Below are 288,358 nucleotides of genomic sequence, written 5' to 3'. Positions count from 1 at the left end.
ACTGAAATGAAGATACAGAACAGAAAGGAAGGCATGAACTGAATCCAAACTGTTGTAGTGACATAGAAATACCCTGAGGTAAGCTCATCAGCCCATTTAATCATCAGTACTAAACAATGTTGCTCTCAAAACTGAACTCAAGTCTGAAGGTCAATGAAACAGTGTTTTATTTTTCCCTCAGAGGAAAATGCGTATGCATGCTCCAGACTAAAAATATGAAACTGTCATTGTCCAGCGATCAATTATCATCAGCTGCAGGTATTTTCAGCCATGCAGTTTGATTAATAAACACAACTCCATGGATCGATCACTGTGCCTTTTGAAAAATGGAAGTGGTTGGTCTACTTTGCTTGTCTCATTAAAAAAAAAAAAAAAAAAAAAAAAAATCATATTTGGTACACATGTTGAAGACAACACATCTGCGATTATTTGGTGATTGATATGCTGTTGTGTTGCAGACCTAAGGGACGTGCAGATACCGTGTTGCAAACCAGGTGAAACAGAGGTGAGTTTGTTTTTTTTGTTTTTTTTATTAATATTGCTACATTGTGGTTTAAGCAACAATGTCAGATCTGCACACTCACATTGTGGTGTGTTTTCTTATTCCATCATGTGAGTGGAGCGCCATGCAAGAAAAGGGTTACTGTTACCTTGATAATTATTAGATTTGATTTTACTCACAAATGTAACCAAATCTACATTTCAGCCAAACAGCAGCGCTATGAACAATGCATGTCTCTTCAGAAACGGTCCCAAATTACTCAACCTCTCAAACTTGCTCATTTTTAAATACATCAGCTTCTCATGTGACTTTCACATAAATCTTGACTGTCTAAAAAAGTTGGTCGATGGATGAATATATTAGCACTTAATTTTGCTGAGTTGGATGGAACAACGAGAAGGACGTGGGTGCGAGTCCCAGCTCTCACCTCCTCTGCGTGGAGTTTCAGCCCTGTGGGGTTTCCTCCCAGTACTCCAGTTTCCACCCACGCTCCAAAGACATGCAAGTCAGCTAGACTGGACCCTCTCAGTTGACTCCATAAATATGAATGCGACTGTACATTTACCTGTGTTAGTTAAAACAGTGGTTCTCAAACTGGAGGTCAGGACAACCCAGAGGGTCACAAGATCATTTTGGGGGTTGCAAGACACTTTTTCTGTTTTCTTGTGAAATATTGAGTAGTTTTAAGATGCAAGACCTCCAATGGTAATTAAGCAAATGAAAAAAAAAAAAAACTGAAAACCTGGCCATCCTCTAGGTGGATTGTTCACCATGCTACATATGCAGCCGGTGACAGGGGGGGTCAGGAACAGGCAGTGGCTTGCTTTAAGAAACACTGAGGTAGAACATCAGTGAATAAATAACACAGTGAACACTAAACTGAGGTGGTCCAGGATGATAAATCAGCTGAATCAGTTTTGTAAACATGGGTGTAGTTTGTGTGCAGTTTATGTGGTAATTAAGCAAATGAAAAAAAAAAAAAGAAAACAATTCCTTCAAAACCAAAAACTGCATTCACCTCTGCAAAAACCTGGGGGTTCTATTCACATTTCAGTGACGGCGGTAATAGTTTAATTGACTTCTATGTAAACACATAAAAACAATAATTAGTGTTATCATGTGTAATCATGTATATCTTAAACAAAATCAAGGATAATGCAAGGACTGTACAGAATTGCTTTCATTGTGGTCTTTGTGGGTGTAGCACATAGGCAGGGCATATGATGTAGTCGTCATGGCAACAGCACTAGAGAGGAATGAGATGTATAACCATATATTTTCATCCAGACAACATTAAAATGCCTTTCAAGCAACCATTTTTTAAAATTCGATACTAAAGACAGTGTAATTTGAAGTGTCTAGATTTCAGTAGGCAGACTGTCCCACCCCTGTTCTCTGGAATATTGAAAGAAGCGTTTCCCTTGCACGGTCCTAAACCTGGTAAAGTGCAAATCCACACCACTGGATCATGTGGAGTGACTAAGACCATCTCGTATTCCTGTGAAGTAACTGGACAGGTGGCAAGAAACCCTGTTGTGTACCCTGCTAACTTTATACTAATAAGGGCTCCGTGTGCGTCAGAGTTGTAAGTATGTGGCTATATTTTGAAATGTTATGTGAATTACAGACTTGCAAATACCAATGTCACCATCTGCTCAAAGTTTTTCCTTCAAGGTTGAAATTTCTGGACACACAGGCACTACAGGATGGGACAGGATGGGTCTTTGGTGCCCCCGGATGATCTGTCTCAATAGGCCCGTTTCCACCGCAGGAACTTTGGGGCAATTTCACAAGGCCGGGGCCGTTGTAGCGTGTCTCCACCGCCGGAACCACCCCCAAAGGACAGAGTTATGGAACTTATACAGGGTCTAAACAAGTCCCTGCCTCGGGGTAGGTACTCTGAATAGCCCCGAAAAACTCCTGGGAGGGCCTTAGGGTTTACTTGGTGCTGACTGGATATACTCACGGCGCGATGTGGTGTCAACAGTGAGAAAATAGCTGGCATTTTTAGGCACGCTAGCGTAGGCTTTAGCTAACATTAGCGAACGTTGGCGTCCCTAGCAACACAGCCAACACTATCAAGCTAATGCTAACGTGCTAGCTAACGCTAACAACACGCTTTTTAGCCGGCATTTTTATAGTCCGGCGGCTATGCGAAAAATCGTGCACTTCACGATACAAGCATGAAATTTGGCACACTGTTAGAGCATACCCTAAGGTTAATTTTTGGCTATAGGGCCATCGCAGATTTGTCCCGTGGTAACCGTGGCAACCATTTTTCAAAATGGCTGACACCTGCTGTGATTTTACCTGTAACTCAGCTTCTAGACCACCTAGGATCTTGATCCTGGTGGCTAATCCTACATTTTCAAGGATGAGGAATACAATGGTACTATTTACAACATGCTAGCAACTACCTAACTAAATTTCCGGCATTCAGTTAATTAAATAATAGTAAAACCCATCAAAATATGTATTTCGGTAGAGTAGGCTATACTGTACATGTTTTCTAAGATGTTGACAGATATGCCATGAAATGCATGTGTGTTATGGCAATGGCCAAAGTGGAACTATACAGCAGTACAGAGACAGGATACCATTTAGCCTAAAGGCATTTTTAATAAAGCCAAAGAGGAAAGAAAGTGTGACAACACAAAGTTACGTATGATGACACAGTCCACCACAGTAGCAAAGATCAGTGCACTGAAGTGCTGCCTCGGCACATTTGCATCTTCCACAACATCCCTTTTTGCAACCACAGTGGAGGAGGTTGCGGCATGTAACACAAGTTGCTAGGAAGGAGAACAGCTCAGCTTTGTTCTCATCAATACGTAGATACTCAATGTGTCAACGAATTCCCTTCCCTCTCTTGCTGCATGTTTCAGCCTTCAGCGTTTCCAGCGTATCAATACGTAGATACTCCGACCAATTCTCAGGAATGGCACTGGATCACTCAATGTGTCAACTTATTCCTTTCCCTCTCTTGCTGCGTGTTTCAGCCTTCAGCATTTCCAGTTAACCAGACAATACCCCGCAAAATTTCCCATCAAGAGAAAAAAAAAAACTCCCTCTAATTGGCTGGCCTCCAGTCCAAGAAAAATCCAGGTCTCAACAAGAATGATCTCAACTGCTCGATATTCTTTGAGTTTTCCTCCTTAGGAATCCATACTCCTTCTGCACACTTCCATTGATTGGCAACTCTACCTCCTCGCCAAATCAGCCTCAAGATTTTTCACAGATGCCTGAGGAGTCTTGGACATCTCTTGTAAACGATGTATGGCATGCAGCTGGGTCCTGGAGCTGAGGCTGATCTTGCTCTTTTCACCACCTCTTGGACTTCCTTTAGGCTGAGTTCTCTAAGGTTGAAGTCAACCTTGGGGGGTGGTGGTGTGATGAGAGTCTCCTGAGGACCAAGCGCCTGATTTCTCTGTGGATCACTCAAGGTGTTTTTGAGGAACTGGTCGACCTCCTCTGGGGAGCATGAGAGGTGGCCGCTGCGCTTGTCCCCTAGAAGCTTCTTGACAAAGCCGAAGGGACTCGAAAGGAAGGCTGTTCATTTCCTAGCTCTCTCCTTTCTCCTTCTCCTGTGCCCCTCTGCTCTACGTAGAATCATGAGCTTCTTCCGCAAGATGTCCCTTAGTTCGGTGAGAGGTTCTTTCTGGTCCTCCCTTGCACTCTTGTGTTGTCTTTTCAGTGCTCGAAGCTCATGCCGCAGTTGTTGTATTTGGGTGGCTCTACGGTTCTTAGCGTAAGGGGCTCCGGGTTTTCCCTTTTCTTCATAGCCAAATCGCTCTGCAGCGTAACTTATGATGATGGATGTCATGCTATGTAGCCGGCTGTCAGCGTCACCCTTGGATATGGTCTGTATGATGTTGCAGACGCCCTCGTCGAACTGTTGCCACTCAATGTGTTTGCTTGCTGGGGGCCATCTAATCTTCCATTTCTGTGATGCTGTGCAGAGAGTGGGGGGCTGTGGGGCTTGGAGGTCCTGAGCTCTGTGGGGTGATTCCCGGCTGGGAACCTCCTGCGTCTCACCAGGGCTGGTGCCTGTGCGCTGTTAATTAACTAATCAGTTAATTAAATAATAGTAAAAACCATCAAAGTATGTATTTCGGTATAGAGTATACTGTACATGTTTTCTAAGATGTTGACAGATATGCCATGAAATGCATGTGTGTTATGGCAATGGCCAAAGTGGAACTATACAGCAGTACAGAGACAGGATACCATTTAGCCTAAAGGCATTTTTAATAAAGCCAAAGAGGAAAGAAAGTGTCAGCATGATGAGTGCTGATTACCTGTTTCTCAGTGGCAACGGATGTAACACAAGTTGCCAGGAAGGAGAACAGCTCAGCTTTGTTGTCATAAATAATGTTATGGATGGGCAAAGAATTCATTCATTCTTGTTGAGACCTGGATTTTTCTTGGACTGCAGGCCAGCCAATTAGAGGGAGTTTTTTTTTTCTCTTGATGGGAAATTTTGCGGGGTATTGTCTGGTTAACTGGAAACGCTGAAGGCTGAAACATGCAGCAAGAGAGGGAAAGGAATAAGTTGACACATTGAGCGAGCCAGTGCCATTCCTGGGAATTGGTCGGAGTATCTACGTATTGATACGCTGGAAACGCTGAAGGCTGAAACATGCAGCAAGAGAGGAAAGGGAATTCGTTGACACATTGAGTGTCTACGTATTGATGAGAACAAAGCTGAGCTGTTCTCCTTCCTGGCAACTTGTGTTACATGTCGCAACCTCCTCCACTGTGGTTGCAAAAAGGGATTTTGTGGAAGATGCAAATGTGCCGAGGCAGCACTTCAGTGCACTGCCCTTTGCTACTGTGGTGGACTGTGTCATCATACGTAACTTTGTGTTGTCACACTTTCTTTCCTCTTTGGCTTTATTAAAAATGCCTTTAGGCTAAATGGTATCCTGTCTCTGTACTGCTGTATAGTTCCACTTTGGCCATTGCCATAACACACATGCATTTCATGGCATATCTGTCAACATCTTAGAAAACATGTACAGTATACTCTATACCGAAATACATACTTTGATGGTTTTTACTATTATTTAATTAACTGATTAGTTAATTAACAGCGCACAGGCACCAGCCCTGGTGAGACGCAGGAGGTTCCCAGCCGGGAATCACCCCACAGAGCTCAGGACCTCCAAGCCCCACAGCCCCCCACTCTCTGCACAGCATCACAGAAATGGAAGATTAGATGGCCCCCAGCAAGCAAACACATTGAGTGGCAACAGTTCGACGAGGGCGTCTGCAACATCATACAGACCATATCCAAGGGTGACGCTGACAGCCGGCTACATAGCATGACATCCATCATCATAAGTTACGCTGCAGAGCGATTTGGCTATGAAGAAAAGGGAAAACCCGGAGCCCCTTATGCTAAGAACCGTAGAGCCACCCAAATACAACAACTGCGGCATGAGCTTCGAGCACTGAAAGACAACACAAGAGTGCAAGGGAGGACCAGAAAGAACCTCTCGCCGAACTAAGGGACATCTTGCGGAAGAAGCTCATGATTCTACGTAGAGCAGAGGGGCACAGGAGAAGGAGAAAGGAGAGAGCTAGGAAATGAACAGCCTTCCTTTCGAGTCCCTTCGGCTTTGTCAAGAAGCTTCTAGGGGACAAGCGCAGCGGCCACCTCTCATGCTCCCCAGAGGAGGTCGACCAGTTCCTCAAAAACACCTTGAGTGATCCACAGAGAAATCAGGCGCTTGGTCCTCAGGAGACTCTCATCACACCACCACCCCCCAAGGTTGACTTCAACCTTAGAGAACTCAGCCTAAAGGAAGTCCAAGAGGTGGTGAAAAGAGCAAGATCAGCCTCAGCTCCAGGACCCAGCTGCATGCCATACATCGTTTACAAGAGATGTCCAAGACTCCTCAGGCATCTGTGAAAAATCTTGAGGCTGATTTGGCGAAGAGGTAGAGTTGCCAATCAATGGAAGTGTGCAGAAGGAGTATGGATTCCTAAGGAGGAAAACTCAAAGAATATCGAGCAGTTCCATACCATCTCGCTGCTCAGCGTGGAAGGCAAGATTTTCTTTAGCATTGTGTCTCGACGTCTGACAGAGTTTATCCTCCAGAACGAGTACCTTGATACATCTGTGCAGAAAGGCGGGGTTCCTGGTGTACCCGGCTGCTTGGAACACACAGGTGTCGTCACCCAGCTCATCCGAGAAGCCCGGGAGGCAAAGGGAGATTTGGCTGTCCTGTGGTTGGACCTGACCAATGCGTACGGGTCCATACCACATGGTGTAGTCAAAATCGCCCTCCAAAGGTATCACGTGCCAAGTAACATCAGTAATCTCATCCTGGATTACTACAACGACTTCAGGATGAGAGTAACGTCAGGGTCCGAAACATCCAGCTGGCATCGTCTAGAAAAGGGAATCATAACAGGCTGCACCATTTCTGTTACCCTTTTTGCCCTGGCCATGAATATGATTGCCAAATCTGCAGAGGTGGAATGCAGAGGCCCAAAGACAAAATCCGGCACAAGACAACCTCCAATCAGGGCTTTTATGGATGATCTCACCATCACAACATCTTCAGTGCCAGGAACCAGATGGGTCCTCCGAGGCCTAGAAAGGCTTATCGGATGGGCTAGGATGAGCTTTAAACCCAGTAAGGCTAGGTCACTGGTGCTGAAGAAGGGGCGAGTAATGGAGAAGTTCCGCTTCACACTAGCTGGCGATACAATTCCATCTATTACCGAGCAGCCGGTGAAGAGCTTGGGAAAGGTCTTTGATGCCAGCCTCAAAGACTCTAATTCCATCAGAAGGACCACCAAAGACCTCGAAGAGTGGTTATCAAAGGCTGACAAGTCAGGTCTACCAGGTAGATTCAGGGCCTGGATTTACCAACATGCCATCCTGCCCAAGATCCTGTGGCCGTTGCTGGTATATGAGGTCCCAATGACAACAGTTGAGTTAATGGAGAGGAGGATCAGCAGCTACCTTCGTAGGTGGCTGGGCCTTCCACGCAGCCTCAGTAGCGTGGCATTATATGGAAGCAGCAACATTCTGCAACTCCCTTTCAGCGGTTTAAAAGAGGAGTTCATGGTGTCACGGTCAAAGGAGGCACTCCTGTACAGAGACTCAAGGGACCCCAAGGTATCAGCAGCAGGAATCGAGGTCAGGACGGGCAGGAAGGGGAAAGCAGGTGAGGTGGCTGGAGGTGGCAGAGTCTCGGCTGAGGCAGAGGGAGCTGGTGGGGAATGTGGCCAGAGGCCGAGCTGGCCTAGGTTACTTCCCCAGGGCCCACGTTAAAGAAACCAGGGGCAAAGAGAGGCGGCACCTTCTCTAGGAGGAAGTTCGAGCAGGCGTGGAAGAAGAAAGAGCAAGCAGGATGGTGGGTCTGAAACAACAAGGAGCATGGACAAAGTGTGAATCAGCAGAGCAGCGAAGGGTCACCTGGGATAACATCCTGCGAGCAGACTACTACAGAGTCCGTTTTCTGATCCAAGTGGTATATAGACAGCTTACCAAGCCCGGCAAACCTCTACATCTAGGGCAAGACCGAAACACCATCTTGTGCTCTGTGCTCTGGAAGAGGGTCCCTCAAGCATGTCCTCAGTAGCTGCCCAAAGGCGCTTGCAGACAGTCGCTACCGCTGGCGGCATGATCAAGTGCTAAAAGCAGTGGCGGAGGCAGTGGCCACAGCCATAACCACCAGCAAACAACACCAACCAAGAGACATTAAGTTTGTCAAGGCAGGAGAGAAACACACCCCACAGTCAAGATCAGCACCTGGCCTCCTTGCCACAGCACCCGACTGGCAGCTGAAAGTAGATCTCGGCAAGCAGCTGGTCGCAGTCAACAAGACTGCGACCAGACATGGTCCTGTTCTCCAACTCCACCAAACAAGTCATCATGGTGGAGCTGACTGTACCCTGGGAGGAGCGCATGGAAGAAGCGCAAGAGCGGAAACGCACCAAGTACCAGGAGTTGACAGAGGAGTGCAGGAGGCAGGGCTGGACTACCAGATGTGAGCCAATCGAGGTGGGATGTCGGGGCTTTGCAGGTCGGTCACTATGCAGAGCCTTTACTAAGCTGAGGATAGTGGGCCTGGCTAAGAAGAGGGCGGTCAAATCTACCACTGATGCCGCAGAGAGAGCCACTAGGTGGCTCTGGCTGAAGAGGGAGGCCCAGTGGTTAACTGCTGCTGGGATGCAAGTTGGGCACTGGTCACCCCCGGCTGGGTCGCCTGGGCGAGGGTGTATGATGTTCGAACAGACCCGAAACACCCTATGACCCCAGGATATATCACTGAAGATGCATCCCAACGCTTCCATAGGAAGTATTGTAGAAGTTAATGCTGGAAATATGTAGATAGGTAGTTGCTAGCATGTTGTAAATAGTACCATTGTATTCCTCATCCTTGAAAATGTAGGATTAGCCACCAGGATCAAGATCCTAGGTGGTCTAGAAGCTGAGTTACAGGTAAAATCACAGCAGGTGTCAGCCATTTTGAAAAATGGTTGCCACGGTTACCACGGGACAAATCTGCGATGGCCCTGTAGCCAAAAATGATCCTTAGGGCATGCTCTAACAGTGTGCCAAATTTCATGCTTGTATCGTGAAGTGCACGATTCCATCAAAATATTGCACGTAGCTGCTGGACTATTAGGGACGCTAACGTTCGCTTTAGCAAATGTTAGGTAATGCAACACGCCCCCCAAATACTACCAGGAACTTCTTTGGTGGAAATTGGCCTTATAAGACTGGATGATCGGGATGGACTCAGGCTCTATGCTGGGGGTTTGCAAACTTTTTCATGTTCCCGACCTCTACTTGGCTGTCATCAAGCCACAGACCCCAATTTGAAGTGATTTTACCTTTTGCAAAGATGTTTAGCTCTGTGATGCTCCTGAACGATCTGTTTCCATTAGAGCGATTGACCGGGATGGACTCGTGCTCTATACCAGGGATTTTCAAACTTTCTCATTTTCTAGACCACCAAGCAAATTTTCTCCAAGTTCTGAACCCCCATTAGAAGTGATTTTGCTTTGGGACCCCATTATGAAAGGATATTTTGTTTTGTGTCAAGTATTAAATTGTGTAGATGCCATAGAAAAATATGGCATATAATGCCATAGAAAAATAAAATCAATCTGGTGAGATTAAAACAGAAGAATAAACAATCATATATACTTTTTTTTTTTTTTTTTTTTGTAACATGTTCTAAAGTGAAGCTAAATTTTTCATTTCTCTGAGGGCCAGCTGGAAGCCCATCAATGGCCCCTAGGTGTCCCCAGACCTCAGTTTGAGGAAACACCGCTCTACACCACAGTGCATCGTTTCATCATTTGAACTCGAGTAACCCTGTAGGATCTAGTGTCATGCACCGTCTGCCATGTTCACGCAAGCATATGGCTATTAAAGTAGTGTGCTTAACTCTATGCTAAAAATATAACATTTCATTTTGGCTGCTGGCACATCACGCACCGCCTCTCTCAAAAGGCATAATTTCAAGTTAAGCACATAAAATGAAGTTCACACTGATAAAATCACACTGATGCCCCACTCGTCCTACATCATGACATCATGCTCTTTTACATTGTGTGTATGAAAAATGTTGTAGTGCATTGCTGACACATTGGTACTGTTTACAGCAATTATGACATCAGGCATATTTTAGGGCTGTCTGTTTTAGGGCATCAAGTAAATGATTGCACCATGGATTTTCAAAATAATGGTATACATGTACTTTTGTCTTTTTCAAGGAGATGCACACTATTCCATAAGTAGGTTAAGTGTGACATTGTGCTTTAAAGCATTATAAAGCAGCCATCTGCATCAGCCACAGCTGCAGGTGCATTTGTGTTCCTGTCTGCTTTTCACATGGTTTATTTGTAATATTATGTAACAATGGATGCTGATTTTCTTGTTTAAAAAAATCATAGGTAGCAGTGTCTGTTTATTCAGAATGTATGCCACGTTTACAAAAACTGGGAATCTTCAAAATCCCTGGCGAGGAGAAACGGTGAAACAGTAAAAAAACAGGCAAATCTTGAGGTTGGCCCGCGTGATTTGCTGACCACTGGGTAAGAAATAACTCGCATAAAGAAACCATGACACACGGGAGGATATGGGGCATTGATTATTCTTGTGTCAGTGAGCAGTGCAATGGCTCCAGGAGTTAGCAGATAATTGATTGAGTCTGTTAATGGGACACACTGTCCGAGACGTGGAACAGCATCACTTTGACGGCAGAGATGCGTAAAAAGATTCAAAGTACCCAAGGCTGCTCTGGTGGCAGGTGACACTTCCAACTGGGTAGTGGGCGCTTGTGTGTGTAAACAGTGGTGTTATTGTAGCCAAGACCTTGCGTGAGTGAGCCTATTCTTCCACTCATCAATTGAAACTGGTCTCCGAGCTAAGCTGATGGCTTGGCAGAGCGCCAGGCAGAGGGGACAGTCCTTTCAGAGTGAGGTAACCTCGCCCTCCCCCCACTCGGGTCGGAGCCTTTTAAATATTCCCATGGACGCAGAGAGGGGGCTTGCGGGTTTCCCACGTATGATAATGGACAAATGACATTTCTTCCATTGGTCGAGCCGGACTGTAAGCCAAGGACTGTCACCGGGGCCTCTGTTCCGGGTCTGATCATCTTAAAATATGAATAGCCTGGATGTGCCATTGCCAAGCGAGAGTCTCACGTGGGCTCCTTTCTTAATCTGGGTCATATTTCATAGATTATGCCCGATGACAATAGGGGAAGATACGTGTAATCTAGGCCATGGGGTTAACTTCATGATTTAGGAAACTGCCTCTGAGGCAACATGAGACATTTTACAGCGTGCGTCAGTGCACAGCCCAAGTAAGCAAGGGTTAAAAACGCGCAACGTGAGACGCTTACTACGACTTCATTCAAGTTTGCCACGCCTTTAAACGTAAACAAATGGGGGCTTGACCAATAGCATCCGAGATAGATCAGCCGATGATCAGATGACTGAAAAGGAGAAACTATTTAAAACTCTAATGAGACACTTGATGCAAGTTCATACATTTCTTCAGCATCGCTTTCACCGGCGCGCACGAATCGCTCCACCGGTTCTCGCTGCTCCTCTCAGCCTTTCTGGATATTAAACCCACCTTCCGCGCCACCGGCACTGTGAAAGCCACACTTGATCCAGCTAATAAAGTGTCCTCCCAACAGGTTCATCCGTGTTCGAGAAATGAATCATATTCCACTTTCATGGATTTTCCTACAGTGTGCTGCCGTGTTCTTCTCATCTGGTCTTGCGGAGAATGCAGTTCTCAAAGGTAAGAGGCAGCCCTGTGCGTTTTGTTCATTCATTAACGTTGTGTCTTTTTCCAGCTCCGAGGGTTTAGTCAAAAACTGCAATATCATAAAAAGCAGCACAGAAATGCGCTTTTTAATCTTTCCAGTGGGGAAAATAGGTAATTGCCGGCGCCTCGGTTCCCCGGGAGCTGGATTAAAGTGTTGCTTGTTGGTTTAATTACATTACATATTCGAAGAAGTGTGTGCTTGTGAGTGAGCCAGAAAGGCGGTGATGGATTTCAGACCGGTTATGTGTCCCTGGCGAGAGCAAAAACGACTTGGAGCAAACCCCAATTGTGACGCCTGACAACGCCACGTCTGTGAACTATGTTTGGAAAGATCAGCTGAATCCGCGTTTTCACATGAACCGCTCACCAGTTCGTTGTAGCGTACCGGCCAAACAACTCGTTTTGGGGCTTTTTGTGAATCAAGACGAGCTGAATTCACAGCAGAAATGCGACGTCTCATCCGATGCCCGCCGTTTTTAATTCATGTCAGAGCACGCACATCAAGCTAGGAGGCAGATTGCAGGCTCGCCAGGTTGGCCTGACTGGTTTCAAAAAAAAAAAAAAGTTAAGTATAGTGGGTTAACAGACAAAAATGGATAAACTATGACCTGCAATCTGTGATCAATACCAAAAACTACCAATATAAACAAATTAATTACTTTGGAAAAAAAAAAAAACATTGAAATACCGTAGCCATTTTTTTTTAAATCAAGTTTTTACATCGGTGTAAACTGCACATTTGGCTCTGACGCGTTTAAATTGCTGTGTAAACTGCCCGTGTCCGAGTTTAACCTCCACCAGAGCCTCTGCTACAGAACAATAGGCTTGATGAGTCACACACTGCATTAATTTTACCTGTTTCAAACCCAAGCCCAGCGGCTTCGTGTTTTTTTTTTCTTTTTTTTTTTTTTTTTTTTTTTCAATAAAAAAAAAATTCAATACCAGCATTGCAGCTGTGACAGAGAATGAAATACAATATTCGGGTGGTGGTAGAGGTGACATTTTGGCCCTGCGCCCGTGTCTCCAGGAGTGCGCGCACCCGACACACATTATAGTAACAGATGTTGCCGCAAAAAGACAGATGATTGGCTGTCTGAGCCTCACCATGCAAATGTGAAGACGACGAGGGGCTGTCTGAGTGGTGTCAGAGTTTACCATCATGTTTGGAAATTGCAGTAATATTGTTGTAAATCATTTAGTCTGAGATGGATCCAGTGACAGGTCCTTTAGTTTTATGCAACATGTCACGGAAAGGCAGGTTTATTTATAGAGCTCCACTCAGACACAAGGCAATTCAAAGTGCTTTACAGAAGCATAGAAAATAGCTACATTCATCTAAAAGACAATAAAAACAGAAACAAAAATAAGCAGATAAATAGTTAAAGATTAAAAAGAAGTTATGAAGCTTATTTAATTTATGGGAAATCTGCAGAAAGCAATAATGTTTAAAGCCCTGGTTAAAAGGTATTCAGGAAACTTGTTCCACAGGTGGGAAGCACAGAAATTAAATGCTTCTTCACTTGGCTTGGTTTTGATCCTGGGAACACTGAGTAAACCAGTCCCAGATGACTCAAGGGGTGTGGATGCTTCGTAACAAGTAAATTTAGTGCTTTGTAGACAAGTAATAGGATTTTAAAATCTATCCTTGGATACACAAAAAGCCAGTGCTTGGCATGGACTCTGGCAGCAGCATTCTGCATGAACTGCAGCTGTCTGAATGTTTTTTTGTTTTTTTTTTTTGTTTTTTTTTTTAAAGACGTGTGAAGAAACCATTACAATAGACTAGCCTGCTGAAAATGCAATGCATAAACAAGTTTTTCTGTATCTCATTTAGACAGAAATCCTTTTAATTTTTGCTATGCCTTTAAAGTTGTAGTGGCCAGATTTTTTTTTTCTTATTTGTCTTTATGTGGCTTTTGAAATTGAATCTCATGTCCTTTTTCATCAGGTGGAGAGAGTGGATCTGATGAGCTCCCAACAGAGGGCAAGTCTCTTGATGAACTCATCAAGTACAACATGCGGAAGAGTCTAGATCTGGATCAGGAGGGCTGCTACCTGCAGCAAGGCAAAAAGGAGTGTCTAGAGGAGTGTGGCTTCAACGCCACAGCCAAGACAATCTTCATCATCCACGGCTGGACGGTACATATGAGCATACAGAAATGCGAGCACAATAGAGTTCTCTCCTCCAATTATGTTTCCCATAATCACAATCAGATTTCTGTCTCTTTTTTTCTTTGTCTTCCATGTAACTATCTCTCACTCGGTGGACAGAAGCTGTGTGTTTTATGGATGGAAGTGTTAACTCTTCCTGTGCACTTTCATTACTGGAATGTATCATGTGAATGTGACATAACTGAGTGCTGGGTGTCAGAGAGGTCACCAGGTTAAAGCAATCAGTAGTTTGGCTGAATGACTTACTGTCCTGTCTTTTCCCAGATGAGCGGGATGTTCGAGGGCTGGATGCACAAGCTGGTCGCTGCTGTGATGCAGCGAGAAAGTGAGGCAAATGTTGTCGTTGTGGATTGGATATCGCTGGCTCACCAGCTCTACCCTGATGCAGTCAACAACACCCGCCTTGTCGGATCCAGCATTGCCACCTTGCTCGACTGGCTTCAGGTGTGTGAATGGTTATTCATCTTGATTATTTAGTTAGACATTCTGAAGGCAACTCTGCTTTATTCTGACACTGATCATAATTCAGTAAGTAGCTGAAACTGAATGCTCACATCAACACAGTAGCCTGTAAGCAAATTCACACTGATAACAGATTTTCCTGGTTATGTGAGTTAAAATTAAAACTCTCTACTCATGTCTTAGCAAAATCTTCTTCTAGTCAAATGAAAGCAATAATGGCACTGAACCTGCCAGTAGCAACACTGCAGTGCAGTTATAGTTGCCTCATACAGGCTGATATATACATAGATATGATGACCTCCCATAAGGCTTGCTCTATGGAGATCTAGAGATGGTGTATCGATGTGATCTGAGCCATCTATGTTAGTGGAGCCAATGACATTTAAGTGGCTGTATAACATCCCTGTACACTGGGGAGGACAGGCAACCAGTCTTAGTGATCATTTGTGTACTGCAATCGTCAGAAAGTTTACATGCATGAATTCAGGATGTTTGAGAAAAAGCATTCGCATCCCGGAATTGTAGTTCTGTTTCTCCCTGTTTTGTTTATCCCATTCATACCTTAAGATACCCTCTGTTATTGTGCCCTCAGATCAGCACTCATCAGGGAAAGCAGAAAAAGCAGACTATTTAGCATTATTGGTACAAAGCCAATCCCATTGAGGAGTAATGTCACGAAATTGGGCACAGGCATGAAGCAGAATGAGGCGGGATTTGGGCGTACCGCCACGTAGTTGTAAACAGAGACAAAGAGTGTTTCATGGAGACAAACTGGGACAGATGGTGGAGGTGCTGTTTCATGGAAGTGAACATGCGTTGTTATTAACAGAGATTGGCTTAGTTGCAGGCACAACTGATTGTCTTTGGCTGAAATCCAGGAGATGTTCAGTAAGGGTTGGCGTTTATGGTGGCAGCTGCTGATGTGTGTGTGTGGTATCACTTTTCCTCAACAGGAAGAGCAGCAGCTGCCCCTGCAGAATGTGCACCTGATTGGCTACAGTTTGGGGGCGCATGTAGCAGGCTACGCAGGGACATATGTACAAGGAACCATTGGCAGAATCACTGGTAAGTTCAAGCTGAATTGACATGTAGTCGGGCTCCTACATGCTGCTTTCAGGGGGAAAAAAATCAATTGCCATTATTCCTTTTTTGCATTTAAGACATGATGATTGGTATTTTCGCTCACCCTCATGGCTCACCTCTGGTGCTTACAGGTCTAGACCCAGCAGGGCCTATGTTTGAGGGTGTGGGGGAGCAGAAGCGCCTCTCCCCAGATGATGCTGATTTCGTTGATGTGCTGCACACCTACACCAGAGAGGCCTTGGGTGTGAGCATTGGGATCCAGCAGCCAATTGGGGACATCGATATCTACCCAAATGGAGGCGAAGTGCAGCCAGGCTGTTCTCTGGGTGATGTGCTGTCAATGGCTGGAAGTAAGTACTCAAGAAATAGCTGTTCATGTTGGCTCATGCTTAGCTTGTGGGTTTATTGGGGTGCAGTGGTAACTCAGTTGCTTTAGGCTGCCACTGCTCAACCCTTTTGTTCCAGTTTTATCTAGTGTTTTTTGTAAGCTAACCTGCTGGGTAAAACTGTACCCCATCTAACATCCTCTCAATTTCTCTAGATTTCATGGAGGTGATGAAGTGCGAGCATGAGCGTGCCGTGCATTTGTTTGTGGACTCCTTGATGAACAAGGACCATATGAGCTTCGCCTTCCAGTGCACAGGCCCTGATCGCTTCAAGAAAGGCATCTGCCTCAGCTGCCGCAAGAACCGCTGCAACAACATTGGCTACAACGCCAAAAAGATGCGCAAGAGACGCAACAGTAAGATGTACCTGAAGACACGCGCCGACACTCCTTTTGGAGGTGAGTGGGTGGAAGCAGAAGACGAGAAAATGCTTAACCGCTGTTGATCTTATCTTTATTCCTGGATGTTGGCTTTCTGGAGGCTTACTGATAAGCCACTGTACAATCATTTAGGTTTCTTATCTTACTTAAATAGTAATATCTTATCTATTTTATGATTCCACACTTACTGATATAAGCAACTCTTGCTGTATACTATTCATACTCCATACGTGGTGGATCAACCATTAACTCTCTTTTTATATTTTTCAGGTTACCACTACCAGATGAAGATGCACGTATTCAACAGAAAACAGTCAGACAATGCAGATCCCACCTTTTACGTCAAGTTGTATGGCGCCCACAACGACACAGAAAACGTGTTTGTCGATGTGTAAGTACCGAAACTTCATACCATACTGCAAAACCAATCTTTCCATATACCTTGGCCAAGATTTTACTTCATTATTAGTCACCCTTGCTACTCCTGAATATTCATTTTAAATTAAAGTCAGAATTCATAGTTAAATTGAACCCAACACTTGTGTAGGTCTTTAAAAGGTGCCGCAGTGTACTTTTCTGGGTCTCATATTTTTTCCTCCTACCCAACCAGCCCTGACAGCGTAGGTCTCAACGTGACCAACACCTTCCTGGTGTTCACTGAGGAGGATATCGGTGACCTGCTGAAGATCAGTTTGATCTGGGAAGGTGCAGCTGACTCCTGGACCTCCGTATGGAAGAACATCAAGCAGTCGTTCTGGTCCTGGAAGACCAAGCCCACCAATCCCGTGCTGGAAATACGGCGTATTCGCGTGAAAGCTGGAGAAACACAAAAGAAGTAAGTGCGGAAAGCAGCTGTCTGGTCAAAGCACCTCTGCCATTACCAGAATTATTATCAATTACACGTTTCTTAGGCTACTTGTATTTAATTCGGGATTTATTTTTGTCTTAGGTTTACGTTCTGTGCCCAAGACCCTTCAAAAACCGAAATTTCACCAGGGGAATCACTAACTTACGTGAAATGTCGTGATGGCTGGGAAGTGAAACCAAGAAAACGGTAAAGCACTTTAGTGGATTGTTGACCTCAAATTTATTAGTTAATCCCAAACATTTGGCTCTACAGCGTTGACTCTTGCTCTGTGGAAAATTAACAAACGTATTAACTTTTCTGATTGACAGACTGCCCATGTAAGGATTCAGCACTTCCAACAAACAATGCACGTCACTATGGGGACCTAATGTGGAATAGTGAGAAGCACTGCCTTCTCTCCATTTGAGCACTTTCGTAGGAGGAGGATTGATCAGCGCACGGTGGGAGGGGCTTAATGAGGTCTCAGACTTGACTGCACCTGGATGGCTTCCATTGGTCTCCAGTCACAATGACTCTGGACTCCAATGGGACAGCTTGAAAATGGCCTGAAAACGGCCTGAAAATGGCGTGCGGGCTGGCAGGCAGAGGGGCCGGGCCTAAACACGGTAATATCGCCTGAAGATTCACAGAACGTTATGGACTAGTGTCAACTCGGACTGGTGAAGTAGAGTACAGATCTGTCAGTGGACATTCACCAGCAAATGTAGAAGCTGTGTTGTACATTTTTTAAAAAACTTTTTATTTATGAAGAGAGGAAGCACTGCAAGACCAAGCTTATTTATCGAAGCACATCCGCAACAATGAAGCACATGTTGAATGCATTTTTCCATAGCTGCAGTATTTGTATGTGTGTGTGTGTGTGTGTGTGTGTTAGTGTATGTGGTGATGTGTGTCTGTGACCAAGAGGTGTGCCTTTTCTGCTGAGTGAGATTACTGAAACACTGAGACAACTCAGCTCATTGCACATGATCTGTTCAGAGGTTCTGTGCGTAGTGTTACTGTATGTGGCTTATTTTGGGGGTGTGTTTATGTACATAATGTAAATAAGTTTTTGGAAAAAAATAAATTTCACCTGTTATTTGTACTAACTTGTTTATGCCCACTGTCGTAATTATTTGATGTCTGAACATCTTACTGTTGATTTATTTGTCGGATTTGTCAGATTTTCTCTAGAATGCTAGAAATACTTCCATTCCATTTAAAGCAAGCTATCATGTGATTAATGAGTCAAATCATCTTTCGAGAATAAGGAATAGCAAAAAAGATGGGTATTTTTACTTTTTGTTCCTGTACATTTGATGAGGAACCTGTCCTATAAATGCCCACTTATTTCATGTTCGTTTTTGCATGTCAATCTAGATTTGGATCCTAAATGTCAATGCTACATGAGGCTTTTTTTTTTTTTCCTTTTTTTTTTTTTCTTCCAATTTAAGAAAACATTCCCCACCCAAATCACTGCATGGTTGTTTCAAATTTTGAGAGCTTACATGCAAATATACAGCTGATCAAATAAGTGGAGACAAAAAGTACTGTGAGTATAGACCTAATTTAACATCGCACATATTTTGTAATCCTAGGGGGTTTTTGTATGGGTGGTGGTGGGTGGTTGCAACACTTGCTTGCACAAAAGCTCTCTGTTTTCAGGTAATCCTACCCCCCATCATAAAGGAACCCGCCTCGTAATGTGTCGAGTGTGAACACCAAATTCAGGAATGCCACAAACATTCCAGGGTATTTATGACACATTTCCATCTGTTCATGCTTGCAGGGGTGTAGCCACGCAAATGGGCTGATTCCTTTTTTTTTTTTTTCCCTCTAAAGTCTATCTTCCATCTGATGTCGGACACAGTGAATCACAGACACTTAAAAGGAAGATCATGAGACTTGCATCACACCACCTTCTCTGAAACACCTGGTATTTAGCCAATAGTAGCAAGTTGCATGCAAGTCGAAGCCAGTTGGTTTTCATTCGCACAGCCACTCCAGCCAGGTGGTTGTCTATGTTCCTGTCATTCATTAAAGCTTCTGTAAGTAATTCCTTTCCCTCATATTTTTGACAAAGCACCATAATACACAGAGGGTCTGATCCAAACTAAATGCACGGAGGAAATAAGTTCATCTTCAGTTCTCTTTATTTTGTACTTGTCTTTCCGATACTATACTGAAGCCATGACAGTTTTCCTCAAGTGGAAAACCATAACCTTAAGTCCAAGATTGTCAATGAGATAAAGGAGATAATGTGGCTGATATCAACCAGCACACCACTCCTCGGTTTTGGTTTTGTGGCTTATTTTTTGAAGATTTGAGTGCAACTTATTCACAAGAAGAGCACCAAAATCCCAAGAGGGTAAACAAACAAAAAGACATGCTTCATATGGCAAACCTTGACCGTGTGACTTGCTATCTGAAGGAACCATCTAGTGTTTGAAATAAACTACCACAAATTCTATTTTTAAAACTTCTGCATTTCCTTATCATTGTCATCAGTCATTCTTCAGTTTCCCCGTACAATTATCCTTTCATATTGACATATTAGAACAAATTTTTGTTTTGTTTTGTTTTGTTTTGCCTTTTTATGGAGGGAATATATATTTGAGCATCTTCTAATCAGTAATATTGTTGCTTTTACAATGTCAGTCATCAGGGGAACCCCACTGCAAAAAAAGTGAATTGAAACTTCAAAATGCCACTAAGGTTTTGATTATCAGCCACAGCTGCACACCAATTTAATACTACCCTTAAAAAGGAACAAGATTTTCAAGCAGAACTGATGAGCTGAGACTGATGTGTTGAAATAAAATTCCTGTTGTGAAGTTGAACCATCACAGCAGTGGAAGTGCCTTCCCCAGAGAAAAGGGCATAAAACACAAAGAAATCTCAGGGGAAACAAAATTGTGGAGTTAGAAAAGAAGACTTGGGACATGAAGAGCATGAGATCAAAACTCCGGATCAAAGGGGAGATCTAGTCTGGGAAACTGAATGAGAAATGCTCTCCCCTCACTTAACAACTCCCGCTCAAGTGCCCTTGAGCTGGACACTTAGAGCTGAAATTCCTTGATTCACTCATCTGTGTAATTTCCATGCTTTGTCTCCCCCTCTGGCAGTGAGAATAATTTGAAATGATGTTCAGATTACAGAATGAAAAGGACTAACAGTGTCTCTTGTGCTTCTGGATAACAGTTTATGAAGAGCATCTCTAAACAGGGTAATATGGTCCATTGTTACTGTATAACCTGAAGCCATGATCCAGATGAATAAAATACTGGAAAAAGAAGTTCCAGACTACAGCTTAAAGCAAGGAAACTGCTCAGTCGTCACTAATATTACTCCTGACATCTCTCAGGTGTTTGTGTGTACCTCTATAATTCGGAAATTGCTGAAATACTACATACATGTCCTTGAAAAATGAATCAAACGAGTGCTTTTAATCCCGGCCCAAGCTAGAAATACCACTTGATATCAGGATGCATTAACACTCTTAAAATAATACGGATTTATGGTCTCATCACATGACCGTATGAACTTGTACTGGTGCTGGTGTCAGATCAGCATGTGTGTCCTGCAGTGCTTAGCGTGCACAGGCGATATATCTATACTCTCATCACAAAGCTTCTGAGCGTGGAAATACTGATCGGTCTGAACGGTCAGGTCACATGATGTTATCACAGAGATTTAAAAGACAAACAGGGCTTAGATCTGCAATCCTATGATAAATTCCTTTAGGTATGTCCGGTGAAGGAGGAACTTGAGTACGTTGGGAAATCTAATTGCTTGGCTATTTCAAGGTCCTGTAAGCAGATTTTGTTTTATTGCTTCCAGATAGGTTGGCACAGCGAGCAGTGGGCTCGCTTTGTTGCTGGTTAGAGAGCCACGTGCTTCGTAGATTAAAGGGTGTTGGTGCACATGATGCCACATGTTAAGATGTTGGCTAATGCACAAGCCGCTGCCCTCTGGATCAACAGCAAAGAGCTGGAGCAGATGGGGGTGGGGTGGGGTAAGGGTGTTGGGTGGGATAGGGTGGGGTGGGTTTAAATAAACACTGATGCAAGTCCTCCATCCTACGCACGGCAAGTGGTAAGCCGTCAGTGCGGGGAACCACTTGATGGATGTTAAAGAAACCTCGAGTGACATCACGGTGGTCACAGTGGAAACAGTTCAGCGTGGCCAGCTGTTGACCTATGGTCACCCCATCTCCTGCACCCAATGTGATGCCAAACAAGGACTCATGGGCATACCAGTCAGACCTGGCAAGAGTTGAAAGCATGGAGGTCACATGGATTTGCAATGCTTCCAAATAAACCATGCACCAAATTTTCTAGGAATGCTAGACGATAAGCAGACAAAGGCGGACCCATCTCTCTGCCCACAACTGTGTTTAGGGAATATTTTGTTACACATGGTTATTTGATCAACAGATCCAGTAGATAATTGATCTTGGATTTTGTTTTTGAAGACTTATTGTGATAACAAAACATAGAACCGTGGGAGATTATGTTCTTTTTCACCACGACAAGCTGAGTGCTTTTATCCTTGTTGGCATGAAAGAGAAAGTAGACTGAAGGGGTAACCCGTTGGCTTGTGAATATTGAGCCTTGGCCTCATCTATCATCTTGTCTGCCAGGTACAACTACATGTTTTCAATTAGTTTTTCACTTACAAATTTTGTCTCGAGAAACACAGAAGGACAGGAAATTATGAGAAAATTCTTTTGTTTTTTTCAGGATCACATTCACTGGTGGCTATATTGTGAATAGAAGAATAGAAGAAAAAGCAGTGATGTGTATGGCGTCTGCATTAGATTGTGAAAACAGCCTGAAGATTATTTGCATTGGAAGGCTGTTATGTTACATATGAAGCTGGGAAGCCTACAAGTTTAACTTGCTTCTACTCTACTTGTCTTTTTCACTGTTGTCCTGTGGTACGTATATGCAGGATGTGATGGTGTCAGATGGGAAACTAGAGACTGATATGCACATTGAGTTGCTACGGCAACAGTGTCAGAGTGTGTGTTAGAATAGTGCACAGTTAGATTTAAATATATCGCTAAACCAATCGGTACTTGGTCAGTGTAAATATCACGCTAGACTCAGATAGTTGTCTCTTTGAGGATGCCAAGTCCTTCGCTTTGAAGTCCATATGTGGGTTCTAACAATACACACCATGTTTGTTTACTGGTGGCTATAATTACACTGCTGTCACCTGGTTCATGTGAGCATGTGAGAGCTTGTGGGAGTGGGGATGTGAGCAAGTATAAGAGGATAATTTTCCACATGTGCTCTCAGCTCCCCTTGGTCAACATTTGACACCAATGTTATGTCGCCACCTTTGGTTCCTTTGTGCTTTCTTTACCCTTCCTGTGTGCTGCAGATTAGCACTGTGTTATGATGTAGTGTCTGAGAGATGCTTCAGGACCTCGGATTTTTATCATTTTTTCTCCCACGACCAAAGACGGGGTAAGGGACTATGGATTGTGCTCTGGTAAAATGGTGGAATTTGGGGGTCATCTATTTTAAATATAAGCCGGATTGGCCCACCACAGCGCCAACAATAGGCCAACAGGGCCCTACGCCTCATTCTCAATGTCTTGGACATTAGTGGATCAAATTTAATGAAGCTTTGGGGAATGATGCATTTTACCACTGATAACCAGCATCTACACAATGAAACTGATTGACCCAAAAGAGCAGCAGCAACAGGCCAAAAAAGTCCCCAAGCTTCAAGCAACAACATCTCCAACACCACACATTACACATGCAAAAAAAAAAAAAGGAGAAGAAGAGGAAAAAAAGAAATTTCATCCAGTGACCACAGATTGCACCAGTCAAGGGCAACATTATGGTCACTGTTGACTTGTTTTACTCCGCAACTTTGTGGGAAAATGTCTGGGGAAAATGGATCATGATGACTAATGGTATGAACAGTTCATGGAATGGAAACTAATCTAATCCATAAAGCTGGCTGAAGAGGAGGAGGAGGACGGGTCAAACTGGGGTCTTTGTCATATAATAGATGTCCAGTGCTGAGCCTACTCAAGCTGGACAACTGCCTGACTCTGGACTCTGCTCTTCCCGTTGTCCTCATTCCCCTTCACCCCCTGAGAAGGACGGCCCCCATCACACCATACCCAGCCCTGACCACACCCCTGACACAGCCCATGCTGTTTTAATAGGAGCACAACTGGAGAGAACAGTGAACCAATGGCAAAAGAGCTGCCCATCCAGTCGACCCAGTCAGGGTGAGGCTGGTAATGTTATGCTGAAAGTGATACATCAGCATGATTTGCTCTCATGGAATGCCCTGAAATAAGGAGATTCACGTCTTTCCTTTAAATGTCACTTATTTTCCCTGACTTTTTTCCTGGAAATATTATCATATGGCAATTATAGGATGATTGTGCTGTTGGGATCACAGAGAGAATGTATACCATGTTGCATAATGTCACATATTGAGGAAAAAAAAAAAAAACAGAAAATATTGTATGTTTCATTGTAAACAAAGCCAATGTGTCACTGAGCTGCAGAAAATCCACTCCCTGCTTTGACACCTTCTGAAATCCACCCACCACTGCCAGACTTCCGCAAAGGGGTCAAAGGTCAGGAATGAGCAGGTGCACTGTAACTTGCCTCTCACATTCAGGTTATGCAGGAACTTAGGAAACCTTTTGTCTAAATAAACCATCATAGTGTGAAACTGAGTCACAGCAGGTCCAACCTGGAATAAGATGGTGAACCTGAACATGACAACAGTTGCCGTGATACCACTCCTGCCAAAACAGCAACTGCGCTGAAGTTTTTACTATCCTCGCAGGTGACCACCATGTCGATGAAAATGAACGAAATAAACACACAGCACTGACAGTGTTTGTGTTTGACAATGTGAAATGAACACTCTCATAATCATGCTGTCCTTGTCATCAGTGAAAGTTTTATGTCATTCATTCAATTATTATGTGCCAGGCCACCAGTTAAATAAAGGTTAAATAAAGGTCAAATAAATGTTATTTTTCTCGCAAATGTGAAATTGTCTTTGCTAATGTCAAGTGGTCATAACAAAGACAAATGTCAGTTTGTTAAAACTGACTCATTGACGCTTAACAGCAGCAGTCATAAATATTGATAAATGCTCATGACAGCTGTTACGTCTTATCATTATGCCAGACTTATGAACACGACTTCAAATAGTAGAAAGTGTTGCCTGTTACATGGTTTCACCAGGTAGCACGGAAAACATACCTTACATCTACTACCAGCAATGTGTTTGAGCTGTCACGTGGTTTATATGACGGTATTGTAGCTTCATATACTTTGTATTTGTAAGGATAATGTTTCACGTATCATCGTTGTACCAGTAGATACTGTCCATTTGACATGGTGGCTGTAACATCGAGTACAGAAAGCTACTGACCTGGCAGAATTGCTTCATAGTTTATTCATTCAACATTTCCATATTATTCACATAATCTTGGACATTTTAATTCATGTTTGTCAACAAGACCAACCCTTTTCCATAGCTAGAACTATAACTAAGCATCTTGAACTGCACACAGGGATATCCGTGCCCCCGCGCTCACAAACACATACCCACACCTACACCCCCATCCCCACTCAGCAACCCACTCACAACAATGCCTTCTTCCTCGGCACACACACGCTCAAAAGGCGCTCCCACACTGTCACAGAGGACATCTCTGTTAACTGGACAATATTGGATTGAAACACTCTTGTTATTCACACATGCACACACACACACACACACACACACACTCATGCACTCACACACAAAATAGTGTTTCAGATGCTGGCCTGAGTATTTCCATTTCTTCCTCGGCTATTCTTTGGGCTCCGAAGTGTAGGCTAAGACTTTCTCATGGGAAAGGGCCAGAGAAGTATGAAGAATGCAAAAGAAATGCCCTTGTAGGCTGAAAGAGAGTAAAAAAAAAATATAATCGGCTGAGAGTAGGATTTATATAATTCTCACGTGTTCCAAAAGGATATATCAGGGGCCCCATCCATTAGATTGAAAGGGAATTTTTGGTGAAGAAACAGCAGTTTAGTTTAATTTCTCTTAACACTCTGCGGCATTCACCTTACATTTACAGGCATGTCTGGCCAGCAGGTCAGCATATAGCATTAATTAAATTATTAAGTAATTAAGTTAACTTTTTTTTATTGAGCTGTAATTGTGTGTAACTTTTGTAAAAGTGCTTTGCTTTCACTTTTACTTTTAAATTACTTCCTCACAGACTTTTTTGTATTAATATTTTCTGACTAAATGAAGTGAATTCGTTTACAGTCTAAGGTCCTGTAGAATGACCGACTAAAATATTTACGTACCAGATTTTAAAAATCATTCTAGAAATCAAATTTTCCATAGTTTACATAATAATTTTAGGTGACATCTGTTTGGAGGTGATAAGTGTTGATTAGAGTGTTTGTCCTCTCAGATAGTGTGTGTCTCTGAGGCAGCTGATCAAACCTAAAAGCTGATGTACATCTATATAAACCTGTTTTAAATTAACTCTGATGGACATGGCCCTTATACAAAAACATCCACCGTATTGATTTTTAAAAGTTAAATTAACACTGACAACTATACTGTGTACATGTCAAAGTCAATTTAAGTCTAGCTTCTTCTTTAAACCTAATTTTGGGTGAAAACAACCCCCTTCCAAGTGGTTTTGTACCTGTCCAGTCCCGCATAATGGAATAAGCAGCTTTATGACGAAGGCAAGAACCAAAACTCTTGGCGTTGTTTCTAATCTAATCTGGGTGTGTGTGTGTGTGTGTGTCAGCAAATTAATGAATGTTGGTTAATAGGAGCAACTTGGAGAGATTATAGATTAGATAAATCAGACACCCAAGCACTATTGTGGAAACTAGTCTTCTATGTTTTAAAGCATTGAAAGGGGTCGGTGCGGCTGCATGCTACTGGCAAGCCAAATAAATGAACTACATACAACATATTTGGCTTTGAAGTCACATGGTTTGATTCATATGATTCGAAGATTGTAACTCGCTTGTACAGCAGATCAAACGCAGTGCAGTCTCCCTCCCTCGTCGTGGCAGCAGACAGATCTCACCTCAAAGGGAACTTCACTTTCCATCAGAACTACAGTGGTATGGAATGAGGATTTACTGTTAATCTTTTAATACCACCATGTTTCCAAAGAACTTTTAATTTTTTCTTCATATCGAGGGTTGTGAGGGGGGGGCAATCGTAGGTACAGTCAGACGATCTTTGAGTCTTTGAAAATCGCACTTTACACGTAGTAGTCCCTGTTTTGTTACCCTGCATTGGCAATTTAGAAAGCACAATAGTAATTAAACCTACAGCCAGTTCATGAAAGCTTTTATATTTGCTGTTTCCAAACACCTGGTGTCAGGTGGGTCTTTCCAGGTTAAAATCTTCTAGTGCACAGGGAGTGCAAGGTTTTACGTTTCATGTTTTCCAGTGTTCAGCAGAAACAGCAGATTGCAATGACCTGATAAAGAGCTGAGTAGTCAGCTTGAGCAAAATGAAAATGCTAATCTTCAAGTGAAAATAAAGTGTATTTGCAATGTCTTTGAAAGATAACAAGCACTATGAGATGTGGCTTTTTATGGCTATGTGTCATTATGTTGGGCCAGTGCCTGCAACGAGTTAAAGCTTGTTAGCGCTGTTGCTGAGAATTTATGTAACAGCTGAGGGCAAAGGAAGTCACCAAATAAACAGACAAGAATCTCCCAGATTATCACTTTTAATTTTTGACTTCATCAATGGCATCAATGTGTTTCTCCAGACAGAAAGGCTTTTTGTGTCCTCCAGGGCTGAATAACTGTGATTTGCTGGTGGGCAGACAATGAGTCGGCACGTAGACAGGCCCTAACACAACGCCAAACTGAGCTTGACCTCGGATTTGAGATTCTTGGGTTTATATATTAGATTGCCATGTGATCTATCTTGATATTTTTGTGTTCGCTTTTTACAGTAAAGCCATACGCAAAGTTTTCAAGCGAAGGTACGGTTTGTTGAGTTATACAGTAACAAGGACATACTGTAGATATAGTGCAGCGCTACAGTTTCTCCCTTTAGTGTGGTCATAGATATTTATCTAAAGGCGAAGTAATTCGTTGAAACATGAGGTCATGCACATGCCCCCTCCTGTGCGGATATAGGAAGTAGGTAAAAAACTTGTGGGAAGTGAGTCACCACTTAGAACTGCTGTACAGAGTGAACGAATGACAGCACCTATTATTCATAAACTCTCTGTGATTTTGGATGGTCTAGTTAATATTTGCTGAAATATGTCCTTATTTCACTGTGTTCACAATGTCACAATTTCAAACTGACTGTCAGGGTCCAACTGATTGTCTGAGGACAACATAACAGATAAGACTCATGGTTTATTTATTTATCTTTTTTTTTTTTGGAGGGGAGACAACTTCTTAACTAAATTCTCATAACATATGAATACCATGAACATTTCATTTTAGGATAGAGGCTCTGGTCAATGTTTCATTCAAAAACACAAAACATTTCAAGGTTTTGTGTCATATCAAAATATGGGAGATTAGTTGCGGTCACTGCAGTTTCACATGTTATCACGTCATGATAACATATTATGTTTTTTCTTCCCTTCCCATCAGTAGTTTTGCCTCCATGTCAGACTTATCGAACTTCTCGGTGTTTTTCTAAAAACAGGTTGGTGAGACTCCTCTCCCACAGATCTCCTCTCACTAAAACAATCCCTCGCTCTCAACAGGTGCCCCCGACCCGCCTGTCTTTCCCATGTATGGGAACGGACCACCTGAGCTCGACTGTATGTTATGGTATTCTGTGGGAATCCGTGTTGGGTAAGAGACAGAATCGGCCGTGTCTTGGCTTGATGTGGATTATGCAACCCCTGGAGGCAGATGACAGTGTTCCCTCCTCAAATTACACACACAGTAGGATATAACTGCACACATACCAATGTACACTCAGACTCACGCACCCCAGCCCCTAAACTCAACTACAATGTCTCCACAGGGTAAGGATTGACAAAAACATCCATCAACATCCAGGGAGACTGTCCCTTTCAGAGAAAAATGAAGCAACAACGTCTGCGCAGAAGTTGAGGGATTTCCTCCCAGTGTTTGCTTTTTATGAATGAGTGACTACTACACAGTGGTATGGCAGTCAAACTCAAAAGATAAAGATAGGATAAGATACAGATAGCTCGAGGGAAAAAAAGGCCTGATGGGCACACCCCAACAAACACTAACCACTTCCGCCTCTGGGGTAGTGAATTACTCACATGAAACAGTATTTCAGAAAGGATGAAAAGAAGCGTCGGAAAGTGAAAGAGGAGGGGGTGAGACAGAAAAGAACACAAACGTGTTGATTGGCTCAGGGCACAGTGCCTGATTCTTGGCCTATTGTGATTGGCTGAGAGGTATGGCCTCACCTTAAAAGAGGGTTATTCCAGTTCATTGACATTCTGAGATTTCCATGCGTTTTGCATGTGTTGGCGTGGCTCGGGACCTACATTCATTGTGGGTTTGTGGGCGGCTTTCCTCTAAGAAATGCGTGCATTTCACATCATCCGTGCCAGGGAATGGCCATGTCAGAAAGAGATTACAGCACGGGCGGGCATCAATCTGTGCATTCCTGATCCCTTCACTCACTAGACTGCTGAGTCGTATTTATTTTTTCACACTAAATCCTGGAGGGCCAATCACACGCTCCACCAACTATTTTTATTTGTACCATTCATTGCCACAAAGGCTGACGGGTTGTGATCAAACAGCAGTAGACCCGGGTCTTATTTGTACCACAAGACTGTATAAGTCCACTGATGTGATCGTTTGAATGGCAGCTCAAAGGGCTAATGAAAGTCTAAAGCAGTTTTATGCATCACATTAGCATGGGCCGAAACCACCCCCTTTTCACAGGCGCCATTCAGGCATTCAAAGGTGAGAGGCAGTGTGTCAGTGTAATCAGCAACGACAAGGGAAGTAATCTAGATTAATAGCTTGGAAAACACCACCAGGGACCATAAAATCAGCATTAACGCTAAATTCATTTGCAGGCATGTGTATGTTCTTACTTTGTGTAGCAGAGCCATCCCCCACTCCAATTCTAACCTTAACCCTGACCCCTTCCTCCCTCTCCTCCACCAAACTTTTAAACTGACCCTAATCCCTAAACCGTGACCCTTTGCTCTCTTTGAATGTCAGCCATTGAATGTGTGGCAACCGGCCAAACAAAGGGACTTTGTGTCAAACCCAGCTCTAATGCTTGGTGGGAAAGTGGCTGCAATTGGGTATTTCCACACCTAGCCTACTTTTGAACCTAAACTTACAGTATGGCTCTGCTCATTGTCTTTGTTACTTAAGTCATCTATTAAACTCCAAAATGCTCCAATTCAAAGTAGAGGAAATTTCCACTCGAAATAAATTGGCTTGATTGTGGTTGCTTTTTTGGGTCAGACAGGGGTAGTTCAAAAAATGTGAAAAATGTTGTTATATTATTAAGTATGACAGCAGTGACGCTATGTTCCTCCTATCTATCTTCTTTAAATATAACCAAAGACTAAACCTTGTTCTCGCATAATTCTCAACAGGTTTGGGGTTTAGACAATTATTTATGCGGAAAACTAACAGGGATATCTACTCAACAACAGGAGGCTGATAGTTTGGGAGCATCCAGCCAGTATCCAGCAGAGCAAGAATGAGGGGAGGATAGTATCACTACTGACCTACATACCACGTAGAGCACAAAACATCAAGGCCCGCAGGACAGATCAGACTCGTGGCACAATTAAATCCTGTCCACAAGATAACTTTTGATTTTCTACTAATACTGGCCCGGTTCCACATTGCCCACAACGCGTGTACAACATACTCCAGCATGCACTGCAACATCCTGCACTATCAACACCATAAAACACCCGTGTGCCCCCGACCCTCCTACTCCTCCTCCTCCTCCTCCTCCTCCTCCTGACGAGCTCATCAGCAGCTCAGCGGATCGCTTGCATCAAGACAGTTATTAGGCAGCCAGTTTGCTTTCCAAAAGCAATGCCCAAACAAAAAGTGGACAATGAAAACAGATGCTTTCAAGACAGGTGGGAGGTCCAGTAACTGCTTGTAATCAAGATATGCATACCTGTATACAAATGGGAGGTGAATCTTTGACATATTGTAACTGGAAGGGATTAATGGCAAATGACAGGTATATGTGTGTGCGTGTGTGTGTGTGTGTGTGTGTGTGTGTGTGTGTGTGTTCACAAACCACCGGGCCTATCCAGCCTAATATTTTTGTGCACAGGTATGATTGTATGATGCAGGACCTCTTGTGGTTGTAATGACTCAGAATCTTTGTTTGTTTTGGCTACTTCGGCTCTCTCTCCTCATTCACTATATAGCTTGCTCGACCACCGCTGCTGTCTCTCTCGTTCTTTCTCTCTCTTACAGGGTTGCTCTACAGCGGTTCCTCACTTCTTTCACTGTCCAGCTCGCTCATTTAACTGCAGCTCTATAGTTCACTCTGTCGGTCGCCACGCTCACTTTCATAACTCATGTAGCGTTTCTCGTAGACCCTTGCGAGAGGTATCTTTGGTCTCATTAAAGAGTTCCTGTTTCAGCGGTGCAAGTTAGCCACACCCCTTATGCACAACCCCCGCCCCTTTCATGGCTCATTAACCATTGTTTTACGGCGGGATGCATCATTGGACTAGGTAGAGTTCATTTTCATTAGTGATGCCCTGCCCACACCCCCTTTCATAACTTATCATTGCACTAAGCAGAGTTCATTTTCCAGGTTAGCTCCACCCCCTGTACGTTAGCCACACCTCCTTCATGATTTATGAACCATTTGTCGTAGACTCTTGTGGGCATCATAGGAGTCAGTGGTTCCTTTTTCAGTGATGATGGGATAGCTCTACCATCTCATTCTGTTTGTCCATCAGTTCATTGGTCCATGAAAATCTATCCATTCATTGGTCCACAATGCTGCAGCCACACTATAGCAACTGCAACTATTTATCAATGAGCCTGAAATTTGCTATGCAGATAAAATGTTTGTGAATTTTTGTGTATGGGTGTGTGACTGGATGCATGCATGAATGAATGAGTGTACCTGGTCGTAGCTTTTTGCAAATTTGAGCTTGTTATCCTATCGCAGCTGTGCTTGTTCCCATCACAGCTGAAAAAAAAAAATCCAGGATGTGTGTTGCATTTTTTTTTGGTGAGTTTACAGCGTTTTGAGTTGAGCGAGTTTATTCTGCTGACAAGGAAGTCAACAGAACACAAAGCAGACACATGGGAGAAAAACACTGTAAAAAGTGTCAGAGTGCGTGTTAAAATAAGATACTTGGCCTAGTGAATCACCACATCAAAACTGGTGTGTAAAACAGCCGCCGCTGTTTAATATGTCAGCAAAGTATCTGCTTAATCTTTGCATGTCTTTAGAGGTCTTAAAAAACTGTGAGTGGGGAAATTCCAGATTTCCTCCAAACTTCCCCAGTATTTCCACAGAAGAAACACAACTATTTTGTAAACATGATCTGACAGCATATTTTTGGCCTTGAGATCACAGAACAGCTCGGATGTTGCCAGATCGATTTACTCACCCATAGCCCTGAGCTCAACCATCCTGACTTGAAAAACCAAACTAACCCAAGGTTTCCCAGAGCAGAACGTGCATGCTGTTGTCTCGTAAACAGAGCTACATCTTAAGAGGTTCAGTCCACTCTGGGTATTTACCTGAAGTCCAAGCACTTGCAAACCAGTTCACGTGGATGTTTGGTCTGTGCTGTGTTTTCCCCTGGGCTTACCAAAATATTTGTCATTTTCTACATCTCTAAATGAGATCCTGTTTGGTCAATAAAGGAGCAGGGCGGATAATTTACCAAATGAACTACAGCTCTGTGTTTACAGAGCAATGAAACAGACACAGGAGGCTTTTTTTATTGAGTCTGTTTTAAAAAGTCTGCATTTACACAGTCAGCTGAGTGTGCAACACGGTTTTTCAGTCACAAACATGCAAAGAACTGATGCATCTATTACACACCCACAGTTTGTTAGTGAAGATGGGGGAGCACAGGGGATGTTTGACATCATTTAGCGGAAGTATTGGCCCAGTTGCAGGCCTGTTAGAGCACAGCTGGGAAACACATTTAGAAAACATGTGCTGAGCACCTTTGCGCCTGTATCATCCATGTAGTCGCTGTACTTGGCATACACACACGTGCATAATCCATATCACACATGGGTGCAAACATACACACACACACACTCCCACAGACACCTTGTCTTTCTCAGCGACACACCCCGTGGCAAGGAACGCACGATGCTAAAGCAAATATAACAAAGCACTGAACTGTTTGCACACGTCTGGGAATCCTCAATTCCATGAATCCTATGGGCCGTGGCAATGACCTGCAGTATTACAGCGTATAGGTGAACTATCTAAACCTCACTGTTTATGTCACTCATCCACAACTGGATCGTCTAAAACATTTTCCCCTCAAACTATCTGTCTACCTTCTGACACACTCAAACGCAACCACCTGACTGCAGTATTTTACAGTCTTTAAAAAGACGCCATTTCTCTTTTGCTCTTCAACAGAACTAGCCATTGTTCTCTCTTTATTATGATTATAAATATCATTAAATTCAATATCTCAAACATGAGGCGCATATTTTCACACCCTTTCCCGCTAAATAGCTTGTCATCACTTGCACTGGGCTTTTGGGATGTTAACATATTCCTCAGCTGACAGTTAAAGACGCTCAGTCGTTGGCTCAGCTGATCTCATCAGGGATGTGGCGTGGCTTCTGACTCAGCCCACAGACATTTTTGAAATGTATCCTGATGAGTGCTATTATAGTTCAAGTGCCTGCGGGTTTCTTTTTGTATGCTTAATGTAAATTACAGCATACTTTTTTTTTTTTTGTTCCCTCAGAGATCCAGTTTTAATGATGGGCGGTCATGGAATACAACAGGAGTTGCTGGGGGCCTGTCAGCTACAGCTAAACAAATTCTCCAGGCAGACACCATATCATCAGTCTCTAATTTGTATACCTGCTAACTTCCTGTGTCCTGGAGTGAAATTCACATATCTCAGCGGCAGCAGACTTGAAATATGTTTGGAAACTCAGATTATAATTTCAAGCCTAAATTGCACTTTGAGGAGCTCTGTAATAACAGTCATCAGCCTTTTTCACGTGTATACAGAATTTAGCATCCTAGCTATGCGAGATATGTAGGACAGGGCAGGTGATAAAACTGGTCCCCTACAAACCTCCAACACTTTAAACCCGTTCCTGTCAAGAGTAATTTACGAGACCCAAATGATAAAACAAATCAATGAGAAATGCGAGTTCAGCTCCAGTTCATAAAGTCTCTGAGTTTTCTGTTCATTCAGGGGTAATTGCAGGGTTGAGGTGCTATATCGGTTGAGGAATGCTGCTTGTTGCTTCATGTACAATTACGTGCAATGTGGTCAAAGGAAAAATAAGATCTCAACTGATGTGTAAAGAGTAGACCTTCTGTCAGGCACTTAAAACATGTGGCCTTTCCTCAGGGTCAGCTCTATATTGAACATAGATAAAATTTGAAATTATTATGTAATGAATAGTACTGGATTGAGTGTAGCGAGAGGCATGATTTGACATTTTGAATGCGGTTTGGTTTGTTTCAGTGATAAATGCAAGGACAACAGTCTGAACTTTTTCCCCCCACAATGTAGCAGGTTTCTGGACAAGTAAAAATTAAATATCAAGGATTATGCTCAGAAGTGGAAAGACCAAGGACAGTATGATGGTAAACAAAGATAAAAGTCACATGGCATTGCCTGGCATGTTAATTTAGTATCTGCACTGGAGCACCATTGTTCCAGTGCTATATAAATACAAAGTATACAAACACTACAAATAGCAACAAATGCAAGCAATGCTCGAGCCAAAACGTGGCTTGTGACACCGGAGGAATCCCTTGAGTTGTTGCACTTTAATAACTCGCAGTGGTGTGTCCTTGATTATATAATGACGGCAGCATCAACAGCGGAAAGGAATGTGCTCATCAGGTCAGAACGTCCAGAGAGAATTGGTGTGTTTAACACCTTTGTTCTTGATAACAAAATGTTGGCCACGGACATGGGAAGCCCGGCACATAGGGCTTGCGATAGTTTATTTGTCCAGCCGTCTGGAAGATAGACTCGATGTCCAGCGTTGCCTGATCTCACGAGAGAAACAAGCCACCAGCTGACAGCAACATTTGACAGCTTGGATGAGGCTCAGTCAAACTTGATTTAACCGGTTTAAGTTGTTTATAATGAGCAGACTTTGTTGATATCACACTACACTGTCTGCAGCGTTCATAGTGTGCAATAACCCCCACAATAACACCCACCCCTCTGACTCCACTTACACACACCACACACACAAAAACACACACACACACGCACACACATGACCATCCACAGTGGGTAAACTAAACCCAGCACTGTTTACACCCACCTCCATGTACGTCATACACACACCTCCTTGTTGATCGGCTCTCATATGCTTTTTCTGTTTTACACACACACACACACACACACACACACGTGCACACACACACACACACACACACACACACACACACACACACACACACACACACACACACAAACAGTCAGATCCCAATTACTTAAAATGCATCACCGGATGGGTGTCACACTGTCTCTGGTAACAGGTGTATGTGTGTGCACTTCATATTAATAATTGATCAGTTTGTGCTTTAGGTTTTGAAATCTTTTTTTTTTTCTTAGAAAAAAATGAAAAAGAAAAACTTTGTTAATGGGGTTACTTAGGTTTAAATGCAGTTTCACTCAGTTACTGAAACCAGTGACACTGCATTGAAATAAGAGACATTCATTCCACTTTATGAGAGAAATTTGATTTAAAAAAAAAAAAAAATCTACAAAAAACTGATTTTCTTCAGAAACAATATCAATTTTACACTCTATTTTTTAAAATTACCATTTAAATCAAAGTAGAAAAAAAAGACTCACTTCTCACAGGACTTACAGCAGACACTTTTTGCAGTGTATATATTCATGTGGGCAGCACTGACCATGTCCTTTGGGAATCTAGGGTTACAACATGTGTGTGTGTGTGTGTGTGTGTGTGTGTGTGTGTGTGTGTGTGTGTGTGTGTGTGTGTTTGGGGTTGTAAGAGACCTCAGCTGACTGCAGCCTCAGTGCCACTTCTTTGAACGATTACATAAGCTGAGTATAAAGTCTTTGTCAAGTTCAGTGGATGTAAACAACAGGTGGCCTTTAAAGGGACCAGCGGCTGTTCAGTTCATGTGATTGTTTTTTTGTTTTTTTTTTCCTGTTCACCTGCTTAACTTTTGAAAATAGCTGGTCTGCTCTTATGCTCAAATCCTGGATCCAGAACTTGTTGCTGAATATCTGCATTGTTATAAATAAAAATGGATTGCATTGTCATTATTGTCAGCATATATGTAGGTCTTGTTTGGTACAACTACAGAGAACAATGTCACCATGGTCTAAAGACACATGATGGTGCCGTGCACACATTGAGATCTCACCAAGTAGCTGCTATCTTCCAATTAGCACAACAATGTTGTCCCGAATTCAACACTCATATTAGGTGAGGTGTTAGGTGACATCATCACATTATTGTACATTACTGTCCGATCTTTTCAGTGTGCAAACTATACCATTCCTTTAAGGGGAGCTTTTTGTATATTCCTATAGTAACTCATTTATGTCTAAAGATAAAGGACCATGAATTTAGGCATGTTTAGGCCTGAAAAGTGTGACCCTTTAAGCCCTATAAAGCCCTATAAATTAAATAAATTCCTCCAACCACCGACTCTTCACCACAGTGTGCAGGTACTAGTAAACACAAACCCAAAGCTCTTCTTCCTCTCTGGCAGTGCCTCTCTGTCTGGGCCAGTATGGAAGTGAGATTCAGAAACTATTGTACATAGCAGTGGTTATTACTATGAATGCAAAAAAAACGTGTTTAACTGTGCCGGGACCGAAAGAAGGCACACAATCTCAGGAAGACAGCCGCCTCTGAGTTCTGTATGGAGGGAAAACCCTGCTATTGCCAGGTAATATTTTAGAGACCCTCCAAAATTTGCACAGTGTTACTTTGATTGCCATACACACATTGAAAGTAATGGCCAGTTAGCTACATTAATATGCCCTTACTCACATTTTTGACTGGAAGCAACCAACTCATGCCCCTTGTGTGCATGCTGTGGATAGTTTTTTTTGGGAAAAGCATAAAACTGCTAACTCAAGGTGATGCAGGCTGAGAGAAAGATGATCGAGGAGGTGGTTTAAGCCTCAGGATGTGGTTTGAGACGCCTTGTGGTTGCAAACTCGCCAAATGTTAATGTAAGTGTTTATTTTAGGGCTCATATGTAATCTCTGTACCCCCTCCAAAATATTACACCCCGTTTGAGTTAGTTAACACGAGAAAGATGCTTAAAAATTAGGCTTATATTCAGGAAGAGGGATTTGAATAATTGTGGGGGAAAGTGCGTGGGGAAGGCGATCAGATTTCTGTCCTGGTGCCCAAAGACGCATTTTTCATAATAAATCTAAATACTGGAATCTGGGAGTGGCATGAAATGGAAGGTGTAAATGGGGGTCTTTGTGTCTTTGTGCCTCAGTGACGATGCCTTTGTCTGAAACACCGCCTGCCTCCATGTACCATCTGCACTGGTGACTTCCTCCTGTTACAGTAATGACAGTAATGTATGAACCAGTTGCATTTCACTAAAGGGAAATCTCCAAGGTTCGTTCTGTCGTTGTTCCCTCATACCTGTTTCAGCAGAAATGGAAACGTTCTCACCCATCTAATTTCACTTCTAGTTAAAATTTCCAAAATGAGCCACAAGATCTCGGTCCCTGGGAGTACCTTCCTGCCAGGTGATATGCTTTTTAACACGACTCTACTGTTATCTGACACCGGTGTGGGGCCAGCCTCTATGCGTTCTCAGTTTCCATCTGTCATCCTTGACACAATTTCTGTCTTACAACACTGTATGCATTTGTTTTGTTTTGTTTTGTTTTTTATGTTGGGTCAGTTCAGTTTGGTTTTAGGAGGGAAGTGGGTAGTTTACCACTTCATTTTCAAAATAGATGAAGTAACGTAAGGCAGGGAAAGATGACGTGTGACACTTCAATCCTGTAGTCGAATACCTGGCATAGCAGACAACAAAACTCTTAAGTGCTTGAAGTTCTACAGAGAAAAAAAATATCTTGATAAATGAAGTCAAAAACAGATATGATTGGCTGTATCAGCTTGCAAGCTTGAGGACATCATTTCTCTTTTCTCACAAGCAGATACACTTTTATAGAGGGATCAGGATGCTATTACTGGACTGGAGGGGTACATTTACATTTTAGGCACACATTTAGAAAGACTTTCAATGAGTGAGCAAGTAAGGATCCAGTGTCTTGCTCAAGGGTACTTTGACAGGAGCCATGGATATAGTTTGTGGCATTTTGGTTAATGTTCAATGTCCTTAACCACTCCTATCCTCCTATCTCCTTTGATGTAATCTATTTGATGTTTGTACAGTTGTGATGACTCATGTTATCACAGCTTGTACTCTTCAGTGACACATGGGCTTTGTAGTGATAGTATCATTTTGTCATTTCCTCAAGGAACATGCGCATCCTCGATCGACATGCCTGTCGCATGCCAGTGGAATGAGATAATAAACTCCTCAAGAATTGGCCAGTGGCGGCATGTTGGCATCCAATAAAGCCATGACTAGCGGAGATATGTTATGTTAACCAGGACACACACACAGACACACATTCAAATGTTCACCATGCAATTTCTGCTTTCAGGCTACAGCCACAGCATGTGCGTACAGTTCTCAAGCAAGCGTGACACACTTTACAGGTTTGTTACCATAGCAAACAGCTGTAATCATCATTTTATTCGGTAAAGCCAAATGACCATGGCAAACACAGCAATAAGCGTTCCACTCCGTTCGGGTTCTGTGGTCGTAATGATGTCATGCTTTCGCTACATTCTCATAAGTGTTAACCCACTTTCTCGCTCTTTCGGTTAGGCCGGTTTTACAGGGTGCAGCTGGAATGCAACTTGTATAAGATTTCCACAGCCTCCCAATGCAAATCATGAATCGGCTTTTGATTTGTCATTTGGAATGTTCTGGATGAGTTTGGTGACATAGCAACAATGAAAGTTAAGCTTCCAACTAATGGCACAAAAGTCACATTGTGTAAAGCCAGCCTTAGACACTTAAAAAGACTGTGAATGTATTTGTTCGCCCTCAGATGATGCAGTAACGCCTCTGAGGTGAGTCAGCTGCACTGCTGGTGTTAGCGGCTTCTTAGGCTGAGTACATGAAAAGCTCTCAGTTGGTTAAAACGCTTGACAGAGAGCAACGTGCATCTGCGATGACGTGGCTAAAGATTATAAACATGCACAATGATACTCTGTTTGGCCTTGTGTAAGTGTGCCTGTTTTCCTGAGAAAATTCCAAAGCCGTGTCAAACCTCAAGAAAATGCGTTTGTGTTGCAATCTGTTTACACAGGTGTTTGTTTACTTGTGTTTCTATCTTTATGATTTGCAATCCTCTTACAGAACATAACCTCCGTCATCCTCCGTTGCACTTTTCACGTAACAGAAAGGCTTTGTGGCTGTGCTGAGGATTCACCATGTGTCATAAGGACAAAATTTTGTTCGTCACTGAAATCTGAGGGAGGAAATGAATTGGCCTGGTCAGTCCATTCGTCACACACAGTATCTCAGACACCACTGACAACATTTAGACAAACTTTTGCACTTTCATAATTGCACTGATTATCCTGAGGGGGGTGTGACAATGTTTCTGTACCTACATTACACAGTGTTTGTACTTTGAGTTTGATGTTGTATAGGCCCACAGTTACACTTTATAATTTAAATGTATAAGGGCTTTGCATTTTAAGTTGCATTATTTTGTGGCATAGTTTCATTTCATTTTCTTATTTGATCTAAAAGGGACTGTGCAGCTCAAACATATACTGTATGCCACTATTTGATGCCATATCTTGCTTTGTTTGTAGTGGAAATAGAACAGTGAGCAAAGAAATTTGGTTAGAGAATTATTGCTTTTAATAGCATTATTTAAAATATATGAACACGCTGGAGGCTCAACACTGTACAGCAAGTTTCAAAGGAGCGTGAGAGAGAAAGAGGGTGGTACAGTCGTGCCAGACAGCAATTTTTTCATGTGTCCTCCGGGAATTACTCTCTGAAATTTTGCTGTTTATTGTCCCCCCCAATAATGAAATGTGATTTTCGCCCCTGAGTGTGATGTATGTTCAACTCAGACACAGCCAACTGGATTTTCATGAAACTGCAGGGTATTCTAATCACACTGAAAATCACACTGATTGGGCTGAGGGGGGTGCACTTGTTATTGATTGGCAAATTCATTTGTGGGTGACAATATGTCTCCAGAACCAGGTATTCAAATGGCATTCCAGTTCTATGCAAACACTAATTCAGTGCACAAAAAATGCATGGCTTGGTTTTTGCAAAGACTGATGAAATTGTTTTGGTTGCACATATTTTCATCAGTCTGCTGGTTTTACTGGATAAACCTGAGCCTGCTCTCGTAGACTGATTTAATTACACGTTCTTTTCATCAGCATGACACATTTGCCTGTCAAATGTATCGCGCTGAGACACAGGGAGACAGTTAAGTGCCGGTATGCCTGGGGTGGAGAGATTTGTCTCTGAAGTGCAGCCCATGGTCGGCCTTTATGGTGAGCATTCCTCGCCGACGTAGATCAAAGAGGAAGGTGCCAGAGTCATTAGTTCTCTCCGCTATTACTCTTCGTCGAGGTTTCCATTCCCATGAGGTCATGCAGGGGATCCAGTCGCTGCACTGTGGATACACCAAAGAAGTGACTTACACAAACTTGATTGATCATGTAAAAGACTTCACTCGACTCTTCTTTAGCTCAAAGTGGCATGAACTAAGTGATATACCACTGAATGTGAGGCCAGCAGCTCTATCCTAAGGTTCACGTAAGAGTTTGTGTGCCGTGAGGTTGCTGAGATGTGATGTTTGCATGTCGTGATAACACGTGCAGCCCTGCACATAGCTTTAGTGTTTTCACTCAGATTTTTTTTTTTTTTATTGCAGAGCCGATGAGAGACAAACTCCTGTATCCAAGACCTTCAGTTCTGAGCGTTCAAAGGACGTCTTGCAGCCTGCAAAGTGCAGGAAAGTTCTTACCTTCTGTTGACTCAGTCAGGCCTGAAAAGAGGCATGACGCACTGAAACTCGACTCCTTGCTATATCCAAAGAGCTTGGACTAAATAAAGAAGAAACTGTTGGTGTTACAGATACCTCTGAACCCCCTGAACCTTTGAACGCACACCCACGACCACACACACAACCACACCAGCACACACCTACTTAGCATTTCCACTAATTATTTTGTTTAGTCACTACACCTATCAACTACCTTATCTCACCAAACCCCTCCCCCTTTATTTCTAAAGATTTTACTCAGGAGCATCTCCACAGGCCTCTTAGCATTCTCCTGGTGCATCCCAAAAGAATGGCCGCTCTGTTTCCCACCAATCAATCAGAGGGCCCCCTGAAAAACCGCATCACCCTCTGAACGCCAACACCTCTATCTTTGCTGCTCCTCTGGCGTCTGCAGGGCTCCGGGTGTGATTCCGGGCACTGGGATACCTAGAAACTGGGCCTTGTGGTCGTTGCCAGTTTCCATGGTTCCCCCCAGTCAAAAGGAGGCTCTTTCTGGCTTGATATGTTTGTGAAGTCGCCGTGAAAAGATGTCTCTGTGTCTTGAGATCCCGAGCCCACCAAGGGCAGAATTCCTCTGTGACTCTGGCTGAGATGGGGTTGTGCAGCGCCACGGATGGAAGGGGGGAAAAAAAACATAGAAGCAGCATGTCTGGGGCTTGGAGCATCGCCATGCATCAGCTAGGAGCTCAGGGGTGTGGGTCACAGTGGGGTTTCACAGGAGGGAAGTAAACAGGCCGGCAAATGCACGTTTATACCGGCAAACGGATTCAGGAACATAGACATAGACACAAGTAAACATGTGCACACGCATCTTTAACCAGTAGCCCATGGATTGAACACACACACACACACACACCTGTCATTTGCCATTCATCTTTTCCAGTTACAATATGTCAAAGATTCACCTCCAATTTGTATACAGGTAGGCATACACACACCTGTGCATGCTTGCTTAGGATCTGAACTGAAGTATATTCATGGAAGCTTACTCATGTTGATACACCCACTGCATTCTTTAGAGTCAAAGGCGTACACACACACACACACACATACATACACACAGAAAATCACTTGAAAAAGCTTGGAGTGCCTTGGCAAAAGCCCCTGGAGTGACTCATCGGAGGGAAAAGAGGAAAACCCATTCTAAGATAGACAATACTAATAACATCCTGTGGGATTTTGTGGAAAAGCCACGAGTGTGTGAAATGACGCAGACAAAGAGACAGAGTTTTTGTTTTTGAATGTATCAGATAAATTAGAAAATTACTAATGTGAGGAAATTTAATTCAGTGTGTTTATTTCCTCTCAATATCCACGAACAATGAAAAGCAGTTTGATTTGTTTTCTCACGGAAAGTTAAGCAGCATGAGGCCAGGAAACTACCTCAAAAATCAATTGTGTTAAAACCCCGTTATGTGTCTCTGTCTGCCCAGAATATACTGTTTAACCTAATTTTTTACGCTTTGATTTCAAGTTTTGAATCGGTGCAGACGGGAGTTCAAGGGCATGACTGTCCTGGGACTGATGTGCAGTCGAGAGTAACTGATCTTCTTTCGAGGTGACAACCAGTACTACCTGCCCTTCCAGTCTCATTTGTACAAATACTCCTCCATCCCAGTAATGAGCTACTCACAGCTTCAAAGAGATACTCCTGAGTATTTTCTAAATGCTATGTTTTAAGAGCGCAACAATGAGGTGAAGAAAAGTATGGTTTTAAATCGCTCTTCTGCCATTTGCTAAACAACTTACAAATCACACAAAAGTAATTAAATAAACATAATAACTGTATTTGATATATTATTATATAGTATTAAATACAAATGGGAAGGGATCAGATCACGTTTTCAGGAACATCCAGTGTCGTATCCATCATGAGCAGGAAATTATTTCAGTCAAACACTTGCAGGACCATCTGGGTGCAGTTTGCATGTTTCCTCCATGTGCTCCGGTGTCCTTCCACACTCCAAAGACATGTAAGCCAGTTACGTATGGGAGTTTGACTGACTGGCTGTCAGCCTGTGTTAGCCCTGTGATGAAGTGATCGACTGGCGACCTTTTCAGGGTGTTTCTCTGCCTTCAGTGTACGACAGGAATGAGTGGGTACAGAAGAAAAAAAACACAGTACTTACCATTTTGATTTAGGGAACAGAGACAGAAATTGTTACCATTTGTTAGCAATGCAACAAGAGGACATTTCTGTCAGAAAAAAAAACAAAACTCTCAGACATAGTTTCCTGTAAAGGGACCTAAGTATAAATGCCTTTTTGTTGGTTTTAATTTGCTGGTATGTTTTTGCATATAACAAGAACACAATAAAACAGTCATAACAAGAAAGCTCCTAACACCCCCATCCCCGTTTCCGCCTGAAATACCGTTCCAAGACATTATACATAACCAGATGTCAAAAATAGAAAAAGTGCTTACAGCTTGAATAGTCTGAATAGTTTGAATTATTTCTCAGCCCACTGACTTATATTAGTGCTAACAACAAAAACGGATCATTTCAGCCAATTGTATCTCTGGTAACCTGAACACTGGTGGAAATATTTTTGGATAGAATGAAAGAACTTTTAGACCGTATTAAATATGATTACTGTGCAAAACCCCGCTGTGCCCTTTGAGCTGCCCAAGTTATGCTTTGACTTGAAAGGCTAATAAAGCGCAGACAACATGATGGTTGGGACATCTGCTTTCTGTCTGATGTTCAGTATTTGTTCACCCTCTTTGCATTTTGGTGCAGGCTGTACTGTGTGTGACATGGCAGGGGTGCCAAATGGCTCGTGCAAACATTGTGTCAGGCACTTGTATAAATGAGGCTTATAGGCAGATGCTGATGGGTGCCAGCTCACCATTTACCTTTTGTTATTATTTCCTACATTACTGCAAGTCTTTTTACGAAGCTTGTTTTATTTTATGTATTAAAATGACGTCAAGATGTACAATTATTTTTTTTTCCAGCAGCAACACCGTTTCCCCGAAGTTTTTTCTGGGCCTATAAGCCTACAGAATACAGAATTTTGCACGTCAATTGGTATTATCTTAATCCCACTAAGCATACAATAATTCTCCTAAGGATAATATAATTCTTAAACAGACACAGGGAAATGCAGCGAATTTTTACCACACCGTTCAAAACGGGCTGACTCTGCTCAAACTGCCAACCGAAAACCTGACTTTGCACTCGCTGAGAAGCACCGTTTCCATTGTGGCTTCTGAAAAAAACACCTGGGACTCCCCACATCGTAGCAGATGGGTGCACAACCACACGCCCACTCAGGGTTGGAGCCTTGCTCTGTGGGGCCAACCATAACAATAACCCATGGATTGGTCAGTGCTCATGTGCTGCTCTGCTTTCCATGAATTCGCAAAGCTGAATCCAAGTTTTTCCATGGAACTTGTCTCCAGAATTGCACTACCTTCTGCAACTCACCAGAAAGGGAATAGGCCTCTTTCTTGTAAAAACAGACAGAGAACAGAAAACAGAAATGTAATCATTAACTAGATGATGCTGTTATACACCAAAAAAACAAAAAACAAAAACATAATTAGCCTTGCAATGCATGCTTGACACTCAGATTGTCATTATTTTATTATCTTCACACATTAATTCACCATTTGGCTCATAATTATCTATGTCTAAGTCTAAAAGTTAGATGACATCCGGCTTGATACTTTCAGGTGAGATCATCAAACACCACAAGCAACCACAATGTGATGTTCAAGGTTAGAAGTCACAGAATACTCGCTCCCTCTGCTGGACACATGATAGCAGTACTGGTACACACGCGTTATTTCCCCTTAGTGGACAGACATCACTGTAGATTCCTGTGCCAAGACATTTGCAGGTCACTGAAACGCCTCAATATACAAAGAACTCGCAGCCATACTAAATATTTATCTGTGATCAGTAGCTCTGTAGCTCACTCTGTCGGTCGGCTGGGACACAAACATTTCCCCACCCTTTGGCAGCTACAGTTTTCACCCTAGGAGGCTGAAATTCACCATGGAGGTCAAGTGTGTGTGTGCATGAAGGTGTGTGTTTGTGTTGGTGCCAGTTGGCTTAAAAGGGGGGTGTGGCAGTCGGGAATGTCCTGTTGCAAAAAGGTGCATAACTTCCAAATGGATTCACAGAGTCGCACGAGATTTTGTGGAAAGGTTGGTCATGAACCAAAGGACGGTTGATTAATTGTTCATGACAACTGGCAAAAAGGGGGGCGTGGCAGTGGGAGGGGCCTGTGACAAAAAGGCGCAGAAGTCCTAAATGGATTCACGTAACATGGCCAAACATTGTAAAACACACACACACACACACACACACACACACAGATAGACAAACATACACATACACACATGGACCCTTTCATTGGTGATGGTTTGCCCCACCTCTATACTTCAGCTACACCCCCTTTTATAACTCATGAAGTGTTTCTTGTAGACACTTGGAGGAGGCATCGTTGGTCTCAGCAGAGTGTTCCTTTTTCATTGGTGGGGTTTAGCCCCGCCCCCTATACTTTAGCCACACCTTCTTACATAACTCATGAGCTGTTTCTCATAGACACTAGCTGGAGGCATCACTGGACTGGTTCCTCTTTCAGCCCTATAGATCTGCCATCTCATTCTGTTGGTCCTTCAGTTCATTGGTCCACAAAGTTGTGCCCACGCCATAGCAACCACAGCTCTACACCTGTGAGGCTGTAAACTGCCATGCAGGTCATGGAGGTGTTTGTGAGTTTGTGTGTGTGTGTGTGTGTGTGTGTGTGTGTGTGTGTGTGTGTGTGAATGCATGCACGTACCTGGTCGCAGCTATTGCAAATTCAGATGCATATGATTTGTGTGAGTATAATGTAATTGATTGGAAAACAAGCTGGAATATAACAACACAATTCATGTAACAGCACATAAAGAAACACTGACGGTCTGAATGATCATTAAGCTGTTGTGCTGACCGGTGCAGTTATGAAAGTTTTGTGCACTAGTGTGTAAATAAAATCTTCACCTGAACCAGCACCAGTTTATGGAGCAGCAGGTCTGCAGAAGATGGTGTGTCCCTGTGCCTCATGTGAAAAGCGAGGCGTACAGACTGGAAAATGTGCAATTATAGTGTTGCAGTTAATTTAAACCTCTGAGGATAAATGTATGTAACTATGAAAATATATGTCATTGCAGTATAAAGCATAGCCCATAGTTCTTTGTTGTTGTTTTTAAAAAAAAAAAAAAAAAAAAACTTAACTTGAGTACAAATGGTTCAAAACGAGAAATAATACAGTTTTGAAATCATTTAAGTATGATCCCATATGATGATATGTTTCACCTTTGACTTGATATCTCCTCAACTCAACCTCAGAACCAGCCTAACTCAAGAGCACTGCATTCCCTGTGTTGATTATATATTAATATTTTTGGGGCATCATAACTGTAATTATATATATATGTAATTTTGATCCCACAAACACAAATATGCACAAAGTTTGTGCATTGGGAGTTTGGAACTTAGCATGTCAGTTGTGAAAATAAAACCAATCGGGTAAAAGTGGAACATCCTTAAACTACACTTGTTGGACTATTGTCACTTGTTGGATGACTGTCTTGACCTAGGACTTTACTTAATCCAGGATCATTAAGATAATTTGGTCTAAGGTAACAGTAATAAATTCCAAAGTGTCTGTGTATGTGTGTACGTGAACCTCTAAGACCAGCAACATCCCTGTCTGAATGTGACTGACAATATGGATATGCAACAAAGAAAAACATGACAGATTGCAGAACAGTGATTATATTTACTCATTAATTATTTTTATTTAATGTAATCTTTATTTAATCAGGAGGGACTCACTGATATTTTAAAAAAACCTCTTTTACAAGACTGTCCTAGCAGAGAAAGCAGTAAAACAAATCACAGGTTGCTTGTTGCCACCTAGTGGTTGAATCACATTCACCGGAGGCAGATAAGTAACCTACTGGTTTACATGAACTAGCACTTCACTTGTTTTTCTAGATAAGTCTCACTTTGATTTGTTTAACGTTCAACCAGCGGTATCTCCACCTGAGAAAAATGTTTCACAATTCTGTCTGCGTCTGATAGCAAGTGATAAAAACCTAGGCTATAAAAATGTTAAGTTAGAGCGAGCATTTTTATTGAAGCACAGATAATCTAACTTAATGTCTTTGGAGTGTAGGAGGAATCCCACGCAAACATGAGGAGAACATGGAAACTCCAGTTAAACTATCACCCTTCACACTGAGCCACTGAGCAGCCGGACTTGCCTCCATCTTGGAAAAAAAAAAAAAAGAAAAAAGAAAAAAAAAAAGTTGGTTCTTTAAACTCTGTTTCTTTGTTTCACTTGGTAGCTCCTGGTCCTCCGCACAGTTTCTGTATGGTACTCCTCAAAGCTTTGTTTGTATATGCTCTATTTAAATCACATTATTCAAAAACATTTATTCCTTCAATTTGAATGTAGCTGTATATAACTGTGAGAACAAGTGATTGAAATAGTTTCATTGTTTCTTGATGGATGCCTCATTGACATCAGCCGCAGAAAGGATCAAACTTTCTGCAAGTGAATGAAGACAAATCAGAGGTGGTAGTGTTTGTCCCACATAACGTCACTACTATCATAAAAAAAAAAAAACAAAAACAAAACAAGGCCTGGCTCTTAGGTCTTTTATTTGATGCAGCGTGTTGTCCAATCTTGTTTTTCAGAGCCAAGCAAATTTCAGGGCATCATTCCCTCATGGTAGTCTTCTCACACAAATTACTTTATTCACGTCTGTTACATCCTTAAATGTACATTGATGTTGTGTGTGCTTGTCAGTGTACTGTGCGTCCTTCTGCTCTAAATACAGCTTGATGTTCCTCCCTTTTCATTGCCTGCCATCGTCGGCCTGATTAACAAAGTCACTTCCCCATCAGTTGATGCTCTCTAACCTCCTCTCCTATTGGCTGATGACGACACCACACCTGCAAACAGTGAGGGACCAGACACCTCTACAAGAAGTTGGAAGCATCACCCCTGTGCCTGCTGACCATTTGAGCTAACCTGGATTGTATTTTCATGGGCTGTTTGCTCTCTATTACTGGTATGGCTGGTTAGTTATTCGCTCTTGATGTGTTGTGGAAGGTTATTTGATAATCTTTCACTTGTGGATCTTGCATTTGAATGGTTGAGTATCTCTTGATTAAGAATTTCAAACTGTGTTGTAGTGAAGTTTAAGTAGATCTGGACCTGCAGGTTGCATTTCCCCATTTTCAAATAAGTCACTGTGCATGGTCAGCAACACCTAAACCATGCAACCTATTGATTATAAGACCTCTGCCTGGATGGTGACACTGCTCCACCTGATGAATACACCTTTTTCACTGATACTCCTTGGAGTACACACACACATACACACACACACACACACACACACACACACACACACACACACACACACACACACACACACACACACACACACAATGCATGATTTAGGATAATAAACATTATGCCAGGCTAAATAAACATATAAAAAATTGAAATAAATATAAAGTACATTTTAATAAAATTCTAAAAAGTTTGAAAAGGTTTAATAAATTCAAATGGAGATATCTGTTTTTGCAAATGAACTCTTCAAATGTATAGCAAAACAGACCTTAACAAAAATGGATCTCACATAAAAATCTTGTTCCTTTTTTGTTACCCACTGTCCAGCTGGCCTTTTTCCTGAACCACCATTATGTTGCCTTGCTCTCCTCCCTGGAGCACCTCAGGGTGGTAACAATGTCTCAGTGAAAAAGTCTTTGTCCTGATCGCATCTGGTACAAAATATTGCTGCAAGGCTCTTATCTGGCACTGAGGTCTGTTCACTGGGAGATTTTATGTTTTCCTTTTATGTTTTGATGGATTGTATTTATGTTTTATGGTCTATATACTGTATACCTTATATTTTACATATCCTGTCATTGTTATGCTACTTTTGGTTTACTTTGCTCTTAAAGGGCCCTCTGTTTTATACCATGCCTGAAGCACTTTGAAAACCTTGTTTTAGAAAGGTGTCATACAAATGAAATTACTACTACTACTACCAGTACTACTATTACTACTACTATTGAAGGCTGCTGCTGTTACTTTACAATTAATACTGCTGTCAGTGGTCACTACCTCTGCCATTAATTGTAATATTACTAACAATGTTAATAATAATTAATAATAACTAATCACTGATTCTTGAGAATTTGGATAAATCATGTCCCACTAAGAAAAATGCTATTTCTGCTGGAAATTTATAACATTTTAATGAATAAAAAGAATCAAGGGCATAATCAGGGGGTTCTTTGCACATTTGTAAAGTTTTTTCATAGTTTTATTTTTAATTTGTATTAATTTAATGATTATATGTTGGCCCATGCCCTACAAAACCAGTTGTCCTCGGATAGGAGATAATCATTTCAACTTGATTAAAACAACAAAAAGTAATAATTTCACTGAATAATATCTTTACCACATGAAAGAGTACATCATAATATGTATTAAAAACTACAAACGATGGGTTTTGAATAATATTTACTATTATTTTGTGGTTGCTCAAAATGTGTCCCAGATAATCGTCACCACCGTCAGATATATATTTAAAAAATAATAATAAAAAAACTACAAGGTCAATTACATTCCTGAGGACCCCTTTTCAAACCTTCAGCTCTACTGCATGCTTCAAGACCACTCAGGCTCCTGGAAGTTTTCTATTTTCTCTTAAATCTCTTCATATTTTGGGACACTGCTACTGTCACAACCATAAATTGTCAACACTGTCACTTCTGTATAAAAAATATTAAATTAGATTATGGAATAAATGTATACTTTTTAAGAAGAGGTCTGATGCAGGTAGCAACAGGGCGAAAACAAGCTGGCTAATGTGAACAACTCATGCTTATCATGTGAAAGAGCAGGTTTTTGTCACCACCGTCAGACGTCACCACCGTCAGGTTTTCTGTCTGACAGTGATGACTGAAGTCTGAAAAATGCTTATAACAGTGCTCAGGATTGTTATTTTTTGTACCAAATAGTTAAATAAAGTTGTTAAGCAAGAAGCCATTGACTTGAGTGGTATAAATTTTGGAAATGTATGTTTTAATGAGGCAACTGTCACCACCGTCAGATTAGTGTCACCACCATCAGAGGCAGTTATATTGGTTTTAAATGAATATGCTTACAATATGTTTCTTTGGTGCTGTTGAGTTATTAAAGTAATAGTCTCTTTAATACAAAAATATGTTTTTCAAATTAAAAAAAAAAAAAAAACATTACGGTGACGTGTTGACAAAAACAAAGTAGCCTAATAACTGGAAAAACCTATTTTATGAGAAAAAAAAAAAAAGCAAAATGAGGAGGTTGCACCGGTACATTGCTGAACAGCCAAGACCTTGGCCTATAATGATATACCTTCAGATTTTGTAATTTAACGCACTTTTTTTTCTCAAAATTAAAACCTGTTTTATCCAAATTCCCAAGAATCAGTGTAATAATAACACTAAGTGCTACTACTGCTACAGCTGATACTACTGACATTAGTCTATTATCATTACTTTTACTACTGCTGATGCTATTAGTATTACAGTTTTAAATGGTTGCAATAATAGCATTTAAGACATTATTTTGTATGTATTGATTATTGGAAAACATATGGCTGAGGGAGGATCATCACAGACTGCGGAGCAGCTGGGGAATGTGTTTGCCAGACTTTTCATGCTGTTATAGACGGAAGATTTAATCCAATAATTTGGAAAACATCGGCGATAATCCTGTTTCAGGAGTCAGGAGCAAAGGAAATGAATGACTTCCAGCCCGTTGGCATTAGACCCATCCTCAGCAGGTGCATAGACAAGGTTGTCTGCAGACATGTAACGTCTTCACTTAGTGAGCAATAGATCTGTTTCAGTCTGTATACAAGGACAGGATGTGGGTGGAGGAAGTTCGCTTGACACTCATGCAAACGCAGACTGAACACCTGGATAAGAGCCTGAACCTTTCCTCTGCTTTTAACACTGTTGATACAGACATCCTGCTAACTCACCTTTTAACCAAGCAAGTAGATTCAGTGATTATCTGCTATATAAAGGACTTTTATATGTAACTGACCCCAGAGAGTCACGTTCTTAGACTTTATGTTAGACCGTGTTTTTCTAAACACAGGAGTTACCCAGGTTTGTATTTTTATTGCCAATTTTATTTTCAGTATGCACAAATTAAATTATACACAACACCGAAATCTCACATTAATTAAGTATGCAGATGACATGGCCTTACCAAAACGTTGTTAAACATGTACACTGACTATGTTACAGAACTCATAAAGTGGTTTGATGACAGCCATCCTCTGCTGAATGTGACCAGAACAAAAGCAATGTGACTCAGTGGTGGCCAGAGCTCGTCAAACCCCTGATTCAAGCCAGCTGCAGGTGGTTAATGAACAGGAGGAGCAGCAGGTGAGTTCCTTTAAGAATCTGGGGATTTAATAAACCAAACTTTTACCTTTTCATGTCATGTTAACTGCATTTACAAAGACCTTTCCTGCTGCAAAACCCAAGGAATCCCAAGTGAAGCCAACACACTTTAAATAGAGTATCCCAAACAGGGGCGTCGAACTGGGGGGACAAGCGGGACTGATTACCCAGGGCCCACAGTGGGAGGGGGGCCCTCGAAAGGCCTAAAATAGAAAGGTTGTTTTTATTTATTTATTTATTTTATTTCTAAGTAATTACTGTCATAATTAACTTAAAATTGGCTGAATAAATCAGATGAGAGGCTTTACTCTGTATTAAAAACAAAACAGTGGAGGCTCTCTGGGGCCTCTCTCACCCCTTACAATACATAATGGTTCAGTCCACCCCTGCAGCTGCAGGTGTGCGAGCCGTCTCTGAAGCAGCTTAAGGAGCCGAGCGGCTGTTGGTCATGGCAGAGTAGAGACATGTCTTTCCCCAAGAAAGCAAAATCAGGGAGCCTTAAAAGAAAAGAAAAAAGCAGAAAGGGAAAGAAAGCAAGGAGAGGGAAGACAACTCCTGACTAATTTCTTTCAAAAGAAAGGTGAGCACAGTTCACAGCTCACACAGTAAAGCTATTGTCAGCAGTTGGAAAGGCTGAAGGCAGTCAGACAGCCATGACTCTAGCTCAGCTTCAGCAGCAGCAGGTTCCTTATCCTCATCTCATCCCTCATTACTGAAATTTATTATTAAAAGTAATCATTTCACATTGAGGTCGCGCACCTCTCGGTAAAAACAGTTCAAATTTGGAGCAATAATTAGCTCCTTTCCCAGTAAGCTAGTATAACAACATGTTTGGTACATGGGGCGTTATAGATTAATGGCGTTACTTTTATCAGTAATGAGTGATCAAAAAAATTACTGTTTCCCCCGTTACAACGCCGTTACCGTTACTGACAATAAAATGCACCGTTACCAGGCTCTAACTGAGCTCACTGATGCAGCTTCAACTGTGCAGGCTCTCTGTCAGCAATCGGAGTTGCTTATGCCCCGCATCTTTTTTTAGCTTTATTTATTTCATTTTTTTTATTTATTGTTATTATTTAATTATCCTATACGAAAAATCGGCCTCTTGTGGAGGAAAAAGCGGCGTGTCAATTGTCAAACCAATCGGACTTTGCAGTCTTTCGTAATTTATCAACATGAAATGAGAATGAAACCACACAGTACACAAGCACGTAAGCCCCGCTGGCAGAGCGGTTATGTTTTCCGCCTCCCATTCAGGAGACCAGGGGTTCGATTCCCCACCCGGACAGGCAGGCATCACTACTTTATTACCTCACTTTGTTGTTAACCATGACAATGAAGTGACTCTAATTATTCTGTCAATGGCTAGATGACACACACAGTGGCATTTAGGGTTTCAGTAATTCTCATTTCTGTACTCTTTTTGTGAATTTGTATTATAACCCAAGTGCTAAATTATTATTATTATTATTATTATTATTATTATTATTATTATTATTTTGCCTTTTTTAATGCCTTGTTCTAACTTCATGGGGAGATATATATACCAATTGATTTAGATTCAGATTTAAACAAGGATTTGTGTGGTATACTTTGTTTGTCGCCATGACTTTCCTATGTGCAGTTTTCTGCTTCACATTTCTGGTGCTTGCAGACTGAGTGACTGCTCTTAATACAATCAGAGAAATGTTTATATTTTCTGGAAATCAGAGGATTAAATTGCAACGACCATGTAGCTTCATATACGGTATGTATTTTTTCTCCCCAAATCCAATGTCACCACCTGTGAGTCTACAGTTTTGATAAATTTGAGATAAATTAGACTTGCATGCGGGACTACAAGGGAGACAGTGAGCAGTAACCAAGTAACTGTCATGTTGTTCTTTTCACAAATATGGGAATGATGGTCTAAAATATGATTAAAATGCATAGTTTTATATAAAACAGCATCAAAAATTTTCACCGGCCTGTTGGCCGGCTTTACAAGGGCCCAATAAGATTTCTTTTCATGGGGCCCAAAATCCCTGGCGGCGCCCCTGATCCCAAACCCTGACTGAGGCATGCTTTACTTTAACAGTGTTGTAACTGTGTCCTGCTTCAGGTGCCTGAGTGTCACATATTACAAAACTCTACTCTTCCTCTGAACCATTACTTTCAGCTATTACCCTGAAGTACAGAGTTCCCACTACAAACGCACTCTCTAAAGTGTCCTTTTAAAGTTCTGAGCATGGTTTTCTATTGGGATTATTTATTATGATTCAATGGTCTTTGCTTTCATGGATTTTAATCTTAATTTATAACAGCAGACTTCTGCACATGCAAGCCAGAGGCGACTTTCTACCTTTTGGACACATAAGATAGACAATAAAGTTAAACTGAATTGAACTGAATACACGGTGCAACTCCAAAATGATCAAATTTGAAAGAGATTTAAAGTCTTTATGATGAGTTCAACTTCCCACCTGCTTAACTTGAAGCCAGAAATTTCCAGAAATGTGAATACTGTCTTTTTATATCAATATATAATCTTAATTTGTACATAATATACCATAGCTATAACATGTTATAGCTTTCATGATGTAATTGTATATTTTGTACGTTGCATTAATGACAGAGTGTGAAGCCGCTGTATTTATTTTTTGTGGATATAGTTTCTAAGTTGAGCATCATTGTTATTACAACTATGTCGTCACAGACTACAGAAACCACGTGTTTAGAGTTTCCACCAATCGGACAAGTCGCCGTCATCTCACCGGAAATTGTCGGCATGATGAAGAAGATGATGGTTAACCAAAACGGAAGAAAGGCCGGCTGTACGTATTCTTTCTTACCATTCAAACCTTTGTGCATTTCACACTGTCACACCTGCAGCCGACACAGACCGAGGAGCAGAGTGTGAAGCTTCACAGAGAGAAATAAAAAGCAGAAAAACAAATAAACATCGGCGGAGACGCATCGGGAGAAAAGAGCTAGATTACAGCTAGCATACATTATTCTGGTATGTTCCGGCCGGTTTAGGAAACAAACACATTATCTGGACGAGCTTCATTATTATGTATTAATTAGCAGTGACACTGAGACAGACTGACCTGGTTTACGTGAAATTATATACAGTCAGGCGTTAACGGGATTCATTTTTGCTTTGCGCTGCCATCTCATCTCTGTTAGCCCAGCGTCACACGACAATAATGATCAGATGCTGCGGATTTTGTTGTCGTGGCAAGATGTTTCTAAAACCAAGTCAAAGTGGTACAAATGTAGCTTTCCAGACAGGACGACCTTTGTGTTGTTACAGCCCCGGTGTCCTGTCCTGATCCTGCAGCTTGTGTCCCACCGCTGTAGCTTGTGTCGAAGCCCAGCAGGGGGCGCCGTGGCCAAAACATATGCAGACTGTGGCTCAGGCTTTAGGATGCTGTGCAGTTTTACACTTTGTATTTTGTCTTACATTTTACACAGACTCGCCTCCAGAGTCATTCAATCGCAGAGGAGGAATTGGAGATTTAGGGTGGAGAATTTTTTTTTTTTCTTTTTACTATCGCTGTGCTGTGCTGCACTTTACAGGCTGTTTCGCTCTTTTAAATGTCTGACTACTATAGACTGCACGCATTAACTAGTCATGAATTAACTTAGAGTAACTGTATACATGATTAAGTGTCAACTATTTACAGAATTTATGAGCAACATCCCATGGACCAGATCTACTAAACCACTGCTACCTTATATGACATATTTATTGTGCATGTAAATGACAGGTATTATTATAGAAAGTACACCTGGTGCTGATTTAATGCCATGGACACAGGCAGTATTGCAATTTTAAGTGCAAACGGAGCTTTAACTCAGCTTTGTAAATAGAAAACAGAAGATATTGCACTACTACTATTTAATATACGATTCATGTGATGAAAGGCTTAATGTTTGAAATACAAATATTTACTTATACATCTCTCTATTCACTCATCATCTCAATTTTCCCACAGTAGGCACACAGGCAGGTATTTATAAGTACGTAGGTGGTGATAGGGATAATAGCTCGTGTGCAAAATGCACCTGTGGCTTTAATGCTAGTGAGCAGTCGGTGTTGTGTTTTTAATTGTGCCCAGTCAACTGGATCAGGCCAATTTGCTGGGTCAAGCTAAAATTTGGATGGGCAGTGCTCACCCCTGCCCCCAAGTGTCCATCTAGCTTCACAAAAAAAAATATATATATATATATCATGTCCTGACATTGACTTGTCCTTAATAATTTCTTCTCTGCAGGTATAGCACCCTGATTGACCTAAACATGTAAGAGCCTCTTCGCTTTCTAATTTTCTACTAGGAATAACTCACAATTTATGAAAGTAAATTCTGAACTGAACACTGTTGCGCTAACGTTTTACCTTCTGTTTTGTAAGGATCGGGTGGAAACAGCACGTTTCACTGCCTGTAGCAGCAGGCGCTCTCCTGGTGGGCCTACCGTACTCCATCTCACTCATGGCCCAGTGGATGTATGGCTGGCCCAATGAGCCTGGCTACAAGAAGTACATCGAAGCTCTGAAACCAAGGTAAACTGCCAGAGAAAACTGATCCTCGTTTTGTACAGATTTTATCAGTTCAGCCTTCATGTCCTTCTCAGGCACAAAGGAGCATAATTCATTAACCTTCACCTGTTTGCCTCATCCTTCAGGCGAATATACTGTTTGACCAGAGCGGTGCTGGAGTCACTCAAATACCTGCAGTATGGGAAGCTTTACTTTCAGTGGAAGACGTGGTACAAGAATGACGATAACCATGAGCATTATGAAAAGGTGTGTTGGAAAAATGCATGTGTATGTATGCATGTGTATATATTATTTATTTGTATGAAAAATATCCCTAGCAGTAACTACAAATATGAATTCATCTGCATTGGTGCTGTTCTTAAGATAATCCCAGTCAATGTCGAAAATACGATCACCCTCAAAGCTCAAATTTGTGTCAGAGTTCACAGTTTGGTCTGTTCGGACTCTTGAAAGGGCATCACTTTCGGCCGTCGAGGCAACAAGCTGGACTTGTACTACCCCCCGGCGGCGTGCAGGTCTGGAGATATGCCCGTGCCCCTGGTGGTCTTCATCTACGGCGGGGCGTGGGGCTCTGGAGAAAGGTCCATTTACTGTCTACTGGCCAGGCACATGGCTGAGGAGCTGAGCGCAGTCGTCATTTGTCCTGACTACTGCACCTACCCCAAGGCAAGAAAGGCCTCCCAGCAGCACACTGTTATTCCCAAACACATGATTTACAGTGCATAAACAGTAGAAACACGTTCAAAATATGAAGAGAGCTCTCTGTTTGCACTATATGTTAGAATTATATTGAACAAACCCCACATGCTTGTTTAGAAATTTGAATCTGCCATCTAAACCGAGTTAATTTCATTTACAGGGGAACGTTTTAGCAATGGTCCAAGATATTGCTGACTGCTTAGTTTGGGCACAAGAGAGCGGACAGAAGTTCAACTTTGACAAAGTAAGTAGTTCCTTTAAACGATTTATGGAAATTTAGGTCATCATAATGGCTACATTGACTATACTGTGCAGTGTAATTACTAAATAGAATAAAGAATAATTATTATAGAATTAATTTTAACTCGCTATAGACTTGCTCATATAAATAATTTATGAAATTTAGAACCACACTTACCTAATACTTGTGATTTATCAAAAATGAATTTATGTTTGCTGTACATAGTGAACAGAAGTGATATTTTACTTGTTTGATTTTCACATTGACCTATATTTACAGCCCGTCCACACTCGCAGTGTTCACGGTAGATAATGTGTCCTCACACATGTTGTCGCTTCTCTTTCTCTGCAGGGAAACATCGTCTTAATCGGCCATTCAGCTGGTGCACATTTGTGTGCATTGACCACTTTCTTTCTGATTGACAGTAGAGAAGAGCTTTTCATAGAGTCCAGCAAGCAGCAGGAGATCACGCAGGCAATAAGAGGAGTTATAGGTAAGGCTTGTGATGCTTCACAAAATCTCAGTAATGGTTGCAGCCTGTCAGTTTGTTGCTAAATGATCCTCAGACTTCATGTGTTTCTGGGGCATAAAGACGCTTTGTGACGTTGGGATTATTGTTTATGTTTTCCCGGCCGAAGCCTTGACCTGGTAACAATGCACTCTTTGAATGACGACGGCCTACTACAGTTGCAGAGAATGAATTCTTTTTTCTATTCATTTCTCTCTTCTTTTTTTTAACTTCTCCAAATGCCATTTTTCCAAAAGAATATAACTTCCTGGGTCTGAAAGTTACTCAGAAATGAGGTGTTGTATGCATGAGGAAGTTAATCTCTGTTACATTTCCTGGGCAGGTTTGAGCGGTGTCTACAACATCATGGACCATTACAAGCACGAACAGATGCGAGCCGTTGAGTACGTCTCCACCATGCACAAAGCTATGAATGGAGTGGAGAACTTCCCTTACTACTCCCCCACACACTTACTGAAGACGTTCAACCAGGAAAAGCTCAAAAGGTTTGACAAAGAAGTAGCTCTGATTTTGTGACTGAGATTGGTTTCAATGGTGACAAACGTAGTTGATAACTGGAGACAGAAAATAGCTTTCCAGTCATACAGTGCAAATCTGAACCTGCTGACTTTAATGCTACACATTTTATCATTAACCCTAACTACTGTATACTAGGGTTAGACTTAAATAAGCCTTTGAAGGTCAGTACAGACATTTTAAGACTGAAGTCACAATAGCTGTGGTTTTGTGCCGACATTCAATATCTTTGCATTTCACTATTTTTATCCGAAAAAGGTATTTGGTGTGTCACCCCAGAATCTTATTCCTTGCAGGATGGAAAAGCATATTAAACAGCATTTAGGCCATCAGTGGATACTAAAACTCTCCACTGAGATCCAGACTAATGAAAGTCTTTTAGGGTTGGCAGCTGCTCCAATGACCCACCACACCAATTCAGTGGTAAAGAAGACTCTAGGGTACATTGGGATGTGATTATCAACAATAGCATCATTTTAATATTATTTTCAGTGAAAGTGAAAACTGTGACATAAAAATGCATTTCCACAAAAATCATGAATCATATCACAGTCTCATTATCTGTCAGAATAATTGCAGTATGTTTTTTTATACCATGGTTCAGTCCTGCTGTACAACAGAGATAACCAACCCCCTCCAATGATTTTAAACAGGCCTTGTCAGTAAATCTTTGGTAAATGTTTATGTTAGGCTAATGTTAAAACAGATGTTAGTACATACACCAGGCCCTTATTAACCTGCTGCAACATGTGAGACTTGTGGAGATCATCACACATCACCTTCTGACTTCCTGTCTTCTCTTATTTCCACTTCTGACAGAGTGCCACCCTTTGGCTTGCTCCATGGAACCAGTGACATTATTGTTCCTGTAGAGTCTTCGACAAAGTTTTCTGAGCTCCTCACCTCGCTGTCCGTCAAGGTGTCGCTGTACCTGCTGCCTAAAGTCGACCACACTGAAATGGTCACCGACATAATGGCATCGGACAGGCGTTTCTACCATACCGTCTACACTTGCATCAAACAGGAGTACAGAAAACTTGTGGGAGCCTCTTGAAGTCCCACCAGTTCTGTCAAAACTCCAGAAAACCCACTGTTACTAATATTTTGTTACACTCCTGCTTTGTTTGAAGTATCTGCACTAAAAGCCATGTTTCTCCAATTGATTTCCCTCACTTTATATTCCATAATAACGTCTCTTTTACTGAATATTTGGTGCTACATGGTCCATGTTTGTAATTCAGCGTGAATGTCTCATTTTTGTGTGATTGAAATGTATAATGCATATTCTTTGAAACTTGAATTTTTCCTCAAATGACTGTAATCTGTATGGATCCTTTTATAAATGAAATGTTGTATGAAGTACATTGTGATTGGTCAGGATTATGTGAAACCACAATAACATTAACATGGGACTCTGCAGGAGTCTGCTGCAAGTCTGCCTTATTTATAACTACAACCTGTCTTGAAGACTCATGACATTTGGTTTCTTGACGTTGATTTGTATCCATTTTTAATCTTTTCTGCTTTATCCCAACATCTTGTTATGACTATTTATTGATTCATTGAAAGTATTGAAATACTAAAGCCACCAGAAGGAAACTGGGAAGCGTTTGTTTGTCTTTGATTTCTTTAAAAATATTACTATAGTATGCCTACAAGAGCTTAAAGTGTTGATGTGATATTGGTATATTATCCTTCTGGTTAAGTTAACAGCTGCAGCTATCCAAACTTTATTTATGTTTCCGACCCCAAGTTAACTGTCATTAATTAACCAGCTGCCATTTGAAGTGATTTTGCCTTAAGAACCCTGACGTGAAAAAGTAATTTTGTTTATGTGAAGTATAACATTGTCTAGATGCGATAGTTTACTTGAATATGGGCTGTTACATTCAAAGTAATTAGACTTAAACATAAGGTTAAAGGACTATACCAGTGATTTTGAACATTTGGCCCATTTATTACAATTTCCCCTCATTTCACGTTGCAACAAATCATGCCGCAGTACTTTCACAACATATAATCACAACTGTAAACCATGGACCTGATAACTGGCTGTATAAGGCAAATACTTCCCTGGGGACTATTTTCAGGCGGACAGACCGTATCACTCCGCCCATTTTCAAGTCACCAATACGCAACAGTGGTGCAGCTGCTTTTAGGAAAAATAATGTGCGGGACTTCATTAAAGTGATGAAATTCGGATGTGAGGGAAGTTTAAAGTCTCTGAAAATTAATTTTCATGAAAGGAAACGAGATAAAAGGTAGGAAAAAAGATATTGAAGTTTTACATTTGACTGCTGGCTTTGGTAAAATGTTAGAAACATGAAATAACTTCAGGCTATTGGACCTCACTTTGAAAAGCACCGATTTGCTGCACGGACTGCTACTGAAATTAATTATTGGATTACTGTAAGTCTTTTCCCTGAGGGTGAGCAGGTCTACGGTCTATAAATAAACAATAATATCCATGAATGAATAATAATGAACAGTAAGGCACTAAACAATATAAACGGAGCTCATTTCAGATGAACCAGCCTCCTCAGATCAGCCATAAAGCACCAAGCAGGACTTCGTTATGTCATTACATTTCAGGCTGAATCACACTTGGATTTTTCTTACAATTTTTTTCCCTTCATTTTCTTGGACTTTAAACACTGTAAATTTTGATTAAGGACTAGTAGCCTACGTCTGATGTACTGTTATATATTTTAAATGAAAGCATGTTAGTGGATGAAAACTGAGATATAAAATTGAGATTTGTAATTGGGATTTCAGTTTAGACTACAAATTTCAAGTAAGCCTAGGCATAATAAGCTTACTTTAATTTTTTAATTACAGGCGCATATGTGCGGTAACACACACACACACACACACACACACACACACACACACACACACACACACACACACACACACACACACACACACACACACACACGAGGCGGAGTTACTGACGATCTGAGAGTGAGCAGAGCTGGTTTTCACTTTCCAGGCTCTGCAGAGCTGTTCACACACATACACAGGCATACACACACACACACACTCACACAGGGCAGGGTGGGCAGATTAGCCAAACTCCTCAAGTGTTTTAACCAGCCCAAAGAAGTCAAAGCAGCCTGTAAATATGTAACAAGTGGAGCCGAGCCGCCTGGTAGTGTTTCCACACGGAGAGAAAAGATGGACTCTGTGGCGAAAAACACCGACAAGTTGTGGCTCTGCCGTCTGCTTTGGTGGTCGCTCCTCTTCCAGGTGGCAGCCGGAGGTAAGAATGCAACTTTTCCATCGCGGATAAGAACAAAATTGACTGAAAAATGTCTTGCCTGTGCTTTTAAACGCACACACAGTTGATTTAAGTGTCATTTTTTTTTGCCTAGGTTAGCTGTGAAACCCCTCTCCCAGTGTGTTGTAGTCCGTAGACCATAAAGTAACCCACTTTCTGAAACCCCAATAGTCACGACGCTAGCTAATAACCTTTTTTTATTGTTTAAAATGCGATATTTAGTCTGTGCTGTCCGCCTGACTTAATCAGTGTCGTCCAAAAGAAAGCTTAGTTTACCTTTACGCGAGTTTGGTAAATGTTTTATATGCGATAAAGTTGCTTTTATGTGCATGGGTCTTAAAATTTTTACCCCACTTGAACTCTTACAGATGTAATTGGTTGTTCAGTGAATGCACCACAAAAGGAATTACAGGTTTTGTTATAATGTCATGAATCATTTATTTCCTGGTCATTCACCAGCGACAGTGGGAATTAATTGTTTGCTTGTGTTAATATTAAAACACAATGGTTCTGCACATTGCAAATGAGGTTTAGGCTCATAATCTCCAATCTCATTCATTTCTTTCAAAAAATGCTCACCATGTTGTCCTAATACCTATGGATTATGTGGGTACACTAGATGATATGCAACGTACTGTAACCACCCACATCACTCTCACCGTATCTGAGGGAAATGCAGAAATATGTGATGCCCAGTGCGCTGGAACAACTGTGTGGCTGTCACAATAACAAAGGAGCTCAAAGAAACGGACAGAGATGCAATGGAAAAAAAGAAAAAAAAAATCTTTTTTTAAGTGACCTCAAAGTGTACATTATTTACATCCATCCAGGCATTTATCAGCTTGTCTGGTTGATTATATTGAGGGGATGCATCATCTAAATTTAGTGTGGTTCATTTATCCAGGCGCTGCTTCTGGGGATAATCAGGAGCATAGAATTATTCACCATGACTCATACTTACCATGTTCCTTCATTCAAAATAACTACAGTATAGACATTTGCTTTACTTGGTTGCATTTCAGAATGTGCGTTCTGTTTCTTCCTTTTGGCTCTAGGAGATACGGGCTCCGGAGCGTTATGAAACAAGCCTTTGCTGAAACAGCGGCGCACTGGGCTTTGACAATGTATGAACAGAGTTACATGACAGTCAACAAAAACCATAGAGGCACTCAAGTCAAGTTGCATCCACGATTTGTTGTATAAACCGAGCACACTCGCGGCGACAACCACTGGTCTTGCCCCTCAAATTAACACTGGAAGTGGGTGTTCGCTGAAAGGTCACTGACTTTGTTCTCCCAAGGAATGGTTTGTGAAATCTCACAAACAATATCCCTGTCACTGAGACACTGCCCACACAGACGTGTAGATGAAAGAGCCACTCTCAAATACCTCCTGTTCCTGCTCCTGAAGGAATACAGTCAGGTGTACACGGCTGTGTTTATGTGTGGGTATTCTTTTGTACTGATGGCTGCTATGCTCTTTCATTTACATACTTAAAATTTCCATCCTCCTGTCCTCAGGTGTTTCCAAAAAAGTTGAAACAAGTTGAAGTTTTGTCCTCCAGTACCGTTTATTTTCAGATTGCTGGTTTCAACTAGCTCCCCAATAGCCTGGTTCCACTCAGGCCACTGCATTGGGAAAGACCCAGTGAGGAGGCGTGTGATTTGAACAGCAACTTGACAATGCCACAGTACAATTGAGTATCCGTATCCTTCCTTGCGGATTAAAGGGAAAAAATGGCTCTGCATTTCTCATTGCCAGTTCTCAGAAATGCTTCCCCCTCTGATATATGTAGAGCCAGTCAGATGAATGAACCTGAGGTACAAATGAGAAAGGACAATAAATTGAATCACTCCCAAGCCGGGCTCAGAATTACAGTGGGATAGGCTGAATGAAGCTGGCGGCTCCTGTGGGCCATGCGCCTACGGGCCAGTGAATTTTCATTGTGTATTTCCAGCTGCATTTAACAATTTCCCAACAGCTGCAACAGTCATATTTCTTAAGGTGCCCACACTGACCAGATCAGATGGTCCTGACTCACACCTGACTGACGGGTCATTAGACTTCTGTTATGAGACTTAGAACCTCAGGCAGAGTTGGGAATCACTCGCATAATAATTAAATGTGCAAGTACTTGCCAGTATCATTAAAATAATTACTATTTCCAACATGCAATAGGGATAAATACAATCTGAAAACGAATTTTATTACGCAGCTGCTACTGTTTCTCCAGGTGACTATGTTTTGTTGGGACTGAAGGCAAATGTTCAACAATAAGGATGTACAATATTGTGTTGCTTGCTCTGTGCAATTACCTGCTGCTGACTGACCTGTGGATGTGGGGTTGGTTGGAGGACTATGCTTTGGCAGCTTAACAGTGTTAATTTAGACAGCACAATAGATAAATTTTGGATTTGGTCAAGCAAACTGTCCATTAATGCATTAACCCTTACTTAGTGCATTTAGGAGTGAAAAAGTGCATTAACTCACATTAACTTTGACTTGCTTTTCCGATGATTCACTCTGGCCGATTAGCAGTACGCATGGCTGACCTCCTGCCCTTGGGTCATGAAGTACAAATAAATCAAATTTGGAGTAAACAGACATTTCATCACAGGGAAAGAGCTGATGAACATGTGTGTGTTAACTGTTGAACATGCGTGGGATTCTCTCATTAAAAAAGTAAACTGGTGGTGCTCAGGCATTGGGGCTAGATGAGAAAGCTTCAGAGCGCATTAGCTCTAGATTACAGGGCGATGTGAAATGGCAGGGAGGTGAGGTAGAAGAAACAGCTGGGTCCATCCGCCACGCTGTTTCAGGAACATGGGGCCTGAGACAATGTGGGGACGTCAGAGCCTTTCATGTTCAGGTTGAAGGTTCCTGTCAGGGCAGGGCAGGCCCAAACATGTCCGACTCGCTCCTTGCCACCTCTGCATCCACTGCCTTTGTACACTGCTGTTGTGGCATGAAAGAGATAAAAAAAATATATATATATATTCATTCCATTGTTAAAAACCCTACAGTATAGGACAGCTCAGTTTATATTTGTGGACATGAAGAACTGTAGAATAAACAGAAACCACAGATCTAAGACATGAACCTGTAATGACATCAAGATGCAAGGTCTGGTCCTTATTGTTTTGGAAATATAGTCATTACACTGTAGGTAAAGGTTTATAGCTATCACAGGTGTGCTCTTAAGTTAGATAAATGCAATTCAGTGTTGTGAATTAGCACCAAATCAAACACTAAACATCTGTCTCAGTGGGAAAGCACTAACCCTAACCCTAACCCTAACCCTAACCCTAACCCTAAAATAATGTTGCAAGGATTCTTTTAAATCAGGTTTGAAGTTATAATTTGGAAAATAGGCACTCTGTGTTATAAATCATTATTTGTGTGTATGTGTGTGTGTGTGTGTGTCTTTCACCTCAGTTGAATGCGTTCCAATTGTAAAGAACAACCAGGATGATAATTAGCTCAGCTTTTACATCTAAATGTCAGATGTTGGCTATATTAAGACCACAGTGCTTGACTAGACTTGCTCTGTGTTTTCTGTATTCACCACTGCTGCACTTTCTATCTCAGCTCTCATTCCTAGCAGAGATCAATCCCAGCTCAGTTTGAACAGTGTGATACACTTCACACCCCCCAGAAGACAGTAAATGCCACATCCGAACATAACAGTCCAGTCATTTTTCTCTCTTTGTTCTTTGTACATATCTCTCTCTCTAATGAATTGCTCCTGCTTTTCCAGCTTCCTTCTATGGCGATGGCTTTGTACAGCTCAAGGCAACAGAGTCGTCCGACCATAACTTGCTCCGCATTCGCTTCCGAACCTCCAGCACCAATGGCCTGCTGTTCCTAGCTGCCGGCCGGACCGACTATTTGCTACTGGAGCTCCATGCTGGTCGCCTGCAGGTGGGTACATCCATGGCCCCAACACATGAGCATATGTGCTCAAGCTCACACGCACACCAGAACACACACACACATATGATATACACACAACACCACAGAGCCCCGTGTTTTTGTGTGAAATCACATCTGCTGTACATTTTAAGAACAAACATGCATACAAATGCACAAACCAACTGACCACCTTAAGCGATGTGTCCCTCTCACTTAGCAGTGTCATTGTCTCAATACAGTAACACAATCAGACAGACAGGCTTGCCTGATGTGGGTTAGCTCCATGCCAGCTATTTCTCATCACAGTGGAAAATGAAGAGCTTGAGAATGAAATGTTTAATTTAAGGTGATGTTGTGCAGTAATCCATGTTTGTATTATATTTTCACTGAATAATTAGCCTTGATAGCAAGACTAACAACCCTCCCAAATGTGTCCAAGAGTGACTATCTGTGTAAAATGAGCACAGGAGTGAGTTTGTATGTCGATACCAGACACGATGAGACGGCATGTGACAGAAAACTTTGAGCCATTATTTATAAATATACAAGCTTGTCATTCCTGTGCTCATTTGATGGCCAGAGTGGGAGGGGTGTAGCTTGTGACAGGCTTGCCCTGCAAATACTTGCAAGGGACAGCATAGACAGTCCCTTGCAACTATTTCACAGTTATCTTGAACTGTGTACAATAGTGGAACTAATTAATGTGCCACATTTTTGCATGCACCTGCTGTTGTTTTGAAGGTGACTTAGATTAATTTATGCAGTCATTTTGTTACGGTGAATCTACTGAACACTGTGCTTTATCCTGGCCAGAATTATCTGTGGAAAATATGATAGCTCTGCATAGCGAGCATTGTTATCTGTCATTCTGCTTGGTGATTACAGTATCATTTGCCGTGTCACTAATAAGCTGAAAGACGATTGAATTTAACAGTTTTTCTTTAGATGTGCATTATTTTAGGTCTGATATTAGACAGTGTGGCTACACAGCGATGCTGTAATTAATTTGCAGTGTGTGACTCACAGGCTTGATCAAATGTGACATTAATAATTCGAGTTAGTGCGGTTATCATGTTGATACCTTCACATTTAATCATTTTTCAAGCAGTTGAAAGGGTATGCAATTACCCAGTTTATCCAAAAAGTCATAACAAAATGAGATGTGCATATAAACATAAACAGTTAGGGCAGTGAGGAAAGGTGGCATTGTTTTTTTGTTTTTTGTTTGTTTTTTTGTTTTGTTTTTTTTTGTTTTTGGTCTGTGTTTGTATTTATTATTATTGTTGTTATTTCGTCCAGCTTGGCTTACCACAATGGCAAATAACAGATCGAAATCAGAATCTGACAGTGACTGTAACTCCTTTGTCTTATGGCATTTAGCAAGCTTGTATCCACAGCAGTTTACAAATAATGCCACAGTAAAATTGCTAGATCACCAACACTACAAGCAGCCACCATAAAGAGCGCAGTGTATTCCTTTTTCATTCACACTCCATATCTAACGTTATATCTGTATTAAAGTGTACATATGTCAGCAGCAAAAAGGCAAACTTTCTGTATCACTGTATTTACGTCTGACCTTACATGTAGTGAGAAAAACAGGTATAACCTATTTATTGATGTTGTTTCCGGAGACTTAGACATGATTTAATGCCACAACATGTATTTATTTTGGACTCACCAAGGAAGTTTAGGTTGGGTTTGTGTTCCAAGAAAGATATGCTATTTTTGGCAGGAGAGACAAGCTTTGCTGGCAGAATTTAAGGCTGAAATACATTTTCCCCCTCAAAACTGTTTCTAAAGTGTGCTGTAACCAGCTCTGCCAATCTAAGTCAGCATACAAAATGGACAGATGTTAAAAAAAAAAAAAACATTTGCAATACACAGGCGTAGAACATAGAAGAGACATTTCAGGAAGTTCTGAGAATTATAGGTTTTTTTGCACTCTGCATCAAACTCAAGAAATTCTTGTGACTAAGCTTCTATTCGTGTTAGACTTGTGCTGCTGGAAATGAATCGCACTGACGACTGTGCAGCATTGTTGTACTTCAGTGAGCATGGGAAGTGAACTGCTATTCCCTGTTCCTTAAACTGGCACAGGTCACTAATTTTTTTTTTTTTTTTTTTTTTGCTCTCGCACAAGTTATCCTGAGGCTTGGGGTTCATTCCATGTGAGTCAGAGATGAGCATTGCTCCCTTGAAACCCTTACATGAATAGCTGCAACTCAACAGCAAGCCTTGACAAGCATGTCATCTAAATGCAGCATTAGCCTGAGATGGTGACATGATGCTCCAAGGATATAGCTCAAGGCTAAGAGATAATAGTGCTCTTCCTGCTTGAAAATACAGACAAAAGCTGGCTGTTTTAACAACAGGTGACATCATGGAATACAGCTACACTCTTAATACTTTAACTTCCTTTCCAGGTGTTACAGGGTCTACAGTTAATCATAGAATTCAGATAAATTGTTATATCACATGTTATATAGTTTTTTCTTCTGATGATGTGAAAGTATTTCAGATGGATGGTTTAAATATAATACGGTAATCTACTTCATACATTTTGTGTGTTTATTTGTATTATTTCTAACAGTGTTGTTGCATTTCACTTTAACCATGCTTATGGAACAGTAACAACAATCAAACATTTAGTCAAACAACACCAGTTTAATGTGTAGCATTACATACTGATAAACCTAAATTTTATTTGTGATGATGCTTGTATCAAAACAATTCAGCATGTTTATTTGCCTATTATTCCTGTGATATTACATGTTTTGTAATCCTTTTGTTTTGCTTTTACTCACAGTTGAAACTGGACCTTGGATCTGGGGAGCGACTGTTACACTCGGACAGAGGCACCCAGCTCAACGACATGGCTTGGCACTTTGTAGAGGTCCACCAGAAGCACCTCAATGTCACTCTAACTGTGGACAAGAACTCTCACACCAGTTTAGAGATGCCAGGACCCTATCAGGACCTCAACATAGTGGATGGTCTCTATCTTGGAGGCTCAGGAGGCCTGGACAGACTTTATCTACCCAGACATCTGACTGGCTTCCGTGGCTGTATGGATGAGGCAGTCTTCAATGAGCATGATATGCTGTCATCCCTGAGGCCATATCCTGGATTCAAGAGTGTCCATGAGGTGTCTCTTGGGTGTAGTCCCCAGTTTTTTGCCAGTGAGGAAGACTCTATTAGCCTCTTCAGCTCCAGGGCCTACATCTCTCTTCCATCGTGGAACATCCAGCAAGAAGGGATATTTGAGTGCGCGGTCCACACTTCAGCCAAAGAAGGAATTGTCCTGTACACTTCTGCCAGAGAAGGGGATTTTGTGGCTTTGGAGATTCAGGATGGTCTGCTAGTGGCCATAGTGGGGAAAGGTGGAGCCAAAATAGAACTTCGTTCCCTCACATTTGTTAATGACAGGAAATGGCATTCTGTTAAATTGTACTTGAACTCAAAAAGCCTTGATCTAACTGTTGATGAAGAGTTGGTGAAAACTAATATAGGCTCTCGTGCAAAGGGACTTCAGCTTAAAGGTTTTCTTTTTGTCGGCGGTATTGATGATAGTACCAGATCTGAAGTCAGAAAGATAGGTTTGGTCTCTGTGTCTGGAAAGCGTGTCCGAGGAGGCTCTTTGAAAGGATGCTTGAAGAACATCAAAGTAAATGGTGTCAAGACAGGTCTGTCCCATGCTATGGTTACCAAGGATATCTCTGTTGGTTGTGAGCCAGAGAAAGAACCAGAACTGTCTACCACTATGAGTTCAGTTACTGCTCCAGCATTCCAGCTGAATTCAGTAACACCAACACCAGCTCTTCACATGTCCACTCTTGCAAGGGGCTTAGATAGACGGTATGGCTCTAACTTTGTGCAACTCAAAAACCTTGTGGTACCAGAGGGTGGTCGAGGATCTCTTGACTCCAAACACATCAAGGTTCTGTTGGACTTTAAGAAGCTTGGTATTCGTCAGTCTCAGATTATGTTCAGAATTCAAGAGCAGCCTTTGCGTGGTCAAATAAGGCTTGATGTTGACCAGGACCAGGAAGAGAACACTTTCAGCATGTTAGACCTTTGGCATGGCCGAGTCATGTATATTCATGGAGGCTCAGAAGAGCCTGATGACTTCTTCCTGTTTTCAATTTATTCTAGCAGTAGGAAGCAAGTTCCAAATTATTTGAAAGGGGACAAATTGTACCGCTACAATATTACTGTGACCCCCACCAATGATGCACCTGAACTGAGTCTACCTGAAGGAAACCTCTTTGTCTTGTTGGAAAATTCAAAGAAACACCTAACCACAGAAGTTCTGAAGGCCACAGACATTGACAGCAACTACACCCAACTTGTCTTCTCGGTGCTTGGAAACCTGAATGCAGATGCTGGATATTTGGAAATTGAAAACAACCCGGGTACAGCGGTGACCTCATTCTCCTATCCAGACTTAGAGGAACTCAAAGTGTACTATGTTCACACAGGGGTGAGGAACTCGAGAATAGTACTAAGGGTTAGTGATGGGGAAAAGGTCAGCAACACTGTGGTTCTAAGGGTCATGGCTGTGGCACTGGAGTATAAGATTGCCAACAACACAGGCCTTGAGATCACTCAAGGAGAGACAGCTGTGATTGGTTCCAAGCAATTAGCTGTGCAAACCAATGCTGTCAAGCAGGTTGTAGACATACGTTATGATACCATCGAACCCCCTCAGTATGGAGAACTGCAGAGACTTCACTCAAGTGGTGAATGGAGGTCCACTGACTCATTTTCTCAAAGGCTTCTAGAAAAAGCACGCCTAAGGTATGTTAGCACTTACCAAGAAATCCAGACATCCAATGCCACCGATTACTTTAAGTGTAAAGTTAGTGTGGCTTCCAGGGCAACCACGGAATTGCTTTTCCCAATCACTGTGAATTGGGTGAGATACAACATGGTGAGGAATATAATGCTAGATATGGATAAAGTTAGAAAAGTGGCTTTGGACTCTGAATATCTTTACGCCACAGCTGAAGGTGTAGCCCTCTCAGAAGACAACCTTTATTTTAGGGTTCTCACCTCACCAAAGAGAGGAAAACTCCTGCTTGATACTACAGTCTTGAGAAAGAATGCAACGTTTAGCCAAAGAAATGTCACAGATCAAAAAGTATACTATGAACTAGTTGACCGGCCTTATGAAGATACAACTGACAAGTTCAAATATCAGGTGTTTTCCAAGCATGCTCAATCACAAAGCTATGATTTTCAAATCTCTATCAAAGCCGATGTCAACAGTGTGTTCATGAGAAATGATGGACTCTCAATTTTGGAAGGAGAGAGTAAATTGATCACTAAAGATGAGTTGTTTGCAGAGACTTTAAGTACAAAGGAAATATACTACACTGTGATAAGTAGCCCCAAATATGGAAAATTAGCCCGTATTAGTCAGTCAAACTCCAATGCTAGCTATAACAACATCCTTACCTTCAGTAATCAAGATATATTAGAGGAACGGATAATGTACATCCATGATGACAGTGAAACAACTCAGGACGAGTTCACTTTCATAGCGTCCACCAGCAAAGAGTTCAAATCTTCCATTGCAGAGCATGAAAGCGGGTCTAAAATGGGAACATTCAACATATCTATCCAGCTTGTCAATGACCAAAAACCAGTACGTGTTATCGATAAAGTTTTCCATGTAGTGCGGGATGGGCAGAGGTTACTCACTTCCGAGGATCTACGTTATCATGATGCAGATTCTGATTTCGATGATGGCCAGTTGATCTACACCCGACGTGGGATCCCAATGGGAGACTTAGTACTAGTGAATGACACATCTCATCGGTTGTTCCAGTTTCGCCAGAAGGACCTGGATGAGAAGCGAGTTTTGTTCATTCACAAAGGTGTGAGCACTGGCAGGTTTGTGCTCTTTGTCTCAGATGGGAAACATTTTGTCTCAAGTCTTTTGGATATCAGCGCTCATGACCCTTTATTGAAAGTTGGCAACAACACCGGCTTACTGGTTCAGAAGGGCCAGTCAGTGACCTTTTCCACTGGTAATTTTTCTGTCATTTCAAATCTGGACATCCGAGACGACCTTGACATCATCTTCAGTGTCTATGAGGCTCCCAAGTATGGAGTACTATATCTCAATGGAACTATGGTGAAGTCATTCACACAGTCTGACTTGAAGATTGGGCTAATTTCTTATCGGCACAATGACAGCAAACATCAAGCAGACCATTTCAATTTAACAGTGAAAGCCAAAGGCCTTCAGCTTACAGCGAGGGTCAATGTGAAGGTTTACCTGGAAAGCCACCAACGACCACCAATTGTGCAACATCACAACACCCTGCTAGTGGAAGAAGGAAAACCAGTAAAGATTGATGAAACTAAACTTGAGGTGAGAGTTTGAAAGACATGTGAGTGCATGTCAGTTCAAAGAACATGTACTTTTTAAGGTTTAGGTTGTAATGGTTTTAATGGGGTTTGACTGATTTGAAGGCTGACTGTTTTTTGACTGAAACAGCCAACAGGCAAAATTTTGTGCTAGTATCAAATCTTTTAATTATTTTTAAATTTGCAGTTTTAAACCAAAAATATTGGTGTATAAAGTAATAAAATGGAATACTTATGAATATTCAATTTCATTGATAGCAGGGTAGAAAACCATTGCAAACAGAAATTAAAACCAAGACACACTAAAACTTTCCTTAGAAACCCAGGATTATGATCATATTACTAGTAATACTAAACAGTAATTATATTATCATAGTTTATATAACAATTTTCCATCATATCACAGGTGAAAAACATTGTCTTTGTATAACCTCATTTGTATATGACACGTTTCAGATCAATGCATCCACAAACCAATATAGGGTTCCAACCCTAGCTTTCAGTGCTCTCCTTTTTATAGCAGACAAAATGGTAAAAGCCTGTGCTGACCAGTGTTTTGTTTATCATTTTATCATGATGGCAAGTTACACTGAGAACAAAAACAAAGATAAACTTTAGTGACACATGGAACATCTCAAATTTAACAGCTGAATATGGTTTTGATTGTTGCAGGTCACTCATGAGGACAACCTGCCAGCTGAGATTTTATTCACAGTCAAGGTTGCTCCCTCTCATGGCTTTCTCCGGCGTTTTGTAGAAGCTGAAGAGCATTACATTGGATCCAAACAGTTCCCTATCAGCACATTTTCACAAGCGGATATTAACACCGGAAATATCCAGTATGTGCAGATGGAACCTAACAAAGTCAATGACACCTTCATCCTCGATGCCACCAATGGGGTCACGAGTGCCAGTGCTATTAGGATGTCTGTTGACATCATTCCACACCTCATCCCACTACAGGTTTCCAATTTCACCCTGAATGAGGGCGCCTCCAAGGCACTGACCGAGGAGATACTAAAGGTCACTAACAGACACTTTTCTGGAATAAATTTCCTGTATAGCTTGACTGAGCCACCTCAACATGGTCATATTGAGCACTCTCGCTACCCTGGTGTGGCAATAACATCTTTCACCAGGAGGCAGGTGAGATATTTGTTCCTATAGATTTTGCAGAAGAATATATAGAGTTGTATGAAAATATAGTTATAGGATCAGATTAATTGATTTTCAGTATTTTACACAGCTTTATTCGACTTTAATGGAAAAATGACAATAATTATGAAAGAGTGACTTAACATAGTGTTTTTTTTTTTCAAGTGGCATTTTTCATAAATGGTGCCAATGTCATGTTTTCCCTAATCATTTTCATAACCTGTGGACAGGTGGAGCATGAATTCATTTACTACGTCCATGACAGCAGTGAAACCTTAGATGACAACTTCACTGTCATGGCTAATGACACAGGCCTGAGGAAGCAGAGTGCCGCCCGGACAGTGTACATCCAGGTTATAGCTGTCAACGATGAGCCTCCCGTTATTACAGCCAACAGGGTCCTCAGGGTGAGTCGGCAATGCTGGTCTATATTTAAACCCTGGGCCTTTTTTTACTAGCAGTTCTGGCACCATAGCTTACTGTCAGGCAAGTTTCATGTGGGCAGTGCTTTAAGTTGCCATGGCTGGCCGACTGCATGGGGGAAACTATGTGTGCTATGTGGAGGAGGGTCCAGGGGGCCTGGCAGCACAGAACAGACGCTGACATACGTTGGTGAGGTGCTTTGATGTTGGTGTACTTGAAACAAGGATGAAGCAGTTGTAGTGCACAGTTGAGAGGCAGTCTCCTGGTGTGAAAATCTATCACTGCACTGCGGTAGGTGATTACAGAGTGATGCTATTTGAATGAAATTGCAGTGGAATTGGCACTCATAATCCTGGCAGACTGAAAGTTATTTCTAGGGCCTCTTGTGAATCAGACTGAGTTTAAACAAAACCCCAAATAATCACTGGTTATACACGCACTTTTGCAGTTTCTCTGGACTGCCTGCAGCTATAGCAACTTCATTCAAAGTTTCCCTGAAACAACACATTCTGCAGATAGGCATTTTTAGATCAGTCACACAAACATAACATGTAAAAATAAGCATTTGAAAAAATACTGAAACCACTCACTCCAAGCCCCAAATAACACAATAGAAATATTCATAGCACAACAATGAAATAACATCAATAGCTAATTTAAATTTCAACTAATTTATCTCGTACCTGAGTGTCTCTGAGTCAAACCTCAGAGGAAATGTAGTCTGATATAATCCTTGCTGGTAGGTATGTCATTGATGTTGCAGGATCGTAAATTGCAACTAAAATAAAATTTGAACCAAATCTGTAGCTCCTGCCAAATCTTTTTTTTTTTTTTTTTTTTTTTTTTTTTGTATAAAACCGTACATACTACAAAATACCTAATGCACCAGGCGCAAAATACTCTCACTACTATTCTTAGTTTGTAATTTAGAAATTAGATTTCAGCTACACTTCTCCACTCCACTTGCAGTTGATTGCACACAGTAAGTATTATTTATGCTTTTGGTATTTGCACTGCCACAAATCAAGTTAAGTAATACAGGTGTATGGTGAAAATATAGTATTTTTGAGAAGCCTAAGGGATGATCAGATGTGTAGCTCAAGGTCTTCTGTAAAAAATGATACCTGGCATGTGCCAATACGCTATGGTTCATCCTGTCAAATCACATTTAAAGTAAACTCCAAATTTGTTCAGCTGGGCATCATGTGGAAATAAATATATTGCTTTAATTTAATCTATACCATGGCATCGTGGTGTTGGAGTGGTATGTTTGTCATGGCCTAGAAATAGCACAGACTGTAACTACATGGCTTCAATTCACAGTCCTGTTTACTATTTCACGTCTCTTCAATATCCCCTCATACCATAAAACTTGTAGTATCTTGGAAAAAAAAAATTAAATTCTAAGGATGCCGTTCTTACTCCTTGTCTGTGAAAAGTGCTTTTCCTAATATCAAGCAGTGCCTTGTAAAAACGGCTGTCCTACCATCAGAGATAAGCTGTCGCATGTGTCCATGTGTTGAGGGATGAATATTTCCTGACTTCAGTGGCTGGAGCTGCATGAAGTCCAGCTGTTAGGACAGGTTCAAAAATAGGTTTTTGCTCTCTGCGCAGCTTTTTGTCCCAAATGCCTCACATTCCTCAGGAATTCTGCAAACTCAGAGAAGAGTGCCTTCTGCAATTCACTAGTGACTGAGGATGATTTATTTACTATGATATATAGTTTATTATTCATAAACTATTGCACATATTTTTTATGCTTATGGTTTTTGATCTTTACAGACAGTAGTTTCTTAGAAATATGCACAGAGGTTGATCTGTTCAGTTGAATTTGTCGTTAGTGATCACAGACAAGACATTCGGCTTTTGAAAGGGAACTGGGTACAGAGTGTCCACAAGGTGGCTCTATGCCTTCATTTTGGGCTGAAATATTTATATTTGGAGATTTTGAGAGATTTACTGTGCCATGTCTCAAGGTGTCAAATTTGCAAGGGAAGTAGAGGTTAAACCAAAACAGGAGAATATCAGTCTCTTAGTGTCTCATATGAGAAGCTTTACAGGGAACTTGACAGTGCTTGAGTGTTACATGAACACAAAACAGATTTTTGTCCCTTTTCATGTGTGTAACTTGAAAGTGCTGGTGAATAATGTCACACACTAAAATTCACTGTAATGCTGCCATGTCACATAATTTAAAAAAAAATGTAAATCTGGGTTGCAAAATGTCTCTTTTGGTAAATGGGGAATATTACTATCCCCATATCTACAACGTATTTTGCAAATGGAGAATATGTAAATCTAAAGGAAAACTTTTTTTTTTTTTTTTTTTTGATTTTTTTCTAGTACTGGCGGTGTGCAGTGTCATGCAGTGTCCTGAAATGCTTGCAAGGTACACCACTTGGCTTGCATATTTTTTAATTTAGCTAAGAGCTAACCTTGCTCAGAGCTAATGTTTAGTTTATTTGTAAGGGAGAAATACAGAAAGTATTGACAGTTGCAAAAGCAGTGTTCAGTGTACTGTACATGAATCTATAGCTGAGCTATTTTCCAGCATCAGTCTCTTGATGGACATGTTACAAGACTAGCTGTAAGTACTTTACAATACAATGTGGCTTGCTTAAGTTTGGAGCTGTTTTTCCTGTTGGAATCGAAATAGAGTCTGATAGACAGGTCATATGGTTCTGGGTATCTTTATATAAGTTTGATGCACTTTTTGAGAGTATTTTTTTTATGTTAGGATGTCACAGTTGCACCTCAGAACTGACTATGGTGTATTTACATTTTTAAAATGGATTTGCACACTCAAAATTTTGCAGAAACTGTGCCTTCCCGTAGTTTATTCAAGTTCTGTTGATACACATTAACAGGATGCAGTGGTTTTCTGAGAGACAAACACACATTGTCACTGTTGGGGCTTTCAGTGAGGAGGAGAATGGCATGTGATCACTTCTCCGTCGACATGTCACGCAGCGCTGTGAGCAGTGTCTCCTGAAATCAGAGTCTTTGTCTTCTAAACAGTGTTGTTTTCCCCAGATGTGGCCTTCCTATGCAAACAATAGACATTTATGTGTGTAAATACATACAGTGTAAGGTAATGAGACAAGTACCCAGTGGTCTTGCTTTAAATGTCACACTCAGTTCTGTCTGAATGGAAAATGTGAATCACTCACCTACATGCATTTTTCATTTTGAAACTGAGTCTTCTTTTTCTCTTTTCTAAATTTTCTAAATTTCATACTAACTGACTGGTTAGTGCAGATTATGTGCCATGTAGTCCATCCTACTTTACCAAGTCTATCAGTTTATTAGACCTAGTTCTGATCATATGCAATGAAAGATCAAACACAAAAAGCCCAGTGCAGTTGTAGCCACAGTTATAGATACAGTCAAATTTATAGATTGTTTCGATATGTATGCACTCAATATAGCAATTATATCTTCATGAAGTTGCATGCTTCTCTCTATGATAAAAAAACATATTTTTTCTTTAATTACCTATTTATTGTGGACAAAAACAAATCTGTCCCAAGCTGTAAACACACTTTGAGCAGCATTGCTTTGAAGACAAATTACTTCAGGTCGCGATCCATCCTCCAAAGAAAGAAAACAAGGTCGCTAAGGTTATAGAACAAACTGCAAACAAATAATAACAAACAAATAAAATGTGCCTTAGATCATACTTTATTTGTACAGCAATAAATCAAGTGAGATGCTAAAAACTGTTGAAATACAAATAAAAAAGCATTAAACAGCAACAAAGCAATTATTCATTTTTACAGGTGAGGGAAAAAAATTATAAATAGCTTGTCTCAACTCAAAGCACCAACAAGTGAAGATGTGACAGAAAAGAGTTTTTTGTTGTTGTTGTTTTGTTTTATCTTTTATTTTTATAGAGCTGACTGGTGGGTCAAAGCTGTAGCCTGATGAGCGGCATCCCGCCGAGTTCTGAGGACCCAACAAGAGTCCAAGGGACTGTTTGTGAAAATTGATCTCATGTGTCTTTTCTTTGAAATTGGTGACTCACGGCGTTGTTTATCAGCCTGACCCTGCTGTGATATCCTGTGATGTGGTTGAATATTAGATGTGCAGCCATTTCCCACTACACACTCACTCACATGTGAGGCATCAAATACACTCTGCCAAGCTGCAGCAAGACACACACACACACACACACTAAAGCATCCTTAAGTGTCTGGAGTCTCATGTGGTAAATGGATGTGGCTTTTAGGTGCTAATTGAAAAAAGTACCCCATGCCACTATTCCAGTAAGAGCAGAGCAGCGTAATCACAACACAGCGAAGACCATCTCAGTGCTAATCACACCTAAGGCTGTCATGTTGTTGTGTTAAAATAAAACTGAACCTTGGTCGTGTTGAGTTATATAGTTCCCTGGGTGTGACAGGAGTCCAGCTGGTGGTGAAATATCCTCATTAGCTGCTTCGTGCTCCTCTGGTGCTGCCAATCTACAAAACTGTATTTATATCTGCCCGTTCACTTCCATAGCAAAGCAAATCAGATCCCCAAGTAACACTTCTAATGCATAAACAAACGCGAACAAAGTGAATTAAGCCAGTATAATTATTATTTCATCCTAACCGAAGGCTTCTAAGTTCCCTGAAGACACAACCTGCTGGATCTACTTTTTAATTCAAATAGGAATATAATGCATAAGATTCACGTAATTTGCTCAAAAATGGGTATTTGGACTTGTTCTTTGTAGTAACATAATCCATTTTTTAGGCACTAACCCTAACCCTAACCCTAAATGTTATTTTTAGGCTGGTTCAGTTTTACTTTAAGAGCAAGAGTCACTCATCACTTATTATATTGTTAAAAGAAAAGTTCACCCATACACTGTTGAATATTGTTATTTATTATGTGCAGTGCAGGAGTTATATTGTGATGAATTGTTGTAATTTAGTTTTTAGCTGTACCCACTTCCCCTCATCCTGCCTTGTCCACTTCTACTGCAGTTGTGAGTGTTTTACTGTGTTTACTGCAAGACCTAGAGAAGGAGCATAACCTGTCAGTCAGTGGTGAGCTTTTGGACACGTAAATGCAGCTAAGTAGCGGACGAGTTTGTGTATGAAACAGGCTTGTATTCAAAATGCAACATGCCCTTAGGCCACATTGCATTATGGGCTGTTGGGGCTGTAGTTGGGACAACTGATATAAAATATAAATGATAAACTAAATGGTAAACGTCTTCATATTCATACATCAAGCTGTTTTCAATAGAGCACCATTTATCGGGAATAAAATGCTCCACATATACCAATGAATCAGGCCCCAAATATCCTTTTTCAATCAGGGAATCTACTGTCAAACTCACAAATTTCTCTTTCTGCATTTATAATATTTTTTGGGGCAATCCACAATCAATCCACTGTTTGAATTTGAGATGGGCATTCCAGGCAAAAATGCTGTTTGATATTCACAGAAAACTATTTGATAATTTTTTGATCAAGCTCTCACTTTACTATCAGGTAATACCAGGTAAAAACAAGGGATATTTTTAAGATAGTCACTTCAAGTATATGATTTATTGCAATTTTGTGACTGTTCAAAAATTCCAAAATTATGACCCGTGCTTTTGAATTTGAATTCTTATTGGCCAAAGCATCTAGTGCTGATTTACCAACAATAATTCACAGCAAATTTTTAGAGACCATATTCTCGTGACGGGGATGCCCACTTCAACAAATAACAATCCTAACAAGTCATTTGTTCTCATATTCAGCCATGAAATCTTGTTGTTTTTTTTTTCTTAAAACAAGTCCAAAAAAAAATAAAAAAAAATCTGCCAGTGAGATGAGATAATCCCACTTGTTTCCACTGCTTGTCGGCTTGTTTAAAGAATTTTCTTGAATCAAGTGTCTTGATACTAGTGGGCTGATCTGCCTCAGTCTGCCTTGTTTCAGCATATTTATGCTCGTTCTCAGACAACAAATCCTGAAACAAGCAAAACTGCTTTGAAAACAAGACGATTATCTCACCACCACTGCCAGATTGCGCCTGTTTTGAAAATGCCAAGATTTTTAACACTGAATATGATATTAAATGACTTGTTCAGATGGAGATTTTTTTTGCAGTCCAGCAGGGAGAGTTAAAAGGGAAAGACCAATTTGGCTGTAGGGCTCTCGGTAATTTTTTGGGGAATGGTGACCTGTATCAGAGACAGCAGCAGCCATGTTATACAATTGCTGTCTGGAGTACAGGAACTCTTCTTTTGTTGTCAAGTGACTTTATGGTTCAGTGGTTTTGTGTTTCAATGAGTTCCTCTGTTCCTGCGGTGAAGCTAGACAGTCATGTTTGCTTGAGGCATTTGAATTTACATGGAAGGGAGCCTTGACAGTGTCTCGCATCGCTCTGCAGTGTATCCCAATTGTTCCTGTGTTTACATTTGTCGCAGCTATATTTAGCTCTGTCATGTACAGCATGTCCTTCATTTTGATTATGTTGTTGATTGTGATTGCAGTGATGCACCCAGAGGCACTTTTTCCATAGGTTGTTATTGTCTTTTTGTCTGTAGGGGTGTTAGTCAGAGATTACTTTGATGGCTTTTCTGCTTCACTTGATACTTTACAGTTGAAAGTGACAGGAAAGATAGGCGAGCGAGGGGAGATGATGTGTGAAATGGCTCGTGAGCTGGATTCAGAAGTGCAACGATGGGCCTTGTTTCTGCTGAGCGACAGGGACACCATGACATCTGTTCTAATTTCTGCTGGGCTTTTATGCGTCTGTCTCTCTGTCAGCTGTCTCGTATCTGCAAAAAGAAAACAACACAGGCAGTGAAGTTAAACTGGCTCGTCTACCAATACACACAGAGGACCTGATCGATGCCTCCATCAGTGTTTGGCTTCTTGAACACCTTAATTATGGGGATATTTACGAGAGTGACATTCGTCGATGGAAAATAAGCTTTAACTTCATCCCATGGTACCTCAAAGTATGATAGTATTTCATTCTAGTGTGTATAAACCATGCAAACAGCCCAGTCGCAGTTTTAAAATAAATGTTTAGCTGTTAAATGTTCTGAGTCTTTACATCATGAGCCCTGTCAAACAGAACGGCTCTGTCCCCTCTGTGTTCTGGCCGTCTGTGTTTAACTGAGGACTTGACAGCTGTGTCCTTGTCCGTCTCCTGTCCAGGTGTGGGTGGCCTCGGTGACGGAGATCAGGCCTGACGATCTGAGGGCGCAGGACTCGGACACGCCACCAGAGGAGCTCTACTTCATGGTGACCCCACCCAGCAACGGACACCTGGCCCTGAAGAGCGCCCCCATGAGGGCAGTGCTCAACTTCACCCAGGCCCACATCGACCAGGGACAGCTGTTGTTTGTCCACAGCGGTAAAGTCTGTTTCTTGTCAACTAGTATAGCATAAACACTTTCTCATACTGGAGAGAACAGGAGAATACACAAAAACTACCCACATGTATCAAGAATTTGTCTCAGTTATGTATTCTGAGGATAAGTATGTACACGTAGAACAAGTGGAAATATAAAAAGGACCACAAATGTTAATAGAATAATGTATTTTAAATGTCCTTTTCTTTTGGAGAAGATTTAAGTATACAAGATTGTAATATGATTAAGCCTTTCAATAATGCCCCAAGATGATGCTCTGTCATCAGCTTTATGTTCTTCTCCCTGAAGCTTTTGGAAGTGAGGAAATATGTTGTTTATGACAAGTGTTTATATGGGTTTTTTTCTGCCTTGTGTTTTGGTTTGCCATGTCTTGTTGATGTTGTTCCTTTTGCATCCACTAGAAGGAGCTGTTGAGGTTTACAAAAGATTTGATTTTGCATGTCTGTGTAGAATTACACTGCAGACATGCACAGAAACAACCTGCGACATTGGTACATTGGGCTTTCAATTACACAAAACACCGGAGACACATAAATTACAGTGAACTGAATATCAGACAGGAGGTGATATTATTTTAACAGCTTGGCAGCTCTCATGTAGGGTAGTGGATCAGGTCTGGAAACCTTTGATGGTGTCATACTCATCGAGGTTTCCGCTTACAGTTCAGATTTTTATCTGCTTTTCCTTTGCCTGCACATGCACCACCTGTAAAAGCTGTGATACTTGTTTGTCAGGATCATAGAGTAAAGAATGTCTCTTGCTATCACCCTCTGTCTCTGTCTCCTGCACACACACTGACACAGACACACAAATACAGACATTTGCTGGAAAATAGAGGCATTTAGATTGTGATCTAATCATCACTGAATAGGGTGAAGCTTTGAAGCTAATATTACTGTGGGTTTTCTTGAGACAAATATCAGGAATGTGAATAGTTTTACAGAAAGCTACGAAGATGTTTTGCATTGATCCAGTGGAAAGAGAAAACCTCACTTTCTACCCTCACTTGTAGAAATAGATAGCAAAATCATCTTGATGCACACAGAAAGCAGCAGCTTTGCCTCTGTGTTCACAAGTCAAGCTGGTGTGTTTTGTAGCGTGTGATTTCATTTTCTGTTTGCCTCAATCAGGTGCCATGTCGGGAGGATTCAACTTCCAAGTCAATGATGGTGTGAACTTCACTCCCAGGCAGATCTTCAGCATCACAGCCAGCGCGTTAGTGCTGAACTTAGAGAAAAACCGTCCCCTCAAGGTGTTTCCAGGTATAAAAAAAAAAAAAACGAAAGAAAGAAAAGAAAAAAAGGCTTTGGGTCTTTGTAAGGTATTTGTATAGCATTGTAAAGTATTTTAACTTTTGTTGCTTACTAGTTTTATGTATTCATAAGCAAGCACAATCCAAACCAGATTTTCAACTCTTACCTGTGACCAGTCTCATCTTTTTTAACATTGTTTTTCCATTCTCACCAAATTTAAACATGTAATTTCCATCCAATATGTCATAATGAAACTATGCAGTCAGTTCCTAAAAAGGGAACTGAAACATCTCTATTTATTTCTCAGACGTGCTCTCTGTTTGAGTCACTTTTTAACAAATTTGGTTGAACCTTTAATAATCATATGTGGAGTATTCATTTCCTCTTTATTGTTTGTCTTCTGCTTTCCAGGATAAATTTATGTCAGTTGAAGGTGTTGAATTAATTTATAGCATAGGTTATATTTGAAATGGAAACTGAGAATGACTAGATTAAAGGGCAGTTGTTGTTTTCTGAGATTAGCAGCTCGCCCTCTCTTTAGCTGCATACTGTCACAAGATTTAACCTGGTCGCCTAAATAAGCTGGCTAAAGTTTGGACAGTTCAGCACCTTTCACTGAAACACTTTGTCTGAAGTCATTACCACAGGGCGGCGTGGCTCAGGAGGTAGAGCAGGTGTTTGGTAATTGGAAAGTTCCTGGTTATTGATCTCCGGCTCCTCCAGAGAGCATGTCAAAGTGCCCTTGAGCAAGACATTGAACCCCTAAATGTTCCTGATGGGCAGCTTGGCACCTTGCATGGTAGCCTCTGCCATTAGTAAGTGAAAGGATGAATGGGAAGCAAAACATTGTAAAGCGTTGAGTGTTTGGCAGACTAGCAAAGCGCTGTAGAAATGCAGTCCGTTTACCCAAATACCAAAGTGATGAATAATGAGCCATAGCCGTTGCTTCACTGAGAGGAGAGAGGAGCACGTCATGTCTCTTTGCCAGCTGGCGGTTTGTTTGTTTGTTACTCTGCTTTCTTTTAACGTTTAACAACTCCTTGTCACCATCGGATTATTTGGTTAATTTTATGATCTGCCTGCTCTATTTTATGGACTATTTATGAGCTATTTTCATCCAACATTGATTGTTGCACTGACATGTTCACATCGAAGCCTCCAGTTGTCCTCTCCTTAGTGGTTTCAACTGTGTTGCTTAAGAATCATGGACACTTTCTATGTTTTATAGACTGTTAACCCTGCAGTTACATTTTTATATCAGTGCTACCACTCACATCTTCTCTGGACTGCTCTGGATGCCTTTGGCTAAGGCAAATAAAATGGCTAAACTTTAAGGTCAGATCTCCAGACCCTACCAGATCCAAGAGGATCTGCCAGATTTCAGCCAGATCTTTCAGACACCAACAACCCCATCAGCCCTGATAATCTGTTTGCCTGCCTCAGTGACGTTAAACATTGGCTGTCACAAAAAATCTTTACAATTCAACAACAATTACCCTGAGGTCATAGTCGCTGGTCCCATAAATTCTACTGGCCTGGTTCCCTCACTAAAAACATTAAGTAATCTGCTAGGAATCCTGGAGATGTTTTTCATGCGGATCTCTGTTTTGATGCTCAAGTGAAAATGTTTTCCAGTCATGCTTTTCTCCACTCAAACAAATCTCCAAAGTCATGGCTAGTGACCCCACAATCCACCTATCAAGATCAGATAGGCTCAGTCTTTAAAAATTCCTTTTATCGGAAAGCTCTTATGAATGTTTGATTTGTTGCTGTTTTATTATCCCACTTTTGATAGATTATATTTTTGTGTAATGTTATTCCCCTGTGTATGATTGATGTTTGTTTTTCATTTTGTTTCTAATTGCTGTTTTTAATTCTTTCATTCCTTCTGTTAAGCACTTTGAAACTTTGTCCAGAAAAGTGCTATTTATTACTATTTTGTTATATGCCACATGTAATACGTAATGGCTAAAAATAGGCTGACGTAGTGCTGTCTGTTGTTTGCAAACACATTTAGTCAATCTCTGTGTAGGCAAAGTGGTCTGGTTTGTGAGTTAGAGGGAGGGGGAATAGTAAAGCCAGCAAACAGCCAGTTGGCACGCTCAGCTGGGTGAGTGGGCACTTGAAAAGCTGAGCCACTGTCTGTGGCAGCTCTATTTGTGCTTTGTGCCAGGCACGGCGGAGAGGGAGGCGGGGTGGGTGCTGCTGACAATGAAGGGTTTTGATGTTGAGAAGGGTGACATGAGATACTTTCACACCATTGAGGGGAGATTAATGTTTTCGCTCTTTTGTCACAAACTCCTCAAACGTCTGGGGCTTTCTGCAAAACTCTGCAGAGTCTTCATTAAGGAAACTTGCGTCCACCTGAAAGCATCCTGACAGTCAGTCTTCATCATATGTGATGCAAATATTACATAAGGCTTTCTGTGCTGCAAGCAAATGACCTGCTTACAGACTTATTGTATGCACAAGACAAATTATTTAGCAGGTTAAATTAAATATGTTACAAAAGCAGTTTAACTGGGTCAGTGTCAGCAGTGACAAAAATGTTTTGGATGCTGTCATTTTTTCATCCTGTTTCAGCTTTTTCCTTTATCAGTTCATTCATGTCCCATATGCCACAACACCATGGATCTCAAGGTGTGCATACTGGTGTATAGTTTGCATGGTGGCAAGCATGTTCTCACAGTTTATCCATCTCAAAATTTCCAATTTTCAGAGTAGCACCTGTTTTTCTGCTCAGAAATCACCTCAGCACCTCAAGTACTGCACTGTACTGATTATGTCACCTTCCAGCTGCACAGAGAAGATATTTTCAGCGTTTGGGCACCTAAACCTTATGGCATCTCAGCCCTGATTGAAAACTCTTTCAGAGGCACAAGCAGCAGAAAATAATTAGTTCTATTCAAGGAACTATCCCTGTGTGAGAAAATTTCACATAGGATTTTCCATTCTGCTGCATTTCGCAACAGCCCCACAAGTAGTCCTATTATAGCTGACAGTAACACAGTAAAACCCATTTTGCACAGATTTAGTCATGCACTATTTCACATGGATCCAAAAACTATAAATACCCCGTTTCAAGTTGAAACATGAAGCACTGACTGAACCTGTGGCTTTGAAATGTTTGATAGAAAGCCCACCAACACATTTTCTCCCTGAGTTCATGAAAGATGGAAAAGAAAGCCCTGTATCCCTCTTCCACTAAGAGGGAATTTTCCCTTGAGAGTGAGACAAGGATGGTAGGAGTGGCAAAGAAAAGTGATGAATGAGCTTCACTGTGCTTTGACTCCCCCTTTCCATTATTTATCAGCAGACTTTTTTTTGCTATCCTTACAATCTTCAGAGTGGCAGTAGAGTTGTGGCAATCTATGCAATTCATCTTAAGGAGAAAAGAAGCACTCTGAAGTCAGTTCCTGTTGTCACGCGTAGGAGATTGTTCTCTTTACATTTTCCTCAAGTGGAAGCTTGCCGTGCCTGCAGGAAGCTGATCCATTTTAATTTCTTGTTTGGATTTTATGTAACACCCTGCGCCTTAGTTGGACAGTGCTATAAAAAGTCTGTGATGTCTACAACGGAGCTTTAATTTGACACATCAAAGGACTCTCATCTGCCTGTTTCAGACCTTGTTTAGCATAATTTGGAATCAAAAGACATGAAAAGCAGCCACATTCGTGTTTTAACAGTATGGTTATAGCTAAGCAGAATCCCAGACAAAAAGCTGTTTTTCTGTGAGAGGGCAGAGAAAATCAACAGATGTTGTGTGATCAGTTATCCTTGTCATTTCATCACATAGTTGCTGAAGTTAATGATGTAGTGAATCAGTAATTGCTCTCACTGAAATTGTTCAACCTTGTATCTTTCTTTTTGTTCATGTCAAGGCTCATCAACACCAATCACAAAGGAGGATTTGCATGCAGTGACCAATGACAAAAGTAACACCTCCAACCGCACCATTACATTCAATGTGATCCGGCAGCCTAAACTAGGGAGGCTGGTGGCAAAGCAGCTTGACAATTCCACTGTGGACATCTCAGCTTTTACACAACATATGGTAAGGCAAGGGCAGGAGGCCCATGTTATCACTTTTGCTCTCAATTTATGTAAATATTTAGCAGGTTTTATTTTAGATAAGCAGAATAAGCAGGATGTGAACTCAGAAAGTATACTTTTATCATAATATTAGAACTAAGAATTTCTCCACACATTCTAAGTGATTCTAGGTTGCCATGTTATAAATAATAGATAACATCTTTATCCAGGAAATCAACCATAAGCCCCTCTAGCTGGATGGTTCACATAAGGTTTTCATGTAATGAATTATTTCTGGTGGGTTATGATCAAATGTAATGCTCAGTGTACTATGTTCATAGCGGAACTGTGCTAATTAAAAATATACATTAATGATGAATTTTTATACATTCTGTAGGAATATCTGTCAGAATAGCTGAAAATTATGCATGCTGCTGAGCAGTGTACACAGTTGATTACACAATCATTTCACTTTAGGGATGGCTGATCTGAATGTTGTGCTATTTTGCTGATGTGACCTTATTTTGAAATAAGGCGAGGCTGAGCATCTGTGGTATTTGTGTACCTCAGGTGGACAGGGGAGAGGTTGTGTACATTCAAACCCCCATAGAGTCGGTGGGCTGGGCGGCAATGGACTCAGTGACCTTCTCTGTGGCATCACCACCTGCCTCTCTGGACACACAGACCTTCAGAATAGACATTTCCTATGAGAATGCTGGACCGGGGCGCAAGACACTCCTACTTGCAAACACAGGTAAAACCACTGGAAAATTATTGACTTGTGTAAAGGACCAAACTAGTGATTTTGCATCTGTAGCCTAAAATCTACAAATTGTATATACTTCTTGCACTTGATATACATTTTTTCTACCATTTATCCAGCCATCATTCCATTCATTCCTCTATTATATTAACATTAACTTTCTGAGATTTGAAACTTTCTCTGCACTATTATTCTATCGCTGTTATAAAGTCATCCACATTAGTTTTCCTAAAAGCAGCAGTACCGTTGAGTTTTGATGACTTGAAATTGGACAGAGTGAAACAGTCTTTTTACCAGAAAATAGTACCTGGGAAAATGTTGCTTTACACAGCAAATTATCTGCTCTGTGGTTCATGATTCATGAATCCCTTCATTTTCAAATTGAGGGATTTTGATAATATGTTTTCAAAAATGGTTTGTTCCAATGTAAAATGTGAGCAAATTGTAGGAAATGGCCAAATGTTCAAAATCATTGGTATGGTCCTTTAAGTTTGATCATTTTATTACTCATATTTAAAGAAACATTGATCCATGTTGTTCTTGGTGATGAATGTATTTTTATCTTTGTGATTTGAAAATGTCATTAGGTGCTGTGGTAACAGAGGGGGGGAGCGTAATGATAGACGAGTCCAAGCTGGATGCCTCTAATCTCTTGTCTAAGCTGCCAACACCTCAGAGAAGCTCCCATGAGGTTTGGTTCCAGGTGAAAACACTGCCCCAACATGGTGTCATTGTGGTGGGTGAGAGAAACCTCACCAAGGAGAAACCCAATTTCTCCCAGTTCATTGTCAACAAGTATGGTATCACCTACAAGCATGACAACTCAGAGACAACTCAAGATTTCTTTGTCTTTGACACATGGCTAAATCCAAAGGGCAAGCCAGCACAGCGCCCTCTAGATGATAGTGATGTTATTGAGGAGCGGTTCAACATCACAGTCACCCCTGTGAATGATCAGCCACCTATGCTCAAGACCAAAGCTCCAACTCTAAAAGTGGTACAAGGTGATACAGTGGTCCTTCGGCCTGAGAACCTCAAAGTTGAAGACCTGGATAATTCTCCTGATGATATCAAGTTTTCTGTGATTAGCAAGCCCAATAATGGTTACCTAGCTCTTGAAGGAAGGCTGAATGAGTCAGTTGTGGCATTCACCCAAGCCCAAATCAACAACGGAAGTGTCTATTTCATCCATGATGGAAGTCATTCCTCAGGGGTATTTTATTTCAGTGTCACTGATGGCCACCATAAGCCAGTATACAAGCTCTTTAACCTAGAGGTGACAGAAATCACCATTTCTATGGTGAACAACACTGGGTTAACAGTGGAACAAGGCATGACTTCAGCTTCACTGAGCCAAGACATTCTTGCTGCTGAGACAAATGGGAAAAACACCACCATTCACTACCAGATCACAAGGCACCCAAGTTTTGGTAAACTTCTAAGAGACAACCAAGAGGTCACACAGTTTGAACAGGAGGACCTACAGGCTGGAAGGCTGTCCTACCACATGGTGTCCCTGTCCTCTTCAGAAGACAGCTTTGAATTTGTTGCCTTCACCTCAGAGGCTAATGTCACTGGCCAAGTGCTCAACATTACTGTGAAACCACTGATTCATTTTGGCCAAGGGTTGAGGTTTCCCAATGGAAATACTGTCAAACTTAATACTGGTTTCCTTAATGCCACTGAACTGGCTAATATAAGTAACAGTGACCCTCTTTTTGAAATTGTCTCCCAGCCTAAGTATGGGAAGGTAGTTCAAACAAAACCTAAAATGTCCAGGAAAGCTGTACCAGTGGAATCCTTCACTTTTCAGGACTTGAGACAGGAAAAGGTAGCCTTGGCGCTGAGTGCCAACATGACTGATGTGCAGGAGCTAAATGACTCACTGGTGTTTATACTGAAAGCTGAGAACGTCCAACCTGCTAAAGGGGAGTTCCACTTCACCATTGTGCCATATGATCCAACACTTTTCTCAGCCACCACAAGTCATATCCCAACCACATCATCCATCCCCCAGACATCAAGCCAAACTTCCAGAAATGGAACTGCTTCACCGGCCCTGTCCACCGCTGTCATTTCCACCCAGCAGCCAAGCAAAAACCAACAAAAGTTTAAAGGACGCAGCCGTTGGGGAAACTCTAACCGAACTAATATTTTCACTACAACTCTTGGCAAACCAACTCTTGGGCCAGAGGACATTCCCTATAGGAACACACCAGTTCGTGTAGAGTCCTACCCCCAAAAGAGCTCTAACCCCCTTCTGGTCATCTTACCGCTGCTGGCTCTGCTTCTCCTTGTAATCATCTTTGTGGTGCTGGTAGTTTTGCTTCGACACCAGAGGCAGAGGAAACAGAACCCTGCAACACCAAAGCCACCACCTTCTCCAGTTGTGTCAACCAGCCAGTCATTTCAGGGCCAACCCCAGAGGAGCACAACAGTTCCCACAGTGACTGTGACTCCACTGAGCCCCAGTTGCCCAAATAGCCCCGTTTTCGAAAGATTACTGACACCAAATCAGGACTCAGTTTATAACACTATTGATTCATCCATGCTCATAAGTTCTTGGAGTAATGGTGTCCCAGTGGCATCCTCCCAACTTATAAAAACTACCAATCCCAGTCTTCAGAAGAATCAGTACTGGGTATAATCATTCTCAGTTAGAAAATGCTGTCATAGGTAATCATGTGATAACAGTTCAATAAGAGGTAATATATTTAAGGAAAACTCCATCCTAAAACACATTTACAGTATTTAAAAAACAGGAAATAGTGACTTATGTTATGCTTCTGATGTTGTTTATTGTAGTAGGGTCTTATTCCTTTTTTGTTAGAAAAAAACTGGAGAAAGAAGTGCGCTTTCCCTCTTCTATGCTGGATTTCTCCCTGTATGTCCCATTTGCAGATGTTTGTTTAACATATATGCACATAGGTGGGTCTACAAAGTCTTTGCGCGTTTATTTTAAAGAGTTGATGTTGAGATTTGACAGCTATCATTTCTATTTTAGATTTGTGTGCATGTAGCTGTTCCAAGAACTTCCCCCGGTGACATCAGTGGATTTTAGTTTGTGGCTAATTAGTCCTGGCTTAACAAAAATGCAGTATTAAACAACAAAAAACAGTGAAAATCACCTCTCCAAGGTTTTAAATAGTCTTAATGTATTTTAGGGTGGATTTTTCCTGTAAGGAAGGCTGAAATAAATGATTACCTGTTGCAGTTGATTGGAATTGGCATGCCCTTGCAGTGTGATATAAATTAAGCGATCACTGTTACCTTTGTCTCTTTGCCATTTGATTCATCAAAGTTAGGACTGCTTTGCTTTTATAAGAGGAGCACAGTCCTGTTATACACTGGGTTGCAGTCGACACCAGCCACTATACCGGTTTGGTGGGACTGACACTTCTCACTTCAGTATTTGCTAAACAGTCATCAATGTGGTAAATAATAACCCATGTTTGTGCCTATGTTTAATTAAGTGACTCAGATCATTACTTAGTCCTCATGCACGTTCATGTCCCTCCATTATGGGTCACGATCATCAGAGTTGTTGCTGACCGCCTGACAGCTTGAAAACTGTGAACTACAAAGAAGACTGACACTGGTGCAAAGATGTATTGTGTAAGAATTTCAATTGATTGTGCACATTTTTTATTGTTGTTATGTATTATATATTATAGCATTGCAACTTTTTGTAAACTCAGGTATTTTGTTAAGTCATTTATGTCCTCATGTTACTTTAATGAAGATTACAAGTATTATCGTTGATTGAGGTCCCATGACTTTGTTTGACATTACAAGTTTGAACATTATAAAATCATGATTTTGCAAATGTCATTGCCTCCTTTAACACAAATGTTTTCCAGCATGGCTGTTTATGTTAAGAGATTTTCCCTCACAAGTCCGTCACAATTGAAATGGTTTTGTACCAGTATGAAACTGGCTTTCTGTATATCTCTAATCAAATCAAACAGACACAAATGTCAGCACTGTTTTGCTCATGTTTTTATTATTTTTTAATGCACACTTTTTTATACTCTGGATTTCTTCATTGACCTTAAAGATACTAAATGATTATACATGATATTGTGTGCTGGTGCACCTCAGTTATTAATTTCTTTAATTGTAAATTTAAGGATTTTATTATACTTTATTATTTGCCACCTTTATTTGTTTTATATATAGATATGGTACATCAAGCTTATGAAGAGTTTTTGTGGGTTTTTTAATTTTCTAAATTCAGAGCCTCTTCGTTTCATATGTCACTATGAAACCTGGAATTCGGTGTACATTTGTCAACTTTTAATGGCTTTTGATTCATTAAATTTGTTCTGTTTCGATAACCATCTGACACAGCTCTTCCAAAAATGTTATGCTTCCACATATGCTTCTCTATAAGACCATGTAGTGTATATCACGGTGAGTGAATATGCTCAAGTGACCCATGACCCATTTAGTCCCCATTCTGTGACATCACATCAGTGAAGTGTGTTAACTTGCACACTGCATCCCAGATAATCGTTCATACCCTGTGGAACCACATCTGTGTAACGGTTTATAAAACCTACAGCGAACATTTGTGTTTGCACATTTTGTTGAATTGTTCAGATATCTGTTTTATTAATTAATTGTTCAGTCAAAGTAATCAGTCAGGTTCCTGTAGCATTGTGTAGGTGTGGAGGGTCGCCATGCCTAAAGCCTGCAAACACTAAAATAATTTCATTTTTCTTGACTTCAGTAAAGAGTTTCAAAGGCATTTTCACTCTGAAAGAAACTGAATATTTATATTTTCAGGTATGAAAAAAAAATCAGTAAATATCCACTAAACATATTAGACACTGGCAACTTCATAATGCACCAGCTTGAAAAAAAAAAAAAAAAAAAACATTCAAACCGTAATCCTTGGTAAATGCTTTCTTTTCCTTTTTTGTTTCTCATTTATGCTGTTAATATGCATCTCTATATACCACTCACTCATGAATATCCCTATGTACATGAATAAATAGTTATGAATACTACCATGTAAGCAGAGTTTATGATGACTGAAAAAAAAGAAATGAGTATAAATACTGACTGGTCTTTCTCAGGACGTGGGCGTTTAGAACAAGAAGCTGTATGAGAATATTTTTTTATAATTCCCTGGGAAAAGTGTTGTAGTTATTTTGTAGTTAATCATAAGTCCTCGAATTGTCAATATAGTTTACGGCCTCGGGCGTTCTGACACTGTTATGATGCATTTACTGTAAATCAAAGGTACTACTCTAGTTTTGAAAGTTATGGGAGATGAGAAAATGCTGTCACTGAAAACTACTGTATACTTTTATGGTTTAAGAACATTTTTGTATTGAACAGAAGAGTCCATCCTGTGTATTGCTGTCTTATCTTTATGGTGTAACTTCCCATGTAACACAAGTGTCATATTTATTTATACCACATTTTTAATAAATCACTTTTAAATGTGTGCCATGTTTATTCTTAGCATACGTCGCATTCATATATATATATATTTTTTACAACATCTATGTATTTTTGTATTTACTATTTAGTCTCTGAAGGTGTGTTTTTGGTCCATGTAGCCAGTTTGAACTGAAATCCACTCATCTTTTCTCTTCTAACAAGATTTATTAGAACCCAATTTGTCCTTCATTTCCTCCACCTTGCACCAGTTTTCTTCCTCTATCACTGTGGTTGACGCTGCACTTGCAGCCTGTTGTCCTCCTCTAAATGATACTTTACTCGCTGCAACAAAAGACACACGGGAGCAGTGGGCCAATTAGCCAAAGATTAATTACCATTATCACCTCCTCTCTGTTTCCCATAATTACTATACTTGTGGCTTCCTCATGTCCTGAATAAATGAGAGCATCTGCAGGACTTTGATAGTGAATACACAGTATCTTCGCCAACGAGCTGTGTGTTTGCCACCTCAATAAGGAGTTGGTGGTTGTCAAAGTAAAAGACCTCTGAAAATTTCACTGAGCACCGAGAAGATAAACATGTAATGCCATTTAGAAAAGCACAAGGGTATTTTTCTGATGGTGAGGCGGTGCCGCTGTGACTCAGTTCACATGACTGATGGCACGAGGCAAAGAAAGCAGTTACATGTTTTCCCAGGCCCAAGGACTCCCTTTTACACACACACTATTTCTGTCACACACAGAGGGATATTCATTAAATATTAGAACTCACAAGAAATGCAAACTGCATGTCTAAAAAAAATGAAGGGTATTTGGGTGTAATACTGGCTGTGAATGAGCTGCAATGGTTTGCAATGACTTGGCAAGTGAACATCAAACTTCACACCCTGGTGTCAAGCCACAGAGTCGTTTAACACAGGAGTTTCTGAGATCTGAGAGGAAATAACAACGTAACCTGTGACAAACATGGCCCGATTTCAGTACTTACACCCTCAGCTGCTCTGAAAAAAGAAGTTATCAAGTTTTTTTTTTTTTTTGTTTTGACGTGCTGTGTTCCACTTATTTTATACTCATTAAAAAAATGTATCAAATATACCAACTGTGATTTGGTATCTTTGTGACTTGCATATCAAAATCATTAGCAGTTAATTTGAATGTGATCCCAGAAATAATTGAACCCAGAAATATATTCCCCATTGTGGGATGTTCATCAAAATTCATGATGATGATTGGAGCTGTGTGAAAAATCATGTCAGGGTGCAGATGAACATGTCTGCTCACACTTTGCCTGTAACAGAGAAGACAGTTCACCTCAAAGAATCACTTATATTGCAATAATGTGGCTTTCATTATCATCATACTTTTTTGGTATGTATCATATGCATGTGTGTAGGTGTGTGTATTGCAGTGTATTTGTGTGTGATGATGCATATGTGACTGTGCTTAATTGTATTATATGAATATGCAGTGGTTCACATGAATTGACTTCTCTATGGATTCTTGCAGCACTGGCCTTTGAGCTGATCCAAATAAACAAATAAACATGTTCCCCCTGTTAGCCCAAATTCATTACAAGGTGTGCAAGGAAATGATGAAACCTAACACTAAAATATGAAGAAATTTAGGCCTGGGGATGTAATTGAATTCATGATTAAATGATTACTACCCATAATCGCTCTCACAGCTGCCTTTTGCTGTAGTGGAAAGGTAATCAGTTAAAATTAAAATGTTGCAAGTTAAATTTTCACATCACAAGTTGCACTGTGTTCTGTTAAAATGCACAGCTCAGTAAGGGGCAGACCTTATTTTCATCACAGTTTGACTTTGTCCAGTGTGCAAAGAAATCTCTCACCCCAGATTTCACCCCTGGCCTGAAACTGGCTTTTGAAGACCACAAATCTGCACATGCACACACTCGTTCACTAGTGCCGGTGCCACCAGACCCTCCGAAAACAGAACTGTGTGACTAATGAGACACTCAGAGACGCTCCAAATCTGCCCTTTGCACATGCAAGCCTTCAGACGCAGCTAGATAAAGGTCGAACTGTAATTACATGCATTTCTCCTTGTGTCTGTTCAGTTTAACACACCGTTTAAATGGCGCCACCAGAACAATGAAATGGTAATGGGAGTGCTTTCGATTGCCAATCTGAGGCAGTGCTGGCATTTGCAGTTTTGCCACAATCTCGACAATTTATGAGAATGTTTGAGCATAAAAAGTTTTGTCTAACACACACACACACACACACCTGTGTAAAACCACCCCCGCCCCCTGCAGCCCACACCTTTTGCAGGGTTTCCATGATGAGATTGATTTCCTCTTCTGAGCTCAGTATGTTCATGCTCATGTCCGTTATCCAGAAACTGCAACAAGCCATCTCCCACTCACTATTTATTGCTTCAGTCACTGCCAGAGCTGCATGGTTTGTTTTGCATGTCATGTCAGATTTACAGTCTTTTGTCTGCCGGAGCACAACAAGCTGTAAAGAAGGGTGGATGCTGAAACAAAAACCAAGCGGATTAGATACAAATTTAACACTTTATGATCATGTTGTCCCTGTTCGGCACAAGGTCAGGGTTAGAGTATATAGACAAGAAGCAGCCAGTTGTATGAAGTTTTTTTTTTTTTTTTTTTTTCCCACCACAATGAGTAAAAGTGTTTTTAAGCCGTGGTATGAAAACATTCAGTGACAGAGGAAAAGACACAAACTAACTACAAGTTTCTGTCTCCCAGCAGATTGCCAGTAAATGATGTCAGGATATCAGGAATGTTGCAGGGCATTGCAGTAGACTGAGATAGTCTGGAGCGCAGCTGAAGTTTAGGAATGTAATGCATTAAGAGGCTTGGTCGTCTCCTGGCCTAGTTGTCTGGAAAGAGCGCGCAGGGCCGAGAAAAAAGTCATCAGTCATCCCTCTGTCCCATATACAGGATGGGAGGAAGAATTAAGAATGATTTTGCACTTTGGAAAAAAAAAAAGGTAAAAACCAGTGGTGTGGAAAGAAAGCAGACTAGAAATTGCTCCTCAAGTAGAAGCATTCTTACTGTGATGATATTTTACTTAACTAGAAGTAAAAGTACTACTGAAAAATCTACTGAGTAAAAGTAAAAACTAATGAAAGTTACTCCACAAAGTTACTGAGTTACTTTTTGAAAACAATAACTTTGTTAGGTTCGATCTGTACTGATGAAACTCTAAAGGGATGAGAGCACAAAGTTCAGACTAGATTCTTTCATTCGGAAATCTGGAAATTTAAAAAAATAAATAAATAAATAAGTGCACCAAGAAAGTAAAGACAGATTACTCTCCTAATCTTTGCTAACTGACCATTTTATTGTGAAAAGCCCCACAATCTGTCAGCTTATGAAGGTCTAGTTCCTGATGCTTGCAGAGAGCATGCAGAAATGAAATGACTAATGATACTCCAAAAAGTACAAGAGCAGAAAAAAGTTACTTGATTACAGTAATCTGAGTAGATGCATATCATTACTTTGACACCTGCTAAAAAAAAAAAAAAAAAAAAAAAAAAAAAAACGAAAACAAAGTGCGGTTCAAGGCATTGCAGCTCCCCTCCCTCCGTCTCTGTGAGTCCTTAGAGGCCTATCAGCTGCACACGACAACTCCATCTACTCAGAGTCTTTTCTCTTTATGCTTTATTATAGGAAAAAAAATACAAAAATTAGAGTCTTAGAGAAACTGGAAACTTAAGAAAAAGAAAAATGGTAAGAAAAAAGAAAGAAAAGAAAAGAAAGGGAAAGCGGTGTTTTGCCATGTAGCAACAGATGATATCGTAACTGCGAGCTTATGCAATGGTGGATCACAATGTAACATTAACATGTTTCATAGCATTTGTTTGGCTGTTGTCATCGTTACTTTCGTTGTTGGCATGACTCATCACCATTAACGCCCTCTGTTGGTGACCAGTGGGAATTACAACCACAATGCAGAACTTGTCTCCTCTTGAGCGCGCCAACCCCAATCTAAAACTATAAAGCCACAGTCCACACAAGTATTTTTGACTATTACATCAGGGATGATGGCTTCTTAGTCATCATAGCCGACATGTATTGTGATGCCACCCACGTGCTTGGAGCATAATCCCAAATCAGTGAGCGGCTGAAAATGAAAAATGATAGGGTGGGGAGTTTTCCTTCCAAAACACAAGGTCGAGTCAGTTCTGAGAGCCAGATACTTCAGCAACTGGCAAAGTAAGTGAGTCATCAGTATTGATCCATAGTCCTTACAGAAATATGAGTCATGATGTACTGGAGGGCAGTAAAAATCCTTCTTACTGCCACTTGAAACTGATGTAAAATCATATTGATGAACTATCCCATTCTTGCTCTTACAAGTTATTACATTATAAATCAGTTTTATTATCAGTAGAGGTAACATCCCGCCCATTTTTACCCATTTAAAGGCACACTATTACATTATCAAACATTTATCACATTACTAGGTCAGATAATTGTGGAATTAAAGGTTGATAAATGAAAGGAGTCATTTTAAAGAGCCATAACAAATCTGTACATCTCAATCCATCAGTTGTGATTGAGGGCTGAAGTCACCCTGCAAGGAGTTTGTCTGGTAATTCTCGTTTTCTCGACACGTAATGCTTAATCACTGAGTGCGGTAACTGTGAGTGATATGTGCTTCCAAGGAAAAAATCAGTTTAGCCCACAGAAAGAGGAAACGGTAATACAGGGGAAGCGCTGACATCAGGGTTTGTGGGGTCACCACACGTTGATGTCTGGCAGGAAACAGTCACATGCTGGACGCTCACAGGGGTCACGGCTTACGTTACCATTACAATGGCACTCTAAATGTTGCCTAGTGTGCACATTTTTCAGTACAGTATGAAACTGTAATTTAAAAAAACGGATCTATACAACCAACCACAGGTGGCACCATACCATTTTCTATTGTATACAGTCATAAAAATTGCCTTTTCTGTATTTCACGGCACATACTTTTGAGACGGGCTTTTCATCGTCTTCTTTTGCATTTGCTCGTGCATCGAACAGAGAGACAAAAAGAGAAAAGTGTGTGCTCAGATATTAGATCTCAGAGTGATCATCATAATTAAAGGTTGATAATTGCAGGGCGAATGTTTCAGAACAATAACACCTTGTGAGACAAAGAGGCAAAAAAGTCTCGGCTCGGGTTTGATTCGACCATCACTTACAACTGCAGTTTCATTTCATGGAAAGGTACTGTGCTTAAATTCTTTTTTTTTTTTTTTTTTTTACGATTTCCATCTGTTTGCTTTTCAAAAAAAAGTCATATGCATCATTAGTTTATTCATAAAAGCTAATCAAGACATGTAAAATACCACGCTGAGCTTCAGAATGTAACATGTTGGTGTCACAGGCCAGAGCTGCTGCCTTTTAAGACAAGGCACTGTTGCACACAGCTGAGGTGAAACAAAAAGTCAGACTGCACTCCAATGCATTCTCCTTTCCTCCAGCAGCACTTAATCTGATTGGCATCAATATTTGGCATGGCACTTCCCTATCTGCCTCTAAAGTGGGTCCTTGTGCTTTTATCATCCGCTGGAGAACGGCTTAGCTGCTTGATTCATTGACAGGCTTTTCCCCGTTTTTTTGGCAGAGCTTCCTGCCAGCTCTGCAGATGGCAGATGTGATTGGAAATGGCACCAAAAACAGACAGATCACGGTTGTGTTGAGAGGAATCTGTGTCCAGGGACAACAGAGATGATCCGAATCAAATGTGTCAGAATGATTTGGCATGTCTGTAAACATTCAGAGGTGTAAGAAATCATTTAAAATGGCTTGAGGGACCATTGCCAAATTAAATAAATCAATTTAAAGGAATAATTTAATTGATTAAATCAGTCATCCCATGAAGGGTTAAGCCCAAGTTTTGATTTTGCAACTTTGAGAGCACTGCTGGCTGTGCTGTGGTCTGTTCCATCAGTTTACAACACACACGGCTGCATCAACAAGTGTTGCACATTTCCCCTCTCGCTTTCCTTTGCAGAGTGGCAGTGTGTGCTAAACTGCACTTAAAGACTTCATGATTCTGATTCTGACCACCAAAGTGTTTCGGCATTTTTGGTTGCATCGCCTTGCCAGAAGGATGGAAAAATGCAATGCTCAGTCCAAGGCTGATGTCGACTAACTCACTACATATCTTTGGATTCAGCATGAATGTCTTCATTTGTTAAGGTAGAATTGTTAGCATCAGCTAGTGTTGCATTTAAATGCTCCACATTAACGCTATTCTCGCTGCTCGTTTACAACATGTTTCTGCTGGAAGTTGCCATGGTTACCTCATTTGCTCCATTTGCATCATTTGCACTGCATTCTGTCAATCTGTGGTTAGCAAACAATGAATAAAAAGAAATAAATCAAGTCCAAAAAAAAAATTGCCACAAGTTATGTGCATGTTTGAGCGGCTCTTGACATGTTCTTGTGGTTTCATTTCATGTATACACAGCAAGTTTATTAGCAAATATATATTTGAAAAAAGTTGATAACGCATGGTCTGTGGTCTTTCTAAGAACGCAGTTTTACATGTTGAAAGAACAAAATGATTGGTAAAAGGGAATCAGACATTGTATTCATTTTCAGCATTTAAGAAAAAATGAGGGATGTGGACTTGCACTGGAGGCCGCGGCCACTTTGGTGGTCCAATTTTTTTTCCTGTAAATCTTTGTCAGAAATTTGCTCTTATTTGCATGTTCTCAGCTTTAAACCTTTGCCATGGTCTGCAGGTCCACACCTGGCTTTGAAGCCTTTCAGTTCCACTATTGCCTCTAAAGAACACCAGGAACGTAAAGGTTTTAATTGTTCCTGTATGACCCATAGACTATGGCATAACCTAACATAACCATCTCCTCTGTAGTATCAGCATCTTAAACACTCTCAGTTTATAGATGTAACACATGCAGCATCACACACCACACGCCACAGTGGTCAACTCCCCTGTGTCCTGCTGTTCATTGATTGGCAGGCGCTTGGCACAAGCTGTCAATACCCTCATTCACAGTGGGATCATAAACAGACGTCATGCAGCAGATGTCTGTCCTGATGCTGTGCTCTGCCCTCAAGCCCCAGCCGCAGTCCCACGTGAAACACATTTCTTTCATGTCAGCACTGGACGGTTTCTAATGGACAGTAAACAGGAGAGAGAGAGAGAGAGAGAGAGAGAGTGGAATGACATGTGACACAGATCAGACTCAAATCCGCAGTGTCACCAGGACACGGTGCTATATGAACCTCTGTCGACTGAGCCGCAGATTGCCCTCATCCCTGCATCAAAAACAAAAATCAACACATTTAGCTTGATAATCTGTGAACTGGCAGAGTGTGAGTGTGTGAAGAATGAGACTCCCAGCATGTGTGTGGTATCTGGATCCTGCCAGCAGTCTGTCAGCTGGGAGGCTTGATGACTGCGGTCGACTGTCTGTGGGTGGCACAAGACAAAGAAGGTTGCTGGCTGGTCATCAGTGTGTGTATGTGTGTGTGTGTGTGTTAGAGAAAGAACGAGGGTCTTAAAGCACTCCAGCCAATGCAGTGTTGTTCCTTATATTTGCATGTCTTAACATAGATGATCAAATGGTATTTAAGCACCTGCACATCTTTCTTTATATGGAAGGCCAGTTAGGCATGCTATATAAAGAAATGCAAATATAAGGAATATCATTGGCTGAGGTGTTTGAAGCCAAAAGTGCCACTCAATCTTGTATTTTTGTACTGAGTAAAGTAGTAATAAATGGCTGTTTTGACACCTTTCTTACAGGGGAGTTTTTGCACCTTTAGCCCTCCATTTGTGCAAGCTCCACATGACATGGACCTCATGTACCTTGGCATTCATGCTTCAGGTCCTCACATGGTGGCTGTGCACTCAGTGACTCCAGTGCTTGCTGCAGTGCTGCTGTAAGAGGATTCATCTCTCCACACCTCCAAACAAGAAAACAAGAAACAGAAGTGGCCTCTGTGGTTCCTCTTTGTTCAGGCAATCTGCAGCTGAGATGTGTCTCTGTTACTTGTTTCAAATGTAACGTGGTGAGTGACCTTGCGCTCCAAATGCAGCCAACACAGCCAGCTCTTTTTGTGCTGCAATTATGCAATTTTGTCAGCGCACTCTGGCACAGGGCTACAGTTAGGTATGTAGCTGAGAAGACGGAGAAAGGCATGAATTTAGCATTGTGTTTGTCTGTGTATGTTCCTGGGGTGTCATTTAAGCGTGTGCTGAACTTCCAACACATGACCAGAGTATCATCTAACATCACAAGCTCAGATTTACAGCCGTTTACAAGCCCGTAGCAGCTAAGCTTGATCCACTGCAGCCAACAAGGCCTGGACAAGTGCCCAGTCATGAGAGGTGAGCTTGTTCATGAGGAAATGACACGAGCCTCACATGGGTTTCCACCTCAGCTGTGCACATTAGAGTTCTGTAATGGCCACTTTGCAAGAACTGTGGCTGAGGTGAAGCAAGTTTTTCAGGTGATTTGGCAGTTGCTTTATCTGGTCATAATCAAATGTTAGATTCATTTTTTTAGAACTCATTTTCAGGACAGAAGCTTGTATGTTGTTGGTTCTCACCTGCTGCAATGAAATAGCATTGGCCCTTAAAAAAAAAAAAAAAAAAAATTCTTCAACCCAGTTTTTGCCCCACTGCAACCCTCACTTAGGTTGCTTGATAGACTCTTCCCCTCTGTAGTTCCCTGGTGGTGAAATGAGTTATCATTGTAAGCAGACCCTATGGATTCAGTCCATCCATTCATTTATTGAACATTTAACTGCAAGCCAACATGTCTTGAATTTTTTGGAAATTGCATGAGTACATTCATGCTCCCTGGAGGAGGAACCCTCTCGCTTTTAGTGACCTCATGATCCTTCCCTTTAATGTCACCCTCAGGCCAAAATGCCAACTTTGCATAAAAGCTATCGCAAAATTTGATCATTGGATTGCCGTGATATCTGGTGAGTGCATTCCTTCTCTCCCAAGGATTCCTCCGGATTCCTCCAGATTGTGGGGGCGCTATGACCTTTCCTTTAGCACCACCCTCAGGCCAAACATTTGACTTGAACACAACATACATAAATGGAAAGATTGCCAAATAATTTGTTGAGTGTACTCATGCACCCCAGGGAATGAACTCTCGCAATTTTGGTGTTACTCTCACCTTTCCTCCAGTGCCAGTTTGAGGCCAGAATGTCCAAACTGATATTACAATCTACTGGGTGGATTACCATGAAATTTGTTGAACACATTCATGCTCCCCAGAGGATGGACCCTGTACATTTTGGTGACCTCCTGACCTTACCTCTGGGTCAAAATGTAAAACTTGCACACAGGATGTCACTAAATCCAATTAGCAGATTGGCAGGATATTTGGCGAGTTCATTCATACTCCACAAAGGGAGACTCCTCTTGATTTGATGACCACATTAATTTTCACCCTAACGCCAAAATGTCAAATTTGATATCTCAACATCTACTGAGCATTTTGCCATGCTCCCCAGAGGATGAACTGAGTCACACAGGTGACCTCATGACCTTTCCTCTGGACACCCTAAGGTCAAAATTTACAAAACCATTCACTCACTATTTGCATTCTTCCAACATGAATCAAACCAGTGAGGCACCAGCGATGGAGGACCTGCACTAGTAAATTCATGTCGAATTATTATTATTATTATTAATGAGAATAATTATCTCACTAGCCTCTTTTGCTTGTGTATTCATCAGTTTTTAACACTATTTTGAAAAGTGCTGTAAATATATAATTTATATCATTATTATTATCAATAGTAGTAGTACTATAGCAGCAGTGGTAATAGCAGTATCAGTAGTGATGGCTGCCACCTTGAAAATATGCAATATCACGCAAATGTTAATACCTGTTAGACAGTTTGACAGTAGGTGGTTGTTAGGGGTTGTTAAATTTTATTTAATGCAGCGTGATCTAAAAGCAGAACGCCGGATTTCAAGACTGAAGGCCTTCTTGAGTCAGCCTGCCTTCACCACTAAACCACCACGAGACAGTTTATTTCTAAAACAAGAAACTACTTTGTGTGTAGACATGGCCTACTGTATGACTGACAGCTATCAGAGCGACTCTAACTCTGAGTGAGGAGATTGTTGTGTTCTAGAGAGAGGGAAGTGGCCTCTTCCCTAGTTGTTCTTGGTTGTTTATTGTAATTAGAGCTATAAATGAAACTCTCTCTCAATGGTGAGGGGGGAGGGGAGAATGCATTGCAACACAAAGACAAAAAACCGTGTGTGTGTGTGTGTGTGTGTGTGTGTGTGTGTGTGTGTGTGTGTGTGTGTGTCTGTATCTTGGAGAGCAGCCAGAGGGGTGGGGGCTGGAGGGCAGTCAGCGTTTTTCAGACAACATGAATGAGGCCCCACCGGAGTGAGCTTCCTGTGTGAGGGACTATAAAAACAAAACCGGGTAAAAGAATGCCGAGTGCTCCCACATTCCTGAACCTTCTGCCAGGTACAGGTCGCTCTATCCTCCTCTCTCTCCTGGATTAAAGTGAAAATACAACAGTGGGAACTGCTGCTGACAGAGAAAAACCCTGTATCTCTAAAAGGCTAAACCTGCACTGGGCAAGGTTTTTTGTAATGGAAAAATACGCCCTTCTTATCAGCCTAAATGACAAAGTTGAGCTGCACCGGGAAAGAAAGTCCCACTAATTGAGACAACATAGACTGTGGTGTCTGGTACGGTCACTTCTCCACCCACAGGAAGTGACAAATCAGAACTTCAGAGCAAAACACACACTGTCTGCTAAACAGCAGAGAGCGAGTGACTCTGTTCACAGGGAGCTGGCCTCACCAGCAGATCAGACCTTCTGCTTCTCTGGTCCCTTTGGGTTTCCTTTGGTATAACGATCATGGACCATCTGCAGTGGTGAACATCAATGCGCTACGTTCAGGTTTTTTTTTTTTTTTCTTGGATATTGAAGTTCCAATTTTTCAAACAGTTACTTTCTGAACAGAGTTGTTTAATATAGCTTTTACAGCAAGCAACTTCATTTTCTGATTGATCAAAATGTAGTTTTCAAATTATGTAGCGGGCTTTGAAGAGTGTGAAATTTCAATGCACAAGTAATTTGGTAAGCCTTCAACTCAAATCAAAACACTTTTAAACTCCAATTAGGGTTTTGTTGTTTTCATCAGATGTCATCCACATTCAAAAGTAAAAGGCTTTACACACATTTTAACAGTTCTTTTTTACTATTATTATTATTATTATTATTATTTTTAATATGTGTGTGTTTCTGGACATGTCTAGTTATGTTGTAATCTTGATTCATGGCTCCAGAAAATGTTTTGGCCACTGACTTGTAGCACCTGCATTTCAAAACTGATGGTTTCAATATGGCTCCTTTCATCCAATCAATCAGAGACTTTCTGGTGCAAGAGTAATGAATAACTAAATTGCCTCTGACAGAAGAAAATATCAAAACTAGACTATGTTGTAGCCTTAGTTTGATAAAAGACTAGTTTTGTGTTTTCATGCTTTATGCCACAACATTGTTTTGGCTCAGTGGGCTGGCTCTCTGTGATACAATGGTTTTGTGATGAACTGTAAGCTGTGGTACAGCATTTTGCAAATTTCCCATGAGTGAATGCTTGACATAATGATGTATGAGACTTAAACTATAAGATTACATTTCTCTCAGGTGTGCAGGGTATCAGGATACTTACGGGACATTAATGCAGAGCACAGAACTAGCTAGCAGGTCAGGGAGTACCAGTTAAATTAATGTTTTTGCACAAGAGCTGTTCTCATAGTGTGATTAGTCTGGCGTTGGCAAGGCTCATGGGTATTGTATTTAGTGTCATAAAAACAAATGCATGAGGATAAAATGTGCATTTTTCGAAACGGAGGTTGATACATTAACAAACTAATGATATTAATCACATAATAGAGCCTTGCTTCCCATTGTAGAAGATAAAAGGCCTGCTTGTTGCTGATAATCTGTTCTTAACAATAGAAGGAAGCAGGACGGGTGGCTAAAATGGGAAATATCACTCGTTGAACCACATTGTACCATGTGACCAGCCAGGTGCACTGTTGAAAGAGTATGATCATTAATCATCATTAATCTTGTTAACAGGAAAGAACAACAGCAATAAAGAGAATAATTTGCAAACAAACACTGCTAAGACAGTATAAATTATGGTAGTATCTGGAGATGCAGCTTTTTTTTTTTTTTATTAGTTTTTAACAAAAACAGTTTTCAGTGGGTAAAGGATGAGAAAAGAGTAGGTGTTTGTTCCTCTATTCTGCAGTTTTCAAAAATACTGACCCTGGGTGTGGCAGGGTGTTTTCAACCAACCAATACCATACAAACCCAATGATAACATCTTTATGACATCATTTCTTATGCTATTTAAATCCACACCCACCTCCAAAACCTTAATCTAGCCATTCAAAAATTAGAACAAGCCGAATACTTCAATTTAAGAAACATACAGCAAATGAGGCTGTCACCTAAAATAATGTTTTATTAGAAGGGTGTAGCATGTCTGAACCTCTTCCAGTTCTTGTTATGGGTACTTCCTCTGGGAGTGGGCAGAGCGCAGCAGCTCCTGCAGTTGGCTCTGCTGAGGCCAGGCGATGACCTCATGGGAGCCGCCGACCAGACCCACATGCTCAGCTAATGGGGCTGTCACGCTCCCTGCAAAACCCAGAGGTGTGTGTGATGCCACTGAAAGAGAACAAAACAATATTCAAACATGGAAAAAAAAAAAGACTTGGCTTTTTTCTGACTCCACACTTGGGTTTGGTCGTAGATTTCGAGGAGCTGGTCAACGGAATATTTTGGGGTAAACCCAAGTATATTCAGTGGGTGGAAGGGTGGTCCAGTGGTTAGGAAACAAAGTCTTACAACTGAGGTTTAAGCGCTAAGATTCCCAGACCCTGTTGAGGTTGAGCAATAGTCTAAACCTCTGCCACAGCAGTCTGGCCTCTTGGAAGTGACTCATGAGAATATTTCATGAAGATCCACAAAATAACACACATTCTTAATAGTCTGTGTCTATAACAACCAGGCATTCTTAAGTTCCCCGAAGGGCTTGTCTGACTTTAAATATTTCAAGCAAGTTGCATTCAACAGAAATACAATGTTATCCTTATGTTTCAAAGGACAACCTTACTTGTTATGCTGTTGCCTACCATCATTTCTTAAGCCTTTAGTGCACAACCACCAACCAAACTTTCCAGTTGCAGAATTACCTGGCAGAGGTGTTACACTCTGATAAGAATGAAGTTGAACATGAAGAAGTGGTTTTTCCTTGGAACAAATGAGAGTAACAAAGCCTTTTTGTTTTGATATGATGCGCTCACACCCTTAATATAAAATGACACACAGCGAACTTAAGGTTGAAGTGCAGATTTTCCAATAGGACTTAACCAACATGGGTTTTTGGAGGCCACTATCATTTTAATTTGAAACTGCTGTTACCCGATATTATGCAGATATTCATGTCCAAAACAACAAACACAAGTATCCAGCGTTTCTCCCAGATTTTAATCCCTGATATTGTGCAACTCTATAAAACACTGTTTTGGGTGAATGTTTTGTATTTCAGGGTGCCAAAGCGCTGGGAAAAATGAAGATTACATCCGTCAGGGTTGTCATTTTGTCATTGTAGAGCTCAGTATAAAACCTCTGGAGGAACCTGGCACAGTTGCAAGCTGTGACATAATTGATCAGATATGTCAGCAATGCTATGATCAGAAGGAAGTAAGTGCTCTCCTGCTTGATGTCACTGAACTATTTTCTTGCAACACTCCCATAACGATTTTGTGTTGCAGAGAAAATGTTACTCGAGAATGCAGAAAGGGATTGTGGCAACAAGAGATATATAACTGCTCAGACGACTTTAATCAAGTTTCTATTTCATTTAGCCAAGGCATTGATTTCGGCAATGGCAACCAAAGAAAGTGACTGACAACCACTGAATCATGCAACTGGAACATTAACCACTGAAAATGGAGCAATGGTTTGGTGTTGCACAAAATTAATGCACAGATTTCAAGCCTTGAATCTACAATGCATCTGCAGGATAATGATATAGTTTATTGATCGTCCCGGTCAGAGGCCAGGGTCAGCTACATACCTGATACCCCTGTATGTGGCAGGTAGCAGTGCTTTTCTCAGGGACACATCAGCAAGGTGGATGCTTGCTGACACAGGGGACTGTGTCCTCCAGTCAAAGGACAGCCTCTACTCACAGCACCAATCAGCTGATGAAGGATGAATGTTTAATCACTTAGTTGCTCAAATGAGTCAAACACGGTTATTCCAATTTCCTGTGTCATGCTGACTTTGCTCGTTATTGTTTAGTTTCACACGTCTGATGCTAAGTTATAACAAGCAGGCTGACAGTGTGGAGCCACCGAGCGAGATAAAATCATGCGATGCCGGTCTTGGCCTTATAGTCAGCATAAAAAATCTCCCCTCCTCATTCTCGTCTGCACAGTCAAGGAGGAAGAAACACTTCAAGTGCCCCTACTCTCCTTCCATCTTTTGCAGAGCTTTTGCAGAGTTCATGCATTTGGAATGTGAGGCGTTTGCCTGTACTCAGCATATTGGTCCTGGAGGGGGATTCTGGCTGGGTCTGTTTCCAATTACCGTCGGGCCTCTACTGGCCTTTGATCAGAGTCTGGGCTCGCCGAGGGAGAGGGGTCCTTGTCCTGACAGGGCTGACACACTCGAGAGCAGAGGAGATAGCGAGGTCTGTGGCCTCAGGGTGAACAGATCCTCATTCTCTGGGGAAAAAACACAGAACCACTCCCTCCAATGCTGGCTTCACGTTACAGTCCGTAAGGCATGAGGGAAATTACACAAGTGCATGAGTCCTGTATGAAAAACACTGTGTATGCAAGTCAGTCTGTGTTCAGTCCAGCTGACCTTACAAGCCATCTGCTCAGACGTTTGTATTAAGGTTTTTGGTAATTTATTTTTGTATTGTAGTTTCACTTCATCTTGATTTTCTTTCAAGATTGTAGCTGTTTCAGACCTCAGCTGAACTGGTCCATGTACACATCTGAAATCCTACAATTTGTGCAATGCTGGTTGTTTATGTTGGTTTTATGACGTAAAACACCAGATCCCATTATTAAGACAGTTACATCAGAAAGGATATTGTTGAGTTACAAAAAAAAAAAAAAAAAAAAAAAAAAAAATTGAAATAACTTGCAACAACTGCAGTTGCATTTAAATGAACCATTCACCCAAAATACAAAAAAAAAAAAAAAAAAAAAAAAAGATATTATCCCATTTACTCCCACCGCAGTCTATTTAGATCCATCAAAATCACACTAGTCAGGGCAGACAGATACATTTTGGCTGGAAATAATTCCTAAGGAAACTCTTTGCTGCCAATGGCTCTGGATTAGGCCAGGTTTTTGGAAAGAGCTGTTGGTGCTGTTGGAGTTTTTCAGACATAATTTTTTGACAGTTTGAGTTCCAGAAAAGAATATCCATCAAGTCCCATTGGGTGACAGAGGCTTCAGACTGGAAACCTCACCAAATCACACAGAAACTATCCAGCTGGACTGACTGCACTAATGAGAAGTGAGAAAATATCTTTTTATACATACATATATTTTAGAGTTTTTTTTTGTTTTGTTTTGTTTTGTTTTGTTTTGTTTTGTTTTTCCAAATCTCTAGGCAAATCCAGCTTTGTAGAATGTAATGTAATGAAACCACATGGTACACAATTAACTGAATTAAAGGTGAGTGTTATTTTAGGGCAATGCCACCAAGAGGGATCAAAAAGCCCATGGAGATAATGAAGGAGAGGAAGGTAAAGTTTTGGAACAACCTGTTTGTCCAAAATCCTCAGTGGGCAAAAGTACAACTCTTAATCCTTGTAAGATCCTCATAACTATACACTATACTTATTTCATAAATGCTACAACTACCTGAATTTGGCCCCTAGTGCTGGGGACAACCACATGATAGCTGTTTCAAGTTGTAACTAGTTACTAAAAAGGTGTTGTTGTTGTTTTGGTTTGTTTTTTTTTTTTGTAAAAAAAAAAAAAAAATGTAAAAAATGTAAATGTAAAAAAATTACATTTTTCACAGATGCACCTTGCCTTGGAATATGGTACTGCCATCTACAATAAACCACTTCCTTTACATCCTGTGTTTGGTTTTGCACTTCCCTTTTCAATAAAGTAGTACTTCATGAAAATAATATGCGGGATGCAATCTTTGTGTTTTCCCGCTGGACGTTTCCTGGCATTATAATATAAGATTTTGGCCTTAATCGACTGAGGCAATGACAGGAAATTTGGCAAAGCAATCACAATGGCATTTTTGTGTGCATTAACATTGTGAGAGTCTTAGTGCTACTGAGAGGGAAGTGATGTTACAGGGGCCTTGCAAGTCACTGTACCAGTACCTGATGCAGTATGATGTTCAGGTGTCGTGGAAACAGCCGAGTGCGGTTATCTGACTGGAAGATAACAAGGTTGTACATGACCGGCCCATCCATTTGTTCAACCAGGAGCGAATCTGGGGACACAGTTTTGGAGATGTTTGTCCTGATTTTGCCAGATGCCTGGAGAACAAGCGCTGAATGTTGGAGGGTGAGGGTGGAACAGGAATTTGGTTTAATCTAGTCAAGGATCTCGAGACACTGATTCAGTCATTATGAGAGCTATGTGGTAGAATGCACCCTCAGTGCCAGGTCATTAGTGAGGAGTTCCTGTTCTCCCAGCGACTGCTCCGCTTCACAGAGCTGATTGTGGAAACCGATGGAAACAAACACATCTCTATATGAAGGAAAATAGAAACCCCACCTTGGTCACACTTTATTCAGACTGTCCAATGTAGAATTTGTGAATTTCCCAGTTTGGGATCAATAAAGTATACCTATCTATCTATCTATCTATCTATCTATCTATCTATCTATCTATCTATCTATCATTTCAACTTACTATCATCCTTGTATCAGTTGAGTTATAGTTCAGTCAATGTAGATATTTAACCTGAGCAAAGTCACTTTTTTTTTTTTTTTTTTTTTTTCCAAAAACACTGGGAAAGAGATGATTGCCAAAATTACCAAAATAATTAGTAAAAAAGAAAAGGTTAAATTTACCAGAAAAATATTATAGAGAATCATTAGAATTATATATTTTTAAAAAATATTTAGAATATATTTGCAATTGCAATATGAGAAAACTACCAAAATATTCTCCTCCAAATATTAAAAATGAAAAGAAATTAAATGAATTTTGTTTAGAGGGTGAAATAAAACCTTTGAAAATAAAGGCTCACCCATGGGCTCCTGGTTTTCAAAAGGTGGACATATCAACCTGTCTGATGTCAATGCTCAGCTTAATATCAGTAAAATATCATCTGACTTTTTAGTAGCAACTTTGTACCACTTAGGCTTAGGGTGATAATTGGGGTTAAACTGATACTAAGCCGATTCAAAGTTGGGACTAAGGTCAGTCCAAATAAAATGCTACCACAACTGGCTGTGACAAAACAAAAATAGTAAAAGCAAAGAGGAGGAAAAAACAACTGAAAATTAGTCTGTGCACTGACACTCGTCATCTCCTTGTGCCAGATGAGTAAATGAAAATAGCAGCTGGGGAAGGAGGTTCAGCCAAGGGCTTTCAGGGAATTCTTCATGTTTGGGTCATCACCACACTGCCGATGAAGGTACACAGTGTTTGTGGGGAACATTGAGTGGATTTCAGGGGGCGTTTGCATAGTGCAACAGGAAAGAAACAACTCTCTTCTGAGTACTGTTGACAACCGAGAAGCCTGGTTAAGAAATCCCCCTTCCTTGTTTTGTACATGCCCATATTTGAGCTTGAGTGAAGAAATGTGACTACCTCGAGTGCCAGTAAAAATCCTACACAAAATCATTGCTTTCATCCTTTCCATTTTTACTGTGTCCTATACATTGCATTGTATTGTGCCTCCACAACATCTGGAAGGCATTTCCAGCAATGCACTTGTGGGCTGTCGGTCTGACAACGTTTGTGTCTCTGGAATGTGGTCAGCTGTTGACAGAGCTCTGTCTCAAGAAAATTCAAGTCTGGATCAAGAGGTGTTGCTTCCTGTCCTCCAGACCACAATGGTGAGTAAGCAGCTTTTTTTTTTTTTTGCTTTGAAGAACTGCTCTGCACTGAAGATGCTTGTCTAGATCCAAATGTTCACCCTCTGCACATTTTTACACTAAGTAAGGATGTGATCTTGCTGTAACCAGCTGGTAATGTGCAAGTTTCTACACGGCTAATACATATAATATGTTCCAAAACCAGGCTTGCCTGCATTTATGGAAACTTGCTGAGGCTTTGTGGTTCAAGAAGGCATGTTTTATTGATTGCAGTATTATTGTTTAAATTCTAATTAGACATGTGTATACACTACATACATAAAGTCTTGGATTTTTCCAGCAACCATGTGGAGAGGCACAGTTGGAGGCTTTTCTACATTTTCTCCACCAAAGGGTGCCGACGCTGTGCTTCGAACATGTATCAGTTTCACTATTTTAGAACAACCAAGGCTTAAGGCCCGGAAGAGCACCAGTACAAGAACAGGAGCACCCATTTCCCCAGGCATTGGCAGTATTGACTGGAGGCCTGGGGGATTAGATTGCAGAAAGCTTTGTGCATCTTGTAGAGCTCGAGTAGAAAACAAAAAAGTGATTGCAATAGAAAGATGGGGGAAAGGGAAATGAGATGGAGAGAATTCCTGCTTTCCCACATGACAGGATAGCATTAGCACTAAAAAGCATCCACTGATCCCTTAGGATTAGCTCAATAACAAGACATAAATGTTCAAGCTCTACGTTAAGAGATGGTCATTTCATCAGAGTATCAGCGATCACAGTACATTAAATCAATGTCGGCTGAAAAATAACCTTTGATTGATTACTTTAGCGGTAGCACAAGTGCAACATTTGCCATCTAGTCTTTCTTGGGAATGGCTCAGAGCAATTACAGGAATGGGGAAGCCTTGATTGATAATGTGTTGGTGGGAAAATATCCACAGAGCTGGCTTATCACTCACTGAGACCAACTGGTGTTGAAAACCACTACGTCTAGTAAAAATCCATTATCTATTTTACTCCACAAACCCTGTCCATTACCACATCCACACATCTGTCATGCATGCATTGAACTCCAACTGAAATAGATGCTCTTCCTTTCCCCTACGTGAGTGCCAAACAATGCAACTTCTTCAACGTATACTTACATCCAGTCAGACAATGAAGCGGAGGTGCTGGACAAAACTGGATAGCCTACATGAATGTAATAAGAGTGTTTCTACCAAATCAGGACATCTGGGTACAGAGCAAATTTAGGGTGCCATCAGTACTAGTGTACATTCAGGACTAAGCTTTCTCTGGAACAGGTCAAATTAAAACCATTGAATAGGCTGTCTTATGTGGTAGGTGGTGGTCATTTTAACAGCAACCAAAAAAAAAAAAAAAAAAAAAAAAACTCTTTTCCAACTGCTTTTGACCTTACCTGCTCAGTAGATCTACGCTGTGACCCCCTGTGGCGTCTTTAACAGCGGCCAGATGTGGCAGATGGCTGGTGACACCGAGCTGTCAGGAGGCTTGTGATCCTGGCATGAGGTTAGCATGAAGCACTGACGCGGCACACCGGTCCTCTGGGGAAGCACTAAGCAACCCGGGAAACCTGCAGAGCCAGACACTTTTCTCTTTTTCCTCTTGGGGGTTTTCAAGTGGTCAGGTGGCTGCATGTAATGGGCCGTGGAAACACATGCGACACAATCTCTGAGGCAGGTTTCAAGGCAATTTAAAGGGCATTTGGAGACAAAAGCAAGTGAATATTAAACTACCAGCCTATACACAATTATACAGTGGTGGAAAAAAGTTTTCGGACACCCCATGCATTTGTGAAATATTGCATTAATAATCACTCTTAGGTCCTCAAGTGCAATTTCTTTTAGTACAGTCACAACCAAAATACTAAACAAATCCTAAAAAAGCCATTAAAAACTTAAAATTGATTGGTTCCATAAAAATACATAAGAAATTTTGAGTATTGGGTCATTTTGGTACCAGTGATGAAGGTTGTTCTTTTTATTAAAAGACACAATTTTTGTTGCCAAGCTTCATGTCTATATAAAGCCAGCACATTTTAAAGTTCTTCAGACACAAAAATGGCTAAAACAAGGAACCTAACGCAGGAAACACGCCTGAAGATAAAGATTCTCAGCCAGGAACGGCACAGCTGCCGCCAGATAGCCAGGAAGTGCAGATGCAGTCCTTCAGCAGTTGGATACACTCTGCAGAAATACAGACGAACCAACAGCTTGGAAGACAAACCAAGATCTGGGCGTCCAAGGGTTTCTTCAGCAAGAAATGACCGCATCCTGATCCGCATGTGAAGGCAAAACCGCCGAATGACATCACAGGAGCTTCAGCAGCAGTGGTCAAACCAAACTGGTGTCCAGTGTTCCACCCGCACTGTACGTGGCCGACTTTTAGATCATGGCTTAAGGTCCTACAAGGCTCTCAAGAAGCCCCTGATCAATGAGAGACAGAGGCTAGCCTGGCGTCGTTGGGCCCAGGCACACAAGAACTGGACAGCCAGGAACTGGAAGAAGATTCTGTGGTCAGAAGAATTTGTCAAGAATTTAGTTTTGTTAGTTTTCTTGTAAACAATAAACAAAAAAAATATTATTTGCATTTGTTTGTATCTGTCTAATGCAGCCACACCTTTTGAAACACAAAAAAAAATATTTTTTCACAAATATTTCATAATATTTGAGATTATGTAAAATTTTAAGGGTGTCCGGAAACTTTTTTCCACCACTGTATGTACTGAGCTGCCATTTATTTGCTGTATTCAAGCTAATTTTCTGACATGGACATAGCCTTGACGTGCCTATCATCAAAATTTTATCCAGGATTTCTGATATACCATATAGATACTACAGTACTCATTTTTTAATTTTTTGTTTCTTTTTTTTTTTTTTTAACTATAAGTACACATATTAATTCACGATGGGTAGGACCTACAAACAACAAATCATTTCTTTAAGATCCCACCATGAGACAACTCTAATCAAATGAACAAAAAGATGGTGGGGTAATCTTTGTACCACAGTCTGTCAGATGAGCCCACGCATTAACATATTAAAAATTAATTAAATATTTAAAAATGTATGATGAAAGACACAGGGCGACCAAGCCAATTTTCTGTGAAGGGGGAATTTATTTTCTCTGCTTCTACATGAAACTCTTTATGATGCAACCGGCACATAAAGGTTAAAAACAGCAGTACAAGTTGAACTGAACTGTCCACAAGTGTGCTATTAGAAAGACTGCGTAAAAACAGGTGAGGAGCCCTCTACCCTCTAACAGCCTGCCTCAACACTACTCCAAAATTAAGCCTGAAAACAAATGTTTTGTGGACACAAACTCGGGTATCTGGCATAGCAAATGTCCAATTCACTCACTCCTTCGATTCTGCGAGCTTTAGACTGGGAGCGGTAGTGACTGTGCCATGTCTGAGGCATGGGGTCCAATTGTCAAAGCAGGTAATCCTCTCTTTTGATCCTGATGCTGTCATACTGTTTGCTGAATATCAGGCTTGGAGGCCATTGGGGGAAAACAGCACAAAGGAATGATGCCATCTCCCAAAGCTGTCACCAACAGACCGCCCTCGTTTGTAGCACAGTGAATGTTTTTTTCAAAATTTGTAGCTTTGTAAAAACAAATAGAATATATTTCTACATATATATATGTATATATATATATATATATAAAGCTTTTTAGTAACTAGTTACAAAAATGACCAGAGAGGCATTATCAGAAGGCACAGCGAGACAGTGGTGATGGTGGCTGCTCGGCAAGAGACTGTAAACATTTTGTCCTGCAAGTGTGGAGAGCGACCTGGAAGGGCTCAAGTGTTTCCAGAGGGCAGTGGGTTAGCCACTTTAGGCAGCGCTGCTGCTGGACACAGGGAGCTGGGACATGTCACAGTCACAGTCAGTTAAAAACAGAGTCAAAACAGTGTGATAAGGCTAAAAACACTATACCATCTATGAAATCTTGCACTGGATGTGTAGGCAGCCGTGGATATAAGGTTATCTCTCTAGGTCATAATATTGATTATAGTTAATTTAGCCACTTGTTGGACCAAGTGGTGCACAGTGTTTTTCACCATCACTGATCCTTATGAAAACTGAAGGCATATGACCTTTTACTCATTGCAGGAACTTATTTAAATGTTGGCTTAACTTAATTGTATTACATATCCCCTTAACAAGAACATCCAACCCTCCAAAAAGCTAGCCAACACTCAGAGAACCCTGGATTTTGGTTAAAATTTCAACAAGATTGGAGTTTTATCTCCTTGTATGTCTCTCCCTGTAGAAAGAGCAGCATTCAGCGGTTTGTAATGCTGGCTGTTGTCTACCAAAACTCCACTGGCCGGCGGAGGGAGGTGCACAGACATTGGTCACCAAGGTCCAGGAAAATGGACTGGGGCTGCCACTCTCAGCGGCCATTAAGCATTGTCATATTTCTGCAGGGCCTCCTCTAGCTTGCCCGTGATTTTCTGGAAGAAGCCAATCTGCTGCTGCAGGAAATGCTGCATCTGTGCCTTGAAGTCACGCACGCGGATCTGGTGGAAGTGCTGGATCTCAGCCAGTGTTGCAAAGGAGATGATGTTGCAGCGCTCGTTGATGCCTTCTGCCTGCGGCCTGTCCATCTTGCCCTCCTCCACGTGCTTCTGGCTGTCCTTCACCTTTGTCAGCGCTCCTGTTTGAGGATGACAAGAGAGCACAGAGGCTTACGAGTTAATTCCACTTTTCTTTTTTGTTGCCTGATCACATATCATTTTGTGAACCTCTTGTTTGTTATTTTGGGAAGCCACTTCACCATGAGAATGTTCTGCAAATGGAAACAGAACACCCACAGCATTATTTAACAATGTTCAATCAAAAGGGAAATCATCAAGGTCCTATTTTAACCAGCATGGGAAAGTAGCCCACAAGTTGGCTCAATCTTGAAGGATGTTTCCCTCTTAAAGGCACAAGATTCAAATTCCAGGCTAACATTAGATTAGGCTCTATAACAGGAGACTTTTTCAATAATGTAACATGTTCTGTGCTCAAAACGCCGGCGCATGACAGCAATCTAAAAGTAATATCTACAACCTTAAGGACTTGGCCAAAAATAGTTTCAAGATGCTTAGTGTGAACAGTGCGTTCCAAACTGCCTGAGAAAGCAACAACATCTGTGACCATACTTAGAAAATATGAGTGTGGGCCAAATCTATAAATATCTAGAGATACATTACATCACTTCAAAGACCTTTTCTAAACACCCATTTATGGGATTGTGCTTGCTTTTTGATATCATTTATCAAATTTGCTGACATTGACAAAGAAATTAACTTAGGATGCAGCTACCCTGCAAAGCTTTTTTTTTTTTGCATTTTTCCAGTGATGTGTGTCCAGTGATGGATACATAACAACCAAGAACTATTTCTTTGACATTTCCAAATGTCTGTCCTTTCTCACACACTTAAAATAAAGCACCACTGGAAACAACTTCACCTGTTTTGAGCAAGTAGCAGGATGCTGAATCCTAAACTGTAAAAAGCAATCTGCATGGGCCCACTTGCTCCACTGATGGGCGAGTCTGACTTTCATTAAAAGGATGCAGGTTTTTACAGTTACAGGGGATGTGGGTTTCCACACAGACAGGAAGAGCTGCATACCCTGTTGTCACTGAAGTGGACTCTTGTGGCGAAATACGCAGCTTTACAGCCTCCTATTTCACACATATCGCCCATCATTACTGGTGCTTCCTTTAAAAACCCTAGTTTTGATTTTCCCAGAGTAAGCCTGAAGCCAAACTGGTGCAAAAAGAAGACATAAATTGGATACAACTCTCAGAGAGATGTTTACACAGGAGAAGAGAGGACATGGTCAAAATACCAAAAGCTCACTACCGCTGCCTTACGAAACGACTGAAATTTTCCGACAGAGTAAAGGAAGAAATGCCATGAACAATGAGTCGAAGCTGAAATGCAAAGGGAACTGACCAGCCATGACCTGGTGTGTCACAAACTGCCCACAAAATATTCCTGTGTCACAGCTGGAAGAAACGGGACAGCCATAGAGAGACACATTGGTGCTTAGGGCTGTGATATGCATGACAATATATGTAGTCGCACATAATTTCTCCTGACAAATGTCAAAATATTTTTGTATTTTTTTATTATGGAGGTTGAATGCTTGGGATTGGTACATTTTATTTTTGCTTGTGGTGGTGTTAGTAATGCTGATGGTATAGCCAGAAGCCATGTTCCTCCTCTTAAAAAAAAAAAAAGGACAAAGCTGTTGATGAAATGTTTTACACCCCTGCTGACTTACATTTACATTTTAATGACACTTGTTGCAGGCCTACGTGGCTCTACCCCAGTTCCCTATCTTTATGGCCGACACATTAGCTGGCTTATACGAATAACCAGGAGCACTTAAACAGAAACCAACACTGACATATGCGTCATGTTGAGGAGTGTTCACACGCACCTGCAGCAAAAAAAGATAGTGAACAACTCTGGTGAGACTTGAGAAACTCTGCGCATAGTGCAGCCAGCTGAGATGCAGGGCAAACCCCCTTGAGTTTAAATGTTGGTTTTGTGGTGGCGTGGGGTGTAACTTGTACTCTTTCAGGCAGAGAGCCAAACTTCCTGCATCGCCTTGTCATGGGATTTTGTGTCATTTCGTGAACTTAGTCACCATCGCTATGCTGAAAACTATGATGAATGTTTAGCTGGTGACAAGTAAAGCCACAGTGATGCGTCATTCTCAGTCTGAGGTTGTACCCCTCATGTTTCTCTCTGCGTTGTGAATAAACAACGTGCAGAATCTTTTTGCTGAAATGAAACAGTCGCAGTTCATATTTTTACCTTGTTTTGTTAGGGTGTTCTCTCATATTCAGTTCCCCAAATTAACTGAGGCATCACATCAAGCCAAGTTCAACCAAAAGCTTTTTGAAAGTTTCTTTACCACTGACAACACTTGAAGTGTCAGGCTGTGAACTACAAAGTACAGAGCAATGGAAATATGCTGACATTCCTTAAATAAGATATTTAATCACCCCTCCCCCAAAAATCTGCACAGACTGCCTTCTGGCTTTATCTCTCTCAGCTGCAGTTTAACCCAGATCTTTGAAATTCCTCTTATGCACAACAGATTGAACATGACAGAGAGAAAGACACCGAAAACAGAGGAAGAGAGGGGAAGGTGGGACTGGAACAAACACAGCTGTCCAAAGGCTTAAAGGCCAATCCCAAAGGTGTTTTCCGTACCTTAAAGGTCCTTCACTTCCTGTGTTTTAAAAGCTCACTAATGGACTGTAGTGGAGTAATAGTTACCGTGGAGAGTTTATGGGAAATAGGCATGTTCAGCCATGGAAGATAATGTCAGTACAACTTTAATATAAAGTGCCTTATCATTTTCACAGCTGCTGCAAATTACTGCTGCAGACCTAACACAAAATACAGAGAGGCCGATAAGAAGGAAAGACATTCACAGTCTTGGTCGCATTACACACAGCAGCATAAAGGATTACTCCAGCATTTTGTGCACAATACCATTTTCCTGACATATCCACACTGAAACTGAGAGACTGCGCAGTTCCAATGGGTAGCATTTCATGTAAGCTTAGCATAAAGACTTAAAGTTTATGGGAGTCATTAGCCTTGCTTCGTCAAAGTGAAAAAATAAACCTTATAGCAAATTCAAAGTTGTCTTATTTACACAGTGTATCATGTGTATTTGAAATGCACGTCTGAAATGTACGTGCAAGAGAAAAATTCCAAGGTCACAGCATGGACGGGAGACACAACATCATCTGTAGTGATTTGCAAGGTGTGTAGCACACTGCTGAAAGTCACACCACAAATAAGTACCCCCCCTCCTCTCTCTCGGTCGCTCTTTTTCAGATGAAGGCCACGGAAGAAATCCTCCCTGGGTAGACGGTGGTGGCAGTGAGCCCTCTTGCTCTGGATTGCAGTCAGCCCCTCCAGCTCTTACATAATTCCTGGTTACACAACACCATGCTACTGCTAGCCTGTGACCTCACTCTAACAAGCAGCGGCAATCCCTGCCTCACCACCGCCCGCCTCCCCCAGCCACCTTGCTCATCCATTTGTGCATTAGCGGAGCCAAGAAAGAGCATCTAAATTACCATGAATGCTGAACAATATGTCAGACAGGCAGTCTTTGCAGAGTTTGCACAGATTCAGTGTTGGCTGTCTGCTGACTTTGCAAGAAAACCTGCCGCCCTTTTAAAATTGGTGGTTTCCCTTACTTGCTTCCATTGTGCCAAGACTCAATGTGGCGATAAAACAGTGATGAGATCAGACAAAATGCTGCGTGTCGATTGGTGATGTGCCAAACAGATAATATGAAAGAGGTAAAGCGAACACAGTGCTAGATTAGATAATCACAGTCAATAAGAATGAAGGTCCGTCAGTATTTCATTTTAGCATAATGTGCTATGAACAAGGTTCTCCTACATGACTGGAAAAAATTGTTAACATCAACCCACTTTGTTCACAGCCACAAAAATACATAGTTGCGAATTATGTGACTCACAACACTCCTCTTCACTATCAGGTTCACCAGCGTTGGCTCTTTCCTGTAAACCCGACTTAATGGTCTATTTTTGATAACCTGTTGAAGACATTTGATTTCCTTAACTACTTAACCAAAAATAGTATGAGTTATGAGTGTGTGGTGATTTTCTGCTGTTTTAGCCTCAGTGAATGTTTTCCTTTTGAGAAGCATTGCGTTGGCAGAATTTAGACTGGCCAACTGAGTAGGCCAAGTGTTTTGAACAACCTGTGGCAGCAGAAATGGGTGGGAGAGGTCATCTGATGGGTAAAGATTAAGAAAACTATGCAAAAAAAGAAGAAGAAGAAATGCATTCTTGGATGTTTTCAGTTACAAAGATGCTGTCAAAGCGTTTGCTAGATGACATGCAGTCACAATGTCAAATCCCAGCTTCCACTTTTCCTGAACATTAATGATGAGTAAGAGTTTAGAGTTTTATTTTTAAGCTCCCCAAAACAAAATCAGATTGCGCATTTTGGTCACTGGCCAAACCAGAATGTATGAATCTCACCAGAACCCCCATTTCCTGCCTTCCCTCTTTCTCTAAAGCCTGAAATAGAAGAATATAATTGGGCCTAATGCTGTTTAGGATACAATGTCACGATAAGACAAAAATAAAAGTATGTAAAAGAAGGTGTGGGTGAGTCAACAGCTTGGAAAGTGAAGCTAGATATGTTGTGAATATCATGAGTTGGTATTTTTCCAGCCAGCCTCTGCACTAATGGCTAATGGGATCTCTGCTTAGATGGCGATCAATACAGTGATGTTCAATGTCCCGCTGTGGGAAGGCTCACATTTCACTGGTCAATTCCATGAGGACGAATAAAACCTGTCTGGTGTCTGTGTCACGTTTGGAGGCTAAAAATGGAATTCAGCCTGTGATAAGACTGATAAGCTTTGCCTCTAGCATTGCATTTTTTTCTAGTGGCAGCAATTGTGAAGTGACCGCAAGACAGTCTCCAGCAACAACAAATGATATGGGCAGAGGAGGGCAGAGGTTTCAAACTGCCAAGGTCAGCCATTTCAAATTACTTCCTGGTTAAATTTTCATTTTGGCAAACACTCAACCGATGCTTAGAGACCACACTCCCATTTCAGATGTAGTACTTTGGGAAATTAATTTCTCTGGGACCACTTGTACTGCGGAAGTGTGTGTACTCTGGTTTATGATAACAAGGATGTGGCCTAGCCGCTAGTTCCTCTGTTCAGGTGTCTAACCGGGAAAAGACAGTTATAAACCTCAATGAAGAATAGAAGAATAGCACTTGTGCACATTTCCTCAATTTGATATTTATCAAGCACAGTTAACCTGCATGGTGTGCAGCACGACATCAACGGCAAGCTGTATCAACACTGACCTACAGCACGGATGAATGTAGACTGAGATAGAAAGGGAAATGTTTTATTCAACACGAGAGAGGGCCGATGTCTACGGTAGACAAGAGGGGATGATCAGAAAAATCCTGAAAAATCCAGACAACATGCCTGGCTTTAACTTTAACGTGTACTGCGAGGCAATGGGGCTGGGGTACCTCCACCTTTTTACCCCCCCGCCTCAGACAGTTTCATCTCACAGCCATGTGGTATTGTCTTCACACAATGATAAGCCACAGAGCCCTGAGCTGCCACCTTTTACAGCTTCATTAAAAGCTTTGTATTCTTTTAGGCACCCATCCCCTTAATTACAGGCATCTCACTGAAGTATTAGTGGGTTTCAAATGAAAGAGGCTTCTGCAAGACCTTTAGGGCCTTGTGAAAAACTCAAGTAGATTTAAGAGAGTGAATGTCAAGTACCTGAGCAGAGGATAATTGCGTTTTGTACTCCACAGCTACCTGCAGGCTACATGAACCACAAGCAGGCATTCGGTCTCCATGAGCATTGTGATACCTCATGTGGTCTTTATTAAAGCCACATTAGTTGTTCCACTGTGCCTCCATCATTAGCTTGCACACTGCTACTCCTCAGATGGTTAGACACAAAATAAAAAACACACCACTGCACGTTTATGACAGCTTTGAAGCTTATTTATGTTAAAACTATGACTTTCTGGACAAATATGTCAAAGTGAGTGGCATCACTAAGGATTCCTTGATGAAGCTAAAATGGTTGATATTCTGTTCATAAACTCAAAATGGAGTATGCTGTTTTAATAACGGTCAGCTGAAGTGAAGCAAGCATTTAAATTTAAGATTGAAAAAAGAATGGTCAGTCCCAACTTGAACAACTGACTAAAAATATTTTCTCTATGTATATTATAATTATCTCTATAAAATATTTTGTCTGTGGATCACTGTGTGTGCCCTGTGGCATTAGTTAGCCAGCAAACCCAGCAGTTATAAATAAGAGATTAAAAAAAAAATGCACCATTCAGGGTGTGCATGACTTGGTCATTTATTGCCTAAAGCCATTACCTCACTATTGGCAGCAGGCCCAACAGTATGACTACGTTGCATAAGTATTTTTTTTTTTTTACACATATAAGTTGGTTAATAGAGCAGCTAAACAGTGATAAATATAGCCTCTCGGTCATGCACCTCTGCTAAAAATAGAAATAACTTGGGAATCAAGTATTTACTGTCTTGCCAGCCCAATGTGGTAGTAAAAACAATGAATACTAACAAGCACAGACAAACACACACACAAAGCAGGTTTTACCAGCTTTGTAATTAATATATAGAGAAGCAAATCATAAGTTAAATAGGTTAGAAAAACAAACTGGATTAGGGAAGGGACAAATATTGGTATACTTCAGTAGCCTACTTCCTCTTGTGAGATATTATAGTGCCAAGTATCAGTATTTGAGTTTTTAATTTCATTTGCGTAGATGCACATTTGAGTTCCTATGAGGTGAATTTGTTCACAGCCTTTAGGAATTTTAACTGAGACTGTTCTGTCTTGGTCATGTTTCAGTCGTGCAGATAAAAACACTGAAAAACTTGACTAAGTCCTCCTTGTTGGAAAATTATTTTGCCTTTCCAGGGTATTTTTTTTCTTCTTCAGTTACAGTGTGTGTACTCTGGTTTATGGTAACAAGGATGTGACCAAGCCAGTAGTTCCTCTGTTCAGGTGTCTAACTAAACCTATGATACATTAAACCTATGATACCTTACATAGCTGACTATTTTACAGTGTGTTGCATATCACAGAATCACATGAATCATGATGCCATTGTTATAATGGGTAAAATATTGTGATGACATTGTATCACCAGTTAGTGATTCTCACCCCTATTGTGGATATCAGAGTGATTAAGGATAGAACAGGCTACATGCTGGTCTTTTCTTATCTGCTGTCTGCTCTGGCTTTGCCATCATTTGTGTGTCAGATCTGCCAGGTCTGTGGGGAAGGCATGTTTCACTTCACTCTGTCATCTTTTTTCAATATCAAACAGAACTTTCATATGTTGGAGCTTAATCAGTCGGCATATTTTTGGCACCACAGTTGAGCATTGGCTTATCCCCGCAGTGATGGCAGTATGTTAAATTTTGGTGCCCTGGTAAGGTCTTACATGTGCAGTACAATCAAATCATAGCTTTTTTATCACTGAAATGGTTAGGCTGGTTATCACAGAGCATTGTGTTAATGACTGTGTCAGCCTGTTTGGTCTGTGACAGCCTACGTGGCAAACTGCATTTAGGCTGACTGAGAAGCTTGTTCTCCAATACAACCTCAGCACAGTCCATCCTGTTTTCCCCATATCATTCATTGTGGATTGAATAGGCCTAGTGTTTGAGAGGGACCCAAACCTTAGCCCTGGATTTCCCTAGCCTAAATCATATAGACAGGGTGGCAAATTAATGCAAGCTACCAGCCAAATGCTGGTAAATTCTAGCTGTGGTTCTACAAAGCCACTTTCGCGGGAAACCAAGAATGATTTGGAGGTCCCAATCCAAAATATTTGCTACATTTCCTGGGGGTGTCCTGGTGGCTCAGTGGTCTGGCCCATGTAAATGTGACAACGGGTTCATATCTAGCCCAGGAACTTTGTCGCACATCATCCCCCTCTATATCCCTCCCCAAATGTTTCCTGTCACTCTCTCTACTTTTAACTATGTAATAAGGGCAGAAAGCAAAATGCCTCAAATAAATCACATATAACATGATTTCCATAAAATCAAAAAGCCTACTGTGTGACTTCTCTCTGACAGCAATGGCAGTCCAGTAAGGTTGTGCACTGAGAAATAATGCATGGTATGGGAAGCATTAGTCCACATTATCCTTTAATCTAGCAAATGTATTGTAGGCCTATGTCCTATATGGTGTCCTGTGTTACACAGTGACAGACATGACTATCAATTTCCAGTTCCCAGTTGTCAGTGACTGTAAAGAGCTTTTAAGTTTGACATGGCTTTAAGAAGGCCTGCTAAATTAATACCTAATTATTAGAACAATGATTGACACATTAACAATATAGCCTAAGGTTTGGAATGCAGTCAGACAGGTAAAACAAAAATAAAATATGATCGGGCAGTCTAATGCGGCTCATGCATGTTCCCAATTAAACTAATATTTTCTCTTTCTCTTCCTAAGGAGTCGGCTGTTACATTCTCATGTACTGTAAACAGCAGAGAGAGCCTCCCTCTAAACAGAGAGCTACAATGCTGCGCCCCTTGCCTAACAGTGTTGCCTCTCATGGGAGTGACATTTTGCCTCACAATGAGAACAATCATTGCTCTTCATGTAGGAGGATGGCCTACTTAGTCTAACATTGACTTTCTGTGGAATGAACAGAAGCCATGTGAACAATCGGCTATGACCGACTGAACTGATTTAAGTGTGACTCTTGTTTGATGTCAGCCGTGCGACACACAGACCAGGTAAGCCATTCTCCATTTTCCAGGCATTGCTGTGTAATAGATCACCGGCTTTGGAAAATCAAACAGAACACGTCAGCCGGTCGGGTGCCGCCCATGTGATTCAGCAGTTGAGTGAAACTAGGGCAAGTGCACCTGAAGCAATTTCCCAACGCAAACATCCCCTGATTTGTATTGCAAATTCCCATCAGCTTTAATGACAACAGGGCTGCTGTCATGTCAAACAACTAGGGGTGCATCTAATGATTATTTTTATTGTCTATTAACGTGTTGGTTGTTATTATTAGTAGTATTTTATTGACTGAGTGATCCTTTAGTCTATAAAATGTCAAAAATAACAACACATGCTCATTAGTTTGGGCTCAGAGCCCAAACTGATGTCTTGAAGTGGCTTCCTTAGACTGATTCACAGTGAAAAACAAAACAAAGTAAAAGCATCCAAAGTATTAATTTTATAAAGATAGAAACAGAAATAAAGTCAGCAAATCTTAGCATCCCAAATGATACCTTTACTTGATAAGTGGCTAAAATGATTTCTTAATTACTTAATTTCTAATCGCTTATTTTTCTGTGGTTCAGCTGATTGATTAATTGACCTATTGATTCAGCACCTCTAACAACCACAAGAGACACAAACAAATGCTGCTGCAGCGAGTGGCGTGCTCTCATTTCTCTCCTTGAGCCCTGTTGCTTGTACTTAGTTGTGTAGTAGGAAGTGAGGCACAGCAGACTGGATTTATGATCCCCGAGGTGCCATATTTTTGGTTTTATATGCCTACATATGGAGACTTTTAAACAGACCGGAACCCAATGATTATGAAACTCATTAGTGATTAAGTTTTAGGTGAGATTTATGTTTCTGTGCAGTTCTTGGATTTGTCTTTTGGCTCCTGCTTTAACATGATGATATTTGTACATGGATCAAACAGGTCTTGTTTTGTAGTGACCCTTGCTTGTGTATTTTACATACTGCCTCATCAGTTGTTTCAGTGTTTGTCCAATTTCAAGTCTCTCTATGCTAGTTAATATTTGTTTAAGAACAAGCACCGCTCCTTTCTTAAAGGTACCATGAATAACATCTGCTGGGTTTACTAGCCTGTGACCTAATTGGTCTTGTGTATAAACCAAAAAAAAAAAAAAAAAAAAATTTAGTTTGGCTGTTGACAGGCTGCTGTTGATGCAGAGGATACAAACTGAAAAATCAATCAAGTCAGTGAGGAATTTGGAAAGTGTGTGTGACACTGTGCTATCGTCATGATGACTTTACCTTTCTGGACGTGGATGATGTCTGGATAGTTGGCCAGGTGGCCCTGGTAAAGAGCTAACAAATCCATGATTGGATCGAGATCCTTGCTCGGTTGGTCAGCAAAATACTCTCCAATGGCTTCATACGCCTCCCCAGTGAAGGAGATGGCCTGGTTGAGTCCAGCAGAGTATGCCTGCTGGTCCATTTCAAAGGCTTGGCTCAGGACCTTGAACGACAGTCCCACTTTCTGGTACTCCTTCTTAAAGCCGCTGATCTGCTTGCGGGCAAACTCACTGACGGTGGCATTGAGCTGCAAGGCGCTATCGTCCATCCTCTTGGTGAAGGACTTGAAGCCGTCTATTTTGCTCTCAACCTCCTGGAGGTCGAGTGGAGCCGGTGGGGTGCTGATGGTGAGAAAGAAGTTGGCCCCGACCATCTCGTCCTTCTCGGCCTTCCTCTTTCCCTGTTTCCAGGCCTTCTCGTCTGCGCTGTTGCAGGTGAGGAAGTGCTGGAAAACGTCACACCTGGCCAGGACTGGGTGGCTGGTCATGTGGTTCATCCACCATATGAGGCCCTTCCTCCTCTTGGAGATGAAATCCTCCTCGAAGCGCCCGGTGGCTTGCTTCTCTGGGATGTGGGGCACCGAGATGACAGGAAACTTCTCCACCAGCCGAGCATACAGCCAGTCAAAATGCTTATACCTCCTGTTCACCTGGTTCTGCGTGTGGGTGGGCGTCAGCTTGTAGGAGATGTAGCTTTTCATGCCCTTGAACTTGGTCTGCTTGGTGGGGTCATCAATTGTACAGGAAAAAGGGTATGGGTTCTCCTGCCACTCAGGACCATACTGACCCATCACCACACAAATCTTATCTCCATCTTTCACAAAACCGGATGCCTCCCCAAGCACAAACGCCTCTCCTCCTGACTTCACAAAGGTTGAAAACCTGTTCAGGTTCCTACTAACCGTGGCAGAACTTCTGGCTTGCTGTGCATTACCCCCTCTCGGCACTGAGGATGTTGACACTCTGTATGTGGATGGCCCATTGCCTTCAAAATCATGGTAGCTTCCTGCCACCGTCCCTGGCTCATCTGCAACAGTGGAGTTGTCATCCCAGTCATCATCCCAGTCATCATCGCTCCCCTGGCTGGTCTGGTGGTAGTTATGCTGCTGCTGTTGCGTGGGGGCTGAGAAAGTCGTGAAGGCAGGCGCTGATGGTTTATTGAAGCTCTCAACTTTATTCTGAGTTTTATATAAGGCGTCAAAGCCCCCGCTTGGGATATTGGCGTACCGGGAGTCCTGGTAAGTGTCCCCAGATGTGCTGCTGTTGTTGTTGAACGTGGAGGCGGCGTCGTTCCGTAGGATCTCCACGTAGGAAGCGGGGAACAGTCCTCTCTCCCCTTTGCTGTTCGCCCCCTCAAACCAGCCCTCAATGTCCTGCTCGCTGTACAAAGTCACAATCTCGTTCTCCTTCACCGATATCTCCCCAGGGTTTTCGGAGTTGAAGTCGTACAGTGCCCTCGCCTTGAGCGCCATGATTCCCAGCGGCTGCAGCGGTGCGGCGGTGCGGCAGCGCCGAGCAGAAGAGGGGCTAGCTGGCTGGCCAGAGGGGGAAGTACAGCGGGCAGGCTAGCCAGTCAGCCCACCAAAAACTACTGGAACTCCGTGTACAAACTTACAAAGGCAAGCTGCGTCAAAGGGCTCGCTTTTATCCCGTAACTTCCTCACAGGGCTTGGTCCGCTTGAACAAAAGTGTACAGCAACCCCGCTGTTTTCTTTATCCAGAGGTTCCCGTGTTTGAAAGTGAGGAGTACTTCGGCAACAACACACGGCGGTGCAGCCGTGCAGCAGCTTCCCTCGGACCAGACGCGTCTGTGCAGCGCTGCGCAGCAACCGCACGTAACCAGTCCGAATAATCGAGGGAGGAGCCAGGATGCTGTAATCCATCAGGCAACACCAATCAAGCCTTGTGTGTATTGAGCAGGTACTGCCCAGCCTCCCGTTTGATAAGGGGTTTTGTCCCAAAGAACCCACATCTGAGTGGATTTTTGTTGTGTTTGCATTGTAGGTGGGGTGAGACCAAGGGGGAGGGTGAAACCTCTGATCAGAGTACTCATTATTTAGCCTCTCTTAGTTGTAACTTCATTTAAATAAAAAAAAAAATAATAATAATAATAATAAAAAAAAATAAAACAATTAAACCCACGAGCCCAGGTGGAAAGGCTTGCTTGATATGTTTAATCCAAAAAAAAAAAAAAAAAAAAAAAAAAAAAGTAAATCAGAAAATAAAACTGCCCTCAGCTTTCTTTATTAACATTTTTTGTTTTATTATTATTATTATTTCATTATTTATTCATTATTTTATCTTATTATTTTTTTCGACATTGACACTTGTTTGAAAAAATATTCTGTACTGTTCTCAAATAGGTTCTCAAATAAGTTCAGGTTGTTTTATGATTAATGGCATTGCTCCTCTGTTATATTGCATGTCTGAATGTTTCCTGCTTTTAGCTATGACTATGCTGATTCTATGGGTATGCAGCACCTCTACATTGCAGTGAGTAAAAAACAAAAATGATTACAAAAAAAGCACAGAATTTGCTTGCGTTTTACTGGCTTTACAAATTGCTATGGGATTTGTACTGCTGCCCCATGGAACCCTCTCAAGGACCACTGCAGGCCAGAAACCCAATTTGAGAAACACAGTTTAATAGAGGAAATCTCTGATAATCTTTGATAGTCAAAAACTCACTCATGCTTTTTCCCTGATATAGTGGCATGTTTTCACAATGCCACGCATCCTCCAGAAAACAATCCCTGATTGCTTATTACAATAACATATTATTAAATTCCAGACTGCTTTCTAGTGATTGATGTGTAAAGTCGAGGTCAGCACTGTTAGGCTCTGTCTCGTTTATCAATATAAGAGTACAACTTCTAAGTGGCTGATTCCTGTGCTGGGGGCCTGGAAACCTTCACTGTTCCATTAACCTAAAGAATGTAATCTGTGTATTTAGGTCCAGCAAAGAACTCCCACCATATACTGGCAAACAACTTAACAAATTCATATTTTTTAGTTGAGGGCTGAGCAGCAGACACAGGCAAATTACTGTATCCCAGCAACAACTGTTTACAGGTCTTGATGTTATGCTGTCTGTATTCTTGTCATGGCACCACATAGATGAGATCATGACCCTCAAAGGAAATGTTTGAACTGCAATCAAGATCAATGAAACGAAAGGAATATGAGTCTGTTTATGTATCTAAAATAGGATTGCATATGGATGGATGGAAGAATAAGCTCTTGGCCTTTGCAATAGTTAACCACCGGTTAACCATTTCTTGTCATTAGAAATGCCAGCTTTTAAAAATACATATAATATGTTATTACTTTAGCCTATTTTAGTCCAGTTTGTATTAGTGAACATTCACCGCTGTCTTCTATAGCTGTAAATGAAAGAAGAGCATGAGCCATCCTCTAATCTGTGATGCCAGACACGTGCACAGACAACAAATTGGTGATGACTGAGTCAGTGACTGTGACATTACCCAAGATGCTTCTCAAGGGAAAAAGTTACTCCTATTATGTCCCTCAAAATATGAGAACTCACAGGCAAAGAAGCTCCAAGCATCACAGTCAGATGATATATTGATTTGCCAATATAACATCCTGATAATGGCTTTTCATTTAAAATCAGATATTAGTCAGTCAGACTTAGCCACCTCATATATGAAGCAGGTGACAGCATGATTTTATTCATACCTTTATCTCTTACAGAGCATCTAACCAATCTAATAACTTCACTAGCATGGGTTTTATTAGAGAGATTTAGTGTCTACTAGTTTAAATGCTTCATAGGAATCCAATGCTTCTCCACTCAGGCAAGAATAAAATTACAGGGGAAGTGCTTAATCTTAGTAATCTCTTGATTTTTTTGTAAAGCTTTCCAGAAATCTTAATATAACATTACAGGGTACAGTCTTCAGGTTTGTGGTTTCAGACTTTGGCAGTGTTCATGTATACAACTACTGATTGTGCTCAAGACCACAGATGTAACACAACATCTCAAATCGATAAATATTCCCTTTTTTATGATGATGAATAAACAAACAGGGGTCAGATCCAGACTCCAAGAAAGCCTTTTTCATCAGCTCAAGTACAGATATGCTCACTTTAAATATTTTGAGTTTGGTTGAAATATTACCTCATAAACAAACCATTTCCTTTGAAGGAATTCATGCTGACATGTAGAGCATAACAAGAGGGCTTAAGAACCATACATAGACAGTGCTGGGTAGTTGTGCATGAGCCCTTTATTCTGGTAGATACTGCCCCCTTGTGGCTATTATTGCGACTTTGATGTTTGCTGTTACCATTTCTGTTGTTCGACCCTATAGGGATGAGGGAATAAGTATTAGAATATGAATAAGAATGTGTTAATGCCTTTTGAGAAATTCTTCACAGAAAGTAGGATCAGCGGCAGAACAGCAGCCCTAGAGGGATTCAGTGTTTTGCTTATGGGCACTCCAGCAGGGCAGGTGCTCACCAAATGGCAGCTTTAATGCGGATCTACCAGTTGAGGGGAAGTTTCCCCACCCAGCTGTTCCTTGGTACAGTTAACACTGTGTATGTAATAAGAAGTTGGCTGAGAGAGCAAGTTCAGTTGCCTGATTTCCCCCTACTATCTGAATACATGCAGGTCAGGTGAACTGAAAACTTTAAATTGCCCCCAGTTATTAATTTGTGTGTGTGTTCATCCTGGGATGGACTGGTGATCTGCCCAATGTGTGTCCCTGTCCTCTCCCAAATGCAGGCCCCAGCCTCTCTGATCATTCCTGATCAGGAAAAAGCAGGTTAGGAAAATGAATGGAAGAATGAAATGAGTTGTTGCAAAATATCTAGATTTTTCTTAAATTAATCAAAACCTCATGGAACTTATATGTGTTTCCTGCTGCTGCATATTATTCCTCAGTGAAGTTAGAATATTTTGTGAAATGTGAGTTGTAAACCATGAGCAAGCTAGTTTATGATTCCAGCCACTGAACAGCAACATTAAATTCACCAAGCCACACTAGCAGACTCTTATGAGCCACCAGAGGTCACTCCTTTCTCACTCATGTGGGTCAAACAAGGAAGACAGATAGCGTTGTTATTGTTCTCTTGGAGACTTCTATCTCTGGCTTGACTTTGGACCTGATTATCATTTTCATGAGGGAACATCATCACTTTTATAAATTTACACTAATGCAACGTCATTCACACTACCCATGTACAGTAAATGTATGCTATATCACACACTGAATTTGCTCATGTTAAAATATGCTGCATATCAATACACAGCCAGTATGTTGGGCTATTTTGGTGCCTTTTCAACATTCTCTGTAATTGTAAGACCTGTGCAGAAGGCATCCAACTCACCCACCCATCCACTTATTGTGTTCAGGGAGATTTCATTTATAGAACAACACATGAAATATTGAGGAGGAGAGTGGTCTCCAGGGAACATGGATTACTTCAGTATGCAGCCTGAATCACATTATGAGGCATGTGATTTATACGGCTCCTCTAATCAGGGTGATAGCAAATAATTGTTTCGCCTGGGCTCGAAATATATAATTCCAACCAGATAATTCTTGCTCATTTTTATGTTGTTAATTTGGTCCTGCCTGGTGTAGATAGTCGCACTGCAAACACAGCACAGTTTTCTGAATATATATGGCCTGACTGTTAATGCAGAGGAGCTGTGGCCTCAGGTGTGACTTACAACAGAATTAGCTATGTCATGCCTATATCTCTGATTTAAGTATGTAATTTGCATGACTGTCATTGGATACGCAACCATGAGCCACGGTTGGACACCAGAATGAATGAATGAGGGACAGCATTATTTCATTTTAAGTGTTTAAGGACCTGGGGCAGTATAATATACTGTCTTCTTTGAACTGAACCCATGATCACATCTGAGGTTTCAGCTCATTTCTGGTCTTATCTGATAAACTGAACTCATCTGTTCCTTGGGGATTTCATCTGACATTAGTGCATTCTTTCCTACATCTATCTGTGATAGCAAATGCTGCTAAAAAAGCCCAATTGTCATGTGTTTATATATACTGTAGTCCATTTCCATACATTATCTTGTACATGAACTATATGTGAGGTTCTGTTACATTTTTTCTAGCACCCGGTTTGTTAATCCTGTATTGTGTAACTGCCTAGTAATGTGTCAGCTCCAAATGACCGGGTCAAATTCCTTAGTTTAGTGTACTTGTTGCAGTTGGCAAATAGAGTCTGGCTTATTGCAGAGCCACCTAGTGGCGGAACATGGTTTAGAGTCTCTAAATATCCCAAAATGGAAAAATGTAAACCATTTGCATATCACATGGGGACCTTATTTCACTCCCTCTCTACACATACACTACATGGACAAAAGTATTGGGACACAGCTCTTAATCACTGAATTCAAGTGTTTTATTCAGTCCCATTGCCACAGGCGAATAAAATAAAGCACGTAGCCATGCAGTCTGCTTTTACAACCATTTGTGAAATGGCTCATTCTAAAGAGCTCACTGAATTCCAGCATGGTGCTGTAATAGTAATGTAATAGGATGCCACATTTGCAACAAATCAGTTTGTGAAATTTCTTCCCTCCTAGATATTTCCACGGTCAACTGTAAGTGGTATTATTGCAAAGTGGAGGTGTTTAGAAACCACAGCAACTCAGCCACCAAGTGGCAGACAACATAAAGTTACGAGTCCTGGGGCGCATAATGCTTAAAAGTGGCCAACGCTCTGCTGACTCAGTAACTGCAGAGCTCCAAACCTCCTGTGGCATTAACATCAGCACAAAAACTGTGCGCCAGGAGCATCAAGGCATGGGTTTGCATGGCCAAGCAACCACATGAAATTCTTACATCACCAAGCACAATGCCAAACGTCAGATGGAGTGGTGGAAACGTGTTCTGTGGAGCAACCAATCACGCTTCTCTATCTGGCGGTCTGATGGATGAGTCTGGGTTTGGTGAATGCCAGGAGAACGTTCTCTGCCTGACTGCATTGTGCCAACTGTAAAGTTTGGTGGAGGAGGGATAATGCTATGGGCTTGTTTTTCTGGGGTTGGCCTCGACCACTTAGTTCCAGTGAAGGGAAATCTTAATGCTTCAGCTCACCAAGACATTTTGGACAATTCTCTGCTTCCAACCTTGTGGGAACAGTTTAGGGAAGGCCCTTTTCTGTTCCAGCATGACTGTGGCCCAGTGCACAAAGCAAGGTCCATAAAGGCATGGCTGGCTGAGTTTGGTATGGAAGAACTTGACTGGCCCGCACAGAGCCCTGACCTCAACCCCATCCAACACCTTTGGGATGAACTAGAATGGAGATTGTGAGCCAGGCCCTCTGGTCCAACATCAGTGTCTGACCTCACAAATGCTCTTCTGGATGAATGAGCAAAAATTCCCACAGACACACTCCCAGCCTTCCCAGAAGAGTGGAAGCTGTTCTAGCTGCAAAGGGGGGACCAACTCCATATTAATACCTATGGATTTCATAAAAGCTCCTGTAGGTGTAATGTGTAGGTAGACCATTACTTTTGTCCATATAATGTATCTTGTGTCTTTTGCCCATTTTGATGTTTATTTTTCAGTTTATTTGGATTGAGTTAAATAACGAAGGCAGCAACCTGACTGCATGGACTCAAACTGACTATTTGCCACACTGAAAGAGGTGGTAGTCATTTTGAGAGCGGATGATTCATAGACACAAACAATGTCTGTCTGAATGTCATATATGAGGATGTATGGTAAATCTTTTTAAATGTGAAATTCTCTCATAGGAATAATCCCAAACTCTTTATCTCACTAAAGTAAATGTAATATCTGATTGCAATTATGAATTCAAAACTACCACAAACACATATTTGGACTGTGGTGTGGGGACATGTGGCCTGAACGACTACATATTTCTGCCTGTGAGGAATGCGACAGTCCTTAGGCACTGAGTGCAATGTGAACACAGTTTTTATGTGTTGTTATTGTTGAAGAATAGAAGAATTTTGCAGCCTCGGTGGGGGGACATGATGATAAAACTCGGAGATAAAAGTTGAACCTGCAAACTTGATGCAACCAACCCGAATCCATAAAATGTGGCCTTATACCTTTAGTCAGTTTCCTATATTTTGTTGCTGTTATGCAACTAAGCATGTAGCAAACACTTTCTTATTGGTTTCTGGCTTTTAATTTGTGCTTGGCGTATAATTGATCAGGTACAGTAACTGCCATAAATAGCAGCGTTCCCTTTACAGAATGAAAATAGGGACCATGTGTATGGTCACGTGGCCACGCTACGTGCTAACACGACGTGCGTGACGTAGCGTTGTAGGCTTCACTAGTTTCCTCAACCAGACCCTCATATTGTGTGATAAAACTGGAAGTCAGCCGGTGGACCACAGGGTCTTTATTCTGTAAAAAAGACACGGACGAAGTGGACTTCATTTTTGTAAACAAAAGCCGTCGGCGCTGCATTGAAACCTGGGGCCCGTAGCGAAGAAGACGGCGAAAATTCCTGTTTGTAATGGTCAAAGGCTGATTTTATTTTGCTCTGGCTGTCGAAAGGCGGGGAATACAAAGCGACGTGTGCCCAAATCCATTAAATTTGCACTCGCCGAGGCAAAAATCAGGATTACTGTAAAACCAGTTCGTGCAGCTGTGACTGGTCAGCAATAGTACATGGATTATTTGGTGAGTAACTCATTCGTCTTGCACTGGTATTGCTTGTTTGTAATCAAAGGTTAGCTGTGGGTTTGTTGCCATTTGGCTCCCTCGCCCAGACAGGGTTACTGTCATTCAGGTGTGGAGCTGTCAACAATCACCGCTACATCAAGTAACCATAGCTAAAGGTAGTTTCGCTTTTTGTCAGTTATAAAATCTCGTAATTTAGCCTTTCACTGTTTACCTCTTGTGAATTAGGTCTACCCGCATCCCTGGTCTGTTTACATGTGAAACACGATATAATGCAGGTATGAATGCACCTTTTAAGTACTTTTAGTCAATGTGGCGTTAAAGTTTTACTTTTCAAACTGCTTGAAAACTCACCGAAGAGCCAAACAGCTAGCCTCACTGTTTTTAAAAAGTGTTAGCATAGGCTAACTTTGAGTCACGATGTCACTCGGGTCAGCACTCAGCAGGGACTGTGGGGTCAGATTAAAGTTACCCATTTAGGTTTTAGATGTTAGGTATTTATTTTGTCATTTATGTGGATAGTGGACTTGGTACAGAGTAGGCCATTATACCAACTTGGGCCTGAGAGATTACGGTTTTGGGCCTTTGCCCACATTGTAGGGATGGGATGGGTGCTGCTTTAACAGTGCAACAATGGAGAGGAAGTTGCAGCTATAGGCTTTCCCAGGAAATTTAGTAAGTCACAGGAAGGAGTATACAGACACTGTGTCGTCGTATAACAAGGGAGACAGTGTGACAGTATGAAAGGCTGAGGAACTTGCCCACCCAGCGTTATCGGCGTGTTTATAATGGGTCTCACAAGACGTGGGGATTTACAAAGAACTTTGAACTTCTCCTTTTTATCAGGACGTTTCTTGGGTTAAGATTACACAGCTGTGTCCTCTTCTTAACATGGCACCAAAATCAGATGTATCAGTTTGTGCCATTACAAAAATGTCTACCTTGTCTGTACTGGTGAAAACTTGTAGTCTTGGAGTGACACATCTTGTGTGAAGCAACAAGGGACAGAGGTGGAGCATCCATAGTTAAATAAGTTATTATGTAAACTGAGATGTTAATGGAAACTTTTTTTTAAAGGTAAATGTAAGAGGCAGTGATGTTAAAAGGGGCATCAACACAAGCTGTCATCAATGTTCCCCACATCTCTCTCCTTTCTCTCCTTGACTCACTACAATAACAGGACAGGATCAAACCTTTTCACTCATTTACTAATGTAGTAACTATTGTTGCAGTATGCATTAAACTGCAACTACCAGCCCCTACATTATATTTTGATTCGATTTGAAATGTTGTTGTATCTTAAGCTCAGTAATCTCTGCTAATTTAATGTATATTTAGTGGAAATGAATCTTCTGGCTTTCAGGCTTTTCAAATTTTTTCTCTGTTTGACACTTTTCTGTGTGTCCAGCCTGTGGAAAAAAAGCACAGCTGTAACTGTGTGGACTGTCGGAGCTGAGTGCTTGGCTGTCCTCAGAGGTCAGGCGCTCAATAGGCACTGGGCCTCCTTTCCCGCCGTGCAACACTGGAGACCTGGCACAAAACTCAGGCTCCAACCACGTCTGTCTCTGTCCTAGCAATCAATAAGGCGCTTCTTGTATTTGAAAACTAAACTTAGATAAATGCTCCTTGTTCTGCCTCCTGCTCATTCTTTAACCCAGGCAAGGTTTTCAGGTGTTACTGCCCTAGTAACCTAAGGCCAGTTGGGTTAAACTTGACTGAAAGCACATTGCTGGGCAGATACAGTAGTTTGACTTGTGATGGTATTTCACGACGGGCCTATGGTGGATTCTGTTTCAGCTGGCAGCAGGAGCACGCTGAAGCTCCATACTACTCCTGCATGGTCAGCGTAGTGTTAAAAAAGAACACACAAAACGGCTGCACCGAGAGAGGAATTTGGTGCTAGCTGTTGCCATGATACAGCCGTACCAAATTACAAGTGTACCGTGTGGCGAACTCTCAGACCCTAATCTGTTGCAGTCTCTGACAGATTTGACAAATTGCAGGTGTTGTGTGTGTGACATCCTATATATAGTTTGAATATGAGGAAACCAGACTATGAATATGTTGGTCATGTTTTACAGTAGCACTCACGCTACATTTACAAACATTGACTTGTTGTTTCCCTTGAAATAACATTGGGCGTCATATTCCTATTGTTACATGGATCTTTCAGTTTCATTTGTGCTCAGCTATGGAAGTAGCCAAATGAAGAGACTGGTGGCTATTCTACAGACTTTCTACTTAGTAGAAAAGGCAGTTATTATGTCCTCTACCTGTAAATGATTATTTTTCCAGGCAAATTGACATTCAGGTCTTATCTCTGGCTAAGCGCTAAAGGAAACCAGATTGTGATGCTTCATTTTGGCTAATGCTGAAGCAACCAGTACTGTATGTGTTTTGTGGAATTTAAATTACAATCGGCTGGCCTAGATTCAATGATAACAACCACCCAACACTGACTCCAGACAATGGTAGTGGTGGGTGAGATGGAATAACTAGACAAATCCTTATCTAACACTGGGCGGATCCACACTTCTACACATCTGGCTCATGCTCAGCACACATGAAATGGGGAGGACGATTGGGCAAAATGGGGCAGAGACTATCAGTTTATCCAGTTGCATTATTGATTTTTTTTCATACGTTTAAGTGGTGGACTGATCGCACATTGGGTTGGAATAGTACGTGTAAAAAAAAAAAGAAAAAAAAAGTGACCCATTCAATACACCAGCTTCTGTTGCATGAGTGAATGAGTAACATTTGGTTAAAACATGTGACTTGGGATTTGCAAAAGACAGACTAATGGCTAAGCCACTTGATGGATGTGTGATGTTTTAGATCAGGTTAAAATTTAAGGCAGAGTGATCAGTGACTGTCTGAATTGACAGTAATGTACCTCAAAATATAATCCCGCAAGCTCCGATTTTACAGCAATTGGTCGGTCTAATAGATTAACCTCTGTCATATCGTTTATCCTGATTATAGCATGTGGCATTAAAAGGCATTTCCGGTGTCCACACTAAGACTGAATTGCATTTTCCTTTCAAAATACAGACATACTGTGCATGTTACTTACATTGTTTTGTAATGAAATCTTTAGAGATGTGGCAAACCTTGTGGAAATTTCATTAAGTAGTCTCTCCTTATTTTTGAAAATGGAGCAAGGAGCTGTATTAGACAACAGGTACACCACAGGCATCAGCTGAGAAGGCGGTTTTATGCAGCTGTTATTACTATTAATAGTTTTGTGAGACCAAAATGACTCCAAGTTTCACCTGTTGGGCCAAAAGAATCCTCTCCATTTCTGATCTGTCACTATTTTCAATTTACTAGGCTTCTTGTAAGTCACTATCCAAGCTGCCAGCTGCCTATTTGTTTTGTTCCTGATTTGATTGAAGTCAGATTATTTCCTTTTCATGTTGGTATAACTTTGTTACTGTAACCAGGCCTGGAGGTGGTGTGGCTGATTGCATCCTAAATGTGTCTTGGGTGTTTTTACTCCTGGATTTTGATGTGGTGAAGTCTCTATTTTGAATCTGAATGTTCGACAACAACATGCAGCCCTCCACTGATTATTGTTGTTCTAGAAATCTTATCTTTACCAAATTTCATGTTTCACCAAAAGCTAATTCTTAGTGCCAGCCTTTCTCCCCCTTTCTTGAGTTCACCACAAACTTGATGAGCTTTTATTATCATTTTTTAAAATTATTTTATCAGCAGCTTATTTAGACACTTGATCAGCATCTGGAGGTTCCTTTAGACGTCTGTACTTTTCATACAAATGACAAGTGCTGAGATGTTCATGAAGTTAAAACTATGAAGTGATACTGATTACTTTTACTGACACACTAAGCATGCACTAAACTGCTTGACTCCCATCCACACTCAAATTTTATAAAATTTTGAATGTGGATATTGCTTTTGCATGACTTGCTGGTAACGCTTGATATTAAGTTCCTTGTAAGTGTTAGTTAATAGGTAATAAGGCCCCTGTAAGTCCTTTATAACAGTGGTTCTCAAATGGGGCTATGCGTACTTTTAGGAGTACCCTGGAGTACTGCAGAAGTTTGAGACAGATTAAGGGATTACTGTTATGAAAGTTAAACCTACAACTGGATATTCTTGGCGATACTTGCCTACTTTAGGCCTTGTCCTTTACCGGCCTCTCTTTGACAGTCAAAAACAACTTTAACCAATCATATTTATGGTCAGTGGCCAGAGAGTATTCATTGACTTGAGCATGGAGTGAGTGTTTTTTTTTTACATGTGCTGGAAAAGTAGCAATATAGGGAAAACGTTTCCAAAATGTGCATTACATGTTCTGGTTATTTCTATGTCCCAGTCCTCTTCGAACATAGCCATTCGTGTTTGCAGACTGGATAGTAGCAACCAGATAATGAGTTAGCCATTTAGTGGTTGTTGCTCAGGGACTCAACCATAGTAATACACAAGAAAATCAAAGGGGAGGTGCCAGTTGCAACTAAGGGGTGTGATCAAGGGGGAAATGACTCCATGACTGTCAAATCGCATTCAGCCTTTAATATGCAAGGCACAGGAAGTCCCTGCCTGCTATAACAGTTTAATACTTCCTTTCCCCAAGACCACTCTCTAAACTGTTATGTGAATGTAGGAATCTGTAGTTTCCAAGCATGACAAGTTTCAAATGAACATACAGATGTAGCATTTTGGAATCAAACAGTTCAGCTGGTCATGCAGTTGCCAATCTTAACAGTGCTAGGATCTCACCTTTATGGAAAAGAAATGTGGTCTGCTTCTTGTTTATGGGTGAAAGGCTGCATTTCAGATCAGATCCCCTGTCCAAGGGTACACAGCAGGCCGTAGCAGATTGGCATCTCACCACCATAACGCAGAGGCAAGAGAGCTGATGGGAGGTTCTTGGCAGCATGTGAATACAGCTTGCAAGCCTATGGGATACAAGACTGGTGTTACTTTTCTTTCTGTTTTGTCAGCTATCCGACAGCGTTCCACACCTCGCTGGTGCTTGTCGACTTCTCAGCCAGGCACTTTTCAGGGGCAAACAAAGACAGCCTATGTAGATAGGAGCACTAACATTCTCACTAGATGCCTAAGGGAAGCAGTAAAATGCAGATGGTTTTTCATCTGTTTGCTTTTTGAACATATACTAGGGCTAAGCGTTTACCTTTGTGTTAGTGGGAGATAGCACACTCTGTCAGTCTGAATAGAGAATTGATAGTATTCATTTGTCTGAAGTTTGGTGAGTTTGGTCACAACTTCAAACACCGCCCTTCATTCAAGGTGCATAGCCTCAAGCTGTATGTGAAATGCCTTTGTGCACATTCTCGGCAGCATTCCTGAACACAGCAACCCCCCACTATTTTTAAGCTGTTTGGAGCAAGCTGATTGTCCGCCAATCTCAGGTGCTAGTTCCTGCTGGCCAGCTGATTGCAGTGATTCCTGTGTGTCTGTGGAGAGTGCTAGTGAGTCAGCACCTTGGGCCAAAACCAGAGCTATATCATTGTTACAGTAGAAGATAAAAGAATATTTATGGGCTTTAATAATGCTTTGCTCATGCACAAGCACGGAGGCACCTTTTTATTGACATCCATATAAGTTGATACATCATTTTTTTAAAGAGGCACTCGTGGACTTTTTATAGCATTTCATTTCCTTTACTTTCTGTCTTTTCATCCGCATTATCATTTCTAGGCCCTACTTTGTGTTTCCTCACTGGAAATGAAAGACATGGATTTGTAGAGAGATTTGTTGTCGGTGGTATAACCAATACCTTGCCTTTCACAGAGAGAGACTAACAAAGCATTTTCCTCTTTTTGTTGCACAAGTTGTGGGACCAGGCCATGAAATCTCTCCTCAAGTGCAGTGAGATAATCAGGGTGTAATCAGGGACTGGGGCCATGCACAGGAAAGTTCACTCTGATATAGAGCAAGTCTGGATAGATAAGAGCTATTATGTGCTGGTTTATTGATGCATGAAGAGTTATATCCACTCTTCGAAGATGGTGACATGTACTCTGTTAGAGAAGACACCTACTCTGACAAAATGATGGCTGGCATGAAAGTACATCTAGCTAGGGCTACACAATTAATTGATTTTTTGTCTCAGTGATTAATAATTGTGTGCTTGGCAAATCTTGAACCGTTTGATATTTGATTCCTCTGAATGTCCTCATGGGTGTGGTATATCAAGTATTCTTATCCTTGAACGTAAAGATGGAAAAGCAGGCAGCTATGCATGGAAAGAGGGAAAAATGTAACAGCAAACGTGGTGGAAAACAATGAATTGGCTGAATACCGGAAAATAAAATCCTTCTCCAAGAATGAAGTTGAAACTGTTGTTCTAGTTGTTAAAAGTTTTAAACCAGATGGTGACAAACAAGTACAAATCAGGTCCAAAGTTTGCCTTAGGGTTGTAGCTGCTCCACAAAGTAAAAAAAGAGTAATTATTTATAATTTGAATTCTGTAAACATGGACCACAGTAAGAGTAAGACTGAAAACAAGACTTTATAACTTTATAACACTAGACTGAAAAATTGACACGTTTTGCTTTAAAACCAAGAAAAATGATTACGATTTATAACTATGATCACAATATTAAATAAAAAGACGCATATTAGTGTTTCTGTCAGTTGTCCAACCTTACTTTTAGTGGATGATCTTATCCAGAGTGACTCAGTAAGGAGGGAACAGATAAGGCTTCAGTATCCCGCTAAAGGATACTTTTAAAAAAACACATGGCTGTTGCAGGGTTTGTAGTTGTGACATTTCCATATTGGCTCAGTCTCCCTAATACTAGGCCACCATGTTGCCCATTAAAGTCTGTACTGAATGTATCAGAGTTTCTTTGCTATCTTATCTGTATGAACAAAATAGCCATACCATTTTAGAGAATATTATCATCTATGCATAAATATTGGGCAATGAATATAACGTGTTTTTTCACAACAGGGTTATTTTATGGTGGCAAGCATACATCAGTGTGAATACCAGCGTAGTAGACTTTACAGTAATAATTTAAGGATTTATGGAGTTGTGGAATAGTCATATTACTGCCTCATTTGCAGTTACTGGTGGGACAAGACAGCTGGCCAAATTCAGTTTGCAATTTCTTTTCACTTGTTGCATGAGTATGGGGGTTATACAAGGTGGAATGCAGCTAAATAGAGCTGTGCCTTTAATGCATTGTGGATAGTGCTTACATAGATAGGATTTCACAAGCGGTGCCGCTCCCTTTCTAGGATTGGAAGACCTGATATGACATCCCCGTGTCTTGGAGTTCTGTTGTTCAGCGGTCCTAAAAGAACAATATAGGTTTTATTCAAGCTGTGTTCCTTTTCACATGTTCTTTATTTTTTAAGACTTTGATTACAATTAGCATCTAAAACTGTAACACTGTGTGAACACAGGATAATGTTTAATCATCAAAGATCGAATTAGTTTGACTGCCATGTGTTGCTAGAGCAGTTAGATGTCACTTAGCTTGCTTTACAACTCAACACTATATTTGATCACAGCAGTATGTCAGCAGGTGATGGCAGCAGCTATAACCAGGTAACCAACCATAACAAGGTATTTCAACCTGACTCACAGTTCTTCTTGAACCGACAGACTTCCAACAAAGCATCCAAGTCATCATGTCCTGCAAAAGTGACTGAAATCCTCATGGCCGCTGTAAGCTGAAGTGGTTGATCCTTTATCCCCTTGTACAGAAACCAACATTTTTTTTAAATATACTTCATGGAGCCATGTGTATGTGTTCAAAGAACGTTTGTGCATGTGGGCATAATGTGTGGGTGTGTAATGGTGACTAATCCAATTTGCAGTCTTATTCTGGAGCCCCAGTTATCACTGAGCCCTTAATCTCTGTGGAGAGAGATCCTGGCAAACTAATCTCAGACTCGTCTCTGTCCACTGATTCCTTCTGGCAATATATATAAAAATACTTTTTCTATGAATGAATACAACGAGTAATCCCACCCCCACACGACTCCCAGTCACGCTCACCCCTACTTTACAACCCCTCTGGTCAGCTCAGGTTAAAGGAAATGGCTTTTGGATATGGGCTTCCAACAGTGAGGCAGTGAGGGGCTGGACTCGTGTTGTTGACTTGACATTGTTGTGCTCCACTACTCCTGATCCTCCTCCTTACATTCACTTACTCTGGGGGCTTGGCTTGTTTGTTGCCGGGGGTAACGCTTGTTGCCGAGCACAATGTCGGAACACATGCAGCTTTCCTTAGCCTTGTGCAGGATTGGGCTTTACACGGTAAGCAAATGAATCCACGCTACTGCCTGAGTGACACACTGGCAGGGGAAAGTTGTGTGTATGTGCAGGGCTGACATGGTGGCTTTCTTTACTGCTTGTGTTGTGTAACAGAGAGTGTACATGTGTACTGAGGCAGTTACTGTTGCTTGGTCAGTGAATGGAGTGTACGCTCGGCTCCATCTGAGTGGGTGTTAACATAATATTAAGGTGGAACAGGCGTGTCAGTGCTGTGAGGTATAAATTAACTGTATGGAAAACAGGTGATCTCAGGGTTTGGGCTACTTGTCTTTATAAATAGAAACAAAGATAGATTATGGTGCCTTTTTCCCCAGCTCCTAGCAACTGGCTTGGTCTGTGGCTTGCGGTTCAGGCTGTTTGAATTAGAACGCACTTACAGTATGAATGGGTCGAGTGAATATTATGCTACAGAGGCCAGGATGGAGTGTTATTGATGGTGCTGTTGTTTTGGTCAGCTTTTGTGGCTCAGTTTTTGGGGCTTGGCTGAAATACTCACTTTTGGTTGCATGAGCTGTCCTTAAAAAAATAATCATGTGCTGTGATATTTTCCATCCCAACACATTGCTGAATCTATGTTCTGGCTATTGTGATGCTTTGTGGTGTAAAATTGCCAACCTTGAGGCAAGTTTTAACAATCATTCATTCATTCATTCATTTTCCAAGCTGCTTATCCTAATTAGGGTCGCAGCGTGCTGGAGCCCATCCCAGTGCCAGCCACAGTCAGCCAAAATGACAGGTAGTTAAAAAAAGGATACTTGCATTAAATAATAACATGGTGTGCATAAACACACCACGTCACCTTCACGAATGCAAAATCCATATACAGTAAATATATACAGTAGATTAATGAAGAAGGGGAAGACACAAACTACCTATAAACTAACAACAGGTAGGATCCGTACAAAATATCAACAAAATATCAATATATTGCAGTACTTCCTCTTGTGATATATTATCGATTCACTTGTGCTTCGTATTGATATTTGAGTTTTCAACTTAATTTGCACACATTTGAGTTCCTGTCTTGTATTTGTTCTCTGCCTTTATTGTAACTTGAACTGTTCTGTTGTGTTCATGTTGCAGTTGCTGTGCGGATTAAAATATTGAAAAACATGACTGATTCCTGCTTATTGGAAAATTATTTAGCCTTTTTCAGGGTATTTTTTTTCTTCTTCAGTTACAGATATTGTGGAATCATATCACAGAGTTGCTGCCCTGTATTGTGATACAAGGCGTTATTGTGGGTAATATATTGAGATATGATTCCCACGCCTAGTCGGAATACACTGGATGGGTTTTAGATTTATTTGGCCATAATGTAATAGAAGTTGATTCAGCCACTGATGTGTCTTCTGAGTTTTTTGTGGAGCCTGTAGGCAGGTGTATCTGACAGTTTCTGTGGGAGTATGTATGTATGTGGAGGGCTACCAGACTGGCTTTTCTTGTAACACTGTTGATGGCTGTAAAAAAAACAGTAAGACAATTCATTGTAGCCTTACTGTATTAATGAAAAAGTTTTATTTTTCTTAGGTTTCAACCGATACAGGTTTTTGAAGGGTGATACTTATCCTGATGAGGTATATCTTCTGACCCATTTAATTGTTTCAAACTTGCCTTGACAGTTTAAGGTTGGAGCATATCACCACCAGGTTCACTACCCTTTGTTTGTGTTTCTGTTGTGTTCCTTGTAAAGCTGGATGATAGGGGCATAAATCATAATCTTTGACTGCTTAACTCGCTATCAATATTGTGTTTATACTATGGAGATGGCTGTAGGGCTTCCATAAGATAATTATATTCAAGAAATATTTGCTAAATGATCATTAGACATGTGCATATGGTGACCTAATAAGTTGAGAAAATTGCATCCCGTTATTGTAATGCAGCCAAGTTCAGCTCCTTTCTTTATTGTACCTCAAGGGGGAATTTGGCTTGCAACAAAGATGGAATAATACAATAAAAACAGGAAGACACACAAGTAACTCATGAAAGACTCAATAAAACAATAAAAAATACAACACAATAAAAACATTAAAAACAAAACAAAGTAATTTTACAAACAGGCTTATCTGTTCATACATGATGCCCCGTGATAAGAAATGACGGCAACGCTTTATATTAAGTTATTCATTTATTTGTTCTGATGTGTCTTCCGCACCCCGGCGCCTGAAACACTAACACATCATCATTCCTGCTCTAAATTCCCTGAGGCTTATTTTCCTTCAGTGTAAAAATCTCCATTGGCACCAGCTGCAAAGAGATCACCTTAATAGGTAATAAGGCCCTTATGAGTCCTTTATAAGATGCTTATTAGCATCAGCAAGTGTTAAATAAGACTATCTAAGTGGAGTAATAATGGCATCATACACAAGTTTAGTGTTAGCTTGTAAGACATTTATAAGAACTTGTTACCAGTTTATAGACCGATTATGGAGGTTAAAAACCTGTTTTTTTCAATATTTATTTATCATAGAATTTAAACAAATTTATTGAGTGTAGCTAACTTACCTATTATGTCACTGTTAAATCTTTTACTAAGCTTTTTTATTGCGACACATAAAAAGAGCATTGAAAGTGAAACTACAACAAACATGGGTTGATAATGGATTCTTCAAAACAAATTTTCAACCTTGTGTTGCCATTCCAAATATATTGTCTGCATCTACTGAATTAATTTTGGAGGCATAGCCTACACTCCCAGTAAAGCTCCTGTTCTTGCAACAGGAGAGGAATTAATGGACCAAACTAGGTGGATGTTTTACACTTGTATATGGCAGAAAATGCCACTATGTGGGTAAGAATTTGAACTATCATTTTAAGAAATCCAAAATCCTACTCGATGTCTAGCCTCATATCATGATATTGATATTCTGATACATGGCCAAATCCTAGTAGCTTAGTTTCAGTGTTCCCATAGAAGGACCAGTTGTGCTTTGATCCCACCATCATCAGCAGTATCATTAGCATGATCAGCATTACCTAATCTCCAACTGCAGCAGCAATGGCTTTGGCCCACACTGTTACTTCCACTATATTGATGTTGTGTTGTGGTTGCAAGCATCCCCTACGGCATCCTTGATTGTGGATTTGGCCAAACTTCCTACCACCTTCCCCTTTGTAGTATGAAGGTGATGTGCCATTGCTGTTCTTTTGCAGTAGGCTGAGATTCCCCGTTCAGTAGACAGACTATCTGCTTTCCCGGTGCACTTTGGGTCTAGCATGAAGGCAGCTGCATGAATTGGTGGGATGCAAAGGCCAAAGCAGTTCTGAGGGAAATCAATAACTGCCTTTTCCTCTGCTTTGAGCTGTACAGATGATGGCAACGCGTTAGTGATCTTATCTTGCAAGTCAGTGAAAAGTCTGAACACATCAGGCAAGAATGGTTTATTCCCATCAATGGAAGATGCATTTGGAGAGAGTGCTGTTGGGTTGCTCAGCTTTTGTCTGGCACAAGTGCTGCAGAAACCAGTGATAGAGTTTGGACAGCTCTAAAGAAGCATTTGATTTAATGTATGAAGTTTTTTTTTTTTTTTTTTTTGTATCTACTTTTTGTATCTACTTGACAATCCCCCAAATTCCCCTTCAATTCCCCAAGCTAAAATGATCAAAGAAAGTTTCCAAAAATTAATGGGAGTATTACCTCCCTTTACAACCCTAATGGTGATGCAGCTCACCTACTCAGTGGTACAGTAAAATTATGAATCAAGAATTAATTTCCAAATCATTATAATCCAACAAAATGAATAGGATAATGTGCAGAGACAATTTTATTGCCAGATATAATCAGGGAGGAGCCTTCATCATGTAGCAGTGAATGATGCAGAACTGTATAAGCCTTTTTTTTTTTTTTTTTTTTTTTACAGATTTGTCTTAATGAACATGTAGGCTAATGTTGGATATTTATGTCATTGTACAAAAATATTAAAAGGAAGCAGATTAATTAGCATTTCCAATGCAATTCACCAAGATCGAAAATGATTGCGAGAAAGGTAATTGCATGCATACTGTAATATTTAGGTAGAACAGGTGTTAATCCAACATCTATTGAGAGATGGCGGTTTTTTATATCCCAGAAGCCCAAGTAATTTAAACATATTGACCGTCCCACATTCATATAACTAAAAAGACATTTAGACGTACTTACTTACTTGGCACAATAATCGGGTTTCTTCAGCAAAAGTCTAGCTGCCTTATGCCGATTTCCCTTAATCCCTTCTCCCGTTTATGGAAACCGTCTTTCTCTTTTACACGGCACTTGAGAAATTAGATAACAGCAGCACAAAGGTGAATACCCTGATTGTTAAGATGCATGTAAAAACAGCAATTTAAATTTAGACAATTGTATGCAGTTGCCCTATGGTGGGGGTTAGCAGTCAGCCCAAATTAAGCATTTTCACTGTCTATATTTTTCTAGACATCAGAACAGTTCAAACAGTGAAGGGGCACACAGGCAAAGTAGGGTCTTATGCTAAATGAGGGTGTTGGTCTGCAAAATATCCCCAGTATGGATGCAGGTAATCAGCATAGTGAGTAGTATGTAAATGTTGGCCTAGTTTAATGCAATCACCTTGATTACAGTCTATTGTGACTTTGGTTGTACCTAGGCCCTGTAATGTCAGAGGTAGTGGTAAGCATGTAGGCTAACTTATCATCTAGCAGTACAACAGGAGTGCAAATCAAACAAAGAGATGAAGTTGTACCGATGTGCACCAAGGGGGAAAAAAAAAGAAAAAAGAAAGGGGGAAAAAAAAGAATTCTTACTTGCAATGGCATTCACAGTCAGTAAAGCAGCAGGAAAACAATAGATTAATAAAATGAAGTATGAATTAAACATACATTTGTGCAGACATCAAAGTATTATTACCCTCACTGAGCTCATTTGAAACTTTGAGATCAGTGTGTTTGATAGATGTGAGAGGAAAAGTCAAAGCCTCTTAGGATTGTTAAGTTTGATGCCCAGCGCAAAGGCTTCCTGAGGCCTTAGAGCAGGGATCAATATAAGACTACCATGGAGAGGCTCAAAGGAGTGATTGTTTTTATTGGCCTGTGGACATGGAGATTCAAAGCTGTGCTGAGTCATTATGATCTCCCAATATGCAGCATTGTGCGAGAACTAGCTGCAACATATGTGTTGCTGTGGGAGAAGATTGCTGTAATGATTCCCCATGCTGTTGTATCTCTGCAGCATACAGAACTTGTGAAGTCCAAGCTTTTGTTTCTGGAGGTGGAAAGAAAACTCTTGGGTCCACCACTCAGGTCCATCTTTCTCTGAAAAATGTTGAAGTTTGATGGTGGTATTGTGCGAAGAGAGCTAGGTAGAAGGAACACCAAGGAAAGGTGATGATGTGATCAGGTGATATCAGCTCTCCCGATTTGTTCATAGTGGTCTAGTATTTTTTTTTTCATTAGTCATATCAGAGACGATATATGTTGCCATTAATGCTTATGGTCTGTAGCTCTGAAATGGCTCTGCATCAACACCAAACCACACTTGTTATGACTGGATATAATTCCTCTGTTTTAGACAGTCTAGGGACTCTCTAAATTACAACAACTGTTCACTGAAAAATGACCCATCCACACTGAACACGCAAAAAATACTCCAGAGAGCAGCATGTCAATATTAATGGCTACTCTTATCAGTCTGTCTAATCTCTGTCTTGCTGATGTATTTTAAAGTCTAGCAGAGGAATGGGTGGCTTTGATGGTGCCAGGGGCCAATAAATCATACTATATATATTCAGTACTTGAGATTGTAAAATGTCCACTGCCTGTTCCTTATGTATTAAAGGAATACCTCACCCAAACAAAATGCCTTTTGCACAAGCACATGTCTGCGACTGGCCTGCTGCATCTGAATTTAAGACCTGCCTCCAGCTCGTTCATTGGCTAACACTGTGGATGGTAAGTGCTATGATCATCAGACCAGCAAGTAGCACGAATCAGAAATTCGCTGCAGATAATTGCTGCACAATATTTGGAGTACACCCATTCACATTTTTTCCAGTAATTATAGCAAAGTTGCTAGATTTGTACCTTGTCACTTTTTAAAATGAAGTTAAATGTGAGGTTTGAAAAGTTTATGAATTTGTTGACAGACAAAGGCTCTAGATTACCAACCTCTCAGAGGATCTTTTTTTACAGATGTCTTGTTACTGACTAACATAAGAAAGTAAAAGATACATTTATTGGTAAAATTTAACCAACTATAAATATTCATTCTTACACTTTTCAAATTAATTTTAATGACATTACACAAGCGGAGAGTCTACTTTTTGGTACTTTAGTGATTTATTTACATGGACTGCTGCAATAGAGTTATGTTTAGATTTAAAATTCATACAATAGGCATGAATGAATTACATATATGTTGTGTAATAGCAAAACAAAACTGTACATTGCTGTTTTCTACCACATTGTTGTATAAGCTAGCCTAAGCTAAAATTTTTACAATTTTAAGTTACAGTTCAGTGGCTGACATTAACTGCCAGTTGAAGCATCATTATGTTTCTGTGTTTAGTTTAAGGCTGCTGATCAACTAGGGAGCTGTGACCATGTTTAAATAAACTGCTAATGATTTGTGCCCATATGGACCTAATTCAAGTGTCATATGGACCATTAATGTTGCCATTAATAAGATCCATGGCATATTAGTATTTAAGACACACAGAATCTGTGTTTGCCTTTTCAAATTGTCAAGTGAAAAGTTTCGTTCAGCTGATGTTACGAGTTGGGTTACAGCTTTTGACACATCAAAAGTGATGAGTCGGCAAATCACTACTAGTTGCTTGCTAGTGTAAGTGCTGTGTTAATGCTTAAATAGCAGGTGAATTAATCAGTTAGTTGATCTACAGAAAAATTAATTGCTTATAATTTTAATAACTGATCAATAACCTTATTCAGCAAGTAACATTTGCTGGTTACAAATACTCACAAATACTGAGACTTGTCTGCTTTTCTCTGTTTCATGTCATACAATGAATAGGCCCACACTGTAATATTATTATTTTTTTATTTAGTTATTTATTTTTTCTTTTTGGCTTTGGTATTTTAGAGACTAAATAATTAAAAAAAATAATAATAATAATTAAAAAATGTATATATTAACAGGTAATGGAAAAAATCAGAGTTTGGTCACTGGCCAGCTGGATGGTACCTGACACTTTTTTTTTTTTTTCCAGAAAAAAACTTTATTGGATTCTGCAAGTAGAGTGGTTGTTAGGCCTACATTCCTGTCTGCATTACCATATTTCTTGGTTTATGCCTTTTTTCATCATGTTTTTGCTTTATGAGAATGTGATTAAAAAGTGCCTCTTGTTAGGCTTGGTGTATTTGGCATTACTGTTGTCATTACCTGCTCCAATACTTGCTGGCGCTGGAAATGCAGAGCTCAAAAATCTCTGTGTGGTACACTTAAGTATAGTTCCTTCTAAGAGATAGGCACAATTTATCTGACTTTCATGTGCATTCAAAATATAATGCACATGATCACAATTTTGCTTAATGATTTCAAGATTACAGGTTTTATGTAGATTGTATGTATTATATTTACAATGTAAGCAAGTGTTTGGTGGGTTGCATTTAGGCTAATCTGTATTTTGGTGACTCTGCATGGATATAGTGGTGGAGATTTTCTCAAGACTTCCTCTTTGGATTAAGACCACCATATCAGTGTCATCAGTTTGTGGGACATGTGGTCTGGACTTTGTAAGCAACAAGTGCATTGGACATTAGTAACAAGAATGACTATGTGCTGCGGGTGCCATGGCTACTGCTCTGTGGACCGTGTCTTGGCTGGATGCCTTAACCATGAGGAGTTTAAATGATCGTATTAGGCACCCCATTGTCGCCTCATTATGCTATCAATGGAGTGGAAAATGGCTGCTCCACCAACTGCGGGCCCCGACCCCCAGGCTCATGCCATATCAGTCAGCCCAAGAGTCTAATTTCTCCAACTGACTTTAGTACAGGAGAATCATTTCACCTTATCTATTGTAGTGATAGTGAGAAACATTGCAAACAAAAACAGAAAACTGATTTCAGACACATGGAAAAAAATGATCAGTTTCAAAATATTGATTGTTTTGGTTGTAGTTTTTTTTTGTCTTATACAGGTACACAAGAACAACTTGGCTTATTTACGTTATTGCAAAAAATTTAAGTACGTATGTATGTATCAATGTATCTATCTAATCTTTTTTTTTTTTTTTTTTTTTTTTTTTACAAATTATGCTATAGTGGCGACTGATATACCAGTGTAAATGATACACTCAGTGGGATGTCCACGTTAGCATCAGGAGAGTTGCTGGTAAGCCATGTTTCCATGATACATAGTAAACTGCAGTATGGTAGGTCCTCTGCTTTCTAACCAGATAGATATATGGATAATAGATGGCTTATTTCTCCTCAGTTTCTCCATTAGCCTAGCCTTTAGCTTAGCGCCAGTTCTGCATCCCCTGTACCTGTTTACACCAGCATGTACATGCCCCGTGTATGTGAATGGTCATGTGATATCCATTTTCAGGCTTGTTAGTATGAACAGAGATTATTTCTGATACAGTGCTAAAACGCCTGTGTGGACAAACATCATTTTAGTTTTAAAATGCCGTTTTAAAATGAATGCATAGCAGTCTGGATGTAGCCTGAGTGGTGTTCACATGCCTTGTTGTACATTAGCTGGAGGGCAGAGTCTGAATGTCTCCAAATGCTCCATTAAATCGCCAATACCCACATTTTCCACCACCAAGAGTGGTTGGTCATCCATTACAATATCTTCAGTAATAGTCCTCTCTTTGCTCACTTGTTGGATGATTTATCTTGTTTTTTCAGCACATCCTCTAATGTTTGCTGCCTGGGTAAAACTTCTTGTGACCTACTGTCTGTGAGGACTCATTGTGCTTCTTTAAATGGTTCTTCAAATTCTCACTTAAACTTGTATTGTTACAACTACTGGCATCGGCAACAGTATAAACTGATGTTTGCTTGCTTTCACTTACGGCTAATATGTTTTTAACAGTTTGTCCCCCTTTTGTTGTCAACCTGTGGCTGATACTGATTTCTCAGAAAGTACCTGGGTCAGCCTAGATTCTGGTACTGGATATAGCCCTAATTGAAGCCTAGGCAAAAATGGGAATTCCTACATGGGTCAAATGACATTACTAAAAAAAGGGGGGGGGAAAATCAAACAAACTGAGAACACCCTGAAAAGAAAATGAGTGTACTGTATACTATTACTGTCTAAATGTTTAAAAATAGGGTGATATAGAATTTGGGCCATGCTTCCCACCTACAATTTAAATCATGGAAAAGACTTTAATTGCTGCGCAGGCATTATATATATATTTTTTTCCTTTCAGAAATGGTTCACAATATGAATGCCTTGGTCTAATTTCACATGTCCCATATTCCAGTCTCTTGCTGAAGGCTCTGTTTTGACACCTAAGGAGGCGTAGACTCTTGAGGATGTTTTTGTCCCTCTTGTATCCTTTTTCTCTCTTATTCTGTATTTTGTCACTGCTCAGGGCTCACTCTTTTCCTGTTTCAACAGGCCTGATGAATGTCTCTCACCACTCATCAACTGTGGGCAGCCACCACCTCCTCCATTTTCACCCACATGACATTTGTTAAGATTTTGTGATTGTCACTCATCGTTCTCACTCTTCTACCCTTTCCTCCCTCTTTTTTCTCTCTTCTGAGACTGTCCTTTAAGATTGAGACTCCCGTGGGAGAGCGAGAGAGATCCTTTACTGCTCTCAGGCACAGTAAATTATTTGTGGCTGTGATCAATATATTTTCAAATGGAAGCTCCAGCATAAAATAACAGTTTGTCGGATTCATTTTTCCCCTCAGTGGGCAAACATTAATGTCTGTCTGTGATTTATGCAGAACCATGGCAGCAGGGTTGGCTTGTTAAATGAACTCTCAGCCACATCAGCCAGCAAACTGTCATTTTGATTAGGTCCCTTACATTTTTTTTTTCATTTGTCAAACACACTATTCTAATTCAAGTGGAACTGGACCTAAGATTTAAATCCTTTTTAGTTAAGACTTCAAACAGAGATACTTGCAACTTAATAAATAGCCTACATGACTACATGACGACACTACATGTTTTATGCCTTCTTAGTTTTGAATAGAGCACTCTTGGATGCTACCAAATGGCTTCAAAGTTCAGAAAGACCCCCTGCTGAATATATAGAGTGGAAATCATTTACCATTTGGATCTAACTTGGCAGTGAACTTGAGTTTCTGATTTGAGCACTATGACATTAAATGGGAATAGGCATGGTTAATCAAGTTTCCAAAAATGTTGGAAAATCTACCTTGCCATTTGATTGTTGAAGACCTGTGCAGCACTTGTCACTTTGTTTTTGTAATAAAGACATATAGGCTAGCAGCTGATTACATATTGTATTGTCATAACCTGTCAAATGTAATAAAAACAACATGCTAAATTGGTTGAAAATGTAATAAAAAGTGGCAAAAATTCATTCATTTGTAGATTAGCTTGCTATTATTGCTTCATGAAGGATGTAACAACTTTTTGACTCATGTTAATATTATGTTTGATAGTCAATATTAGAATATAATCTTTTATAACACTAGTTGCTACACTGCAGGTAGGGCAGCATAGTGACAAGGGAGGCTGCACCTTTACTGGAATGACTCACATTTATTGGGGGCACAGAGAATGACCTCAGATTTGGTGTCATTGAGTTGGAGAGAGTTGTCAGACATCCAACTTTTGATGTCTGCTAAGCAATCATTAAGGGTTTTCAGGCTGGTTTTGTCATTAGGTTTGATCAGCAAGTTGTGTGTTGTTGGCATAGCAATGAAACTGAATATTATGGTTGTGTATGATGTCACCCAGAGGCAACATGCAAAGGGATAAAAGGATGGGACCTAAAATTGAGCCCTGGGGGATGCCATAGAGGGTAGGAGTGGGGGATGACACAATCACCAATGCTAACAGAGAAGTGTCTTCCAGTTAAATAGGAGGAGAACCACTGAAGATGCCTGCACAGTCCTCCAGGTGGTTGAAGAGGACAGTATGATTAATAGTGTCGAAGGCAGAGTTTGAGTCCAGGAGGACCAGGGTTGAACAGTTACCTGAATCAGCAGCCAGCAGCGCTTTCTGTGCTGTGAGGGGCATGGAAACCTGATTGAAAATTTTCAGAGAGATTGTTACTAGTGAGATGAGTGATCAGCTGCTGGAATACAACTTTTTCAATGACTTTGGAAAGAAGATGGAGTTTGGAAATGGGTCTGTAGTTGTTAAGAACTCTTGGGTCTAGGTCTGGTTTTTATGCAGGGGAGAAACCAAAGCAGTTTTAAAATAGATGGGAAAAGACCCACAATATGGGTAAACAAACTTTACATGGGCTCAAGTTATACTCTTTAAAGATGTTTAGTGCTTAAAAACACAGTATCTGAAAACTACTCTGAGCACAATTTACCATAATAATTCTGTGGTCATGATAAATGTAGGTTATTTTTATCAGCCCCCAGTACTGAGGAGAGAAATTATCTTTTCTGATGCCAGTCCATTATGTAATAGTAAAGTTCTTGCACTATAAATAAGCCCTTGCCCCAGCGTGAGAGCAGCACACATTCCCAACCTGCTTCCGTCCTTTTGAAAGGCAGGATGGGAGCAGTCATTGCCCCCGTCCTGGGACGTGAATATCCCATACTTCAAAATAACCACAGGACCTGGTGCCATAATGATTGAGCGATCAGCAAAGGCCACCCACCCACTGGCCTGTAAGGTTTCCTAAAATTCTGCCCAGCCAGTCCTTACAAACCCATTTGTTTCATTGTGTCAAGGACATCTAGGGAAGGAATTTGCCCCTTGTTGTTTGGGAAACAGCAAAGAATAACTTCCTGCTGGAGATGAATTGGCTGAGAGAACAGGGCGAAACCACATCAAGCCTTTGTGTACCAAGTATACCAGGAACTTAAAGCATTTTTTATGGACACATCCTGTCTAGTACATATTATGAACTTATGCACCATGTCCCTCAAGGTGGAGTACATTTTGGGATTTACTCACCTAATAAAATGCTTATGTACAATAGTGTGATATGAGTGTCTGGATTAGTTAAAATATGAGTGTTTTGATGTGATTATATCATAGAAATTGAATGAGTAGAACCGGCGTGGGCCTTTGGTTCATGGCAAATCAGTGTTTCCAGATGGTTCACATTGCTAAGGCAACAGCTGTACATGTTCACTGATGTTACGGTGTCAGCAGAACAGTTTGTTTACGTCAGCTGTGGTGTTGGTGGGGAAGTGGAGTTAACATGACTAATTAATCATGGAATGAAAGATAGTGACATGGAGAGCTAGTTTATCTTAATTTTGCTTATCTGGGCAGGTACAAACACTGCCATTTGAACTCAGGTGTGTACCAAATAACTGCAAACACCTAAATATATAGGTCTCAGGTTAGGCCTAGTGGCTCCATGTCCTTGTCACAGCGGCCTGGGTTTGAGTTCAGCCCTCTCCCTGTGCTGCATGTCATCTCTTCTCTGTCCACTGTCTTTCGTTTCTTTGCTTTAACTGCTGCTTTAACTGTCAAAGCAAAAATGCCAAAAACACTAGTCCTTAAAAAAACAAAAAAACAAGAACAATAACAAAAATGTGGGACTTCATTTTCCTTCATCCAAGCTGCAGTGTGGTTTTTTGGAGTGAGAATGGAATTGGACCAGCCACAGGAAATAACAATTAAAAACATACTCATAAAAACTTGTGTTTTGGGGTGTAAAAAGTAAACTTTTAAGTTAAGGTTATGACCAAAGAAGACAATGCAGAAAAATCATTGTGGCAGTAAAAGGTACACCACCACAATAGATTATTTTGTCTAGCATCATGTACAGTACAGTATTTTACAGTTAAGATTTTAGACGTTATTGCTTATTCTCATTATCAGCCTTGGACTTTAATTAGGGAGGATCAAGGTCTAAGGGAGCACAGTGGCATGGTGGCACAGTGTTGACTCACAAATTTAGACAGTATCTGGCAATCTGGAAAAGACGTATTAGTACAGCAGGTAGTCCAGCAGTGCTCTGCAAGGTGCCAGCAGTGCGTGCTGTAGGGTGATCCAACAATAAATGCAGTGGCCATCCGGTGAGCAGTGGAACCAGATTCAACTTTTGCTGGAATACAACCGGATGTCACACTTTGGTGGCCAATCACATAAGCCAGGGATCACACTGAGCAGGCAGACAGTGGATAGATGGGCCATGTAGCGATACACCCACACTGCCAGACAACGCTTTGGCAAAACTCTGGATTGCTGGATTCTGTGCAAATGCCGCTGACAAATCACCCAGGTTTGACTGCACACCCTGGCCTTATCTGGGCAGACTCCCTGTGTTTGCTTGGGTTTCCTTCTGGGGCTCTGTTTCCCCTCCAAATTATAAATGTATGCCAGTCAGGTGGTTTGGAGAAACTGATTTGGCCGTAGTTGTCATTCTGAAGTCACTATTCTTTGCTACTGTCTAGAGCACTGGGCACCGGCAGAAATGAAGTGACAGAGTTTTGCCAAGGGGTAGTAGTCCTTTAGTTGTATTGTATGCCATCACCTATGTTTTGAATATGATATGCCCAGGATGAAGTGCATCATAGCAACAGAAGAGAATTTGGAGATATGGTGGCTCTAGTTTTTCCTGCAGCAGTCTCCTCACTGAGAGATCCTAAGAATTTTGGTTAGGGTTTGTGTGGTTAAGAGCTGCTGGGGGCTCTTTTTTTTGGGGGGGGGGGGGGATTAGAGGCAGCTCTAGTTAACCTGATATCAAGGAGGATGATGCTGCTATGAAGGTCCAGAGGAAGAGGGAATGTGTAGCACTAAAAGTGCATGTGATGGTGTGAGTGACTCTCTGGATCTCATCTTGGGAGAAAGTATTGAACATGTTAAACCAGAGTCGCTGTGGTTAGCCTAGAGTAGGGCTGAACAGTTAATTGCAATGTTATCGAAATCACAATATGGCCAAGTTGCAATATCCAAATCACAGGAGCTGCAATTTTATGGAGCTACAGAGATGCCCGCGCCTACAAATTGTGTTCTCCTGGTGTGAGAGAACATGTTTGTTTGCTACAGACCCAGGGAAAAAAAATCACACCATCATCATTTTAATAGCTTTTTCAGTGAAAATGAAATTTATAATGAAAAAATGAATTCCTACTAAAATTCCTAACGCAGTCACTATCTATAAAAATAATTGAATGTTATGTATTAATTAATTTATTCATTTTTACAATATGGTTCAGCCCCACCTAGAGGTTAAGATGTTGAAGGGGTAAAGTGATTTTGGATGATGGCTTAAGGTTATAAAAGAGAAGAAGACTTGGATGTCATTAAACATCTCAGCAAATGTAAGAAGATCCTCATGAGAAAGAAGTGGAGGAAAGTGTGGGGGTAAAGTGTTGTTGGATGTGTAGGGTTGGTTTTTAGAATGGTAGAGGGTTGATTTAGCAGCTGACACAGATATGAAAGTAATTGAAACTGAGAGAGGTCATCAAACAGGGCATATTTTTGCCACTGTCGCTCAGCTGCTTGAAGCCTTGTTTACTCGATTCACAAGGTTTCAGACAGCCAAGAGCCATGCAGGTCTAGAGGAAAGAGGACAGAGTGGGTCAAATGAACGTGGGAGGGGAGATGGAGTTGTGGCAGAGTCTGTGGTGGGAGAGAGGAGGATGGGCACAGAGACTGCAGATTTTAATGAGTCGTGATCGTGTGATGGAGACTTGTTTAGAATGGTTGTTAAACAGGGGGAATGGAGAGGATACAGAGTTATGGTCTGATATCCAAGAGGGGTAAAAAAGAGGTGCTTTAAGCATTTTATCCAGATATTTTTAGAATGTTGCAGGGCTATTTCATACTGTTAAGCACATGGCACAAATGAAGCTTCAAGCAGTCATACTAATGACTCATGCTACAGAGCCATTCAGGGAAATGTCATTTTTGAAGTGCCTCTTCAGACAACACATTGGTCTCTTTTGATGAAGCTTGTTCTAGACTATGAAAACTGAGAAAGTAAAATGGTTAATTTGATGTATGGCATTTGTTCCCATAAGGTACAAATTGTCTATGATTTGTTGACTCCTGTCCCCCTTACGGTACTATATCTGGCAACATTTGAAGATAGATACTACGGTCCTACATACACGCTACTGTGTGCTTCAGCATTCCTCAACATCACCTTCCTTTTACTCTAATGTCCTTGACGAGAGACAAACTGCTGCAGCATAAGCCATGCACCAATATTCAGAACAATTTTGAAGACTCTGATGAAGCAAGAAAATAATACCTAGAGATAGACGCTAAACATGGATTGGTGAATTACTGCCTGCAACAACTGTTGTTTTGCAAAACGTCAGTTGTACACTCCTGTAGGCTAAACCATTTCACCAAATTATGTGGCAGTGTAGCAGTCAAGATGATGGGATGACAGGTGGCCTAGTGGTGAGAGACCATTCTGTACTGATGAGGACCAAAAAAAAAAATCCTTCAAGAAAACAACTATCCCTAAATGTCTTTGAACTCCAGGGACCCTGCTCTGAGGCTGACTGTGTGCTTGGATTATTTGAAAAGACAATGTCCTTGGGGATCAGAGGACTAGCCTGTCTCAAACACAAACATAAACTAAACTATAACTATGTCAGTGAGACAACTTGTATTGATTTTATTAATCTGAAGAGAGAATGAACAACAAGGGACCTCAGATGCATTTCTTCAATTTTTGTCAAATCTTCAGAGAAATTTAATGGTCATAGATTAAAGTGTTCTTTTACAAAAATAAATAAATAAATAATAATAAAATAAACAGGTTTGTATCTTTACTTATCTGAAATAACAGTCATGTCCATTGCTTAAATTTGTGCTGTTGCATTTTGAGTCTTCTTTCACAATGGCCATGAATCTGAAACCTCTCTGAGGGCTTTTGGTGCACGATGCCTTAAGTAACAGCCTTTCTGTTTTACAATAGCCTTTGTTCACATGACATGACAAGGACTCATCTACACACTGAGCTCATTGCTAGATGCATACATTGTAATATGCTTATCCAGCAGGCATTGTAATACATGAGTGGGCAGCAGATTCCTTTAATCCAAACCAGAGGGCCTCTATCTTTTTACTTGCACTTTTTCTGGCAACTGTTCAACTGTTTCCCCCTAAAACCAACTGAATTCAGATTTTAATTGCATTTAATGATTGCCTGTGTGATCTTTGATTTTTTTTTTTAATAAAAAAAAAAAGGGACAGCAGCACTACTCATGCTAATTCCTGTACTTAATTCAGAAATGTTCTCACTCTAACCATTCTTCATTCAAGATGGAAAAAATATCAAAAAGGATATATTGTAAAATGCAACATTTACTTCCAGTCTAAATATTGCTAGTAGAAGCTTATTATTAAAGTATATTATTACTAAAGCGTATAATTAAAGCTTAGATGTCCACAAACAGTTAAAAAAGATCGGCATTTTGATCCTGCAATATGACTATAGGCAGTCTTGTGTTATGATGGATTACATCCCAATCTGTCATGGTATGTCACGATCAGTGTATCTTTCAATACTGAACATCATGAGTCGGCCTAATATAATATGTTATACTCACTGTAGCCCTCTATGTAATGGATTTTACTGTAATGCAGGATGAGATATTAACAGGAGCTTCAGGCACAAATGCGTTTCGAAGGTTCACAAGATGTCATGAAATTAAAAAGGGGCCAAAAAGTATCTATTATGAGTTAACATTTTGTTTCTTCATATTCACATATGCTAAGTTGTCAAATTGTCACACATAAATGCAATTATAAGGAAATCTAAATTATTAGCTACATGTGCATTTTGGGTACTCTGATGAAGGCTCTCTAAAGGAAGTAGTAATGTGGCCTATTTGTTTTTAGATTTCCTCGATGGTATACCACCCTAATAAAGGCAATGTAAGTTTTTTGATAAAAGAAGAGTACCTTGGTTTTCCCTTTAATAATGAAAATAGGTGTATTTGTAAGCACAATATGCTATAATTTGACTGCATTTTCATCTCATTTCGTGAAAGGCTGCATTTCAAGCTACTAAGTTTGAGATGGCACATACATGGCATGCATAATGCCAGGTAGCTGTGTTATAGCCACAGTTAAAAAGATCTATCCATCTATATATGCATGACCATTTGCTACAACTAATTACAATCACTATTGCTATCAATCAAGCCTATCTTCATTATGATCAATAGGCTCAATTACACTTTTTCTAATAGCAGACTTCAGGCAAGCACTGTGCAGAAATCACTGCCAGGGACACAGTCAATGTATTCTCTGGGGGATTCCTAATTATGACAATGGAGTCTGTGCAGATCATGCTCTAATTACTATTTCTGACAGCTCTATTTTGCAGCAGCATAATCAAAATACCCACTCTTTTAATTCATCACATGCACCGAAATCAGCTACTCTTATACTACCAGAGCAAAATTAGGTCACATTTCTCATTGATAAACAATGTTTTTGTAGATGTTTGGACCCCAGAATTTCTGAATGGGAACTGTTGAATCATTTACTGCCAACTAACATGAAAGTAATGGGAAAAACCACACAAATGCTGTGCCCGACTACGCCTCTTCCGTACCCAGATGTAATCCTCTTTTGATATGAGCGACGAGAGAGATCCACTTCCCATAAACAGGGATTTCCTCTTTTCCAAACTTCTGAATGAGTGCAGATATTTTGGGCCTGACGTGGAGAACATGGTGACCAAAAGTGACGAGTGCAGACAGGCCTGAATGTGCTCGGATGCATACACCCACGTTTAATCATTTGCATGCTGTAGGTGCTTTTCACCATGTTATGCAACGGGAACATGTTGCATTTCCCTCTTGTGTCTAAATCAGGAGTGAAAGTAGCCATACACCGGAATCGACACCGGTTCCACAGGGTGATATCCTTCCTGCTCAATCTGACATCAATGTCAGGTGTATCTGTGGTTGAGCTGGCATATGCTTAGCTTAGAGAATAGTTACATTTCACTCAAGTTGACAGTGTAGTATCATTTAAAAGGTACATACCGACTGTTTAAAATTGAGTAACACTAAATAAATATCTTGACATAAGAGTTTTAGTTGATTTTTTTTTTTTTTTTATTTACTTTTACAGCAAGTGGTGGCCCCTGGTTCCAGAATAATAGTGAGAATGCTGAAAAGATATTTTTGAAAAACAAAAGGGCAAATGTGCAAAATGTTCTTCACAGTGTGGCAAGTAGGGAGGAACTAATTATTTCAAGAAGAGATAAAAAATGGATCAAAGGAGATCAAACAACACCAGATCTTCAGTTTCTTTCATTGTTTTTTTCTCTGTTCATTGGGCTGCATTTTGCACAAGCAACTTGTCCCTAAAAACAAATCAATCTAATCTAATCTAAACATGATTGTTGCATGCCTGTATGTCTAGGGCTTTTTAGAAGAAGCATACTGCTTGAGTATTACTGGTGAGTTCCCTTGGCCATAAAACATCCTTAACAGGCAATTTGGTTTGTGATTGTCAGTCACATTCCAAGGTCTATAATGGTTATGTGCCTGAATAGATGAAGATAATAATGATGAGACTTCTGATCTAGGATCACATCTGTGGTCACATGCACATGTGAATTTCCTGAGCTGGTCCCAAACAAAATCAGCCCTTCTCTTCTGAAGTGCTTTATTTGCAATCTACACAACAAGTGTTATGGAAATGAAGGGAGGTTTGTATGTGGCTAGGCAATGTGTCTATATGAGCTGCTGATTTCAAGAAAGAATAATGGCGCCATCTATCGTTGGCCTTAGTGAGCTGTGTGGAAGGGTGTCTCACTGCTGGAGCTGTGTGAAGGCAGGTTGGAGGAATAAAGGCTGTTTTGACAAAATCAACTGAAGACAAGTGCTGCCCTGATGGATGTTTTAACTCATCTCAATCAGACTATTGTGTAAAACTCGGTACATGTTGTGAGATGCAGTATGTCACTCAACATCTTATTGGGCTCTATTCATTTTGTGACTCCAACAGGTCTTATCACTAAGCATTGAGGAGAGTTTGTTTCCTGCATGGAAATGCAAAATAATGGAAATTCCACAAGAAAGCGCGCCTACATTTCAGAATAACTAAATTGCAGTTGCAGAGGTAGTTGCAAAAGTGAGCCATTGCATTTAATTCCAGTTGGTATGATTTTAAAAGCGGTCTGACCATCATCACTTTTATCAGTTTTCATAGTAAGGCAAGGCAACTAACAGTTCAAAAAAGGTCCCATAGTTCACAAACCGTGCTTGATCACAACAGACACAGCAGCTGGTACTTTTCTATAAACACAGTTTACAGAGTGTTTAACAAAGACCCAGAGTAACAAAAAACAAATCCGATAGTAAAAAAAGAACAAAGGCCAACAGCGTAAGATTAAAAAAAAAAAAAAAATCTTTCAAACAATTGCTTAAAAGCAACTCTATAAAAGTGCATCTTGAAGTGATTTAGAAGAGACACTGACTTTACTAACCTATTTTTTGGGGGCAGGCTGTTGTGAAGTGTAGATCATGTAAAGGCAAGTGCCTTATCACATATGAAAAAGCATCAACAAACTGCATATGCAGAGGAACAGTAGTTACAAGTCTACATAACAAAACTGTAAACAGGGTTACATACTGAACAGGATAGGTCCTAAGCACCCAGAGTCTACAGCCTCAGAAATTACTACAAAATTGAATGTGGAGCTATGAACAGTGGAGAAAAAAAGTAATGGCCTCATAAGTTGTATTCGACCATTATTCCCCCATTTCATTTAGGCCTGGGTTTGGTGAAAGTCAAAGGATGCCCTCAAGTCACACTGCATTCAGACCCATCAGTTGGCATTGCTCTTCATGTAATGGATGTGTAATGGCCAAATACTAGCTATATGACCATTTCACAGGACCAGCAGACTGTGAAGCAGATTTTTACCTCTGTCATCCGTCAAAGAACATTCTTCTTTAAGAATGGTCCGGTTTCCCATTACACAGTTCAGGACTTGTATGATAGCATTTCAAGGAGAATCAAAGATCTTCTGAAGGCAAATGATAGCCCTGCTCCTTGTTAGTTACTGGATGTTTGTGTTGGTAGGTCTTTGTATTATGTTGTCCATCATTTTTGCTCTTTATATTTAGGTTTGTTGTACCAAATGAGATGTTTGTCCTTATTAGCAGTTGTTTGGCAAACACTTCAATGACTGGCACATCACTACCACCAAGAGCAACAGACATTACCATAGGACTTTTTCCCTGAATTCAGTGTGGTTATATTTGAAATGTACTGCTCTTTTCAAGTGCCTTGAAGTTGCTTGAACCTGAAAGGATTTGACTTTGAAATCATGGTTTCTCCGTTTTTTGAAATGTTGAATAGAACTTGCAAATGTATGCAACAGAAAAGTCATTCAGATAAGATTCAGTTGTGCAGTGACACACATATTTCAGCACGTCAAATTCACTCTTATGTCCTCTGGGTGGTGCCATGTAGTCACTGATCAGCTCATCTGCTCAGCTGCAAATGTAATACAGACGTTTGGCTCAATCATTCTGAGCTGAAAGAAATCAATTATTATCCACATAGCAATTTATAGAAAGCTTTAATTGATCATCTGGATACTATCTTTTGTAACTAACAGACTGCATTCTGCATCATTAATGGTGTTTTGTGATTTGTCTTTGGATTTTTCGGTATGACATTGCCATAAGGTGGACATAGGCTGTTGGATGCTAGGTGTAATATTTACTACACAAACCAAGCCATATACTGTTGTGCTCCAGAGGTCAGCTGAGGTAACTTAACCCAGTTGGAGGAAATGCCTTTTTCTCCTCTAATGAGTATTTTACTTCCCAGGCTTATATAAGTGCGGTTCGCTTTAACAAGCATTAACCAGGACAGTCATACGAGGATGTATGCAGAGTAAAGGGCAAACTGAAAGTTGTTTATTTTTGGGCGGTATTGAAGGCAGTGCCTAATAGCTCACAATAGCCACATCAAAGACGCGGGCAACTGGGAGGAATCTGACTCATGAGAGATCACAGTCGTTTGGATGCACTTGTTTATTATGTGCAGTCATTTTTGGTCTTTAAAAACTGGAGCAACAGGGACCGAAACAGTATGAAATGTTTCAAAACCCTTTTGCGTCATATGAGCCAGCACTGGAAGTATTTGCCTGTGAGTCCATTAAAGTCTTTAACCAGTGTAACATTTCATTACGGCTCATGATGCCCTCCATTAAATCTGTTTACCTTGCCTAGTTCAACTTGACATGTGACACAAGGGACAACCAGACCTTAATAAAAAATAAAATTCCAAGGCTCAGCATGCTATATTAAAAAAAAAAGAAAAACAATCACAATGATGAAATCCCAACACACTTTGCGTTTCCCCCAGCCTTTCATGGCATCTGACCTTTAGGTGCTTTCTTTTCATTTAGTTTCTCTGGACTTAACTTCTTCAGTGCTTTCTCACATCTAGAGATTTCCTCTGCTATGCCCTTTCTGTTCTTGATTTCAAGGATAGATGCTTTCACTCTAGGGAGCCCAGCCTCAGGAAAGGCTTAGGGTACCTCTGAGTCAGGTTGCGCTGTTCAGTATCATAGGTACGTCTGTGATGGATCATGGCACTGTTGGCCTCTGTTTGTTCCTTCCTGTCTTTGACTAAGTAAATGTTTCCCTCTGTGCTCAATCGCTGAAGAAAAGCTCCCTTGCGCAATACGACCATACGCGCAACATCTGTCCATCAGCCTTGGCTCTTATACTCTGTGTGTGTGTGTGTGTGTGTGTGTGTGTGTGTGTGTGTGTGTGTGTTTTTATCTGTTTGTGTGCATGCACACACCTCTTATTCATCTGACGTTCATGCCTCTTCTGGTAAAGCCTTAGTTTGGTGTTAATCTGGAATCTCTGTCTCATATCCTTTCTGGGTCACAGAAAACCGCTGTAGTTTTCACAATCATATGGTGTTAATCTTTTCTATATTAATTTGTTTTGTCATTTAGTAGGGATAACTTCAAAATGAACTCTTCCATTATTACATTATCGCAGACCATAGACAGATTTAGCTAGATGATTCAGCTGTAGTTGTCATTTTTCGGGGTTGTTGTTTTTGCAAGTGATATACTATGATGTAGCGTCATTGTACAGTTCTAATAATTTTAGTGAGAAGCCTCTGGTTATCCAGTAGGTGTCAGGATAACCCAGAGCAAACACACATTCAATATGGCCTCAATCAAGAAGGCATTAAATAGGCTGTGAATGACATTGATTTGACTACTGGCCATCTCCCCAACATTTGATACCTCATGGTTTGACCATTCAGTTCATTTGTGTATTTTCAGAGCAGGAAGATGAAGAGTAACATCTGTTGTAAGAGGCAGTTAAATGACTGGCTGAGTCAATCCATTATTCTGGTGTCACAGAGTCATGTTTAGGGCTGAAGTATTAAAGAACAGGTATGAGCTTGTATGGTGTGACAAACTTAGTGACCTGTGGCATCCAAAAGTCTTTTGCTCCTCTGGGTGGTGTCTCCCTGGTTCAGTGCAGAGTTTTTCATCCGCAACAAGTCTCTCACACACATTTATACATGTACAGGTTAATTTGGTGCCATGACCCTCTCTACCTCCTGATGGATGCTGGATGTCCCCTTTGGCCACATGGATGTGCACTATGTAACACCTATATTAGACAAGCCACCTGTTTCTGAATTGTTTGTTTTTTGGTGGGGGAGAAATCATCAGTGTCAACATGTCATTGGATAATCTAAATGGAAGCCAGTATTGCAGGTAGATTCTTTCCGTAACTAAACAGTTTAGGCATGAGAACATTCACTGTACCATGATTTGGGAATAGACAACTGTGGAGGTTACAGGGTCACTGTTTTGCTAGATGCACTTGCCTGCATCAAAAGTACCTTGATGCTCAAACACATGACACCTGTATCACATGGTGAGGGGAAAAGAGCCCTGCTCCCAGAGCCTCACTTGGGTGGGTTTGGACCAGCAAAGGCCACAATCTGGTTCTGATTTACTATTACATAAGTGCTTTGACACAATGTTGTTTTTGAGATGTTTGCTTTGAGAGGAAAAAAGCAAAGAAAAATATAATACAAACAATAGAGTGGCTCCAAAAGCAAATGTGGCGTGTAAACAGTTCTTGGGGTGTTGTTTGATTGGTTTGTGTTCACAGTGGAGACCATTTTAACCAGTCAACCCCCAACCCCAGCTCCCCAATCTCTCCACAATTAGCGGGAGGTGAACGGGTTTAGATAGGGGGTGGTGTGGGAGCTGGTTAAAATTGGCGCCCTTAACAGTCTCCCTTCAATAGAGAGGAGCCCCTCAAATGGTGGACAAACACCGTACCTGAACGAAACGGCAGGCTACGATAGAGGCGCTTGCCGGGGAGATGAACACGAACTAGACAGGATGGGGGAGAGGAGGTAGGTGAAAATGGATTTGAGGTTTTGAGGCTGGCCCTACAAAGAGTCCGCCAGTCAAATCTGAGGGGCCCAAAGCGTGTGATTATTAATTACTGATGGCTTCCCGGCCTTTGAAAATCAGGGGGCCGCAGACATCAGATGTGTGGCAGAGGCAGAGGAGCGAAAGGCCTGTCATTACCATCACTGAAACAATGCTCGAATTTGGCTGTCATGCATTTTTGCCTAATTGACTGTTTTGATGCAGGTTTTTTTTTTTTTTCCTCCGTTTTGTTTTTGAGGGGGCACTGATGCCCCCTACTCCCCAGTCTTGATGAGGAGAACTTGGTGGGCTTTCAGCTTCACCCAGCAAGAACCTTCCGGAGGTTCTTTGATGGCTCGAAAAGCCACTGGAGACCTCAGGGGCCTCCGTGGCTTCCATTTATGGATCAGCTCCATAACACTCTGTTTTTGATAGGTCGTGACAAGGAATGAGTGAGGTGGAAAAGTAATATGTAATAGGCATACAGTGTGTGTAAGTGAATCTGTATGTATATAGTTTGTGTGTGTGTGTGTGAGTAAGGGTGGTGTTTTTTTTTTTTTTTTTTTTCTTTTTTGTGTGAGGCTGCAGTGAAGGGTGAAAGGGGGAGGTCGGGGACCCACAAACCACATGAAGGGGGCTCTGCTTATTTGCATAATTAACTGTTGACACTAACTGTGCTTAATGAAGGCCTATTGAAGTCATTGACCCTTTTACACAGCCAGCCCCTGGGAATGAGACAGAGGCTCCTCCGGCAAAGGTTAAAACAATGTGTCTGGTTAACTTCCGACAAACGCGCCGAAACGCCCCAAAGTCTCAAAGATTCATGCTCAATGGCAGGGGTTATGGTACAGAACGACCCACGATTTCCCAGACCAAAAATCACACCAGATGTTGGCTTTGGTGTCTTAAACCTCTGTGTTATTTGTTTGTTCTGCAGCGCTTGCCTAATCACATCATTCTCTCCATAATAAGCAAGGAATATTTGAAAATGGACAATCATGTGTGCAAGTGTTAGATAATGTACTAGATAGACACGCTGCTCCACACAAAAAAAAAAAAAAAAAAAAAAAAATCTTGCGCACATTGTTTTCAGTTGGGTCATCTAAGGATATGGTTGAAAAAAGGATTCTTAACAGCAGTGATCTCTGCAATAGTCTGAAACGCTGCCTCCGAAATGCTGTGAACATGACGCACTTCAGCCAGTCAGATGTTCTCTAGCGAAAAAGTCCTTCTCATGGTCAAGAAAGGTTTTTTGGTTTCAATAAAACATTTCAAAAGCAGACCTCTTTATTTCATTTTGTCTTTTTTTATTTTCTCTCTTTTGAGATTTAACGGTCATAACATCAGATGGTGCAGTGTTTACCATACTGTGTTTTTAGGCAACAGTGGAGAAGAAAACATACCAAAGCCACATGTAAGACCATTGAAAATTTTTGCCAAAACTGCGTTTATTAAACCAGTGAGAAGTAAGATTCAAAAGTAATAATAGGCTCCTTCTAAGATGATGAATGATAATTACAGGGTGGCTAGAAATCGTCATTTAATCGTCAATACGTCATAGTATGCTTTGTTTGGTAAATGTTTGTTAAAGTGCCATGTGTTAGTGCATTATAGGAGAGGGGCAGGGCAGACGCTTTTTGGCCATTAAACACCAGCAATTGAGTTAAAGCTCAGTTTGTGTAAACTGGAGGTGTGTGGTTAGAGAGGGTTGTGGCTGGTTGAACTGTTGTGGAAAACACACACATACACTGACAGACCACTTAGCATATGGCTGTGATCCCCTGATACAGCCCTGTAAATAGGCTCATTCATTGCATAGCTTTTCAGTAAAAAAGGGGAAAAAAACACCTCTGGAAAGCCTGGTATGTCAAAATACAGAAGTGACTCACAGAGCAATATATTGCTGCTCCAGGCAGAGTTCTACTGCATTTAAGCCATAATGTAATTATGCAGTGACAGATGTATTTTTCATTATTTTTGAACTGGAATTCCACTATTTAGTTGGAGTCGGGTGGGGTGGCCCAGTTAGCTGGAGGTTGTGATTCTTTTTCTCATGACAATTATTGATTCCCTGAAAAATCTTTGTATTTATTTACATTAGTTTTTTATGTACTTTTTTTGTCACTTTACTGGCATTGTGCAAAGACAACAGGTTGTGCATAAATTGTACTGAAAATACCAAAAACCCCAGCCAATTTCACTTAGTACTTATGATCATAATTCTTTCATAATAAGTTAATTATATATACAGCAATACAGCTTTTTTTTTTTTTTTTTTTTTTGAAATCTTGGCCTTTATGACTGTAAACACAAACATCAAAATGTACACTTAATAACTGTATCCTGATTAAGTGAAGAATTCTGATTAAACCCCTACTATTTAGAAATTAAAGTGCAGTTATGCATCAAGGCAAAACGTTTTTAGGCTAAGTGTTCCGAACGTAGTAGTTAAGTTATTTTGAAGCCGCGTAATGCTTTTGTTATGACAGTCATCAGTGAACAGATTATTTTCAGTGACACTTAATGACTTATTTGCACTAAAACCCCTTTTATTCAAACTGATAAATCAATAATGTACCCGACATGAGAGAATTGCAAGTATTGCAAGACAGTCAGACAGGAGCCAGTTGTGCATTCTGTTAAAGGAAATGCACAGTTGAAAACAATCAAGACACAAAACATTTATAATTACTTGAGGAAGGAAATTAAATCTCTGTTGAATCATTTAACATTTATTGGAGCAGTTTTACCAAGTCTCCCAAGACAATAGCGTGCAAATTTGGGCTGCGCTGTGTGGACAGAGGCTGTGTGGTACAAGAGATGAAATTGTCAGAAGTTATGGCAGCATAGTTGTCACTTGTCCAGAATCCAGCTCTCTTTGATGTGTTTTGACTGCTTCTGCTTCTGCTGCTGAAACCACTTGGTGTTCCCTTGGTGTTCCCTTAATGTTTAACAATACCCAAGGGTCATGACGCTTCTCTTCCTCTTCCTGAAAATGTTCCTCTGTTCTCTGCTCGGCGTCAATGTTAGTCATTTACCCCTATTAATGGCTTTTCCATTTTGTTGGTCTTAAGAGCCTCTAGAGGCCTATCCACCATCCCTGTTTGGGGCTGGAGAACAGAAGGATTCTCTCTCTATGTCTCTGCTCAGCCTGATGGTTCATCATAAACCACCACCCCCCCCCCAAAAAAATAAAGCTGTTGTTGTCTCTTCCTTGCTAATCTGCACACTTTGAGGTGTTCAACGAGATCATTGAGGATGCTGTGAATCGTGGTGGCCCGGCCTTGTTTGTGTGATGTGATGTGAGGGATAGTTCACTCCATTAAGAAATCAAAGCTTTTCCATATCCTGTGAGATTTCATTTGCATTGAAAAGGCTTTTCCAGTGTGTTCCCCCACTCGTCAACCTAATTCTTGGCCACCGCACAATGTATAAAAACAGATTTATTGTTCGCTTGGTCCCCATCAGTTTTTTTTGTTTTGTTTTGTCTCAAAGGGGCCTAGAAATAGTTGATGGGGAGGGGCTTTTCACATTTAATGGAAATGGTCTTAAGCTTGAAACTTTCCCACACTTGTTTCAGGGGGAATGGGGGCCCTTAGATTTGTTTTTATTAAAAATCGAGTCCATCGTCGATAGATAGATGCTGTATGAAAATGTGCTATAACTGATGTAAGTGGGGCAAGTGTCCCCCCAATCCACCCACCCTTTTTATGTCTATGAGATGGGGCGCCCCCCACCCCCCTTGGTTCTTGCACATTGGTTTCTGGGCCTTCAAAAGGGGGCCCCTTATGCTTTGATCCTCTATATGGGTGCGGAAAAACATCTTTTTGCCCTACACTGTGCCCAGGAAACCAAAGTTTTTGCCGCCGCCTTATGCTAATGCAGCTGAGCTAATCACCCTTCCCAATTACAAGATTTATATACCGTAATGGCGCCCAAAGGCACCCCCTCACTTCTCTGGCCCCCGTATCTACCCTCTGGATGTCACACAGAGCAAAGGTGTCCTCCGTCTGTGAATGCAGCTGCCTCACCACCACCTCAGCCCCTTGCTTTCTTCTATAAAGAGAGGGTAACATGAAAACATTCCCGTGGGTGGGCCCCTTAATGCTGCCCCTCTCATTCTCTACCTAATGTACGTCTCCAGTAAATGTCCTGAAACGCACAGTAGCTCCAAGGTAGACTTCAGACAGATAAATGTTGTGTCAGGGTGCAACAGTTGCGGCCCTTTAGCCCCCTCAGCCTGTCTGTAGGACACTGCTGTTTGGATCATATTTTGTCCTATCAATATCTTAAACACCCACCAATTTTATCCTCTAGCCATCTTATCGGTGATCTCACACAATATGAGTGTTTTCATACTTTGTGTGAAATCAGCCACCCACACAACTTTGAGAACGCATCCTTACTTATCCTCCCTCCGTTTCTTTTCAGAGTTAATGATAAGGAGAGATGTTGAGGTTATGAACTTTGATGAAGCAACACAAGATGGGCTAGATCTTTTTTGTGCTGAAGAGGAGAAGGGGCGGTGGTGAGAAATAAAGTGTAATAATTAAGCTTGTAGTCACTGTCCAATCCTAGTCGGCTCCATGGCTCAGTCCTGGCCCATTTGAATGAGATGAACGTGCAGCCCGTGCAGTGCTGGCTGAACCTGCAGAGGTCCTGGATCAGTCCCAGGTTCTCCTCGGGTGAACTCAAGTCCTGCTCGTTGCGAGGGGGAGCATGCATTTTAGTTCCAATGACTGGGCAGCAACTCAAACCGAGACGCATATCCATTAGTTGTTCAGTTAAACACATGATATAATGCATAAACTGTCAACAGAGAGAGAGGGCTTGCAAGGGCACATATAGGTGTTGCACCCTGGTCTAGAAGTATGAACATTGTGCCAGACCAAACTTACAAGAGTCTGCCTTTTTACATGAAGCTGGCAGTTGCCCCCTCTTCTCTCTTGCCTTCCTCTTCAGCTTTGCTTTGTCCCAGAAGTAATGAGCCATTGCATGTTCTCCCAGTCTCACTCAGGTCAGTGGCCCCACAGTATAGTGGAGATACTAGTTCAGCGTATCCAATTGGCGAAGGTATGATCAGATATCTTCTTAATTTTAGTACAAATTGGAAGAGGGCCACACTTGGTAAGGCCTCTTGGTTCAAAGCACCATGTTTTCAGTGTTCTTTAGGTGACCAAGCATTACTGTACTTACAATTAGGGATGTACAGATGAGCCAATAATGAGCTAAAATGGAGTACCAGTATTTTAAGTAATGTCTAATACAAAAAAAAAACAAAACAAAACATGACCAAAATGTTACAAGTAAAAGCAAAATCTCTTGATTTTCTGCCTCTTTGGCACACAGAAGCCTGTATTACATCAGTTATTTAGTCCAGTGACCCCGCATAGACTGTTTGGTGAAAGTAATGGATCCAAGCAGTACTTGGTATCTGACAGTACTTTAAGTTTTGTACTCTGTGTCAGTATTGGCATTGAACAGTGGTACCGTTGCATCTCTACTTTTAATGGCGAAAGCGTGGCATTTCTCCCTCTCCTTTGTTGTGGCACAGTTTAATTTTAGAAATCTTGAGTAAGATATTAGTCATGACGGAGGCCACAGTACACTTTTTACAGTATTAGTATTTTGACTCATCTGTCTGCTAGTTTGCATGTTGTATGGGCACACTTTGTTGCACTTTTTATTATGTGTATATTTTTCACTTTGTTATATGCTGTGAACTCAAATTCTCAAGATCAATAGTGAACAAAGACAATTCTTGGTTAATACTGCGTCTAAGGCAGGGGTCATCAACTACTTTTGTCCAAGGGTCAGAATTTTTCTAAGCAGACACTGTTGGGGCCAGACTTTCAAAGAACAACATTAAAATTTATTTGTGCCTATTTAGTCTATTTATTTAGTTACTATTTTCACTTTATTACAACATTAATGTTATTTTTATTAGCCTATATCAATGTGAACAGACTGCCAAAAAATGTGGGAAACTCACAATAATAACTGGATATGGAACTAGAAGCAGACCTCCACCAAAGAGGCAGTTTACTGAGGAGTGATGCATCAAATCTGTAATTTCAAAAACATGAGTGAAGTCCTGATTGGCAGGAAATATTATTCAACTTTAACACTTATTTTGAAGCGATTTTGAAGATTGTCAGGCAAGCGAAAGCCAATGTGTCTTTTAAATGAAAGCATTTGGGTAAATAGATAAATAAACATAATAAACATGAAATGAGAGCTATGAGATTGTCCACATGTTTGCATGAACATACAGCACAAGCTGCATTCCACTGATAAAAGACTGAAGTTTGTTTCAGCTTCTCCCATCCCTCTCCTGCTACTGCTATTCAGTGCACAACCAGCGAAGCAAGCACAGGTTTGTGAGTGAGGTAGGCCTGACTCCTGCATTGGGTTGCGTAGGCCAGTGTTCCCCAACCCAGTCCTCAAGGATCGCCTGTCCTGCAGGTTTTGGTTTCAGCTCTGCTCTTGCACACCTGACACATGCATCTTCCTGCACGCCCTGTTCAGTTAGATCTGCTTCAACCAATCAGCATGAAGCCCTTAAAGGGATCAGTTGTGAAAGAGCAGAGCTGAAACAATGACAGGTGGCTTTATAATGTCTTAAGAACCGGCAGGGCGAAAGCACATATTTGGGATCAGTAAATAAGTCCTAATAAAATAATTTATGTCTCAATTGTTTTTGGTGTTGCTTCGATGTAGGTAGAAAAAAAAGCTAGATATCATAAGTACCACAACACATTTTTGTCCTCTTCACATTTTCTTAATTCATTCATATCTGAGGACCAGATGGGAAGCTTTGGTGGGCTGGATGTGGCCCATGGGCTGCCAGTTGATGATCACTGGTCCAAGCTTTCTCTTGACTGATATTTACCTACTAGACAGATATTCCATGTATCAGATAGGCCATGAAATTTTCATACTTTGCATGATATATACTGTAAAGAAATCAATTTAATGGAATTGTTCAATCTAAAGTTCAAAACCTATACAGTGGCTTTGGGAATGGCCCACTGTATGTGTGTGTGTGTGTGTGTGTGTGTGTGTGTGTGTGTGTGTGTGTGTGTGTGTGTGTGTGTGTGTGTGTGTTTGTGTGTGTATGTGAACCATGGCAGCGGGCACTTATTGCCACATCCAGATGGTGTTGGAAACAAACAGGGCTACGCTGTAGGACCCCTCAATAGGACCGTCTAGACTGGTCCCTGACCAGACAGATACAGCCTCCCATCAAATTAGCGTTTGTCAGATTTATGGTAATGGTCCGCAACAGTCTTCCTGTCAGTGACATCAAGATTTACAGCACTGACACCCACCCTCTACCCCCCCGCCACACACACACTCACTCACTCACACACACACACACACACACACACACACTCACACACACACACAGACATACATACATACATACATACATACAGACCATCCTCACCCCAAGCACTCCATCCCACTCCCTCCCCCTTACTCCCAGCCTCCCTTTCTCCCCACTTCTTTCTTCGGCCCCTGCCCGTGCTGCTGAACAGCCTTTGCCCACCACCAGGCCTTGTCTATACAACTGGGAGGAGGAGTTATGGAAACTCTTGTGTGTGTGTGTCAGGAAGGTTAGTAGGAAGGCTGAGGCTGTGAAGCCCCCCCACTCTAAAAGCACAACAAGCCCAGTTAAAAAAAGAGAGACAGAAAGAGAGAGAGAGAGAGAGAGAAACCATTCGGGGTGGCAGACCCACCCAAACCCCCCCTGCTTCCTTAACAATGGGCTATGTCAGGGTTTCCTGCTAATCCTCTGTGATGAAGCTTGAGTGTTTGTGGGGTGAAGGGTTTGAGGGGTAAGTTGGTGGTGATGCACAGAAACTGGGGGTGGGTGTGGAGGGGTGGGTGGTTAAGGTGGTGCAGTTTGGGGGTTAGTGAGGGAGATAGAGAGCAATCAACAGTGAGGCAGAGGAGGGACGAGAAGATAGAGAGTATGTTAGCAGTGGTGGTGATGAGGAGTGGAGGGTAAAGGGAGAGAGAAAGCCCCATGTATGTGGATTAGCGTCGCCCCTCTTTCATGTTGGCGTTTTTGGGTGGTAACCTGATCCCTGGGCCCTAGCACTAGCGAGCCCAGTGGGAAAGGCTTCCTGACAGATATCCCGTCCATTCTCAGCCCAAATGTTTTTCCAAGGCTGCTCCTCCGCCTTTGATCTGGCCTCCTCCTCACCACGCAGGGTCACAAGCTACCATGTCAGGCCAGAGAGGAGAGGGCCAGTGCTCGAGCTGCTTACTGCAAGGGGGAGAGAAGGAGAGAGAGGGGGAGAGAGGTGGAAGTTTGGGGTGGGGGGTTGGGGGTGAAAGTCTGTTGTCATGTTTCTTTTTTTTCTTTTACGAAAGTCTTGCCCCGTGGTCTAGACCTATCTTAACCTCCTCAAAAGCAGACGTTATGCCCCAGACGGTCAGTTGGTCACATCACCTCACCCAGTCAGCCGATACTTCACCTTGTGCCCCTGCTGGACTCCCCAGAACCTAAACAGGAGGCGGCACGTCTCTGTTTTCTTGTTTCTTTTCGGAACACAGTGTTGTCAAGACACACTGCCTCACACGGTCTAAAAACAAAGTAATTCTTGTTCTGCAGGCTAACACTGATTCAAAGCACGATCTAGCGGGCTTCATCATCATCTTCGTCTGTACCTGGCTATATTGTGACAAGAGTCTTTAATATGGTCATTTGTGCGACTTAATAATTGTTCACTAAAGAAACTGAGACTGGCAAGGGTTGGGAGAAAACCACGCTGATATTGTGATTGCAAGACATTGAGATTTTGAATATGGTAATATTGTGACATGATATAAATGTCTTTTCCTGGTTTCAAGGACTGCATTATAGTAAAGAGATGCAATTTCCTGAACTTCTGAGACTGTTTTAGCTGCTGTATTTCTTGCCTCTACCTGCTTGGCCATCATATTACTAATGAAAACATATCAAAAACATTGTGTATTTTTTTTTTTTAAGAAAGCACCAATAGTCATCCCTACAATATCATCAAAATATCAATATTGAAGTATTTGGTCAAAATGTTGTAGTATTTGATTTTGTCCATTACTCAGCCCTAAAATTGGCCACTGTTGACTTTTAGCTGATTTAATTTTTTTTCTTTGTGTCCATTTTGTCCAGAAATAATGGATGATGACATTTATTCACCCAACCAAGTGGGCAGTGTTTGAGTTTAGTTACAGGATATATTGCTTTTATTTCCCAAGAGTGAGTGGAGTGGATGCTGGGTGTTCCAGTAGAAAGCTGGGGGGCGCTCTAGCTTCACTCTATGGCTGTGTGTGTGTGTGTGTGTGTGTGTGTGTGTGTGTGTGTGTGTGTGTGTGTGTGTGTGTGTGTGTGTGTGTGTGTGTTCCAGCTTGTCTCCTTGTCCAGACGCCTTAGCGTCAGGGCAATAGTGTTCAGGCTCTGAAACGGGGGCCAGACAGAAGTGGGATGAATGAATTGGGTAGAGGGGGTGATAGGAGAGAAGAGAGCGAGTGGATGCTGCCTCAGAATGAGGGGATGATGTTGTGCCTGCAAAACTGTGACAAGCAAATCAGCTTTAAAACAGGACACATACACATACACAGGCACAAAGGGTTGTGGGTTGTTTTGTCGACTTAAGTAAGACACGGTCTACTTCACCAGACGGGGTATTTCAGCCGGCGCAGACAGGGTCATCTTATTATTGCTGTATGTCTGTCATTTTGTGATGCTGTGTTTTAAGCTGTTGAAGTCAATAGAAGGCATATTCAACATTCACTGCATCAAAAACATTCCAGACAGCTAGATGTGCATCGTCAAGGCATGGAATGGGAGTGACGTGTATCCTCCAAATGTTCCAATGCACTCTTTCAGTGTGTGTTTGTGTCTGTGCGTGTGTTTATGTCTGTGTCTCTGTGGGTGTTTGTGTGTAGGTGTGTGTGTGTGTGTGTGTTTGTACAGGAATCTATTTCTGATGCGGGGGTAATGAATGGCACCTGTTTAGTGTCCTTAGTTGGCCATCATTTTTGAAGTGCAGTAAATCTTATATTTCATCACCTGCAGCCGCAGTTGAAAGCGTGTCACCGCGCTCATTGCCAAATCCGCATTTTGTTTGCTTTATCTTGCAATTAAGGTTTTAAGAAGCTAGTCAATCATGGCCTGTAGTGACATGCATCATTTTTCGTGCCTCTGGTATCATCTTGCCCGCTCCCTCAGGGCATAAAATCTACTGCTGTGTGAGGTGAGTCGTGGCGGTTGGAGGGCGGTCGGGGGTGGGGGCGTACTGTTATGAAAACACCAGGACGACTTAAGCAACCAAACGTCTTGGTCTGAAATGTGTGTTATGTTATGGCACAGAATAAAGCGCAATGGGGGGCGGGGTGAGGTGGGGTGGGGACGTAGGCCTAAAGAGGTCTGTGGTTGGCGCGGCAACAACTAAGCATGGGAAGAGTCCAGTGAACAGCCTTGTGTGTCTAGCATGTCTCTCTCACCCCTTAACGAGAATGGCATTCAGTGCCCCCCACACACCCCCTGCCCTCACTGTACTGAACCGCACTGTGTGTCCCACCGTGCACCCCCCATCTAGCTTCAAAGCGGCAAATAACAACAACAACTGAAGGGGGGAGAAGATGAATGAGGATGAATGAATGTGCCCCTTCCATCCCCCCTTTGCCCGCACAACCCCACTCCCACCCCAACCCCCAACTACCCTCCATCCTTCCCTCTATCCCTGCCTGACTGCCTTCCAGCCTGCCCTCCTTCACCCCCCGCCCCCGCTTTTGCAGGCCTGTGTTATGACTGTGGCCGGTGTGTATTACACACATATCTGTTAGCGCCGCTCCTCCGTCGGGACTCCCATATAAAGGACTGTCATTTCCAAAGGTCAGGAGTGAGCCCTGCACACAAGTGTTGTCCCGACACTTGGTCTGGAAAAATAAAAACTGCCTGCTTGCCCGTCCCTGTGTCCTGTGTCCTGTGTGTGTGTGTGTGTGTGTGTGTGTGCGTGTGTGTGTGTGTGTGCACACGTGTTTGTCTGTGGTGGCTATCATTCCCGGAGGCCAGTGTCTCGGATGTCCTGTCCCTTTTCTCCTCCACCTCCTCCTCCTCCACATCTCTCCTTTTCTTTGCAAGCTCTGCTGTCTGGAACTCATGATACCCGGCTTGTGTAAACTGGCAGTCAAGGAGGAAGTCATGGTTTGCTTTTTGGTGTGCCTAACCATGGGTAGTGCTTGGAGGTGAATGTGATCCCACAGTTTTTAACAGCCATTATTACATTCATTTGCACCATCGCTGTGCTGAGAGCAGAGGGTTCAAGCATATCAGTTGATGTGTAACCTACCTTTCAAGGGGAAGTATGCCTCGCCACAGGCGTGCTGAACAAGGACACGACCCACTGAGCCGTCTTTGATTGCAAGTGCGCAGGTTTTTTGTGTACTTGTGTGTGCTGGTGTATATGATTGTGAAAAATGAGCTAGAAGCAAAGCGAGGTGTGCTTGTGAATGGGGCTGGCTTTTAGAGGCCAGCGTTTAAACACCACATGCTTCCCAATGGCATTGCTTGTTGCATCTGCATTTTGGCAACTTGTTGCCAAGATGCAGGTGTCATACTGATTAACCCCACTTTTTCCCATAGTGGGCAAAAAGACATGGGTGGCAAGAGCCACATTCAGGTCAGCTGTCATCATCAGACACTTATTCTTACCTCTTCATACCAGTGCAGCATCAAATTGATTTTGCATACTTGAGGAAATAATTGTACACAGCATTTTTGTCACATTAGTATATTGAGTATGCTTTTACATAATTAAGATAAAAGATTAAATTTATATGGATTTAACATCCCCGATTTGATGTCCAATTGAAATTATGCATTTTATGGATTACAGTGTTTTGAGTTGTCCATAGTTTGTTGGGAGGCAGCAACAAACAGCTCTCTTACTTCATATTTAGTGATGCTTGCTTTCCCACCATTACAGTGTCACTAATGTATGTAAACTTTGTGACTGTAGTGGCTAATCTGTGTGCGAGGGAAAAAAAATTATGGTGAATATCTTGGTCATAAGTAGATTGAAATAGCAAAGAATTTTGCGTAACTGGTGTGGAATTTATGAAGTCTGGGCAATGCTAGTGAACCATTTTGGCAAACAGGTTACTATGTTATGATACTTAGACGTGGCTAACCAATATAGTAGAGCAGAAACACAATGGAGTGTATCTGTTTTTGACAATTGAATGATATCCTGACTATGTTAGGACTGTAGTAGTTTGAATTACAGAAACAGTTGATGGTGCACACCTAGCTAAGCACTAGCATCTGTACTTTGTGTACCTTTGTGTACCTATCGGTATAATTCAGCAGAAAGTCAATAGAGTGATGTATTGGACCCAGACAACATTTCATTCTGTATAACTCTGTATAAGATTTGTTGCATTGTAGACAATGAAATGAAAATGTCTGTAGCATTTTCAGACCACGCACTGCTTTTATCCTTTGATAACCCTACCATTTCAGTAGTTATTTCACAACTGAGGCACAGAGAAAACTCATCCCTAGTAACTAAAAGTTTGTTGGGGTGTCTCAATTTGGAACATGGCGTAATGCCTACTGCCCATGTTACTGTGCTGTAGTTGTCCTGACAGTAGCCAGTGAGTACGAGCATGAAACATGAACTGGTCTGCTGTGGTGGCAGCGGCTTCCCTCTAACCCACATTTATTACCTCTAAAAATACAAGGTGGTTTTCTAAAAAGAGGTTGGCTCCTATTGACAACCACATCAGGTGAATGAGCAACAGGATGGGTTATGACTCACTGGCAAAACAGAACTGCCTTACTCCGGTTTTTCAACTACAGCTGAACCCCATATGGCCTGAAGTGGCTCGACCCTGGACCTTAAATGTTTTGCACTTGTGTAATGCCTGTTTTCATTGTTTATTAATCTGCTGTTTTGGTTAATCATTTGATCTATCCAGTGTTAAAACTAATGGATAAATGCCTATCATAACTTCTCCAAGCCCAAAGTGACAAGCAGCCAAAAAACAAACAAAATGAAAACTTTTCTTTTTCTTTTCTTTTTTTTTTTTTTGTAATGATATGTAGAACAGATGTAGTATTTTGTTAGGCATACATTAAATAGGATTGACACAATGATATATAAAACATGACAGCCATTCAAACAGTCAAAACTGACACAATATTTATTGTGCAAAATCTCACTGGATATCAAACAGCAGATGTTGAAACAGCTGATTACTTGCGTGGTAAATGACGTGTTGCAAGTTCCAGTGGTGTAGTGGACTACCTCTTTTCTGCATTTTGTCTGTTTTTGTTCCTACACAGCTGCATAAAGATGACTCAGGTGTGCAGAAGTTGTTTGTATGATTTTATCATTTGTAATGATCAACTCTGAGTAAGCAATTCTTAGCATTCGTGAAGCAAAAACCAGCAGGTGTTTGATATTTTCACCTGATAAATGACAAAATGATGAATTGGCTATCAAAATATCAATCAGTTAATTTTCTGTTGATTGACTAATTGCTTAATTGTTAGAATGTTAGTATGCAATTCAACAGATGGTTAGTAGGTTAGCTGGCTCCATGGCTTTGGCTCTATGCTATGTGGTGCAAATATCTGAGTTTGAGATTGTTTGAAAGGGAAGCCTTGAGAAAGAGCTGCTGTAATTTTTTTTTTTTTTTTTTTTTTTTTTTTGCAGTTTCACCCATGTAGCCATTGGTTATCCTGTCCAACTGTGGAAATACACTCTCCCTTCACCTAGGGATTCACAAGACAGAGCAGACACGTTCTTTGTGCTTTGTTTTTGCAGACAACTTCTGCCCAGCTATGGAGCTGCTCTGTGGTACCAGCACTGTTAGACTTATGTGTCTGTATTAAGCTTGGTCCTCTGCCAAAGGGCCAAATTATATCACCCGTTTAATGTCTTGACATCTTTTTCAAATTGAAGGTTGGGGGGAGGGGGCGACTGCTTTTTCCTCCGTTCTGCCACGCACCTTTTAAGGAGACATTTCATCTGAAAATGCAGCCTGGCCATGTCTTGGGTGATATTTATTTTCAGCAGTGTTTCTCATTTACATAAAACCTTGCTAATCAGCTTTCACAACAACAGTGAGGTAATGTCTCGGCAGGTCTTTCAGGGAAGCACAATTAAAACATGTCCAATCCTATAAGAGGCAGTCAATCAATTAAGTGGTGGAATTGGTAGACTTTTATGGGGAGGGTTTTGGCAAAGGGTTGCAAGGTTTTATTTATTTTTACTTAAAGATTTCCCCTTTTAAATGCACATGTACCCTCATAGTGGTTTAGTAGTAGCCTCAATAAACAAAGAAGAAAGTAAAGGCAAAAAGTCTACTTACTAATAATACAGGTGAGCATACTCTCAAATCTCATTTCAAGTCATTTCTATCCAATATGACTACTGCACTTCACTCAAACAGCATTTAGAGAACTGTTGACTATGAATACATTATCAGGGTTTAAATGGTCATGAAAATCCTGGAAGTCATGGGCTTTTAAAATGTGTTTTCCTGCCCTGGAAATGTCTTGCCATAAACACTATAATATCCCTAAAGTTTTGAAAAAGTTATGGAAGTTTTTAATGACGATGGCAGTCTTGACTAGTGGAGGTAGAAGTTAAGGTTTATTTAGAGCCCATAATCACTGTTGACAGTTTCAGGGGGACCAGGGAAGGGACAACGATGATGATATTTTTATTTCCAGGAATTTAGCTCCTGTGGTTCTAGGAAACTAGCCGATCAGAATCAAGAGATGTGGCAGTCGCTGTGAGGTGACTTTTATTTCACCCGCCATTCCACGCACTGTTCTTGCACTCACCATTACTTAGCTTGCTTTTCACTGCAGACATACACTTATCAAAATTTGGCATGTGATGTGAATGGACAGATTTTGAAAAGTTAGAATTTAATTGGCAAAAACATACAGAAACCGTGGTATATTCAATTCAACATCCAGTCTAGCTTCACAGATGTCTGTTTTGATCTAGTCTGCCAGCTTTGATGCCCGTCCCTGGAGGTTAATAGAGGTGATCATGATAGGACAGACTCACTTTAGCTCTTAATCTCAGTGATACAACTCAGTGACTCCTGGATTCATGAAAGTGTGGCTTACAGGGGAGGGGCAGGTCTTGAGTTAAGTGAAGGTCTTTGGACATATTTATTTTTCTCCTGTGAGCCTTTTGACCAAGCTCTCCTCGTCAATCTTGCCCTGTCAAAAAGGGCCAGAGGTGGGAGCTCACTTCTCTCTCTCTCACAGGGGCCCCTGTGTGCCTGGGGACCCCGGGGTCAGGCCCTGGATGCTCCTTTAGTAACTGTTGTGAAATTTGCACTGTACGTGGAGGGGAGAGGTGGTGGGAGTTGTCCCGACCTTGTCTGCTCATGGGAATGGTGGCACCTCTGGCTCAAATCCCATGCAACACCACTCGTGCAATGTCTGTGATAATAATGACAGAGGGGAGGAAAGGCTGTTTAGCAAGCCTCTGTCAACAAGTTGGCACAATAATGATGACAATATGGGGTAAATATGTAAGCGGCAGTCATCTAACCCTTCCCAGCTACCCCCACTCTTCCATCCCTCCTCACTACGACCCTTCGTTCTCTCCAGGGGATTAATTGGTCAGCAATTCCTGACCCTCAGAGCACTGACAGCTGAAGGGCACATTTCAACCAGTACACAAATCTTTACATGGGGCTTCAGGGGAGGCGGCTTGGGAGAGTCGGTAAAGGAAGACGAGAGAGAGAGTTAGAGAGAAGAAAATGACCTCATCAAACCATCAAACCAAGCTTTTACATGTGTTCCTCCATCTGACACGCGTGTGTTTCTGATCTTACCGTTTTTCTGGGGAGGAGAATGTTTCCTGTTTGAGCAGACTGGCGGGTTCACCAAAGAGTCGGGGGGGTCGGGTTGCTTAGCCGACGTCTGGTTCTGTTGAAGCAGATTCCCCACGTCTCCATCAAACGGCAGCTCTGTTTTGGCACGGCTCTGAAAAGTGACCCTGGTGGTCACCGATGTCTGGGGGCTTACACAAGAATTGAGACCGAAATGCTCCGTGCTGCTTCCCTGGTCTCCCATCTGGCAAAAGCCGAGGTTTCGCTGGTCATAATAATAACAACCATTGCTTCATTCAAATCAAGACAGGAAATGAACTGGAACTAAAATCTTATTTTACGATGGGAAATTTCTGATCACGATTCTGAGGTGGAAGGCGTAGGAGCAGGAATATCTACTCTCCTTTTAAATCCAATTCTTGAACACTTGCCAAAGATACTTAACAGTGGATACAAAATATCTGCTGTCAAAATATTCTGTGTTTATCCTCTCATTTGTTTACATTTTCTTCTCCCTACTAAGGTGTGATTTTTTTCTTTTTTTTTTAATAGCCAAGCACACCTGCAGAATGTGCTCATCCATAGTTCATGCACACTTGTGTTCAGGTGTGTTTTTCTTTGTAGCAGAGTCTTTTAATGAACTGAGCAACATTGTGCTGAACAGAGCACTGAGCAAGCTTGTGTTGATGTTCTCCCACCTGAAATGTGATATAGTAGACAGGAGAGAGACAGAAAGACGTGAGAGAGTGAGAGAGTGAGAGAGAGAGAGAGAGAGAGAGAGAGAGAGAGAGAGAGAGTGTGTGTCTCTGCCCTGCCTTGTCCAGACTGGTCCCCATCTTGCTAATAAAAGAGATCTCTTTTTAGTTCTGGATACTGATCTCTCCACACAAGTTTAAAGATCTCATTCACGGTTCACACCGCATTTGCCCCTTAATGTCTCACAGCAGGCCCTCAGTCCCAAGCGGTGATTCATGGAGTGACAAGTCTGCCTGTGGCCGCCATGAGGGCCCAATCAGACAGGGTCCACACACACACACACACACACACACAGGCGCGCACACACAGGCGCGCACACACACACACACAGCCGACAAAAACATGTTGCGTCCATACTCTGATACACACGCTCACACTCACACACATACACACACAGATGCATGGTAATACATGCTTTTCCTTGCTCTCTTTCCCAGTCTCATTCTTTCAGATAGATTTCCAGCGCAATATGACACACTTGCGTAGCATTGGACTCAAGTGAACGCTCAGTCAGTCAAATTTATTTCTGTGGTTTCAGTCTTTATCATTACGCATTTCTTTTTTACTATCCCCAGTAAAACAGTTTGTTCCTCTTGTAATGCAATGACAATAAAGTGTTCCACAGACCTCACCCTTTTTCTGAAAACCGGGGGGGCTTCACTGCTCCGCTTAATGGAGACAGTTGGAAGACCGACAAGAGTCTTCATGCACACAGGAGGAAATGCAGAACTGTACTCTTAATATGTTAATATATAATATTAATGTAAAGCCAGCAAAACAAGCTGTAGAAAGCAAGTCTTTTATCCTAGGCATACAGTACATATTTATATGTTGCTTGTGTTTCAGTGTTTCCGGGCACTGTGCTGTAAAGGACCTCCGCCACCAAGACCAGAGTATGATGTGGTGTGCATTGGCCTGACAGGTGCTGGGAAGACCAGCCTGCTCTCACGCCTATGTAGTGAGGGCAGCGACGGCATTGTTCCTACAACAGGTAAGGATAGGCTGTGTGCAAATCAGTGGCAAGGAGGGTGGGGGTGCTCTCTGAATTAGAATATGTGCACATAAACTAGGACTGGGCAATATATCAATATTATGTTGGTATCGTGATACAATAAGTGTCTTCTTTTCATGGTTTTAAAGGCTGCATTACAGCAAACAGACCCAATTTTCTGAACTTGCTGCACTGTTCCAGCTGTTCTATTATTTGCCTCTATCTGCTTGGTGATCAGATCTACATTACTAATGACTGTTTAATGTAAATATTTTGTGAAAGCATCAGTAGTCATTCCTACAGTATTGTGACAATATTGATATTGAAATTATTGGTCAAAAGTATTGTGATTTAGCATAAGCAGATGCATACTCTCATGTCACTAATGCTAGAAATCTATAATAAAGCTTTACAAGCCTTTGGAGTGCTTTCAAGCACCAGAAATGTGTTTTAGTCCAGGATCCACCCTTGCCCAATCACAGACTAATATCAGAGATCAGTATTACCCAGGTAATAGAGAACTTCAGCAGGCAGAAAGCATGTCTGCAGCATGTCTTCCAGAGTCCTCCGTGCTCTTGCCAGCAAAGCTGTGTCGTTTCTCGCCAGCCAATATACTTGGCCTCTTTCTGCTGTTCAAGTGGGAGGCTATTATTACGTGTGTCCAGGAGAGCAGGCTTTAGGGTTAGTACATCATTCTCCTGGTAGTCAACACTGTGCTTTCCATATAAGCAACTCAATCCCTTAAAGACATAGACATCACTCTTCCCTCCCCTGGCTTTGCCAACAGTCAAAGTTGAGCTTTTGCAGAAGTCTCATTTTAGATTTAGTCATTGGGCTCTTTAACCAGTACATGCTAAATATAAAGAAATTCCCAAATGTGCTGCCTATTACTCTTAGCACATATGTCTTTGGGGCTGGAGGGGTGGGGGGGCGGAGGAGAGTGAACACCTGTCTTCAGCTGCCCCAGAGTAGGACTTAATAGATAAAATATGTCGATTACTTGCCTTAGCAGTGAGTTATTTCAGTGAGCTGCGCTGAAATGAGGTTTAGCTGTCAGCACATCTCTATCTGCCAACATCTACAGAGGGCAGAACATTAAGGACGAGGAGGGGAATTCTCCTGCGGTTTAATGCACCTCTTGCTGGGAGCTTTAGGAATATGCTGGAAAAACCAAAGCTAGGCATTTAGCAGTTTGATCAGACATTTGGACTATCACAATCAGTCGTCTCGTCCAAGTCCTCTCCTCTATGTAAGTGTTAGCAGGCAAGGAATTCCCTTCCAAGAAAATGTAGTGTTATTTGGACAATGTTAAATCTTGTTATTTCTTTTGCTGGTTTTCTCCACTATTGCCAGCGCTGTGCAACCGCTGAAGCAAACCACATAATACATGGTAGCACTTTAGACATCAGTGCTGTCCTCCACTAAGCAGTGAAGAAAAAGAAAGAAAAACTATTTTGCTTTGCTGACATGAAAATGAGTTATTTTTCTTTCATTTTCACTTAGAAAATACACTGTAAGCTCTCTTTGTGTGTTGTCCAGCTTGTGGTTTGGAAAAGGTATACGAAATATTCTTGGGGAAATACAGCAGTAACTGGTTTCTGGAATGTGTTCTTTTCTCTCTGCTGTGTAAAGCAGTCCAGGTCCTGCTTAAATGATGATTCCCATGATTCCTAACCTATGGCCTCAACCCAGAAAAGTTAGATTACACCTTCTCTTAGAACTACTTGATTGAGATGGCGTTTACAGTGTTGTCCTCTCATTTTCCTCTTCTCAGGCTTCAGCATCAAAGCAGTGCCATTTCCAAATGCCATCTTGAATGTAAAGGAACTTGGAGGTAAGAAACTTATGCCCTACACAATGCCGAGCTCTCAAAACTCCATTTGAAAAATCTTTTTTTTTTTCATCTTACTTGAGTTCCATAAGATATGACAGCTACACTTACATTTTACTCCTAATGGAAAATATCAGATATTTTGTTTTGCAAACAGACATAATTTCATTTTTTCTACAGTGATAAAACTTGTTAAAAACAGGCTATAATTAGACAAAGATATTCAGATTAGATACTTTTCATACTTGTAATATCATTTATTTGTGATCACAAAATTGTGCTTGGAGATGGAGACTAGCATATCTCCAGTAAAGCCATTCATTTAGTAACCCAAACATTGCTTCTGTTGATTGGGCAACAGTCTACTGCAGCATTATAGGTCTGAATTAGTTATATAAATGTCTAGATTTGCCATGTAAAAAGAAAAAGATCGGCAGTCTGTGTTCTGCTTTTGCATGCCAAAACCTGTTCCCTATTTACACAGATAACTCTGTATGTCAATGACACACAAGCATGTTTGTTTTTACCTCCAGTAGCATCACACCTTACCATCACAGAATGACGTTTGGGGACACGTCAAACCTAGAAGTGTTTTTGAAGAGCCTGCACGCTGGTCTCAGTCTGAGAAGGCTCATAAGACTTCCTGGAATTGAGCAACACTTGAGGAAGCCGTTTAATAAGCACTGATGAGGGATCTTGAGGAGCAGATAAACAGAGAGAAGGCGATGGAGGCCTCCAGTTGCTGAAAGTCTTGAGAGAATGATAAATCAGTGCTTTTTCCCTTCACTGGCAACTCAGGTCCTCATCAAAATTTATTATTTTGTAAAGCGTTAAAAGTAATTTATGTTGTTTTGTGCACACAAGGCACATGACAGGTGTGGTGCATATTTTGAAGAGCCACCCAACCAGGTCTCCCAAAAGATGAAAAACATGCACACAAAAAGAGGCACCAGGGGACCACCAACGAGGGTGCTACCAAATTTGGACAGAGCGCAACGGGGGTTTTCAAAAGAGGGATTTCTGGATTGGGTCAAAGCCCGTCTGGTGGGATATTATTGTGGTTGGAAAAACACTGGTCCCATGGATGACATGTTTGATTTAGTGGAGGTAGGCTGCCACCCCAGCATAGGATGATGAAATCTGTTCTCTTCTGCCTTTGCCCCCCACCCACCCACTCCCCTCTCACCAGCCCTCTTACTCCCCTGCTCCTTTTCTTGTAAATACACAGAGCCAAAGAATTTGAGCGATTTATGGTACCATCCGTTATGGATGGGTGGGTGAGGGTAAAAACAACCACATGATGTTTTGACGCCTCTACTGACTAGTACCTCACTATTTGGAGCTCAGTATCGGAGTTAGGTTTCTGTCTGAGGTGAAATCTGTTCCTTGACATGTCACCCTTTTGTTTGGCTGATGAAGGCGTACATGAATTTAATCTTGAGATGGACGTATTGGTACTCTTATTCAGTGTCCCGCTGGTCAGTTTTCACAATGATCCTTTCAGATTTTTCTCTGATTAAAGCAGCCCTTTTCTGCACCAGTTATAATTTACTCACCACTTTGCTTGGCAGTCAGTACTCTCTTTCCTCTCCCCTTTCCCTATGGCTTTAAAGAAAAGCAAACACGCCTGGTTTAGTTTTATGTTTTTCTGTACGGCATCAGCAACGCAGAAAATGATGCAAGGCGTGACGCACATCAGTATTCCTGGCCCCTGAAACTATGTTCAACACAATACCTTTGTGGCTTGTTCTTCACCCAACCTTGACCAAGGCGAGGGAAGAAGCGCATGTTGAGACGCAGGAAGAAGTGCAGCACTTTCCATGTATTTCCTTTCTCTCCCACTTATGAGCCCATTCGATGTCAACTGGGTATTTTCCTTATGAGAAATGCAAAGCAGATCTATTATATCTGCAGATGAATGCAAGTGCCAGACATCAGGAAGAGCATTTACAGGCAGACATTCTTTAATAAACCGTTTGGGTTCATCTCTGGTTTTCATTTTGGTAGAGCACCTCCAGCCACGTTAAATCCTTCCTCCCAGTAGCCCAACCTCTGTTGCTTTTCTTATTCACTTGTTTCCTCATGCAAGCCAAAGGAAAGCCTGATTATTTATCACTGTTTCACCAGAGAGTGAAAAAATATCACTGGTAGTGGTTTTAAGTCTAAGAAGAAAATGGCACGTGAGAAACAAGGACGCAGTAAAGCTAACACCTTTGCCACATGGAGAGAAGCCACTCTACTCCAGCTCACACATAGCAAAGAGACTGGGCGCTGGCTTAGGAGCTGGGTCACCTTTCTGTCATTAAATGTAGTTGACTTACAACTGTGACTTGTCTTAGTCCCTTGATGTAAGGGATAAGCCGGGTAATACATTTTCAACTCCTTCTCTTGAGTGCATACAGCCAGATTGTCATAAGAGGCAGCTGTCCTTTAAACCAGAGGCACAAAGCAGCTTATGAGCAGGAAACCCTGATGTATGACGCTCATACTAAGTCTGTCCATGCAATACGTTTCGCTCACCCTTACATTTGTCAGGAGTCCCTGATGTTTTGTTTTAATTTCCTTCCTCTTTCTCATTGTGCTATTTGGTTTCTCTCTGTGTTTTCATCCCTCCCTTTCCATCTCTAATCCCTTCTTCCTTGTGGTGAAACTTGTTCCCAGTGGGGCTTCCTGGAAAAATTAAAGGACTTCCTTTTTCTTTACTGTTCCTTCTAGGTTGTCCTGTACTTTGTGGTATATCTTTGTCTCTCTCTCTTGCACCCCGACTCTCTTCCAGTCTTCACTCCGTCTGTCAAGCTCTCCTTGCTCATTGATTTGAACACATTGTCTGGCCTTGATCGAGCACACGCAGCCTCAGACAGCGGTTATCTGAGAGGACTTGTCTTCCCTGTCATTCTAAGCTCTCAGAGTGCATCTCAACACCAGTTCAGTAAAAATAGCCTGTGTGGAACAAAGGGGGGGATTTATCTTCTGCTCTCTCATAGCTACATATTGTCAAGGTGCAAGTCTGGCAGAGCGAGGCAGTGTCACCACTATAACACTTACACAGTGCTTAGATGTCATTTGAAAATCTGTGCAGAAATTGCATAGATGCCTTCCAAGTTGTGGGCTTTTGCATTCAGTTCATTCAGTCAGCATGAGGGGAAAAGATATTCATATAAGTTGTATTTTTTTGCTACAGTCATCCTTCAGTCCAGTTTAATTCTTATTCAGTTATTTGTTTTAATAAAAATTAAGATAGCATTTAAATTGGATCATGGCACAAAGGATTACAACAGTAAATGCTGTGTATATGTACAGCCTGATATTGACTCCTAGTACTTTGGATCCAGATAAAGACTCAAGTACATTTTGCAAGCTGTATTTTAGTGACATTGAGAATTTTGCATCCGGCAATATCTCAGCTGCATGATGAAAGTCTGGCTAGCATTTCCTGCCCAGCTGGTGCCAGGTATGGGGATTAGGTGGGAAGGGCACTGCCGGGGACACAGGGAGGAATCTATTAAGTGTGTGTATGTGTGTGTCTGGACACTGACATGACGTCAAGTCTAGACAGGCCATTTCTCAGTGTGCGTTCATACCACTCGATGACAGCTGATGAAGAAGTGGTCCTAACAACTTGTACTCAACACTGTTCTTTAGTGACGCAGCAGTATGGCATTGTTGAGGCTTTCTATTTCAAGGAGGGCGGTACATATGCACATGCAATATTCTTGTTGGAACAAAACACATCCATCTGCTCAATATCCGTTAGTTTGCCTTCGGTGAAATATAGTGGAAACATTGTTTTCATTGAAATGAAAACCGATTAAATATGAAAAAGCAGAAGTATGTGTATTTACATTTGCAAATTTGCACATGTATTTGCATACGAAAATGTGGATCAACTTACCTTTGTGTCTGTACATATGGCACATGTATTGTGTGTGTGAATGCAATAGATTGGAGATGAGGTAACGTGTCTGAATTTAAACATTTGTGTGAATTTGAACGTGTGCCTGGACATCTGGGTATGCAGAGTCCATCTAATCTTTCACTGGCTCTTTGCATACACACACCAGGGAAAGCTGTGCAAGAACATCACAGAACATTCACCAGCCGTCCTCCATGACCACCAACAGGCAAAGGAAACATGTGAGCACATCTCCTAGGGACAAAACCACTACATTGCAGTCATTGCAGACCCAATGTGGTTCCTATTACTATTAAATGGGACCACAGTGTGGTTTGCTTTGCCCAGCAGGGACACTGTTCCTTTTTGCATAGGAAAAGGCCTGACTCAAATTGAAATCGTTTGTAAATTGTCATTTGTACTCAAAGCAGATACCAGCAGACTGTTCTGATTTGGAGTTCTGAGGGCTTTTGAAGAGACTACAGTGTAACCGATATCTATTTAAGGCCTCATTCAAGAATATTAGCCTATCTGCCGTGTGTTTTTCTGTAGTGGGTAAAGGGTGCATCACAGACCACACAGGGGACAGAGAATTATTGTCTTGAATTTGCCTCAGCCAAACTAACTCTAGATCTCTAGCGGGAAAAGTGCAGCTCATAAACAGTGATTCTGCAACACCAACTGTCCCAAGAATCTTTAATCAACACTGACGTTAAGGCTTTGTGTTTCCTTGACTGGAAAAAATGTCATCTTAAGAAGTATGAAAAAATACTGCCTTGGTCATGTCACAATAGTTCATATCTCATATGTGTGATTTAATAGTGAACGTTTTGTGGCAGCCAAGTATGTTGTGCATGTAAATTTTCCATAATAGAACATAATAGAACTGATACATTTCAGAAAAGCGGATATTCAGAAGTGTCACATTTCTGGAACCTGGGAAAATAATTTTATGAATTATGTGTGTAAATGAGAGGGACTGATGCTCAATCCAGGCTTGGCTTCACATAGGAACTGTTTACTTAAAAACAGACACTGCTGAGACTGCAGCTTGATCGGTGTATCAACAGCTGAAGTGTTTTCCACCACACTCCAGCTCCAGCCCCAGCTCCTTCCACAATGAAGTAAGCAAGCTTTATTACTTGAGGCCTCCTTCACTTGCCCCCAGTTCTCCCTCCCATCATTGTATTGTAACTTCTCCATTCTGAGAAAAAAAACACTGTCTGTTTTTCGTTAGGGAGACTTCAAACAGCATTGCTTTGACTGTAGTTCAACTTTCAAGAGTGAAAAAAGACCCGATTAGCAACATGTTTGCATTTTGCTCAAGGTAAAACTTGAGAAAAAATGCAAGAGATGGGAGGCAGGCATACATGAGAATGTGTTGTTCCAGCCAACTGTGAATCTGAAACCATACCCGTGTCAATACCCAATAGCAAACACAACAGGCCTCAACAGTAGCTAATGCAGACCAAATGGAAGTATAGGCCAGTTCATTCCAAAATATGTTGAGTCATTTTTTAAATCTAGATATTCAAAGCCAATTTCAGTTCATGTAGGGATCTTTAAACAATCGTCGTCTAACATGTATGAAAGCGAGTATAGGTTCAAGGAAAAGACTATCTGCTTTTCATTTCTACTGTGTAATTGGTTTGTTATGTTTTACCAGACTTGCCTCTGTGTTTAGTTTATTAACTCAAAGTCACACTCTGGGTAAGAAGAAACCTCTGTTTAGTTTCGTGGACACTGTAACATCATTGTCATTAGGGGTTTGTGTAACCACTACATGCTCTTTCTCTTTTAGCACCACTTTTGTCTTGGCTTTCATGAAATCTTTATCTCCTTAGCTTCACCAACAGGTTTGGACCTTACTTTCTTCCCCTGTTCGAGAATTTACTATGTGGCCAGCGCTGGGTGATATAGCCAAAAAATTTATCACAACAAAATTGTCGATATCAATAATTATCTCATATATATCAAATAATTATTATGTCACATTGAAGGGCTACTTTTGGCTTCTGATTGAAATAATACTATATTCTACGTTCTAACAAGTACAGGAACAGCCTGTGTGTTATCTCGCAGGAAGATGTCTATGTGACATATAGTTGGAAAATACATATTTCTTTATTTTTGCAGTGATATAAATGACATAAATAACTGTATCCTCAGAAAATAAATTCTTCACAGGCTTGACAGAAATAATTTTGATTTGCAACAGCATTCATGTTTTGGAATGTGAGGCAAGCAGCATTTTGCAATTACATCATCACCATGCTTATTTTGATTGGTCTAGATTACAAAAGGGCAATCCTATGACAGCCCATGCACCCTCTGTATCAGAAGAAGCTCCTTGAAGATTTATTCCACCAGACCTACTGAATGCCAAAAAATTCAAACAAACATAAACCAATTCGGGAAACCTAGAAATGACAAATGAAAACACAGGCACTTGGGGTTGCAGTCATCTACGGCACCAGACATAGTGGTGACATTACAGTAACTCAGACAACAGCGACTGTAGTGAATATCCCCTAACCAGCTCAGAAAGTCTAGCCTCAGGGGGATTCATTTAGAAAGAGTTGACCACAAAATGTTGGAACAATGATGTAAACAAAGGAATTTGGTGTGTGAACAGGAGACTGCTGTGTGAAGATTTGCACTAGTTCGACCAGCAAGATGGTTCACGCCAAGTCTGGAACCAGTGCATTTCTGCAGCAGATATATTGCTGCAGAAACTACACTGAGCAGCACCAACAAATTTTCCATAGTACTGTCAAATGGGCCTTACCAGGGCATTCACAAAATGTTCAAAATATAAATTCTAAAGTACAGTGTATGAAACTACATGTCCATTTAAGAAATTGTCTTTGTGGACAGTAAGATGTGAAAAAAAAATCCTAAAATTTAATGGTTGGGAAAGTTGGTTGTATTGATGGTGAGCATGCTGTGGTAAACCTGGAAAGCTATTGACATTGCTGTAAAGCCAGTGGTTTATCATAACTGGCTGAGCTTTGTAGGCAATGAATCATTGAATGCTTAACAAGAACAGCACATCTATTACACAGAGAACCATGATTCATGCTTCCCAGACCTCAAACCATGCATACATGTTACATATAAACAGACAGAATGCAGTAGTGTTAAAGGGAAAATCCCCTGTAACCCTAACATTGTTTAACAAAAAAAAAAAAAAAAAAAAAAAAATCTAGTGGTTCACCTAGCAATTATGTGTCCATTTTGTCGGTTCATGGTGTATTTTTCTTATTCCCATTGGTGGGTGCACAAACATTATGTGATTTCATGTTGAGATATTTCCATGGCAACTATAATGGAGTTTAATAGGATAAAAATTCAACAACTAAAACATCAACTAAATGTTAACAGGATTTTGTGTGAATCCACCATAATTGCCATAATTGAAGGCAAACGGCTTTGTTGTAGACTCACAAGTTTGCATCCACGTTTCATAATCACACAGGGGAGAATCCATCACAGAAGAGGAGGAGATACCAATTTTTGTAGGAGTAGTAGACTCAATAGACCATAATGGAACGCAGTTGTAAGACATGTTTTCAGTAAGCGAGGTGACTCATTATTCCCAGCTTGAAACTCTCGCTCTGTTGCCGTTTGTACTATCACTGTTGCTGTAGTTAATACTTTTTCCACATCGACGACTGAGTGCAACAAGTCCAGGTAATTTTTGTGTGGGATATCAAAATTAATTCAGGGAAATGTAGGAAATCTCTAACTGAAGTAGAAGTAGATGAGGCAGATTGATGAAAACTGGGTACAACAAAAAAAGGAAGTTACAATAATTAATGACCTGAAATACACTGAACATGACAGACTGGAGGTAGATAACACTGCAAGGGTATCAAAGGGTTACATTTCCTTTAATACTTGCGTCGAAGCAGAAAACTTACAATGAGATGAGTCACTTATTTATGACATGTTCAGTTAGTCAGTTTAGATTAAGAATACTCATATTTCTCAGATTTGTTCATCTCATGGCCTAAATTTAGTTCATGATTCAATTAGGTCATTGATTAGGCCAGAATCATTCATTCTTTCATTCACACTCAAAACCCACACAGTGAATGAATATGACAGTTGGTCTGAAAAACAACATACCATGAATGAAACAGTGGATGACAGGATGAATGAAGGACATTACATTTGCATTCACAACATATTTTTGATATCTGTTGTAAAGTATAATTGGCTTTTGGCTAATTTGTGGAATCGTGGTTATAATGTGTTTGTTTGTAGAAACAAAATGCTTTATTAGGGCAGTTGTTTTAGGACAGAATAAAAAGAAAAAAGAAAGGGAAAACAGAAGGAAAAAAGGAATGAGGTCTTACTCATGGAGCACTTTTTTGATTGATGGTATGTAGTAGAGCTGCCAACACACCCTAAGAATGTGACATCATATTTGGAAATCCTCCTCTCAGGCCAATAGATGGCAGAAGTTGCCAATAAGACCCATTGAGACATGACTGACATTCCACCCAATTTCCAGGCAAAGATGAGAGAAACTTCCCAGGCAATCTCTCAAGTGCCACTTTGTCTGATAGCTTTCCACTCCAACGAGAGGTGTGAGGAGAGAGAGTGGGGCAGGAAGGAAGGATGGAGGAAGGAAGGCAGGGAGGGTGTGAGAGAAGGGAGGTAAATGTCACTGAAAGCACTTCGTGATGTTTAAACATTTGCAAGCCTCACAGTTCGTCACTGCTTGGCAGTTACCTTACTATGAGCAACAATAACACAACAGTTCACAAGATTGCAAAGGAACGAACCACACCAGACGGAGGAGGATAATTCCAACTACACAAAGAACATCTTGTACAAGTAAATGTATGTGCTTGCGTATGCAGTATGGTAGAACTCAGTGTAGTAGTTTTCTACCTAATGTTGGCAGGTTTAGTGTGTCTGTATTGTTGATATTCAGTGTGAGATAATGCAAAAGATCACGTAAAGTGAAAAAAGGAGGGAACATTGGAATGTGTAATAAAATAAGCAGAGGTAAAGTATAATTCAGTAATTACAATATAATTTTGAATGTTCTTGAGATAGCTACTAATTTAACATTGACATTTGTCGCATAAAATGTGATATTTGACTTAACTATGTGATGTGATATTTGGCTTAGCTATATTTGACTTAAATCCTTCATTCTTGAAATGTGTCATAGTGTGTGTTGGTGGGTGGGTCTTTGGATGGGTTGGGGAGTCTAAATGGAAATAGTTTAAAGATATACATCAACCATTAACCTGCCAACGGTTGGCAGTTGTAGTTTTAATGTGTATACCAGAAGATGTTAATGAGCAAAAAAAATGCGATTAATATCAAAATAAAGCAACAAGCTGAGTTGCAATACAACTGATTCATTAGTGAATTGTAAAACCCTCCATCTCACTTGTACGTTTCACTGGCCAAAATATCTTGAAGTATTAATGTTGGTCAATACAAAAGTGATACCACTGATGTCCCAAAGTGTCTGTGTAGTTTAAAATTGTTATGGTTATTGCAATAGGAAATAGGGCTGGGCAGTAATTCAAAATTATTGTTTGTCATCTTTGAGTCGAATTATATCATGATGAAATAATGGCATTTAGCCATTAGGATACAGTAATATTATCTAAAGTAATGATTGCATCAACTGCCAAGTGAAATCTCACAATATGTGAGTTAGAGGGAAAAAAAGTACCTCAGCTAATTTTTGGTATTTTGTCATACTGCCCAGCTCAATTAGGAATTATAATGAGGTATGGGCAGAAAGTAAATCAGTAATGTCTTGATAATTGAACACTGACATCACTGCAGTTGAAGCAAGCCTTAAGTTGCACCAAAGGAAAACACATTAAAGAGCTCAGCAGTAATGGGTTAATGAAATACTTTTGGCAGGGCTTTCAGTGCAGGGTTCATATGCAGTTGGGCAGAGCATTCGGGTTGGAGAGCAGCTGAACAGAGAATTCAATCCTCCAGTGTGTAACTTAGTCCTGCTGACATGGGCAACGTTGATCTGATCAGAGATAAGTGAAGAAGGTGCAAGGGATAATAATCTTAAACTTGGAGCTGCATTTTGTTGTATATATGAAAGGTGCTTTACAGAGTAGTTTACAAGTAATATTAGGAAAGATGGAAAAGTAAATATATGAGAAGAACAAAGCAGAGAAAAAATATTAAGAGAAACCTATCCTAGGAAAAAAGTAATCACAGCCATATATATGCTCACTGCAACTATGATAGTCACAGAAAACAAGAGAGAGAGGACCATGGGTTTGTGGGATCGGCTGTGTGCTCACATGGGTGTGATGAGGGTTAGGGAACATATTTTTGGATGCACTGAAAAGTCAAGAGATGTGTTTTTGAATTAATTCTTGTTGCAGTCTGGTAGGCAGTCTGTTGAAATAAGGGTGGGCGTGATGTGTTTGTATTTACATGTGGCTGCTCATAAGTATCTTGCCAGGGCTAGATCAGAGAGCTTCTGGAGATTCTTGCCTATCATCCTGATAAAGACTGAAATGCAGGGATGAAGCGTTGAGCAGGCATGAGCTTGTTTTTTTGTTTTTGTTTTTTTTTTTCTACATCTGACTGGTTGGCAGTGAGTTTACATATAATCTTCAGGTGGAAGAAGGAGGCTTTGCACAGACGATTAATGTGGTCATCAAAGGGCAGGTGAGAGTTTAACTTGCCATTTAGATTGCATCCTGAGGAGGAAAATCTTGTGATTTAGCCAACAAAGTCATAGAGGTTAAGCTGCCCACACACAAGGGCATCTGCTTAAATTCTCTGGCTACAAATTGCTTTAACATTTAATGTAAGTTTAAGAAAACTTGCAAAACTAAGCAGGATATACTTTTTAAGGATGATATCTCATTATTGAGTTGAGTATAGTTTTTTTTTTTAATCTAATCATTTCAGTCATTAATAGTAGGTCATGCATTTAATTGGATTCAGGTGCCTGATGCCAAACAGTAATACAGTATGTTAAGTGGGAGAACATCATTCTATGAATAAATACTTGAACAGACTGTATGGTTATGAAGTGCCTAATCATTTGAAAACAATTAAGATTTCTGTTGACAATTTGGAAATCTTTTTAGTATACTGATTTAATTTAAGTTGAAGGTCCATAATTATCCCTAAATGTTTAGTTTCTAACCTCCTCAAATTCATGGCATTGAGGCCACTCTGATCTGCCAAAGAGGTTTGATATTTATCAGCTGTATTTGTCAGAGGAGTGCAGTGTTTTGTCTTTGGCTCCCAGGACTGGACTGAATGCAGCCAGTGGTGATGGGCTCTTGTTTCCTGTACTAAAGTGAGCTGACTGAACTGTAAAAAGATGGTGTGAGTGAGCCGTTACTGAAGGTGATTAGATGTTAGTAATCCCATGATGAACAGGGGCCTTAGAAATGGTAAACTCGATGTGAAGGGGAGTTTTATACAATTGGAGCTTTTCAATTTGAACTAAGCCGACACTGTTGTGAACTTTTTTTTTTTTTTTAAAGATTTTTTTTTTGGCATTTCTGCTTTATTTGACAGTCACAGTAGAGATAAACAGGAAAGGCAGGGGAGAGAGAGGGGATGACGTGCAGCAAAGGACTTGAGGTCGGATTCGAACCCCGGTCGCTGCGATTGGGACTAAGCCCTGGTACATGGTGCGCGCGCTTTACCGGTGAGTCACCGGGGCGCCCCAAACTTGTTTGCATTTAATGGTATTTTTCAAATGGAGGAATACAATCTGATTTTGACCCTCTAGCCCTTCCTTAGTGTTGCGGCTTGAGGCTACAAGCTGTTTTCTGTATTTTATAACAGTTGATTGGGACCAAATATCCCTAAGTATGTGGTGTGTCAATCTCATGAACCTGTGTAATGTGTGTGATTCACCAAGTAGAAGCATGAGAATCTGTGAAGATTGTCTTCATGTGTGGGGTCTCCACCTGGGAGCCAGTTTCATATCTTGTCTATTGTGTGCCTACCCTTAGGGTGAGTGACTGACTTTTGATAGGACTGCCAGTGTCTCATTTCTACTTCTGTTGAGCTGGAAGAAAATATACTCAAGGCATATGTTAAGAGACAGCCAAGAGGCCTGAGGTAGTTGTTATATAGAGTTTGTTGTCATCAGCATAGCATTGAAATGACAGGAGTAGCTTTAAGCCTTGGGAATAAATATTATGTGTTTGATGACTGACTCCTGAGGGATTCTGCAACCTGAGATAGACTTGAGCCTCTTTAAATATGTCTCAGATTGAAGCATAATGGCCCAGTGCCACTGTTGAGGAACAAGAGTAGAATAGTGTGGTCTGCGGTGTTCAATGAGACTGTCAGGTCAAGGAGATTCAAAACAAAAAAAAAAAAAAAAAATGAGTGGGAGCTAGCAGTAGCTGCTATCAAACAGTCATTCATAACAGATTCATGTTCAAGGAGAGGATGAGTGGAAGCATGGCAAGAACATCTCATGGGTCTTGTTGCAGCCTGGACAAGAAGCAGGTTGTAGAGAGGCTTATAATAGCTCAGTGCTTCCAGATCCATGATAGGCGTCTAGAAAAAGGAATTAACCGTTTTGATGCTCCATTAAGTTTGTAAATGGTGATGCCAGAGTTATTGATGCAACTCCAGAACACACCAAGCTGATCCATTTTCCTTTCTTTAATGATTTAAATGTGGTGATGAGTGAGACAGTGACCACTTGTTTTTGACAGGAGCATGGTTATTGAGGGCTATCAGAGATTTGTTATAATTGGAATAAAAGGGAAGCATGCCACAAAATTGCTGTCCATTCACTTTTACTTTTGTAATAGGAGTTCAGTCTCTTCCCCCTCGAAAGGTATTGCCTATGCTGTCAGCCAAAAGGAACGGATGGCCGTGGGAGTGGGGGAAGGTGTTGTTAGAAGGGGACAGGGGGTGACTCATTTTTAGAGCATGTAGGTCTCTTCCTCAAATTACTTACACTAACAAATAAACTTGTGGCAAACTGAACCTTGCTGAGCGGATGTGGTTGACTCAAATTACCACACAAAAAAGGAACCATATGTTGTTCACTGTAAATTGAAGGGGCCAGTGTGCAGGGAGGTAGGGCATGGGGGAATTTGTATTGCATATTCCTTATTTATATTCCATATTTCTTGTAAGCCCATGCTGTATAGTCTGTGCTGTAGAGTCTGTGTATTTACTTTGAGGATTTTTGAAATGACCCTTGTGTCCTAACACTGGCTTGGCAAGCTGCTGAAAAATTCCCATGCAAACAGGTCGTTGAAACCTTACACTATTCTACTATATACTATATGGTACTATATATTATGCTAATAATGCATACACAGTACAGTGCACAAGTAAGCAGGAAAATCTTTCTACCAAAGTGAAATAGGTCTTTGTTGTTGAAATCCTTTCTTACCTTCATATCTCTGTTGAAAGTATTTTTTTCTCCTTTGATGCAGTGCAGTTTCATTGGATTCAGAGAGTCTGTGAAAATTCCGTCTCTGGCTTTAAGTCATCAGCAATGTACATCTATATATCAATTGTGTCTGGTAGCTGTGAATCTCCAGAAATTCTCTCTTATGACCATGTAGTTTTGAAATGCTATATTTGAACTGTAGTTGGGAATGTAGTTAGGAATTTGCAGGAATCCCTCTGGGTCACATTTGGGGCCATTTTAAAGTTTCAGTTCATTACAGTTAAAAAGCATCTTAATTGAAGGTGTGAAGTTTTCACAATAATAAGTAGAAATAAATTAAGTTCCATTTATTTATTTATTTATATATTTTTTTTAGCATTCTTTTCCAAAAATTAATTTAATGTCACTCTCACTACAGGACGTCTTATCATAAATTGTGGTTTGGAAGTTTTCACATGACAGCAGCATCAGCATCAATTATTACTACAACTCCTCCCCAACTTCTTTCACCTGTCTCACTACAGGAGCTGACAACATCAAGAAATACTGGAGCCGTTACTACCAGGGTTCACAGGGTGTGGTCTTCGTCTTGGACAGTGCTTCATCGGACGAGGACCTTGAAGCAGCACGCAATGAGCTCCACTCAGCCCTGCAGCACCCGCAACTCTGCACATTGCCTTTCCTTATCCTCGCAAACCACCAGGACAAGCCTGCTGCACGGACGCCAAATCAGGTAAGCCAGCTGTTATGTCTAAGTTAAGGCTGAAATCTGGTAGTGAGGAGTATTTGAAATAATTTTAAGATTATAAACATGGTGTAGCAGCCAGCCATATTCAACTCAACTGTGTATTTACCAGTCAACAGGTCCCACTATAGGCCAGGTGGACCAGGTAACAATTAGGCGGTGACATTGCAGGTGCTGTTGCATTTCAGTCAGGTTGTTTAAAAATAATTTTCACTTTAAGCTCTTTTGTTAGAGTTGAGTTTCAGGTTGAATTCTTTGAAACTTGTGCAAATTCACATGATATCTTTCAAGAACATGCAAAGTTAATGCAAAATAACCAAAAGTAAAAAATAAAAAAAAAATCCCATGAAAATTGCCACAAAAAATATTACAAAAAACAAATAGAAATACCTGCAACTTAAAATATGTTTTACAAGAAAAAAATTTTAATATTTAGAAAGATTATATATTTTAACTTCATGTCAGTGATTTCTGTATTGATAGCAGATTTCTTGTACTTAAATACTTCACCGTGTATTTAAACCATGGCATGAGTAACATAGTAATACTTGAATCCTTGAATTGATGACCAAAGTCATGCAAGTTCCAAGTGAGTTGCTCTTTGGGTTGCTGACTCTAAATAAGTCTGGACAGGTTTTGCCAAACCGAATCCTTTCTTATGTTGACTTTGCAGAAAATAACAGGCTCTTGTCCTCACAATGCTAGCCAACACAGACATCCCACCAGTACAAATTTCAGAGCAGGTTATTCTTCATAAACACTACATCTGGCTGTTATTGGGACAAATGCAGAGCTGATGGGAGACCAACACTCAGCTTCATACACTGATACTGGGTTAAGTTGTGTCAGAGGCAACCATCTGTCAGCTTGTGATCTCTTCTGACTCCTCCGCAACCCTTTCATGCCTAAGATTAAGGAGCTGAATGTAATTGTTGAACTAAGGACAATCAAAGACATCACACTGTGCCTCACACAAATTCTTTTGACAGACATCTGTAAACTGTAACATCCAAGTGCTCTAGAGATTAATCACCATACTTTAACAGTGGGAAGTATGCAGGCCTGTAATTTATTGGACTATTGCTCATGACAGTGGCAAAAAAACAGTTTTTTTTTTTTTTTTTTTTTTTTTTTTTTTTTTTTGTTAAATTGTTTGAACCAACACAAAATGTGTATGGTGAAATAAAATAAAAGTTTGCAAATTTAGCTATTCTCTTTTTATTCTTTTACTTTATATTCTGTGCATAGTTACAAGTTTCTGTAGTTTTTTTCTACCCTTGTTTAACAGCTTTCCACCCCGCCAACAGACAGGCTGTAATAGTTAGGAGACAGTAGAAATGTCATGTAGTAGTCATGGAGTAGTAGGTCATGTCACCACCTCCCCTCAGGACAAAGTGAATCACTGCTTGTGGAGGCAGGGATAAAATGCAGCAAAACTAGGGTAGTCTCTCTCTCTCTCTTTCCTCTCTCCCTCTCTATTCTCTCTCTCTCTCTGTCTTCTCTCTCTTTCTATCTATCTGTCTCTGTATTTTTCTCTCCTTTGCTATACTAGCCATGCTCCACTTTACCTCTTTTGCAGGAGGAGCTGCTTGAGTGAAAAACTATGGCTAGTATTTTCACTGTGGCATTCACTCATGTTTTAAAAACCCAGAGCCTCATTTACCTATGCACTCTTACGAGCACATACACACAAACTCATGTGCACATGCATTCTCTGCAGCAGCCTAATTCAGTGTTTTTAAAGGAGAACTAATATAGTTGCCCAGAGATAGGACCGCCAGCATTCCCTGGCTTTGACCATCAGTGCTAGGGAGTGTGGTTGTTGACAAGATTGTTGTCATGACCCAAACTGAATTTTTCTAAGGCCAACTTATGACTCCACCTGAACCCACTGAACTCATTTTGATTAGTGTAGACTAGTGACACTTGAGGACAGGACACTATATTCATGGAAATGTATTGTAATTTTATTGACACCTTCAAAGGCTGATGCTTGCTTTAAACCTAATAACACCGCTTCTTTTGCTGGTCCTTGTAACATAGCCAATTAAATCCAGTCTGTGAGTGGCCTTCATTAGAAACTGGCCTGAGCGTGATGTACCCTACGCCATATTTCACCCATCATTGCATCAGTCTCTGAAAAGTATTGACTTCTCTGAACTGTTTGCAAACACTAATGACATGTCAGGTCGGCTTATAGGGAAGAATGAGACAGATATTGCCTAAAGGGCTTCACTGCACCATGCTAAGGAGGGCCATTCCAGTTCATACTGGAGGACGTTTGAAGAGTGAGTTGATCCGAGTGGCTGAGGAAGATAGTGTGATCTTTAAAGGAAGTGTTTTTTCTGTTCTTTTTAATACACTTGTGCTTCAAGCCATGAAAGCTACAGGTGACATTAGGTCTAACTCTCAAAAACAAAGGGGGGCAGTGAGGGGTTGTAAGCCCACTCAGCCACTGGAAAGTTCATGGGGGTAAACCCTCTTTATGTTAACACAACATTTGCTCAACATCCACAGGGGTCTCTCCCCAGAGTTTATTTTCAGTGCTCCCTGTGTTCCCATGCTATCGCCCCTGGTTGACTTTACAGGGGCTTTCAATTCAGTGGTAATTGGAATGGAGACTGTGCACAAGTGGAAGTCCTTTATTTTACATCCTGGGCAATGGGACTGCTCAGTTATGGCAAAAATCATTGTAATGATTATGTTGGCCAATGTTGAAATCTCACTTTTTTAACACAATAAACAGTGGATTTCCTTGAACTTTAAATATAAACATGCCACAGCCTGGCATGAGTGAATTTTTGCTTTTAGGGAGGGGCTAAAACGCACCACTGCAAAAGAGAAGAGGTACTCTTGATTTATAACACGAAATGAAATAAGAGCATTGCTGCAAAATGGAATGCTGTACAATAACTGATTTATCTTGATTATCTTGTTTTCATAATCATTGGAAGCCAAATTTGCAACTGAAAATATAATTTGATTAATTTCCCAGCCCTACTAGGCAAAGTTATGGTGGAACACAAACGAAAGTCATCTATCGACAAACACTTGATGACAGAGGTTGCTGCATCCAGACCTGTAACAAGTGCTGAATGAATCAAAGAGAGTTACAAGGTTAGTGGTAGTGTAATATAATTCTCAAAGTGTTAGAGGTGTGTGCGTCTGTTTGAATGAGTGTGTGTATGAAAACTGTGTATTCTCATAAACAAGTTAGAGACAGAAAATAGGTTGGAATAAATAAAATTGTGATGCAAAATGCATCACAATTTTGTTTTTGTCTTTTTTGAAATCAAACATGCAACAGTCCCAACCGAAGTCTGAAAAATCCTGGAGGGAGTGCTATTTACAGACTGTCTGACACCATCCTTAGACGTAGAGAGCATCATTTCACTGGCCACTTCAGTATTGATCCTGATATCGATGTGCTGCAGGCTTCCGCTTGGCTACAGTAGCAGTCAATTGGGCAATCCTAAATGTTTTTGAAACAACAGGATAATGTTGCTTTTTCAAAACTGGAAGCTTGGTGTATACTCGCACCCACCTAAAAAGTGTTTGCAAACTGATCATTAAATCAGTAGAAAATGCTCCATTTCAAACAGAACTATTTTATTTCACAAAGCAACCATTACCTTTACAACTTTAATTTGCTGTAGTTCGCAGAGTCCTATGCAGAAGCAACAAAAACAAGTCCTAGAAGAATAACACTGTCCAAGTCGAAAACAAATGACAAAATGTTCTGTCTGTAATACCTCCCCTTCCAAGGGCATACCTACAAACTACAAACTGTACAAACTGACCTTTATTCCTTTACTCTTTTATTCTTTTTCAGTAGAGTTGAATTGATAGACCTTAAGATTTAAAGGATTTTGGTATACTTCTTAGTAGTGAAGTTGGGCCGTCATGTGGTTCCATAACTGAAATATAACTGAGCAAGTCTTTCTCCCTCAAACATTTTTGCTAATGTGACTGATTATTTTCAGTACAGTCTGTTACTTTGTCCAGTTGATTTAAGTCCTGTCCCCCTTATGTCTATGGAGAATTGCACCAGCCAACTAGCTGCCAGTAAGCCAGCGAGCCGATCTTCAGTTAACTTCCTCTTCAGCTCCCCACACATGAGGCTTATTAACTCTTAAAAAAAAAAAAAAAAAAAAAAATCACACATTAATTCTTAAAACAAGGATAAAAAGAAAGCCATATTGAATTTCTCATACCGTGCAGATCTCACATCCTGGATTTCTCCTCTCTTCCACCTATCTCCTCTTTACTCTGAAATGTTTAAAAATGCTTGGAAATAAGAATAAAAAAGCCTTATCAAGTCTTGAAGTTTTAAAGTTTGAATGCCATTTATTTATGCAGGAATTAGAATTAAGAGGCTATGAAAGGCAACATTTAATTTTTAAATTTCACTTAATTTTTGAGTAAATTATTAACAAAATTGTGAGGGGTGCCAGTAGTGCTAACTGTTAAGGTACATTTTTCCTTTAGTCCCCCAACCTCTAGATGCTTTGCCTTTTAGGAAGTTTGGGAATATTTATGTGTTCTCATGACTAATTGATGAGACTTGTCAAAATGTTCTTCTCTAGAGCTGATGTGCTTAATATTAAATGAAAGTTACACTAAAAGTACCCCAGGTGCATGTCACAAACAGGTGGCACACCACTCTTAGCACAATGTGTTGGCCTGGTTGGGCCGGTGTGAGTGCAGTATGTGTCTTCAGTGGAGGGTAAAAGCACAATTAAAGATATGGCACTTACTATTTTGAAGAGTATATCATGCACAGCAGCAGGGTTATTGGAAGCACTGTAACAAAGGCGGCCCTCAAGGTGAACTCTAGTAAGTGTCGGGTCATGTGCAGCCTGTGCAGTAACACCTCAGAAAACACTTACCACATATCACTCATTTATTTAGGTTGCATGCACAGTGTGCTTGTGCTGTGAATTACCTCTCTGATTCAATGTGTTGTGCAGCCGGTTTAGTTTTTCTGAGGATTACATATTTAATACTCCAGGATTTCATGAGTTCCTAATATAGGCCACATACACCTAATGTAGCACAGTTGCTACATGAAAAAAAGTTAAAGAGGTGCCATGATGTGATTTTCTCTTTCTTTCTGGTTTGAAGTCGAACTTCAAACCAAAAAGTAGGTTAGTATATTGTCAACCATTTTTAACCAAACCAATTATTTTCAGCATTTGAAAACTAAAGAGTTTCTGTCCCCTGAAGAACCTTTCCCAGCCTCCACATCAATACCAGAAAAAGTGGATACATCAGCCATATCTAATGTTCCCGCATACAGCCTTGTCTTCACTCGCAGGACCCAAATAATCTCACATGCTCACGTATCCTTTAAAGGCCTCGTATAAGATACCATACATACTCAATATGCTATGTATCTTTTCATTATTCATCACAATTTCCATTAGCTTTTACTTAAGTGAACACGAATCCTGCTTAGGGTCAGTGCACATAGCTTTTGAGACGTTTTGGGCCAGTGCAGCCTCTTAACTGGAACCTCTGCTTCACCGAAGTCCACCTCACACTTTTCATTAGGTCATTGCAAGGTTTGGGGAGTAACAGTGTAGAGATGCTTTTGAGAAATAAGAGTTTTTGTTTACTGTTGTTTTCTTTTTCTTTCTTTTTTTTTTGATTTATTTCTTGATTTATTAGACACCAATAACATTTTGTGCAACTCAAAGTATTGGTTAATCAGTGTTGTAAATTACTCAACTAGCACCCTGTGGCCAGATGTGGCCCTTTGATTTTTAAAAATTTTTTTTTTTCCTCTGGCCCGCAAGAGGCTTCGAGTAGCTCAGGCTGGCATCAGTGATAGCCTATCAAAAATATATTAACATGGGCCTCAGGCCTACTTAGGCTACTGTTAGTCTGATGGATTCTGTTTTACTATACTCATCCTGTGTTCATGCATGTGGACCTTTTGCAAGCTTTGTATCAAGCTTTGTAGCTCTATCTGCACTGCTTATTTGTTTGGACTAATTGCTGTCTGGAATTTATTATTAAGATACCATGAAAGTGGAAGAAAGAGATGCAAATGGCTATTTTATTTCACGTAGTAATTGATCTATTAACATTACACCGTTGAGAATAAGAATTATTTGTAGACGTTCACTGATTCTGTGTGGCCCACGAATCCCAAGTGAACTTCCAATTTGGACTACTTGCTGCTGAAGTTGAATAGCCCTGTTGTAGATCATAATGCTGTTGAGATCACAGTTTTTTAAGTAGAGTAATACATTTTTATGTGTAGATTTTGTTTTATTGTGTAGAGCAAATAATCCAAAAAGCTGAAAGTAAGCCATTTACAATACATTAACAAATACAGACTGCATTAGAGAAAACGAATTAATGAAATTACTGAGTGTATTTTTGTATAGGTACTTTGGCACAGACTGCAACTCATAATCGGATGTTGTTGTTTTTTAAAAAAATAAACTTTTGATCCAGGGTCAGAAATCACCCCTGCTCCTCTGTAACATTTTTCGATAACCTTGTCTAGCAATGATCTACAAAATTCTTTTGAAATGTTCAAACGATAGAAGCATTTTCAAGTGCTCATGAGGTAGGTAAGTCTAAGGTCATACACAATGTTTTGTATAAAGCATGTGAAACATGCTCATGATGTGGCAGGTCTTGCCACAGAGGTTCCCCCCAGGTCTCTGCATCATTAGCATGTAATCGTAGTCCTGTGTGAATTGGACTTGGATCACAGTGGGGACCTCAAGGAACTGGAAATTATCTCTGACCTCTGTGTTGGCCAAAGATGCATTTGGACTACGTATGGTTCAGTCCAGGTGTCTAAAGATTGAACTTGACATGCTCTTAATGTGACCATTTCAGTGTACACATTAACCATGTAGCTCATTTTCTCAAAGCAAAATTAAAAAAATATATAGCATTTATCATGCAAGAAAGTCTTCTTTCTCAAGATTTATTGCATGGCAAGTATGCATGTATGCATGTATTACTGGAATTTGCATTCATACTGATTTAGCATTGTTAGGTGGGGATTTGCATTTACCAATAAACAGGATGGTAATTTTTTGTGGACATTCTAATTTTCAAATTACAGGTATGCAGCTTTGCACCAGATTGAAAAAAGTGATGGTGTTCTCACCGAGTTATTGAAAATCACTGACTGTGAAAGAATAACAGATGGTTATGTAGAAAACAATGCCATTATGTATTCTGATTGAGGTTTATAAGTTAAAATAGAAAATTCCAAACATTGAACATATAGGCATTCTAACATTAAAACATGTGGTGAGGTTTGAAAACATTTGAAAATGTTCTTTTGGGGCTAAACTTTCCTGACAAATTGGGTGTTGGAGTCCAAAGAAAAATTTCTATTTAATCTCTCCAAGAAAGGGACATTGTAAAGCAAACTACTTTGACTTCTGATCTCAGTTTCATAATTTGCTTTTTTGTCTGTAAACTTGTCAACTCAAAACCATAAAGTGATGTCTCATTGTAAGCAATTTAGTACATTGGCTATGACAGTGCCACACTTTGAAGAAAGACTCTCTAGTAGTTTCCCTAACACCATACTATGTTATACATCCAAGGGACACTGACTTTAAATGTGAAAACACACATTTTCTCAGATAGTCATTACATGGGGTATAACATTACAACCATGATGGAAGTCTCCAAGAAAGGGCCATGCAGTATTGCTGAAGATCTGTTCATGATCTAGATTGAAAAATTAGATTAGGTCCACAGATGAATGAAATGATGTTTTGTTCCAGAGTTTTATTGGATCATGTATTGGATTTTGCAAGCATCATGCCGACCCCTGAGTCTTTCTCATGCTCCTTACATCAGAGCTGTGCAAACCTCTGAAGACAGCAGCTGTGTTGCAGTTTCTTGCTTCTTGTGGATGTTTGACAAGCACCATTGGCGAAACAAGCCCAAATTAAATTCTATTGGCAGCTCTTCTGGTGATGACACCGTACACAGATGACGACATCCATGTAGACGGAAAAAGTAGGCTCATTTCCTTCGCACACACATACGCCCATTTTCTTGTGCTGTTCTCAGGAGCACTTCTTGTTTACAGTGTCACATTGGTGACTTAGGGTGTTTCTGGCACTGCCGGAATGAGGTGAAAGGGGTGAAAGAAGAAGAAGGTGGTGGTGGTGGTTGGGGGGGTAATACAGCTCAACAAGCCTGTTAAGGCCTCACTGGGGCCCTCTGTGCTGGTACAAGTGTTTTTCAGGAGCAGGGAGGGTCTGGAGGAGGTAGAAGGAAACATGGGACAAAATTCCTTGTTGACATCAATCTCCTGCCGTTGGGGGGCCCTAGGAAGCTGGGGAGGAGTAGAGGGGAGGTCACCCTGTTGATATAACACCTCAACAAAGCAGGTCTGTTTGGATGGCTGGGCCTAATGGACTGCGTCCACGAGGGGCTCTTGTTCTAGAAAATGCTGGCAACAGTGTCCATGCTTGTGGTTAGATATGTAGTTTTTTTTTTCTTTTTAAATCAATGGAATAAGGCCTTACACTATCAGAGTATAGATAGCTCTGCGAATTAAACAACTGATGGTGCATGTAGAATGGTAAAACATTGAGGGCAAGGAGCTTGCCCTCAATGTTTTACTTGACTTGGAGGACTTGGAGATGAGAGAAAGAATGAAGGTGAGAACAAGGGGGAGTGTAGGCTGATGTGGAGATGGGGAGAGAATGTAGAATGGAAAGGCAAAGTAAATCTAAAAAGAAAAAGCGGGGTGACTGCAATATCTAACCTTGAGAACCATGACGACAGCTCGACTCCAAAATTGAACACAGAAGCAATGAAACATTCTGGTCAGAGTCCCCCGATGACTGAACAGGAAAAGCACCCCCTATACACTCTCTTTCTCTCGCACTTTGTCTTGCTCTCTCACTCTCTCTCTCTCTCTCTCTCTCTCTCTCTCTCTCTCTCTCTCTCTCACACGTACACACACACACACACACACACACCCCACAAGTCATTCCAGTTCTCAACAGTCCCTTTATGCTTGTGAGGAAAACAATGCCTGGTATGAATTGGAGCACATCTGTTTTCAGTGTACCAAAGTTAAAACTGATGTTGCTTATGCATAGTGACAAAGTTACATCGCACAGACAAGCAACCACTCAAACGCATCATTTAATTATCGGACCATTTCTGTGTTGTACCAGCAAAATTAACAAATTAAAATAGAGTTGGGCCTGGGTGTGTTAATCATGGCCACAAAGTTAAAGTTTGTATATGTTGCTCCAACTTTTTTCTGTCTTGAGCACCAGACAATAAAGACAACTAACTGTATTAACTCACTGAGAATGGCTGAGAATGGCTTTACAATCAGTGATAACAGATTTTCACCTCTTCACCACCACCATGTAAACATATCATTAATCATCAATTTGCCATGTTTTGACAGAAAGACAGCCGCACACACACACACACACACACACACACACACACACACATTGATACACACCCTTACACACTGATGCAGGCATTATTTGTTTCAGTTGTGCCATGTTTTCTGATCCTGGAAGCCACCCTGGAACAATTTTTCCTTACTAAAGGAATATTTTTACTCAGCAGTTGTTGACCACTGTTGACACAATTACAAGATAAGCTGAGAACATTTCCTCATTTGTTGTCAGTCCTCAGATCAGCATGCCGTTTTTTCAGCAGTGGGTCAAGGGAAAAGCCTCTCAGACACTGAGTTCTGCTGTAAACCACTGTGCTCGCCCACAACCGTTTCTTGGCATGACTTCACAGAGTACAAGTGACTGTGGGTGTTGCACTGTAAATTATTATCATACTCAGTTTTTCTAAGCCAGTATTTTGTACTTGCATTTTTTTTTTATCCTCAGCTCCAGCTTATCATACTGCAGTCGCTGTTTGGTGAATGCCTTAGTGACTTTTGCATTGTGGAGCATGGAGTGGAAATCAAACTATGAGTGCTTGTGACACAGAACAGAGGTATTTTGGCATTTTCATTTACATGTTGCCTGGTCACCTTAGGATTTAACCCTTCAATTTACATGCTTGCACTCTTTTTTATTATTATCACATAGCATCTTCTACTTCATATACTCTATTGCACTCCTGCCACATCCTTTGCTCTCTGTTTGAGCAGAGTCCTTACAGTGCATTACCTGCATTTGTTACAGTCATTTAGTACAGTTTATAACATAATTGATTGCAATATATGTTTTAATTCCTGAAGAGGGACTATTACTAATAAAGGAAATGAATCCCCATTCTATGATAAAGTGACTGCAGCAAAAATAAATCCATGCATGATGTTCAACGTGAATGATTACCTATTTTAGGAAAATTTCAAGTCTCTCTATGTTAAATGAAATGCATACAAATGACTGAATGCATTTTCCTGCCTTCCAGGCAGCCAAACACCTAGAATAATATGGCATGCTTTGGAAAATGCTCTTAAGAAATGTAAACAAGGCTGGCCAAGATACTTTGTAAAGATATTGAAAAAGAAAAACTGGACATTCTGTATTGCCTGGCAATGATAAGGGGATGGTCAACCCAGTTGAAAAGAGAAATATTATTATATAGTTGTATTCTTGATTACTATGTTCATCCACCAAGATTTTAGAGTTCTTGAAAGTCCATATCAGTGATAAAACAGAGTTTAGGAGGTGCATTTTCTACACTCTTTTCCAGCAGGGCAGAGTGGCCATTCCCCTAGAGTAACATTGTTGCTACTCTCGTGAGACCAACCAACTGTAGAAAAATTATCTCACATTGTTGTAACTAGCATTGCAAAAAGGTGATAGCAAATGTCTTCATAGCTAACATGACTGTAGTACTCACTTGCTAAAAACTAAAGTTTGGAGACCTTGTTCTCATTGGACCGCCCCCGCTCTTAGGTGTGGAAGTAACTTTTTAATCCCTCCCCAGCAAAACCGCTCATTTGAGTCAGGAGAAAATAACCAGCAGGCTCCTCTCTGCAAAGAAAGGACTTCAGATTCTCAGTTCCTTGATGATTTCTACCCCCAATGATGACATAAAAATATGTCAATTAAATATTTCGTATTTTAGTTTGCCATCCCTTTAACTGCCCAGCTAACACATCATTATTCATCTTTGTAACTTAAGTAAAATAACAGTTGTCTAATATTTACTTGCTGGCTAGCATAGCAAGAAAAGTCAAACTGTCTGTCATTTGACAGTCAAGTTTTGGTACAGTAAATGTTGTGGTGGTGTAACATACAGTGGTTTTGTATTGCATACAGACCCCTTCGCTTTTTTGTTGTGTTGTTTACTTAATTTTAAATAAATTATATTTTGTTTACATTAGTCTGCACTATACCCCAAAAAACAAGTTCTGGGATATTTTCCCCCAATGATTAAAATTTATACTCTATACTCTATCCAGCAGCAATCACAGCTTCAGTCTTCCCTGTGACTGAGAAGCATCCCTGTAACATTACGCTGCCTCCATCATTCTTCACTGTAGGGATTGTATTTAAATTGCAGATGTGCAGAGCTGGTTGTCCAGCAGATTCTCCCACCTTCTATTAGAGTGGCTTTTGGGTTGTAGGTCATCTTCTTGACCAAAGCTCTTCCTGTCCAGTTACTGAGCTTGGCTGGACTTCAGCTCTAGGAAGAGTTGAGTCCAGTCTTAAATTTCATAATGATGGAGCCCACTGTGCTCCTGGGAATTTACAGTGCTTTGGTGCAAAACAGATCTTCAATACTTGAGCTGCCATGAGACATGCCAAATAATGTAGAAACATACACAATTGCCTATGGTGAGCAAAAATCCTACCACCTCTCAGATGAAACTGATGCCCTTGTCAGCCGCCGTCACCGTAAGGACACAGCAGCTTTATTTTTCTATGCAGTCTTACTGAACGTTGATGGTTTGTTTAACCTTATAATTAAGTTAAAATGATATAAAATAATACCGTAAAACAAAGCATTTTGAAAAAACTGCCCCCAGATACACCGAGATGAGTGGCTTCCCTCAGTGAATTCAGGTTACTGACACCACTGTTGATTGATGTTCACTTTCCCTCATCTCCTCCCCCAACCGCAGATTCAAGACACTATCAGTTCCATTGATAAACCACTAGAAACAGGAAATGCCTTTAAGCAGAGTCAAATCCCCTGGCATGTCTCGATTTATGCCCAACCCTTTTTCTTCCTCTTGCGAACTTTCCTTCGTCACAGTATTTTCGTAGTGTTGCATGTTTTTATTTTATCTATCTATCTATCTATCTATCTATCTATGCACACACACACACATATATATAGCTAGATATAGATATAGATATAGATAATGGTTAACTACTGGCAGCAAACTACAACTTGACAACTTAGTTGGTTTTACTTCATTCTTGAATGGAGGCACACTGATTAGTTTCATTTGGGTCTGGTTATTCTCTTGTCATTTTCTTCCTTAGGATTTGACACTTATTCTTTCAACTATTTTCATTTCCCCCTTTCCCCCTTTCTTCATCCCTCTTCAATGTCATTTTCCCAGTGAAAATATGCTGCATTCTTTTTTTTTCTCCTCAAAATGTTGAAGCCACTCCAGCACGTGAAAACTTATAACTCATTATAGGGCCTGTTCTCTGGAGGGAACAACCTCTCTGAACCCACACAGAGCGTGGAGTGGGTTCCTCTGAATCCTGTTCTGTTCTCCTGTGGTCCATAGGAATGTGGCTCACACAATTGATGGAACACCCAACACCAACAAATTGTTCTTCCTAAAGTATGTTAGAGGTCTCATTTGACCAAAGCCTCGGTGTCCCTTGTGGGATACAGCTACACACAGCGGAAATCTGAGAGCACTTGCACAGCAGGGGGATTAAACGGATCACTGTATAAAAGGTGTGAGTCCAGCGTTTGGATCTTTTTTTATTTCAGACTAGTAATGCTTTGTACGAACTTTGCCTGAATAGGGAACAATATTGAAAATGGAATTTGGGGAGAAAAACCTTTGTAAAATCCAAATTCATCATAGTGGACTTGGGCATATCAATTACAAGTCTGTAGGGCAATATCAGTTTTATTTGTAGATCATTTGGAGAGTGTAAGAATAGGTGTATTAAATCACCACAGGTGCAGGTTGAAATAGGCCAATAGGTTGAAACCGTTTTGTCTGCAATGAGAATAACGTGATCTACCATCGAAAACAATTTCTGTTTAGCATGAGCCTTTCCATTCAGTACTCTATTCTGCTGACATGGTAACACCCTGAATAGTTTGAGCACAGTACTGCCTTCATTATGACATTATTATTACATAAGGGGACCTCAGTAATTACATTGTGTTTTTTTTTTTGTTTGTTTGTTTGTTTTGTTTTGTTTTGTTTTGTTTTTTGTTTGTTTGTTTGTTTGTTTGTTTTTTAAGATTTTTTTTTTGGCATTTCTCCTTTATTTGACAGTCATAGTAGAGGTAGACAGAAAAGGCAGGAGAGAGATTTTTTTTAACAATACTTGCATCTGTTCCTGAATTGCTACCAGTCTAATTTCTGGGTTGGATTTCTCTGACTGCACAGATCAAGCCTGCATCTGATTTACCCCAGCTACATTTCTGAGATTCTCACCCAATTAATGGATATGTCCTTGTCAGAGATTGGTGGAACTATCAGTGACAGCGATAGGTGAGGCCACCACCAGAGATTAAGAGGATGCTTGGGTCATGGTGTAGGGAAGTGATTGTGGGCCAGCCGGTTTGTCTCTATTATGAGGTTTGCTGAAATAAAGTGGGTGGAGTGGGGGCATCAGGGCTGGGCTTGGCTCTCTGTTTGATCATTGATCTCCATGACCCCATTTGAAGGGTCTTAATCTCTCAGTTGACCTGCTCACGGAGTTTTTTGAGGAGGGGTGACGGGGGTAGATGTTGACTGGGAACTATCATGAGAGTGAGGATGCTGTGGGGGAAGTGATGAGGGGGATGTTATTCCACTTGAGTGGAGACACAAGTGTGTAATGAACATGAGGGTGTGTGTGTGCGTGTGTGTGCATATATGTGTATTAGCAAAGAGGAAGTTATGTCCACCTGATATATGGAATGTAAGGCCTGTTTTCCCATTCCGACTTCCTAACCACAGACACACACTCCTTCTTGTAAATTTCCACATCGAAGTTTACATAAGCCTAGCTCACCCACGCTCCAAAGAGGTGCAGCCATAGTTTTGTCCCAGCATAGCACGCAAGGCATAATTCAACTGTTTTTTTCCCAATACCTGGATGTTGTTTCTGTTGTGCAATTTCTAGGACAGTATGAAGCACACTGATTAGATTATTTACACAAATATGCACGTATGAATTACTCACTAAGACACAATAAATGTCAGTGATATTATAGATATCCACCTGGCATAGTGAGAGATGAATTGTTATCTTACCCCCTCTGTCTGAACATGCAGCCTCTGTCTGACGATGTTCCTCCATCATGCAAATGTCTAACTGTATCCCCAAAGAAGATTTAAGACTAACTTTTCTCCTGCTATTGTGCCCCAAGTGTCTGAGGCACAACTCTCCATGGCAATAAGAGGATAATGCTGTCTCCGTCTTCAAAGCTCACACAGTGTTGTGGCAAGACAGCCAGACTGCACGCTTTCACGTGCCTCTGAATACTGAGATGCTCTGTACACCAAACTGTTGGTATTGTTCATATAGTCATGCTGATGTGCTTCATGTTTGTTGACAGTGATCTCTGTGGAATACAGCCTTTGTAAAATTGTCATTCATAAACCTCATATTTTTATTATTCTAAATGAGTCGTGTAAAATTAGCAGTTCAGACTTTTACAGTAACTGTTGATGTCCCTCCATGCAAGCACATCAATGTTGTTAGGGTGCAGCACACGAGAAGAAGAAATGATCTTGTCTCTGCGTCTCAACAGTCTGAAGCCTGTCAAAGAACAATTTTTTGCAAATGATTGCCTATAGGCACAAACTGACCATTTTACATTATACATGTTCATATTATTTGGAGAATACACTCCATTTTGTCATTTTGATGAGATAACTATCAGTTTCACCTTTAGTATGTCTAGCATTCAGCATTCAGTGCATTTCTTTGCACAATGTGTAGCTATTACTATCAAGAACATTTATGGTACATTTTGAACTTTCCTCCGCCAGACACTGAATGAGATCACTGTTTGTGAGATGTTTTCCAAACAGTCTCCTCGATTTAAAATCAGCTTCATAGATTCATTTTCAAAGCATCCAGAGGACACAATTGTTAGATTCAGGTGGTGCATTTGATTTTGTTTGGGATTATAATTCACACATAGTGTTTTTTTTTATAACTAGCTCTACACATAATGGCTGCTTTGGAAACATCCAGTTTGCGGCTTCCTCTTTATTTTTAATTTCATTTCACTGATATAAATCACACTTTCTGCAGCAGAGTTCATTGAAGTCAATATGCCTATCTTTGTAACTGCTCATCCTCAATGAAGGTAACAAACTAATGATAAGCTGTTTCGGTACACGCTTTATTTTGAGGCTTTCATGTGGATTGCAGATATCTCCCAGTTGTTTTTTGTGACAGGGAGAAACTCCATGACAGGAAGATAGGAGAGAAGTAAGGTGAGATGGGGAATGTTTTCATTTAAGTGTCTTTGGTATTCAGGCCGGATAATTAAGTCACTCTTTTAACCTGTCTCCTCTTCAAGACCTCCAGATGCGCCTGAGTGTTGTCAGACAAGGTGTGTCGCTCCAACACGTCCATCCATGAGCAGCTGTGCGGATGTGTGCATTTACGCATGCACGTGCACAGTTGTGAAAATCAAACAATTTTTGTTTCACAATATCAACAAACCTGCCCGCCATAATCTTGCTCCGTCTTTCTGTCACACTCACACACAGAGCAAGGTGTTCTGTGGTCAGTTCAATGTTCACTTTTAGGAATGCAGCTTCACAGCAATTACACCACAAATCGACACACACTCACACTCACACTGTGGTCTCCTTTTCCTTGGCTGTCCTCAGCTGGAAGGGTTTTTTAAAAAACGAGCTTACACAAGGGCCCTGGGAAGGAAACCATAAAGAATGGATTTGATGTGAAGAGGAAAACCACATTGTTGGGTGAATTGTGATAATGACAGACGGAACACTTCCTGGTTTCTTGTTTTGAGGGGAGATACCAATCTCAAGCAGTGTTACCTAAGATACTCAATCTAGCCAGCCACAGAGATTGCACTGACTGGGCTGAGGAAAAGCGAGAGGGCCAAGGAAATACAAAGCTGCAAATGAGAAAGGTATTGTGGCAGAACGTCAGTGCCCCAGACCTCCCCTCCTTCTTATCTCCCTGCCCATCGTCTGGGGCCCTGTTATCAGCACACCAGTTGTATCCAGGCCACAGGTTTTGCCTGTGTTTTCATACACAGATCTATTTGGTAGGCATGCTAGAACACAGCCTTATCCAGCTCTTGCATCGCTGATGAGGAAATGATGGACAGTTTCAGCCCTTCTTTATACACTCTAATCATATTAACACATGTCTCAGGGGAAACAATGAGGAGGCTTGTTTGCTCTCTGGAGAAGAAGTAGACCTTCGAGGCAAAACTCATCAAATGTATGGAGTAATGCCTGTCCTGAGGACCATGGATTGTTGTGATATCCTGGCCTTTTCCTCATGTCTGATGATCTGACTCTTTGTTACTCTCTGCTATCTATGTGTTTCCTACACACACAGACACACTCACATTGACATGATGATGCTCTGTGCTCTACCCGCAGCCTCAGTTTTTTGGTGTCTGCATTCCTTCGTGGCACAACTACCTCCAGATGTTATATTCTTATGCTGTACCCATGTTCTGCTTTTTTTGAGAAGGCAGGGAAGCCATGCATGGGTTGGATTTTTCCCCATAAAGCCGCTTTATTTGCCAATGCTTTTCATCTCTTCAAAAGACTTTGACATGTGAGCCCCCCAACAGAACATTCTGGATGAAACATTAAGGGGACTAGGCCTCACAAACAAAATCTCTCCTTTCCTTTAAAAGCTGCATGGCGGCTTAAGATGCAGGATTGTGCACCTATATCAAAACCAAGAGACAGTCTTGACATGTCTATCATGTGACCAAGATTTCTTCAATGCTTTCTGTTGAACTCAGCCAGAAGATACAGTACTCGGTGAATTTCATCATTTTTCATGTAATGGCTCTAATGACTGCAATTTTTTTCACTGATTTAATTAGACCACCCTGTATGTGGTGTGGCATCATATTTCACAATTTGCTTAATGTATCTTACACCTTATTTTGTGCTGAATTGCCCATTGTAATAAACCAATTCTCATATCAGGGAAGGCACACTTTTTCCACTGATACACTACGAGTTTGTGAATCTTCCACAAGTCATAACACATCTTACAAAAACATTTTTCAGATGTGCTTTCTCTATGTCACTGTCCTCCGCAGGTGTGGGTCTGCGTGTGTGTATTTGTATATTTTGTTTGACAGCCACATCTTAGTTTTCCTCTCTATCCTGCAGCTAACCCACCCCCTGCCATGGCAGACATGACTGATCTGTGGGATTGTCAGGTACCATCAGTGCAAAGCTGGTGCCATGTGACGCCTCCGGCGGCTTGCCAAAAGCTAATTGACCCTGAGCTGTGCTAATTGGCGAGCACCAATCCTGTAACGAGGCTTTGAGGGACGACCCACCGACACAGATGAAAGCACTCAGATTTGCCTTGTGTCAAGGTCTTGTGGGTAATCGGCGCGTCCGCTGACCTGTAGGCCAGGAGGGCAGGACTACAGCATTATGGCCAGTCTGTCTGTGAAGAAGGAAGAGGTGGGGGGAAATGAACATGAGGATTCGCCCATTGGATGCTCCCCAGACATTCATGTTTGAGGATAAAAAGTGAACTTATAACAGCTTGTGTCTGAAAGCAACTGTTGCTCCATAAATTCTGTCATTGGTGTGAGCACTGGTGTGACTTTATCTGTAGAAGCAAATTTGAGATGGATCCCTGATTCGCAGTTTGCAGAAGAGCATATTTTTAACATTTATTAGTTATCCTGAGCAGATTTTTCATTAAGCTTGGTCTGCATTTACATGCATGCACACAGTTTTTTAATCTCTGGAAACGGGACTGACCCTACAGACTGCTCTGTTACTGTAAAAATGTATCATGACCCTACTTATGTGTATTAATAGTCGCTCCTATACTTTAGCCTGGCGTTTTCGGTGCAGTAGATGAAATCCAGTCGCAGGGTTTATAGATGAACCCAGAAACCAGAGGAAAAACTCTCCCATGGCCTTTACATGTCCACCAGGTCATTTTACTGTTGTAGCTTTTGTCGTTTACTAGCCTTAGCTTATAGCAGGGGTGTCAAACTCAATCATTAAAGGGGCCATATTAAAAAAAATCACAACCAGTTTGAGGGCCAAACAGGACCTGTTTTTATTGAATACTCCAAAGTGGTCATTCTTTTGATCAAAATATGTCCTGTGTAAAATAATGATTCATACACAGGTATGAACTTTACATGAAACATTCTTCCCCCAAAAATGTCTTCTTATGGAAAATGACATGACAAGAGTCCACTGCATCTTTCCTGTTTTCTGACATATTGTATCTGTACGCCTTTCAAATGACGAATACTTTCATCACATAGAATCAATAATAACCAGATAACTGATAGACATTCACACATATTTTGACTCATAAATGTGCATCTCTGGCATGCAAATCCAATTACAAATAAAACTAATATTTTAAGTGGAAATATAGTTGGGTGGACTTGTGATTACAAAAAAACAAAACAAAACAAACAAAAAAACAAAACAAAGCAAAACAAAGCAAAAAAAAAAAACAAAAAAACAAATGCCAATACAAAACAAAGAAAAATCCATAATAATACATAACAATAGCTGTCTCATAATGTCTCCTAAGATTATATTCTTTCATTATGGCCACATCAGCTGCACATATGAGACAGGTACAGGTGGACAGGTTTGTCCTTATTGCTAACAAACAGGTTCTTGACCTCCCACCTGTCTTGGTGTAAACAATTCACTGATGATGATGAGCTCGTTAGGAGGAGGAGGGTGGGGGCACACAGGTGGTTTGTGGTGTTGATAGTGCAGGATGTTGTGCATGTTGGGGTTTGTAGTATCTGCATTGTTGGCAATATGGAACTGGGCCAGTATTAATAGAAATCAAAAGTTATGTCGTGGGCCGGATATAATTGTGTTACAGGCATGATGTGGCCTGCAGGTCTTGATTTTGACATGTGGCTAAGAGGAAGATGAGTCTGTTTGGTATTTACTATCTACAATGGAGAATGCGGTTTACAGAAAGCAATGAACATGTGCATCTGTTAGATCTTTTGTCGGTTTGGTAGTTGTCTGAAACTCAAAGGCATTGCAGCCTGGGGTATATGTATCTGAAAGTCCTTTCAGTTGTCAGTTAGCATGCATCCTGGGAAGTAGTTGGTTTTCACAGCGCCCCTCGCAAAGCCCTGTGCTGGATTGTCCATTTGTTTTTGATAACTGTCTTCAAAGAGTAGACAGATACACAGCTTGATCGAAGACATTCAGTTAGCCATCAAGAAACATAGACAAGAGAGTGAAGTACAGTCTGACATACTGACAGATACTCAGTCAGATGGGCCACGTCCAGACACGCAGCCTGACAACCATGCACATGGTCAAGAAGATAACAAGACTGCATTTTCAAATTCAGATCTTTCAAACAAATGATGAGACAGCAGAGCTTTATTCAAGACTTATAGAACATGGGAGTTCAGACAAGTCCTAATTTGTCATCTTAACACATTGTAGGAAACTCACCTGTCATACTGATGGACACTGCACACAAACAGGCTCTCAATCATGTTTCCTTCAGCCAAATATACACACACATCTGAGGTCATTGATTCCTCTTTAGAGTTTGTAAGCAGGCAAATAAATATTCATCAGTTATTACCTGTTGGTGGGCACTTGATTGAAAATGGAAAAATACGACTATAAAATAGGACTACCCTTACCCTTTACGGTTTATGAATGGTTTATAATTAAGTTATCAATTAGGTCATAAACACTTAAAATCATTAACAAACAATCATGAACAAGTTATAACACAGTTGTCATTCATTCATGTAGATACTGAGGATGGGTGACTGATAAAGGGACAAGTTAAGATAAGCAATTAGCAAAATCTGAGATTTAACAGAATAGATGCAGTGCAACAGTAACTTGATCTTTCCAAATAGTGAGCCTGCATAGATGAAAACTGTGTTATCATTTACCAATGATTTATAGTATTTACAACCTAATTAATTTCCTAATTGTAAATCATTCATAAACCCTTTGTAAGGGTAATTTTATTGTAAAAATGGTACCAAAATTTATTCTAAAAGAGAATTTCTAGAAGTTATTTATTTGATTTTGGGCAGTGAGGCCATGTTCACTGCTTCTGTGGTGTGCTGCATGTGAGAGAAGTGTCAACACAAAGGCACTGACCTTTATGCTTTGACATTGTGAATGATGATACATTTTACTGTCACATAAATTCTGTGGCCCGGTATATAATCTGCTTATTATACTCCTCTACTACACTGCATAGAAGCTGTGTCACATCATGGCTGCAACACGGCATCCGGTAGAGCCGGCATTAGTCTGGAATGTCATGAAACTGTCTCAATTTACAATGACTAGGAGGTTAATTTAGTGAAAAAGTGGATATGTTTTTCTCCCAAAATGCAGTTGTTTCCAGGATAATCATCCTGTTTGTTGCCACAGTGCCCACAACGCCTCCAGGTCATTTTCATTATAACAAGATTTTGGAAAAGTTATTCATCGTTTCATCTTACATGTTGAACAGTACATTTTAAGATTCCCTCTATGATTTTTTCTTCTCCTTCACAGATTGTGTCCCTTAAGCAATGGTTTGCAGGCCACTGCTTTCTTTATATATTATGATGTTTGGTATTTGTGGATGTAGCATTGAGTTTCATGACTATGCTGACGATGTGTAGTTTTATTTCTGTTAAACCTAAAATTTCAGTGAGTCGGTTAATCCCGCAATTAAACATTGTCAAACATGTCTTAGAAAAGCATATCCTGGCAAAAGCATCTGTCTCTTAATTCTTGAAGTCCATACATGCAGTATGTAACTCAAAGTTTTGAAGAGTTGTCTTTCTCTTCATGTTGAAATATCTAGCAACATAGTGAAAAAGATGGTTCAAACATGTTTTAAACAATCAAAGAACATGGCATAGATTAGAGCAATTTTGTCTTCTAACAAACTGGGAGAAATACATGCTTTCATATCATCTCACCCTACTGTAATGTTTTGCTCTCCTGTATCCTCTCTGAATTGACAAGCTGTGGCACAGTGCCAGATTGAGCAGAATTCTGCTCCCAGCCTTGAGATGACAGCTAAATGCATGCCAGGGGATCATATCACCCCCATTTCAGCCTCCCCACACTAGTTGGCTTCATAATTTTATTTTAATATTTAACTGTTTATTTTTAAGACTCAGCTAGACCTAACGTCTCACTGCATCTCAGATCTATTAACGCTTTCAGACCCAGAGCCACACACTTTGCTCCTTTATCACAACTGTCAAAATCCAGGCTGAAGACCAGCCATAACTGTTGCTTCTCAGGTTTAAAGGGAATGGCATGAATGAGGATTGTAGGCTGACAAAAAGATAGACTATATTATATTTCACTTAAAATTACAAACAGTCACACACACACACACACACACACACAAACACACACATATATTTACCTCAGACCTAATTGTGTAGCCTTACATAGCACATAGCTGCTTTATGATCCAGGGTACGCCTATGCACCCCTGCCAGGTAACATCGAATTGTCGCCAGATGCTTAAAAGACAACATGCACTAATCAAACAGTTTCAAATTCAAGCCACAATCCACCTTGCCCAATGTGCAGAGGGTCAGAGGCTGCAAGACTTGAAGCTTGAGGTGCATGCAGTCCGGCTGATATCAAGTGCACTGGTACCTTTTTTTTTTTTTCTTTTCCACACTTCTGCCAGAGAAAGTGGTTGGCGTTCATAGACTTTATATCAAACTGGGCCAGCAGAGCCAGGAATGTACACACTGTTTGCTTCATCAGACCTCTTTAGACCCACAGACACTCAGGGAAGGATTAGATTTGACTTTCCCCCATAGAGGGCACCCCGCAACCCATGTAGTTTACTACTCCCTGAATGGGGATGACTCATATGGACTATCTCCAACTGTTTCTTGGGGTGTTGGAGCTGTGGTTCATTCATCCATAATCTCTGTTCAGGCTGACCTGTTGCCAGTCAATTTACCATTCTGTTTTTGATAGGGTGCTTTGTTTTTATAGCTCATTCATGTAGCCACTTCTGGAGCACGGCATGAGCCTAAAGTCAGGTGTTATGTTCTAAATTACTGGGTTTGTGGGGGGAGGTGGGGTGCAACCCTTAATAAGCAGAGTTCAGCTTACTGTACTTGATTGATATCAGGTTACGTTTATCACAGATTTAAAAAACACCTCGGCTGTCAATGAGTTCAAATTTTTCACGAAGGTTTCAGAAGGTTTAATTAAATGTTTCAGCTAATATTGACTGAATGGCAATTTGCTCCTGTTGCCTTTGTAGTGTAATCAAACGTGAAATACAATATTACCTAATTATACTAGATTTTTTCTGCATACCTGGGTTGAATAATGTCTGGAACTTGACAAGTCTCTGTACCTCATATCCATTCATCCAGTTGATACAATCATTACTCTGTTACTCAGCACTAAAATGAAGGCGGTGTTTATATATTAAAAGGTAACAAAGCAGAAGACTCAACAATCAATCAGTTGGTTGCCATAACTTGCACTAGGTGAAAGATCAAACGCATCTCCCCTGGTGACTTTGTTACACCTGTGACAGCTCATGTTGAAGGGGTTAAATGGTGTGTGCCAGAAATCAAATGAATGCACAGAATACTTGGCAAGTGGCTGTTCCCCAGTGCGATGTAGCTACATGAACATGTAAACTGTCTGAGTTTTGCAGACATGGCTGCAGGGCAGAGGGAATTACACTGTCACACAGAGGATATGGAGCTGCCGTGATATCCTCTTGGCACATAGTTGAAGACCATCCAGGTGGAAATTGGTATGCTCTGCCAAGAGGGAGGTGGAGAGTGAGGTAGTTGTGAGGGAGGTGCTCATCTGCATCAGAAAGCATCGTCTTACATGTAAACAGTGTATGGCTTTACCTGTTGTAGCTGTCGAAGGAAGAGGAGGCGGTTTGTGAGGTTGGGTGTGGAAACAAGCAGATGTTTGGGCTTGTGTGTGTATTAGCTTTTGCACACCTGTACATTTTTGAATGTCATAGTTGTGTGCGTATCTGTCAGCATTGTAATTTTGCCACACAGTGCATACACGTGTCCATGTGAATTAATTTGTAGGCATTTGTTAATTTGTGCTTGTCACTAAAAAATAGCCAGCTGTTTGGGAAAGAGGATTCCTCTGTTTACATTAACATATATGTTTTTAAAATTTCTGAAGAGGCCCACAGATCTGTGGATTATAGCTTTGAGTATTTCTTTGTATTAATCAAGGTTACACTACCTCTCACTAATCCAATCAGTCACTGAACCCATTCTCTTGTTTTTCATACTGTGGTCAGAATTATGATCAAATGTATTTTAGCTTTGTTTTGTCTAGTATCCCAGTGTTGCATCCAGACTCCCTTTACAATGTCTTGTTTAATCTATCACCCAGAGTGGAGAACACTTTCATGCTATAATGATACATTTTGCATGATAAAAGAATGTTGTGTTTCATGTGGCAATGGGTAAAGAAATAATCAGAATACCAAGCAGTTGACAATGTGCACATGGGTTCCAGTATACCACATTATGTGTTGCAGCATGATACAAACCATGCTAAGTGGATAGAACAATGATGGGGAAAGGCAGTACATTACAGTGACTCATGGGTACAGAGGCAAAATCTCTAATTTCAGAATTTTAGGTCCCTCACAAGGTAAGGTAAGCTGTGCAGAGAAACATGATGTAACTTGAAATTGGAGGCCTGCATTTGAAAAAGTCTTCTGGGATAGTTTTTGGACAGTGTTGGCCAGAGAGCTTCTAATGATAGAACCACAAGCTATTCTTCATACAGACTTAACAGATGGCCTGGTAGTGTTAGCTAACCCAAACTGTCTGGCAGAATTTAGACCTGCCTTGTTCAATTCAAGCGACTGGTTCAGATTCTGTTTTCTTTGTTTTGTAAGGTATTTGCTGCTCTATCTAGTCAAAGAAAAAACTTAACTAAGTGACTGCAGGTATAAGTACTATTTAGTGATTCCAGTGGCTTGAATTTGTACAGATTGATCCAAGAGGGGACAATTTGGTTGATTCATTTGTTTATTTTCATTAAGAGATCCTAATGATGACCCACAGCCCATTCTTGTCACCCTTTGCCTTTTGATGAATAGCATAGACCCAGGTAAAATCAAATAAATGATTGATTTGATATACAGTAAAGCGCTCATTCTCACTATCACAACGCTGACAATCAGCCATAATAACTGAAAATTTTACACTAGCAGACCAAAATTCAGAAATTCTGACTCCCACCAAATTAACAATGGTGCTGTAAACTAATGAGAGCTATAGAAAAATTGTAAGTTCAGTTCAAGTTGGGTTAATGTGAGTTTTCAAGTATGTCCTAAAAGAAATGGAGTTTGTGAACATACTATATATACTGAGGCACGTTTATTCACAGTTGAGGTGCACTAAATGCAAATGTTCCATCACCTTTGTCTTGGATCTAGACACTGGAGACAAAACTAGGACAAATGACAAGACAGATTATATCTATGGAATGGATATAGTACACACTTGTCCATTCCCTGTGCCAACATAGTCTTACCTGCAAAAGAAACTCTAGACCTGTCTTGGTTTCCGTTTTGATCACCCAGACGTGGTCTGGATACTTAGCGAAGCTGAAGAGTCCATGTCGCATAAAGAGGGGACCTCACCTCATTTCTGATTGTTGCACATGCAGTTTAGTTTGCATCACTTCAGTCAGTTCCACAGATCTTCTCAATAAGATGGTAAATGTAGAAACAATAAGAGGCTGTCCCATGGTGTTGGAGGCATGTGCTAGTACTGCATCACTAAAAAGCCTAATGCTAAACCCTGAAGGTTCTCAGGATCCAACAGTCAGCAGTTCTTTCTAGTGGGATATCTCAGAATCTATTTGGTGGATCGCTGTGAAATGCAATGATAACATTCATGTTGCTAAGAAGATGGTACCTGTCCATTTTGGTAACCCTATGACCTTTCTTCTAGTGCCACCAGCAGGCCAAATTGATAATACTGCACACAGATATCTGAAAAAAAAAAAAAATGTTTTTTTTTTTTTTTTTTTTTTTGCATTTATATGAAATTTGGTGGCATCATTCAACTCGGCAGTTTTGACAACCTAGCATTTTTGTTGACTCCCTGACCTTCCCCTACTGTGCCTGTTTCATATGTTCATCCACCCACATGCGGACCCCATAGTGAAATGCTGTTTGGAAAATGGTCAGTCGAACTGCACCATTTGTATTTACACCCAATATTCAGATGCTTTCTGAATGTCTGCTTTCTAGCAGCATTGTGGTTGTATATAATTTTTCATGTGCAATATGCAGGTGAGAAGGTGTGGATTTTGCATTTTCAGCAAAACGGAAATGTATATGAAGGGCCATTGTATGTGATACCATAAGGCGGTATATGGATTTATCTTAAATTTTATGCTGAAAGGGTCCTCTTTTACGAATCTGTCATGGGGGAGAGCAGAAATGATGACAAGTCGTTTTTTCAGTACTAGTGCTTGCAGCTGGTGTGAATAATGCTATAGTGGTGCCTTCACTATGTATGAGGACAAGTAGTGATGAACTGTGGGGCAGATCATGCTTAAATTCTTCAGTTAAGGTGAGAGGATGGCAAACTTCAGTGTAAGCATGACCACTATACCCGTGGGTGATACTTTCACCCAAATGTGACCACACTGTACAGATTGCATTTAGACCTGGCTAAGTCTAGCGAAGATATGATCACATTGCAAGCCAGACAACCTCTGTAGGGGTCTGGCAGAGCCAGTCACATTTAAAATGGAATGTGATTTTTGTGCATTTACAGCTTGCATTATCATGAGTTTTTTGTTATCCAGATAAGATATCCAGACCCAGGTTACATTTTAATAGCATGTGTACCTGGGGTTTGGGAACTTCACTTGCCAGCCAGTGGAGCATTTAAAAGCCAAACCCAACAGCACCAAAGGTTACTTCATATATCTATGAATACACAGGGAGCACTCATGAATTTGTGTTATTTCAGGAAAACCTAACCCTAACCCTATCATAAAACCTTTGATATACCTTTTGGGTTAGTGATCAGTACTTAACATAAAAGTGATGTTTTCAGTTACGCACAAGAAAATTCTTGCAAATGTGCAGTTGTGTAAATTTTCAGGTTTCAAAAGTTCATGTAGTTATGTCTGAAGTCAATAGGAGACTCTACAAGCATAGAAGTGGCAATCTAATCAGTCTAAAGAGTCTTTTTGGAATGAAACTGAGAAGTCTGAATTAGCCTCTAAATCGTTGTACCTTCAAGATCCCATCTTCTCAAGGCTTCCCTAAAAAACTTCAATATTATGCATCAGGCTTTTTAGTAATGGGTCAGCCTCTTAATATTTATTACTGTATATTTACCATGTTATTTAGAAGATCCAGGGAAGTGACTGAAGAAAGTGGGCTAAAACGTAAGTTATCATTCTTACCTCCTAAACTGCAACTGCTGCTGTAAGTCAGCTGTGGTCCCTCACCCTTCCCTGAGTAAATCCAACACATCTCAATGCATAGCCCTCATTGTTTGTAATGCCTCCTGCACTGGGCAGTTTCACTGTTCCAGCTCAAATCGTGTTTTAATCGCACTAGATGACAGACAAGTCCCCTGGGCTGTCTGAGCCACATGAGACACTCTTCCTCAGCTTCCTCTGATCTGGGTTAGCCTTCCAAAGTAGTGTGTGCACACTCAAAGGAGACAGAAAAATAGCAGAGCAGTATTATCGTCACAGATAATTTAAGGTTGTAGGAGGTCTTTTCCGTATCTTTGTCTCAGTTGATTCACTAGACAGAGCTTCACAGTCACTTTCATAGAGAGCATATCAAAAACACCTCTTTGATGTAACACATAGTGGCGCAAACAATTCAAGTTACATGCCCAGACGAAGCAACTCATTGGCTTGACATTGTGTGTCTCCTTGTCACATTTGTACCTTTGCAATTTTTGTCGATTCTTTAATGTCTGTGGTTCTTATTATATGCCATGCAGAATGTCTTTCATGCCTTTGTTTTGACTCTCATTTTATAATTTGACCTTTATGTTTTTTTTTTCTCCACAAACTTTCCCCTCTGGGAGCTGGTCGATTCTGTTGTTGGAGCTGATGTGGGTGGTGTGAGCCATGCAACGCTGCCACCCTGCTCCAGTGTCCTCGTCTGTCCCTGTCTGGCCTGCCTCCCCCTACCCCCATCCACCCCAACCCCCCCTCCCGCGGTGTCCTTTCTGAGGGCCAGTTCCTCTGAACCCAAACAACAGTTCCATTTGTTCTGCCAGGGCTGGGAATGCACTCAGCCATCTTTTGCTGTGTTTCTGCCAACCCCACTGGATGCCAAACCTGAGGACCTTACTCATATGCCAGCTCTTTTCTCTCTCTTGCTTTCTTTCGCTGTCTGTCTGTCTCTCTGTGACAGTGCCAATATCTAAGTCATTGGTGAAGGGTCCTGAGAAGGCACCATCTGTGTGGTTTAGTGATACTGAACTTATCAGGTAATATAGGCCACTATAAGAGTACCCGTATTGTAAAATAAACTGAATAGGAATTGCATTCCGTTTACATGAATGAAAAGTTTCGAATTGCCTTCTCGCCTGATACGCAAATGTAAAGACAATTTGGCATTTATCAATACACGATAACAATGTTACCATCTGTTGTAACATAATCTAGTGAGCCTCCAGTGGCCCAATTCAGAATTTCACAGAATGCAGAACTACTGTACAAATTAATAGCATAGAAAACATTAGACTATGTTATCATAAATCTACAGGACCATAGGAGCAACATTCACCAGCTATCTATTCTAGCTTTCAGGGTGAGTGAGAGTAAGCCAGTCATTGGGGTTATCAAATGGGGACCCCTTTTTTCCCCAATGTTATGTTAAAGCTTGTATAGATCACTTTTTTTCTCATAGTTTCTACAAATCACCATTTTGCACAGAGGGTGTGAGCCAAACTACTGTAAGTGCGCTGAGTCTTCTGAGCTGCTCCTGGGGCTGTAATTTCATTTTTAACAATCTGTTTGGCGCAAATCAAACAACCTCTTGCCTCAAGGAAGCATCCCTACATCAGTCCAATCACTAACTGTACACACGCCTGTTGAAATACTGCTGTGCATGCTCACTTTCCCTCCCCCAAAAAACTGCCTAGCCTCATAGCTACGGCACTTAAGCTTAGCTTGATGCAGCTGAACAGTGACAGAGATGGCTTGCCGACTACTCCTCATTTGCATCAGTGACACATGCATAAGGGTGAGATTGTCTTGGATGAGGTACTGAATCCCAGTTGGGTGCCATTTTAGCTGTTTGAGTTAAACTTTTTGACAAAAATCACCCACCCTAAAAAACTACCACCCACTCTAAAAACTTAGATTCCTTAGCTTTAAATCCCCTCAGCCTCTTACGGCTACAGTGTCTTCCATTGTCCCAAAAACACTGTCCTTCTTTTCCAGTTTGAACAGTGCCCAGTCCACCACACTACTGTAACTTGTGTTGTTTCTACCCGAAACACAGCTTTACACCCTGCCATCAATAATTTTTCCCACTCCAGAATGCACACTTCCACATTGTAAAGTGACACACTACTTCTGAACCCTGCACTTGCCCAAGCAGAGAGCAGATAATTGACCCCTCAGCAGTCTACATATCAACATTGTGCCTGCTGAGGCTAAGCTAAGTCTGGCTGGCCCTGCTTTCTTGGAGTTCTTCCTCTTTACACACTCCCAATTCATCCACAAGCACTGCTTTTCCTGAGACACTGCCTTAGTACACCTTGCTGCATCCCCCTGACACTGTGTTTACCTTCTTCCCACTTGCCACTGTAGATAGGTACCTATGTTGTCAATGCCAAGGACCACAACTGCCCTCCCTGCTGCCCGCCCACCCCCACCTCCACCATCCACACCCAAATGATTATCTCTATTGTCATAATGAATGGCGATTATGAAATTACGTAGAGAACTGTGTTGTTGTGACATGCGTTCGAACATGTTGAAAATATCCTAAAACTTCAATACTTCTTTGGACCCCAAAGAAATCAAAAGACTCCCACAGTAGATTATGTGGCACAGAGCCAAATGCATTAGCAAGGTCCTGGAACACCACACCAAGATCTCTTTTCTCTTGCTTGACTGACTTTGGTGCCAAATCATGCTTTTGTGCTTTAAGTACCTAGAGAAGCCTGATGTTCTGGATTTTTTCACTGTTTTGTCAGTTAAAGTGTTGCAAAGGTAGTATTTCTAATATGCTTTCATTATAGACGTCGTGTGTAGTATTGTGTTTCTAATATCCTGGATCTCCTTTTAAAACTGTTGTGGTTGAAACTGGATCAGGTGCCATGAGTAATTCATTACTACTACCTGTGTTCCTTTGCCCCCATTTGTGGCATCAAGGAGGCAAATGCCTTCCATTTACAAAACCCAGAGGGCATTACACTTTTTTTTTTTTTGCTTATTATTAATTTGAATGGTTGGATCTTTGATTTTTGAAAATGATTGCAAAAATAAGATTTTGCATTTTGTGTGGTAGAGGTGTTTCATAAGCAAAATACATGTATGATATGTGCTGTAATGTTACACTTTCACCTCCTGCAAGCATAGCAGTTGTAAACTTTTATTTGTCCCACCAATTTACTGTGCTCACACTAAAGTTAACACCTTCAAGTTGTTTGTTGGACATTTAAGTAGAATTCACTCCATTGTCCAAGAAGCATAAAGATGACCCACCCCCACACCTCCCTTTCTTTTTTATTTTTACTTTTTTTCCCCCTTCGTTGTTGTTTCCAGCTCTGTTGTTGCGAGCCAAGAGACAAGTAATGAATATGTTTTTTCAGCTATTTGCGTTTGAGTCGCCACTGCTCATTGGTGGCAAATAGGCCATGGACTGGACTTGAATGCCTCATTGCCCAACAAGATAGAAGAGTGAGTGTATGTAAACACTGCTCAGGGTCCTAGCACAGCTCATAGAGCAGAACTAGTGTGGGGCCCTTCAGATTGCACTCGAAGGACTTGAGAATCCACAAGCCACTGCTAACAATCACTTAGTCTGAAAGATCCGGTCTTCAGTTTCACTTCAAACAATCCTACTGCCAAAGTGTTCGCTTACAGAGGAGAAGGGGAAACAGATCAAGAACTAATGAAAAAGAGATTATTATCATCAATAAAAGTCCTAAACTCACTTTTAGGTGAGCAAGGTGTACTGCGCACAATTCCTTAGAAGCTGTTGTGCTTAAAAGCATGTTTTGCTGTAACCTGCTTAAACAGCAGGTTACAGCATATCATGGGTCATGGGCCGCTGGTGATGATAATCAAGATAAATTATTTTAATGAGTCATAGTCCTAGGGGAAATAAAATGTACTCAACTTGGATTTAAGTCTAAAAACATTTATTGGGTTTATGCTAACAAAACATATTGAAAAGGCTGAAGTGATTCACGTATTGACTCAAACACCACTACAGTACTTTAAATTTTTTTTGTGTTGTCTTTCAATAGATGACATGGCTCTTGCTGAAGATTTAAATTTTACAAATTCAGACGAGATAGTGGTGGCCCCATCAGTTTGATAAACAGGATTCAGAGAAAGTGGGCGAGAGGGCATTGGTAGGGAGGGCTTCCTCAGCTGAGCGTAGAGAATGAAGAAAGGGGAGTAATCTGTTCTATCTGGTACATTACCCCTGAATGAGTGCTGGGCGCGTCAGGGGACTCGTAGAGGATGCACTCTGGCCCTAAGACACAAAGGGAGGGCATGGCCAGTCACTTTGTAGCACTTAAATCCACTGCTCCTGCCCCCCTCACCAACCACTTCAGTCATTTTTTTGCGGTAACTTCTTACCCACATGTCACTTATTCAACAAGTGAGTGAGCCTTGTTCATTGCAATGCTTGAATTCCCGAATTGGAGTGGAGTGGCAGGGATGGGGCTGTGCTTTAAAAATCAATTTTAGAAAGTCATGTTTCTTTTGCTCTTTAAGCATTCAGGATTTCAAGTTCCTGAACATTTCAAGCTAAAAATATCAGATGTAGGTCTCTTTCACCTGGATCTACAAGTCTCAACAGAGATGCTGATTCTAATTTAATATCTTCCCCTCATGCATTTGTGGACTTCCACTTCCTGTGACCTCAAATCCCCTTCAATTTTAATGAGCATTGCATTTCTGGCATCTGAATAACCTTGAGGAAAAAAAACCCTACCTTGTCTCTCCTATCACCAGACCACCAATCCTACATCATACCTAGGTGCATAGTTTTTGAGCGACAGAGCGTTGAGTTTGATTCTATTTGATTTGATTTTGAAGGCCACATGCATAAAAGTGAATGTTTTGAACATGTTAGGGACATTCTTTAACTTCTTGTCCTTCAAATTCTTATCTATGTCAGTGGGTAAACACCTGCTAAACAACTGGCCGTTTGATCCCTGCACCCCATCTCTCTCTACTTTTAGAACCAAGTGGCCTCTTATGGGGATGTCCCGGCTGGCATGGATGTGTCCAGACTTGTTGTACAGCCCTTTGCCCCCCTTGACGACAGGGGCCCTTCCCATGAATCATGGAGATGTCTTAGAAGGGATATGCTCATCTTTCAAGTAAACTGGGCAGTGTTGTCCTCTGGGCCTTATTCTTGACAACAGTTACCATGTAGGAGATCCGATTATAGCCCTGTGCTAAGTGTTCATGACTTATTCCAAGCATATGATGTTATCATCGTTAATAACAAGTGATGTCCATGACCTTAATGCAAAGGTGTAAATACATGTCTATGAGCCTGTCTTAACCAAGCACTCCAGCACAGAGTGTAGGCTCGGCATTTCTTTTGGATGTGCATTGTTATGACTCAGGCTGTAGAATAACCTCATCATGTGGCACTAGCTTTTATTACTATCATTTAACTACTAATTTTATTTAAGTTCCTCATAGATATTCTACACTCCCCCCTTGAAACCTCTATGATGTGTCTTATTGTACTTAACTTCTACTGAACAGGGTCCCATTACTTAACAAGAGACAAACTATACTGACAACAAAAACTTGAACATGCTAAGCAGATATTGAAAGTTTGAATTACTTAGGAAAGAATTTTTGCACCATCTGCAGTCACTAGTCATGGGTTTTGGAAGGCTTGTATTCTAGATACCACAAATTATAATACATAATTGAGAAGTCCATGTTCTCCAATGGTTTTGTCCTGCACAGTACAGCATAAATTTAATAATTACTGTAATGATGCTGACAGGTGGGATACTATTAGGTACTACAATAGACTTCTTATTTGCATGCAGAATTGCATGTCCAAACAGTACCCTCATTTTATGTTTGATAAATCAATTTGTACAAACAGCCTCATTCATTATTGAGTGTATGGGATATTTTGCTCACATTTCAGCACCAGCTGTAAATGTGGGATGTCATGCACTGAGTTGATTTCAGATCAATAATTTTTTCATAATTGTTGAGTGGACAGTCCACCCACCTTAAATTATTTATATTCATATATTCGGTATTTTTGTTCTTCATTGACACAATAGGAAAGAAGTGAGTTAGAGCTGGTGTGACATGGGAGATAAAACTGGCAGGACTCAACCCTAGGGCGATACACTCACATGTGATTCTAGAGATGGGGGTATTAACCACTGCACTATCTCTGGGCAAAATGAATATTTTTGCAAAGCAGATATTAAGTTACACACCAGCTGACGGTGCAACATTTTTGGCATTCAGATGAGCAGCTGTGGGTTGTTCAAGTAGATTTGATCTGCCTTAAGAAGAATCGTGCAGACATTTTAAGATATTTTGTTCTACAGTGCAGTACAATTGCAACACAGACTCACTGCAGACACTATTGTGTGGGACTTGGCAGACACCCCCCAAAGCGTCTTTTGAAAAAGGTTACCTTGTTTGCCCCTTGAGCTATTTTCACCCTGCCTCTCTGTCTGGACTCGCCAGTCTGTGAAAATACTCCTCACTAACCTTAACTCTCTCTCTCTGGCCCATCTCATGTCTGTCATGACATCACCAACATCAGGTATCCAAAGCAGACAGCAGTAAACAGGCATTCATTTAATAAGCATTATTAACACACCTGCTTTGCAGCACATTCCTGATTACATGGTCCAATGAAACGGGCACTTCCAGTGGGATTAGTCGAGCCTGGGGGCCTTCACCTGAACCTGAGTCCTACACCTATATGCATTATGCAAACATCTTTGAGCCACAACTCCCTGGAAAAGGCCATTATAGTCTAGCTCTGACACCATCTGGTTCTGTCCCACAAACCTGTTTCTTGCACATCGCTTGGACCTAACTAACTGTTGATCCATACACACCAATGACTGACACATCCATCACATTTAGCTAAAGCAAGCCTTCAAATTCCAAAATAAAGAGACTTAATCAACTCCACATCCAAAATATCTCTTTGGACTTGTATTATCAAAGTTTTCTTATGTTGAAACTCTGCATTGTACATCAGCAGAGTCACGATCTTAACGGTGTGTTTATCAGTAGTATGTTTTAGTAAGCCCAACGTGGCATTTGCCATGCTGCTAACTGCACATACAATAGCAAATCAGTCTCTTTCCCTGTAACAGAACATTCTTTCCTGTCCCCACACAGGAGTTGATAATAATTGTCAAATTTCTTCTTAGATGCAAACTGCAGGCATGGCAAGTGATTGTTTCCACAGCACAGGCATCTACTAGATTTTGGAAACCACCTATTCATCCTTTCATCACTATGGGTAAAAGCATCTCTCCTCAGTGTGCCATGTTGCATTACACCATAAAGGAAACATTGGGCTGGTAACATGGTTTGTTGTCGTTGATGGTTGGCAGAATGATACAGCTAATTTTGGAAGCTGGTGAATGGAAAATGTTAACTCACATTCATATTTAATTGGGGAAAAAATTTCTTCCAGCTGTTTGTTTATGTAGCTTTAACCGATAAAGGAAGTATTGCCGTCTCTGCACGTAGTTTCCTTGCACATGCTGCATTATGTTACTCTTGAAGCCTAATCACTCCCCCTCAGGTTTCACCAATGATTCACTCTGTCTAAACCTGTCCTTGACTAACAGACATTTCAAGGGAATCAACAAAATGTCTAGGGATATGAGTAAGCTCACTAAGACCTAAAGGGGACTAAAGGTGACATGTTAAAGGTCTCTGATGTGATATGACTAGATTGTACTCTGAAGAACAGGGAGCCTACCTAACGTCTGTGCCTGGAGACTCATCAGGCGCCATGACCAGTCCTAGCACTGACATCCTCTCAGAAGAGTTTGCTTCCTCCAGTTCATTTTGGGCATTCACTGTCTGGAAATCAATCTTATGATTTGATGTGATGCAAAAGAAGTCATATCATATCCCACAGATAAAGCTACATCAGTTCTGTTTTCTAAGGATATGGATGCAGACACGTGTGCAAACCAAGGATTTATTCTTTAAATTTAGAGTAGGAGTGGCCAGAAGTCTTTTATTTTGCAATATATGGTGCAAGATATTAAACATTTTTTTCTTTTTCCTGATCTATTTAAATTACTCCTTTGGTGTCTGTTGTACAGAAGGGGCTTTCCGGCATTCAGAAATGATGATATTGTTTCTTCTTTTTTCTTTGGTAATCCTAGCCTGTGGAAAGATAGAATCTGTTTTTCACCTGTGGAAATGAACTGCCAGTCATTTACAATGGAGAGGATGGTTTCCGACTCGCACAATTACTGGTGAAAATGGTATACATCCGTACAATGGCGTGTTTAACGGAAACGTTTATGTATAATAATCTCTTGTAATTGAGGTCTTTTGAAGTAATGCATGGGTGTTGAGGGCTACTATTGTTTACTTGACATGCACACCACGCAGTTGTTCTCACACCTCCAGTAGAGGCACTTCACCACAAGGCACTATAGTGAGACCTGTTCGTGTTCAGCAGTGTTTGTAATGATTAAAACGTGGCATGTGATACCCTTACAGTATGTCTGTGCAATCCCAGTTCTCTAAGCATGCAAATAAGCCTAAAGGGTCTCAAGACAACAAAATAAAAGGCAGGAGGGGGAGGCAGACTATGAAAGTGAACGGCCCTTTGCACGACCAAACAAGCCACTGCCAAGTTTGGAACGGGTCCAGCTACCACAACAATGCTCACTCAGCAAACTATGCTTTATCCCCTTTGATTTGACTTTGATTTAGTAATTTATGTTCATTTGACTCTGATCCAAATGTACTAATTTACTCCCCACAGCGAAGGCTGCACTTAATCAGTTGGAGGTAATTGGCGGATAACAATGAGGCTTAGCCTTTCTCAGAGCTCTCACCTCTGCCTCTGCTTAGGTATTAGGTGAATGTCACCCACAGTGAAATACACAATTACCTCCAACTGATACTTTGTGCTCACAGAGGCATACTCTACATTTCATTACTTTAACAAATGTCTCCAGAATTATCCTAAAGCTATAAGATGAAAAGAGTTATTTATTTCACTGCACTGGTACTGTAGGATCTGGTAGAACACACCCATAGAAGTAATTGTGGATTCTCATTTCAGTGCACCACAGACAGCTTAACTGTTTCTTTTGATTTGTGTGATAAACTTTTAAGATGCTTGTTTAAGCAAGTTTATAAGGTCCTTGAGATTAGTGGTAATGATTTTGAGTTTCCTGGCATTGCCCTGACAGTCAGTGACTGTTTGTGTTTCAAACGGAAATCTCAATGATGTGATAGTATAATTATCTTTTTCAGTTTAGACATTTGTTTGACTCAGCCATTCATTAATTCAGATGAATACAAACACTATTAACTGCACACATTTCTCATTGTCATCATTTAGAGCACTGTTTGCTCATTGATGTGTTAGTAGGCCTTTTGAGGGAATGCCTGTGCAAATATTGTATTTTCATGACATGTCATGCCTGACTCATGTTTCCTGCATGTACAGTCTCTTTGTGAATGCAAAAATGAAGTCTGCGTACCTTGGGATTCATGCATTTTACACTGTCATGAAGACATCGTGCCTCAAAACTCCAGGGCTGTAGTAGTTCTGTAGGGAAAAAAAGAGATATCCAAATCTCCTAACTAGAAATGCAAACGCAAACCACCAAAATGAGCCAGTGGTTCCAGTTCCTCTTCTGCCAATTCCAGATGGAGGCATGCCTACAAAGTGTGGCACTGTCCATGTTGTTTCTTATTATAGGTGGCATGCAACCTGCATATGGGAACAATCTTAGGGTGTCATTTCATATTTGTTTTTGCAGCTAAGCATGTCACTGAGTTTAGTTTAGTTGTCCTGGTGTTGCTGTGTGGGTATTTCTGCTTTATTTAATAGTTACAGTGCAAAGAGATTGGGGATGACATGCAGCAAAGGGCCTGGGCGGAATGGGTTACATTATTAGGTGATTTTACACTTACATAGCCCATCATTAACACTATTAACTTTTATCATTATCATTGTTATTATTTATTTAGGTAGTTTGTAGGCAGGGAGAGCACAGAAATTTTTTGCTGTTGTTTGCTGCATCCAATATTCCAGATAAATATGAGGTTGTAGAAGGCCGATCATAATGGCCAAACATAACTTCTGTACCTGAGTGTCACCGCTCCTTTTGCTGCTCCTTGGTCTATCCCTGTGAGCTGATGTGGCCCAGCAGGTAACACCTGCAGCCCCACCCCTTCTCACTCAGACACATTTGACTAAGACAGTGGTGGGATGTCAGTGACGTCATTGCAAAGGCAAGGACTTAAGGCTAAACGAACAGCAAAATAAAAAGAGAAAACGTTTAGAGGAGTTCATTAAGAGAGAAAAACATCTCTTGAGACATGCACAGCCAAATACAGAAAAAAATGACCTGTTCACTACCTCTATAGCCACAACTAGTCCTGTGGAGAGGATTACAGAGCACCAGTCCTACACAGGTTCAGTTTACAGTGTTGACCCGCCTCAGCCCAGCAGCCCTGGCACAAGCTGCCAAAAGGAAAGTGCAGCTGAAGTGGCATGTGAGACATTTCAGCAGATAAGATGTTGGTTTCGCTAATGACAAGCGCTAGCCATTTAGCAAGCAACACACATTGGTCAGAAACTTAACAGCAGCCTCTTATTAAGATCGTGATCAATAAATATTTTGTATGCTCAAAGCCCTTACGCAGAAATGTGCCATTATAATCATTATCAGATGACATTATTCAGCTATGTGTAACGTTAATGCTTGAAAATACCCTAAAATGACATTAGAGAGAATAACAGAATTGGAGAGTTAATTTTTACTAGTGCCATAATTCATCTCTGTGAAAGAACACAGGGCTTCAGGGGATTCAGACTTATGATATGTCTTGATAGAAACATCTTCAAAACAGCAAAAAAAAATGTAGCAAGACACAAAATGGAGCGTTTTGTTTTTTTTTTTAATGGAAAAACAATAGTTATTGCTGACCCAGTGTGATTTATTTTGATCAAAGTAGCCATAAATGGAAATAAAGGTCTATTTTACTCCGGTGTTTACAAAACAAAACTGTTACAGTTCCAGAATCCAGCAAATACAGTTTAAAAAATCATTTTTGTGTAGTCTGCTGTTATTCTCTGCATTAAGTACTCAGTCAGTGAACTGGAGAATGAAAATATGTCTCTATTCATGATTGTTAATGCTGGTTGGGCTACCCATTTGTTTATATTTGGATCACAGACTGGGCTGTTCATGCTCTATGAAGTGTGAAGGCATACGATGATGCAATACTGTTCTGTGGCCAAAAAAAAAAAAAAGTGTTCATTTGCATCTTCTGTTTAATGTTAAAAATATGGCATCACTGCCTGCACCAATCTGGTTCTGTAAGCCTGTACATTAGTCTGCATTTGCTGTGATGCAGACAGGTGGTGGTGGTAGGGGCTGGTATATACATGTGTGTGCAACAGTGGTTGGGTTGGGCGTTGTGGACGCTTTTGTGTATGCTCTTTGCACTACATTGCTTTATACAGAAATGCCTGTAACTGTGCATGGTTTGTCCCTTAGGACAATAAAGTTCATCTTAATCAATTCTTACCTTATTTCACCTTAACACACCTTACTTTACCTTACCCTACTTTGCCTCATTTCAGTAATTACCAAGTAATGCATTGCTGCTAGTACCACTTGTGGAGTCTAGTGCATGCTGCTTCTTGCCTGCCCTCTGAGCACCTATACAGTTCAATAATGTCAGCCAAATGTAAGTAGGTCCCTTGAAATTGTTGGCACGCGATCTGACAGTCATGATCAAAACAGGTAATTTGTTAAAATTAAGGCCTTCAGGATGATTAATCAATGGGTCTTACGCATTGACAAGTAGACTATAAATCATCTTTTGGTTCCATGGTATGATAGGAATTTCTAAACTTTATTCCCCCTGGACTTCTGTCAGGTGTATGATTTGTTGAATACTCAAGTCACCAAGTTTCTAATGAGCACTTAAACCTTCCAGTGTGTTTGATGGGTTTTAAATAAAAGTTTAAGTATAAATGTTCAAATATTAGTGACTTTGACATGTCTCGCTTTCATAGTGAAATAATTACTAGCTGTGTTTAAAGAAATGTAATGGACCGTGAGGCTAAAGAGTTTTATTAGAACAAAGTTATGTACATAATTTCAAAAATTGTCCTGTTGGGAAATCCTGCATTGATGTATTTTACAATACACTTCAGTTTAGCACAGACTTTCTGTCCTTTTGCAACTTAAAGTAAGTACATTTCAGTCAAGCCTCACAGTCTTCATCAGGTAAGACTTTGATGTGACTAAGTAGCACTTACATAAGCATATTAAGTTGTTAATGGGGACATTTTCACATGGTAGGTCAATGCAAGCGGTGTTTATTTTCTCAAATTAAGAACATTGTGCTGACGTTGCTGTGCTAAGCTATTACGCACCCCACAAAATCCCAGAAGTCCCACGTTTTTGTTTCTCAAATGGATGGGACAATAATTCTAATTTCAGCAGACACTGCGGTCAGTCAATACGTCATAAAGTGCAATCATAACTTCGACCAAACTGTGTTGGGAATAGGCCAAGACGGAAGTTATCTCACAATGGCTAGTCAACCACTGTCCTCCGTCACATTTTGCACATGGTGAACTTGCACGTCTTGGCACACATTGGGTGGTGGCTGTGCTCAATGACTCATGTGGCGCCCAGTGTCTGAAAGTTTCATCAAACGTCTGGCACATGGTGTGTGTCACTGTGGCCTGTGACGCTGGTGGCTCTAGATTCCACTGTGGCTGCTGATTGGCTGTGTCTGTGATGAGGCACAGGTAGGGACCAATCAATGGACATCAAGAGGGAAACAACACAGTGTGAACAACCCCGTTACCAAATGGCTCTATCTAACTTGTTAAGATCACCCTTACAATACCTTGCACTTGCGTCATTACTGAGTGGAAATGTCTAATTATTGCCAGCTCATTCATAATTATCAACAGGAAAGTTTCCCATCAGTCACAAATACGAATGTAGCTGTGTGAGATTCTCCTTTTTGGGTCAGCTTTTGTTGGAATTCATGATGTTTTGTCATGACGATAGTATTTGACATCTCTTATTTGCGTTGATTGCTTTTTTTTAACGGGACTATGCAAATTTTGTATGGAACAGATCCAGCTTATTTGAATCTTTGTTTTCTAGAAGTATATTTAATTCATAATTTCCTCTAATTAAATAGTTTTTCTCAGTGATTTGAACAATATTAAAAAGGATCAAGTTTTTGTAAGCTTGAAAATGTAGCACAGGTAGGTGTTGTAAGTTTCTTACAGAACAGTGATGTTCTTCTTTGGCTGTGTTTGGTTATTTTGACATTGTGAGATATCTTAATACATTATAATGTCCAGTCTCAGAGGATCACCTTGTTGTTTGAGTGAGTATCTTGAAATGAATCATGCTGTGTGCTGATGGGTCTGTTCTGTCCTCCCCCTGCTTATTTTAACTTAAACAGACTGTTTACAGGGAAAAAGGGGCTGGTGATATATTAAGATGCCTGGAGGGGGGTATGTTTGCCCGCTCCGGCTGCTTCATAAACACTGGCGATCAAGACAGAGTGACACCATGCTTAACACTGCACAACATGTCACTGTTGCGTTGGCTTGCCCTTTGTTTTTGCACATGCATCATTACTCATAGCCGGAGTAAGCGTCTGCTCAGCGCATAATGATCATAAGCGCAGTCTGTGAGCTAACCTGAGGAGACTGAACAGAAGCTGTTCATCTAGATTTGATCATGTCACAGCAAACCCGACGCACAATCAGTAACAGATCGCCAAACCCCTGTCAAATGATTCAGCAGATGTCAGTATCCTCCGGTGGATTGCTTTTGCCATAAGAGTTAAATAATGTTAGAATACCAGAAGTGAGCCAACCTCATCTTTCTTCTTCTCTCTGCAGCATAATAATTAAGAGAGCTTCCAAAAAGGCTCTTTGCCAGTCTTGTAAAGATGACATCATTGCACATTGTACCAAATAATTTTCATCGTGTAGACGGCCAAAGATTGAGACAAATGAAACCTGCAAGTAATGTGCAGTCAGCATTTGAAAAAGAATATCAATTTTACTTATTTTTTCATTAAAAATCTCCCTCCGAATGCCAAATGAAGATGGTGTTTAAATTTTAAAGCCTTAGAGAGATGACTGTAGGGTTTTCATAGAATTTGTGAAATTAAGACTTCTTCCCTATTCCCTCCTTATTTGCCTTTTACCATTGCCACCTCAATCTACATCAAAACTGTTGAATATATGCCGTATGATGGCTGGCCTTTAGAATATTTAATATGTGCACTCACTGAGGTGATATTCTGTCACCATGTACGCTGGCTAAGCAGACGAGACTGATGGAGGTACTGAGGGGGAGGACAGGGGATGAACAGCAGGAAAGCAGACAGGCGGAGAGGAAGGGGGGTCAGGTGGCGTGACTTTTTACTCCGCGGCTCACTGACCTTGACAATGGAGCCACAGCCAGCGACTCGGATAGCTCTCTCCGATAGCCTCTCTTTCTCTGTCTGTCTCTCTTTCTCTCTCTCTATCTCTGTCCCTCTCTCTCATCCCTCTCCCTGCCTGCCTGTTCGGAGTCTAGCCTGCTGGCTGTGGCAGCCAAAAAGCACCACCACCTCTCTGCTGCAGCTCACCCCCCTCTTACCTCACGTCTGCTCTTTTTCCAGACAAGCGGGTTTAAAAAGTCAACTGCGTATTGAGCCGTCTAGACTGAAGCCGGTCAGCAACCACCCCTCCCACCAACCCCCCACACACACACTCCCCAACCCCCAACTCGTGAGTTGCTGGCTACAGTGGAAAAACGGATGAGGAGCAGGTGACCTTACTGAGCCCTGTCCTCCAATTCCAGCCAAGTGTAAAATGGCTCAATGGCCACATTACATAAACATATTGACCACAATGTAGTGATAGGAATGTGGAAGGGGTGCTATTTAACTATCAAGTTCTTAGCGACATAATGTCTAATTAGTGTTAATCATTATTAATTGATTTGTTATCCGATTTTTTCTCATGTTTAACACCATTTTGCATGAATTCTTTTCAAGCTTTTTCGCATTTGGACACATAACATTATGTATTTGCTACTGTTTACACATAGCCAACTTAGATTTGTCCATTGCCTCTATTGCTTTACAAGGTGTTAGCTTTTTAACTGATGGCATGCTCTCCCCAGAATGAATGCAAGTGCGAGTGCCAGAGTCAGTTTCCCCATGCTACTGCTTGTTTCTCTTTTGATGTCGTGTTTTTATGAGTAATTTTCAACTTCCTGTTTTGGCAGTCAGTAGCAACTAACCGATTACTTTACACATGGTTGTCATAACTGTGGTTAATGTTAAATTACAGCACGCAGGCAAATCATTTCGTTAGGAAGCCTATGAATCAGTGAATACAAATGTGGAATTTATAGTTTGTGGTACTACACAGCTGTCATAACTTTACTGAGAGTCTGAGACAAAGACAAAAGAATGTTGCAGTGTTTAAAATTTCTCAACTGTGGATAGTGAAGATGAATTCAGATCTATGTCTCACTAATGAAGCATTTTTACACAGAATTATTTACGCCAGCATACTACAGAAAATCTAGTATGGTCACTGGGTTAGTTTCCTTTCCCTCCTGTCAGTTGATGAGGTGTACTGTATAGCACCCCGAAGTGTGACATTCCATGTAAAGCGGCGCGTGACAGTTTTTTAAGAGGTGTCTCGAGCCAGCCGGTGGCCCCCGCCGTGTGCTGTTAGGCTACTCTATATCCCCCCCTTGTAAAGCACAGTGTTGACAGGTGGATTTTCCAATAACAGACCATTACACTATTATACTTTTGCTTTCTTCAAATGCCAGAATCTGCCCTTCAGTCTTTTTCTTCACTTTACCTTAGCCGTACTCTTAATCGTCATGTGATTTAATCATTTACTCTTGCAATTGAATACCTGTAATATGTTGGAGACTTTGGAGAGCTGTTTCAGCCTATCAGATTCTTGTAGGTTTGCAAAGTGCTTGATTAATTTATTTGACTTAAAGGTAATGCTCTTAATATTGAATTTCATTTAGATACAAATGCAAAGTAATGCCACAAGTATTCACCAGTAATTCTTGTTGGTGTGAGTGAAATTAGATGTGTTCCTGAAATAAAGTTATTATCAATCTTCTGTCTTCCAAAGTCTTTGGAGTTAGTGTGTAAGCCCCTTCTGCTATTAGACAAGTGGGACAACAGAGCATTGCCTGAGGTGGCCGGAGGGTGAGCAACAGCTATGCATTTTGCATGTGGAACAAAGTGTCTGACTCCTGTCTGGTTATCATATGCTCTTTTAGTCCTTGGAAGGACTTCAGAAGGGAAGTGACAGGAAGATTTCCACTCCCACTGCTGGCGGCCGGAAAGTGCTCATAGACGTCAGTCACCAATTATCACATCAGGGAACAAGACAGGGAAGGAGGTGTTGTGTGTGCATCTGTGTTAGGGGAAATGCAGTCTTGAATCTTCAGGCAGATTAGTGGTTACTGTGGCTGCCCAGCAGAGTGCCCATCTGTAGTCAGGGTTAGGGTTCGAGCCTTAAGAGAGTTCAGAGGCAACATCCTTGGCTGTGAAATTCTGTACTTAGATTTCTCTGCAAATACCTAGTTGGTCTCATATCATGCTACATTCTCAAGCATGCTAGTCTGAGTCCAGATGTTTTAGCTAGTAAAGTTATCTGGCTTTCATAAAAGGATAACCTCTTTCAGAGGCACTGTGGCATAGCACCTAATAATCTGAGGGTGAATAGGTGACTAGAAATAAAGACTGCAGACCCTCAGTGTCATAGGAGATCTCCCAGAGGTGTACCCATTGCTTGATCCATCTCGTCTTGGGAGGCGGGGGTTGGAAAACCAGTCAAGCAGCACATATTGATTACCCCCTTGAGTGCATGTGCTAGACCTTCCAAGCGCAATATGTGAAGCTACTTAGAAACTTTTTTGTTTTGATTCTTTATCTCTCTTACATCTTTGTCTTTCCTGCCACCCACCTTCACGTCCGCTTTCTTTCCACCTCCCTCCCGTACAGCCCCTCTCATCCTGTCACCCCTGGGCTGGTGGTCTCTCCCTTAGGGAGGTTAAGGGGCACGGTGGGTGACAGGGTAGTCGGCGGGTTGTGTGGGCATCATGCTCGCCTTTTCCCACACAGCCTGCATCAAATGCTGCTGAACCCTGACCCCAGTGGGTCCTCACTCAAAATCAGTGGGGAACGCAATTCAGCCAGCCAGACCCTATTCACAACTGGACTCTCCATTGGAGGAGAAAGGAATCTCCCCCTATCCCAATTGTGGTTAGTGCCCTCCCTTTGTCTAGTGGTCAAGCGGGGTCGGACGACCGGCCGCCACTACCCAGGACAGGACTTCCGAAAAGCCTTTTCAGCATGTGATCTGACCCCCGGCTTCCACTTCTGACTCATCGGGATCAAACGCTGGGAATCTTTGGGGGTCCTCCTCCATGGCTTTTTTTATCCATTGAGACTTACCCCATTGACAAAACTCGAAATGACTAATGGTTTTAGGTTTCCTTGACTGCATAGCAGTGTTTTACAAATGCGAGGCTTCTGTAGGAGTTTAACCCAGTCCTTACAGCAAGGCCTAAAAAATGTTTGTTTGTGTTCCATCAGGTCCAACTTCCAGAGTTCACTTTGTTCCTTGATTTTTAAATGCTTCACTTTTGTTTAGCCATTGATGGTCATTATTGTGTATTGTGTATGCATAATTAACTGAAAAATAGAAAGCTTATGGGACAGCTTTTATCCTTGACCACAGTGTTATGCACATGCTCAAGTTTTTCAATACTGTTGCTGGGAAGGTTTCTGCGTGGGTCTTGCCACAGTATTGGCTGTGCCCTGACTTCCTTGTGATGATTAAAACCAGTCAACAGCAGTTCTGTACCAGAGGGAATTAATAGCGCATAAAAATAAACATGTTTTTTAAAGTACATCAGATCTCACTCTTCATGCTGAGCTCAAGGAGCACTGTAGCCACAGGCCTAGAGCTGTTGGAGTTGTAGATTTAACTTGATAGTTCTGTCACATGTACAGCAAACTTGGTACAACAAGATAGACTTGAAACAGCTGGAAAAGCTGCCATGAATGGTATGTGTGCTTTTTGGCTGTGTGTGTCCTAATGAAACAAGATTTGATTTCACGATAAATCCCTCATCCCACATGTCTGCTTCATTACCATCCCTTTTTGATACTTTTATGCCTCTGTGATCATTTACAAAACATATACAAACAGGCAAACACATATACATGCATAATGCCACAATGTGAAGATAGTAGTCATGATTTTAAATAGGAGTAGGTATGCAGAGATGATTAGAAAACATAGGGAACATTGGATTTCAAGCGATTTTCCCATGACATATGGGTGAATGTGTGGATTGGTCTGTGTGAGAAAGGGTGCATGAGTGTGTGTGTGTGTGTGTGTGTGTGTGTGTGTGTGTGTGTGTGTGTGTGTGTGTGTGTGTGTGTGTGTGTGTGTGTGTGTGTGTGTGTGTGTGTGTGTGTGTGTGTGTGTGTGTGTGCAGACTGAAACTTGCCGCATGGTTTAAATCTTTTGCAGAGGGGCAACACTTTGATTGTAATGCCGCGTGCTGTGTGCTAAAGCAGGGACCTACTGTAGCTTTCAAGCTGGTCAACTGTCAGGACTGGAGTGTGAAAGGGGGGCCTCAGAGTGAAAGGGGTGGAGGGTCCCACTAGGGGGGTCCTAGGGGGAGGGGGGCTTGTGACAGACCTCCTGGGCTTTGAGGCCCTCTGTGTGGGCTGCTACAGCACGGCGGCCCCCTTCACAAGAAACCAGCAGAAAGAGAGAGGGAGAGAGGGAGGGCGAGTTCCAGAGAAGGTGCTGGCGCATTGGCCCCTGCAGCAGGGAGCTTGGGCAGGCCGCCAGCTCACCCGTTCAAGTCCCACAGACCAGATGTTCCCTGTCAGGGAGCTCTTGGCCTTTAATAAATTGAGTTACTGTAAATCTGTAATAATGCAAGGCAAACATGGCCACCACCGCCACTCCCCCAACCCCACACACAAACACACACACACACACACACACACACACACACACACACACATACACACACATATCCCACCCTCCTAGCCTTTTCGTAATGTCCTCCAGGTCAGCCCTTGGTGAAGGGGTCATGGCCCAGCTATTGACCCTGCCAATTATTATCCATCCTGCATGAGGAGGGATGCTTTCCTTTCTCCTTGCCACCTCCAGCCAACACACTCACACACACATACAAAAGTATGGTGTCAGCCAGGTCCTTCACAGGCCTGACAGTATTTGTGTTTTTGTACTGAGACATCACCAGAGAAGTGCCTACTGAGAAATTAAAGACATTACTATAACTTGTGGCTTTGAGTTTTATAATACTTTTGTGTGCCTGGTTAAGAGGGTCTAGTTGTCTGCTTTTGGCAGGTTCCAAATGTATGTTTAAATGTGTTTTCTGCAAACACACTGTGCATCTGTTGTTGCCACTACCAAACTGGAGGCATAGGTCATTTACTCGGGAACAGCAGCCAGTGTTTTCAGAAGGTATCTCATCTGCCACAAGAAAAATAAAAATAAAAGCCTCTGTCCTTGTAAAAACAAGGCAAGAAAGGGGTCAACATGCTCATTGTCCAAATGGGAATCTTCTCAGGCACATCTTTTAGAATGATTTTCAGGATGCCTGCCTATATGGAAAGGACATTATCACAGTCTAGGGTCTTAAGTGCAATAGCATTGTTCCAAGCAGCATACTGAAAGGATCGGCAAGAATGTCCCTTGTGCAGTCTAGCCAAGATTTATGGCACCTCTGAGGATGGCTCTGATCTGGCAGTGGTCAGTTGGCTTTGAAGAGATTGTACCGCAGGTGAATCACTTTGAACCTGCGCTGAGCTGAGCCTGAGGGACACGAATGATCCCATCTGAGCAGAGCAGGACAGTAAATCTGAAGGCAGCACAATTTTGGGATGTGACGTGAGGTCTTAAGTCTTGTTTTGGTGCCTGCCTCAGCTCCTGGCCCAACAGTTCTGCTGTGGCTTACATCCATGGTGGCCTCAACGCTTGTTGAGCCAGGCTATACTTGGATGGTTTCCAGACCGGCTGATAGGACACAACTGAAAACCCATCGAGTCGAGCATATCCATTTTCTTTCTTGCTGTTCCGCTCTCCATGTATAGCTGGACAGTGTATCTTTATCCCCCCCCCCCCCCCCCCCCCCCCCAAGTCTCCACAGGTTACTTTAAATTTCTCAAAACATATTTCTGCCCTGCACTTACTTTTATACTCCCCTTCCTGTGCTGTGTCACCTGCTGGTTAGGTTCTAAATGGGTTCCGAACTCCTCGCCCCACATAATCTGGAAGCAAAGGTGATAGTGTCATGTGCCCCACGTGCAGCTAATACTCTCACTTAACAGGTGATAGGGGCATTATCTACCTTGGGAAAGGCTCGAGGATAGTAATCCCCTCAAATACAAAACCTTATATCCATTGCCCAAGGTGTTACAGCCTGGGTTAAATAGGCTTTAGACTTTTTACTTACAGGCTATCACTGTTTGATTTGATGCCTCCCATAGTTTGTGCTGCAGGTGTTTGTTTTTGTGCACGCTTCCCAAGCGCTCCCTTCTCGGGGACCTCCGGGCTTTCTCATGTCTTTAAAGCTCTTTAGGTAAGCCGGAAAAGCAAACAAAGGCATATCTATTATATGGTAAGTGGATCTCACATTACCCCCCATTTCAATGCAGTCGCCAGTGTGGGCCACTTTCCAGGTGACGGATATCTTCACAGGGGCCAACATGTCAAGGGATGGAGTAATTGATTGTCTTGGATATTTGAGTATACCACTTTCTCTAGTTCAGAGACCCCCTAATGCTCTCCAGTTATATAGCTCGCTTCCATGGTGAGGTTTTTATGCGTGACAACCTGAAGTGTGATAGACATGATGGTCATGGCACATTTCAGGACAAGCAATCTGAAGACTTTAGCTGCTTTAAAAGCTAATACTACATATATGTTAAAGCAAAAATACATAGGGGGAGATTTTTTTTCTTATCAAGACGTGCTTTGACCACTTTCTCCTGCGTTGGTCAAAGGTCATTTTGTGCACACACACTCCAACGTAGGCATTGAATAAAGAATGTTATTATTGTTGAGAGTGGGCCCTGCTGAAGTTTGTCTAAATTAAAACCTCAAGGCTGAAATCTTGCTGCTTTCTTCCATGAGTTTATTGAGTAAAGCTCCACTTGCCTCAGCAGTGGAGTTCTGATATAGTTTGCCTGCAGGCAAGTAGTGTTTGTAGGAGAACCTCTCTGTGTGAGTAGCTCTTTTTTTTTATCAGCTTCTCTTTATGTTTTGGCTTTTTTAACATTGCTGAAAGGCAAAATCTTCTCAAGTGAACATTTCCTGTCCTTACTTTTATGATCTCATTACTTAAACAGGAAGAGATTATTAGTATTATTTGATATTATTGAATTTAGTTTAGATATTTTTCTCAGACTTTTGGACCCTGAGGCTACTTCAAGAGCCAGACTCGACAAAAGAAACATACCCTAGATGAGAAATTGAGTTGACAGCGCGGGTCATTTAACTTTCTTTTGCGATACTGATCTGGTGCAGGAGTGTATCCAACAAACTCGGGTCTGTTCCATCTGGCTTTGTTGTTAACCTCTGCCAGAATGCTTATGTAGAACCAGCTTTAGATTTCCCAAATACTTCTACATAGCACAAGACCATCGAACCACATCAGGTCTTTTTATCGGAAAGATCCTAAACATGGCATGTTGACTGTGTGAGCTGTTGCCTTGGATCTGTTCCACTGTACCCTTGAGAAAGACACTTAACCTGAAATGACTCGGCACAAACTCGACTGCATGAGTAGCTCTAGAAAAGGGACGGTTGCCTTGGCAGCATATATATATAATATGCAATTATATTATCTAGTGTAAACCACATTATTGTAAAATTTGAAAAGCAATTCAAGACTACAAAATTCACTCCTGCAATAATCAGTTACCTTTCTTTAGTTTTGTGTTGTGCAGATTGACTGGCATATATTATGGCCTTGCAATCTGGACAAAAGTGTTGATTTTATTAACAATGAGTAAATAATCACCATTGGTACCCCACAGCCCAGTTGCACCCTCCCATTACTATACCAGATGGCCAAACAATTTTTTTTATTTGTTTTTTCATTTATTTTCATCACATGTGGCGTCATCAGCCGCTTTTTTCACTTGACAGCGAGGAGGTTCAGAGAGAGATCTAAGGCGAGTGGATGTTCATAGTATCTCCCTCACATCCAGAGAGGACTGACCAACCAGTAGGATTCTCTAGTGCCGCAGCAAAGACACACTTTCCCACTGGTTTCTTACTTTAACTCAACCAGCCATGCTTCTAGCAACCCCCACTCACTGCTAGGAAGCAAGCCCAGGTTTCTAGAGATGATGTGCGAGAGCTTTATCATCCCTTCAAACATTTTTTATTTTCTTAGAAAAATAAGTTCACCACACAGAACCTAATCCAGACTAGGTGGTTTTCTCTGTCTTTCTCTATTTCCATCTACCTCTGCCTATACCTCACCAATGTACTTAGTTGGTCAGCAGGCCAGGGAAAGGCTCTGCTAGCAGCAGACTGGATCCAAGGCCTCTTTTTATCCTGCCAGGACATCCTATTGACCTGGAGTGACCCTAACAGTGACCATCACATGTAATCATCTGGCATAGGTCAGGGAGCAGCTGGGTGCACATGCCATGCATGCCCATCCACTGTCATAAGGCCCCTCATGCAGGCTTGCCAGGCCTGGAGCTTAAGCTTAGTAGCTGTGCAGCCTCTTCCCTCAAACACAGTGCAAGAAATTATCATGCCTAAAGATGTATATTTTATGACATCTCCTCTAGCCTGTTGTTTTTAACACTCTATCTGTATCTTCAGTTTGAAAACCAGCCTAAAAGTTGTTACTGTCTCTTTGATTCAACTTTTGACATTTAAGAAAAAACAGAGGGGGGAAGTTCCAGCAGTAGTGGAAGCCAACAGTGTTCTGTTCATTGGTTAGCCCATACTTGTCAATCCTCACGATTTTCCCAGGAGTGTTTGGAGAGGATTATCCCTTTCCCAGTGCTCTCCTGGAGTCTCATTTCTCCGTATTTTCTCTCATATTTGATCAAATTTCAAAAGCCGACCCATTAAGGCCATTTAACTAAATTTGTTTGAAATCTTGGCAAGCTACCATCACTCCAGTTTCCGAGAGAATCTGGTTTAGCATTCAACAACATGTTACACCAGATTCTCTCCATGATTATCTTGCTTTTCATGACCGACAGTTCCCTCTTCTGATGATCTCCATCTTCAGTGAAAACACTGTTAGGCAAAGCAGTTTAGTCTGCCTGAGTCGATTAGTCTGTGTCAGGCCAACATTTTTTTTCAGGCAGAGATTCACTTGGTTAAGGCAAAACAGTGTCACGTTGAAGGTCTTGCTAGGCCTACAGATAGCAGCATAAGATTTAAAGATACGTCTTTACATTATAGAACAATTCTTTTAGCAGCACTTGTAGTATGGTAATATTTAGGACTTCCCCCTTAAAGTCAATGTGTTGAATCATCTATCAAAGAACCCCTCAATGGAGATTTTTAAAATTGAATTATATTTTTGTTAAATAATTTATTTGTTTATGTTTTTATTGTTTGATAAAGTAAGGCGGGTAGTTCTAAGATTATTTTAATCTTATAAGGTAATTTAATCAAAAGCACCTGTGTGTAGTCTCTTTATTCCAACAAAGCCACATGGTAGCTATGCATTCTTTGTCTTCAGTTAAAATTGGCAAGTAAATAAAATCTTTATGTAGCTGTCTTAATGAACTGTGAATACCCTAAAATATGTTGGTATAACTATTGTATTTGATTACAGTTGTTTGAACAGCTTTCATCATTTAAACTTTTTCTGATTGCCAGAAAATATATCAATAATAATAATAAAAAAAAAAAATAAAAAAAAACACATAAGCTGAAATAAATTATAAGTTGAAATAAACAAATTGTTTTATTGAAGGGCCTATTCTGATTTAGAAATTCTGAATCTGTTTGAGACCTAGTAATATTGTAATTTTAGTTAGTTGTAGGTATTCATTTCTCCTTCATTATATTACTATGTAGAACCTAAATAGTTAAATATGTCTTTTACAGATTCTGTGCTCTGTGTTTCAAATACTGTAACTTTCTTTTAGAAATTGAAATGCCAATGCTTTTTTCGTACGGTATTTCATACATGCATAAAAAGTCAAGTAAATTGCAGACCCACCCCATTCTTGTGTTGGACACCTCCCTGCTTTTGGATGCTGTATGAAAGGTGAATATGGGTTATCTTAGATATCTATTTCAAATGGGGATTAAAGCAAAATAAAAAACCTTGATACACTTTCTCACCATGACTGGCACACCCCTCACCTCTCACCCTCACCCTTAGTTAGTTAATTAGTCAATTAGTGAATCACATTCCTGTAATTCAGTTGTACACTGAATGCCTTTATCAAATCTTTTTATCAACATATTGCTCTAAATAACTAATTATTTTGTTGTAAAGATCCATAGGAGTGTGAGTCATCATTTATGCATGGTCTGAAATATATGAAGAATACAAGGTAACAATAAAGTACATGTTGATTAGCTATATTTGAGACTGAGTCATACAGTAATGTGAAGTAGAAAAGATCATTTAAAACAAACCATACAAATGAAGTTGCAAATCCAACACATGCCAATACTCTCTGTAACGAGTAAGGCTTCAAAGTCACTGTAATTACTCAGTGCCGGTTATTACCAAACCAAAAAAAGTTCTGCTTTCCTGAGTCTTTTTCTGGGTTTAATGGCTTGCTGCACAGTGGTTTACTTTGGTAGCTAATGTGGCTGGATTCCAGCAGCAGGAATACAGTTGACACAAACACAGGTGGTAAGAGTAACTTTATGACACCCTTTTGCAATTGTAAGCCACATTCTCCCATTCACAAGGCAAGGCCCGGGTCCAAATGACCTAGAAGAGGCTAGACTGGATGACCCAGTGGTCATCCCAGGAGCCATCTGGCAACCACGTCTTGTGGGGCTTACCCTTCCCACTGCCTCACGCAACTCCTTAAGCGAGCATAAGTGTGCTTAGGAGGACTTAATCTCAGAGAAACTGGTTTGGGCCACACTGGTTACTGCCAGTGGGGATACACCCAGCCATGAGGTCATGAGGTTCCTTCAGTCACAGTAAGAAGGAAGACGGTCTTTTTGGGGACATATCCTCCCCGCCTTCTGTTACATGATAAAATATGGGGCGGATATGCCCTCAGTCAAATTTGGCCAGATCAGAAACATGTCTACTCGTTTGGTATCAAGTAAATGGGGGATTCTTCAGTAACCCAGGCAACTCATGTTATCATAACTGCGCAGAACTGTAAAACTGCACTGAGAGCTTTATAAGGCGTCTGGTATTATGGGCAAGATGAGTTGTCTCTTGCATAGTGTAAAAGATGGCATTTGCCATGCCTCGAGACGCCCCTGGGTAGGTTCTCGAGGCCTGTGAAGCAAAGACGGGAAGTGAGAGAAGCTTTAGCCTGTCTACACTTGCAGAGAGGTCACTGCCGGCCTTTTGACTGTCTGCCAGTGCAGGGGCCATAGCCTTCCAGAAGAGGGCCTTGGCCACAGGCAGACAAGTGAGCCAGCCAGCTAGACAGGCAGCCAGCCGCATCGTCTGCAGTCTAGGTCTGGGGCTAGAGCCTGGACTAGGGCAGCTCAAGTTACCCAGACAGATTTGTTAACACTGTTTGGGTCCACTCGGCTTTCTAGCCAGGCCTCTGGGCCAAACGCGGCTGAGGTGACTTAATCTGTCATTAAACTCACGTTACACCCGGACAGAGACTCGGCTCAGGGGGGCAGAGACAGAGCTCACTCTCGCACTCACTGGCATGGCTGGCTGGATTTTAGCAGACACAAAGAATACCCTCCCCCCTCCTCTTTCCTCCTCCTCCCCATCCTCTTCATGCCACACACCATGGCACAGCTAGACAGCCCAGCACGGTCTAGACAAAAGCAATTTCACTTGAAGTTGAAAAGTCATTTGACTGTGTGACAGGCACCCGTGTGGATTTGGTGGTGTTTCCAAGGTGCACAAATCTATTTGCCTGCTTGTTTAATGCATTGACACGAACCTATTCAGCATATCGAGGTTATCTGCCATGTCTGACCTACTTTGAATTTATGTGTGTGTGTTGAATCATCAATCATTTTTTTTTAGTAGAAATATATAGAAATTCTGCCTGAAAGCTATACAAATGATAATGAAAATTATTACTACTGAACCCACATGTACTGTTTGCATTGTAAGTTTAGCTTTTTATTATACATGGCTCCTCTGTACTGGTATATTTTTGTGATGAATGATGGATATTATCTCTTTGGCATATGCATCTCTGAAGCAATTAATGCACAAGGTACAAAGAGCCTTTTGAGTAAGAAGTCCAATTTGGATATAAGAAAATCAAACCAAGTTGTCTTCATATTTTAGATAAGAGGGGTGGATAGCTCCAAAATTTTAAAATTACCTGTTAAAGAAACTAAGCTTATTTTCACCATGTATCATGCATGTGTTGAAATTGTCCTGCTGCTTTTTCCCTAGGGTAAATAGCACTTGTGCAATGGTGCTGATCAGTGCTGATAGATACATTTTTTTAAAATAACTGAAAATACTGTCAATTAACAGTGACTCTCATTAAATTTATTTTTCTCGTATGAGCACTCCATTAAGTGCATTTGTTTGGGACAAATTCCAATAAAATCTGTTTTATAAATCAGCTCTTATTAGGAACATTCCAGTGGGAGCCGGAGACGGGATAGTTTCTTTTCTGTCATTTTACATGCCCTATTGGTTATCAGACAGACAGGAGGAGATGGCTAAATCAGATTCTCAACGGACCACGGAATCTGTTTCCAATACTCTGAGCTTGAAAATGTCAGAAACTCGAACAACCTACGTTACTTTCAGTGGGGGTCCAAGACATTGTTTCCCTATGTTCAGATGTGTTTTTACATAATAGCTAGTTCTGCCCCCCCACCCACCACCCCACCCTGTTGTCATGAGCTGCCAGCATATTACAATAAACCGGGCTCTGACTAAGGCCAACATATGAACTTCATAATCAACCATTACGAAAGGTTGTGCTATGCCAAGAATCCAGATTTCTCTCAAAACTGAGCCACCATGGGGTTTTTTCACCTTGTTTTTTTTTTCCTTAATTATTATTAAGCGTGGTTGCACTGATGCATTGTTTTTTAGAGGAGAGTGAGCCACAGCTTTGTGAGTGATTATGTGAAGACTACATATTACACATGGAAAACTAATACAAGTGTGAATAGGGATGAAACAGGAGGCTCCTGGCTCCTTTTTTGATGCAGTCAGCCCCAAAGGCAGCCTTGCCTTTGGGGCTGTTGCCTCTGTCAATCTCATTCAGTTTTCCTGCAGCATTCCTGGAGCACTTCTGGACCTGAAATGCTCTGCTGAAAACAGTAATGCAAAAGTAAAACAAGAGCTTCTCGCACACTTTGGTCAATAGAATTGCAAAGCAATAACATTCCTTCTCGGTTGAGTCACAAACTGTGACCACATAGCTCCCTGGCCTCAGTCATTTCAGGTTTTCATTCCACCCCGTCACCACAGCAGGTGACTCCAGCGGTTAGTTTGACCCCTCAGGTTGAAAGTGTGTAAAACTCGGGACAAACCAAGCTGACTTCAAATAACTAGCGCTTGAACGCAGGGCTAGACAGTCGGGCCGTTTTGCTTTGCCTCCCATCTTCTGGTAAATGTTGTCCATGAACACACCGCACACGCTATAGCCTACATCAAACATTCTGCACTAACTCTACCTACCAGCAGGTGGCAACAGCAGTAGCCTCAAAAAAGCAAGCCAGAGACCTTGGGATCGTTGAAACATAGCCCATCATTTCCATGCAATTTGAAACTGTTCTTACACTTTTATTATACAAACTGGGAATATGTCAGATGAGAAGTTGAAACTGGCACATTGCCAGCATGGAAGAAGGTTTTACCATAACCAGCTCTCTGGTTAGCTCGCGTGCTAGCTCATTAGCACAACAAATGGATTTCCATTTTTCTTCTCATGCCCAGATTCAACATGCTGAAGCTGACGAGATCCAACAAGGGCTAACAGAACAGGACACAACACATAGACTACGGGCCAAAGTCAGTCATAGAGAACTCAGTGAAGGCCGCTGGCTGACTGTCAGCTTTGTGTGTCAGGAGCATTAATAATCAGCAGAATCACATGATGTGGTTGAAAGTGTAAAACTGCACACTGCAATGGAACCTAGCCATACTCGTGTTGCAAGGACCAGGATACAGATGCTGTAAAATGAATCCTCTATTGCTGTGATTGCTTAAATGAATCCTCTGTTAAGTCCCAGCTGCATGTTGTCATTAAGCCCGTGCTCTGTGCTTGCTGGCAGATCAAGAAGTACTTTGAGCTGGAGCCGCTGGCCAGAGGGAAGCGCTGGATCCTGGAAGGCAGCACCATGGACAACATGGAGGCTGTGAAGGAGAGCTTCGGTCAGTTCATCTGCCTGTTGGAGGACAAAGACACAGAGCCTGCAAGGATATGATGCTAACCCTGCTAATCCGAACGGACATTAGCTGCTAACGACAACAATACACCACATCCTGCTGGTGTCCATGTACCCGCATACAAACATGCACATACACAAACACATGTACCCAAACAAGTACAGCAGATGTTGGCCTCTCTCTTTGAGCTGTATGTTGTAGTATGTTATCCTCCTCTCACTGCTCTCTCAAGTCTTTCAAGTCGGACGTTTTCAAGTTGTGCACAGGCGACAGTCTCACCTACATCTTTACAGAGGAGAACCGCCATCGAGCCCGATCCCATTCAACCTAATGCAGTTTTTGTTGGAAAAATCACTGAACTTTGTCAGAAATGGAAATCTTGTTTACTACTGTCTGTGCCATTGTGATAAAAATGAATGGCAGTTGGGACATTTGGCATTCCTTAAGTCATCATTTGGGGACACACACTCACTCTATCTCTCTCTCTCTCTCTCTCTCTCTCTCTCTCTCTCACACACACACACACACACACACACACACACACACACACACACACACACTGTCACACTAAGTGGAGCCCAGGTTGTCTGTAAATATGTTTAACATCTCCGCTAATTACTTTACAGGATGTTGGGGTTGATGTTCTTTCCACTGAAAAGCTGAAAAGTACTGTATGGTTGTCAATTGTGCTCCTCCTTTTGATGCGGTAACAAAGAATGTCGTCGTGTGATTGAAGTACATAGTCCAAAGCCTTACGTGATGTGTTATGTACAGTAGTTACATATCGGTGTGGCACACCGCATCTGAATATTTAGTCTGAATAGTCTAGTCTAAATATCTCATGGAGTATCGTGTACATGCAAACGAACATAATGCTGTGTACCTTACTGTATGGCCATACAGAAATACTACTAATCAGAGTGCTCGGTAACTTCATGGAGAAATGAGTCCACCTGGAGTAAATGGGAACAAGTCTGAATGCTTTTTTTAAATGTGCAACTTAGGATATATTTTATAGCTCCGTAGTTATCCTCTTAGAGCTACTTCAGATTTCAAAGAAAATAATTTTTTATATATCGTAGCATCAGTTATAAATTCTTTCAAATCAAAGACCAAAAAAAACAATGATTGACCTGGCTTGGTGTAGCTGCAGTTTGGGGAAATGTGATGGATCCTACGTTTGTTTCAGTGTTTTGTTCAGCATCATGTTTGTTTATCTGCTTTTTCTACCTTTTTTTTTTTTTTTTTTTTTTTTTTTTCTTTTTGGGGCTGCTTTTGAATTTGACATAATCCTTTTCCAGCGCTGACTAGCGACTCCACAGTCTCCCATCAGGGTGGAATACAAACTCTATCAATCAGCCACAGCAACAGCTGCATCTGACAAGTCCCTGTCCGACACCCTAATGCCTTCCAACTGTCTGTGAAGACCCCTCCCTGTCTGCCACCTCGCTGCTGTCTATCGTGGACCCCCACCCCACTGCATCCCAACCCAGCCCAACCAAGGCCCCTCCACTCTTCCCCATTGTGGTATTTAGTCCCAACACTACCTTCGAGCCCAGCCGCCATCATGTGGACTTCACACCTCTGAAATTAGTGATATTTGATGTGCCACAGGTGTGTGCTTGAGTCCGAGATCTGCTTTGGTAACAGAAGATGTTTCCACGTCCTCCCTCTGTGCTTTGCAATCTCTCTCTTGTGTTTTTCTTCTTTTTTATGCGTATTTTGTCTCTCTCTCTCTCTCTCCCCCCTTTTTTTTTTTTTTTAAAAGATTTAATCATATTTTGTACCTGACAGAAGATCTTCCAATAAGTTTTTTTTGTAATGCAGATGGATCTATCAGCCTGGAACTATACCAGTGTTAGCTTTTGCATATCATCATTTATATGCTTACACATTAGGTCTTTCAAACAATCACTGTGGTCTGTTCATTTTTATTTTTTATGTTATGTTTTTTTTTGTTGTTTTTTTTTTTATTCAGTTATGACTTTTGTCCATTATGGCAATTAAACTATTAAAAAGCAAAATGTGTCTTAATTTTAATTTAGGATGTGATTGCCTTTTTTTTGTCTTTTTTTTTTTTTTTAACAAAGTTGTTTTACAACATTTGTTAATCTGGCATAAAGGCTGTGCTGAGATTGGTGACACTGTATTCATCCACATATAGTACAGACCCTTAACAGTGTATGTAGTTCTGCAGCATTAAAACTGGATCACAAATAACAATTTCTGGGCTTGTCGGGCAATATCATTTGATCCTTAAAATTTATGGATTATGCCTTTAAAAAAAGACCTGTGCAGCCCACACTGTTGCATTTTGTTTGTTTGTTGATTTAGAAAATAATCCAAATACAGGTTTAAATTCCAGGAAATGTGTTCTTGTTGGCCATTTTGAATTAATATTTGTACTTACCAGTATAAAATGTGAACGGAGTGTTTGTATTTTATTCGTGAGGGTTTTTTTTTTTTCCCCACATTGAGCTCTGGTAATCTGAATAGCTGGAAGATAATTGGAGCAATGCAGATTGACCGATACAGGTCAGGCCAAAGTTTGAAAAAAAAAAAAAAAAAAAATAGGCCCTGGCAGTCAAAGTGGAGCAGCAGAAGAAAGTTTGAGTGGAAAGTTAACCGAGTGAGACAGGAGTTCCTGATATATAAACTCCACTCTGTACTACCTCTGCCTCCCCTTTTCTTCTCTTTTTGCCCTTCTTCCCTCTCTTTCAAATTAACCGTGTGGCTTTAATACAATGTGTGTCACGCAGGTTGCCCTGGCGACTCTTTGATCCTGTTTTCCAGTCTCTGCCTCTGGGGCAGACGTGCTTCTCTTCAGTCTGCTGCACACCAGCTCTGGAAGCTGCTACCCTGAGACAAACCATGGGCTGCTGCGCTTGTCTCACTCCCCCCTTCTCTCACCCTGTCTCTCCCACTTTCTCTCCGTTTTCTGAGATCGTCTGCGTTTCCTCTCCATCTCTCTCTTTCCCGCTTCCATTTTTATCTTTTTAATTCCCCCCCCCCTCTTTCCCTTTTCTATTTCTTTCGGTCTCTGTGTCGCTCTCTCGCTCGCTCTGCTTGCCTTTGGTCATGCTTAAAGGAGCCCTCCCTCGGCATGGGCATCCAGGGTGCCCGAGGGCAGACAGGAGGCCGGGACCTCAGCGAAGCAGCCCTCCAGGGAGATGAGAGAGAGATAGGGATCTCTGTCTCTCTGTTTGTCTCTCTCTCTCTCTCTCTCTCTCTCTCTCTCTCTCTCTCGCTCGCTCTTCTTTCTCTCTGTCCTGTTGATTAATCCCCTGGAAAATAAAAGACGCAGCCAGTCCTACATCTCACCTTAACCTGCTGCTCCGGCATAAAGACAAATTAATTGCTGGCTGTTGCTGCGAGTTTGTCTTGTGTCCTCGGTCAGATGGCGGCCGAACTTCAGAGATGTCCAGATTAAGTCATTGAAAGCTGCGAAAGAGCCCTCTTGACATCCCAACACACTGCAATAGCTCAGACGAGTGCAAGGAGAATTTTTGAACTCTGATATCCACTTGTCCAGTCAAAACAGAGGCTCACTTCTGCCTGAATATATGTCAGAGGAGGCTGGAGGTGCTGCCCAATTAGTTTATCAGTGCAAGTGCACAACCGGTTGGCAAACAAGCGATAAGGACATGATAAACATTGAAACTCAAAGCAATTACATTTTTGTTATTTCTCCTCATTTTAAAGAGACCACATTTTCTCTAGGCTGGCTGTAGAATTATCATTAAAGGAGACAGTGTTTTTACTCAACATACAACCTTTTCCCTTTTTCTCCCGTTTTTAATGACTGTCAACCACAAAACACAAATAAGGAAACATTGAATATTAATGCCATCTTCCCCGCAGAGGAGACTGTGCCGAATTCAAGGTTTGAAATGCGTGACTCATGACACCTCAGTCTGTATCAGCGGGCTGTACCACCGGCTCTCACAGCTCCAAAGCAGGGACTTTAATTGGAAGCTCATTTGAATGTAAATCTTCACGCGTGCACACAGTCAGTGCTCCGCTGATGGAGCCTCAAACTGTCAGCTGCACAAAGTCTGAAGCTTTCGTTGTCTTCTTTCTACAAATACTGATTGGACTGTCAAAGCCAAACAGAATGACAAAACTGTTTCCTTCATGTAGATTTAACAAACATGATGTAGTCACTCTGACCTCCAGACCAGTTACAACCAGACCAGGGACAGTTTTATTTTTTCTTCAATGGCAAAAATCAATATGGCACGCTTTGTGCGCATTAATAAACTTTGGCATCGCTACTTGTTGAAGTTTAAGGTCTTTTTTTCTGAGGCTATGTGCCATCAAAGCATGCCATAAATAAAGACAAATTCAAATTCACAAGCTATCAAAGCGTGAATTAAAATTCAGCATTTGCAAGAGATTAACTAATGAAGAAAGGCATGTGTTGTTTATGGGTCCACATCAACATGTTTAGTGTAAACAGCGGTAAAAGAAATACCACAGGACGGCTGAATCTATGTGGCTTTTTAACATGTAACATTTGGCTTTCCCAGCTGAAGTTGTTCAAGTCTGGCCACAAACATTTTTTTTTTCCAGCACAAAAAAAAAAAAAAAAAAAAACTCCACATGACTCCATAAACCGTAAACCTCTAAACAGTTGCTGCTAAAATGTGCATTCACCGCCGGCGTTCACATTTCTTTTTCGCAGTAGTTACAAATGGTGTTTTTTGAGGGTTGTGCCAATTTAGTTGGTCTTTTATTGTTGGATGATGCATTCTTTCATCACCAAATTACAAAAGTAAAAAGTGATGGCTGACCAGGAGAGCAAGCCCAGGTGGTTGATTGCTCATAAATTCTCATATACCCGCCAAAAACAATTAATACCATGGATGAGGTAAAATGTCAACAAAAGGATGAAAGGTATGGCTCTTATCTTAACAAATAAAACATTAAATAAAATGCTTACTAGCTTTTGGAAAATATTTTAACTAATGTAAAGTGCACCCACTTTTTTTTTAACGGCCAGACTAGACTTACATGAAATGGTGCTTGGGATGGTCATTTCAAATTTTTAGTACCAAATAGTTGTGGCTTTAGATCATTTTACAATGGACTTAGAAGGGAAATTTGTTGGGAAACATAAAAAAAAACAATATTCAACAGATGTTGCTGTTTTTTACATTGTGATGTCAATGCTATATATAAATGTTTGAAAAAAAAAGTGTCACACAGTGGCCCAGGAGCGGTAGCAAATCTGATCACACACACTGAAGCCACTGAACCCCGTGAGCTTTGTGAAATGCAAATGTTCTCCCCGACAGGGAACCTAACATTCGTTTACAAGACAAACAAAAGCAGGCATGTTTTCTTAAACTCTGCGAAGAATGCCTTTTTTTTTTTTGTCTTCTCCCTTTCACAGTCCAGTCTTTGTGGTAATGCCTCTGCTGATAAGGTCCAGCCCCTGTAGAGGTAGAACAGATGTTGCCCTGACATCCATCTGTGCCTTGTACCCCTGCACTGCCTCCCACCAGAGATGCTCCATGCAGGACACCCCACATCACATTCCCAGCCCTCCCAGCGAGGGGCCACCCCCTCTATGGGTGCTGCTCCCAGCACGGATAATGTCCCACAATGCACCACGCAATTAAAGCCAAACAGAGTCTCGTCGGGATCCTGATGCGGTGAAACACACAGACGGAAACCGGCCGGGCTGCAGCTGAGGGGTGACACCAGGCAGGACCGCCGGGTTCATGTGAGGCGCTTCCTTTTATTTGTGTCAACACACTCCCTGCCTTCATCACGCTGCCACGGGCCATCAACACACACACACACACACACACACACACACACACACTCATCCCTTTGAAACCCAAACACAAATAGCAGGAATGCCCCATATGATGTAAGGAGGGAAATGTGCACCGCTTCAAATCATCATCATGTGAAGGTTTTATGAGATGATTGTTCCAGATTGTCACACAGCTTGGCAGATATGGAAGACAGAGTGAGATGTTGCTGGAAAATACCGAAATTCACACTGCATGTGCACAACGCCGACGCTGCTGTTCTAAATCTGTTACCCCGCAAGTGGTTCTTTTCAGACTAATCACACTGGGATTTATGTTCATCCAAAACAGGCCACAGCACTGACAGCACAATGTGAAGCAAAATCTGAAGTTAAAAAATGAAAGCAAAGAATTATTTGGAAAGAACACGCTGAGCCAGGTAAGATAAAACCTTTCTCTGGTGCGTGCAAATGAGAAGTTGTCGACAGTTTTGATTATGGCAGATTTGCAGTGATTTAGCAGTAACTGTATCTTTGTCAGCTTTGTGTTTTCAGGTGCGCTCCCGACAGAAACTCCATCAGTCTTGCCGGTGTCGCTGGAAGTCAGCTTGTGGTCGAGCTGTGAAGGAGCATCATCATCATCATCATCATCAACCTGATATGATCTTAATGATGTTACAGCCCCTGCCAAGCAATAAGTGCACTTTGCAGCAACACGCCAAATGCTTCCACTAATGATCCGTGTGCTTTCCACAACGATACCATCATCGCTAATTAAAACTGACTTCTGCTTGAGTTTGCATTCACCTTGCTCTCTCAGTCACTTGTTTTTGTCTTTGGAACCTGATTTTAACACTCAGATTGAACTTTGGTTCACCGGACATTAAACTCAGTCTAACCCGAGTCCCTTCACACTTCAGTGTCCCGCCTGAGGAATCAGGAATCAGGGGCACGAGACCAGCGGGGCTGCCATCTCCATTTCTTTTCAGTCGCTCCAGTTTCCCACTGACCCGGCATGGACGAGTGGGCTGGTGACTGGAATTCACCCTCGTGCTGCAATGCAATCAATTGTGTGTCCATCTATTTTAGCACCATAATCAATGACTTTTCTCACTTCTAACGAAGACCCAATCTTACATAGTGTTTGATTTTAATGGAAGTATTAAAAAAAACTCACTTTTCCCCTCTCTCTCTGGAATTGTGCAAGCTCTGCTTTCACACACACACATACACAAATTTATTACATGATATTTATTAGGCCCCAGCAATGAAGCGGACCAAGTAAAGTCAATCGCCCTTGACACACATGACAATAAAAGTTTCATTGCCCCTAATTTGCATCTATCAGATGTTCTATCCTCGACCCGCTAGGTCTGTTTTGGTCTCACTGAAAAATATTTAAAAGCATTTATTAGATGATATGTGAAAAATATGTGAGTTGTCCCTGCTGTTCACTTTTTATACATTATATAAATTCGCCTTTGTTAGGGTTAGGGTTAGGTTAGGTTAGGTAGTATTTTGTAAATTCATTATTTTCTAATTTGCCCCAAATGAATAAAGTTGCGCCAAAGATTAATTTTTTGTAGTGTAGCACAAATTGCCCCCATTGTATTTGCAATGCTTGGACTGAGTTGTTGATCGATAACAAGTCAGTGATTATTTCACAAGATGCTGAGATGTGGGCCTTCCAAAACTTTCCTCATCTGTTTTGCACCAAAAACTTCCCCCTCAACCCCCCCTCACATATTCCCATTTTCAGTTGCTCAATGACACAGGATGGTCTCACTCGCCGGTTTTGGCACTATGGTGCACTATTGTGTGATCGTACTGGCAGGCTTTTGGTTATTTTATGAGTTTTAGATCAGATGGAACTTAAATGATCCATTTGTGGAATCTGGGGAGCTTCAAACATCAGTCCTCCAAAATTGGGGAACCCATGCTATGCAATTCTACTCTGGCCCTTTGTGGCCACCTAAATGCCTCTTGTTTTCTCTGTGTGTGTTTGAATGCCTCGTCTGTTGGGTGACTTCCGTGGGATTCCAGCGGGCTTGTCACTCAGATTGTTTGTCCTAGGGACGGGGTCTGTGTGAGTCCTGTTTCTCTTCCTCCCTTCTCGGCCCGAGTGCTGATGGAGACCCGCATCCCAGGTGGCCCACACATCAAAACAAGAGGGATCCCGGCTCTTGGTTTTCAGACAAACATCACTCACTTTCTTTGTTGTCTGAGGGACAGGGGGCATGGCGGTTTATCTCCGCAGGATCTCTCCCACTATCGCCTTCCACCAGCTCACCGCCCCATCCCACAGGAGCCGCTAAAAGCAAATGTCAGTCAAGTAACAGGCATTGCATTCCTTCAAAAGGTCAATTAGTGGTGGCCATTGCAGGGCCTTTTGCATCTTTGAGTCAAAATAGCTGAGCTGGTTTAGCAGAAAACCTCACACTTACTTCTATAGATGGTCTCTTTCCATAGTGCAAAAACACATCGCAAAGTGTGTTTTTCTTCCTTTTTGAAAATCAGCGAGCACGCTGACCCCTCCGTCACGTTGCAGTCCACGTTTTGAAGATACAATATCTGTCCCGCCCTCCCTCCCCACCTACCTACCGCACGCTACACACTTTAGCCCGCTGTGAGTTATGGGACGCTGACCCTCGAGTCTTGATGTGGCACATGAAACCGATTGCTCTCTCAGGCCCCGCGCTCGGGGCCCAGTAGCAGCCTCCAGTGCAGCAGCAGCAGCTCCTGACCCATCTGTGCAGGTGATTCTTGCTCTGTCCCTTCCCCTCTCCCCTCCAGGGCTATAAGAAGCACCATGTCTAGGGGACTTTTATGAGCGTGACCTTAACATGCCCGTCTCGAGTGGTCTAGACTCAGCGCTCTGTTTACTAGAGTCCCCATCCCACTGATGGCTATCAGACTTTTTTGGTTTTACTGGTGACTCTCTCTTGTCATAACTCTTTGAAGACGGACAGACATAACTCTTTGACCATCCTTTTTTGTGGACTTTGTAGAATTTACTGTTATGGCTCGGGAATAATAAAGAGTAGAGCATCCACTCCCTCTCTCCGGGAGACTTAGCAGTCTTGATGAACATGTGGCGAGTACAGCTGTGGCTTGGCTGCGCTCTGAGCTGCTTAATGGAGCTTTCATGTGCTGCAGCCTCCAACCTTAAATTAGTATCAACGTGACTAATAAGGATCGGTTCAAATGTATATTCTTTGGAGGGAAAGTCGTTCGTGGGAAAAGGTCATGGTAAGCCAGCTTTAAGACGTTAGCTCATTCCACCACCTGACATTATTTTTACCTGAATCCGTCACCATTATGAGCATTTACTTCACTCGGTATTATTTCTAATAGTAGTCTTTACAAGCACCCAAAGCATGATTTCAGAGTAACCTCTCATAATGAAGCATTGCAATAAATGAATCATAAGAAGTCACAGTAAATTCATCAGTTGCTAATGTGTAGTAAATATTTAATTGCTTCCTATAAATTTATCCTTTTCTATGTTCTGGTTTGTTTGGTGCGCTGCGTGGCACCGGGCCAGACTTTGTAGGTGGATTAGCTCACTGAATCCAAACAGTTTACGGGGAAAGCAGCTCCGCTGACGACACTCTGTGGGCAGCTCACAGATTTCAAGATACAAACGTTCCGTGTGAAAGAGAAAATGAAGGAAAAACTGGGTCGTGCGCACAGGCACAAGCCTAGTAAACAAGATAGCGGCGAGAGAGAGAACACCTGTGTTATACTCTGTTTTTGTTTCTTTTTTCTGTTTTGTTTTTTTGGCACCAAGTGGTTTGACGGATGCCAGAACCATATTTAGTCAAATGCCAAAGACTTCCTCTACGTTACGGTGACATGTGCACTGCCTCGTCCAGATAAAGTGCAAAGTGAATCCCAAATAATTGAGATTTGAAGAATATTGTTGCGTATTTTGCCGAGCCGGGTGTGATGCGGTGCTGCAGGCTGCAGATGGGGAGCAGCGTTAAGGCAGCTTCTCTCACTGTGAATATGAGACAAATAGGGGTTAGATAATGGGAATAGGCTTAGGGTGGCTGCCAGAAATAGTGTTTAAGGTATTGAGGATTAGGGTTAAATGTCAGAAAGGTCAAGCAAGATACCAGTTTAGATTGGCTTAGGGAGGTTAGCTGGAAGGAGCTCGCTGGACAGTTGGCAGCCAGGCTTCTCGTCAGAGCAGAGCATGCTGTGTGTTTTATTTCACGGAGAGCAATGTCATATGTCTAACGCGGCATATGATGCAGACAAGCCAGCGCCTGGCCTCTTTATTAATGGGCTCCTTCCCTAATAAATCTCAAGGTAGCTTTTGTAAAGGGCCACGGCAGTTTGGTGACAGTTAGAGACGTCTTTATTTGGACACAAACGCCCCAAATCCCAGATGTTATTGAATGTATCAGTTTCTATGCATGTGTAGATGTAGATGAGCTGCAGTACTAGATCAGATGAGGCCATTACAGCCATAAAACACATGTAATACATATTTAATCATCGGAAATCCATTTGGTGATTGCCAATTTGAGAATCCTAAAAAAGCAAAAGGCTCCAGTGTTTTGGGTTTCCTTAGCAGAGCTTCCTTTTTGTGTTTATGGCTGCTCTGAGGATTGGGCCTTTAAACATCCTGTAATGGGATTAGCCAATAGGAGAAGCACAGAAGAAGAAGAGAAAGAAGAAGAAGACGAAGAGGAAGATGTGTTCTGTACCTGCCAGAGAGTGACTCGCTGACCAGCACAACAAATGTGTAATCATAAAAAAATGTAAACTTTGGCCCCGGCACAACAGCCTAACCTCCCTGAATCACACAGCAGATCGCTGCCCTGTTTCTATCCATGTTGGAAAATATTTTCACAATAATACAATTATCACCTAATTTTGCATCTTTTAAAAACATTCCATATTTTGAGCTCATCATGGCAGTTATTCATAAATAAATAGATTATATTCAAGAGTCGTAAAAATGGAATCAGCTTTGAAGTTTTTCTTTTTCTGTCTTTCTTTTTCTTTCTTTCTTTCATAGAGAATTGTCAAGTTTTGCTCTCACACTGAGACGCGCCCTGACCGCAGTGTCTGTAATTATTTCTAACCTAAAAGCTCGATGTGGATACTCTAGGAAGTCTGATTTAGTTTAACATTATTTAATGTGTACTTCAAATGGCCAAATGTCTGTATTTATGAGAAAAAGATGTTTTTTTGTTGTTGTTGTTGTTTTTTTTAAACAAATCATTACTTTCTAATGTTCCTGTTAAAAGGATGGGGCTGATTTCACTGCAAAGGCTGCTGGACCCTGTTAAGCTTTTAAAATCAAGATAAAATGCCTCACTCACCAAAGTGCAGCTCCATGAAAACATGGTATGCAGCTCAAATGTGAAACATTTTCCAAGCTCTAACTGCAAAATCAGTTTCAAATGTGCAGCAGAAGGGGTCATAAAAGCCAAGCTGTCCAATAAACTTTTACACTACAAGGAACTGAAGGTGTTGATCTAAGTTCATGTCTGTTTTTGTTATTATTTTTTTTTTTTTCCATGGACAAAATAAACTCAAATTATCTGCTGAAAGTTGATGGAGTGACATTCTTGCATTCTTTGTGCTGTGTCTCTCCTGTTGCTGCCTGGTGGACAGCCCCCAGTCTCTGTGAATCAGCCTGTTTCACATACACAAGATTAAGTAGCAAAAGTGACATCCAAGACCAATCGGGCCACCCAAGAGAACCGCAACCAGCGGAAAGGCTGTCAGAGCCCCCTTTTGCAACATTAATCTTCAAGACTCTCCTGCACTGCCAACTCACATCTCCTTCAAACAGGACAGGCAGATAGAAAACTAAACTTTCCCCTCCCTGAAGTTTTCTCCTCTCCATCAATTAACTCTTTGGGGGACAATTCATCGTCACCCGCCATGTGCCAAGCAACTTCAAACACCGGCAAATGAATTAGTTTTCCAGACATTTTTAAAACCTCCCTCTAATTTGGCACCACAGAAATGAGTTTTGATGACACTTGAGTGTGTAATTGGCTTCTACTGTCTTCACACCGAGGCGGAAGCCAAAAACTACAATGAAAATTAGCTTGCAAAAGTGATTTATTGCCGAGGATTACTTTGAGATTCCTTTGGAAAATTAGGCCCGACTTTTTTGTGGAGCTCTTAAAAAAAAAAAAAAAAAAAAACACCCGTAGATAATTCACAGGTGTTTCCACGGCCTTTTCCAACCATTAATCATTAAGATGCTAAAACACGTCCCGAGCACAGGAATTTAATTGTCAGGATGCCATTAAAGTAGACACGCAGGGATCAGCGCACTAACCGAGCTCCTTTAACTAACCCAGCCAGCTCTTTTGTCTTCGTCACTGACCAACAGCATCTTTGATCTCTTCGAGGGAGGTGAGAGGAGGAGGAGGAGGAGGGGTGGGGCAGGGTGGGGGGTGTCCTGACCTCCTCTGATAGCAGTGTGAATGGGAAAACAGAAAAGATGAATACAGCAATTGATAAATAGCGGAACATGAGTGTGTTATGCCGTGGCATGCCTTCAGTCCCACGAGGGAGCCTTTCCCTAACCCCAACCTTTCTCCCGCCGGAGACCCAGGAAGCAAAGGGCGAAGTCGACCCATCTAAGAATCCTCCTTTGAAGAGAGCGACACTGAAATCAAGCAGCATGCCACAAATACTTTCTGCTGCGTTTGCTCCCTGGTTTAGGCGAGCAACCTTTTGCTCTTTGCTGGGAGTCCACTCTACTTCAATATTATCCAGACAGCGATTCGACAGAGTGTTATCGTTTTGCAGAGGTCTTCCATCTACAAAAAATATTATTTTCTCGGAACAGGGGGTGTGATAATGTGGATTTTTTTTTGTCTTACTGTACGATACAAGATAACAAAGAACAGTGCACTTTAGGTAAACAAATACCTTTCAGTGTGTTTTGTTATGTGCCTGTGTTTGGATAGCCAGAAGTCATCATCAATCTGTGATCTATGCCCTTTATAACAATCTCCAGTCCACATGATGTGCTGAAAACTCAGTGACGCACACACACACTCACACACACACACACACACACAGAGCAGAAGCAGAAGTTTGGCTGCAGAGGAGCTGGGTTGCGTGCTTCATTGCCTGGGTTGGGGAGTTCACAGTAGTGAAAGGCCACAGACAACACTGATCATTAGGTCATCATAGGCCAGAAAGTGGTTGCGTGAGTGAAGATGTGTGTGTATGTCTGTGTGTGTGTGTGTGTGTGTGTGTGTGTGTGTGTTATTTAGAGAAGCTCCATTATCCAATATGTCTTGGCACGGGTTCAAGCTAAAACTTTCACGTCAAATCTTGTGTCCGGTCACTGAGTCAAAGCAGGACGTGTGACTCACTAATGACTGCATGTTTTTCCACAAAACGTACGAGCGCTCGTAACGCCGGCGAGCTCTGATGTGACATCCCCTTAAAACGTCCTCACATTTCAAAGAAAAGCATCATAATTTATACCTGTTTTGGGATTTATTGCCCAAGGGAAACTTAATTTGTGGTTAGGATATATAGCATCCTTGCAGTAATTGCTACCCTTAGTCACCAGACTGTATGATGTAGCATGCAGTTTGTACATTAAAAAAAAAAAAAAACAGTATATAAACACACACAACATATGATGCAAAACATGGTGTTTTCATTATGTTTTGTTAGTGTCTGTGGGAACATTTTTTTTTCTTTCAGGACAATAAAGTTGAATGAATGAATGAATGAATAATCCATGCTGAGACCCACATCCGAACATAAAGTTTGCATCATATTTTTGGTGATTATTTCACTTTATCATCCCTCCAGGAATGCAGCATGTTATATATTTTGTTTTCTTTTTTTTCAGCCAGTTTGTCCAGTTTTTTACTTAATCTAACCTGTAAAATACTAAACACTACAGCAGCTTTAGTGTAGAGAATTAAAAAACACTCATTAAACTGTAATAATGAGTTTGTGCGACACAATTTGTTGTACTTATCACACACTGCAAGCCCTTTATGGTTTCCAAAATCTATTTTCAATGTACACACAAGGCTGTGTGGACTCATATCAACATGTTACGTAACAGAGACAGTTTCAAATCGAGGTGATGGCACACTGTCACTTCAGTCCTGTTTACAGAGTCTTGGAGGCAGCGTGACATTTCCAGTCCACTGATGGCTAATTCATCACAAATTCATGACAGAGAAAAAAGCGCAGAGATCAGCAGGTACAGGCCCCTGATGTCAGCATGCTTTGAATGTGATGTGCTGAAATTCTCATGCCGCCTGCCATGTGACTGTTTTTTTTTTTTTTTTTTTTTTTCTCCATAAAGAATTGTATAGATTGTAGGATTGTGCAGACAGGCGAAATTTCCAAAGATCTGATGTTGTTGTTGTTTTGTTTTTTTGGTGAAGGCACTGCTCTTTGTGCTCTAATTATGACTTCACACAATACCATTGTGCCACCCTGCTCTGCCGTCTCGTTTCTCATACATTTTTCTACTATAGGCCAAGACTGGCGGAATGCTTTCAACTTTTATGGTACCAAGTTGTGCCAATTGAGTTTTTTCCCCCGTTTCTCTGTGTGGGGATTTCAAAGGGAAAGCAACACATGCTGTCATTCATGTCTTGCGTTCAGATGGACCATTACACTCATATCACATCGGCTCTTTTCATGTGCCAGTGACGGAACTAAATAAATAGCGAGCGCGAGGCTGCGAGGGATTTGCAATGCAGTGCGTTAATTACCGAAGGCCCGCACCAATTAGGCGACCATGATTGGTGTGCGAATGGCAGCGCAGTCACGCAGTTCGGGACTCGCCGCGGAGACATGAGACGTTCATGACAGCTGGAAACTAGGAAATTTCAAATTTCCAAAATAGGAGAAATGTATTTGAGCGGCCCTCCTGCTCATAATTCCTGGTCGGAGCCGGGGCCTCTTCCCTGAGCTCAGATTCCTGCGTGTAACACCGTGGAACAAGTAACCAATTCAACATGGCAGCGTTAACAGTGAACGCCATTTATGAGTGGCTGGTGAATGGCGTCCACAAAAATGAGAATAATAATAACAGCACGGCTTTTTACCACACACTTTCAAGTTACGGTACGTGTTTGAGGCATTTCAGTACCACTTAATACAGTTGGATACTTGTAAAATTACAAGATTACTCTATTAAAGTCGCCGCAGTGGCCTTTTAGCCCCAGCATTGTACTTGTGCGTCTATGAGAGACAAATAACACACAATGCAGCTCTGAAAGCAGCCAAACGCACGCAACTTGGTTTCTTTGCGTCCGTGTTTTCCCCTCACTTCCAGCGCTTGAACACCCTGTGCTCGGAAAATTCCTGGGTGTCCTGAACGCAGCATAACACCACTGTTTACTGAACACAAAGCCCATAAACAAGCGCTGGCAACAAGTGCACTGCCAAGTGTGAATAGCTGGGCATTTAAAATAATTTATGGCTTAGCCTTTACAGAGATCTCCAATTTATCTCACAGGGGTGAGGAATGCTCGCCTGGCTCATGGTTTACTAAGTTATTTGGGACATGTGGAAATTAACCAGATATGAAGAGAGCTCCGTTTTAAACCAAGAATTTAAATCAATTTCTGCTTCATATCGAATATCTCCACATGAAAAACAAGCTGCTTAACCCAATAACACTTTGATTTTATTGGCCAACTTGGATCTAATTAGAAGACGTGGGTGTCTGGGCCGGTGGTGTTTTCACTGGTTTGTTCTGACACAGTCATAACTTAAATTGTTCCAGCGGTGGATTTAACTAATTGAATTCCTGTAAATGAGCTGATTTTTGTATATTTTTATTTTCAAATATTTGTAAAGTCAGTAATTGTACATCTTTGCTTAAGAATTGGTGCTCGCTATATTTTAAACCCCGTCCATCAGAGTACGGTTATTGTGTCGGCTCTCCACAAACATCACAAACTGGATCATCATAAACAAAGTCTGGATTTCCTAATTTCCAGTTAAAGGAATCTGTTTTACACTTGTTTTTGAAAATTGCATTAAATATATGGCATCTCAAAAACTTATTGTTTATAAACTTTCATTCTGCTGCCTTTTTACATTAGTTTTTTTTTTTTTTTTTTTTTTTTTAAACAGTACTACGTTTAGGGAGAATCTCAGCACAGTAACAATAATTCTGGTTGAGTAGTAATTTCCAGCACTCTTTCCTCCACTTTATTGTTCCATGTAATTTATAACATAAGTATCTCTTTAATGCGATTTTCAGATAAATCGCAGCAAAGAAATGAAAATCACATGTAACACTGGCAGGTCTCTCTGAAAACGTTCAGATTACATGTGGACTAACCACAGCTTAACCTGAAGATAATGTTCGTAAACAACACTCCACAGGTGTTGGAGAGATGAAGTGGGAACCATTTTAAAGAAAAAAAAAAGTTCTAGGTTCTTCAAATTCCTGCTGCGCAGCTAACCTTACACACAAACACTTTTCAGATAACGGGATGGAAACAAATACTCACACTGGAAAAAAAATTTACTGGATTTGGCTTACAGTTATATTTGTCCTTTTTATTTAAACAGGTCCTAATTGTAGTAATATGTTCTCCTCGCTAGTGTTGTTGCACAGCTCCACTCAGGCAGGACAAACACTTCATGAAAGAAGCAGACAATCTGAGGTAATAATTAATGAGGTGAATGTTTGAACAATAAAAATGATGGCGGGCCAGCAGATTTTGTTTACATATACATATTTATCCATTTATTGACAGGTTGAGAATGTACAGGTCTGCTGCAGAACAAACTGAGGTCAAGCAAACTAACAGATGGGTGTCTTCAGTTTACTTAGCGGACCTCCTGGTCCTCTTGTCCCAGGAGAAGTTTGCTCCGTAGGATTTCACCCTGGGCTTTGATGTTCTTTTCTCTGTTATGTCGTAGCTCCAACCTGAGGGAAAATACCATTACAATAAGAGGGGGCGAGAACATCAACGTATATTAATTTTGGACGCGGTCCAAGCACAATGAGGTGTTTTGCAGACATCAACAGGCTGTGTATAGTCAGAGCGGCCCTAATCACTTTCATGGAGCAATAAACAGACGCACTGGCGTCCTTCACTTTGTTTCAACAAAGTTTCCCAGATGGTTCAGTTCTCCCAGTCTCTAAGTGTGTACTTTGTGCTGAAACGTTGCTAGGCTGTTAGACATGGTGAGTCGTCATGCTGGTGTGTGGTAGCTTGAGCAGATGAGTATGCCAGCAGTAAGCCTAGTCACCCAGGTGAGCAATAACATTTGAAAAAGAAAAACACCACCGAGACAAACGTGACAAACACAGACAAGAAACTTAAGGCCTGTCCATGTTTAACTCCAGCTGACAAGGAACGATGTGAACTGGCTTGTACACTTTCCATGCTTCAGTGTTTTATTGAGGTCACATACTTATTGTCATCAATTTGTCTGCTTCTGAACTGAATTAAAAAAAATACAACACTTAAAAAGGCACTATTTAATATTTTGTGCTATTTCATGAATTTTATTAACTAAAAAAAAAAAATCATGTAGAAACTTTCTATATTTCTGAAGTCCAATTCAGGCAAGGATGTTGTGTGAACTACTGAAAGCAAAGCCAGTGAAACAATCTTGAGTTTTGTCAAGAACACCACTCCTGATTTAATCTGGTTGAGAATACACTTCAGCATGCTGCAAATTAAAGGGATACATAATCCAGGATTTAACAACATCCATGCAGAGTGGTTACATTTCATTCATTTTTAGATATGGATCAAAGCGCACATTGATCTAAACCAAATCCAGTCACTACAGTGCTGACCAATTCGCTCTTTGACGCAATCAATGGCACCAAATTGACTTCCATTTTAAAAGTCATCAGCGTTATCAACACCCTTACATGAAGAGAGACAAACTGTGGTGTGTATATTTCACACACAAAACAATTTGACCAATTTCACAGATGTTTGGTTCTAGTTGGTGTGCTTCCTCTGTATCTAAACTGTGACATTTTTTACACTGTGCCACTGTTTTATCCTGTTGAGTCCTGCTTTAGGGAAGGGATTTTGTAAACTAGGTTGTTAGAAAACTTATAAAAATGTATCAAGATAGTTTTACCATTTTTCTCAGCAAAAGCGATGGCATCCTCCTTGGAAGAGAAAGTGAGAACCATGTTGGATAAGGGGTCAGCTCTGAAACACAAAAGAAGCTGTGAGACAAAGCTGTCTATCGATAGATGTTATGATCCACTGAGCCAAAATCCTATAGCAGCATGCAGTTACAGGACACAGCCCTGTCACTAGAGTCATGCCAAAACTGAGCACATTATAAAGGAAGCTGAAAAGAAACTGATCTCCTAATTAAAAAGTACAAATGTGCACTGTACAAAATATGATGGAGGCAGTTCTTACGTTGAGGCCCAGCCCATCAGTGGGTTCTCCCAGCGCTCTCGGGTATCGAAGTCCATCTTCCACTTCTTGGTGCTGTTGACGCCCGACTGCATGGCCGTTTTGGTAGGAACAAAGATGCGCACCTTCCGAGTTTTGATGTGCTCCTCTGGCACCCCCGTCAAAGTGGTGATGTCCTGGGGGACAGACAGAGATGAAGCTCAGCAGTTTTAGGAAAAGTTTATAAAACTGGCTCAGACTTCAGCCTGGGTAACACTATGGATGGACTGACATTTTTTTAGTGGCTACGGAGAAAACAAAAATCGTGTTTTCAATATATTTAACTACCAAATTTGACTTCATTATGGTGCTTAATAACAAATCCATATTCGTGTCATTAAATAGTAAATGTTAACTTTGAGGACTGCTCACACAACCAAAATATGAAAGTACTACATAACAAATAATTGAAAACTGCATTGTGTGTAGTACATACAGTATTATTAGGAAAAGGAAACACACTGATGGATAACAGTTTAGGACACTCCAGGCTTGTTACAGTCTGTTTAAATTCCTGTGATTTGTAGATATGTGGTTAGGGTACAGCAACACTCAGCAGTCGCTTTTACAAATCAGTTATGCCTGCAATTTGACAGTTTAATCTTTGGATCAACGTGACCTAAAGCAAAAGCACATTTTTCAAATGATGCTCCCAAGATAATATAACCTACCTGACTCTACTCTTAGCACTCTGAATTAAATGTTAATTAAATGTGATTTCAATATAAAACATAACTGCCAAAACTAGAATCACTTTAACGTAAAACACTAGGCACCTGACACTAGACTAACAACTCTGTAAAATACCATTTTGCTCATTAGAAAGTAAAATGGGACAAATATCATTAAATTAGTAAGAATATGACAGAAATATCCATTTTACCCCCTTTTTACTGGATGAGAAATTTAAACAGAAATTCCAAATATAACTTGGATTGAAGCTATAATGTATTAAGTATAATTATTTTTGAATGAAGATGCATATGAAGTCAATCCCCGAAGGAGAATTAATCGGTCAGTGCAATCCCCTTAAAAGCGTCAAAATGTGGAACTGCAATGAAGGTTACTGGGCTCAGACAAAACAAAGTACAAAGGAAGCCAAAGCTTCCTAATTATGCTACGTTCCTGCGCAGGAACCCTCTTTGACGTGTTCTGTGTAAGAAAATAACTAATTGACCTTTTTGTGGTGACAGACTGGCCGAGGGTCTTCCAGGACCATTTTGACTTTCATTTCAGTTGCTGACTGACGTCTTTTTCTTGGCCAGCAAACTGCAGACGTTAATGCACAGCCACCCTGAAGGCTGGCTGTGGGTGTGTGTGTGTGTGTGTGTGTGTGTGTGTGTGTGTGTGTGTGTGTGTGGGTGTGTGGGTGTGTGTGTGTGTGTGTGTGTGTGTGTGTGTGTGTGTGTGTGTGTGTGTGTGTGGGTGTGTGCGTGTGTGTGCATTGGCTTTTCATCAAAAGCAGTGCTCACAGGTGGGAAAATCAAAATCAGGCTTAGACCATTTTGTACATCACAGGAATGTGAAAAATCAATACCAGTATCCTCTTGCTGCCTATTGTCTTTCTAATGTGTAGCCAAGATTTTGCATACCTCTCACAGGTGGATCATGTTAGTGATTTATGGCTAGAAATAGGTTGATATTTAAGATGGACAATGCAATTCTGTAAAGAAAATAATTATTCAAGTAGAAATAAAAATTAGTATAAAATTGCATAGATTCGAATAAAATTTGTGCAACACTGACAATGTATTTCTAATAATTGAAAAATTCTTAGCATAATATACTATAAACTTATGAAAATTATTTTGAAACAAGGTGAATTTACTTTATAGCACCAACAGGGCCCCAGGGAGCAAAGTTTTCCTCTTGGGACCCAATTCTGTAATTCAAATTCTTTTAAAAAGTTCAGAGTTGCTTCCCAAAGTGACACAGCACAGCTTTAATATGGTTGATGAATACTAACTTTCAAAATAGCAGGAAACCAGAACTGATTCGCTCATTTCACACAAAAGCAGTTAATTATGTATTCAAAAGGACTTGTAATGCAAAGGAGAGCAAAATTAGGAGCCCGCTTTACACTCTTGTGCATTCAGATGGATAAAACTAAAGCTAAACACTTGAAGTGACAACACACCTTAACCTAAGTCTATCGAAAAGACCTTATTCAAGACTTTCAGAAAGTAGGCCAGGGTGAGAAGAGGAGGAGGGGCCACTGGGGTGTAAATGCATATTCCTGGGCAACTGGAGCCCCTTCAAGCTCCTATAGAGGATTTTGTCCAATTCTTCAGGGAATTAGCAAACAAGCAATGGGAAGTCGGCGACAAAACACAGACGAACCTCCCAGCACGCAGGCAGCAGCCACCCAAGACTGAGGGCTTTCCAGGGCGCTCCCCTTTCAATACAAGAATTTTACACATTTCAATGGCCATTACAACTTCAAAGAATCAAATTTTCATCATTGTCTGTCATCTGCCAGTTGATTTGTAGAAAGGGGGTCTTTTTGCATGAACTCCACACAAAAGCCCGCCTTTCCTTTGGCCCAGGCCGTTCCAATGATATTTAAGCCTAGTAAATTACGGCTCCAATTGCGAAAATACAGCTTGTTTCAGTGCAACAGCTTTTGCCATCCTGGAAGACCAGACTGAATTTAATCATGAACAAGATCTGCACATTGAAAAGATTGTTAAAATGAAAGGAAAAGAAGGACAAGGGGAAAAAAAACTTCACAAGTACTTGGTAATTATTTCCGGTTGCCCTATCTACTTAACCTTAACAATTCGTCCTTGTCAGAGAGAGGAGGAAAACATGTTCTCTTCACCCAAAGGGGGTAATGGCGGACTGTTCATGACACAATAACAAGACAAGACAGTGTGAAAGCACAAAAATATGAATGTCCTGGTTATTTTTTTTATTCTGAAGGCAGCAACAGATGATGAAAGCAACTCAAAAGCTTTGAGTTTTGCTCTAGAAGTGCGGTTTGCTTGAATGAACACAAGATTCTGTGATTTGTATATCAAATAATATCTTCAGTTCCAAAACAAGTGGTATGACGACATTTACAGAAAAGTTTTGGAGAGAAAAAAAAGAACCATCACTGATGAGATTGCTGAGCTATGAACACTTAAAGACTTTTATGTTGAGATAAATCAGGTTTGTGATTGGACAGGAATACTATCAGTTATTCTCTGGTCATTCCTGTTTTCTCATACAACACCTCTGACTGATGGCTGCATGGAAATCCCTCTCCCTGAGACAAGCAAGCGTTAGAAATTATACCCTTGGGGATTAGCAGGCCAGACTACGGTTACGCCTATGTATGTTACATAAACCATAACTGACACATGGGGCCCATGCATGGTAAACTGATGCAATAATTTGTCAAGATGTAGCAGATCTTAAATCACACCTTATGTGAGGATGAGTATAAAAGGTGCTTTGTGAATAAGGAAGGATGTTTCTGCAGACGCACTGAAAATGCTCATTATCTTGTATTGTTTGTAAAAATGTGAGTCTAGACTTCTACGACACTTGCATACATTACACTGAAAGCTAGGAGGGCTATCGGCACAACAGACGCACCCACAATGCCTGGATCCACAAAGAGAACGATTGTGGCTGGAATGTGGTGTGTTCCCAGGAAGACTAGAGAGGGCCATCACAAAAGGAAAACCCACACGGTGGGCACTTTTTTCTTCTGCCATGTACAGGAAGCAAAATGAAAACTATCAAGTTTGACACTATTCACAGGGCCTTCACAGGGCCCTACAATACCTGGCTGGGCAGACAAAATGCCGGGCTTAAGAGAGAGGGAAAAAAGGCTGGCAAAGTCTCCGTCACGTGAAAGCGTGTCGATATTTCTGACACCTCCAGGCTCCTCGCCGAATAAAGAGCATGGGGGCTTGTCGCTGTGGGGCCGCTGGGCCCACCAGAATGCTGAAAGCTGGTACCCCTAATGCTCCAACAGAGCTTGGATGGGAGATTTCTATGTAAACAAAAAAGGAGAAAAACTCAATATGCCTACATGAGGCCAAACAGCAGAGAAGGCTAGGGTATTAATATGAAGCAAAAGGTACATAGTAGCACCTTTTTGGTTACAAATTACAACCAGAAGAAAACACTAACAAATATACAATGACATTTCCCTCAATGGGAAGGTGAAGAGCAAAATGTCTCAATGCAAACAGTGAAATGAAATGCAATCAAACAAACTCCTGATACAAATTCCTCCAGTTACAGGAGTCCCTTTCCCGTAACAAGTCTCTCTTTCTTTAAGAGGCAACAGGTTTAGGTGTATAAAATGAAAAACAAATAACACTGTAAAATTTGAGATGACAAGGTGTGATATCTAGGCTATCTTATTGTTGGAAAAACTTTGTTTGACTTGGTAGAATTCACTTGAACAGTTCTCACAACAATGGGAGGATATTCCTCTATAATATATGCTCTATGCTGGACTAGCTCCTCTTCTAAACGGACGTCCTGCCACCACTGTTCCCGAATCCTTCAGCACATCATCAGGTTGGACTGATTCACAGCTCAACGTCCCCATGTCCCAGAAGTTAATCTCCCACAGTTTATACAGCTGCTGTTTGAACTGGACCCATTATTAACCACTCATTGACATAAAATATGGCCTCCATATTCATTTTGATATCATTTGCAGATTTGGTCCAAATGGAAGGGAAGTTAAAGGATTTATTGTGTAATGTATTGCTGTAAAGTCATATCTCAGGCAATACATGAAAGGAATTTACTCTAAAAACTAGTTTTCTCAATAGGCCCATATCCCTAAAAAGACATTTCAGACATCACAATTTGCTCTCTCTTTGAGAAAATAAAAGACAGATTAATGCAAAGCAACAAAATACATTTTTCTTGAGGAACCAATTCCAATGTAAATATAAACCTATACAGGCCAATACACGGTGGTTGATACTAGGAAATCAGGGCCTCATGAGGTTTGACAAAATGTAGACAAGTGCCTGACAAGAGGTAAGTAGAAGGACCTTATCTTCCAAACATGACTGTTCATTCACTTATTGAAGTGAATAGTCCTGTCTTTTTCACTCAATCATTAGATAGTCCCTTTGTGCCTACTTAGAAAAAGAGGATTATTTTAAAGCTAAAGTAAACCCTATAAGGGAATTTACATCTGTTATTCCAATGATCTTGGATGGCTCAATCGATACTGCGAACATGACCAACCCTTTTCCAAAGCTATAAACCAGAGAACTCGACGAAGGTAATTTTATCAAGAGACAAAACCTGGAGCTGCTCTGTTGAAATGACCGTGGAATCGCAGCATGTTTATCTGCACTTTGTCAGCCCAAAGGAGCTTTATTTTATAATAATAGTTTGCTTTTCGTTCGTAAAGCAGACTTATGTGTTCTTATTCCTGGAAAAAATGCCCTGAATGCCCTGGATACTATCACATTATCTAAACAGATTAGTCTTGGCTCTCTTATTTCCAGGGCTTGGAGACTTGTTAGTGTTTACAAATCTAAATTGAGGTTCCCAGGATCACATGATTAACATATTACTTTCACAGCATTTTTTCTAGTTTTTTTTTTTTTTTTTTTTTTTTTTTTTTTATTAAAACAGTGATCTCAGGAAACTCCAGTAAGTAAAAAAAAGCCTCTCTATGTGGCTGTGACAGACTGCTTTCAGCATAGTTACTATTAGTTACTATTACTATTAGGATTTAGTGATTTTTTTATGTTAAAACAGTGATCTCAGGAAACTTCAGTAAGTAATAAAAAAAAAAAAAAAGCCTCTCTGTGTGACTGACAGACTGCTTTCAGCGTAGTTACTATTAGGATGTAGTGATTGGTAATGGTGGACACCTTGACAGGCCTGTTGAGAGTATGGTCAGCCTACCGTTTCTGATCTGTGAAGAGCATGAACATCCATATGCCAAAGCTGCAGCTTGGCAGCCTGGGGGGGTCACAGGGTCAGCGGAGCTGAATCATGTTGAGTCAGCGTGTGGCAAAAGCCCAAACACATCACCCTTAACACCCCCAGTGTCCAGCCCACACCCAGACCAAAGGCCTCACTCATCACCCTCCACTAGTTCCCACCTTTAGACGTCTTTGAAGTGTAAAGAGCATGCCAATTACGGATTGGACATAAGGGGCGTCTCTAATAGAAACAAATATTATGTTGCTTGCTCATGTGTGGGAGTGGTTCAACGTTGGAGAACAAGAAGCAGCTGCCACTAAGGGTCGTCTTAAATCTCACATTACACATACCGATGGAGATTGGAAAGGAAGGAAGATGGGGGGTCATTTATGAATATGCTGGACACAGCAGCAACTGTTTGTTTGTGCGCTGTATGACATCTTAACACGGAGGCAGGTTCAAATTCCCTCTTAGGAAGAAACATGCATAAAACAAAGGCCAGCAATATGTTGCACATGTTGTGTCATTACAGAGAGCCTGTTGCACCAGCCTCCTTCTAAATACACCTTACAATCAACCCATAGCAAGTTTTGTGGAATTCCAAAAGCACCACAATTTATATCAGGAATAGGTAAGCAGCCTGCAAGGGGTAAAACACATTCCATTCAAGAGGAAATAGGTGGCTTGTTAAAACTCTGTAACCAATTAAAACCAATTTGGAAAATGGAAAACAACCCCCATCATAAAACAGAACTCATAAATAAATGAGGAGGCAAACAGGAGTAGCAAACCATTTTTTTTTTTTATAACCACTGCACAAACACCACATTGAGCAACTACATGCTTCCTAAAACTTTGTAGAGCTGACAGGGCTGAGGAGTCCTTAAGAGGCTTAGTCTCTGTGGAAGAGAGTGTTAATGAATGAAATACTATTTAGTGGATGATACATAATAAAGCCTCTTGTCTGGCACTCTTCAAAGAGCAACATCCTCTGACCCACTACTCCAAACTTGAGCTGAGAGATTTTTAGCATAAGCGCGGCGTATGAGAGGGCAACCAGACAAAACCGACACTTAAGTTGTCTGTGTGAGAAGGAGGGAGGAAGGGTGGGAGAAAAAGGATGAGAGGGAGAGGAAGGGGGTGGGGGTGGCGGTGAACGTGCTCTGTTCCACTGTAGGTCACTCTGTGTCTGAGGCTAGACAGGCTTAGAGAATTTATACCCCTGTACTGTAGACTTAAACTGCTTGCGCTAAAAATATCCCATAGTTGGCATTGCTCTCTTTTTATTGTGATTCTATGTCTACATTGTCCTACACGGAAGGACTTCTGTTCAGTTTCCAAGTGTGATAGCAAATGTATTTGTTTGAAGTTACAGTGGTTTAAGTATGACACTCTCAAGACACATTTAATTCTGAGAAACTGGCTTCTCAAATGTCACAGAGTGAATTAGCATGTCTGACTGAACAGTCCTGGATACTGGGGAGGTGAGACGACCTTTTGCTACCTAGCCTCTCCTTAGAGACATTGTGAAGCAGGAATTTCCTGACATCCTTGTGTGGTAAAATTTGATGGATTGCCTTTTGATCTTTTAATCTGATTCCAATTTAAGGCCTTTCAAAACAACCAATAAACTGCCTTTAGATTCCACTACCTTACCAAAATGATCAAATCCTACATATTTTGTCCAGATGTAATCTTACTTGCCAAGTGCCAATTCCTTACTACACGGGAAACCAAATGACAGATTATCAAATTTAACATGCCAAGAATCAAATGAGCCTACCAATTTAATGTTCTTTTCCTCTCCCCTGCTTCTTCACCTCCCTTAATTCCCCAAGCTCTCATAACTGTCCGCCTCGGTCTCGTAAAACTCGAGTGCCTTTAGAGAACTCTATAACAAGGCTTCACAAGCGCTTTAAGATTATGGTGTTGTCTTTATGTGGAGAGAGGGAGGGGACTTGGCCACGGACTAAAGCATGTATAGACTCTGGCTCTTACTCCCAACACTTGGGCATATGTGGAAGATAGTGCATTACTGCACCATTATAACTTCGTGACAGACTAGGTTTAAAAGAACCATATCAGTGATTCTGAATGTTTGCCCCATTTACTACAATTTACCCACACTTTACAGTTCAACAAACCAGTCTGAAAATCATACAGGGGTACAAAGGATTTCACAACATATAAACACAATCCCTTGATTTTCAAATTTTTGTTTTTGGTTGAAACAGCCAACTGCCACTGCATGTGTAAAGCAAACTTTTCCACAGGCATTATTTCTGGCAGAGAAACCATTTCACTCCAACCAATTTCAAGTCATGAAAACACAGCAGTGCTGCTGCTTTTAGCAAAACTAATGTGGATGATTTCATTATGGTGGTGGAACAGTGGTGTGAAGTAAGTCTTTGAGAGTTAATTTTCATATCTTTGTGGAATGAATGGAAACCAATGACTGGATAAAAGGGAAGGAAAAACAATACCAGAGTTCTAAAATATCACTGCTTGCTTTGGGAAAAGGTTAGCAGAAACGTGACGTTTGTAAATTGTGCAGTAATTAGGCTAAACGTGCAAAATTACTGGTATGGTCCTTTAATTCACTCAATCCAAAGGAGCACAGGCTTGTGGTTGTCTCTGGACAGTGCCAGGGAGAGTAAAGCAAGCTCTGCAAACTCTCGTCCAACTGGACAGGGCTGCCTCTAGCTGAGGGAGGCTGCAGACATTCCGTGTAAAGCTGTGTATCAGTGGCCAGCCAGCCGGACCCTGGGAGCTGCCCAGCATGCTTAATCAAACAGTAATTACAAACAAAAGCGGGTCGGCCTGGGCACTCTAGGGAACAGCTCTGGGCACTGAGGCTCCATCACGCAGGTCTTTCTTTGCCATTATTTCTAACGTTAAGACAACACTCTCAAAGTTTTACTTAAAAATAATCAAAGTTTAAGGAAGTTATTAGGAATGATTTGATTTTGGTTGAGCAGAACAAACAGATTACCAATCTCAGCCGAACACTATTATGTGTGGACAGAGAAGAACCATGCAAAAGATAATGAGTGTCATGCAAAGATATCAACATCATATTTGGACTGATTTCAAATTAAGATTTCTACAAATCAAAATGTACCCGCATCTAATTCCTTACACTTTGCCCTGGAAAAATATCTTTCATTACACCACAGACAGTAGACCAAATTCTCCCCAGGCTGTCTGAGAGAGACAGCATGCAAACCCAGCGTAACCTCTCACTGGATCGAGACCTCATTTGATTGGTCTAACCAGAAAGCAATTCACACTTATTGATAACCTGATGAATGACTAGTCTGTTTGCTGAATGCCCAAAAGAGAGAGCACTCTCATTGCCCTCTTCCATGTGAGATGGAGACCAGTGTACTGTAAACAGCTGAGGGCCTCTCTCTTTGCCTGTCTGGGTGAGCATTAGAGTACTTCCCGACGTCGCCAGCGACAGCATGCCACAAAGGAACCTCTGTGGCCGACAACACTGAAGTGGCTGCTGTCTTTTTCGTGAGTCTCAGGGTGTCTCACAATCTTTTTTTCCATGCGAGCTCCTTTTCTTTCTCCCCCCCCCCCCCCCATTTTTTTTTTTTTTTTTTTTTTTTAGAGAGGCCCTTTTTTCTCCTCTGCTGTTCCTCTCAGTGGCCCCTACTGTGAGGACAGAGACAGACACTCCGCCCAGCCAAAGGTTTGTCTGCCAGTATGGTCAGCTTTGGTCTGGGACAAAAGCGCACTGACGCTGCCCACACACAGTACCCCCCCAACAATTCCACAACAGACTCCCACATTCCCAACCACCTCTCGCTTTCTCCATATCTCTTCTTTCTCTCTCTGTGACAAGGCATTCAACTTTAAGATTCTCCTCTTTTCTGTGACGTTAACTCAGGTGGTATGCTAAATATCAACACTCACTGCTAACCTTGGCCACTTCAAATGCATGGTTATCATTGTTTAGGCTGTGCTTTAACAGTTAAGGAGAAGAAAGGGACAATGACCTTACCATTTACAGCTGTGCTAAATCAATCAATACATTTTAAATAACCACCTTATTATATTGAAAATGCTATTTTACTACAATGTCCAATCAGTAGCTGCTCTGTTACCTACCTTGATTGTTTATTTTTTAACTGAAACTTGCCCTGTAAAGAGCCTGTGGAGCGAAGCTGGGTGCCAGTGCCACACCAGTTGACACAAAGTGACTGCTCAGTGTGGGGCATGACAAAGATGAAATCAGATTTGTGAAGGTTATGGCCTGCAACTACCCAGCTGATATCAGGGAGGACTACAGTTTTCTTTTTGTCCATGAGTAACTTTTAATTGATTTTCTTTAAAGCTGAACTTTCCATTTTAATGTTAAATTACTCCAGCATACACTGTGACATGGGACTGCAACAGAGAAGAGCATCTCATCCACCCTAATCAAGATGTTGCACCTTTGGAGTGTTTTCCTGAATAATTTTCTGGTATCAACTATGAGCACTTTTCTGTTCACAAGCAGTGAGAAATCAAAACTTAAGAATATAATATAAAAACTTGCTTCTCAATAGTAGTGGGCGCATTAAGAGACGTTTTCCAGTTTTTGTCACAGACACTAGATGTTTTAATTCTCTCCAGGGTGATGAAGATGAATGTACTGTGTGTAGCTTATGGCGTTCATATTACATGATTTCTGGGTATTGAAGTCTATGCTTTGATGCCAAGCTAACTTACTCACCAGCTTAATTTTTAACAGTCCTTTAAATCACACCTTTAAACAATACATTTAGACTATAAAAAGAGTGCATATTTTTACTATGCATTACATTGGTCAAATTATTGCTGGTCTGAGGGGCATTCAAGTTTACCGGCCTCCTTACAGGCAGATTACTGGTTTAAAGTGCCTCCAAAATTGCTCTGATTCAAAAGGGGAGCCTGATTACTGAACTACTGCTACTCTCCCTACCTTGTTCCAGACCGGTTTGTCAGACAGCCTCAAAGGCTAATAAGAAACAAAACTACATCCTCACTACATCTTCCTCCTGCTTACGAGCTGGTCTGTCAGCCACAGAAGCTGATGATACTTCTATCTGTGTTACAACCTACTGCGGTAATTACACTCAAGCTGATTTGCATTTTGGTAGAAAAGAAAAAATCTCATTGTTAGACATGAAAATTATTTTCCACTTATCGTTGACAAGCTATCCCCTAGAGGAACAAAATTCCTTACTGACATGACATCTAAAGTGTGGAGACGGGGAGTGTGGAGAGTGGATAAATGGAAGCTGCTATGGTACTACAAATACTGAACATGTTACAAAACACTATTGTGTAGAATTGTAACATTTTTCCAGCAAAATGAAATTCAACTTTGTCCAGAGAAAAGAAAAATAAAAAACAACAACATAAAAACTTTGAAACAAACATAGCCTAATTTGACAACAGTAGATCAGACAGACAACAACCCATGTGTCACGTTGCACAGGAAGGGATCCTTACCAATTTCTCATCAACTGTAATAAGTTGCGTGTCTTGTCCTGGTTTTTCTGCCAGTCTCCATGCCGACGTGCTTGTAGACCTGAAAATCAGTTGGATAGACATTACACGCAAAGCACAGAGTGCCAAAGACAGACAAGCAACACAAATGAAAATTACATAAACAAGTTACATTCAGCAACAGCTACCTTGGAGGAGGTAGCGGGGAGAGGATAGAGTGAAAAGGAGGAGACAGGGAGGGAATCCCCCCCCCACCCATTAGTTCTGTCTGGTGAATTTTTGGCAGGCTCTCACTCTCCTCCTAATGACAGGATGTGCTTAATGTTGGCCGTGGCCAACTGTCAGGCCAAGACTATGTGGCTCTTTGTAACTGTACAGTAGTGGCCTGTCATAAGCAATGTGCCATAATGCCTCAGCCAGGGAAGGGCAATTCCATATCAAGCTCAAACTCATTGTCAGTAGTTCCAAAACTTAATTTAAAATGTGCAATACATTTATTTCACATTTGAATTTTGTGCCAAGAACACAGCACAAGCATATATGAAGTGAAAACAAGCAAACGTAAAAATGCAGTTACAAGTTGTGACACTTGCTTCCTAAGTGACCAGGTTGTGATGATAAGACACTCTGCATTAAAATGACCACCAGATTTGGCCCTATTTGATTGTCAAGGAAACCTAGAACTTTCCAGAACCAGTGAAGTTCAGAGGTGGCCTTTAGTTTCCTTTCCCACTGCATGGAGAACCAACCATGAAGGGTAGGAGGTGCTTAAAGCTTAATATTTTTGTTGTTTTACTTTATTTTTCATCAGTTTAACTGCGCATTGGATGCCCTGCTCTCCCAAATGCAGTGACTTTATAGGTACTTTTTTCATTTCTAACCACTGATGTATACTACTTTATTACAGTTCTATAATTATTTTTTACAGTGTTTCTGACAGCTGTGTCGAGATCCCACAGAAAATTGTAAAACATCATTTAAAAGCAGAGTCAGATACATCAAAACAGTGAAGCATCAGTCAATTTAACTAAAATATTTTAATCTCTGCTTGTTGAAAGATTATATCAGCTTCTGAAACTTTGTACAGTATTTTCCTCCAGCGAGCAGCAGGCAGCTTTCTTCCATTCTGCCTGCACAGAAGGAGCCTCCTGTGAGGCTGTGAGGAGGCAGTTTTCACTGCCCCAGGACAGCTGCATTGCTCCATTAGTCAAACCTGCAGTTTGCACTGTTATTTACTTAGTTTTTCACTGGCTGCTTTGTGCTGTAGTCCTATGATAGTGCATATGGAAGTGTTTCAAAGTCAGTGCTTGGACCAATCAAGACGACAAGACGACAAGACGACAAGACAACAAGACGACAAGACAACAAGATGACGGTCCTGCTTGCTCCTCCTAAAGTTCTTAGAACTCAGATTTTATATCACTTCCAGAGCGGGGAGGAAATCAGGTTAAGAGGGAAATATATAAGAGGGAAATATATATTTTCCTTCATATACTGATTTTGCTGTCGATTACCATTGCATTAATCAAACCTTCAAAGTTTTCAGGTCAGCTTTAAAATTTTCTTCATAAAAATGACTCGAAACGATTGATTATAAAAACAGTTGACAACTAATTGATTATTTGACTACTTGTTGCAGCTCTAACCAACACCACAAAGGTTTTCATAGTCCATGGAAATATTTTTTTTTTTTTGTTGTTGTTGTTGTTTTTAAATTTTATTCATTAAATTACTCAAATTTGTGGGTACTTTCCCCACTAAATAAAATGTATTTCCCTTTTGATGAGTTAGCTAGTTCCAAAAAGGTCCAGGTAAAACATCAACAACCATATTTTTACCTCTGTCATGGAAACCCTGCCATCATAACCAACTAACACTTTGGAACTATTTGGATAGTGAATGACTTATACTTCTATTACTCTTTTTACTCTTTGAGACATGTTAAGGCTATCAAATGAAGGGACTTCAACCACTGTGATGCCACAAGGAGATGACAATGTGTTTCACAGTTAAAGTAATACAATCAAAGAACTTGTCTGATCTCTCTGTGCATGCTAAGAGCATTCACTGATCAACAAAGCTAAGATTAGGGCCACTATTTATGAACAAGTAAACACAAACTAGGTATAGACATTCTACATTTACCTCTCAATAAACAGATCTCCCTTACCTTGTTACACTGAGGCTACAGCAAACCTAGAAACAGCACAAACACGTCTACTGCACTATTTATACTGTGTTACAAATTACTCAACTGTGTACATGTAAGTCAACCTGCACAATGGAACACTTCATTTGAACCGCAACTACGTCTTAATCACATAAGAGAATCACTAAGATAATGCCCACTTTGCCAATAATATCTCAAACCAAATCAAATAGCCTTTATTGTCATTGTACAAGGATGCTCTCTGCCAATAATATCTGAATTGTATTTATAAATTGCATGTTGACCAATGAAATTCATGCTAGGTTTTCGTTGTATTTGTAATGTTGCCATAATTTACGGTACAGACTTCAATTTAAAAAAAAAAAATGTATTATTGTAAACAGATTGCACACCTACGCTTAAATACAAACCCTTCTAAAAACACTTTCTACTCCCTGAAAAAAATGTCAGCCTTCACTTACTTTAAATACTCTGGCAGTGACAAATGAACTACCTCCTGCTAATCCACGCACTTTTCTCTTGTGTTTATAACTTCAAAATGGGCAAGAGCACGTCTTGCCACCAAGCATCACCTTACATTCAGCTTCACCGCAGCTGCTAGTTTTGCAATTAACAGATCTGACCTCCAGGTAAGAAAGCACACTGTTTCACCATGACCACGTGTAACAACAACGCAACGTCAAAAACTACAAAAAAAATACTACATTTACTCACTAAAACTGCACTTTGTCGGAACACAACCATTTATCGTTTTATTAGCTCACTCTTAGCCAACCAGACCCAGACCCCTGCCAGCTAATATGTCGTTAGGTGTAGCTAATTTTCGAGTGAGGTTAATATTATCACCAGGAATAAGAACACATGTTTTTCCCTGCACTAAGTAACATTAATTTATCGCAAGTTAAATTAGCCGGCGAGGTGAAATGGTTTTCACAGCTATCGTTACACCTGAGCCAACCGGCTAGCGAAACGCTTAAAGGACACGGACATTGATGTCAGGGATTAGAAAAACACCTATACACGAACAAAAAGGTGTTTCATACCGTAGAAAGCGCTTTTTTTAATATCCGGCGCCGAATAACAAACATTTAGCTTCGTTATTAGCTGTAACGTTGGCTAGTTCACTTAACTTTAGCATTAGCATTGCCGTTAGTTAGCTCGTGACCCGTCCGTTGGGGCCTGCTTGCCTTCACGCCCAATTCGAGTGAAATATATCAAAATACAACGATTCACGCTGACGTACACGAACATAAACATGATATAAATCTGTCTGTGGTTACCTGACTGGATTCAGGAACAGTTTAGCGGCTGCGTTGATCGTAGACAAACGTCCCAAGCCCAAAAGTGACATTGAGGACGCCATGATTACTGTCAACAATTACGTACGGTGTCCGCGAAGGCACAAAAAGTACGCGTTGAACCGTACACATATTGGCAAGGGCTTTTTTTTTTTTTTTTTTTTTACAGATAAATTTGCCACCTAAAATGAGGTTAGGACATGGTCACATAACACTGACTGGGGAGCCCTTTGCCAAATATATAATATCAAAACAACCCTGAATTTCTTTCCTTAGTTATTTATTCCTTATATATTCTGTCATTTACAGAGCCTGTTCCTCTCACGCAGTGTCAAAGTAATAGGATATGCAGTGTGGTGATTATGGGGATGTTTTAAACGTGAAGAAACACCACTGATATTGTGATAAATATTTGTATTGAGCACGCTGGCTGTACTGTCAGGAGTCATAGTTTTACCCAGTGACCGCACTGCTAAAAGTGCAGTACTTCATAGGATTAATAATAGCATGTAATAATTGGATTTAATAATAGGATTCTACTGCACAGTTCATAAACACTCAATCTCATTTACTAGGCCTATATTCAGCACCTTGAAAAGTACGTGTGTGTGCGTGTGTGTGTCTGTGTGTGTGTGTGTGTGTGTGTGTGTGTGCGTGTGTACTCTATCATGACTGCTCTCTTGATCCATGCCTTAGCCCATTTATAAGATCAAGGTGCAAATGATGTTTTCACTGTGACAAACTAATACATCTAACCACATGTATGCTGTGACATTTAAATAAATAATGTGGCACAGTCAGTCAAAGTATAAGGAAAAAACTTTTATTGTTTCACTCTTCATATCTGTACAAATACCATCAAACTTTTTATGTACATATGACATTTACATAAAAAATACAAAACTATATATTCATAACAGAATTTTGTATTTCTCTTGTGATGTTTGAAAATAAAAATGCATTCTGAGAAAAAACAAAAACAAAAACAGGAATAAGCGAAGTGATGAACGTGATGAAGTTTGATATAGTGTTGAGTACTGTTGTATGTTATCCTATTTTAGCTCTGCAAGAGCAATATGGAGCACATTGGCAAGAAGACAGCACACAAATGTTAATGGCACATTTTTCCAAAATAATCAAGTATCATCCAAAACTCATCTCTGCTCTAATGTGGTGAATAAAAACGAATGCTATACTGAATAATCTCTAGAGTTGACATCTCCATGGGGAAACAAATCTAAAGGACTAAACTTGAAGAGTAATAAAAATCAAATGGCTCTTTTTTCTCTTCCTTTTCATCACCACCGTGTTGCACCTTTTACAACGCACCTTTGCAGAACCATTGAGAAAATCCCTTTGGTCAGTTATAATGAGTTGTAAACAAACCAGAAACACTTCTGTACATAAAATGATTGATATATTCCCAATAAATAAACACACAGCCTAAACATGCATTTACATATGTGTGACATAAACATCTGTGATGAAGATTTGACAGTAACAAGCAGATTTTTACAGCTCAGGGAATGCAATTTACAGCTTGCAGAAGACTTATACTTACACTGTAACAGGACAAATAAATAACACTGCTTCTCTTTGGACAAATATATTTCTTCATGATAAAAAAGAACGTAAAAGGGACAACAACAAAAGGGGAAAATGAGTGGTAACACAATATTTCATGGTAGATTGTAAGCCTGACATTGTAAATGTATAAATTATAAAACACGAGAAAAAAAAACAGTATAAATAAACATCTAGCAGACTGAACTATATGTATACTTCCTTTTTTCTTTAAAAAATAAATAAGCATACACATAATGTACAGTATGGACATGATTCCTTG

The 288,358-nt window shown here is 40.9% G+C and overlaps 7 protein-coding genes and 1 pseudogene across 14 annotated transcripts in view; 5 read left to right on the top strand and 3 right to left on the bottom strand.

Moving 5' to 3' along the window:
• The first annotated feature begins 5,811 nt into the window (after positions 1–5,811).
• Positions 5,812–7,790, top strand: LOC115364977 (uncharacterized; annotated as a pseudogene).
• Positions 7,791–11,505: 3,715 nt separating this feature from the next.
• On the top strand, positions 11,506–18,256 carry lipg (lipase, endothelial). The gene is made up of 10 exons (XM_030060346.1): positions 11,506–11,786; positions 13,762–13,952; positions 14,250–14,429; positions 15,401–15,512; positions 15,662–15,880; positions 16,072–16,314; positions 16,567–16,687; positions 16,907–17,131; positions 17,246–17,350; positions 17,473–18,256. The coding sequence occupies exons 1-10, from the start codon at positions 11,699–11,701 to the stop codon at positions 17,483–17,485; spliced, it is 1,497 nt and encodes a 498-aa protein (XP_029916206.1). The 5' UTR covers positions 11,506–11,698; the 3' UTR covers positions 17,486–18,256.
• Positions 18,257–50,496: 32,240 nt separating this feature from the next.
• On the top strand, positions 50,497–59,079 carry LOC115365931 (probable isoprenylcysteine alpha-carbonyl methylesterase ICME). 2 transcript variants are annotated; one of them, XM_030061159.1, is made up of 11 exons: positions 50,497–50,637; positions 50,779–50,919; positions 53,636–53,753; positions 55,200–55,226; positions 55,337–55,486; positions 55,609–55,729; positions 55,937–56,149; positions 56,343–56,426; positions 56,775–56,916; positions 57,275–57,437; positions 58,288–59,079. In XM_030061159.1, coding segments are annotated over exons 4-11 (1,110 nt in total). In that variant the 5' UTR covers positions 50,497–50,637; positions 50,779–50,919; positions 53,636–53,753; positions 55,200–55,224; the 3' UTR covers positions 58,523–59,079. The 2 variants fall into 2 exon arrangements, with proteins under 2 accessions (XP_029917019.1, XP_029917018.1); XM_030061158.1 differs by lacking the exons at positions 50,497–50,637; positions 50,779–50,919; positions 53,636–53,753 and adding an exon at positions 53,762–53,938.
• Positions 59,080–60,645: 1,566 nt separating this feature from the next.
• On the top strand, positions 60,646–90,801 carry cspg4ba (chondroitin sulfate proteoglycan 4ba). Its single transcript, XM_030059688.1, has 10 exons — positions 60,646–60,730; positions 64,506–64,669; positions 67,470–71,042; positions 71,711–72,184; positions 72,424–72,600; positions 79,768–79,966; positions 81,116–81,247; positions 85,120–85,292; positions 85,841–86,024; positions 86,621–90,801. Exons 1-10 carry the CDS (start codon positions 60,646–60,648, stop codon positions 88,678–88,680), a joined length of 7,221 nt encoding a protein of 2,406 aa, XP_029915548.1. The 3' UTR covers positions 88,681–90,801.
• A 21,830-nt stretch (positions 90,802–112,631) lies between these two features.
• On the bottom strand, positions 112,632–140,665 carry snx18a (sorting nexin 18a). 2 transcript variants are annotated; one of them, XM_030059330.1, is made up of 5 exons: positions 140,452–140,665; positions 140,063–140,157; positions 137,612–137,790; positions 124,156–126,272; positions 112,632–114,201 (listed from the first exon to the last, which is right to left on the bottom strand). In XM_030059330.1, the coding sequence occupies exons 4-5, from the start codon at positions 125,666–125,668 to the stop codon at positions 113,948–113,950; spliced, it is 1,767 nt and encodes a 588-aa protein (XP_029915190.1). In that variant the 5' UTR covers positions 125,669–126,272; positions 137,612–137,790; positions 140,063–140,157; positions 140,452–140,665; the 3' UTR covers positions 112,632–113,947. The 2 variants fall into 2 exon arrangements, with proteins under 2 accessions (XP_029915190.1, XP_029915191.1); XM_030059331.1 differs by lacking the exon at positions 140,063–140,157.
• On the top strand, positions 132,520–255,454 carry arl15a (ADP-ribosylation factor-like 15a). Of its 5 annotated transcripts, XM_030059334.1 has the most exons (7): positions 141,059–141,128; positions 146,938–147,050; positions 149,385–149,454; positions 182,084–182,228; positions 184,003–184,062; positions 197,870–198,078; positions 253,368–255,454. In XM_030059334.1, the coding sequence occupies exons 3-7, from the start codon at positions 149,425–149,427 to the stop codon at positions 253,518–253,520; spliced, it is 597 nt and encodes a 198-aa protein (XP_029915194.1). In that variant the 5' UTR covers positions 141,059–141,128; positions 146,938–147,050; positions 149,385–149,424; the 3' UTR covers positions 253,521–255,454. The 5 variants fall into 5 exon arrangements, with proteins under 5 accessions (XP_029915195.1, XP_029915193.1, XP_029915192.1 ...); XM_030059333.1 differs by lacking the exon at positions 146,938–147,050 and having other exon boundaries at positions 140,775–141,128; XM_030059335.1 differs by lacking the exons at positions 141,059–141,128; positions 146,938–147,050; positions 149,385–149,454 and adding an exon at positions 132,520–132,865.
• Positions 255,455–269,944: 14,490 nt separating this feature from the next.
• On the bottom strand, positions 269,945–286,621 carry ndufs4 (NADH:ubiquinone oxidoreductase subunit S4). Its single transcript, XM_030060588.1, has 5 exons — positions 286,495–286,621; positions 283,048–283,126; positions 271,627–271,799; positions 271,334–271,407; positions 269,945–270,155 (listed from the first exon to the last, which is right to left on the bottom strand). Exons 1-5 carry the CDS (start codon positions 286,575–286,577, stop codon positions 270,052–270,054), a joined length of 513 nt encoding a protein of 170 aa, XP_029916448.1. The 5' UTR covers positions 286,578–286,621; the 3' UTR covers positions 269,945–270,051.
• A 698-nt stretch (positions 286,622–287,319) lies between these two features.
• fsta (follistatin a) overlaps positions 287,320–288,358 on the bottom strand; it is a 6,566-nt gene continuing 5,527 nt past the window's right edge. For both annotated transcript variants that reach the window (XM_030060816.1, XM_030060817.1), the window contains exon 6: positions 287,320–288,358. This exon is cut by the window's right edge and continues 119 nt beyond it. The gene's annotated coding sequence lies outside the window, so the exon portion shown is untranslated.

This window comes from Myripristis murdjan, chromosome 9 (genome assembly GCF_902150065.1).
Source record: "Myripristis murdjan chromosome 9, fMyrMur1.1, whole genome shotgun sequence".
Lineage (NCBI taxonomy): Eukaryota > Metazoa > Chordata > Actinopteri > Holocentriformes > Holocentridae > Myripristis > Myripristis murdjan.
This window is presented reverse-complemented; position numbering and strand designations above follow the sequence as displayed.

Coding starts and splice junctions, on each gene's coding strand:
- lipg (XM_030060346.1), top strand. CDS start 11,699: ATGAATCATATTCCACTTTCATGGATTTTCCTACAGTGTGCTGCCGTG. Junction 11,787..13,761: donor GGAGAATGCAGTTCTCAAAG/GTAAGAGGCAGC, acceptor CTTTTTCATCAG/GTGGAGAGAGTGGATCTGAT. Junction 14,430..15,400: donor CCTTGCTCGACTGGCTTCAG/GTGTGTGAATGG, acceptor TTTCCTCAACAG/GAAGAGCAGCAGCTGCCCCT.
- cspg4ba (XM_030059688.1), top strand. CDS start 60,646: ATGGACTCTGTGGCGAAAAACACCGACAAGTTGTGGCTCTGCCGTCTG. Junction 60,731..64,505: donor CTTCCAGGTGGCAGCCGGAG/GTAAGAATGCAA, acceptor CTGCTTTTCCAG/CTTCCTTCTATGGCGATGGC. Junction 79,967..81,115: donor GCTGTTGTTTGTCCACAGCG/GTAAAGTCTGTT, acceptor TGCCTCAATCAG/GTGCCATGTCGGGAGGATTC.
- LOC115365931 (XM_030061159.1), top strand. Junction 55,487..55,608: donor ATCGAAGCTCTGAAACCAAG/GTAAACTGCCAG, acceptor CTCATCCTTCAG/GCGAATATACTGTTTGACCA. Junction 56,427..56,774: donor AGAAGTTCAACTTTGACAAA/GTAAGTAGTTCC, acceptor CTTTCTCTGCAG/GGAAACATCGTCTTAATCGG.
- ndufs4 (XM_030060588.1), bottom strand. CDS start 286,577: ATGGCGTCCTCAATGTCACTTTTGGGCTTGGGACGTTTGTCTACGATC. Junction 283,127..286,494: donor CTGTTCCTGAATCCAGTCAG/GTAACCACAGAC, acceptor ACTGATTTTCAG/GTCTACAAGCACGTCGGCAT. Junction 271,800..283,047: donor TTACAGTTGATGAGAAATTG/GTAAGGATCCCT, acceptor TCTGTCCCCCAG/GACATCACCACTTTGACGGG.
- arl15a (XM_030059332.1), top strand. CDS start 141,075: ATGTCGGAACACATGCAGCTTTCCTTAGCCTTGTGCAGGATTGGGCTT. Junction 141,129..182,083: donor GCAGGATTGGGCTTTACACG/GTAAGCAAATGA, acceptor CTTGTGTTTCAG/TGTTTCCGGGCACTGTGCTG. Junction 182,229..184,002: donor CGGCATTGTTCCTACAACAG/GTAAGGATAGGC, acceptor TCCTCTTCTCAG/GCTTCAGCATCAAAGCAGTG.
- snx18a (XM_030059330.1), bottom strand. CDS start 125,668: ATGGCGCTCAAGGCGAGGGCACTGTACGACTTCAACTCCGAAAACCCT. Junction 114,202..124,155: donor CATCATCCACGTCCAGAAAG/GTAAAGTCATCA, acceptor ATCCTCAAACAG/GAGCGCTGACAAAGGTGAAG.